Below are 288358 nucleotides of genomic sequence, written 5' to 3'. Positions count from 1 at the left end.
GGCCCCATTTGTTCTGTTTCAAAAAAGTTCATTCTCCATTGAGAAAAAAATGTAAATGTGTGTCTTAGTTTGCTCTGCAAGTCAGGAAATCTTAATTAGAGAGGTGAGGTCCAAAATATGGGACCTTCCATGGTGACTTTCCCTTTTAGTCCTGCTCGAAGGACCCTTTTCAAATGCAAGAAATTGCTAGCCCCAGAGATTTCTGTCATCCTAAGCACCACAGGAATGCAAAGGATCTGCATGATCAGTTATGATCAGCAGAAGGGGCAGAGCTGCCAGATGGCAAAGAATCACCTGAGTTTCCTATGTTGCTGGAGGAAGACCCATTAACATAATTATTGGAGTCATTGAGCCCTGGAGGAAGACTTGTACTGAGACATTTGACTTCTGGGTCCTGTTGCTATAGTGTCTCATGGCACTTCATTCTTATGCAAACATACCACTCCGACTGGGGACAGGACAGGTCTGTTGCTTAGTATCTAAGAAAGTTGATATTCTACTATGTAGGTGGTTTCTATTCACTTCTTGCCAAAAAAATTAATAAAAAGAAAAACCTTCTTGGTTTTTTTTGGCAGTGCAGCAAGTCTGTTTCTCTCTGTTTCCCATTGTTACAGCTTTTAAAGAGGTGGGTGGTAGAGGAATTTTGAATAGGGAGCGAGGTTTTCTCTGTGTGTTACCTATCACGAGGTCTGCAGTATCTTGGTTCAGCAGGTTCGTTTTCCAGAAGGCAGCTGCAGGGTGGGGGAACAAGTTTTGTCTCTGCAGGACTGTACACCTGCTTCTGCTCAGAGTATTGGTCACATCTCTCCTCCTTTCTGTCTTTCCTATAACATCCCCCTCCATGTAGCTAGTTCTCTACCACTGAGAGGTTAGAAGTAGCAACAATCTATATGATCACTTAGTCTATTACCCTGTCATTTAAAATTGCTTCCTCCAGCATATTTTCTCATGTTTTGTCTGTCTGGGGTCTCACAAACCTTGCAGTTGGGGGCTGGAGATGATCATGAAGCCCCAGAGAGCAGCTTCCTTCCCTTTCATCTACTGCAGAAATTTGTCTGCCCTTAACTGAAAGATGTGTCTGTATAAATATATAGATGTGTGTGTGATATATATATATTTATATATGATATTTCAGGTTTCTTACATTTACTTCCAGGGGAAAAAAAGAGCCAAAGGCATAGTTCTTATAGATTTAATTAATAAAACATATGCTTGACAGAAGTTCACAGAAACATCTGTTATTTCATTTTGAGAAATGCCAAGCCTGCAGTATGAATGGCATCCTGGCCCGCTTCCAGCCTGGATAATTGCATTCTTCCTACCTGTGAATGTTCCTGCCATTTCAGTTGGATGCAGCATTGCTTCCAACCTCCTTTGTCAAATTATTCTGTACAGTTGCTGTGTATCCTTAAATGGCCACCGTGTTTCAATCCAAACATGACTTTCTATCCACTCACAGCAGTATCTGATGCTTTGGCAGCTCCTGCTGCCTGTTGCTGGAATCCGTGCAGGTGAAAAGGATGTTTTTGTCAAATCTTTGCTTTGGGGCTGTGAGGCTGAAAAACTGAAAAGACTTGCTAGTATCAGGTACAGACCAGGTACAGTCAGCAATGCTTCTGAGCTGGAAATTTCATTTTCAGAGATATTTAGAAACAGTGGCCATGGAACACGCAGTAAGAAGTACTGCCGTAAGGACAGCGCTAGGCTCACCTGGCTGCCCGGCTTCCAGGGCAGACACTGTCTCGACCTCCCTGGCCTGGCACCTGGGCAGCAGTAGCACCCAAGAACTGCGCGGGGCCATCACCAGGCTTGTCCGCTGCAGAGCTTTCCATCAGGCCACCTCCCGCACAAGTGGGGAGACACAGGAACTGCGAGAAGCTTTTTTTTTTCCAGATTCCTGAAGGGCAAAATCTGACATCTGGGCAAAAGTGTTTTTTTTTTTTTGCTGTAGTTGTTAAAAAGATTGAGACTTCAAATGCAAATCAACAAGTGAAAACATAAAAGGCCTCAACTCTTCCTCATCCTGTTCTGTTTGTTCAGGTTCCCGGCTCACTGAGGGGCTCCTTCTGGAGCCTCTTGGCACTCTGTGGTCCGCATAACACATCCAAAGTGGCAAGAATGCTCTTTCCCAGTAATTCGTTCTGACTTCTTGGTAAAAAGAGCAATGAGACTGATGCCTGTGTAGAAGAGTGAGCTTACAGCCTAAATAATAGACCAAAAAAGATGGAAGGCGTGAAGAACCAAAGCTGAGAACCTTTTTTATCATAGATGTGCGCATAGTAGTGGAGCTGCTCTGCAGCACACCCCCTGCACACCTCCAAGCCTCACCAGGTGAGCTGGCAAGAAAACAGAAATCTGCCCAGAGTTTGCTGGAGATCTGTTGGAGCTGCTCACAAAAGCTTGTCTTGTCAAAAGCTGTGCGTACTTGTCTTGGACTTCCCCTTTGCCCAGGGCCGGGTGACAGCAGAGCGTGCCAGAGCGGTGAGTCAGGGCTTCTGAGAGCACTGGGTAACTCCCCAGGCTGTGGGCTTGCCTCCCTGCCAGCAGAAGACTGGGAATAAAGCGGGACTCTTCCAAAGTCTTTCTTCGGTCTCATTTTTTCAGGTATTTTCATTCCAAGAAGCAGTACGGGGCAACCGCTATTCCCATGGCTTATAAAAATAAAGGGATTGAAAATATCAGCGTTTCAAGTGAGAATGCTAATCACAAAATTATTTTCCCTCGAAAGCAGGGAAAATTTTCAAAAGTGATTGTGCTTATTCCAAAATTTTATTTCAAAACGACATCTGAAGGAAAAAAACAACCTCAGTGTTTCTCAGAATATAATTTATTTATATTCTATTGTTTTTTTCCTCTGTAACACGTGAAATTAAGAATGAGGTGGATATTTAGTGGTCTTTTCTTCTTAAATTGGCTATTAGAATGAAATAAAATGTGAAGGGGAACATCTACGTGGATTCCTTTTAGATTCCCAGCATCAAATACAGAAGTATGAATGATGATGAAGTGGCTCCTAATCAGTCACTAAGCAAGGTTTATTAACAGGCAAACTGTGGGAAAGGTAAACTTCAAAAAAGTTAAGTACCTGAGAAAGGAGGGCAGCTAGCAAACAGAATAAAATACAATTTCACAGTAAAGTGACAAGTTAGTCACTTAAATGACATGAAATTGATTTTTTTTTTTCTGCTGGAATTGTGCCTTGTTTTTTCTGATATACATAATGAGGCCCTGAAAGTTTATTTGTGCTTGGTTTTAACTGTCTTTTTTATGTGCTTGGCTTTTGTCTGAGAGAGATGAAGAAAGTATTCCATCATTTCTGCTGAACCGTCAAGCGGGTGACCTATATATTTAACAATGGTGCTCTCTGTTCAGAGGTATTCCTAAGTTACTGGTTCTTCCTGTGCATATGCATATATCTATATAGTGTTTTCCACAAGTGAAGGATATCATATCCAAAGCGCGTAAGTGACCTGAGTTACCTTCGCACAGGCAGGTGCGCACAGACATGAGGTCTTCTGCCTCTGCTCTGCGTCGGGCTGGCGAGGTTGCGTAGCTGTGGCTGTGTGGTGTCAGCAGAGCTTTGTCGGGCTGGGACACCTACTCTGGCATCTCTGCTCAGCCCTGCAGTGGGCAGTGAAGACAGCTCCTGGGTTCCCAAGACCTGTCAAAAATTGGGTTTAGATTCTTAGCCAGCTAAACTTTAAAGACATTTCCCTGCAAACTTCTCTCCAGCTCTTTTTTCAGGCTGTCTTTGTAGCGTGCCTTCACTAACTTTCAGCTTCCACAGAGCTTCCACAGGAAAAGAAAATGCGAGTTTCTAACAAAGAAATTTTGCAAAAAATTCCTTCCAGGCTTTCTTCGTGCATCGTTAATGAGAAAGATGAGGAACACTGCCTTCTCCTCCTGAGAGCTGTGTCCAGGGCAGGCTAGGTGTTTTGGACACAGAGGAAGGGCAGAAGTAAAGTACTTCTTTTCTTTTTGCTTTTAATATTCTGTTTACCAACACACACTTCCCCCTCAAAATGCTTTGTAATTTGAATAAGGAAGAATGGAAGCCAGTGTGACTGCACTTTAAATAAAAGTTTCTCGTGGAACACCTGAAGTAAGTGCAAAGGTACACAAGGTTTGTTTAGCTTGAAGCAGGGAAGGAACATTTGGAAATAACCCTTCAAGATAGCAAACATAATTTGGTTTACATTTTGTCTCCCTCCCTGTGTGCAAAGGTGCACCTTTTAACGGCTGTTTTGCTTTGTTATAATCAATGACAGCATGGTCAGTTGGGCACTGTCCTTTGCAAACCGCAGCCATTCTTTTACGAAGGAGCCTGGCTTCTCCCTTCTCTACAGTACCCTTCCGTGGAGCCATGGACACCTTGCAGCGAGTCCTGAAAATGCATGCTCGCCTGCCTGCCACCGCACCCCAAAACCTCTGCACCTCGGTGCACGCGGGGCCAGTGCTGCAGAAGTAAGTACTATCACGTGCAGCTAGTTAAGGTTAAGCCTGTGGTAAGGTTGAATGGCTTGAATCTAGACATTGTAAACACTGCGCGCATCAGGCCCCAGGAGCCTCCTGCATACCTTTAGGTGCCCACGCAGGGGTGCAGTAATTTCAGTGTTCAACATGCAGCTTATATAAATGAATACATACTAAGAAAAAAGGAAATCTGCCAGGAAATATTTATTCTGTGAACAACAGAGTCAGATTTTCTTGCTTCCTGACGCACAAGGAGGTGCAACTGCAGACGACCGCTTTTCCCCAAGCCAGCACGCGCTTCCTTTTTGAGGCCGGCGTAGGCCTGCTCCTGCCGCCCCCTCGGCTCACGGCGCTCGCTCTGCCGCCTCTCCTGCCTCCCACCTCCCGCGCCGGCGGCGGGGCGTCTGCGCAGGCCACATTCGGTGTCAGGTGCCTGGAAACCTTTCCTCTGCTGTTGGGGCCCTCGCTGGCCATCCCTCTGTTGTGCCCGGGCTCTGCACAACAGAGTGGATAACGGGCTCTGCCTCCGAGTGTGCCCGTGCGTGTACGCGCGTGCTCTCGGCCCGTGCTGAGCACTAGATAAAATACATTAGTTTAACTCTCAGTAAAAGAATTTTAAGCTAGTGGAATTCATCTCGTGCCTGCAGCCAGCTAAGAGGGCAAAATATGCGTAGTTTAAGTATTTCACATGTTGAGATGTGTGTTTGGGCCTCAAATCTCCGTATGACTCTGTCTTCAGGTTTCTCCTTTCCCCTCAGAAATGCCCCGTGTTTCCCCACAGAAGGGATCTGTCCCCTTAGGAGCTCAGCCTGCTCTTACGAATGCTTACAGGGTTTCAGAGGAGGCCAAAAAAAATCAGGGCCATCATCCCGGTGCCCTCTGGCATACAATTTTGTCCGAGTCACGTTAACTCAGGGCTGACTGAAGACTCCCCCGCAGCACAGGCAGGGGAGCTCGGAGAGCTAAAAGCAAACCGAAGCCATGCCGAGCAGGAGTGCCCCACCACCCGCCCGCCCCCCGGCCTTCCCTCCGGTGGCCTTGGCGGTGGCCAGGGGCCCTGGGGCTTCTGGGGGGGAGAGGGCGGCTGGCATGCAGGTTTTTGCCCACGCGGCCGTTTGCAGGGCTGCCATGGATGTTCCAGCGCGTGAGGCACACCATCAAAGCGCCGTCGGCTCTCGGCTTGTACCTTGCTTGTTTAGACTATGTAGCAACTGTGATGTCTTGCTGGGAATAGGAAATTATTACCCTGGCAGCTTCTGATCAAGCACACCATAGATTATGCAATGAGCACGGAGGCTAAGTTTCAATTTTCTCTTCAATCGTTCACATTTCGCAGTATTTAAAGGTAAAGCACCTCATTTGCAGGACCAGCTTTTTCCCGTCCCTGCCAGCCAGTTAACAAATCTTTGCTGCAGCAAGTTCACGCAATAGAAGAGCAAAGAGCCTTGCCTCCCTCTTTAGGTGAGGCTTTAGTGCCACGTGTGCACTGGATAAATAGCTGCTTCGTGGGGTGACAGTTATCACTGGAGGGTGCTCTGGAGAAGCGCTGCGTGGGGGAGTCACCATTTCCAGTACCCGGTGTTACATCACGGCTGAGTCAGTGACCTTTTCAACTCGGCTGGGAATCCGCCGAGAAACAGCTGGGGTGTTTTTTCTCTTGAAATGCAAAAAGGAAATTCCTTGCCTTAATGTCTAGCATTGTTAGCATCACTGCAGTAAACTTCTTGGGGATTTTGTAGAACACTCCGTGTTGTTTTTTGACTGTGAAATGCTGATTTGTTTGTCATTTATAGGGGTTAGCCTAGGGTGAGCCAATGCAGTTTAGTCTTGAGTTACTTTGGTCCTTGAGCCTGTAAAAATGTTGCAGACCTTTAAAACCACAATGGGAAACAGATCACACAGAGACATATTTTGCTCCCAGATGCTAAAGAGTTTTGTGCAGAGGCAACCAAGCTCAGTATTTGGAGACCGCAATTTTTCTGTTCTCATTCTAGCTCTGATAAAACGTCTGTCACGTAACGTAAAGTCAGTCACTGATATACCAGGGAAGTACCTGCTATTTTCAAGTAACGATATTACAATATATTTTGGAATCCGAGAGGTCAAAATGTAAAATGTAAGAAACTGCTATGCTAAATAGCAGCGAAGTCTCCAGAGTGGGACTAGAGACATCCAAGAGCTTTGAAGGAATCAAGGAATGATGTGACTGAACTTGTAGCAATAACAGATGCAATAGGTAGATTTTCAAAATGTTCTGTGATAGGCAAGTTTGCTCTGGAGAAGTCAAAAGGAGTTTCACTATTTACTCTGCAGGCAGAAATAGGTTGGTGGGGTGTAATTTGAAAAATCCTAACTGGGACTTCATTAAAGACGGCTGTTATCCTGGAGGCCTGGATGGCAATGAATATTTTACTTGTCACATGGAATAAAAAGGTCAGTCTTGTGTTGCCCTCCTTACATGTGCTCCTTACGACACCTGCACCAAGACTTGCTCCTTACCTGTCCCTGTTGCCATGTGTCTTTGCTCCTTGCCAGCCTTGTTTGGGAATATACAGAGAGGTTCCTGCCCAGAGACGTACCTGAGCTCTTGGGAGACGGAGGGAAAGGCCAGTCTGAGTATTCAGGGAGCACGGAGAGAAGCAAAGGAGCATGCAGGCGGCTGGAGCAAGAGCTGTATGAAGAGTGAGCTTGCTTAGAGATTGCCTCCTTGCTCGCTTTTTAGACTAAGGGAGAGAGCACTGGCAGTAGGATGGACTGTTTATATTGGGATGGACAAAATCGTTTTATCACTTATTGTTTAGCCAAACTGGAATCAAGGAAATGTAGGGAAACTCCAGTACGCAGTCTCAGAAGGGAGCTGCGGCTGGCTAGACCTGTAAAGCACAGGTGAACGGCAGCCTCCCTGCCGCTCTCATCACTCTGCCCCTTGCTTATCACCATGTGCAGGTTCATCTCTTGTTTCTGCAGCTCTGCCACTCAATATCTAAGTTTCTCTGATACCAGGATTCTTCTTCACACTACAAAACATAAGTGCCCTTAGATTTAATGCTTCCATGTTCACAACAGTCCTGTGGATTTTGTATCTCTGAGAGTGACATCCTTTCAGAAAATCCTGTGTGAGGTTGTTTCCAGTCTCTCCCTCCTGTTGGGGGGACAAAGATTTTCCCCCCGTTCCAAGTTGGTGGAAAAATTCTCACCCTCAGTAGAAGACTGGCACCATCATCGAAAAATCCATGGGCTGAAGTGAGATAAGGTTTGTCGATGTATCACAATTGCTGAATTTGTACTGGCTATTGTTTCTCTCTCATTCTACCTTTAGGTAAAAGGCTCTCACACTAAGTTACTCTGTCTGTGGCCCTGGAACAAGTGTTCCTGCTAATTCAGACAATTCCAAAGAAACAGTGTGAAGAAAGGATCAGAATTTCTGATTTTCAAGATGGGAAAAGAACCTTCCTAGGGATGATCCTAGAAAACAAGTGGCACAGTAATGAGGTAACATTTGGAAATGACATGGACATAGATAAGATAGTCCAAGTAAGAGAAGTCTCTGAAGAACTTCTGCTGGAGTAGAGAAATCTAGGTGGCTTTATGGCAGACAAAATCCATAGCAGACGAAGGCAAATTAATGCAAGTTGGAAGGAAAAATCAGAATGACATATGTCTTGGCACTAAATTAATCACAGGCATACAGAAAAAAAGTGTCACAGCAGACATCTTAGCCAAACCATCTGCTCTGTGTGCATCAGAAGTGTTGGCAAACTGTTAGAATGTAGCAGGAAAAGGATAGAAAACAATAATGAAAATAATATAATATAATTAAATAAACCAGTGACATGTCCTCTCTGTTCATTCCTGGTCACCCAGCTTTAAAATATTAGTGCAAAAATAGTAAGAGCCCAGAGAAATAAGTGATAAAAATGGTTAGAGGAATGGAAATGTCTTTTATGCAAGGAGAGCCTGGAAAGTTTAGTGATGCTTAGATTAGAGAGGAAAATAAGTGACAGCATGACAGAGGCATACAAACTAATTAATGCTGTAAGGAAGGTAACCTTTCTCATGAAATAAAAGCATGGAGACATGAAACTGAATAACAAGACATTTAAAACTGATAAAACAATACTGTTCATATAATGAATAATGGATAAGTTAGGCATCTATACAAGCAATGGGAACAGCTAGGTTCTGTTAGAAAAGGAAAGAAATATAAAGGGGCTTAAATCTTTGTGATTCAAGGCATAGACCAACGATAAACTGATAGTGTTAAGTAACTGAAGTGAACTGTACCCATATGGGCAGGTTATACTCTTAATATCCTTTTTGAACATCTTTTCTGAGAAGAATTTGGGCACACTTTGAAGCAAGGCACCATAGTGGATAGGCCACATACCTTGGGTAGGCCTTCATCGCTGCTGAAGGTAGCTATGTCCACTCTGCCTACGGGGCAGGCTATTCCTGGTGGGGAACAGCAAGACCTGAACTGTATATAAACAGGGTAACTGAGGCACTGCAAATAGATGAGGTACCAAGGTGCCATATCTAGGATTTTTATGGCAGAAGTACCTGTGGATGTGCATGGTGAGTCCAGTGATGCCAAGGGGCATTGGCCTTAGTGTGCATACTTTGCTTGGAGCAATGACTGACAGAGAGGCTACCCATACAGCACAGGCAGTAGGTTCAATCCCTCCAAGATTTTCAGCTTGATGGTGGCCTCTGATGCAACCAGACAACCAAGAACCTAGAAAAAACATCAGTTCTGGATGGAAAAAGGAGCCAAGTCTGGGGAAGCTGAGATGCATGGTAGCCTTATCTAGACTTGGCTGCGTAGAGCTTTGTGGGGGCTAAAGTAATCTACTGAGAGCAGACATCTGGGGAGATGCATCCTCAGATTTTTCTGTGTGAGTAAGGACAAAAATTTCTAACAGATGTAGCACAGCAAGTAATTGTTCAAGATCACTTTACCATGCCTGACGTCCTTGTATAAACTACATGCACTTGTTTATATGAAAAACCTAGAAGCATTTCTTGACGACATGCTGGTGAAGTAATTTTGTTCAGTAACTGGAAATGATGTGAATATTTTGTCTTACTCCAGACAGGAAGTTGTACAGTTGCTTGTCAATCTTATCATCTCCTTTTCTGAGGTGCAGTTATATGTTAACTAGAACTGATTGGAACTTTTTTACCCCCAACAAAATGGTATTTTGGTAAGTGTTTCCATAAAACTTCTCATTGGAAGATTTATAAAAAATCAGATGACGTGCTTTCTACCTGTGCTCTTCAGAGTATTGTTCTGGCCTGTAGAAAACCCAAATTCCAAGTCCTTCATCTGCCTGAGATGTATTGTTTCACTCTAAATGAAGTGGCTGAAGGGTTCCAGTGTGAGTCAAGGGGTATCTCCTGTGCCCGTATCTCCTGTGTCTCTGATAGCCAGTGGTGCCACAGACCACCTGCACATACAGTCAGAAGTTTCATTTTCACTCCACTATGGAAATCATATTTCAAAAATCATAAAAGTTGCCAAAGAAATGGAACAGTACTTCTCTGAGCACTCTGGATGATTTGTCACCATTTACCACTCATCTCAGTATAGTATAGATGGCATCTACATATCTGGTCCACCAAGCTTGTCACCTGGCAGAACTCTTTTCCCAAATGTCAGCCTTTTACAAGAGAAATCCATGAGGCAGTTCCTTGGGCTCTTGGATGAGAGCTAGATAGATCTCTCCAATTCTGCAAGCCCAGAGATGCCCTGGGTGTCATGGTGCAGCTACTGAATCTGCAAGGGTTCACAGAATCACTGAGGCTGGAGATCATCTAGTCCAATCCCTTGCTCAAACCAGGGTCACCTACAGCAGGTTGCTCAGGACCATGTCCAGTCAGGTTTTGAATATCTCCAAGGATGAAGACTCCACAACTTCTCTGGGCAACCTGTTCCAGTGTTCAACTACCCTTAGAGTAAAAATTTTTTTTCTTATGTTAAAAAGGAATTTCCTGCCTCTTGTCCTTTCACTGGGCACTGCTGAGAGAGTGTGGCTTCATATTCTTTGGTATGATCCCCCCCGAGCCTTCTCTTCTCCAGGCTGAAGAGTCCCAGCTCTCTCAGCCTCTCCTCATACGTCAGATGCTCCAGTCCCTCAGTCATTTCTGTGGCCCTCTGCTGGACTCTTTCCAGTATGTCCAAATCCTTCCTGTACTGGGGAGCCCAGAACTGGACACAGCATTCCACATGTGCCTCACCAGTGCTGAGCAGAGGGGAAGGATCACCTCCCTCAACCTGCTGGCAACACTCTTCCTCATGCAGCCCCAGGAGGCTGTTGGCCTTCTTTGCTGCAAGAGCACATTGCTGGCCCATACTCATCTTCTTGTCTACCAGGACCCCCAGCTCCTTGTCTGCCAAGCTGCTCTCCAGCTGATTGGCCCCCAGTCTGTACTGGTGCCTGGGGTAATTCGTCCCTAGGTGCTGGACTTCACTCTTTCCTTTGCTGAATTTCATGAGGTTCCTGTTGGCCCATTTCTCCAGCCTGTCGAGATCCCTCTGAATGGCAGCACAGCGATCTAGTATATCAACCACTCCTCCGATTTTGTTGTAGCTACACTGGTGTCCTTGGGGCTTCTCAGGCAGCCAGGGGGCAGGGGGCAAGGTACAAAGGTGAAGAAAGGAGGTTTTTGAGGCATTGATCAGGCAGGCCAAGGCCAGCCACACTACTGAACAGTCTAAGCACTTCACCTCTGGAACTAAGGGTGAAATCCTGAGGATACTGAAATCAGAGAAGGTTTTACCATTGTCTCCTACTAGACCAGGCTTTTTGGTCATCTTTTCAAAACTGTACCTGCTTTTTGCTTTCTCCACATATATCTTAAACTCTTTTGTTTGGCTCTTGGAGGCCTTTGGTCCCTGAGAAGAGGGCATTGGGTCAAATCTCCATGGTTGCTGGGCACACCTTGGCTATAGCACTGTTGAGTTCAATGGCTTTCTTCCAGCAATTCACTTATCCATTATGTTTTCCTCAGAGGATCTGAGAAATCGTTGTCATTCCCAGTTAGATTACCCATATATTTCCAGAATGCAGGTGAACTGCTTAATTAGAAACATCTTCTGTCTCCTAACAACAGAAAAAATTCCCAGCTGGAAAAAAAGGGGTTTCTTCATCAATAACAAAGCAGACAGTTGTTGTAATAGGGCTTGCTTTCATGTACTCTTAAATGCAGTTGTTTAGACTGTGGTCAATGAATATATTTCCTACAAAGCAGAAAGAGCACCAAATTAAAACTTTGTTCTGTGAAATGATTCTCCAGAATGTCTAGCTCTTTCCAGACTCCTTTAGCTATCAGATAATCTGGGCAAAAGCTTTGTCTGAAATTAAGAGAAAGCTGGACTTCTTACCTCTGTCGCTCTCTCCCTCTCTCTGTCTACACGCACAAAGAACAAAGTTTAATAGATAGCATATGCTGTTCCCTGAGCCTTTGTTCCTGCCCCAGCAGAGTCAATGCACTGCCAAGTCTCACTGAGTTTCAGTGTGTCTCCCCACTTTTGGCTTCAGTTTCCTGCAATCTGAAGCAGTCTCACATAAAACTCTGAAGATTCACAGTACATTTAAATGGAAAATTTGAACCATCACTCAGAGAGTGCATTTTTCAAATCTGACTCCTTTCAGTGACCAAAACTTGGCAGGTCTGCTTACAGTCTGATAAGGATGGATGAGAGACAATTAAGTCTCCTCCTTGTCTCCACACAAAACCCTAGGCAATGATCTTTGGAAAGTGACATATCTCATAAAATTAATGAGTAAGCTATAAAGTCTTCTGCTTTTATTTTTTGCATAGGGTTTTTTTTAAACAAGATTTCTGTATTGAAGACATTAGATCTGCCGTCAGGCTTAGGATATTAAAAAGGTGTCTAGTCTGTGGTCTTAGAAAGATCTTAGGTATGCGGAAAGATATGGTGGCTTCCCCTCAATGTCTGTGTAATTCTGTAACCTGCCTCCTCCAGGGGAATTTTGCAGGTGAAAAAAGGTCCGATTCCTCTATATTTGGCCTATTGCAATTTGTTATTCTGTCTCTTTCCTTTGATTCTTGGTGATAAATTGTTGAAGAATTTCACAGACTTTTAGCTTTATGACTCTTATTAAAGGTCAGATTGATTAAGGCATAGTGTGCTGATAAAACTTCATGAAATACTGTGAAAATGTAGAGGCTAGAGATTGTAAACTGAGATGGGCTGGTCCTGAAAATCCCAAGAGTTTGCTTTTTTCTGTCTTCAGGGTAGAGAAGAAATATCTGTAACTGCATGGTTTGCTGATGAGTTTTTTTATATCAGATATTTTCTACTTGGTAGAGAACGATGCTGCATGGTATGTGCTGTTTGTAAAGTCTACTTGAGACAGGCTGAGAATTTTTTTGCCTTGAATTTGACTAATGGAATATATTTGAAAAGTCTCCAACAAACCTTTATCTTTGTGTATTGTAGCTGGCACATCAAATGGGTATGAACTTACACATGGACGTGTCTAATGGCTTGGGAAATGCCCTGCTAGACTAGCAGGATTTTGCAGTCTAAGGAATTAAATACCCAAATTATCTTGAAATAATGTTAAGGAAACACAGTTGACAGAAGCTGACAAAATCAGGGAGATTCAAGATTGGGGCTGGCATTCCATCCCTCAGACATCACATTGCTCTATGAAGAATAACAAAAATGCAGTGATTCAAGTAGGGGAAGGTCAGTTTGTTAATATTGTGTGTCCTGGACTCCGATTCCTAGCTGCCTTGCTTTTACAAAACCAAAATTACAGGCCAGTTGAGTGAAAGTTAGAAACTGTGCTTGCTGCCAAGGGCTTTATTCCGAGATTCTTACTGCAGCAATGAACCTGCTCATGGGGTATCCCCATATAGTTGTGGGTTACGGATACCAAGTAATTTCCAGGACGCACAAATATTTCAGGAGGCCCGTGACAGAAGCTGAGTTTGTGACCCTTTAGTTATTAGGGTGGTTCAGAAGGTTCCAATCTGAGGTCCTCTGTAACCTCTCAAAAGAAGGTCTTGGGGTACGCTAGTCATTTCTGGCTCGTGGGAAGCTCCAGATAACAGTCTCCTCCCCTCCTCTTCCCTCCCTGTGGGCTTGGATTGCTCCACCTGCCTTCATTTCCATCAGCGGGAGGTCTGTATACAGCACAGTGCAGCAGAAACTGCTGCTACAGGTAATGAATCTGCAGCATGGATCACACAAAAACACGATCCAAAGACAAGGTTGGGTTTCACTGCGTCTTCCTCCCAACCAGGACAAAACCAGACTCCTGGTAGCAATGCTGGTAGCCTCAGCAAGTTTCTTCCTCTCCATGAACCAGAACACCACCTACGCAAATACCCTCAGGTGTGGCCCTCCCTGGACACCTGCTTTATGAGCAACGACACATTCTGAGTTTTTCCTGCTGAGCAAGAATCAGAGCTTTGGTCTTTGGTGGATTGAGTAAGGCCCAGCTTTGTTATTGTGGCATAAGAATGATGCATTGCCTTTGTGCCACAGTGAGCACGTGTGAAGAAACCTAATAAATATCCCTATTCAGCCAAAATAATAGGAAGAATTAAATTGGTTGGCACTTAGATCAAAGCTCATTAGACTTGCATCTAACACTTGACAACCAGAGATAATATCAGAAAGGGGGTTTTCTTATGCCATTTTCTGCATGTGCTGCAGTGATTGTTCATGTGTAATGAGATCATATCTTAGCAAAGAATGAGAAATAGCATTTTTACCGGTTGTCAAGACCTATCTGAACATAAAGTTTGTTTAAACGCATTTTTTTGCTATGAGCTCATATTAAATCTCAGCAAGTTTATCCATCTCTAATTTAGTTATATGGTCATTACATGGAAAATCCACTTCAGATAAAGCAAAGCATTTTCATCCTCTAGTTACACAAGTATCAGGTCACAGCAATTACGTGCAAATATCAGATACTGCCTATGTCACTGCATGGTTAACTTGTACATGATCTGCACTAATAATGAGGAGCTTATTCTGCACAACAATGTAGTGAATGCGGCATTGCATCAACAGGATGAATGCAGTGGACAAGTCTAGCGAATGAGCCGAGCCTCTACGCAGTCCTTGGTGAAGTGTGCCAGGTCTGGTATATAACCCAAATGACTCCTTCCCAGTGGCTGGCCTTCACAGGTAGCAAAAGCAATAGCACAAAGCAGTGCAATGCTTACACCAGCAAGGGCTAGTGTAAGCCTCCCACAGTGTGTTTGACTGTCCTTACCCCACTGAGCTTCACTCCTTTTCTGTGGACTCCCAACACACCTCCTGCGTGCAGGATGGACTAAACGAGCCACACCTGCTACAGTGCTTCAGCCATCTAGCCTTGCCTCTCCACCCCTGCAGCCAAACCCCTCGCACACACTTAATCCCTTCCCTCCTCAGCTACTGCTGTCGTTGTCGCAGGACTGCGTTCTCCCTGTGCTGGTCTGTTGGGATGTTGCTGCCAAAGTCATCTTTCTTATTCTGGCTGTGACATCTGCCTCGCTGGATGTCGGCCTGTTTCCTCATTGCTCTCTAAAGAAGTCTAATGTCCTAGTCTGGAAGACCTTCTGTAGTGCAGTTCCTCTTCCAAAATCTACCCTGTTAGTTCCACTCAGTCATGCCGGCTGTCTCCCTTCTCCCACAAAAGTCCATGTCCCCTCTTCCGCTTCTTTTGCTGTCCTAACCAAAGCTGCTCCTGCAACTACCTCCTTCTGGCATTTTGGCATTTTGCCCACAAAAATGGATTGAAGAAAAACAGCAAAAAGAGCCATCCATATGCCTGTGTGCACCTTCCTGATACCACGTGTTCTTACTATTGTCACCTTTGCGCTTTCCCGTCCCCATCTAGCCTGCCTGTCTGCGACCTGCACTTGCATCGTGTGTGTTAGACATATTCACTCCTCAGAGGAGACAGGCTATATTCTCTAGTGCGCCCAGCTGACTGGCCAGACGTGCCCACGGGCGAATTCATGTCATATAGCAATATTCTCCTATGGTACAGCGCTGCGGTAGACAAGCATTTCGGTTATGGCGAGAAATGACCAGATATATTCAGGAGCTACTTTTTAAACTGTTATATTAGAGCCATGCTAAATGAAAACCTAAAGGAAATGGTAAGGCAAACAAATTTGAAGCAAATCAAATTTTGTAATAACATTGGAACAGAAAATATCATCCTTTGAAACTGTACAAATTAATCTTGACTTTTTTTTCTGGAACAATTGAAAAATAAATGTTAAAATAAATATTGCCATCTGGGCCCACCATGTGAGCATGTATTTTGAACTCCAGTAAAGTTGGGTCCTGACGGAAGGATTTGACAGTGCACACGCCAGCTGACCATTAGCTAAAGCAGTCTGATCGCCGTCCTATTGTTGTTTGTCTCCGTGGCCCTGTTCAGAAAAGAGCACAAGCAGTGCCAGACAGAAAGCGAGGGAATAGCAAGCTTCAGTCTGCAGTCACAGCAAAAGCCAGTGTTCGCACTACACTGACCATAATCAAGGCCATCAATCACTTCTCTAATGTATTCCTCCTGGCTCCAGCCACATCCATATTTACCAGATCAATCAAAATCTGCCTTTTGTCTCCTTTTTCCCCTCAGTGACTTGAAGAAAACAAAACCAAAAACAGTCAAAATCTAATCATTTATAAGATGTATTATTCACTCCAGACAATCAGATCACTCTGAGAGAGCTGTTCCAGTCTCCTGGCTGAAGATCCCAGGGAAAAAGTGGGCAGTAGCTCAGGCTCTTCATGATTTGGACTGTACATTTGTTCCTTTTAAATGCAACCATTTTATCATTTTTGTGTGTGTGTGTGTGTATAAGCCATGGAAAAAACTCATATAGCAACACTTTTACAGGGTCCTCACCTGACAGGCTTACCCATACTCTTATCCTGTGTCTGTGAGGCAGGGAAATGAGCTTATTCCTGATTGTAACTGTAGGCACCTGCATTCGGTGCAAAATCTCTCTTGTCATCTTTTTTGGCCAGTGTTTCTAAATCACAAGGCTGTCTATTACTTGATATAGAAAAGCAACTTAAGGAAATGCAGAGAACCCCAGAGAAAGAAGCACCAGGTGTCCTGTGTTATAATCATGGCATCCCTGCCATGAAGGCCATCATCTATCACAAAAGGACTGAAATTCAGTGAAGATGCCAAAGAAGGGGTGTTATGAGCTGGAAGGTGGACAGCTTTCCTCCCTAAACAGAGGAGCACGTCCTTGCGGGGAGGGAACAAACACACCCAACCCATGCGCTCCTGCCAGAGTCCTTCCTCTCCTTCCAGCATCAATCTTACCTGAACTGAGCAAGCTAAGATCTAAGCAAACTAAGATCACAGCTTAAATAAGAGGTCACAAAGACCGAGTCTATTGACTGCGGTGATCACCGTCAGCATCCTGACAGGGTCAGGCTTCTTGGAGGCATCGTGGGTCTCTATATCCAGACCCTTACCTCTGAAAGGTCCACACACCGGCAGAGTGTCTCTGCAGTTAACTATGGAAAAATTTAATGCCACTACCTTTACACCAGCTGTATTTTTCAAAATTCTGTCAGCAGGGCTGATTTTAGAGGGACTCTCAGAATGGAACCTCAACCTTTTCAAACGCCTTCAGATTATTTCTATTTTTATGCAGTACATGTATTTTTTTCCATTAGCAATAAGTTCTAAAACAGAGCTATCCACTTGTTGGTGGTTGGCAGGAGCTCAGCGTTCCAATGTAAAGTGATCTTTTTTTGTCTGCCAATAATGCAATATTAACAAATTTGTCTTGATATTTATCTGTTGTTTTGTCTGTTATTAGACTGTATGCAGAAAACAAAACTTGGAACACTGCAGCAACCATAATTTTATGATATCTGATATGGCACTGAAGACTTTCCTTCAGCAATTACCAGTTTGAGGCAACGCAAAATCCTATCATGTAAGAAGTTCCCTCACATGTTTTCCATCACCGGCCATTTCAAGATGCACCTTCTTTCACTGTCCCAAGAGCTCTGATTTTATTCCTGATGGCTGGAAACTTAGGTTTGTTCCCTGTCTTATTATTTCTTCTAGCTTCAGCATAAAATGCAGGGGCAGCTGAATCCACTGTGAAGAAATAAGTACCTTCTCACAGCCAATATTTTAATTTTCACAGTAAGAATATTTGGTTCTTGTCATTTTAGTGCTTGTAATATCCAAGTCATCATATATCAGTGCTGGACAAAAAGTGCAAAGAAATAGCATGGTTACTGTTTGGTTTGTCAAAACTTTGTGGTTAGAACTAAAAAAGACCCCAGACAGAGATCTGGATTGCCAATAAGGACTTAGCTTAGGATACAATGAAACTGATTAAAATGATCATTGAATTTGCATAGTTAAAACACAGCTAATTTGACCGAGCAAAAGCTTCTGCAGTTTTGAGTTAGACAACAACCTACACATTCTAAAAATGCAGACTAGCCATTATCAGCCTGATAATTAAGATCTTTTGATAAGTAAAAAGCAGCTTAGTTGAAAGAAGTGGCTTCAAAGGAATTTCTGGAACTAGACTTTCAGAATTCAGTACTCTTCTCAAATACTCAAATTCTCAGTGCTAGAGTAATTCCAGCTCTCTTTCTTGCCTTCTTACTCTCCTGCCAGGTATCTGTTTGGGATAGGCTCCTGCATAGCTTCCAAAAACAATTGGAGCGCAACAAAAAGCACACAAAGCAAGAGGCGGACATAGCATCAATTTATTACTCACAACTCGATCAGATCAGTGGGCTGGAACTGAAAAGAAATTGTGATTTTTATCCAGATTGATGACTATTTTTATTGTAATATTGATGATCAGCAGAGACTTAGTAAGAGTTGTAACAGATGTGGCCTCCCTAACACCGCCCAGAGGGGTCTTCTTGCCTAAGAGGGAACAGCAATTATCCAGTGTTTTTCAAAACCTCCAGCCTGCAATTGAGTTGTCACAGCCTCCCAGCCACTGCTGCAGGCACCACAGATGGTACCAGCTGACACACTTGGGGCATATCATTATGAGCATGTGTAAAGCACATGATCTCGACTGGCTTCCTCTTACCGACTGCATGACAGTGTCTCAGGGAGAAACGTCTTTCAGGAGGCAATATGGGCTTCGCAAAGCGGTGATAGGATTGAGGAGACTGCCCAAGAGAGGACACATCTGAAAGAAATTGTTAGCATGAGTTGCAGCAGGGAACGATCAGCTGCTGTAACAAAATGCTTGTTTCCAGCCTGAAGTATCCAAATTGTTTTTATATGAGACCCAAGTCAATGCTATAGAAGGCCTTTTCTGTTTATTTTTAATGCTTCATCTACTGGATTTGCTGAAGATCATTGTTTAAGCTGAGGGTGAATGCATTAACAATTACATTTAGCAGCCCATTACAAATGATTTGTGTGCCAGGGGAAAAATAGGTTTGTGCAGCTAATAAAAAGAAAACAATTGTAAACGTTCACTTGGAATTTACAACACTTTGTTTTTAGATATTCGGTTTGAGGCAATTGGTTTCCTAAGCCTGACAGTAACATAAATCACAGCTTGAGGCTCACTGGAAGTAAAATTAAGTCAGCCTAGTGAGAAATGGAAAATACAATAAGTGTCATAGCATACAATCTTTTAGAAAAACACCTTCAAAGTAATTTATGCTGGTTAGAAATTAGCATTCAGTGCTGCCTCTCTGATAGCAGCCATGCAGTACTATGTGAAATGGAGCAGAATGCAAAAATGATTTCACAAAAATGTATTTCACCTCCCGTTCTGTCCACAGACTATTTGTCAGCCATGTCACATTCAGCCATTTTTTGAAATTATTCACATTTCTCTTGGCAAATTGGTTTTCCTATGCAAATATCAAATGGACAGTTCACTGCAAAAAAATGGATATTCAGAATGTGAAAAATATGCTGTGCTGTTTTTTTTATACTATGAGTTTTGTGGAGAAGTGACTGCTTGGTAAAGGCATATAAGTAGTACCCGGCAAACTGGGTCCAGGTCCTGACATTACTGTGATATAAATGATGTGTAAATAAATTTGTCACACGCATCTTGTGGTTTCTGTGAACTGAAGGACTCAGATACAAGCAATAAACAAAGGTTAGTGTTACACTCATACATAAACTTGATATTCATTGTCTTGTAAATCTTTAAGAGTATAAGATTAGAAATAATATCTGCAAATACCCCTACTCACGATGTTTCACTGCTTACAAAATCTGAGAAAAGCAAACTTGGAAAGATTATGACCTTGGCCAAGTTAGCTTTCACTTCTCTGTCCCACCGGTTGCTTGTCTGTTTTTTTCCCCATTTTCATTCCTATCTAAGCCTGAGACCGTGTGACTAATACATTCCTAGGGTATCCTCCATGCTGTTTACATGAGCAAGTGCATGGCCTACTAGATTTCATGAAAATTCAAGAAAGCTTTTAAGAAGGGCTGTAAAAGACGTGTAGGGCCACATTCTAGGTCAGTTTACGTTCCAGCTAATCCTATATAAATTAAAGGGATTTCCTGTATATGAAATCTGTGTTGGATTAGTTTCTCATACAAATTGATTAGAAAAAGGATGTCAGTAGTAAATTAGTGTAACTGGTATAAGCATGAATCAGATGCTGCATAACTGACAAAACTCTGAGATAAACTGGGGGCCTCTTTGATTAGGTTTGACCCATTTCTTTTTGTTGTGACAGCTTGAAGCTCCAGCTTCTGCTTCCAGCTAGAGTGAAAGAGATCTTGGAGTCAAACACCCACCCAGGACTAGGGTCCAGGTCTCCCATCACTCAGGAGGCCATGCCTTGGGCCAGGGCGTACTGGAGGGCTGATCCCATGATCTTTTCTGTTGCAATGGTTCTGCTCTGTGTAAAGAAATACTCACTCATGAGAAAAGGGACTTGTTTCTGTTGAGTGCCCCAGCCGCTGCATCATAGGCAGCGTCAGCACAGATATTCAGAGAACACTTTAACAAAATGGATTTTCCACTCTCACCATATTCTCATGAATTTGACTCCAGTGTGAGATCATCTTGTATGTTGTATCTATAGATCAACATATCATCCCAGTGTTGTGTTACCATAGTCCTCAGTTCCAAAACATATATTTGAAATAATTCAGTCCTATTGGTCAAGATAGATCTAACCCTGAAAGGGCTTAAATAGCAGTATGGCAGCTTCAGATTACTGATTATTTTGAACTTCTTATTTGTGCATAGTAAATTGACATCCATTTCTTCTTTAGATGTCGGCTGTCCATCAAAGGTGTAGATTACAACTTGTTTGTAAACAGACTACTGTCAACAGCATGAGGGCTTTCTATGAAGGAGGCAGGCGTCTGGAAAGAGCTATGGGAATATCGCAGCTTTCATTTCTGACTGAGCAGTCCATTGCTCTGTGACCCCTGGCCCCTTAGATTCAGATAGGGGACTGACTATCTCAGGACCTAGTTATTATTTTGGTCTTTCAGATTTTCTGCTTGAGCATGAGGAAAAAATTGTGGAGGGTAGCCAGTGTGAAGTAAAGCACTCTTTGAATGCCAGAGGACAATACTCTGGGATGAAATTAAAATAAGATTATTTTCTACTTCTTAGTCTCTATCTTAAAATGAGACTGAAGGTTCCTAAAGAGTTAAAACAGATCACTGAACATTTTTACCACCTGTTTTGCAGTGTTATGTATCTTGACACTTATGAGTTATGACCGGAAGTAGCTGTGCTATGAAATGAGCTATCATTACTTCTGGATTGGGTGGACACAAGGAGCAAAGTTTTTAGAAGGTTTATGGCACTATTTTATACAGGCTGGACAGGCTAGGGAGGTAAAAAATTGTCATACATATGCAAAGCTTTCATCTGAATCTGAAGGAGGGTTTCCTGAATTTCAGGAAACTTTTTCTTCCTTGCTTTGCAGTCTGATCTTATCACCTTTAATTACACCATTTACAGCTTCATCATTTCCAAAATCCAAAATCCTCGTTGTTCTTCATCATCTCCTGTTTGTGATTTGGATTGATTTGATGATTTGTGTTAAAAAGAATCAAGATCTAAATTATTCCGAGTTCTAAGGTGCTAAGACACTAACTCTTGCCAAACTACCACAATGGCTTGCTCATTCTACTATAAAGCTAAAACCTTGCAGCTGAGCCACCTTTAACTTTGATTCCTCATCTATAGCGAAATCCAGCTCTGAAACTTCCCTGGTTTGAGGTTTGAAGGTGGAGGGTCATACTTAGAACAATAAATTCTTTCTCTTTATTCTTTTCTAATATGATAAGAAGTCGTATTGATGTGAGACGAAAGCATATCCAAGACCTCCATTTGAAGTTGCAGTGGGAATTTTAGGCAGTCAAAAGTGAATCTCTGAAGCTGATAGCAGGGTTTTGGCTCAGCCAGGCTCTACATATGATAGATCACTGAGAGACTCTTAATGATCACAAGTTCCCAAATCTCAGCTTCAGTCTCTGATGAAAGTCCATCTCTTTCAAAATATGAAGACTTAACAACATTTCCTTACTGTTCATATGGAAAAAATCTGGCGCTTTAATCCATGTGTGTGCCTATTTTGAATCCTGCTATAGTACATCACTTTTAAATGACTTTGTTTCTAGGCAAATCATTTATCCATGCCTGTATGTTTGGAGAATCCTATCTTTCCACAGGGGGTGTGAGGCTGTGAGGACACACATGCATATAACCATTTCCTGCACTATACACACCTTGTTCCTTCACACTCAGGCAAGACAATATGATGAAATGCCAAATGATAAATAATAGCACAGTTATATGTGAAACTTGAATCTTCAATTCCATATTTTATTCTGTCAGGCAATCCTGATGCAACCAAATCACAGCAAGAGACCCAAAGACTGTAGTTTCCATTTTCAAACTCTTTGTCATAGGCTTAAATCTCAGCATGATGCTGAAGTCATTTTGTATTTCAGATGAGACTTTAATGCTTACTTTTCACTCTTTTCTTCATGTTGCATGTTCTGTAGTTGCAGGAGCTCCACCACAGATACATTATTAGAATTAGACAGCACTGAAAGAATTGTTCCTGGAAGCAATAATTAAGCAATGAACTCTGTTGCCTTGCAGTGAACAACAAGGTAGAGCAAAATCTTCAGAGAATTTTGGTGGGATGAGCTGGGGGGCTAGGAACTCTCAACCCAGAGGCACAGCTCCCAAGAGCTCTTCCTATCGGGAGGTGTGATTAAAATACAGAGATTCACTGAATTAGAATAGTCAGAGGGAGAGAAGAAAAAAGAAATCAGAGCTTCTTTTGGAAATGAGCCTGACATCTTCATTCAAAACAGAAAATAACACTTCCCAAAAAGTGCATTGTCAGCAATGCAACCCTGTCAAATAAGGACAGGGTTTTGCTCAAAAGAAAAAGAGAAACTAAAAGAATCAGTTTAGAGATTCTGTTATCTATTTCAGTTGGGGTGGCTGGATGACAAAGAGGTCAGGATGTGAAGACATTCAGCCTAGTATGATGCATCAGACAGATTTATGTACCTACTGCAGTGCTTAAATTCAGGACAACAATGAGCAGTTCAGACCTCATACACTCCAGAACTGCCAGACCCTGATTTCTTATACAGTCAGGGAGAGAAGCAAGTCTTTTGTAGGCATGCAAAAGATTTTGTCACTTTATGGAAAGCAGAGTGGCTGCATTTGGGAGTATTTATATTAATTTTCTTTGTGATATTACAGTATTAATTGTGCAAGTAATTAAATTAATCATGAGATGAATTTTCAGGAAGGACTTGCGTAGGATCCTGGCAGAGATCTCCTGATTTAGCTCACAGTGTGTATGGGAACAAGTTGTTTGGGCAAGAATAATGTTTTGTCTTTTAGCAAGCTACTTGGTCACTCTGATTCATGTTCTTGTTTTAAACAAGAACAAATTTTCTGTCTCATGACTGAATGTTATTTTTAGGGCCTGCCAAGCTTTTGTTGATCATGCGATACATGTTAAAGATGAAATATAACACATGAGAAATTTCTGTGTAAGTGTCCCTCACTGCCAATTTTTGGATTTCACATGCGCCTATTTCCAGTGTCCTGCGATGACATAATGAGCCCACCTTGGGCCTCCATACTTGATAGCATCCTACAACAGTTCATGTGACTTGAGACTTAGTGTAAATCAGTCATTCTTTCCTTGGTTGGATTATGTCATTCTAGTGTAAGCTGATATATACTTAACTCCAAATGAAAAAGTAAAAGCCTCCTTTGGGATGTGCTTACCCACGGAGAAGCTGAGTTTAGCTGTTGCTCAACAAAGGAGGAAGAGCCTGTGTTTCAGCACAAACTGTTCACTCATAGGGAAATATTCAGCTTTTTTCCCCTCCATTTTGCAATCAGAGGAAAGGAAAAAGACAGGTGAGAGAGCAGCTGGGCAATGAGGGCTGGGGCTGTACCCAAAAAGCCGTTGAACAGATTGAGTCAGGAACAGGGAGCGCTCTTTGCTCTCGTCGTGCTTCCCTGCCAGCCAGCACTGCTCCCGAGGAAGCTGGTGGACAAAGCCTGAAAGGGCCGGCAGAAAGCACAGCTCCCGCCCGATCCCCTCTCCCAGGCTATGGAAACCCTCGGTCTTTTGAGAAAGAAGGTTTCTCTGCTTGTTCAAGGAGCTGTAGCTTCTGTCCTCTGGGGAGCCGAAATGAATTTGTCTGATCAGCATTTCCCAGCTCGTGGGGTGCCCAGTAGGACGCTGTCTATAAATGACTTATTTAATTAGTATCCCCAGGACTCCCCCACACCATTAATGCCCAATTGACGGATTAGTTAATTCAGAAGAACCTGAGCAGGGAAAAAGCCTAGAAATTGTAACTTTGCTGTATACAAGACAAGATTATCTTGAAGGCTCAGTACAAGCATATGGCTAGTTTGTGGCTACAGCCACTTGAACAGGTTAGAGGGGGTAAAAAGTCACTGCATGAGCAGTGCATCAGAACATCCCACACTACTGCCGGTGTGGGGGCCTTTATCCCGTGGTAAGAGGCAGGTAATTGCAGGTTCCTTATCTGTCAGTGAAAGAGGATGTACCATCACATTTTTCCTGCAGTAAGAGCTGATGCCCAAGCAATTACAGTGGGTCAGCAGATACACTGTAAGTTCATCTTCTAATTTGTCCTGCAGTGAGTCATTCATGTGCCCCCATCTCGTGCTTTTATAAGAAGCACTTGAGTGCTTTAGCTCCTGTGTTCGGATTCCTGCTAACATTAAAGGCTGTTTCCCATGTGTTGGCTGTAGATCAGCAGCTCCTAGCTGCTGTAGAGCTTCACTACTGTAGCCCTCGGCAGTGTCAGCTGGGAGCGAGCTCCACTGAGACCAGCCAGGTGACATCTGAGACCTTGGTGGCGAAGGCCAGTAGATGGGCTTGGTGATTTCCAATTTTATAAAGTACTTCATTTTCCTCTTTTGTCATTTCCCTTATTAATTTCTCCCTGTGCTGCCTAAAGAAGAAAGTCAAGAATTCTTCTTACTCTTTATGTCCTGCTGGAACACCTTGGAGCAATTTTCTGTTGAACTTACTCTTGCAGACCAGGCAAGCCTCCTTGTTTGCCTACTGACTTGAGTGTTGGGAGTACAGTGCTCTGATTAGATAGCGTCATATTGCTCAGATGGCATCCAAGTTCCAATTGCTGTTAAATAGATGACACTGTAAATTAGATAAACACAGAACATAAAGATCCGAATACAAGGCCATATCTCTTGAAATAGTTTCTAAGCACCTGCTGAAATAGGGACTGTATCACATTTTTATCATCTACTCCCAAATCTAACTACCAGCTGTAGCTGAAAGTTTGTTCAGTTACTGCCTAATATTTTATTTTCCAAAAGAGTTTCAATGAGCAAAAAGTAATGGAAAAGGGAAATCATAGGTGATCTGCCCATTCCACCTGGATCCAGTTGCATCTAATCAATTCCTTTGGATGGAAATTGCTGAGTTACAGGCATTTGGTTTGAGATGACTAATGTTCTTTAGGTAGACTGAAGTTCTGACTCTGGGGACAGAGATCTGTTAAAGTAAAACCTGACATTTTGCCCTAAAAGTGTAAAGGAGTATCTGAGATTACAAATGCTTTTACTTGAAACATTCTCAGCTTCCTCAGAACAGATGAGTCTCACTAAGAAACGAGGCCAAAGCAGTCTGTTAGTGTAACCCATCTTTCTGAACGCAGAGGCAGGTAACTTCATTTGCTCTTCACTCACTAAGTTTTCTGCTGGCCAGCACGGTTTCTGTGGTTATCTGGTGTGGCTGTAGAAGTCAGAGTGACTAAGAGTAACTGAGTGAGCCTTACCCAGTGCTGTGTTTTGCTAATTAGTGCATTTTCTTGTTTACAGAGTGTATCCTTCTGAACACCTGAAGTCTATCAGGAATCAAACAGAAGGCCAAGAAAGGCCTGGAGCCAAAGGGCTTTTGGTCATGAATTCACCACTTTGCCCCAGACTCTGCTCTGCTGCAATTGCCAGGGAGTCAGAGGGCAGCATGTCCCAGAGAGCACAGGAAGGCAGAGCTTCTGCTGACCTGTGTCACCATGCTCCCCGTGAGAGAGAAGAAAGGAGGGAGCTTTGCTCTCCTAGGTATGTAACTCTAATGAAACCTTTACTGAGGGCACTGAATGCAACAGCATTCAGTGCTCTGTGAAACTTAAAAGGTTTTCTTGTTCAGCTTGACTGCATTTCTGATGTGCAGCCAAATTATAAGTATCTCTTGAGCATACAGAATGAGCTGGAAATTGTGTGCATACAGTCCTACTTCTATAAGGCTTTTACCTTCTGTTGGAAATGGAAACATCACAGTAATAACCTCGTGGTGATGTGTCTGGATTTCCAATTTCGGTTGTAGCCAATATGAAGAAAAAGATAACTAAGATTTGTTTATTTTTTAACCCCACTCTCTGCCTCCAAAGGGTTTGCTTGAACTTTTTGTGAAGGTCTCCATCTTTTTTTAACTTTATTCCAGTCATTTCACACATCTCTAGGGAATAGGAAACTTCAGCATAGGCTTGACTCTGTTCTTGCTGGCATTCAGTGCTCTGTGCACCGTGACCGCATCCAGCCGATGACTGGATCACCACGGTGCACCTTGGCTGTTCACGCAGGTCTTGGTATGCTTTACTTGCCTTTTGGAGGCTTCATAGAGAACAGCCTGAATCGTACCCTTGCGCTGGCAGATGTCTCAGGGTTATGATACAGTATTTTAGTAAATATTCTTACAATATTCTATTAAAGGGCTTTAAATTCCTGAGAGCTCTTCACCTCAGGCTGGGGTCATACAGTCTCTTTCCACAGCAACTGTGTTGCCTCCCAGACTCCTACTTGCTGCTCTTCCCCAGACCAGCTTGAAGTTACTGGCCCCTCGTGCCTGTCAAATGGGCTGATAGCATTAGGCTGTCTGTGAGCATTTCAGTCAAAATAGGCTGGATTAGCACAAGCCTGTTACTTGCGCTGTGTAAGCCCGTGTGACGGGAACACGCGAGGCAGGGCTTACGCTCGCAGCCTGCCCGGCTGCGCTGCGGAGGTGAGGAGCAGCGGGGGCCGAGGCTCTGCAGCTGCCGCCCTGCGATTGCCGCCTCCTGGTCATCTGGGCTGCCCCAGGAGGGATGCCCGTACACAAGTCTTGGCATCTGTACAAATGCTTAGCATGTGTGGGCTTGTGTAGGTAAGGGGAGAGTTTAAATAACAAACAAATTAGCCCTTCTCCATTTTCTTTCTTAATAGTATTCTTTCACATGGAAACTAAAGAAGAATGCGTATAGACTGTAGTCAAAATAGCAGTGAAGACTGCCCTTGTACCCAGGCCAATCCCTTTTTGCACAGTCTTCTCAAATTTCTTTATCTCACGTCCTCTGTGTAACTTTTCAGCGCCCAGCCTCACCACTACTGTTTTTCATATCCTATGGAGCAATCGTAACCTTCAATAATTACAGATGCATAAACATTTTTGCCTAAGGCCAGCAGAAAACAAAGATGGCAATTCACCAGCCAAGGCATTCTGTGTGAAAGAATTTTTATAAATAAAAATATATAAGAATTTTACATACTGTATGAAATACATAAGACAGCTCAGAGCTGCAGCTAGAGAGGGATTTCCTTTACATTGGAGAACCATTGCATCCTCATGAAATGCATATAATGCATGATGGTTTATGTACGTGGCAACTCCAAATATTTGTAAACACGGACACATGCATATTCATCATGCTAGAAATATTCGTAATGCACCTGTCATCAAAGCAGCTTTGAGTAAATACACAGCACAAAAGTACCACTGGGACTGACTGACTGTGATGTCTCAGCCCTCCTCATCGTTGAGTGCACACAGATTTAGGGATGTGCTCCCCAGACAGTGGTGCTTCCCTGGGGAGGTTTTCTGTTGTGGTGATGCTGTGTGGGTAGGGCACACGGCAGTCTCTTGAGCTCATGTTAACTTGCATTGTTCGATTGGGGTGTTGGAGAAAACTGGGTTTCTATTAATTTGTATCAGCTGAGGATCTGGGCCACTTATTTCATTCTGGATTTTCATTATATTTAGTGTAGTATTGCTCTGAAATGTGCAGTTAATGACACAACTTCCTGTTTTAAATTCCATAATAACTATTTTCCTGCCAGAAGTGGATTGCTCTTAACAGGATCGTGTCCCTCGGTGGCAATATGCGGTTATGTATGCTCCATTCCCATCCTTATTATTCATATTTGGTATCAAGAGAGTACAAATTCAAGGGGGGAAATTCTGCTGCTGATAAAGCCAGCGGCAGGCCTCACAGGCATTCAGTAAAGCCAGGTTCCCATCAGGGTTTTGCATTCCCACCACACCCTTTTGCTTGTCAAGCTAATGAAGCATCTCCGCTAATTGCACTGGAGGGGAAAGCACTGGTCTGTCTATAGCCCTAAAGCACAGTCACATCGTTTTTCTTCAAAGCAAGTAGGTCTGGCTATATCCTTTGAATCTCACAGTCGCTCCTGCACTCTTAACCCCTGACTGTAGATATGCAGAATCTGGCAGGAGATGCCACCCTCCTAGGACAGCTCTGGAGCAGCCAACAACCCCCCACCCACCGCTGCCTAAACATATAGCAGATGAACAGAGCATCTCCTGAGGAAAATGTGAAAGACACAGATCTGTCATCATAGACTTCACCATTGCTTTTTTTTTTTTTTTCGTTCGCCTTTGCTCTTACGCTGAATAGTTCCCTTTGACATGAGGGTAATGCCTGTGGGTGCAATCTGGCAACTTTGCAGGTTCAAAGTAGGCTGTGAATCATTTTTATCCTGGGTTAATATTCTTTATTTTCTTCATTGTTTTAATGTGCTTTTGGGGTGAATTTCTCTTTGCTTTTGTGGCAAGCATAGTCACTACCATGAATAAAACTAAATGCAGACTTATTTCTTTGTGAAATGGAATAGATATAAATGTAGAAAGACAAGCACTTATATTCCTATATATATACACATATACATATGCATACATACAGAAACATGTTTATATATAATATGAGAGAGTATATGCTACTTATCATAGATATCCAGAAAGATAAGATTGTAATATTTAAAGGTAGCTGATTTAACTGTATGAATATAGTCAGTGCTAACAAATCCTTGTGTTCACACATTAGATCTTGCTCATGAAAATATTGTTTGAAGAATTCACTACCAGGGAAATATTTGCTGCAGAACTCTTCAGCAGGAAGATTTTTGTAGTTTGATGATACAAAACCTGTAAATGCACGATATCTTTCCAGTGAAGAGCCTTTGGCGGGGGGGGGGGGGGGGGAGAGGAATGGCATTTTTTGTGTATTTTCGTATAAAATGTTGTATGCTATAGACTTGATACACCATACTTGAGATGGATTCTCCTGCAGGGCATATGCATCTCCTCCTTTATAGTTGATACCACTAGTCAAACAGCAAGACATCTTATGTATGCCTGAGCTATTAATAAAGCCAGCATGATCCATTAAAGGGTGGGGAATCCACTGTGGAGCTTTAATAGATAAGGAGAAAATAAAAGTAAGGTCAGGATGGAAACATTTGGTAGTAGTCAATATGGCTATTGGAGAAAAAGAGATTCAGAAATGTCCTGGAAAGACAAAGACATCACGTCATTATACCAGAAGATGTGACAGCCCATCCTAAAATGTAATTTTTCACAGAGATGCCCCCAGTCAATGTGGCCGTCTCTTAAGGCATTCCTTCGCACAGTTTTGTACCAACACACTATTGTGAGTATTTCCCATTGACTGCCAGGGCTGTTCATAAATCTTGAGCTGAAGATGTCTAGAATGGAAAAGGAAATCCCCCCGCAGACCGCTTACAGGGGCCTTGAGGGCCGCTAGCCCCCACGTTGCTCAGCAGGGGAGCTGCTGCTCCTCGGGGGAAGAGACCGTACAGCAGCCGCCTCTGACTCGCCTACTGCCTGACTGCAGAGAAACGGAAAATGAAGCCTCTGAACTCCTGTTCTCACTGGAAATCTGCAGTTATCCTGCCTACACGGGGCCTACACGTGGAGAAACTATGCTGGCGCATTAGTAAAACCCAATCAAACCTGCTGTGCCTATTTTTGCCTCCTTGAAGTGCAACAAACCTCGCGGCAGCCGTGTGCTGAAGTGGGGAAGCATCACCTCCGTCTGCTCCCTCCTGCGCCTGTGTGGGAAGGGAGGTGGCAAGGGCTGGTTATTACTAGACAAAGCTTGACTTGTTTACACTGAAACCTTCAACATACTGCTCATTCCAGTATAAGCAGATCAAAGTAAAGGGCATTATTATATATTTGTGTAGGCCCAACAGTGTGTTAGGCACTTAATTTGCCATCTCGGCCCATTCCTTTTGCTGTGATATTTCAGGCAGGGATTCCCATTCATCACATTGATCCCACTGTGGGACTGGAGCACAAGGTCAGCTATCACTGGCTCTGTCAGGCTCAAAGGCTGCAGAGCTCTGGTAATTAAGACTGTTAGATGGGAGGGCCTCTCTTCCTGCTATTTGATGTAGAGTAGGTGCAGATGAAAGATTTATAGTTTTAATTCAAATACGGGACTTGTCTCTGACAACTTAATTGTGTTTGCAGAGAAGTTCTGGACCCTTTCTCTTGCCAAGTCATTACAGAAAGGCCTCACATCTTGGATCTACCAGGAAGCTGTTTGGTTTAAAGAAATAACCAAAGAGACTGCATCAGTGCTGATAGAAGCAATAAACATTTGCTTGTCCTTCTTGCACTTGTAATAAATATGTTCGTGTTGGCTTTAGAGGGTAAATTTTCATACTTCAAGACCAAACTAACTTTTTCCTAACTTTTTGCTGTGTCTATACTCATCTCTATAAATAAAATTTTCTTTTTTAGAGATCTTTTTTTCAAATCAGTTAATGAGGCTGGTAAAATGAAAGGCTAGACTGAGCAGGATACTAAAACCAGGTGCTCATTTCTTTAATAAAAATGTGATTATAAATAATAAAAACCTGGTTTAATTCTACAAACAGAATTGCTTTTATATTTATTTTATTATATAAAATTATCGCAATACTTCAGTTATTCAGATTTCCTTGTACCTATCTAGTAGGAGCTAAACATCAAAATTGCAAAGTGAGTTACCTAAAAGCTAGGAATCATTGAAGCCATCTGGCTGGTACACCACAGTTCTCAAAGGTCAGTATGTCGTGTTTGACTTCCTGCTGACTTCCTTGGGCACCGGTGTTTGCTTCTGCCAGTAGCCGCTGGGAGAGGTAGGCTGTTACATGCTGAGTGGACGGAGGGAGAAAGATGGTGCACTTTTTGTCAGCAGATTATGGAATAATTGCAGATGGCGAGAAACATTAGGTATCGCAGTCCCTGGGTGCTTTACACAAATCAGCCCTTTTACAGCAAGGAAATACAACGTGGTCTAGTGCAAAAAAATACTTCCTACCTTTCTCACCCCTCTCCACAGACACGTGCTCAGTAATGTAAGGGAAACAAAGCTAGACTGCTCCTACTTACCTGGCCCTCATTACAGACCCTGAGGTTTGTACAGCAGTTGCTGCATTTGTCCTCATAAAAGAAACTGAAGCACAGAGACTTAAAGGCTGGCCTTTAAAAAGGCATTTCAGCCTCCAAAGTGACTGATAGTTTCCTGGTGAGATTATCCAGAAGACCCCAGCCAGGCATTTTTCTCAGTGCAGATGTGTATCTTCCAGCTCAGAAAAGCCATTTGATAACTGGCCCAGAGTCACACAAGAAGCCTGTAGCCAAGCAAGGACTTTAACCCCAATCTTCCAAGTTCCCAGTATCCTGTATTTCTCCTACATGTACAGCCTTCTGTCAGCAACGTACAGCTCAGGGTATACGGTTTGCTCCGAGGAGCGTGGAGGCAGGGGGTTGTGTATACCCGTGGGAAGAAGCACGAGTGGCATCGGCAGGGACGTATTTGCAGGGGAGAGAGGGAGGAGAGGGAAGGTAGCCTCTCCAGTACACGCAGTTCTTGCTGTATCTGCTACAGTGCAACTTCCCATTCAAAAACAGTAACCCCGGGGACTCTGGAAAACAACAGGCCCCGTTTAAGCAAAGGGAGGGAGTGCATGAGGGGAGGAGAGACAGGCACTGGGCCCAGACATTTTAAAAAAATGAAAATAATTGCATTTATGCTGGGTGGGGGAGAAAGGGAAGAGTTTTTTGTTTTCTTTTGAGCCTGGTTTCCAATTTCTGCCTTACAGAAGAGAAAAGCTAGCTTCCGAGGAGTCTGGGGGCGTATAAAATGTTTGATGAATGCGCCGGGACCCTCCCCGTGCGAGGAGCTTTGGCTGTGGCGCACCGGCCTCCCACCAAAGAGCACCGGGACGTGTCTGCTGCGGTGAGTTACGATGAGAGAGGCCGACCTGAGGCGGTCCCTGCGAGGCCGCGGGGGAGACGGCCTCAGCCTTCCCGTGGAGCTGGTTTCCTTCCGCTGCCGGGGCAGCGCGTGGTCCACGTGGGCCGGCTGCGCCTGGCCGGAGCGCCGGGCCGTCGGGGTCGGGCGTTTGGTCTGGGGCGGAAAGGGAAACAGCCTTTCGGGGGTCGGGAGGGGGCTGCTTCTGAGAGCCCTTCAGATGCTGTTAGTACCATCACTGCTTTAACTAATTGCACACAGATCACTTATAGCACAGGCATTATATAAATCCTCTGAAAGCTGTCACACAGGTTCAACTTGCTCTGCACAGGCGTAGGAAGCAGAAGACTAGTGGGAGTGGGAGAAAGATGACTCTCCAGTCCTTCCCAGAGGAGTTCAAATATAAATTTCAAGTATTATGCATACCCTCTAAGCGCGACTCTCGACAGCTTTTTCTTTTCCTTTTTTTTCCTTTTTCTGCTGAAACCTTATACAAAGGAGTAAGTATCGAACAAGGGTAATGACCTTCAAAGACTTTCGCATACACACAGACAGAAGTAAACTGAAGCGCAATACAGGTGCTCAGGCTGCAGCAACCTCTTCACCCAGGAGGTGCTATAGCAGTGGTGGCTCCTTTTTAAGGCGTTGGCAGAAGCAACTAGGGCAGCAGGGCAATTTCACAGTATCAGGATGTGACTTTCCATGAAGTAAATTAACCTTCTCGTCTCTTGTTTATATAAATTCTGCAACTAACCCCTCCTAGTAGCTTATGTTGAGAATAAGTTTCTTAATTTTACGTGGCTAATGGTACCAACTGCTTTGTACATGTTATAATCTAGATTCAACCCATGTATCAATGTGATGAAAAGGGCCCCTTCGGTCAAGAAGTGGTTTTCCGTCACGCTCAAGCATTTACCAACCTGGTTGCGGTGTGACCTCTGCAGGACGCAGCTTAAGGTAAAGGCTTGTCTACCTTTTGCAAAAAAAGCAGCTCTTTAAATAAAGATCTTTCCTTCTCAGTGTGATCTGGAGCCAAGGCCGCCCAGCAGTGTTTACATTTGACAAAAACACTGTGTCTGTGTTCACATGTTTTTTTACCTCAGAATGTCTTTTTAATTTATATATCCATGGATCTTATTTATCTCCCAACTGGGCCCAAAATCCAACTTTCCTCCGCTTTTGCTTGGTGTTCCTAACAATCTGGCAGCACACACTAATTGTACACACATGGTTATAGGATACAGCTTTATAAACTAGGGAGTTTTATAGCCTGCAATTTTACAGTATCTCATCGCATCATTTAATGGTAGAGCAGAACATGTTGTGTCACGAAGTGATGATGCTCCTGCTTAGGAGAATACTACAGAAGCAAAGAGATTGCATCCAAGGACAAAGCTGGCCCAAGTGTTTAGAAAGGACTTGAGTTATTTTAATAAACAGATGTCGACAGAATTTTGAGACTTATTATCAGTATAAGAGAGAGAAAACTTCTGTAGGAGATGAAAGTTTTGAGGTTTTTGAAAGTTTCCTGACTAGGCTGCTTGTGCTTGATACAGAAGAAAATGGTCATGAGAAAAGGCAACTTTTCACCACCACTGAAAACCTTAACAATTTTTCTCTAAATACGCGAAGGTAGATTTAGGAGCATACTGTTAGACATCAAGCTTTGTAAGTACTGGCCAGTAATAATGACAGATTTTCCCAACTGCATCTTAAATCTATTGCTTCTTGTTATAACCTCATTAAGTGAGAAGCATGATAGATATTCCTTTAGCACATCCCTTCATGTTTCTGTAGTCAGTTGTCATCTATCTGTTATTTTCCACATCATTTATTGTATGTGTTACTCTCTCCTGAATTCTAGAGGAGGCCCCAGACAGTTCTAGCGCTGCAGATGTGTGATTTTGGCAGCACTGCTCGGTTGCCGTTCCTCAGAAATAATCCCGCCTTGGTGCAGGGCCGGAACTGCTGCAGCAGAGCCTTTCCAGTTACCTACGAATACCGAAGGGAGAAGTGCCTCCCCAATGCTGCAATTACACTGCTAGATCCTGCTCTTGTGGAAGTTGGTGGGAAAGCTTCCATTGGTCAAAGCGATACTAAATCAGATGCGAATTGTTTGGAGAGCCTTTTGGAATGTAAATATAATTTCAAATGATTATTATGCATCTTGATTGCTCTTTAGCAGGGTAAATTAGCCTTCACTGAGCTCTGAGCTGCTATGACAAGGCTATTATCAGTTGCAAACCAATTAATTTAAAGTTAGTTCAGACTCTCTGCACTGTCCCTCTCTTCCTGCAAGACAGTATAGATGTCACACTCACACATTCTCTGTCTGGGTTTTAATCAAATGCATGCCTGAAAATGCCACAGTGTATTACAAACTCTCAAAGCTATTTAGCTGTTTTCTTAAATAAGCAGAATACCTGGAGCCCTGGATGGCTGCAAACAGCAGGTAACCATGGACTAAACGTGTGCATACATTTTTGACAGTAACGTGTAGAGAGTCACAGCATGTAGATGCCTGCATATCTTTCTGTATTTCCCATGTCTAAAATCAGGCCAGCCATTTATGTCTTGCAAGTATAGATAAAATGCGCCAGATGACAAAATGAAAGGATATAATAATGTTGTAGACAGGAATATATAGCTATTGGATTCTCTCTCACATAGATCTGACTGTTATTTATATGGACAGTGTATTTCTTTATTGGAGAAATAGCAATTCTCACATTACAGAGCGCCATCTTTTAAAATACACTTTTGATTAATATCATTCAAAAGTTAAACATTGAGTTAGTTCAGTTCCTTCCAAGGAGGAAATTCAAATCCACTGGGGAAGTCACATACAACATGTGTAAACTCTTTTGTGGACAGAAAATGATGAAACATCCCAGAGCATCATTATTCCTCCCTACTTCCTGAAATCTGTTCCTCAAATCCCCCAAACAACACAATGGATATATGATTTACAGAGAGGTGCATGGGTTTCTCAGACCATTCACCCAGCTTTGTGAGGAAGTGAGGGATTACAGCGAACTACACCAGCAGGTCAGCCAAGGTTCACGTCTTGACTTAACTGTAAGTTGATGGTGACACTTTCTGGATATTTATGGAGAGGTCATCTTGGGAGATGCTCATTTTATAGACACAGGGTGGAATTTCCTGAAGCAGGTATTTCCAGTGCCATGTACATTCTTGCAGAGTAGTGAACACTTACATCTCACTGGCTTTTTCAAGGACATTTGAAACATCGCAGAATGGCACCGTGCTCAGTCGGTGGGAGAGGAGAAGGCTAAGACTTTTACTTTATCCCTATCAACAACTCGTCCCCATTCACCACTCACACACGCGTCTTGTGTTAGATAGGCTGCCGAAATGATGCGAGGAGTAGGTAGAAGTGTGATTCCTTCCTCTCCACACCAAGGAAGATGCTGGGTTCCTTGCTAGCAAGGGATGGACAATGTCTCTGTAGAGTTAATCCTGACACAATGGAGCCCTAAGCTGTAGCACGTTCCATAAGGGAGGTCTGTGTCTCCAAAGCAGGCTGGCACAAGTCCACCTAAAGCTCTGGAAAGCACCGATAACTGCCTTCTGCTGTGAAATACTGTCACTGTAAATTTTAAGGTTGATATCAGCAGCAGTTCAGGCAGGAGATTGCTTAAAAGCAAATGGTACACTTCCAACTCTAAATCTCTTGCTACTCTTTAAAATGCCACATGGTGAGTTTATACAGTGGTCTAATTGTGGCTGATAAAAAGCCAGAGGTGTCCATGTTGCTTTGCAGATAATTTTAAAAGAGCAGGTCTGAACCATGGATGGCTTCCAGTCTGAATCAGATGTAACTCAGCACAAGATGGGAATAACCCAGTTATGAGTGAGGGCTGGAGAAGGTGAGCACTGAAAGAGTGGGAGATCACTCGAGACCCTTCTGGATGAGATTTCCCTAGCAAGGCTGGTTGTGTCTGTTTTGAGGAGACATTTTGACTGGTACTTTGAACAGAGATGATTTTAAGGAGGTCAGTGCTCTGTGGGCATGAACTGGGCCCCCTAAATCAGTAGTCCATCACTAGTTGGAAAGTGATGGTCACGGTTGTTGCAGATCCATGATTTCAGTGCATTTGGCTATAATATTTGTTGAAAGATGTTTTCCCTTGAAGAATATGTTATTGCTGCTTGCTGCAACTGTTCATAAATGTTTCCAAAAATGATCACTGCTCTCAGCAGCCCTCTTTTTGCTATCATTCTCTTTCATGATGCTTAGAAAAATTCTGGAGGCAGCTTTTCAGATTGTCTTTGCTCCACTCCCCCATAGTCTGCACCTACTGAGGGTCTGCTTCTCTTGTGTGTTAGTTGACAGTAAATTCTTCTAGGATGCGCCGCAGATGTTGTTGGTAAACCTTGGAGAACACTAGGGTCAGCCTCAATTGACACTGTAGGATAACACTGCAATATATAACAAGATATGGCCTTTTAGGTTTCTATGAAATCTATTACAGTATTCATAGGTATATTCCTGTAATCTAAACGTAAAAGCTATTGAGTGAGTGATGCTAAAAGTAGCCCATTCTTGTAGATCGTGAAGAACAAGGAAGATTGTGTACCGGACACAAGGGCAGGATGTTTCTCATTAGCACCCACTGACTTGCCCAGGAGCAGTCTGCAATCAGCAATACTCAGAGCAATGATGCAGCATAGAGATTACCATTCAGCACAGTGAGGGCCAGTGTATGTAGGAGGAAGTGCTGTTGTATGACATTAATGCATTAGCTAGAAAAACCTGCAGCAGGAATAAATTCTTCCTCTCTTTAGGACATCTGTTTGCGTTTTTTCTTTTTTCTTTTCACGTGTATTTGGCAATCTGGTGCCCACGCAACTTTATAGCTTTGACAAAGGGAGCTGAAAGTTTTAATTTTAATAAAATCCTCTGGAAAGAGAAGTGAAGGATTTGAATTCTTCTGACTTTAGCCTGCTGTTGCATTGGTGTCACTTTAACTGATGATGAAACTCAATTATTTTTCCTCAACAAAGCCTGAGTGTAATTTACCAGGCATAGGCTTCCGTGTAGAAGAAAAAGAGCACAAATCCCATTATGTGTAAACAAGATTTGTGTACCTACCTCCCATACAGAGATCTGGAAAATATATTCCCATAGGCCTCTGCCCAGGGAGCTCAGTTGTGTTGCTGGTTTTAAAACCGATTTAAAGGCAGAAGCATAAATCTAAAAATGTGAATGTTAGCACTGGGATGTGCAAGCCCTGAATCAGGGGCAACAATGTTTTAGAAAAGAACAAAAGGAATTCATACAGGAATGCCATTGGCTTAAGTTATATTACCTCTTTAATTGAATTAGCTGTACTGAAATTTTTTAAAATCTGGAAATCACTATCAAGAATGCATTACTGCAGTCAGGGTAACCATGAGAGGTTTTGGACCCTTTTTCCTAACAATTTTTTCTCTTCCTTTCTCCTTCTGGGTGGGTAAAAAAGGTAGAAGCAGCATCCCTAAGCCATTCTCTGACAAGTCATCCAGGCTGGCAATAAGGGGTGCCTCCCCCCGCTTTTCTGCCTGCATACATTCACTGCCTGGATATCTGCTCTCTGTTTCCTCTGAGGACAAGTTAGCATGCCAGATAAAAGCATCCCCTGAACTGGATCTGGCCTGCAGGCCGCTGCCTGGAGTACACCGCAGCGGCAATGTACAGAGCTGCAACCCTGCTTTATACACAGAGATCGCGAAGGCTGTAGCTGTAAAATGCGACTGATGGGCCTTCATTACGCATACCAAGATGTAGTATTCTAGTGCCCCTTATAGTATCTCCATCTCAGCTTCTCTCTTACACAAACTCAGCGTTGTGTTACGCTGTCAACAAGCTCTGGGTAGTTTGCAGAAACAAACTGCAATGATTTCCAGTGGACAGTGCTTTTAGGAAAACACGTGATTATCTTGTCCTCCTGTCTGTGAGCGCTCACATCCTAAGCCATAGGGTCTGTTGGGGGCTAAGGTGGGAATCTCTGGGGAGTTAATTACCGCAGTGCTGGAGCACTGAGGAGGATGGATGTGCCCAGTGAGTCTGTTTATCGCAGACAGATCCGGCCTCTGAACACAAGTACCATGCACTGCTCCACAAGCAGCCTTCTCCCATGGCAGGCAGCAAGAGCTGCTCCTACGTTTCTCCAGTAGAACAGGGAATTCTGTACCAGTAGCCGTGGGGGGAAGCACCTGGATGCAGCTCATTTCATATCGATGCCTCCAACTGCAGAGATCTGCATCTGAGCTAGGATCCCTTGGGGGATCTGAGGGCATCTGAGGATTCATTTAGAGTCAGTGGAAATCTAGTGGATATGATCAGCAGAGTCTAAAGTCCTTATTGTCTTTGCTTAAACTAGGTGTCTCAACTGAATCAGTATAATTTAACTTCTCTTTATGCAGGGATATGATTAGCTAAGAGTATAAAGAGTTTTAGTAATGAACGGTCCAGGAGGAAGACATTTCCAGGCTTAGTAATGGTGGAGTAGCAATAAGAGTAATTAGTTAATAAGAGCAATTCGGTGTGTGCCATCATCCCTTTGGGTCCACATCAAGTGGCACTGAGGCCTAAATACCTTCTCACTTGGATTTGGCCAGAATTCAGATATGTAGGCTTGATTTAAAAACATTTCCAAGTTTGCTGGTGCATAGAAGGGGCATTCACAAAATGGGTGATTGGATTGTATGTACCCCTTCACCGGCCAGACTGCAAAGAAAATTGGTGGACACAAATGCTTTCTTTACTGGTTGGACTTTTGCAAGTGGCAGCTAGTCAATGGCTTTTTCCAAACACCTTTTGTCCTAACTGACACTACATCTTATCATGAAATGTAGTTCCAAGAGGAGATTCAATTGACGAGGGATTTTTTAAAATGGGTTTATTTAATACACTTTGCAGTTTAATTGTGGCAAGAAATGCTTCCTTCTTCATGAGCATTTGGCTCTCTGGGCTGAGCATAGCAAGAACCTTTCACTTCTTTTAGAGTATCGGCATTCCTCCCATCTGGCAATCAGGAAAACACAAAGTAAAAGGGTGTTTCCAACAAACTCCAGCTTCAGCAAAAGCTTTTTGAAGGTTTTCAACCAACTTCGGGTCTGCATCGTAAAGCAAAAGGAATGGGACTGTAAGTGAAGAGCTGTGCTGTGTAAACAGATTGCTGTTGATGTGTGTTCTGCAGCTGGACTTACGGCTACAGTAACTAACTTGTTCTGATGTGATAAAATTTTAACATCCAGACTTCATGCGCCAGCTGATAAATGATGAGGGACAAATTAAAAACAGTTTTGTTAGCACGAAAGAACATGCTGTCTGTCAATTAGGTGCTAGCACAGAGCATTGTCATTATACAAGTGCCTTTGGCTATAAATGCCTGTCCAGCACCTCTATTAGAAGCCTGGGTCTTGAGGCTTGCTAGTAGGAGGCTAATTTCAAAGTTCATTAGGCTAAAACTTGGCAGACTGGTTGTCAGGTCAGATGTGCATTTTTTTATTTTTCAAAAAATTATATAAAACAGTTCAAGCACTTTTGATCTAGAATTTGGCAAATAGCACACAATTCTCATGGTTTTATATGGATGTTTTTATTCCAGTTAGGTTAACAATAGTCTCCTTAAAAAAAGTGCATTGTAAGCAGCTAACCATTCAAGCTAACTGTATTGGCCTCCTGCATTTTCCCCTTCCCCCTTCTCAAATACTGCTTGGAAATGGCTGATAACAAAAATACATGAACATACCTAGTGGCCTTGTTGCCATGCTTCAGTGCCAAATTGGAACCATGCCACCCCATAACAAACCTTGACCTGCAGTGTAATTGCTCCATTTTTCATGGTTTCCTATTCTATCTTGGCCATTTCAAATTGCATTGACCTGCCACCCACTATCCCAGACAAGTTACCAGCCAGGAGTCCAGCTTTTAAATGAAACAGGGTTTTAACTCCAAAATGGCATGAGGAATTTAACTGCTTCAAGATGTATCATGTATTGCTAACCAAAGTCTGGAGTGCTACCTAATATATGACATCCCCATGGTAATGTCAGCAAATGCTACTGCAGTGCAGAAATAGCTGAAGCTGCCTACAGTAAAGAGAATGAGAGGAAAGATTATAGCTGTACTGGTGAACTTCATCTCTGGAAGTTTTCAAAATAAATCTGCAATTAGAGCTAAATTTTCACTGAATCGTGTCATAGATTTCCAGAGGATTTTGTAGACTGAACAATATAATCTGTGGTACAATGAAAAGAGGTGCTGGATGGTTAAAATGTGTTTTCAGTGGACTACTAGTCTTTTAAAGCAGTGGTGAGTAAGCCTCACTAGAGTCAGAGTTTCATACCGACATCTAAAAACATAGATTTTCTTCTGATACTTTTGAAAGTCTCTCTTTATGCTTAGACCCAGGTTAAAATATAGGCACTATAAATGCTCTTTCCAGGGTCCCAGCTCCTTCAGATGCAAAACGAGGGTATAGTTTTAGCTTTCATTAATTTTTAAAATACAGTATCTGTTTCTCACCTACCTCGGTACAAAGCACACCTTGAAAATCTAATTGTCCTCCTTTGACTGCTGGCAACCTGAAACAAGAATTAGTGCAGTATGAGCCATCTGTGCAGCTTAATCACTAGAATATTGGACTCCATCAGCGTACCAGTAGCAGAGGACTTCTGTGGCCACGCAGAACGCTGGTTGGCCTGAAACACCCTCTTGGGCAGACACAGCATGTGCTTAGCCAGACTTAGCACAGACCAGACGTATGGTCTGGTCTTACGAGAGTAAGCCAGGGGCCTCCTTGGGGCAGGCAATGCTTCAAGCTAGTGCTGTGGGCAACAAGAGAGTGTCAGGGGCTCTCCAGCTCTCCAAGCAGAGCAGTTCCCCCAGTTTATTGTGCTATCTTATCGCAGAAGGCAGAGAAAAGGCGTCATTTTGGGGGAGAAGCACCTGTTTCTCCCAGGTGAAGGCTGCTTGGCCCAGCAGGGACTCTCAGCTACAAAGGCAGGCCTTGCCTTTGCTTGCTATCAGGTTTGTTTCTTGATGTATGGTATTAATAAGCCAGGTGTTTTACCCAGTCCAACTGGTATTTTTTCCCTGGAGAGGTGTAATCCAGGGGTGTGGGAGAAGGATGTTCATGTAGTAAATCTTTTATTATTTAAATAGGAAACATTTTTTATGGGGAATATGGGCAGTGTTTAAAAGCTGCAGAGCTAGACACTCCAGGGATCAGCTGTAAACGAAGGTTAAGCCTTGTGAAGGCTCCTACCTTGGCTTTTTTATTGGGATTGCTATTGTGACTGAGGCCTTGATGTTTTATTACCCTGGCCATATGGTTATGTGGTTTTGGAGAAGGGGGTTTGGCGAGGGGCAGGGGAAAGGGGGGGGGGGGGAGGGAGGTTGTTGTTATTGCTGCAGTGGAACAAGTATATTCAACCTTCCCATTCTGGTGTGTCCTAACTTACAGCATGTGGACACCAATTCCACCTTCTTTATGGGGAAATCACATGGGCATTGTTAAATCATTTAATCTAAATTTTGAAAGAGACAAATAATAAGGTGATTAAGGACAACCTGAAGCTACTTGATAATGTGATGCTGATGGGATGGAATTGTCTTTCATTACTGTGCTAGGATGAACGCTAGTTGCTGAGCGCAGGGAAGAGGTAGGTGGTGGATTTTTCTGACTTTTTTTTCAGACAGCAGCTGCTTATGTTCTTTCCATTAGAAGAGAGACAGACGCACAGAGAGAGAGCTTCAATGCCTTCTGCAGAGAGCTCTGTTAGTTCTGAGCTGAAATTGAACCATGCTAATTTTAAAGCACTGCAATATAGCCATTTTATTTCCTCCAGCTGTGGGTCTTGACTTTCAGCTAGAAAGAGGGGGCAGAAAGACAGGGCGAAAGGAGGACTGGAAAAAATAAAACCACAGGATGCCTGTCAATACCTGCTCTTGAGTTAGGAGACTGAACAGGACTATAATTGAAAGAAATCATTTGATTGAAAGAAAGTACTGCCTCCCACTGGAAATGAGCACAGTCCTCATTCTTCTCTAAATATTCAGGAATTCAAAGATACAGAGTCAAAACTCCAGAATTCATTTTCCACTTGAAATCCTTCTTAGGATGTTAAAGATACTGGGAGCGCATAGAGTATCCTGACAGAGTGCATGTGATGAGGCCTGCTATCTCAGCTCTTCTCATCAAAGAGGCATCGGTGAGAAGACTTTTCAAAGAGACAGAAGGGAATTGGGCACTTACCTCCTACGGAGTGCCTAATTCCCCTCTGTGCCACTGAGAACCTCTCCTTAGAGGAATAACCAATGAACTCTGAAGAACTCATTTCCAGATGTGAATTTATGAATTTATGATACTGGAAATTCTCAACAGTGAATAAGTGCTGAATTTATACTTCATGTTTGGATTCTTTCAAAGAGACTCACTAACTAGAGTTTTGTCAGAGGTTTCCCTAAGAACTAATATAAAAGTTAAGATGATTAGAAACATGAAGGAGTGATCAGCAGATGCCCACAGGTTTGCAGGATTTTGCATTGGTGACATTTATGAAATGTTAGAGAAGTTGAGTGTTCCCAAAGTATCAGCCTACACTTTGCAAGATGTCTGAGTGATTTCGTTCTACAGAGAAAATGAAAAGCGTCTGTTTCTTTAAATCTTTAATGAGATGTGGCACATGCTGCACCTAAGATTTAAAAGCCAAGTGCACTTTGGGACCTGCTTTATCTCTCTGTTCTTTGACTATCTACAGTGAATTAATGTAGTTTAACTCATCATGCTGAAATGATATCATTATTCATCCCATTATTTTTTGAGATGGTGTAGCTAAGTCACTGAACGCTGCACTCTGGCAGTGGGCAGTTTAGGTAACGCAAGGGGTGCTTCACAGTTTGAAAGTGACAGAGCAGGAGTGGTAAAATTGCAAAACTGCACTGTGAGTGGCAGTGCTGTAGCATTGCCTGAGCTGATACTTTGCAACCACACACTAACTGCAAAATGGCAAGAAATGACAAACATTACTAGACGAGAATAACTCCTGGTAGTGCCAGGAGGGTGGCCTACCGTCCCTCACCAAAAGCAGAGGGGAGCTTTTGCTTTTTGCCTTGCCTTCTTGGGGCCAGAACTATGGCACTTCTCTGAGACCTGCAAATTTGTTCCAGGCAGTCTGTGATATTGCAGTGCCAAACCGCTAGCAACTAATTACATTCCTACTAGCAAAGCCTGGTTCTGGCAACTGAGTGCTTTAGTGGCCAATATTTAGGTATTATCCTAGGTAAAACTATTTGTAAAATATGAGTGCCAGACACATTTCCAATCTTGTTAAGAAGTTTAAAAAAAAAAAGGAGGGATAGGCAAAAGGTGAATTTAGGCTGACGTCCAACAAAGTGCATGAATGCATATGTGCTTTCAAACGTGAAATATCTCATTGCTTTGAAAAAGACAAGCATATATCTCTGCGTTTAGTTTACCACTTTATTCACAGTTGTTTTGTGCCTTGAGTGTTGTGAAAGTGCTTGATCATCAGGCCTGGAATCTCCTGTCTTGGGGAGATGCTAAATCTAACGCAGGCTCACTCTTCCTGTGGACGGCCAGGAAGGCTGATGGGGCGATATGCATGCTTTTTTGCCCTCTATCTGGAAGCATGACTGGACAGGTCCAAAGGCAGATCACAGACTTGCTAGGACATGGCCACTGAGTCTGCTTGTTCAATGTAACCTCTGGGCAGAGGAGGAAATACGAAGCTTTATCTGCTTGTTTCATCAAGTGCCTTGGAGCTGCTACTACATGGCTGCAACTGGAGGTGACGATGCTTGGCGAGGCTTACAAAGCCCAGAGTTCAGTCTCATAGAGGTAGGCTGCAAAACAAGTATCCAGAATTGTCAAAGGATTGTGCAGGCTTAGCTATTACTAGTTCCTCTGGAGACTTACAACAGATGAGGATGCAGTCTTATGAAGTGAAAGGTGATCATCACTTGCCTCCAAAAAACATTTATCTTCCAGATAAGAGCAGAGCTTCAGCATCTGGTGCTAGCAACTTGGCTGCTCTATGGAGCGGTACGTTTTTCGGAAGACAAAAGAGATAATGTGTGGAGTTGCACTCCTTATTCATTCCTTTCTCTGTAGTGCTTTTTACTGAATAAGCTTCAAAAAGAAAATTTAGTCTGGGCTCCCAGGTTCTGATCCAGGGCTTAATAAGTGTTTTAGTGGCTTCTAGGAGCTTTAGAGCAGATCTCTGTATTGTAAACTTCCTGTGACAGGCATATATCCATTACTGAGTAAACTCTACCGGTAGAGCAACATTGAACACATTGGCAGCCATGCATGCAGGACTCAAACATGCATGGAAAATTAGATTGGACACTTTGGTCTGAATTCAAAGGTGAGCAGAAGCTAAACCTTCTGGCTGGTAGTAAAGAAACACTTGATCCTAAAACTCAGTAATCAATACAGTTTAGTTAGGCAGACACTAACTTGTTGCCATATCAAATGCTTTTCATCCTGCTACCACCACAAGAGTATTTGTGCCTGATATAAATACTTTTCAAATAATGTCTAATTGTTTTGTATTATGCCAAAATACCTGTTCCCTATGGAAGGCCCCCATAGCACACCTGCAGGCTGCGGACTTCTGTTGCTGCCACCAAATGCAATTGTTTGAATTTTCTCTAATCTGAACTCTGAGAAGAGTCCCAGAGAACTTGGATTAGTGAAAGTCTACTGTCATAGTAACTGCTAATTATTTTTAAATAAGCCTCTCTTCACCCAAACAATAATTAGTAGTTCCTTATCATGGATCTTCACAGTTCTCTCAAATCCTTGCTCCTCATGGGGTTGGAATAGTTCCTTGTATGTCATGAAAACACATCAGGGGAAACATAATCTTCTGGTCATGTGGAGAAGGATCAGGTTCACTCCTGTGCACCTTTTTTTTAATCCTTGTCACTGCCTATATTGCATAAACAATTTTCAAGCAGAAATCCCCCATTACTTTGATTAGTAGTTCCACTTTAAAATCAGGGACATAATATATCCTCTGGGAAGGAAACAATTTCTGAGAATAAATGAAGGCCTAGCTTTCTGGATCTTGGAAATGGCACTAGAACAGATCTTTTAAAATACAAACCAGCTGTTTAAGAAGCTCCTAAGAGGCTTCTAAGAGAGAAAAGATTTGACAACTGATTGGACCCTTTCTTAGCCCACTGATTTCCCCCAGTTTTCATTTTGTACTATTAACCTGCAGGAAACAAACACAATATGTTAGCTAAACACCAGCTGGGTGACAAGGAGTGGACTGATGTGACACAAATTGTAAACAATACAATTTCTTAAGAGGTTCTGTAAAGGGCAAGAAGTAGCTTTTGTTCTGTTTATCTGTGCATCTTGCATTTGTGCAAGAGCTCTCTGGGTTATGGTAGCACCCTGAAGCTGCCCTTCCAAATCAGTGAGCTTCTGGGTTTTAATCACTTCAAGTAGATGAGCTATTTCAGTTACCAACAGGGAAACAGTTGCCAATCATAGTAGAGAAGAAAGCAGACCTACTGCAGGGCATGAAATTAAATTTTCCAGGTAGTAGCAAGTAATTGATACCACAATATGACCTTTTCCTAAAGCAGCCAATTTAGAGCCATATGGAACAGCAATTGGGGTTGGCCAAAGTCTGTGACCACCAGCAAGTTTGCTCAGGAAAGAAATGACTCTAACAGTACTTTCCACTTCCACTGACAGGTAGCTCTGTGGCTTTATAACCTGCATGAAGTGAGGCTCTCGTCTGATGCAGACAGTGGCCCAATAATATTGTTATACAGATTTATTTTTAGTAGGTCTTTTTTTGTAACATGGCATGATAAGACTGCAGCAAATTTGCATACAAATAACAATTCTTCTTGTCGCTAGCATATTGTTTGTAGGCAATGACAATTTCCAGAGCTGATAGCTCGAAAATTACTAAAGAGCTTGTCTGAGTAATCCTCATTGTACCTTACTACAGAAATGATGCATAGCTTCTTCCAGGGGGACTCTGAACATCTCTTTTAAATTGCCAAAGTCCCTGAACCCCTACTGACCCGATGGCAAGTGAAGTTGCTGAACTGCGTGTGAGATCCACACACAGCCTGGAGTCATGCCGATAAACAGAGGTGCCTGGGGAAGGCACGCAGCCTGCCCAGCCGTCCCGGCAGGCAGGAGAGACAAGCAGTGACCAAAGGGGTGTGATCTCAACTGCAGCCTCCCTTGGCTTCCAGAGGTGCCCATCTCACCAGCTCTATTGCTCAGAGACAAAGTCAAGAGTGGCTAAACCCCCAAAATAGACAATTCAGTTAAGTGACCAAAGCAAAAGAGGATTAGTCTTGGTCTACCTGCTGAAGCCAATAAAACCTTTTTCCAAGGACTTTGTATCAGGACCTAAGCCTTTATCAATAAAATCAAGAGGAGCTTTGTCACCCTCATGACTGCGTCCAGATTCAGGCTATAAGACTCCAGCCACGCAGAAGGGAGTCTTTGCAACGTGACTGCCTTTCGCACCTTACAAAATCCAGCAGCTTCTTAAAAATGAGTCCTTGTACTCAGACCCCTGAAGGCCTTTCTATGTATTTTCTCCAGCATATTCTCCGTAGTTTTAGTGGCACTACTTGTGTGCTTAAAATTAGGCAGGAGACCAAGCGATTCACTGAATCGGTGCCTGCAAAAAGCCCAGTGTTGCTGGGGCTTCCACACCAAGTACAGTTTATAGTACTGAATATCAAACCCATTGCTGACATTTTTATTGCTCTGCTGTAGGAACAGTAACGCATTCTCTCAGGCCACTAGCATTTAAAGCTGTGCGCTGAATACAAATCTGTTACAGCCAAGAAATGCTGAAAATGCTATCAGCTGGGAGAAATTAGATACATATCATTTAGAAATGCTCCTCCAACCCCAGTTGTTTCCCAGATTATTTCTTCTTACAAATATGCGTCCATAATCAGACATGAAATTCCAGCTATTTGCTTAGAAATGCCTCCTGAGTTTGGGCTTATTAGAGTACAAAACCAAGTGCAGAAGCAGGAAGAGATTTAAAAAAAAAAATCCCCCACACAATTAGATTTAGCTCTCTCAGCCATGTAATTTTATGATTGCAGAAAACTGGAAAGTCCCAGCTCCTCTATTCAATTCAGATTGCAATCAGATTCTAATTCAGATTTCAATTAACATTTTAATTTTAGAAAAATTGCCACAATAGTAAAGAGAAAAATGAGCTGCAGGGACTCTCCATACAAAAAGAAATGAAAGTCAAAGTTCAGAAATATGAGGCTGAATAGAAAACCGGTGCTGTTCATTATGACCACTGCATATTAGGGAAGGGCGTCAAAGTAGGAGCTGTCCTTTTTCTTTTTGCTTGGATTGCTTGATGAGAAATGACTCATCTCGCCTTCCTGCCAATGAGACCAATATAGGCTCCTTAGCTGTGGGTAGCACCTACAAAAGCGAGATGACCCTCGACTGTCCTGCTGTCCTAGCTAGACCTCACCCTCATCCTGTCGTCGCTGAATTATATTACACTGGAAGCGGCAGGGGTGGCTTGAGTGTCCCTGAAGCACAGAAAAAAAAGAATTTTGCTGCCCCAGGACAAGGACAAAGTGACTCCCTGGCACAGGCTGTGTGGGACCTGTTCCCTCCCATCCCTGCGCACACAGAGCCCTTCTTCCCTTCCTCGGCACCGAGCAAAACCTTCCTTTCTGCCCCGGCCCGCTCCGCTGGCACAAGGCACCTTCCCCTTGCGGGCAGGAGGAGCCCCAGCGCGCTCCCCCGAGGGACCCTCCTTGCAGCCCCCAGCCCCACACGCGCGGCGGGGGCACCTCGCCGGGCTTCGCCGCCCCTCCGTCGGCTGCCCGGAGCGGTGCTTGCCCCGCGGCCGCCCTGGCCGGCTCCGCCGCACGGAGGCAGTCCCCCGGAGCCCCCACAGGCAGAAAACACTGCCGTGCCCTACACTGGCATTTTTGTCCTGGCGGAAAAAAAGCCTGGCTCACCCACGTGCCCTTCCCAAACTGGCCCAGAGACCACCAAGGCCAGGCAGGGCTGCTCGAGCCTTTCCACCAAGCTTCCTGCAAAACCGCCTCTAGATTTCACCCAGCGTGGGCTTAGTAAGCCCTGGCGGAGCTGGGGGATGTCTTTCCAGAAGGGAAGCCGGTGTTTGTGTAAAGCCTGATCGAAAGTGTCTCCGAGGAAAAGGCAAATAGCCAGATCCATGGAAAAGGGCTGCCGACGGCGAGTGTCAGCGGGAGCGCCTGCAGGCGCGGAGCCGTCTCGGCCTCCCTGGGAGCCAGCTCGCAGCGCTGCTCGCCGCACGTTGGTTTCCAACTTGGAATGATGAGATTATCCGCAGGTTTACTGAGGAGCCTTCTGGCCAGGCAACCACTGCTCAGCCACTTCTCTTTTAATTAACCTTTGTCCTGCAGACGGTGTAATTAAATCGGCAGCTGCTTCTGCTTGGCTCCCAAGTTACCTGTGGTCTTCGGCTTATTCAGAAAGTTTCACCACACTGTAGAAACCAATCCATGCTGGTAATGGAAAAGCAGAGGGCCGAGAATATGTGCAAATAAATAAACATTTTCCCCTTGTTTAACAGTATAAAGGTCAAAATAAATTTTCTGTGAAGTGATCTGACGGTTGGATGTGCTACTGAAATCCTTCCACGGCTAGAATGGGAATTACTGTCGAAGCAGCTGTTTGAAACTATAATCTGGAACACGCGCTGGATGCCACACAAAGCTGAGACACAAAGCATAGGATGTTTTTTAACTGACTGTTTAATAGATAGTGGGTGGTCCTAACGCCAAAAAAATTTTGACATAACACTGCTATTTGCCATAGATTACTTGTATTGATGTCCACTGTAAAGCAGGTAAAAATACCCCTGGGTAAACACAGTAAGTGCTGTCCCGTGAGGCACTCAAAGCTGGTGGTTTCTAGCAGGGAGAGCAGAGGCCAGGTGCCGGGGCGCCTCGGCCAGCTCGTGCAGAGGGGAGCCGGCACAGCGCTCGCTGCGCTGGGAGCCCCCCGCGCCCTCCGCCGCTCGGTTGTGCCGTGCCCCGTCCCGCGGGGTGGCCGTGCCCGCTGCCCGGCACGTCTCCGGCCCAGCGCACCCCAGGGCCGGGGCGACCGTCAGCGGGGCTCAGCGCACTGCCGAGAGGCGCTGCGGGCAGGGAGAAGGTGCGAGCTGACAGTGTGAAGAGGTATGAGGGCAGAAAAACCCAGCTAATGAGCTTCTCAGGTCTCTTTCAGTGTTTTCTGCCTTCACCTGTTCTAGCCAGTCTCTCTCTCTTTTTGTCAAGCCATGACATGTCAGTGCTGATCCCGGGGAGAGGTTAGAGCAGGGATCCTGTCTCCTGAACTTACTCATCCTCAACTAGATAACTACCTCATGAAAAGAAATTCAGTATTTTTGCCCTAATGAAGTGCTCCTGCAGCTCAGTGGAGGGCCGTGCGTCCTCAGCCGGCCCCTGGGAGTTCTGACCTCGTCTCGTGTGCGGTGTCTGGGAGGCGGGCAGCTAGCCCAGGGCAGCGGCACTCCTGCCAGAGCCCGACCGAGACCCAGGCAAGCCAGCCCCATAAGGAATTCAGGAGGCAATCAGTAAGACAGCCATCAAAATTAACATGAAGGGTGTCTTGTAGGGAATGTAATTAATTTTATGATAACGTCTCTGAACTAATATTTGAGTGTCATTAAGAGACTACATTGCTCTCAGAGCTTTTGGCTAGAACAGTTATCTAGCTGCGTGCAGGTTATTGTTCTGCCTAAATCAGAAGTTGTGGGAAATAATGTGTAAAATGTGTAAAAATGTGTAATAATAATAATGTGTAAAATGTGTAAAAAGAGCCAGAGTTATTTATAAGCAGCAATATAGGCTGTGCCACAACTCCCTGATTATATCTGTATAGCCATCAGAAGCTTGGTGTTAATTTTTTGAGACCTTCCTCTATAATCTTATGTCCACAGCAACCAGCAACACTCTTGTTCAGTTTGCTGTTACATGCACTATCCTGAGAGCTATATTTAAAAAATTTGCTGTAAAAAGGTCAATATTTAAAAAATCCTATAAGCAGACTTAATTTACCTAGCAATTATGGCTGAAATTAATATTCTATATGGAATGCTATTAATGTCTGTATGTCTACTTTTATTATTCTTTATATGTATAAATATGCATAAACGTGCACTTCTATATGCACACAGCATTTTGTGCTATTATAGGCCATTTTTATTGAAAAGGAATAACTCTTAATCTCACAAAATGTTCTGATCCATAACTATAGAGCTACACTAGCCAGAAGAAGTTTAATTTGGGGGAAATCCAGATACACTTCTGAAGTGCACAGCTGTCATAGTTTTCTTTACAAAGCAAATCCAAAATTCCAGGTTTTAAATGCTCTTTCCATACAATTTCCCCCCACAACAATATGCCTGGATCGGGGTCAGAAATTCCTGACTTTATGGCTTCAGTTTACTCTTTCTGCTTGACTCTCATTTAGATACAGACCAAAATGGAAAAAAGCATAAGAGATTTTCTGCTTCTCAAGATGGCAGGAGTCTCACAAGATCAATGAGTTTCCTGGTGTCTTTATTTTTGGATGAAATCTGACAGTACAGATTTTGGAATTTTGCCAGCACTAAGCCCTAATCTCAATGCAGCCTCTGATCTGAACTCTAAGCTACATCTTGCGCAAAGTCTCATCCAAATATTGCCTAATGTTGAAGAGGAACAGAAATGTTTTTCAGTCTTATTTAGGACATTACTCCATCCTGGCTCACAGCCTTTTGTTGTGATATTGATTACTGCACAGATCTCTGTCTCTCCAGCCATCTCTCTCAGCCATTGCAAAACGTGAAATGGCTTTCCTTTTCCCATCATAATGATGGCACAACCGATTTCTTTTTATCTTACTGGTGACAGGAGGTGGCAATCTTTTATTAATGATGTTTTTGTGTCATGCTGGTCTTCTTAATGCAGTAATCTTTTTACCTGACAATGGGTAAAAGTAACATACAACATATGATATTTGAGTTGAGATCCTCTGATTAGAAAGAATTCTTTTTTGACCTGCAATATGCAGAGAATAAATGGAAACGTTAGCAGAAGCAAAAATAATTTTGTATTGCTGGGAAATGTTCTACCAAAAAATAAGCCTACAGCAGTATTTCATAGGATTAAAATTTTTTGTTTGCCTGTAACTTTTCACAAGGGCATCTGGAAATAGAAAGGGGCCATATACATCGGCTTGAATTCCTAGAATGCTTTGATGAACCTTATGAGAACGGAAATCTGCAGGGCACTACCTGTACAATTTCTATTGTTCCTCTGCCGAGAATCTTTCAAGCAGCCTTTTTACAAAGAACCACTACGCTGTCTTAATTACAAGTGTAGAGAAAAAACCGAAGAAAATTTCTGGCAGCACCCAAAGTGACAGGAAATTCAAACATCTTCAAGTACGTAAGCCAATGGAGCTGCTGACACCGAACCCGTTTGCAAGGGGATTTTGTTTTGATGTGTGCTGGAGGAGCCTGAGGCTGGAGGTGACTGTGTCAAACGGAATGAAGGAGCAGGAACAGGAGGAGGAGGGAGCGGATGAATAGAGCACCAAAACATGCTTTTTCAGTGAGTGTTTGGTGGGTATTACCATGCCCAGTCCAGCACAGCCTTCTGCCTCCTGCACAGCAGTTTGCCCCAGGCGCAATGCCAGCCGTAGCCGAGTAGCTGGGACTTGCAGGGCAGGAAATCAGCATTTCCTGATGCCCTTTGGGCAGACCATGCCCACAAGGCTGTCATAAATTCTCCTCCTTTCTAACATGTGCCAACTACTTACAGAGACTGACACTGTAATTTTATTCCCTTTCCACATTTCCTCTGCTTGACACATGATGTGCCATCTCCTCAAATTTTAATCACCAGTATAAATTCCTTCTGGCTTCCTCTGAGTTGTTTTCAAAAATATCCTGTGTTTTTTTCATCCAGCTGTATATCTATTCCTCTTGATCTCATTTACATTCATGCACACACAGACACATCCATTTTACAACCTCGATTAGCATCTGCTTAAGGTGAACTCTGGCAGCCAGACAAAACACAGCCCATTTTGATGTGCCAGGCTTAAATGAGTAGAATCTATTGAACTAAAAGCAGCGGCAGCAAGATAACACAGCACATTGGAAACAAAACCTTTCACATATTGGGGAATTTAAGATTATTGGGGCCCAACAAACGTGGAAAATGAAAATATACAGAAATCCAATTTGCTTTCCTGAGGAAAAAAATAAATAAAATAAAACAGCTGATTTCCCCATTAGTCAGCTGTTCAGTCCTTTGCTCACATTCAGTAATTTGGCTCAGGTATACAGCATCTCACTTGCTATAGCCATTGTGGCCTTGATACTGCATTTGCATGCTGTGCTCTCTGTTCTGAGTGAGTTGTTCTTCACAGCTCAAACAAATAGCTGTGAGAAAGAAAGAAATCTCTTTTCGTTCCAAAAAGATTTCTATCTTGGCTATCACCAAGCAATTTCTTTCCTCGCTCATACAGCGACTACATAGTTCTTTTCTGCCTGAAATAGACTGTCATCTGAAGAGCTATTGGAGCTAAATTAATAAGCTCAGCTAGTGACTCACTGTAAAGCAAGGAAGGATTTGCACAAGCCGGCTCCCCACACAGTGCTTCCTGCATAAGAACTGGCAATGGCGTCCTCCTTCCCAAGCTCCCCGCGTGCTGTCGGCACTAAATAAACAAACCGTTCTGGAAGGGACAGCGTTGCGATGACCTATGGGCCACTCCTGCTGCTAAACAACTAGCAAAGCTGGCAAGGTGCAAGAAGGACTTCACCCCAAAATGCAGCTCGCCTGGCACGTGCTGCCCTTTCGTGCTTCGCAGCTCTGGAGGAACGCTCAACTCCTGCGGCCGCGTGCTCGCTTGGGGCCTTGCAGCGGGAGGGGTTGAAGGTGCCACTCCTTTTAAGAGACAGTTGAGCTCCCGGTAATGAATGAGTTCTGCGGAATTTAGCGTTGTAAAATATTACCGTCAAAACTACACAAAATGATGCCTTGGTGTCCCTGCATATTCCATGTATATACATGATTGAAATGCTGTCACAGCAGTCATAACATTAGTCTCAGGAAAATCAGCATTGCAAATCACTGCACAGCCAGATCCTAGAGGACTAGGAAAGATTAACATCTAATTTCCGTGCTCTCCAAATGCACAAATCAGTTCCTTGTGTTGTAGGGAACAACCACTGCTCTTGCTTGGGCTGAAAGCAATGAGCTTGCACTTCTGTAGCTAAGAAAGAAATACAACCCTTGATCATTTTTTCTTCTTGGAGCCAAATGCTGTTCTGATGCATTCTGCTACTTGCTTCTGTGGGCGCTTTCCTTTAGGCCTGAGAGAGCTGGGCTGGCCCTATGGTGACAGTGATAAACCTAAAATTCAGGTAAGAATGGGATCCTTTACCTCAGTTGCCCTTTTCTACCCCAAACTGCCTCCACCATGCCTCAGCCTTCCCTGGGGGAGCAATCAGCCCTCAACACTGCAACTGACTGCCAGTCCTCCCTATTCCCCAGCTCTCATGCCTTCTTTCCCACCTTCTGCTAATGGCTCTCTTTCCCAAGCTCTTCAAAAGCAGAGTACTACATGCTTTGCAATTTGGTTTGTATATGTCTTTAATTAAATCTTCCTGTTCTGCTGAACTAATCTCACACTTTCTGCACCCTGCAGATTAGTTTGCTGTTCATTTCCACAGCTCTCTGATGCGATGGACTTTTTTTCAGGTCTGTGATACTGCTTTCATGGCTAATTTGCTTTGCTCTGTTAGAGTAGGAATTTGATAAATCTACCAGCATTGCAAATTCTCTTCATCATGTTCTTAAGGATTTCCAAATTTCTAAAAAAAATAAAACTGTTTCTCTCACTCACTCAGTTTCGTAAAGATTACAGTTTGCCATAGCGTATTTTACAGTGCACTTATGTAGGAATATCTGTGGTAATATGTATTTATAGGACATTAATAATTCTATAACTTTGCAGCATTAGCCAGAGAATGGGTCTGGGGAAAATAAGGATATGAATATGTTCATCTGCTTCTTAGATTACTCTTCACAGTTTATAAAACACTTGGTGTCCAGACCATAACTTAGGTGGAAGCAGAGGGTCAGATCCGCAGCCAGTGAAAGCAAAGAGAGTGCTAACAATTCCAGTCCTTTTATCTGTATACAGTAGTTGAGATTCGTTCACAAGTTAGAAATATTTGGCTTCCTTAAAAAGAGTGAAAAATCTTGCTCTAAAAGTGTTGTTCCACTTTATGTTTTCCAAAACAAATGAGCAAAAAGGGGGCGCAAGGTTCAGCCTGAATGCCTGACCTGGCTTGGAGCAAAGTCACACTTTCATTGCCCCTGCAGAGAATGTGACCAAGCGTTATTTAGGGATTGCAATGTGTGGCCTGAGGCAGGGAAAGGTGGGCATCTCTTAAATCAGCTTGCTGTAACCAGGAGCTGCACCCTCAAGCCAGGAGAAGTACTTATACTGAGCAACTTCTCTGCTATAGAAAGTGCTGATGACTCTAGCTCAAATACACATGGGGAAGGCAGTTGTGGCTTCCATAGCATGAAGGGGAGACAATTCAGGTCTTGCCATCCTTTCCTAAAATTGTAACAAAAGAAAAAAAAAAAATAAAAATCTTTTATCTTGTATTTTGGGCATATGTTTGGGAGTCAATGGGAAATCTCTGCCAAAAGTTGAGGCCTTTGGGAAAATCAGTTTTCAGATATGGGACAGGGAAAACAACAATTTGGCAGCATGTGGAAGTTCTTCTAGTGGCATTTTGCTACCTTTTAGAATTCCTTATTTTAAAAAAATCTGAAAGTTTGTTCAAAGTGGTGGTGAGACCGTGGTCAGTGGTCCACAGCAAGTTCTGCTGAGCTTAGAAAGTTTGCAGGAAAGCCAGTGCAGGCATGAGGAGAGGGTCGTGAAGGAAGGAGGAACATGGAGATGGAAGTGAAGGCTTAACAAATGATAGAAGCTGATCCTTGGAGGAAGCTGAGGACCACAAGTCCCCCTGAAGCTTAGGAGTGCAGTGATGCAGAAGAGCAGGACCGACTTAGTGTGCTAAGACCTGTCAGCAGTGCAGGTTGAGAGATGCAGTCGACAGCCATCTGCCTGCTCTGCAGTGAGGCAAAGCAGCAGTTGTGAGCAATGCCTGGGTGGCCGAAACCAGCTGAGCACTCGCGGCTCTGCAGATAGTGCGCTTTCTGCTGGGATCTCCTGCCCTCCAGCTGCTTGTGGCACCACCCAGGGCAGGGACTGGATTTACAGTGGAACGGCTGGCATTATTTTCCAGGATCTAATGCTAGTCGTGTGTCGACAGCTGGTGTGCCTATCCCTCTTTCTCTATTGCTTCGAAGCACCAAGTATTCGCTTTCTCGCAGCAGCAGCCATAGGCCTCGATGTAGCACTATCTTCCATATAAAAGCCAGGGAGGGTGTCAGAGTGCAGCAGGCCCGGGACAAAACCCAACACTTCTCTGGGGATGAGGGAATTGCAGTGCCCTAGTAACCCAGTTTCTCCAGATACCGGCCTCAGGGCAGTGCCTGGGGGCACCCGCACCCTCTCACCTACCTCTGCCTGGGGGCAGGCCCTGCTTTAGGAAGTTGGCACCAGGCCGTGCCAGCGGGCAGCCGTTCAGAGAGCCACGCTTACATGCCCCCCCCCCCCCCCCCACACCCACACTCGGTAATTATTCTTGTTAAAGATGCGGCCTTTATTTAGCTGTAGGATTCATCTCTGTTCCTAGCTGCAGGCACTCCCCCTTGGCAGGTCTTCTTTATGGGCTGGGGTGCTGCTGAAACCGTGAGCGTGGAAGGGTTCGGACGCCTTGTGTGTCTGAAGTGAGAATGAGGTGGCAGCTTTTGCAGCCTGATTCTGGCCATTTCCCTCCTGCCAGGGTGCAAATGCCAGCTGAGGTCTGACACCTTGTTTTATTGTGTGAAGGCTGGGAAGAGATTTCTCAATTAGCTTTAAATTAACTGCCTCTTGTCGTTATGAGTTCCCTAAGGATCAGTGTGAGGGTGCCTCGAAAAGGCCATTAGGCAGCCTGCCTCTGTGTCCACTGTCTGGGCATCAACCAGACTGCGCCTGCCGCTTCTCATCCCCAAGTTTAAAGCTTTAATTAGGAACCTCCCGCATGTCCAGTCTTCACAAGCACCATCTGGCACACCGCAGAAAATATGCTCCGTTTTCATTATAGGCAAATCCTAGGAAAGTCGTGTGTGTGTTAAAGGCAGGGACTGGAGGGAGTGTGGATGGAGGTGAAAACTTCCAAAGCCTTTCAAAGTGGAAAGAATCAAAGGGGAAAATGAAATCTGCATCCAAACCTAGTCTTACACTCAGAATATTTATGATTACGATGTTTTACACAAACATTTGCATTGTCAAGACTTCTGCATATGGACTGAGCTGCAGCATGCTGGAACATGACCATGTTTACTATTTCCAAAGCCAGACGTGGAAAATATGAGACTTCTTTGTATTTAGGCTTTGCTTTTCAGTGCACATCGTCACCGAAACTGAACAAGTTGTTTTCTCGAGATTCACAGCCACACAGAAAGTTTTGTTACAGACTAGAGAGCATCTGGTTAGATGCAAATCCTTGAACTGGCTCTGCTGCAATTTTGTAACAACCTGCACTCAGAAATGTCTATAGCTGTTTTATATTAATACACAGATCTATCTTCTTAGTAGGTTGCTAAGTTGTAGAGCGCAATTCTAAATACCCACTGTAGCTACTGAGACACAACTCTGATTAACAAAACTGGGAATAAAGAACAGACACTAGATTGACTGAAATCTTTAAAGCCTATTGATCGCCTGTGGTCGTTGTGCAGTATCTGTCAGACTAAGAGAGAGTGAGGAAATTATCCAAGGCACATCTTGCAAAAACATTAGAGAAGGGAAGGCACAGGAACTATGATTTGTATTTGTTATGCCTCTTCCTTTAATAGCCTGCTGTTAGGCTGGGCTGTAATTTCTGCAGCCCTGCATGCCACCCAAAAAGCACACAAAGCCTGTGTCTCCTCCAGAGCTGGCTGATACGGGGCTGACCAGATATCGGAGAGAGCAAGCAGCATGATGAAAGGAACCAGGGAACAGAACCTTCTTCCATGCCGCAACTTACATAAGAAGTTTTAACAATTCACTTCTCCTTCAACAAGAGCAGCACAAGCCCAACTAGCGGAGTAAAGAAAATACCAGCGGGAGAGGTGAAGTTTGATGTGTCTGTACCAATTGTCATTTTAAGATACGGATATAGTGATAGAGCCTTAAGAGAAATAAGGAGCATGTTTAAGGAACAGTGGCAAGATACATAGGTGTTTGGGAGACTTTGTGGTGATTAGGTTTCTTATTGCAGGAAGTAGTTTGATAGGTGTCTCTTCCTTAAGCCCAGACTGGACCATTATCTCTGCATGGGGCTAGCGAAGACAGCTTTTGGATATGTCAGCTTTCACAAAATGTAACATGAAAGTTTTATTTACTTCTAGTCACTTTGTGTGATACCTGCAGCACAAGTGGAAGTGCTCAGGCTAAACTATGATTGAGTACCAGTTTCTCTCAACCTTTCTTTTCCCTTGTGTTCAAGACTGTTTTTCCTAAAATGTGATGTAGCGTTGCTGTAGTGCCATACTTTACCCTGGAACTGGATGCATTTTCATGATGAAATTTATTTGATACATTGGAGGACTTCAGGCTCATTAGCCTAATGTATGCTAATGTTACAAGACAACCCTGAGAAGCTCAGAAAGAATGTTTGAAGTAGGTAGATTTGGATAACTTCTATCTTAGGTAGAATTTGCTTAGCATGAGTAGCCGCACACTTGCTTAGCATAAGTAGCTAAATTTGCTGAAGCCTTAGGCCGCGCTCCTAGTTCGGTAAGAAAAGGCCTCAGAGCTGGTGCAGGCTGGAAAGATAAGGGAGTTACAAGCAGTCTGCATTCCTGTGCCCCACTCTCCAGAAGGGAGGATGCCAAGGCTGAGAAATAAGGCCTGTTTGGACGCCAGGACCTTGGGAAGTAAAAAGCTTCCTCTCACTGTTAAAACAGTGATGATTAAGGGGTCTGGATTATGTCTTCTTCCTCAGGGCCTTGGAAGATAACACCTACTGACCCAGCTGGGGCAGTGTTAATTAATTGATCAGGACCTTGAGAAGTAGGGGTGGGACCCAGGGAAATGTGAAGAAATCATTAACCAATCAGTGTGAAAGAGGAAGGAAGTCACAAATATGGCAATAAGAGGAAGGAAGTCACAAATATGGCAAATTTGATTGTATAAATGCTACCTGAAAAGTTGGGGGGGTGTGCTTGATTTGTGGGAGACCACCAAGCACCCAGGCTTGCGCAACTCTGAAATAAATAAATAAATGTCTCTCCTGAGTGTGTAATTATTGGCTCATTGCACACCGGGCAACGAATCCGCTTTTCGGACAACACTAAGATATTACTAATGTTCAATTTGGTTTGAATTTTGGATGCAAATTCCATTCAGTGCTTATTTCATGGGAACTGTTGGCCTTAACCCTCAGGGTTTAAATCCCCAGATGATAAGAAATGCCACATAACCTTTAACATTCAGGAAATTGAAACATACTGGGCCATTATGCTTTGCGGTTGCACACACAGAGGAAAGATCTACTCTTTTCTCATCCTTAATTTGGTTTCCCCGAATCCCCTGGGGAGCTCCCAGGGGCCACTGCAGGCACATGTGAGAACGGCAGTCTAGCCGTAGGTCTCCAGAATTCACCTTGAATGCCTATTCCCAAAAGCAGCTGGAGGGACATTTTTCCCAAGTGCTCTGCTCCCACTGCGAGCCATGGGGTGCTGGTGGGTGCCGACCAGCTCTTCTGAAAAATCCTGATTGTGGGCACTGACTGCTGCGGCAAATCTGCTCCCCTCTCCTCCCTTGCAAACTCTCACGCTTTTGAACTCTCTGGACACAATTACAGGTCAAAGTCTTTGTGACCAGTTCTGACATTATGGTTTAAATGCCATTTTGCCTAGAGGCATTAACATGTCCTTCTCTCAAGCTGAGCTGAGAGGATCTTTATTAGCTCGTAACTGTTGTTTTGTTAATCTAATGAATGGCTCTTTAGGAAACAACAGAGAAAATGCTTATCCACTATAAAGCACCCTGCCCCGAAGAGGTCAGAAAATGATGGCATGTAGAAGAAAATCTCACTTTAACCATGCCCACCAGTCTTAATTATTTACCATATCATACAGAGTTGTCACAAGTTTTGTCTGATCCTTAGAGAAGATGAAGTCCTGCTTCTCACAGGACCCTAGTAAAAACCACTAAAACACAGAGACAGCAGAATGGTTATTGAAATGAAGATTTTTTATCAGTGAAATAACAGTGAAATTTGCTGCTGTGTTTGCCTAGAATACTGCACCTCAAAGATAAATTGCTTCAAACGAGAAGTGGGCAGAGAACTGAGTTTCATGCTGCTGATGCTCTGAGAAGATGTCTTAGACATATTTTAAATGATCTTAAATGTATTAATCTCATCTGAAAAAACTTTTTTGTTTTTGGAGTGTGAGCCATTAAATCAGGCACCACTTATAGTGACATTAGCTGTTCTAACGAGAACAAATAAAAGGAAAATTATCCCTTACCCCTAAACCCAGTGTATAATTTTCCACAAGAATATTTGATTTGATCATCGCCTGACATAAAGACTCAGCTGCATTTCTTTCATATTCTGTTCTCTGCACCCTCAAGAGAAAGAGGAAGTAATGCACTTGCTGTGTAGAGACCTCTTTCAGCTACAGCCTCACAACAATTAACGTTACCTCATTAGCTTTTGTGGTTCCTTGAAAGCAAAAAAATCCAGATTTTCTTCTCTCCATCTGCCACTATTATTCAGCACAGACGGTTGGGTGAGAAGTTGCTTTAATTTGAACAAAATCTTCAGGACAGAAATCCATGACTAAGAAAATGAATGTCCAGAGTATTCTGTTGCTCCCAGACTGACTAACTTGCAAGCTAAAATTCATTTATACACTGTTAAAAAGACAAAGGACTACTTATTTCTCTTTCTCGATCTCTTTTTTTTTTTACAGTGGCATAAGTAAAACACTTGTGTAAAATCCCAGCAGAGTCAAGGCACAGCTTGTACCACAGATGGCTGGCAGGATGCATTGCACTCCTCCCACCCCTGAATCCTGAGCTGCGGACCTTTGATGGGTTGAAATGGAGGCAGAGAGAGCATGCAGGAGCCCCGGAAAAAAAATCTGTGATGATGATCCTGTCTATACTTAGGTCATGGGTTATAGTGAACGGGGGACCTCTAAGTTTTCTGAACTGCTTGGTCTGCCTGGCCAGGGCCTGGGCTGAAATGGGAGGCTGAAGTGGCAGGTGGGTCCAGACACCAGCTGAAGGAGAGGCCAGGCACCAGGCAGCGCCTGCTGACCATTGCAGGACGTGTAGGACACGTCCACACTGCACTGGGAGGTGTGACTGCAGCACTCAGGGCCCTCCAGTTCCAGTGCTGCTCTGTCCTGGCAGCACAAATGACATTTAACAGACACTGGCTGTGTCTTAGCCAGCCCTCCAAGGTAAGCTTTTGTATGGGGCTTTTGCTCGCGTGGGCCTCCAGCACCTTATACATCTATGAAATTGCTGTAAAGGAAACAACAAAGCACTGCAATATATTTTGCCCTCCACCTCCACATTTCTTGAATTACACCAAATTCACTCCAAGTAAGGTATTGCAGCACCATGAGTTAGGCAAACATTCAGCATATACATTCCTAAATATATTTATTATCAACACTCTCAGTGGTCGCAGTGTAAATCTCTACAACCTCGTCTGGAATTTTTCTTCAGAACAGCAAGGAAAATGATACTACTGCTCCTCAAAGGAGACATCCTATTACCAGTGACGTTCATGCCTTTCAAACCTTTTTATTTACTGGGCACAGCAGTTTAAAGTAACTGTTGTATAATCTGTGATCCTTCATTCCAAGTAGACAAATACAGCAAACATCCCAGTAGCAGTAAATGACCTCATACAGGCAGCATCAATACCCTACTCTTAAGTGCCAGTTTCTAGCGGGGGGTGCCCTTGGTGGGTGAGCAGCTGTCCTCCACTCGCTGCTCCAGACTCGTACAAAGTTTGCCTGAGAACTCCACAACTGCCCTTTTTCTCCAATAGAAGATTTCTAACCATGTTCAATCTTACTGAGGACCTGGTTCAGTAAAGCCTATAAGCAACTACTTAATTTAAAGCAGATATGTATTACCATTGTTCTTAAGGAGTTGGGGTAGAAGTCAGCCAAACAGGCCTAGTAAAAACGCTCCTTTAAAGCTATAACAGAATAGTTATTTCAGAAGTGATTTAAGCGGTCTAGAAACTCATTGAACAGACAAAAAGGGAAAAGTATATTGATTTTTACCCCTTTAAAAGATTTGCTGGAATTATAGCTAATTTCCAGAATTTCTTGAGTAAAGAAATGTATCTGTTGTCCTTGTTTGGAGATTAGACTCCTATCCAGCAGAACAGTACTATGGTGACAGCTACTAAAGGAAATACTGTAAGAAACAGCTAGCTTGTTTCCGAAAAGTGGACAAAATTTAACTTTGCTGAGAGAGGGCATAACCATGGTGACTTAAATAAATTACTGCTGTTTTTCAAGGCTGTAAGTTTGACCCAGTGAGTGTAGACAGTGTCAGAGTCTGAATGCCCCCTTGCCACTCATCCTCCATGAGTCTCCTGGCTCTCTGAAAGGCAAGGCTGGTGCTCTCTCACCCTTACTGGCTGTTGGGAAGCTCTCTAGGATTGCTATAACCATACTGAGATCCTTCTGCGACGTTGCTCTTTACACTATACCTATGGACACCGCAACCAAAATGACTCCAGAGCTCTTCCAGGGTCTTTCCCAACTGCAGTTTTCTGGATATAGACAGTACCTCTTAGTCGCCTGTCCAGTCACAACTTCTCACTGTTCCGATAAGTGGAGTGGGAGACTAGTTATCAGTTTGACAGAACTAGCATAGCTCGTGGATATCCCGTTTGTTTTGTTTACCCGATTAAAAGATTGGGTGTGAGTAAAAAATTCTCAAAAAGCTCAATGGCAGCATTGCACTGCATATGACAGAGGAAATGCAATTAGTATCTCTGTCTGCAAGCTAAGAGGATATCAGCAATTGCTATCAAAACCAGAATTCACATGGAGATCATTACAATTCAAACAGCTATTTGACCTGACTTTCAAAAGACCAGAATAAAGTAGCCTGATTGGATTCCCCAGGGAATCTGGTGTTCAGCTGGGAGAGGCTTTAGCTTTGTTAACTGTCTAAGCACTGGCAAGTGTTTAAACTGGAATAATAAGGTTTAAATTCCCAGGGTCAGCAGGCCAGTGCAGAGAGTGTATTTTTAAAAGAAAAGCACCCTTTATAAAGCAATCAATAAAAGTCAGACCCCAAGGTGGCATCTGTTCCATTTATTTCAAGAAAGGCGTTGCAGAATATCAGCAAATTGCTTTATTTCTTTGCTTGAGTTCATTTGAAAATGTATCTAATTGTAAAAGCTTCCCCAGAGGACTGCCATCAGGTATAGAAGTCATACGCAGTTCCCCAGGGTTCAGCTTTGTGTAGGAAACTGTAAGAGACATTTCACTGAAATTGAAAACCAAGCCTGTTATATAAAGGTGACAGCCATGCATTCTCACTTTCAGGTACGTTGGTATTACCAAACAAAACAAGCCTTTGTACAGTGCTAATTGCTAAAAAGAACCAAGAACCACTAAGCCTTATTTTATTTTCCTTTTTCTTTCATTTTTAGTTATGTTAATCCAGTAAGTGAGCAGAGATTAAATATCACTGAAGATGCTATTTTAGGATGCTCAGTCAGGCAAGAATCATAATTAAATGGTCATTACATTATCTTAATCAGCTATGTCTTTTCCTTCTGTGTTCGAAACATTAATCTCTAGCTTGTTTCAGTATGAGTTACACTATAACTTTTATACAACAACCTTTGGTCTGATCATATAGTTCTACTGTAAGTCAATGGCAGTTTTAGGTAACCATGGAGCAAGCCTTGTCTTCTTACATGTGCTGTAAATGCCATATAATTCCTATAAATCAAATAAACTACTGGACATTGGCAAGATTTTGGCTGTGTGCTCCTGGTCTCATTATTCCAGGCTTGCAAAGAATATTTCAGTCTCAAGGACCCAAGCAGCACTTAAAATAAACAAGTATTAGGAATTCATTACAAATTTGTAATGGAAAGTAAAAAGCAAAATAAATATACACTTTTCACTTTAGAAAACATTGATTGAAATTCCCCAGCAGTGTCTGATACAGTGTGATTACTTATGTCAGTTATTTCAGGCTCTGATGCAGGTTTAGCTGCACTGCAGAGACTGTGCAGGTACATGATCTACGTGGATTTGTAAGCTGACCTGTCCACCAGAGCTGCAATGCATTAATATGTGAGGAGCATGCGTGCAGGATCTGAGGGTCCTGTGCAAAGTGCAGATCAGAGAACATTTTCAGAAGTACTCCATATGTTGCCCGCAGGATCTGTTCTAAAAACAGACATAGCTACCTCTCTCCTGTTGAACTCAGTGTAACAAGGTACCAGAGTATCTCTTCACAAGTTGGCCTAGTTCTTGTCAAGGTATATACAGTATAAGAACACAATGTAAGAGAATGCATTTGAACTGGTAATAATTCAGGTTTTTACCTGAGTTCACAAGAACAGAATCAGACCTTAATGGTGCACATGTGCAACTGGAAATGTTACAGTGTTCAACCAAAATTTCTGTTCAATAATTTATGCTAAATATTCTGCAGTGAAAGTGCATCATGATATGGAACAAACTATGCTTGAAAAGACAAATCTAAGACCTTCATTTTGAGTTATTCCCTAGATTATAAACAGAATTTTAAAAGTAAAGGCTTGTTTTTCAAAGCAGTCTTGAGCAGTAGAATGCTTCTCCAGCAAAAATGCTGTTCAGTGCCTCAGGACAGCGCTCTTCCTTGTCTATCCTTTGAAGGTAACTTCTACAAATCTTTGAAACATGTCCACCTTGGGGATTATGATAGTTCAAATGTGTGTGAGCCTGCTTGGGAGCTGCAGTATTTACCTGCTAGTCATAACAGTCTTGCAAAGAGCTGAAACCGAATACCCAAACAGTAGAAAGAAATTTGTTTGCATTTTTTGGAGGTGAGATAAGTTAAATCCAACATAAATAAGAGGCACAGGTTTTCCATGGCTAACTCACTTTGTATACTTTGTATTGATAGTTAATTCTTCTGAAAATTGCATATAGAGGGTTTGGCCTTGTTAAGCTATTTTTAAAGTCTCTCTCTGGGTTTAACTGATCAAAGCTGTCTCTCAGTTAAGCTCTGTGTTTGTATGTACAGAATTGCTTGCTGTCATAATACGTAAAGTACTCAGTGTTTCTCATCCTAGGGGAAACAAACAGCTTATTCCTTTACAGCAACCTGGAGCCCAAGGCAGGAAAGCCGAATTTGCCTCCATGTAGTTCCAATACTGAATGTGCTTTGGCAGCATCTTCCATGTATTCCAGAGGCAGGAGGACGGAGATGGTTCAGATTGAGTTGTCAGAGCAGGCAGCTTCTCTCCTTTTTGTCTTCTCAACCAAACAGTCATGAAGAGGTAAAGTGGAAGGCGTTGGCTTAACATGAAGAGCTATGATTTTCTTCATTATCTTCAAAGCAGGCAGCATCTCGTCACCTGCTGTCTGTTTTACCTGCCAATTAAGGTAAGACACCTTCGCTTTGATGTTTAAGGTTGGCCAGCAGCATAGCGTCTTCCTGATGCTGCTGCACAATATGAGGAAATGTTTAATTCAAAGCTATTGGAGTGTTTATTAATAGAACAGAGGAAAACACACCCATGTCTCACTTCTCCGTGCATCTAAAGCTCACATTACCATGGCATGGCTGACCTGTAAATTGGCCTGTAAATAGTACCAATCACCTGACTTTTGGGATGGGGAAACACCATCGAGACTAAAGTGCCATCACTTCTCATGATCTTATCTCCCGACACCAAATGTGTAGCTTGTCATTTCCAGTACCATGAAGAAGATGCCTTTTCTGAGCTTGTCTAAGTATGACCCAGAGTGGAAGATCCCCTAGTACGGTTTGTCCTTGTGTGCTTTCCCCATCACATGGCAGCTGGAAGGCTACAATTGCTTTCCCACTATAGATCATGTCATTCATTCCCTGCGAGCTGCTGGTTGCTCAGCAGTTTCCCAAACTGGGCAAATTAGACAGGCATACAGTGATTTAGGATGGCAAGTTAAAATGAAAATTTCCAGGTACACCAGTAATACAACTTAATAGTTGGAACCTTATTTATATTGGCTTCAGCAAAATAACTGTATCCAAATATGGAATCCTTTGCTGAAGAGCTAGTGTCCTCCCTCAAGACCTGGCCCTACATAGAAATAGGAGCTTGCATAGGATCTGCACCACTCCCACAAGATTGAAAAATGACACTGCTAATGCAGGATTAAGTGAGCTTCTGAACCATCTTTTAGATAGTGCCATTTCCACTAACCACATCCTACAGTAAATGCAAAAAAGGCTGGGGTATGGCATGGATTTGGGTGTTTAGAGGATCCTGAAGGCCAGCAGAGTTCAAACGTTGGGGATAGCAAAGATTTAGCTGTGGTCAGCCACTATGGATATAAATGCAAGGACAATTTTTTTTCTGTGTTTGCCTTCTCTTGCGCACATACGCAAAAGTTAATCAATCCTGACCCTAAGTGATTAGCTGATTGTTGGAAACAGTTAAGAACAAGGTAAATCTTTACACCCCAGTCTCACTGTGATTACAGCTTTTAAGACAGCAATTAGCCATCCTTCCCTGCATCCCATCTGGGAGAGAGAAATACCATGTTCCTTCTGGAATGAAGCCTCCCTTACATGTTTTAACCTTGCTGGGAAAGTTCATGCTGGGATATTTACAACCTTTGAGTCACTGCAATAACTTTTCCTTTGAAATCTTCAAATTAAAGGAAAGAGATTGATATTTCATGCCCTTCAGCTCTAAACAGCGGATTTAGAAAATGAGTTCCAGTAAAGTTGCCTTACAGGAAGAATTTTACAGCGTTTGCTATTTTTGCTGTATTCCATTATGATTATCCTAATTTGATATGTTTGACTTGCAGTGGTCCGTAGGGAGCCATACCAGGAGAAGGCACCCAGCTGGGCTCTTTGGCACTCTCAGGTACAGCACAAGGATGTTTGCTGTTCCAGATGATCTATAATCTAAGTAGCCTTTCAAAAAATAGTATAAATCGTGCTGCTCAAAATAATGATGGGAAATCAATTCCTACTGTGTTCCACGGTACACAATATCTGTAAAGAAAGATTACACGTGCTTTGTACTTGCTCCATTTGTACTCCCTTGTTCTGGTTTTTTACAGTTCTCATTCTGAGGTTATGAACCCTCAGAGGATGTAGCATAGTTATCCATGAACCTTAACTCACCTTTTGCATTGTACTACATATTAAGCTCTACCATTAAAAATATCTGTCCTGTGTAACAAATAACAGTAATAATCAAGTATTTCATATGTGCACATAGCACCTCAGTTTCTAAAGTGCTGTACAATGTAAGAATGAATGAATCTTTACAACACTCATGAGATAAATACACTGTACAGTGGGCAAATATTGTCCTTTATTCAAATAAGGAAGTAGCAACAAAGATTATTCCATGCTGTAGAGTTAACACAAACAGTTCCCAAAACATAGTCCAGGGGAAAGTCATGATATGTGGTCTGCAGCTGGTTCACAGAACTGCAGCTCTTGCAGTTTAATGATAAAAAAGTTCAGTGACGTTGGAGGAATCTTTGTCCTTGGTCCAGAAAGTTTGGGAAACACTGATCTATATTAAATATCACAATACAGCAATTTGACGCTGTCCTGGAATTTGTGTTACCTTGCGCTGAAGACAATTAATTGTGATGTTTGCGAAAAGGATCTCATTTTACTCGGAAGGAGTTTAGAGAAAAGACAACCAATGTTAAACTGCTGTAGCCAGTGCCACAAAGCAATAATGTGATTGGGTTTATCCCCTCCGTTCTGTCATTGATTTGTGGTGGCCTTTCCTGGGATCTCCTCAGGACAGGAAGCAGATCTCCCTCTAGGTATTTGCTGTTTAATTCCTAGTAATACAGGCAAAGAATATATTTCCTAGTAATATAGCAAAAGCATAGATATTTCACAAAGTGAAAACTATGGCATTAGTGCCAGAAATTACTTCATTATTATCTCTACAGCCAACCATAGTAGATATCTTTAAAATCCCATCTTTACCTGCATGCCTGCAGAGCATGCTGTGTTTTAATTCTAGGAAGAAATCTACTGCAAGTAGTTTGGATGATGAATTTAGCATTTTAAATGTCATTCCGTTTATAAAAGTGCCAGTGTTGCTTTTATTATCACTCATACTAGCTAGAGAGACTCTTAATAGTAGCAAAACCAAATAGCTGAGAGAGACCCTGGGAACCTCCATGCCAATGAACTGACTGACAGAGCAGGACTTTCCGCAGATCCTTCTGGACATCCAGGTTGCATGTGGGAGGGTGAAAATGCTGGGTGGGAATGGGCTGCCTCAGAGCCCCTCCAGGTTGGTCAAAAGACACCCTTAAATCAATTGTGCCAAAGGCAAAACCTCTCTCAGTAGCATATTGGGTCACTAGACGCATAGCCAGCAAAGTTTCCAGATTTAAAACGGGTATTATAAAAATCCTGAATAATGAAAGCTGAATTCTGCAAATGAGTGTAACAGTTTTGCTAGGAGCCATAGAAGATATTTGTCTGAATATAAGGATGGAGATGGAGTGCAAAGAGGTTGCCCACCTCCCTGGCAGCTAGCCTCCCCTTTCCCTTCCTAATTTGTTTTTTGCTTTTAAAAAATCACCCTTTGGTCTCCTTTTGAGGAATCATCAAGTGCAGCAAAAGCCCTTTCAGTGGCCTAGTATTTCAGGCTGGAGACAGTAGAAGTAAATCAATACCTCGTCCTTGAATCATTTACACAGTGCCAGGCGTCAAGGAAGTGCGCCCAAATGACAACCAGCCCCAGCGATCCCTCCTCGTGGCAAACCCTAGAAAAGGAAAATGGGGGAAGGCAGGTAGGTGCCAACACCGTGGGGTGCTGTGCAGCCCGGGGACCTGGCCACCAGCCACCCGCGGCCCGCGGGCACCCCACGCGTGCGGCCACCAGGCCCGGCGCTGTACCGTGCGTGCCCTAGGTGTGTTGGTGAGGGTTGGTTACGGCCTGGCGATCAGCACGATGGTTTTGTGCCTCGGTGGGAAATTACGAGGATCTCGACAGTACACGCTGGAAAAAATAAACTGCTTTTAGCATGCATCACACTACTGGACTAAAATAAAGATCACTGTTTTTAATTCCCAGAGAGAGCGCAGTGGAAGCAGATAAGTGCGTGTAAAGGACAGTCTTTGCTCCCCAGCAAAGCCTAGGGAAAAGAACGGGTATTAAAATAGCTCTTTATAGCCACATGACTCTCAAAACAGGCTATTTTGACCTGAGCCCCAGAGAGTGCTACAAAGATCTCAGAGGTGCTCTACTCCCTATCAGCTGCCCGTGTTGAGGGAAAAGCTGTTTACGGCAAGGCAGAGGCTGGAGCACGTGGTGCTGCTGACAGCTCTCCCGGTTGCATGCTAGCTGCGAGCTTCCTCAGAGGGCCGCTGTGGCCCCGACACAGGGGCGGACGGGAGCGGAGGATGCCGTCGTGTCTTGTTTTCATTGGCCCCGGCCATCTCACGATGGAGAGGTGCTTAGTATCTCGTTTGCTTGAGTTTCTGGGGAGAAGAAAAGAGGAAAAAATACGGACAGACAGGACAAGGCTCTCCCGCAAATCTCCCAGCTGTTAAACGTGAAATCGCAGCTAGGGAAAGGGGCAAGGACAATCCGGCGCTGGGAACTCCTAAAGCAGAGTTTTAAAATGTCCTGAGAACATGCTAGCGTGGCCGGCCATGTCCCTGCCTCCCGAGCAGGAGGGTATGCAGCGCCTGCCAAGAGGTGTCCGTCCTAGAACAGGACCATTCCTGTTTCCTGATTCAAGACTAGCTAGTCAGAAGTGGATGGGAAGGTTTCTGGCTGTCCTCAACCAATTGGTTTTTAAAGCAACCGTTCAGATAGCGCTGTGCTGGGTCTCAGGCTTCACTGCTGTGCCTGGGATCCTCACCCACGTGTTCTGGTGCGACGCATTTTCTCTCCGTCCTCTGACAATCCATGCATGAATAAAATATGAAAAGACGACGCTCATTTTCACACTCGATATCTTTGCTTTAACTAGGTATTTTGGCACATGGTCAGGGTTGTTGGGCTGTCTGAAAGAACAACCCAGACGGAAGGACATGGGAACCGTAGAGCAACGATACTTTGCATTTCTATAGCCCTTCGTGCCAACGGCTGTCAGCGTGTGGCTGCGTGCGGCCGCGTACCCCCTGTCCTGCCAGCCAGCATTATGCTCTTATCAAAGCTCCGCAGGCACCTGGCCTCGGCTCTTGTGCCTGTGGCTGCACTGAGCAGCACCACTCCCTTCCCTGGGCATCGCTGCAGTCATGCGTAATTATGCAAAGCAAACGTGCCAGCTCCTACAGCAGCAGTCTTTGAAAAATGAAATCCCTGCACTTGCCTCTTAGCAGGAGGAAATTCACAGCTCTTTGGTGTTTGATTCTCATCTCACTCTTGTTCCCTGCTAATGGAATTGCCTTGACTTCAAAGGAGACATCATTTGCACTGGAGTGAGATCCTCACACGGCCCCGTGCGTGTGAACTGCTCTCAGACGATCACACATGTTCTCTAACCGTCCAGCGGAGCAGTAATCACTCCAGGGCTGACTTCTTCCACCCCTGCCATAGCTGAGATCTTACTTAAGTCTTATTAACAGCAGTGAGTAAACATGAATCCTTCGTTTACCAGCATCTGACATGGCATCAGCAGTAGTGGGACTAACCAGCAGGAGCCAATCACAGCAAAAAGTACCATGATGTCAGATGTTAAAGCTGACCTCAATGCCATGAGCTCAGTGCTCATTTCGACCAGTGGGCTGAGGGTACTAGCAAATGACACAGTCTTAGCAGGGCTTATCATCACTGACATTAACTGCAGTTTCCAGCTCAGGAGCTATGGATCCTTATAAGCATTATCATGTGCTTGTGGGGGAAAAAAGAAATTTCCAGTTACATTGTTTGTGATGGTGACAGATACTGTTTTGCTGAAAGAGTCAACACTTTCCAAGGGTTTATCCTTAAAGAGAAATCTTTTGTCACTGTATCTCAGATGTATGAATAAAGACAGAGCCATTAAGGAGATAACAGGGAAAGCAGGTTTGCTGTTGGTTTGTGGAAACACAGACATGGTGTTTCCTACAGTGTGAACAAGCACATGTCAAATTTTGCAGAACCCATGACACTGTTTCTTGAGAGGAAGGAGGACATAAAATAGCAAGTCAAATTTTTATCAGATAAATTATTCTACAAGTGCGTGAATGCCTGCATCTAAACATTTGTTCCTAAGGAAGCCCCTCTAGCTATACTGCAATAGCAGCTGATTACAGGAGGTGCTGGAATATCACTCTGAGACGACAGTCAAGATCTGTCCTGATAACTGCAAGTTTCTGCAACGAAATTCACACCGATACGTGTCAAAAGCAGTGTGTTGGCAGCACAGCAAACTACAGGAAAAGGACAGTAAAGGATATCAGAGACTGATCGCAAGGCTTCACACTGCAGGTGCAACCAGATGAGCCTGCAGATAGCTTTGAGGCCCTGCATTTTGATGTACAAAGGCAGAGGAGCGCCCCTGTCACCGGCGAGAGGAGCTACCTCTCGGTTGTCGCAGGGAACCTCCAGGCAAGAGCGCGCAGCGCTTCCCTGGCGTAGCTGGTGCACCGCAGGCTCACACCCTGCCTTACGCTGCAGGAACTTGGTCATGCTCCAAAAGCTACTGCCGAGCAGGAACTGTAAAAACAAGGCAGGCCTATTTATTGACCCCATGAGCAGCATACCAAAAATCTTCATATCTTTGCAAACCACAAGCAACTCCCAGGAGTCGGGAAGGGAGGCTCAGGGAGTTGCTCGCAGGCAGGAGATGACCATGGCGCTGTGGAAGTCCTGCTGCTTCACAGCAGAGTGGGCCAGCCAGGGCTTGCTGCTGAATCCCCACCCAGCCTCAACTGGGAGCCCCAGTAGCCCCCATGAAGAGCCCCGGCACCCCTGTGGGCTCACAGCCTCCCAAAGCTGGTGGCTGGGGGGTGAAACCTCATCCTGAGGCTCTCATGGTGGCACTGTCCAGCCGTTGTCACTTGGTGAACCTCCAGCCTGGGAGCTGCACTGGTTCTCCGGGAGAGCTGCACATGCCTCAGATGCCGCAGCTGGCACCTCTGTGGGAAAATGGAGAATTTATGGCTGAAAACAGTGGGGAAAGCTCGTGGTGGTTGGTGCAGAGCAGCCAGTAGAGTACTAGCTCCAACACCTTCTACTGGCCTTTCCAAATGCAGTTAAGCTAAACGGTATAAAATCATAGCAATAAACTATATGCATGCTATAAACTATGCCTCCCTATATATATGCATAAACTATATGCCAGTTACACAGCATGGCAGGGAAGGACTATGGGGTGGGTTCTAGTGTGGAATAGCTGTTAGGCTTTTAAATGCCCACTTTCACCTATTACACACTACCATCCCCCTAAATACCTTGTGTAGCCAAGCTCATAAACCTCGTACATTAAGCAATAGATTTTGTCAGACTTTTCTGCTATCCTGAATTATCTAGCTTCAATAAACACTAGTGATATCACTTACTCCATTTTCCCATGGTATCACCTGGTTAGAAGAAGAAAACATTAGGTTTGAACTGCAGTGGCCTTTTCACCTTTTAAATAGGGTTTATCCCCTCCAGAGGGGTAGCCTGTGCAGAATTCAGCTTTCTGACATTGCTACAAAAATGGTGTCCAGAAGCACAGTGCACCCAAGCCTCAGTTCTGTGCCTGCTGCAGTGGTTTTGCACCCTGGGGGCCTCAGAGGCCCCGGGGCATCTGTTGGCTGCCTCTGCAGAGTCTGCAAAAGGTAACTGAGAAAAGCAAGCCCACGTCAGCAGGCTAAAATTTGCTGTTTAGGTGTCTGCACCTTCACTGAAAAAAAACCTGAAAACAACTAGTATAACGCAAATATGAACTTTGATAATATTTTTTGTCTTAGTGTGTACAGAGCTAGGATTTATGCACATATGAGCAAAGAGGAAACTGTTTTGCATGTTTAGAAAGAAGAAGAGGGTGAGGTTTTTTTTTTGTTTGGTTGCTCTTTAAGGCTGACAATAATCTATGGTGCCTCTCAGAAATGTACAAACTATAGAGGATCAGGAACTATGCTGAGAGTTTTCAAGATTTAGAAAACTATGTGTGACCTGTGCTTCAGGGAGACAGTGTAAGATCAGAAAGGATGGGCTGGTTACTGGAGACTGAGAGTTTAGCTGTGGTATTAGAGTGGTCCAAGTGGTTTGAATTGAACTATCCTAACACTGAACTGGATTCAAGTACCTTACAAGAGGAAAGATTTGCGGGGTGGGTGGGAAACATGTATTTCCCAGCAGTAACATTTGGCTTCTGCTCCGTCTCAGTTCTTCCACGGCTGCAGCAGTTCTCGTGACACACGCCGAGCCCGTGAGCAGGCCACCGCTGCAGAAACGGCCGCCGCTGCCCAAGCCCGACCCACCCTTTTCCCCGTGTTCCTGCCCTCCCTCTCTGCTCCCTCGGGCTTCCTCCTTCTGCTCCGCCGGCCACTCGGGACACGCCAGCGCTCCACAACCACTTCAGTGCGGAGGCCAACAGCCAAGCGTGCAGTCGGTCTGAAGTGGGCATTGTGTCAAAATAGGGTTGAAAATAGAAAGAGGGTTGGTGTGCTTTCCTCAGTAGTCTATAATACCTGTCAGGAATGAAGTGGCTTGTGCCCAGACTAACGTTTGTTGGCCTGTGTTCCTGCATGGGGCAGGTAACCACCGAAACCCGTGCGTGCTCTCTCAGTCTATCTATTACAGTGAACAGAGCAGCCTGTGACAAGGTGGTTGTGTATTTTAGCGCAGGTCGAAGTGACAAGATGCAGAAAGGAAGAGAAGAGCTGAACTCTGGAATTCACACCTGAGTTTGTTTAAATCCCAGTACACTGGAGTTAGCCATGCAAATACATCAAAGCATGTTGAGTGTGATCGGTCATTCAGCACCAGCTAACACTGTATTATTACTGAATGAGTAATAACACACTATCAGACCATATTCACCTTGGCTGGTGGGTGGCAGAAAGCCACTATGGGCTTTGTTATTATTAGTTTGCATTGAACGACTTCACCCTTTACCTTATGGAAATATACTCTTTTGCCTTAAAACATGACGTGCCCTCGGAGGCAACCAGTGCATTTTACGTGTGCAGCTACAGTGCTTTTGACTTCCCTGGTCTCCTCTTCTCTCAACTGGCTTGTCTTTAGACACGTCTGGTGATAGGAATGTGATACAGTTTAATGGAGGGGAAAAACTGATGAGGATCTAACACTCTCAAACTCTGTAAGCTTCCTGTCCAATTCAGTGTACTACCACTTAATCAAACTTCAATATGATAATTAGCCTCTGGCCCCTTCGTAGCCGGCTCTGCCTAACTCGCTGCGGATTTTGAAGACGGCTGCTGCTCTCTCCCCCTCTCATTACTGCTGCCGCTGCCTGAATGCTAACTTCTAATCACCGCACGTAGGAGGACTGGGAGCGTCTGGACACGCAGAGTTAAATCAATCCAAAGGTTATTTGTATCACATTAATTTTTTTCATGGCATTTGCTATATACAACAGAAGAGGCTCTCAAATGAGGTAATGCACATGGAAGGCATTGATAATATATTATGACAGGTACAGTAAATTAATTTGGAAGCTACTATAAACAATGTGAGAACATAGATTTTATTGCAGTTTCTTCTGTGGAAAGATGGCAAAAATATTTCTTTTCTTAGTAATTTAAGAGACTGTAGTTGCTTCCAAAATACTCTGATGAAAACTTCGACTTCTTAGACAAGGGAGACTCCACTTGACTGGCCAGAGGCCAGTGGAGCTTTAGCAATTTAAACCAGCTGAAACCATGGCCCATAATACTGTGTTTACACCCTCAGCCCTGGAGAACATTTAAATAGGACAGATCCAAGTTTCTACAGCCAGTGGAAAGACTAACATCAATTTCAGAGCTAAATTGAGCCATTAGCCAAACTGAGTTGATTCATTTCAAATGAAATGGAGGCATATACAAAAACAAGTAAGTCAGATTTTCAATTTGAAAAGGACAGATTTGAGAAGCTAAGAGGACTGATCTTAAGAAGTGAAGCCAATTAGGCCAAAGAGTTAAAAACTACTTACAGTGAAGGAGACTTGGAATTTCTTTTCAATAAAAACTGCAAGGAGCTCTCTGGAATTTGCATCACAAGGAAGGAGGAAAACTTGCAGGGAAGGGCTGCAGACTGTACTGGATGGAGAACCACCTTAGACAGTCCGGCAGAGTGTCTCTTTGGAACGGAGGAAAGAGCTAATCAACAAAGAAAACTTCATTTTGGAGGCCAGGAAGCACAGGGCAGAAGTAAACAACACTGCCAAAAGTCAAACTGAGTTACAAGTTTGCAGAGGAAACTAAATAGTAATAATAAAAGGAAATCATAAAAAGTTATTTAGGTATTGAAGCACAAAGATTTTAAAGGGGAAGAGAAATGGTATTTTTCTACTGAGAGGATTAGAGATGGTGTAGGTGTGTGAAAATACTAAATGAAACTCTACTTGGGTTTTCTGTAAGAACAATAAAATACAGAGAAACGCAGGACGGATATGGGATGAGTGTAAGGAAACAGAAAACACCTTCTGGACGGAGAAGCGGCACTCTGAGGGCCACACACGCTCAGCCAGCAGGGAGCAGATCGCTCAGCACGGGACTGTGAGAGCTGGCAGTGACTTCTGCTGATTTTGTCAAGCCGTGAAGGAGAGGGATCCATATGACCTGAGCACAGTAAATATAGTAACCATAATTAAGAAAGTGAACTTAGGTTTAAAGACATGTTAGCTTGATTGTAATAGTATGCAAGAGTATAGGACAAATTTCAAAGGAAGGGCATCATTAATGACATGATGATTAATGGAAAATGGAAACCCAGCAGCAGCCTGGGCCTGCCAGGTAGAGAGTGCTAGGCTAGCATGGCACCTCTGGTAAGAGAACTGGCTGCTCTGAAGAAAGAAACTGCAGTGGAGCTAAGCTGTTTGAATATCGGTGAAGCACTTGAAACATGGGAAATTGTTAGTTAAAATGGAAAAGCAAAAAGGAAAAGCTCAAGAACAGTAGTAAGAAGGTAAGAAATGGCTTTAAAGGGAGATGTCAACTGCTTGTGCTGAAGGAGAACTAGTAGCATTCCCCAGGAACTGGGATGCTTTTTTAGCTGGTTTCATTAAGGACTGTGGTTGAAAAAGTAGGTGTATGCTAATGAAATTTACTGATTAGCCGAATGCAGGATGCATCCAGGCAAAAAACCACATCTGAACATCGTACATGGAGAAGTAGATAACCTGCAAGCCTGAAATAATAGTAATAGTTTGAAATTTAACAGCACAGTTTTCAAGATCATGCCTTTTTTAACTAACAGTAGGATTTCTACAGTAGTCTAGGGATTCATCAGTTGGAAATGATACAGAAGTAGAAAGTCACCAGACTTTGGCTTTTTTGGTATGGCTGTGAAAAATGCAAAAGTTTATATTTATAATATAAAGGAAATTCATAAAGGAAAGTATTTCCAGTAGACATAAGGAAGTATTCACAACTTTGTACAGCACACCGATCAGATGTTATTTAGAGTATTGAGAACAAGACCGGTAACCCACGCACACAGGAGAGGCATTCGTGTAGCAGGAACTAAGATGAAAAAGCAAAGGGGCAGTCTAGTCTGTGAGAAGAGACTGGAAGGTCTGTCTTCCTTAGCAAAGGCTTTACCGTGCTTGAAATACTGATGTGTTGGCTGAATAGAGTATGTAGCCCAAAGTGTATTTGGGATTCAAAAACCTGGTGTCCTTGTAGATATAATTAATGATGTCAGACATTGAGTCTAAGCTAGTTGTCTGGGCTCCTGCAGGAAAGGAGATCGATGATTCAGCACACCTATCCTGTACACTCATCTCCGACTGAGACACATCAGCCTTCCCTCTTCGGAAGTATCTCTGCTGATTACAGAGACAACTTGACAGCCAGCTTGGATGACACACCTCACTGTTTGAGAGCCAACATTGCGTGGGACACATCCCACAGTGTGGGCCTTAGCATGTGAAAATCACAGTCCTGGGGACTTGGGTTCCTTCGGTGTCCAGATGCTTTCGAGACTGTACCTGGCAGAACACAGAGAATCAGTGATCAGCTTGCCTTTAAGAGACTTCAGGCCAAACAGCTATGGATCAAAGAGTTTATGAGCTCCATTGGCAAAGATGATAGATTTTTGTATGTTCAGCAAACCTAATCTCTTTATTTAACTTCGAAAATTTACAAGCTCTCCTTGCGCAGTCAGTGAAGCTTGTAACCTTTGTGATCAGATGAAGCCAATGGAACATATATTATACGAGTGCCAAATATTTCAGATGTTGCTTTCCCTCTGTCTTTAAAACAGCAGGAAAATAAAAGTAAACAACTACCATTAAGATTAAAAAAAAAAAAGCATTCAAACCCCAGGAAATCTCCCAAATTAGAGAAGCCACTGCAAAAACAATTCTGTCCCACTTATCTTTCTACTTTTTCTGTAAAGTGTTTATTATCAACATGCAACAAGAACACAGAGATTATCATTATTCTTCAGTTGGCAACATTCACTTCGGGAATAACTTGCCTGTTCTAGGGCTTGATTTCTCAACCTGAATTTTTTCATTAACTCTAATGCTTAACTTTTCATTATCCTCACATTGGGAAATGACTTTACACAATAATTAGGAATGCCAGTTTGATGCAGGAGTTCACTTACCACACACCTACTCGTTTTCCTGTTTGCATTTGTGTAGCAGGGCCCTGCATGTGTAGATAAACAAAGATGAGTCCTGCAAGTCTGGGAATAAATCGAATAAAGAAAGAAGCAGGTAAGCCAAACTAACTCCTTATTGCCAAATACTTCTGAGCCCATTGGCTGCATCAATGGTTTAGAAGGAGCTGAAGAACATTACCAAGGAAAATGCTGATGGAGCAATGCGGAGGTTTTGTGCCCCGAGGGCAGCCCCAGCTGCCCCAGCACCTCACTCACAGACAGCAGAGAAAGGGGCAGCTCAAGGCAACCCCCAGACTGCATCATCCCCAGAGAGTAAGCGCACTGCCTACTGCACACATCTGGTACAGGCAGCCCACAGGCAGGCTGCAGGCTGCCCCGGAGGCATTTTGGCGGGGTGGGCTGGAAGCAGAGCTGCTCTGGAGACCATTTTCCAAGGCAGTGTATAGCCTTGAGCAGAGAGTTTGATCGAAAAAGGCCCACCCCAAAATGCTTTGGGGGGGGGCGGGGGGAAAGCAATAACAAAGACATTTCAACAGTCCTTAAGGTGGAAATTCTGGCACCAGCTTCAAAGGTAACATACCGCTGGGAGAGTCTGACCCAAAGCCCGCAACGGGAAGAGAGCAGTCACAGCCCTTCCTGTGTGAGTGCAGGGGTGCACAGCACTGCAAAGGTGCTATCAGAGAATGAAGCAGCGTCTTTCACCTCTCCCTCTTAAACGTTGCACCCTGCAACACTTGTGAGTTTGTTCTAACCAGCAGAGTTCCCGCGTCGCCTATGACTCTTGTCCTGCGGTGAGGCTGCTGCTCCAGAAAACAACACCCCGAAACACCTCCACTATTTACAACACATTGCTTACCTGAAAAGGGCCCAGGGCCGCTGGAGTTTCACAAACACGTAATTTTTTCCAGAGAGGGTGGTAAGCATTGGCTTCTAGGACCAAGAGCTGTGAATGTTTTGTGGAAGAGCATGTATGACTGCAAGAGCAAAGAGGTGATCATAAGAAAGGAGTCACAGGTTTTGGGCTACTTTGGAGTAAAAATCTCAGGTTTTCCACAAGAGGGATATCGGGCTCTGCAAATTACATGATTATTGAATCAGGATGTTTGAATCTGGATCTAGTTCTGGATTGTCTTTTCCATAAAGTCCAGAAAGGCTCAGGACTTCGGTTTCAGCTTCAGGTCTCCAGAAAGCTTTTTCTTTGTCCTCACTGTCCAAACTCAATTTTAAAGCTATCTCATCATTTGTTCCTAGGCACCCATGCATACACATATGCATGCACACATATTTCTTCTCCATCTTTTTTAAAGAACAGACATCTTTTTATAACTAGAAGTCAACATACATGCCTGCATTTTATAGCTCATCTCTGCAAGAACAGGTAAACTGGTTATTTTTATGTCTATTTAGCCCGGTCTAGAATGAAACAAGATCTGACTACCTTTCTCGTGGGCAGTCTTTCCTCTTGACGTTGAACTTGCTACCAACACAACCACATTTGACAGAAGGACAGAGGTCCTCATTTCTAGTTTTGCTAAAGTCAGCAGCTGCCTCGAGGAGACAGACTAAATCTCCAGTGGAGAGCCGTCCTCAGCGCCTCCGCTCCAGCTAGGCAGCCAGCACGCCCGACCCGAAAGGCGGCCGCCCCGGTATCGGCTGAGGGGGAGGTGAGAAGGAGCCCGGAGAGGGGCCTGGGGAGGTCCTGGGAAGCAAGGAACCTGGGAAGGAGCTGGAGGACTCTGCGGGGAGCAGGAGTGTGGGGCGCTGGAGCTGTTGCTCTGACGCATGGGTAGGCTGGTCTCCTACAGTTAAACTAAGTTTTAGCTTATGACACAGGCTGTAGTCAATAAGAAACACAACAGCCTAGCCACCTTGTAAATGTGCAAAGAAAATAGTACCACCCTCCCTTCAAAGAGGGAAAAGGTTCCCAGCCACTCTATTTCTATTTAGCAAAACAAACTCCCATTTGTCTCAGTATTAGTGGGGGCAAACCGAGACTGTATCACTTGGAAGTGATTTTTCTGTTTCTGAAAGAGAGAGAATTTTGCTCTTATGCCTCTTCCTGACTGGTGGGACTCATGTAAAAGTGCCCGATTCCGGTGGCTAAACATGGAATTAACCTATATACAGGCCAGCAATACCTCTCTTTTTGATATATTTCTGTAACAGAATAATAATGGGCACCTCATTAGTCCCTTGATTTTAGCTATTTTTAAAATAAAACAGTGCAAGGGTCTTTTGCGCTCTTCTTTTGAAATGGGCAGCAAGAGGACATTGCTGACTGGTAGCTAAGTTCAAGGTCAAGTTTTTTTACAAACTACACAACTCAACTTTAGCAAGACCAAGATAATTTTTCAGCTCCTTGTGTGAAAGTGAGTGTGTTCACACCTTTTCCATTTGACAGGTGCAAATCTTCACTGTTGCTGCCCTTGATAAGGTCTGTTACATTTCTAGGCACCAACTAGAGCACGAACGCTCTGTCTGCTTCTGCAGGAAGTCAGGCTCTTCCCTATCAGTATGCTCCTACATACTTTTGCTTTTAGTTACCTGAAGTACAATGCAAGCTTTGATTTGTCATCTCCCTGCACGGTAGCATTTTTCTGCAGGCACATACAGTCCTTCCACGGAGCCACTGAGGAGACCTCTCGTGGCCAGCTGCAGCATTTTCTGCACCAACGTAATTAACGCTGCTAAAGGTACCATTATTCAGCACTGAACCTACTGCACAGGGGAATCTGAGAAAGGAAAATGTAGTGATGTGATCAAGGCCACCAAGTCACTATAATCCAGGTCCCTTTTCTGCTATCCCTCAACTCTACTACAATTTTATTATTGCTTTTAAGGCTCCACCATAGGTGAGTTTGTCGTCCATTTGATCTCAATTAATAATGGTTTTGTGAGCTGCATGACAGCTTATTTTAATTTTAGTAGTGGCTGAAAGTCACAGCCTTGTTCCTGTCATGTCCTCCCATCAGTTTCCAGGCAAACTCCTTCCTGCAGCACCTTAGGTCACCTAGCACGTATACATTTCTTATAGGTCCCTTATGTGCAAACACAAGCATTCAGAATCATGAGTCAACAACTCAACACTTCGTGATAGTCTCTTAAAAATCAGTAATTGGGTGATTTTGGGTGATTTTACCCTTTTGGGGAGTTATGGCTCACAACACGTTTTTGCAGAAATGTAGGAGGATTTGTTTTTTCATACATTCCTGTGAACCTGGTTGCCCGGTCCCTGGCTGAGGCTACGCAGCCCACCGTCTTCAGTTCAGCCTCTTGCTCTCATCTTCGGTCCTGTGGAGGCAGTGAAACTCAGCCAGAGAGCTTCTCCCAGAGATGGAGTGAGGACACAAACCCAGCCTGCCGCTGCCGTGAAACGCAGTGATGACTCAGGCACCCACAGACGCGCTACTTGAAGCATTTCAGTTTGGCAAATCAAGTTGAAACGATTTGAACTGGGGACATCAAATGGAGTCTTGGGGCTGACAAATCCTTACTGAACACACACCCAAAAAGTGAAAACCTCTCATCCCGCAAAAGCACTTGGTGTTTTAGCCTCTTGTCTGGATGGAGGCCGAAGGCAACGGGAGAAACACTGAAACTGCCTGCAGTGCTTTTTGTTCTGACCTGCTCTCATGATGAAGGCAAGTGAAATGATATGGTTAATCTTTACCAGTGGAGGCTGGAGAGAGGATCCTGAGCTATCTAGCTGCCAGCTAGTGCTGCCTTGGCAACAGTTTAATGGGCAATGGCCTGTACTTGAATGACTTCAAGAAGAGATGTAATCAACCATTTGCTATCTTTCTTCTTTCCATTAAGTTCAAAGTACTATATAATCACTTCAATTTTCTTTCAGCAGTGATAAGGCTCAAGTATAAACCACAAAGCCTGAACTCTCAGTCAGGCTCTATGTTTTATCCTGGCTTTATCTTCAGCCATCATCAGGTGCTGTCTTTCTGCCTGACCCCATATGGAAACTGGCCTCCAAGGAGGGTCAAGCACTCACTTTCATGATCATTTGTGCTGAAATGCTTTTCCTGGCAAGATTAGATAAAACAATTCCCTTTAATTTCAGGCCATCCCAAGTAGATTCTTACAAAAATCTACTTTAAAGCAATTTTTTCTCATTTGCTATAGGTTTATAGATTTAGAATATGATCAGGCTATTTTTATATTCACAATGCTGGAATAAAGCCCAGTAATTTACTTGCTTGTTGGAAAAAATGATTTTTATCTTAAAAAGGCATTTAGAGGATATTCTCAAAGATTCCTCTCCCAGTCACTACCTGGTCAGAATCTGCAGTATGATTCAAAGCCAGACCAAATAAAGCAGTTAGGGGTGCAGTAGGTGTTAAGCAAAATCTGCATGATCCCTATATTTTGCATTAAATAGTCATTGATAAAATATAGAAGCATCCTCCCTTAGCGATGCTCCTGGGCCTCTTCCAGTCACGCTGCTCTCCTGCCACTTTTCCAGCAGCCTGTAGCAGGGATTTCCACATCCCTGCATCATTTGGCTTTGGTGCCAAGCCCCAAGTGAGGGTGGCCCGCCAGCCCCTCTGGCGTGCCCGGCAGGCGGTACCCTCTCCACACTCTCCGAACAGGGGCCGGCATGGAGACACTGCGTGGAGACGATGCTTCCCTGCCCACACTGTGCCTCCCCGACGCGGGAGGGCTAGAAGCACCCCCGGAGCCCTCGCCCACCTTGGGCACGGGGCGCGCAGGGGAGCTGCACCCGGCAGCAGGGCGCACATCCTCCCCGGGGAGCTGGCGCTGTGGGGGCCAAGCCCCGCTCACCGGGAAGAGCAGATTTCCCTCCCTAACCAAATGCCAGGATATGTGCATAGCTTCAAGTGACATCAGTCATGTGGTAAGTGTTTCCAACGTCCTTACCCACAAGTGCCCGCATGCAGGGGCACGTACACACATTTTTCCTCTGTATGCATACAGATGCAATCCCACGCACAGCTGGTGAACTCCAGTAGCCAGAGCATGTTTAAAAAATGAAATACAGGTGAGTATTCACATTTCAGTATCTTGATCATATAAGGAATGAGGGAGCTTCTTGGTGTTCGATAACATGACAGCACATGCAGCGAGGACACAGAGCATTCAAAGCATTTCACAGAATTCCTGGTGAAATTAAAGATTGGGGTAGGGCTGGTAGCTCTACCCATTCTCAAGGTCACCAGACATTTTTCCATTGCAAGACCCTGTTTTCACTTCCTGATACACCAAATGTTGGCCATTTGGACTGATGTTTGCATCTGTGCCAGATGTTTGCATCAGGATTCTGCAGTATAGGTTTTTTTCAGTTGTAGAAAAAACAGTTTAGACACTTAAAAATACAAAACTAGGAAAGATATGTTTCTTCTGCTGCTGTTAAAAGAATATTTTTGAGGCCTTTTCTCTGAGCATCTTGGGTGTCCTGTCACCTTTGGGAAAGATTTAGCAATCTGAGTAAGACTGCTTTCGCCTTATGCGTGTGCCTTCTGCCATCCCATGAAAACATACCCAAATTTGTCAAGATTGTAAAATCAGCATTACTGAGTAGAGACTTTGATCTTACTAAATGACATATTGAAGAATATTCAAGTGACATCTGCCCTGCACACGAGGCTGCAGGGTGTCCTGGGTCAGCTGTCCCCGGTCCATCACCTTGAGTGACTCAGAGACCAGCACACAGCGGGGGGGGGGGACAAAGTCAGCTCTCCCTTTTGCCTGCTGTGACCAGGCACTCAGGATCAGAGAGCCCTGACCACTAAACATGAGCCCCAAAAGCCAGTCTGTACCTAGCTGTGTCACATGCACCCTAGCACTTCCCCTCACCCTGTTTTGAGCTGAAGGGAAAAGACCTGACGAGACCAAGGAACCCGGTTTGACCAGGGTAGGAAGAAAGGAGTATTCATGGGAGTGAAGGGGTCCCTGCTCCTGGAGGCACTACACATATGTGACCCCCTTCCAGGAGCTCACCCAGCTGCATCGTAAAAGCACCTTCCTTTGCCCACTGCCCGGGTGGAAGGCTACTCTATACTCTGATGTTTAAGTGTCTTCCTTTAAATTACAGTCTAAATGTCTCTGTGGGAAGTTTGTAACCAGTTATCCTCATGCCAATGCTGTCCTTTAATGTAAAAAGCGGTTTTCTTTCTTATGTATTTTTTTTTTTTTTTTGCTACATTTGTAGACCTTTGTGATATTGCTAGACTGAGCAAAGACAGAGCGTGAATAGGGCGCTCAAGAGGAGAGTCCGGACTGTCAGCATAGGGAAGGAGAGGCCATGGGCTGGAGAAGTGGGCGTCAGGAGGGGAGACGAGATTCGCGCAAGAGAGGAAAGATGCTGTGACTGGGCAGGTAGAAGAGGAAGGGAAAGTACGGGGGAAGCATGTTGGCAGACCATGCTGTTCCCCATGCAGGCTGTATAGTCCTCTCATAATCCCCGTGAGTGACCATATGATACCATTTCTTTGTTTAAAAACCTTGGAAATTGAACACTAAATCATAGGCGAAAAATACCTGAACAGCCTCCTTCTGCTGTGGCTTCTGCATGCACAGCGTTCAGACACCACCCTCCCCACCACCACCCCACCCCCCCAGTCTTAGTGCTGCGCCAAGGACAGGCTTATTTCTAGCACCGGTCCTAACTCCAATATGGAGATGGGACCAGTGACTTAGGGTCTAAGCTCTAAGTTGGAAGTGTTCACCATTCATCCTCCACCAGCTACTCGAAAATTTCATCTTTCCTCTAAAGAAAGAAAAAAACAACAAAAAAGAATGGGCTGTAAGACACATACTGCGAGCCAGATCTAGCTATCTGGGCAGCAGCTACAGCATGACACAAAGTTCAAGTACAGTCACAATCTATTTTTTTCAATAGTATCCAGTATATAGGATGGACCATCCTCAGGGATGAAGGACAGTTTTGTGACCAACAGTACTGTTTGAAGAAACCCAAGAGAGCAAATGCTCTGCTATGTAAAAGACTCTCTGGCAATAAAAGTGCTAATATCCCATGTATTACAAAGTGCATATCTAAACTTAGGAAGTACTTCTGATCCAAGTCATTCTGTACCTCAGCTTGCCTGCTCTGAGATGGAGATAACTCTCACCATCATCTTACAGACCTAGTGGGAGGACACATTCATTATTGTTTATGAAACATCCAGGCTTCATAATGATAGGTACCACAGAAAAGCCTCTAAAGCAGTTAATAACTTCATCCTCGCAGCGGGATTACAGGGATAAGTAGTAAATAAGATATAGAGTCTCGTATTAAATAGTAAGGATGGAATAAAACACTGAATAATTGCACACTAAGCAGCCTCATCTGCCCTGTGCACTTAATGAGATCTAGGGAAAAATTAGTATGTGATCTTCTGAGAAAGGGGTCATGCTGCACGGGTATAGCAGCAACACAGGTGAGAATGTATAGCCAATCTCTCCCTACATTTTGATTACTTGATTTTGCGCCTTGATAATGCGCTTTAGCACAGTTTCTGGTGTGTTCATGTGTCGTGATATAAACACATGAAAAAGGTATTTGTACATTCGTCTTACCCTTTGCACTGCTTTACCATCGCTGGCCGTTCCTTCTTCTGGAAAGAATTACACAGGGCTGCTGCGTGAGGTAGCTCAGGTTTCCAGTACAATATCCTGGCTTTAGGTGCTTGTCCCTCGGAAAGAAACATATGCCAGACCAGGCCTTAGCAGAGCACAGAGGGAGCACTGCAAAGCTGTAGACTTTATTAAAACCCTCTCGCAAATGAGACATCTGCCCGAAGTGCACGTTTCAAATGCTTCAGAAAAGGATGAACTGCTAGAATTCACATTTTGCCACTACTCGCGGAGCCAGCAGCTTTCTGAACACAGGCCCCCGTCTCCACGTGAGGTGGTTTCACGGTAATGACAAAGGCATGTGCGCACCTCAGGTTCGAAATGGCTCGTTTTTCCCCTGTCTGCGTACGGAGCTGACTTTAGATATGGGCGTTCTCACTCAGGGAGGATCTTTCCAAGTGCCGGCTTCAGGTGAAGCCCCCGAAGGCGCGCACCACCGCCGGTGCCGGAGCTGTGCTGCCCGCTGTGCCCATGGGGCAGCCCCCGCACCCCGCTCTGCCTCACGGGAGACCCCGGCCCCTTCCCACAGCCCTGGTGAGGAGGAGGGTGGTCCAGGGCTGCCGCCACTCACGCGCTGGGGCTAGGACGCGGACTGTTAGGATCTTGGCTGAACCTTCCTCCTTGGCCTACAAGGAGCCAACTCAGAGGTTAGTTTGGGGTCGCCTGGGGAGCTGCAAAATCCCCCCCTTGGCCCAAGGGTGCTGGGCTGCTCAGCCCTGCCGGGGCTGTGGTGCGAGTGGACACGGCCTGGTGGTTGCGGAGGTTTGCACTATCTAGGGGGTGTCCAGGAGCTGTGTGGTGCCTCCTGAGAGGGAGATGTTGTCTCAAGAGAGCTCATCGTGTCAAGAGAGCTGCTAGGTTTAAAACAAAAATTAAAACGGTCTATATTATTTGGTTTTCCACGAGGACAAACAACTTGCATTAAGGATCAAGAAGGCCAAAAATGTAACACTATGTGTATAACTATACAAAAATACGTCTGTGTGTGGTAAAGCAGCGTGCCCACAGTCACACGAGAGGCCAAGGGCATGTCTGGGTAGGGTGCCCGGTTCCCTGTTTCCCATTCAGCCCTGTCCTCAGGACTGTGCTATTTAGTGTCGTGCGAAACCAGCTCGGTAACAATACTGGCAACCTGCAACCCAAGCAGCCTGCTGTAATTCAACGATGACCGTCTGCTCTGCTGCAAAGAAGGACTGGGAACTTTGGCTGTGCAGGAAGAAAAGGTGCTCACAGTCTGGCTGGCGCATACAGAACCGCAGGAGCGATGGTATGGAGACGGTTGTCCTAGTACACAACGCTAGCTCAGGTTTCCAAGACAATATCCGGAGTTTAATGTGTTGATGTCTCAAAATATAGGTCCCAAGCAACCTAACGTAGTGTAATGTTGAATAGATTCAACATTATGTTTCAGGTCGTTTTTAATATATCTCTTTTATGGTTGTTCTTTCCCTTTTTATTTTTTTCTTCTGTGCTGGTATAGGTATTTCATGTGGTTCCTTTGTTTTAGTCTTGCTTTTTATAGTTGTGGCTCCCTTTTTTGTTATTGTTGAACTTCCTGCTCTGTTGCAGCTTATTAAATTATTCTTTTTTTTTACAGGACGACTTACATGGTTTCCTCTATCTCTCTCTGGAGATCAGAGTTTCAATAAATATATTTCACATGGCTCTGACAATGTTTCTCCTTTTTTATTTTCTACCCAGGGGATGAGGAGAAATAGGTCTGGAAATCGAAGAACACATCCAAGGAGATAAGTAAATGTGAGAAAGAGCCTCATTCCCTCTGAATCAACAGCATCACTTCCCAGCAACTCCTGTTCAAGTCCTTCAGGATGAACACAGGAGATTAGGCAACAGCTGCATTTATAGCTGTATAATATAGCATATATATCTCTCTCCTTCCTTTCTGAGTTGTTGGTTGTGGTCACTTAGTCAGTTCATTTTAGAGTTAGTTCTTTCAGGCCTCTCAATTATTTATGTCTTGGCAGTGAAAAAAATGCCATCCAAAGTAACCCCATAAATTTGCTAATGTCACCTCAGCTTTTGAACGCTGACCACAAAATCCTGGACTATTGACCTTCCAGCAATACGATTTAAAGCCAAACTCTTAACTTATTGACAGCTTATTGAGACTTACACAGACCATTTTAAACGTTTAGCCTGGCTGACTGACCATTGCGGGGGGAAATAGAGCTCCCTCGGAGTTGTTCGAAGCTTTGAATGAGGGCTGCCAGCGGCACCAGCTCACACCACAGAGCTCTGCGCATTCGTGAGCCTCTCCTCGGGCACCGTTTTTATCATCTCCGTCGTGGCACCAAGAGCTGGCCTTCGCCAGTACAATAAGACTTTGTGTTGTCTGCCCTTCCCCTCGCCTCAGATGGAGGAGAGGCTGTTCCTGCCGGTTCAGGTGACGAAGCCTTCCTGACAACACAAAATACTATCACCGCAACACAAAAGTTGTGAGGGAAATAAATCTCTGTCCTGAAGGATTGAATCGTGTGTGAGAGAGAGACATATAATGATATGGAGGGCTTCATATCAGACCTCCACACCGCATATTGCATGCAGTGTCTAATAAAATATGAAACATTTAATTACAGTGAGTGATTGCTCTCATTTCTTCAGGACCCCTAGAGCTGTGGTAATTTGATGAGGGAAGATTTGAAAAATGATGCATGAGAACAGAAATGTGTTGATGAAGCACATTGGAGAAAAACCCCTGCTGCCTAAACAAGAGCACCGCAGCACTTTTAAAGGAAACCTGTAAATTTTGATCCAAAATCAGGGCATCGCCCTTAGAAAGAATGAAATGTTTCTAGACCAAGATACAACAAAGGACACTGAAAAATCTCTGGTTACTCTTACAGGCTTCTCGATTAATTTACTATTTTACAGAATTAAAATGGATTCACTGGTAAAATCCAGTGGGATGTTATCTCTGTGAGTGATCAACATTATTATTCACTTGAAAGGCTCCTCCACAGCAGCCCCGTTTTCCTCACTCAGTCTGCTCTGGGCAGAAACGCTGCCCCTGGGCAGGCTGGCTGACCGACGAACTCGCTGCTGCTCCGTCAGCCCGACAGCCATCCTCTGGGCTCAATTCACAATTTCACCTTGGCCCCAGTACGGTACCTTGCAGGGCAGAAAGGAAGTAGAAACAGCATCTGGAAAAAAATACGGGCAGGAGACCTCCCTTGGTGGGACAGGCTGGTAGGGGCACTCAGTCACGCCCACAAGACATGAGGAAGAGCATGGGGAAGAAGGGCAGGTTGGAAAGACCTGAGCAGGGTGGTCAGTGCTTTCCTCCTGCTCTTGCTTTCAGACCATCAGGGTTACACCAAATGTACCTGCAAGTTACTGTCCTGTCGCCCATGAAGATACTACTGCATTGCCAGCCATGTTCATATAGTCATTTACAATTTTTTAAGAGGGACTTAAGAGAGAAACAGCTCTATTAACAAAAATCAAAAGAATGAAAGAACTGAGGGTGCTAAAGGACTGTATTTAATCTTTTTGGTTGTTTTGCAAAAGAGCTGTCTCCCTAGTCAGGGCTCTGAGAAGGGTATGCAGGGCCATTAGATGGAAGGACCATGGGAGATCACCTTTAAAGAGCACCCACATTGCTATGGCAGCTCTGAGGAGACAGTCCTGGGAGGAAGGTCACGAAAAGGAAGCACAGAGGCTACCAATGCCACTTCCACCTCTCTCTCCTTTGGTGAGGTTTGCTTTTCGGTCTCCCTCTGGTGCAAAACACTGCTAACTGATGACAGCTGCTGAACACCAGCACAGTCTGTTTTTTCACAAGTGGCCACTTGACTCAAACACATTAATCTACAGCTGGACATGCAATGGTGGGGCAGCACAGGAACACAAGTAGCCGTGATCGCTTTTAAATGCCAATTTGTTTATTTAGATGGGGGGAAGCTGAGCACACGCTTGAAGCAGCCACTTTTGTAAATGAGCCTGGTAATGAATCAGCTTTGCAAGGAATGGTGCAGCTGTGGTGGCATCTGCCCAAACGTCCCTGCCGACCACAAGCTAGCTACAAGGAAATCTAGCTGCTCTTTCCCAGGGGCTCTCAGTGTCTGGGGCCTAGCCCATATCAAGACACCCACCTTTTAACCACAGGGCCTCTGGCATATGACTGCAGTGCTAAATCTGCCCAGCGGCCCTTCCTACTCCCTGCTCCTCAGTCCAGTCCTGGCTCCTGAGGCTCTCATCTGAGTTTAAGCACATTGTCTCCCAAAAGGTTGAGTTTTCTGTCCTACAAAGTATCTTCACGAAGCCTGAGACAAAGAGGAGAAAGCAGACATAAATAGCCTTTGCAGAGACTGTGTTAAGATGCTGTTGTACTTACAAAATGAAACAGGTCAGATCAGAGATGTCATTAGAAAAAAACAAACTCCTGAAGTGCAAAAGCCCTCAGCCTGGCTACCTTCCCCACAGAGGTCCTTGAGAGTCCATCAAGGTCTGACTTCTCTGTCAAATGCTCACCAACTCCACTCCTGCCTCCGTCCATAGCTTCCCGTGTTCCTTCCAGTGACATTTTTTTCACTTTGTTTCTCTTTGTCTCTATCTGTCCTGGGGTGGGTAATATTTCATTTTCTCCACTCCTTGCAACTCTTCAGATGTCAGGAAGGGCCACCTGCTCCCAGCTTTGGCAAACCCATTGTCCCCAAGAGCATCTTCAACAGGTGGTGACAGAGTTCACACCACCACCGCTAGTTTCGTGGAGATCTTACCCAGCTTGCCTACGCATGAGGACTAAGAGGCAATGCAGCACCATCCATGGCAAAAATCTCAGTGTACCTGCCTGAGTCAATCAGCTGTACAAAGGGGCTCCCCAGGTTGCTGCAGCAGCTTTGCCTAAAAGGCCACAGCATTACTCCAGCTATAGGGTGGATTTCTTAGCCTGCCTTTGTCACTCGCCTTTTGAATGGGATTTACATAATAACTTTTATAACGGAAAGGAGGGAAGCTAGGACCTCCACTCCTGCTCTGGGGCTCCTGGCAGCTGGATGGCCCTCTCAAGGAGGGAGGGAGAAGCCAGGCCTGTAGTTTGGACTGAGGGAGGTGGTGAAGCACAGTTGTAGCTCTTGAAACATCCACAGAGCTGACAGGGCTGAAGTTATATTAGTGGACAGGACTGCCCAGAGATAAGATACAGGGAGAAGCAAGAAGGCAGCCAACAGCAGAGCTTTATAGGATACCACAGAAAGCTGAGGAGGCTGTGGGAGCATCCCCTGAAAGGCGCACCTCACTGAGCAATTAGGGGATGACAAATGACCTGGGAAACAGAGAAGGACAGTCTGGTTCCGTCAGTAGCATTGAGACACTTTCTTAAAATGAACAAGTTAGTTTAATGGCCCACGAGGTAATTTGTTGTGCGCATACTCTCCTCCCGCAGCTCCGTGCCAGCAGGCGGTACCATCAGATACTCTCACATCAGTTTCACAGCAATTACAAAACACAGACTAACCTACAGAGAGATTGGTTACTTATTTTTAGCATCGCTACTCACATTGCTTAGAACTGCAAAACCTGCTGAGTCTCATTGTCTCTAAGAGGGATTTAGCTACAGTTTAATCCTAAAACAGGACATCCATGGTATACCCCTAATTTGGCACCATGAAATTTTCTCTCTGAGCCCTGTAATGCTCCCTTTTCATCCAAACCTTAAAAGCTTTGCAAGAGCTTATCACCTGTTTTCAAGGTGCTGTGATTTTATAATTTGGAGATCTTAAGTGCTTGGTATTTGTTACTCATGGGCTTCACTGAGCCAAATTTGCCTTACCAAAAGGAATGCATGCACCCAGACAATTTCCTTCCACCTTGCCATCACATGCCTAGGCAGGCACCCAGTTTTGAGAGATGCTGAATTAGTCATGTGATGCTGCCCATGGCTATTAGGAAACAACTCGCACATCTGTTATCTTGGTATCAGACAAAAAAATGCACTTATACATCTGAAACCCAGCTCTTAGGAACATTAAAGGTGTGCATATAGTTTAAATCTAACCACTGTTGTTGAGGTAGCTTTTGATTCTTCTCTCACTTGGACTGCACTGTACAGCTGTGTTATTCCTTTGGTAGAAGAAATCCTCACGCCCGACACCAGCCCTTGCTACTATTGAAGTCAGAAGGGGAACACGCCATCACCTTGGGCTAGAGTCTCAAATGGTATAAGTCAGCATAACTTCTGTCTCTACTACATTGGAGAAATGCCAGTTCCCACTGGTTACAGATCTGCCCTTACAGGTTTGTAGCTCATCTGCGCTGCAGTTTGCTGATTTCCTGGACTAAGAGCGTGAAGATGGGAAGATACTCTGGGAGGTGACAGGCACAATGCGAGTGGTGTGTGACATGGCTATATTCACCTGGCAGTGCCAGATAAGCTGCAAGCTGCCAGAGAGCAACTGATGTCATCTGGGAGAAAAAATGTGCAGGAACATGCCAGCCTTCTACTCTATCAGAGGTAAGGACTTGTACTTCTCCTTCGAGTTCATTCACTCTACGACATGCCAATGTTGGCAGACTTCAGAGCCTTCCCCTTTTTTTGAAGGGATCGGCAGTTTCTCAGCTCGGGGTGGGATGAGTAATCTAGGCTTTGTAAGCATGCCATGGCATTTACAGGGGATGTAATTCATACAGAAATAATATATATATTCATGGATCTGATATTTTCAGCTTTGTATAGCCCATAAGCAAAGAGAGAAGAGAATTAATGTAAAACCTCACTGATCTGATAGGACATGTTTTACAGCCAGAACTCTTCCCAACAGCATAAATGACTCTATGATAAAGGAGAGCGAAGGAATCAGACATAAATATCTCCACTGTTACAGAGAAGAGCTAAAACCACTACGCATAGTCTAAACCTGAATATCCTGTGGATGAAGCAAACTCTATAGCTGGTTCTGAACAGCTTGCTACCTGCTTCAATAGCATTAGTAACATACTTCTTAATTTTAAAATATTGTGACATAGGACACTAGGGTTAGTTAATCCAGGAGAACTGAGATCCCCAGCATGTTGGCCACATTTCTCCTCAGAACCAATGCTAGCATTTTTTCTCCCCGCTCACTTCATGTCAGCTCTTTGCTCTTGCCTCTTGCCCCCAACAGTTTCTGCTTTTCTACACCTGTAAGTACCCGCATGGACGAGAGAGAAAGCGTTGCCCTTTCAGTAGCACTTGGAGAGCACACTTGCCCAATTCAAGCCGGCCAAGATGATTTGTCACTTATTAAACACCATGTTACGCTGGCCATCCAGCAATCAAATGGGCATGCGAGTGACAGTGACGCCTTGCAGACTTCCCACTTTCTTCTGACGCAGAGGTATGTCCAGTGACAGCAGCACAGTTACTTCAGACGGGCCTGAAGAAAACTAAGCTGAACTAATATCAAAGCCAAGACTAGTGTCCTGATCCCTTACGCTAACCTAATCAATGCAGAAATGCCTGAAGCCTGGGGGAACAAACAGAGGTTCTACCCCAAATGAGTCTCTAATTTTTCCAAATGGCATTACCAGTTTTTCAGTCAATCTTCCTCCTTTGGGAGCGGCTCTTGTTTGGGAAGTGCTGTCGTACCCCTGCCCTGGCTCCCGCCACCGCGCAGCGAGGGGCACCTGCGACGTCCCCACTTGCCTCCTTGGACAGGAGCAAACTCAGCCTGGCTCGCTGGGCTGCCAGTTGGGTTGCAAAACCAGGAGCCAACTGGACCCAGCGCAGAGCTCTGGCATTTCCTTTCAGGCAATAGCCTGGAGTTTGTCTCCATAGAAATGAGTGGCAAAATTTCTGCTGACAATCTGCAGGACACGGTTTCAGCCTAGGAACATCATAACCAGCCACTGGTTTTCTAGACCAGCAATTATACACCAGCACTAGGCCATTTTGCCATGAGAGGGGAAAATTGATAAATGGATTTAAAGAGAGCACATAGAGATGGAAAGAAAAGAGCGCAATGCAGAGGTGTGGGGCAAGTAGGCACACTGAAAGCAGAGGGGTCAGAACAATGTTCAAGCCATACCGATATCTCTCAAAGCACAGTTGACGTAGCTTCCAGGATGGGGAAAAAGAAGTCTTTGCTATGGTTTTAGCAGGGCTGTTTCCTGGGGGAAAGAGACCTCCTGCAAGGATCAAGGACCCTTCCTGGGACTCTCACAGCATCTCCCCCACCACAGGGATATCAAGAAAATAATGCATCAATAAAACAAGAGTAGCAGAAGAGACATCCTTCATCATGTTACAGTTGGCATGTTCTAGATTTTTTTTTGAGTCTCATGAGTTACTCCAGTGAGGAGGGCAAACTGGAGCTAGATTTCTTTGCTCTAATTGTATTTGTTTGTAGGGCTGTGCCAAGCTCTGCTTTACTGAACAGAAACAATCCTACAGCCCTAACCAGAAATACAGCCGCTAAAGCATCTCCCCGGCACCAATATGAGCCAGGCCCTTTACTCCAGGTTGCTTCGCTGGGGCTAACCGCACAGCACGGCCCCGCAGAGGTGCTCGAGCAGCTGCACGCAGGCACCGCTGCTGGTGCACCCCCAAAATTCAACACAAAGGAAACCCCGTGGTCATCCTCATGTTTCTGGGGCTGCCTTCTTGTCACAAGGCAACATTTGCTTTGTAAAGGTCCTTCTCCTCCCATGCTCTCCACAAAGAGCACCAAAAGCTGTTTTTCTTTCCCTTTTCAATTTTTTCTCTCTTGGCCAGGTTGTACCCGTGTTCCCTTTGGATCTGAGCCTCCCCTTGTGCTTTTTGGCTGAGGTGGAAGAGCCGAGGAGGCGACCCCATCTCTGCTCTGCACACACAGGATTTCCAAGCCTCTTCTCACTGCCTCACGGCTAGACCGCTGTAAAGCAGCCTTCACGCGCTTGGCACGCCGTCCTCCAGACATTAAAAATGAAGCTGCAGCTCTAAGTCAGCAAGGCAAAGGAACACCCAGGTGGCAGATCTAGAAAAGACGATTGTGCAGATCAGCACGGAGCTGGGCAGTAATTGCTCGTTTGCAGAGAGTCACAGCCAAGCGCCTTGTGGGGGGAAGGGGGGGCCTGTGCCTTTTTCTTTTTTTTTTTGCATTCAGGAATAGTCCCAGCGATGAAAGAACACAGTCCTGCCTCTGAGTCCTGCCTCCTCCTACTTTTCCAGATATTAGATGGAGGCACACTGCAGCCCTCAACTCAAGCAATTAATCATGCTCCTTAAACATTGTCGACAGAGGCTTGTTTCTCATTAAACCACCTGAAAGCAGATCTACTGACAGTCCCAAGAGGAAAATAAAGAAGAAAGGTATTTGTTTCCAGACACAGTTCAAAGGCAAAAAAACTAAGAACTGCTGAAACAGAAACAATTATCATTAAATTTTTTCCCCAGCCTGAGACAAATTCCCCATGCGATGTCCAGCTGAGGCAGAGCAGCACAGCTGTCTAAAGATACAGTCTACTATTTCATGCCTCCTACATGAGAAGGCAGGATGTAGCTTGAGAAGTGGCAGACTAGTGGGGCAAAAATCCTACTTTCAACTCCAGAGAAGTAGATGAGCATTAATTCATTGAAGTCAAAGATACAACTACAGGTTTACACCAGCACAACCTGGGTTCTGGTCCCAGAGCTGCACAGTGAAATATGTTTAGACAAGCAAATACAGATGTGTTTAGAGATGGCTAGACACAATATGCAATGCAATGCATACGAAGCCTCCCCATCCCCGCTCAGCCAACAGGGGCAGCAGACCCCATTGCAATGCTCGTGTGAAACAGCAGAGTGGTGAATACAATAGTCGGAAGTGTCAGCTCTCTTCTGCAAGTAAAAACCCTTGCAGCTGGTGGAGGTACAGGAGGCCTGACGTTGGCTGCAAGACTCTTTTTTTCTGGGTTTTGTTTGTTTATGTGTCTTCCCCCTACGTAAGTAAAATGCACCTGCTTTTGTGAAAGGATACAGCTACACTTCCTTAGTCTAGACTTTGAATTCACTGCTTTCCAGAGTGTATCTTATCTCTTGGCAACCTGGAAAATTACCACAATCTGGCAAGCCAAAAATCCAGGCAGTGATCAGGCAGATAGGAGGGTCTTGGGAAATCCAAACAGCAAGCAAGTCCCAGAAGCCATGATCCTACGGTGGCCTTGGCAACTCCCTTACAACTTTGCTGGGCCCTTGCTTTGCTAGTGTACATTCATGGCCTTGGTGCGTGGGAAGGGTTGGCTGGACAGCTCTGCAGTGAATACAGCCTGTGCCCTGAGATCGGTCTTGGGTATTGCTGAAAGCTTTGTCACTACACAGCTTAGTACACCACCATCTCCTCAGCTCCCATCTATAAAATGGAAATGATCCTCTCTTTCTCCTGCAGTTTCACCTGTTCAGCTCTGCAGCAAGACATCTAAGTAATATTTTAATGTGAGGTGGGATCGATGATCCCGCTCATGCTGGTGGCGAGCAGTGGTGGTGTGAGAAGGGTCACGCTACAAACGGCCACGACTTGGAGGCGCACGTCACAAGGGGGACACCTCCCTTTCCCACCCTTCTGCACCCACAGAAAGACTGAAAAAAGTGATATCCCTCGTGTCCTCCTGGGATGCAGACAGTTGAATGAGATCCCATTGCTAAACCAGTTTCCCATCTTTCTGCCTTGATGATCACATCTTTTAGTCCACTTGAGCTTGAAGGGGAGGGTCAAGAAACTATGCTGGCCAGACTCCCATGAATCTTCAAAGTTTGTCATTTGCTTTTGTTTTCCAAATCATTTTTCCCAGCTGTCAACAGGAAAAGTCACTCAGATCCTGATAGTAGAATATCAAAGGAAGCGGTGACATTTCAGAAACTGAACAAATGGGTACATCATCCTCAGACATGACAGCCGCTAGACATGCCTCCCTCAGCCTTTGCTCTTTCCTTTAGCAAGGCTGAAATAAACAACTTTCATGATTAATGAGAAAAAACATACTGAAAATACCAAATAATACATGATCTGAAGCCACTGCAGCCCTGACATCCTGCTCTTCATACCAAAGAATATCAGAGGTAGTTGGATTTCCAAGAAATTTTACTGAATGCTCTCGGTCTGGCAGAAAGCTCATTACCTCCTCTGTGGCATTAGATCCTCAGCAGCCTCCCCCATGCCCGTGTGCGTGGGGCCACTCCCAGGCAACTCCCCGCGTAGCAGGCGCACATTGCAGCGGAAGGCATCTGCAAAACTTCTCCCCAGGAGTTATCTCACCGCTCAGCGTGCAGGAGCCGGCATTCATCCGGTCCCGGCACCGAGGGAAGCAAGCGAAGGGGCAGGCCACCCTCCCTCTTCGGCACCCCGCGGGTCACACACCACGCGCTCTGGCGACGGCGCTCGTGTGGCGAGCCCTTCTGTCACGGATAGACACAGGCGCACCTGTGTGTCCGGCTGGCCCCTTTCCCAAATGCTCACGATGGGATTTGGCCTGGGCCCACCGAAGTCAGTGGAAGCCTTTCCTTTCCTTTCAGTGGGCTTCTGAACCAGCTTGGAAAAAAACCCAGTAACCTCAAACTACTCATCAGTGCAAGTGAAAGAACTTGAAATTCAATCTTCTACGTTTTAAGTACAAATAGTAGGATTTAAATGATAAAAAAAAGAGACACAAATCCCTTTGAGTATGTATCATACATCTGTGTATAAAAATACCTATTAAGATCACAGGCTTTCAGGAGCAAATTCCAGACTATCTACAGATTTTATTCTATAGCTTTGATAACAACTGACACAATGTAGATTGATGTTTGTCATGTTTCAGATCCTCAGCTGCCTTCGGTATGATTTCTAGACAACATTTGAAGCCAAGGCTAATATTCTTCAGACCAAGAAGAATATTTTAAGAAAAAATATTCCAGCCCATCTCCTGAACCTACCTCCAGCATAAGATCAGCTGAACTGAAGGTGAAACAAAACAAATAATCCAGAAGCAAAATTCCTTTTTGATGTTGTTCTTAAGGTAACACCATTACATACCATCCCTTACAGAGAGCAGGTAAAGAACAGTGACCACCACAATTGTACTGACAGAAAATAATGCTGTGTAATTGTGTAGTACGGAATTTGAAATAAGAGTAGAAACTTTTCTACACAGCAGTAAATGTCTGTTATATACAGTTTGGAGCAGTAAATATGCTACATGCCTTGTAACTCAGAATTGAAAGAAAGGAGATTGTAAAACCCAGAAGAAATGCCAAAGCACTGGTAGAACAAAGCAGACCACAAAGCTTTTATAGGCTGGTAGAGAGGACGGGAGATAGAGAATAAATGTAACAGCAATTCTCACAAAATCTGAGGATAATTTAGGTTGGAAGGGATCTCTGGAAGTGCCTAGTCCCACCTTCTTCTTAAAGCAGGGCTAACTTCAAAGTTAAATCAGGTTGGTTAGGGTCTTGCCTAGTTGAGTTTTGAAAGTCTCCAAGGGCGGAGATGCTGTGGCCTCCCTGTACACCCTGTTGCAGAGTGTGACCACTGTTATGGTGAAGAATTTTTCCTTTAGCTGCAGTAGGACTTCCCTTGATGCAGTTTACGTCTGCTGCCACCTGTCCTTTCACTGTGCGCCTCTGAGAAAAGTCCGGCTTCATCTTTTCTACATCCCCCAACAGGCAGCAATAAGAACCTGCCTTGGCTCCCTCTTTCACACCCTAAGCCAGCCTGGTCCCTTAGGCTTGTGTGGCACGTGCTCCACCCTCCTGCTAGACTCCCTCCACTTGGTCAATAACTGTCTTCTACTGAGGCCCCCAAGCTGGACACCATTTTTCTTCATGTAACCTCACAGGTGTCCAACCCAGGGAGACAATCACAGCCCTTGACCTGCTGGCTGTGCTCTCGCCGTCGCTGCTCTGTTGGCAGCTCAGCCTTCCTCACTGCAAGGGCTCGCTACTGGCTCAGGCTCGACTTGTCCGCTAGGACCCACAGCTCCTTCTCTAGGTCTCCAGGTCCCTCAGGTCTGAGCCCCCCAGACCTAGCCTGCGGCATCATATAGAGTTACTCCATCCCAGGTGCAAGACTTTGCACTTGCCTTCGTTGAACATCCTTGAGGTTCCCACTGGCCCATTCCTCCAGCTGGTAGAGGTCTCCCTGAGTGGCAGCACTCCAGCATCCTCATCGTTTCCCCCTATTTGGTGCCACTCATGAACTTTATTCTGCCACATCATCCAGGTCATTGACAAAGATATGCACCGGTATCAGCCCCAGCACCAGTCTCTAAGGAACAGCACTCATGAATTGCTGATCACTACCCTTCAAGCATAATGGTCCGGCCACTTTATCATCTACCTTGTAATTCGCTCCTTCAGCCCTTATCTCCCCAATTTAGCTACAAGGATGAGATAAGAGATGATATCCAAAGTCTTGCTAAAGTCAAGTAATAAGTTTAGTAATAAGTCGCTAAGGAAAGAAATTAAGGCATAAATACAGAACACGAATGCCAGTTCCTGCCCTATGCAATAAAGATTTAGCAGCAAACAGCTCCTGAGAAAGCTCTTGGACTTTTTGACATGGAAGATGCAAATCTGTTTAACAGTATCCAGACTTAATTTCAACAGGTTAGCTTGAATACCAGAAACAGTTCAGACACAGATGCACAGCGTGCTACAAGTCATTTTCCCTGCCAAGGAGTTTAGCACACGCAGAGCTTGAGGTTGTCACAAGTAAATTTTGTCTAGTATCCAAGCTAACTGATTTATACCTAGCTGAACGTTTTTGCGTAGTGTTGGTCAGTGGAGGCATATCCCAATAACCTTCTGATACACAAGATCATTTCAAGAGTTATCCGAGATCTCACTAACGATGACACACAGTTAAGGACCTCTGAAAAAACAGAGATGAATTTGAAGCCCAGGATGGGAGAATGATATGTGGAGAAGGTGATCTAGCGAGGAATTGTGGGAAGGCCAATAAGGGACTCATGTAAAAAATATTTTGCTGTGCATTAGTAAGGAAAAGGAAAAAAAATTCTTTGACAGAAAAAGATGGCAAATAATTATAAGATCAGCCAACAACATAGGGATCTGCAGGGTCAAGGAGCAGGTGCCTTGGGCCAAAAGGCTTTGGGGCACCTACTAAACTAAGAAAGCATAGAAATTGCCACTGAAATCAAGTAGCTGGTAACTAAATACACACGTTCAGAAACTACTTATGTAAGAAGAGTATGAAGTCTTATATTAGGAGAGTATGCTCTAGAGGAAACTATTCCATGCGTTTAGAGAGCATGTGGACAAGCCTACACTTATTTAAAGAAATGGTACAGGTCTCATTTACCTACCGGTGCAGGATTGGGGCAGAAATAAGAGCAATATTAGTTGAGCTGAATTCACTGAAATTTCATCACAAATCTGGGGAAATTCCTCCTAGACAGTTCATTTCACTTCTGACTTTTCCTAGTGACATGATAGCTGAATCAATATCTGTAGTTTATTTCAGTCCTTTTTTTATTTAGCAGGTGATGTATGTTTAATTCTAGCATATTCATTTCATCGAAACCATTCAGCCGTTTCTGTTGATTTTTGAACCTTTTCTCAAGATTTATTTTTTTGCATTGTGGATTAGACTGTACTTTTCTTTCTGCAAAAAAAGTCTTCTAAATCAAAGTAAAAATGAGCAAGCTTCTCATTAGCAACAAGAAAAACAGAAATAAATCTAGACTCATTCAAAAAGCAGGCTGTAATCTCTTCTAATTATTTCCATAACCCTAAGGAAGCCACATTTCCCCGGAGAGTATCTGAGATAATCCTTGAATATTAAGAAAGGGGAGGAAAATGCAGCAGATTTAGCAGGCAAATTGGAGAGAGAAAGAGAGGCCTGAGCACCTGGGAAAGAGACATGCTTCAGCATTTATTACACTGACTGTTATTTCTCACAATCTGGAAAAAAAAATATATTCTTTTTCATTCCTTAGTCATACAGATGATTCAGACAGTTTTACGCTACAAATAATTCTGTTTTAAAAATACGTATTTCAATTACCTGATTATTATACGAGCAGCAGACTTGGGTACAAAATTTTGCCAAAACAGCTTAGAAAATCATTTTTTAAAATAGGATCCAAGATGAGAATTATGCCATAGAAATAATTTATTTAATAGCTCTCAGAAAGTTAATATCCTTGCTATTACCCTCTACCTCTTTAGATAAAAGTGTCTAATTTTGTCTTAAAACTGTGAATTGCAGTAATACATTTTCCTATCCAGAAATGCTGGATCCTTGTCCCCCCTCACAGGGATCTGTTGGGCTTTTGCAAAATTTCACTTGGAAACATTGCAAATAGTTTTCTTCCACTGTAGAAAATGTGTGCAATTTTGAGAAGCCGATTTCTCTTTTTCACCAAAATACACTTAGGAGACGCTGTGAGCAATATTTTGCATTTCTCTTTCCACCAGCTGCAATCCCAACACAACCAGTTATTCACAAATCAGCCAGGGCTATTCTGGACGGCTGCGTTCCCCCTTCCTAAAGGCTCAAATGACCAGGTTCAGGTACTGGTTTTGCCTTTGGGCGGCTTTCGACTTTTTCCCCTCCCCTACTTTTGGCTGGGGCTTTGAAAACCGGAGCGTCCACCAGCACCTGCAAGGCGTGAGCGCTCCCCTCCAGCGGGGAGGACAGCAGCGGCCGCCACGGCAGGCGCCTCCACCGCGTCCACCCTCCCTCGCTGGAGGCGGCTGGTCCTTTTGAGCAGCTCCTTGTTCCTAAATAACCCTCCCGCAGACGCTGAGAACGCGTGTAGAGAATTGGGCACTACCCCCTCGCTATCAGGCAAAGAGGAAACACTTCACGCCGTCTTAAGAGTCCCAAAGCCTGCTGTGGCGGCGGGGTGCGGAGGGAGAGGACCAGGGCTCTGCAGGGGTCTCCTGGGGCTGCTGCTGAGCTCGGCAGTACTCCGCGGGCTCCGGTGAAGCAGCAAGCAGGCCTGCACTCGACAGGCACACGCGTGAGTATAAGCTTCTCCCTCTCTCTTCACAGGCACACATTTAAACGTGTATATATAAATGCCCCTAAAAGCTATGATATGTTTGAGCTTTTTAGGCTGAAATTAAATGCCACTCTTTAATCCTAACCTATTTCACAGGTGAACCAGCTCTTCTGAATTCCTGGATGCGCAGGAACGTGGGGGTCAGCTTGTGCCTCTGGCCCTGGCATTTTCATGTGACACAGCATGATCCAGGATAGACGCTGATTTTGATATTCTTTTTTTATTTTCTTTCTTTTTTTTTAATCTGCATTTTTGGATGGAGTGAGAGAGGAACTGCTTTTCATATACCAGTAGTTCGTTTTACCTGGAAAACTGTCAAGCATAAAATATGCCGGGTGGCTTTCTCTTCCTTTGTTTCTCACCCACATGCACGTGCACACGCACATGCACACACACGTTAATTACAAGCAGAAAGCACAAATGACACTACATACTTCACCGCATCTGCTCAGGCCTTAATTAATCCAACCTTCACACCATCACCATGGCAACAATGCTTAACAGACTCTGCTGACTTGGAATATTCAATAGATAATCTTACACTACATATTTTATTCAAATTATAGCCATAGAATCGCTTCTGCGCTAGCATTGTAATGTCAGCACTGATGGGAACAGAATGAGCCCTTGCTCTGCTTGACCCCTCCTTATGCATTACCTCATTATAATGTATAATGATGTTCCAGCTAAGTCACATTAAAGCAGACACACTCTTTTTCAATAAAATGGGCCTATAAAAAAGCCCATTACCACATTTTGTGTACATTTAAAAGAAATGCTTGGGCTTCAGAAAATGAATAGGAATATTTTTCAGTGCTGTTCCTGCAACTCTTATCATAAAGGCAACTCCTATACGAAAATATCAATGGCAAAAAGGACTTTCCTTGTCATATTTTCTGTCTGTCTAGTCCTGGTGCCCTTCTTATCAGCTTTGTCTCCAGGCATGTGTTTGGGCAAGATGCAATCCCCGTTTTTTAAGTGTTAATAGAGGCTGGGGCAACATTGACCGTTAGGGCTAATGGGAGAGCTACGTATTTCGGTGGTTGGTTTGGCAAGGGAAGCCCCATCACCAGCTTTCAGCTGTGTCCCCTCTCGCTCCGCTGCTTTCCAGCACCAAAACCTTGTCCCGGACCCTGGCGCGTGGCAACCCGTCACGACCCGGCCTCCCCGGGGAGGATGGCTGACTGGGGCAGGCAGCCTCCACACCAGGGACGACGGGATGGAGGGCACCCTGGCGCGGAGAGCCACTGCGCACTCACGTCTCATAAACCATTGTGTCTTTCCTCAGGGTATTAAATTACAACTTTAAACACTGACAGCATATACACAAAGTTGGAAAGAATGATTTTGCTATTGTACTCAGAAAACTATGCTGCTCTGAAGGTATGCACGAATTAAATGTTAATCTGAGTCCAGGGATAATCTAATTATTGCTTCCTTTTGAAGTAAGGGAAACAGTATTTACTGAATAAATTATGGCTCTTTAAAGGTAAAACTTTCTTTGAAGATTAAGCAACACACATGTTGTTAGTTATTATAACCATGCTTGACCCCTGTTGCTTTGTAAAAATTGAAATGAATTTTGAGCTTTCACAGAGATGTTACATATCTGAGGGTGTTTCACTACTGCACATCCTTGTCAAATGTTTTTAAACAGAAGGTGAAACGACAGCATAACATAGATCACCAAATACATGAAAACTTGCTTGTGTGACCTGCGTAGCACACAACTACTCGTGCTGCAGAAGAAACCTCCGTGGCAGCACTGAGGACTCGCTGTGGCTGTCCCCATGGCGTGGGGACACGGTGCCCTTGCGGGTGGCTGCCAGCGCAGCTCGCAGGCCCCCACGCATGACGATGCCTCTGGGGGCTGCATCGCTCCCCTGGGGCCTGGGAGGACAGCACTGGGGTCCAGCGGTGCCCAGTGCCCGGGGTGCCTGCCTCTCACCACCCGGCTTCAAGCAAGGTTCCCACGGGAAAGGCCCACGTGCTCGGGGTTTGCACGGGAGCAATGCTCCCGGCACTGCGAGGGGGCTGAGGACGAGCCTGGGCTCCCGCAGGAGCGATCAGGGGGCTCCGGCGGGACAGGGCCGTGTAATCACACCCTCAGCCTGCTCCAGCGGCGAGTCCTCCGCCCATCAAAAAAGGCTTTCCACAGAAAGAGATGATCCTCCTTGCTGCCGGGGCGTGAATTCCCAGGCCTAATTAAACCCAGCCCAGCATATTCAGCTTCACTTTCTGCACTGGTTTAGGCTAGAGCTACAGAGTAGTTTAATTATATACTAAACCAAAAATTTTGAATAAATAATAACAAATTATCATCATGATAAAGGAATTTCATGGAATTCTTGTATAGAATTTTTCATCAATAACTCTGTGATCACTGTACAGAAGATGATGTTGCCACTGTTTCTTGTGCTGCTTATTTCCCCAATTATTTATTTTTGAGTCCATATCACTTTGTCTGGCAGTTTATAATCTACGTTTGGAAAAGGTTTCATTCAACCAGAGCATTTTGTCTCTGAGTCTTTAAAGTTTGGATTCAAGTCTGCATGTTCCAAATATTTGAAGGCCTTCAGATCTCTTTTATGTTCAGGCCCATCTCTGTAATTACCCAAAAATCGCTGACAGACATTGCAGAAATAATAGGTTAGAAACATCTGAGCAACATTTAGGGAAATGTTTCTGCTTATCAGAAGGCAATCAGGAAATTAAGTGGTGCACACTAATTGAGTTACATTTAATTGAAATTATAGATGGAAGGCCTGCATTCTGGGGAAATCTAGCTGCTCAGATGTTGCGAGCTCCAAATTTCCCATAAGACAGAATACTTTGAGGTTAGTGTCTGTAAATCATGTCCTATTGTGCATTTTCAGAATATTCTAGATGTATTTTGACCATCTCACGGGCTCCTTAGTTTGTGAGACTCCAGCGTAGTCCTGACCATGAGACCAGCAGAAGTGATTAACACCTTACAAATAACCTAAACTGCTTCCTCTCTTTTTGGTGGTTTTGGACGACATTGACATACTGCCTTTTAAAACTGTTATCCTGATCTTTCAGAAGTATTATACAATAAACAGAATAAGAGCACCTGGAATCAGAAATGGAAATTGAACTGTACTTACTGTGCAAACAGAGACTTCCAGTAAAACAATGGACAATTCCTGCCATTTTCAATAATTATTTTGTATTGTGAGATACTCTTCAGCGCATACCAAGAGTGGTTTCCCAGTGTTGTAAGCCACCTTTTAAAATCTGCACACAACCATTCAACCTCAAGATACATACCTGCGGGATGAGAGCCAGAAGGACTGGTGAGCTGGGGTGACTCACGGGCTCCTCCAGGGCCTCTCCTCTCTGCTGGGAGGTGAAGCAGGGTTGAGTATGCTGCTGGGTCCCAGCGTGAGCTGGTGATACTGGCTTCAGCAGCACCAAATGGCGTGTTCCTCCCACAGCTAGGTTTTTTGGATCACCAAATTTCCAGCATTTTCCTACTGCTAGTCCTCTGAGAACCCCAGGCCTGCTGCGCACCCACGGTTCCTGTTAGAGCCAGCCAGAGGAACGTGCCTCCTAGCTCTCCTTGAACATGAGGGAACACCATCAGTTTCTCAGGGAGCTCACTCCCCATCCAAGGATTGGCCATAAGCAGGCTTTGCCTCCTGTACCACTGAGTTTCACCTTCTGGTAAAAAATTCTTCTGTGACAGAGTTAGAAAAATATCAACACAGATCTCTATCCTGGAGCTTTAGATGTCTCCCGAGAACTTAAAATTAAAGAAAATGATCTTGATGAGTCTTCCTACAGAAAGCCAGGGCAGCAACTGAAAGGTAGATTTGACATGCTCCCAGTAACCTGCATTGCTTAAGAGATGTGCCATAGCATTCAACAGCAGCTAGGGTTTTTCTACAGTCTTATGACTTACTGTCCAGACATTTTACGTGAATGTATCCTGAATTTCAAATGAAGGAAATGAACTGAGGACAAGTCATCATTTCCAGAGCGGGACCAAGTCTCCAAACTGTCTGGAGAAGGAAGAGAACCTTACTCACAGATTCAGCTATGTGCGAGCTTTTTCTGTCCATAGGGCATCTACAAGCACTCCCAGATCTCAAAGTACATGACTGATTTGATGTGAGCTTCAAAGGAGGCCACACCTTAGCTTCAGATCCTCAAAGTCCTTCCTTTGCCTGCAGCATTGCCACTGTCCAGCTTTCATTCAGATACAAACTATTTAGATACTACTCAAGTGTCAGGGCACTTGGAGATAATTTTTTGAAGTCCATGACACCTTCTCTATTTGCCTGGTGACTGCACAGGGATACTAAGTAGGAGCACAGTTGGTTGTATGGGGCTCTGCAAGGGAGGGGGGCAATTTCACCTCCACTAATGTTCTGGAATAGATGATTTGAGTATATCACCCTGAAACCTTGCTCCTCACCCATATGGGTTATCAGTTACACACAGTCAACAGCCTCACAACGTGCAGGGACATCTCAGAGGATGAGACTGGTTACCAGTTGCTCAGTGATTGCCATTAAGGCTATTTCCATCCTACTGGCTCCCTTGCATCTGGATTGTGCTCTGCTGATATTTGCTTCAGTTAGATGAGCTTATAATTGGCCTTCAGCGTAGTGAGCCCCTCAGCACCACTAGGACAACTGTGAGTGCAGAACAGAACAAAATGTTTGCTTCCAGTGATGCATTACTTATTTCAGCCAGGATGAACACCAATTTTCTCATGTTTCTTGCACTACTCAAGACCAGCATGAGTGGATTTACAACTTGATTTGAACCTCCTTGAAGGGCTGCACCCTGGGAACCCAGGCGTGTTGTCGTTTCATTCACATATGAGGGCAGAGGACGCATCCTCTTTGACAACCTGTCTTCAGCTCACAGGATAGTTTATCCATGCAGGTCTCTGTGGTGAGTTGTGGTAGGTTGGGTTAGAGAATGATTCGCACCTCTGCATAGCTGCTATTGGCTTGATTTGGCAGTTTTACAGAATGCTGATGAGAAAGTTTCCTTGGGCCTGTTAAACAGCCTCTCAGGAAAAATTCTTTGTTTCAACTTGTATGCTTCAGCTGTCACTTTTGTAAATATCTCATCCTCCCTCCATCTGGCAGTGGATTTCACAAATATGGCATTTAACCCAGTTCTCTGATTAACAGTCTAACAAACAGTAAGTTTATAATAATTACTGATATTTTGTCTGAGTGGAAGGGCTTGATCAATGAAGGTGCTTAGGAAACATCCCATTCTCTATACCCGGCATACCTTTTTCCTGTTTCTTTTCTCTCCTTCCTATTCCCACCAAGGCTATTTTGAGTCTCAACCGCAGAACTTTGCAGGCGCACTGAGGCTGGCACGAGTCGGGGTAGGTTAGCAGCTAGCAGGTAGGGCTGGGAAGCAGCACCTGAAGCCAAGGAGAAAGCAGACATCATGCCTGAAAAAACAGCTCTAGTTCTAAGATGAACCCTCAAATTCCAAGAGAAGTGAATGAGGAGATGTGTCCCTTAGCCTGCTGTGCCATCACCGGCACATACGGCTCAGTGACTGGTTTGAGAAGAAGGACCAAGGACTCGGATCTCCCTGGCACTGAGCTCTTCTAGGTAAGGTGTGGGAATGAACTGATCTGAGCCTGAGCAAGCAGGGAGAAGAGGAAGAAACTCCCACACAGTTCATCACCAAGGTGGGCAACATAGCTCCCCAGGAATTTGGGAGCCACCTACTGACCTGGGTAGAGCTGCCTGCAACACCGCTCTGCACGTCGAAAAAAATGCTGAAACTCCCAGATGACGTGCCTGGAGCATTTTACCACCACGGCCAAAAGATATCTGCAAGTTCCTCCATGATCCTATTAGTCTTTGGTGATCTCCAAATATACATAAACCTAAATGTCTGCTGTCTGACGAAATTCTGCAGAGCAAAGAGCTGTATTAATGAGAACACTTGAGATAACTGCCACCAAGAACCCTGGGGCTTGTTCCTTTATACTGAAGGAAGGCAAAACTCTGTTTTCACATTAGCCTGTTAAGGGAAGCCTTTGTGCAAAACGACCTTCTAGCCATTCTCACAGCCTCATCTCAGAAGCTGGTAGCAGGCGAGACAGGGAAACCTTTTTGGAGATTCAGTTAACACGCCAGTGTCCGTGTGACTAAGACTGATGAGAATCTTAACAGCTACTTCTGCAGCGCTTTTACATGCAGATACGTACTAGAGACAAGTAAACAACACACACCTCCATTTACCTCAGGGAACAAGTCATACAGGGGACTATGATTCAATAACAGAGTAGACCTCCAAACTCCTCCAGCATGCTAGTGCCCCATAACCTAAGCTGTTCTACCTATAGGCTAGGAACAGGGCACAGAGAAGGCTTTGGGCCAGACGGATTTGGGGCTGGAATTCTTTTCAAACAGCAGATTCCTTAGAAGGTATCTGGGAACTCCTGTTATTTCCCCATCTGTGGTAAAATTGTATGGAAAACTGCCCCATCTGCACCTTCCGTTGAATGAAAAATTCACTCAGTGCACATCCTTAGCATGTTATTTACTATCGCGCAGCGTGTTTGCTTTTCTCTGAACGAACTCCATGAATATGATTTTACCAGTGTTACAGCACATCGCTGCAGAATTTACACCAACCTGATTGAGATGCAGTGAAGAGTCTTACTCGCTTTTGCCACCTAAATGGATGGCATATAAATTAACACAGCCCACAGGGCACCAGAAGTAAAATGACTTATGTTCCTCACAAGGCAAATCTTAACAGATTTTTAAAAAATCACCTTAATAAATAATCTTCAGAGAGTTTTACTGAGAGGCCTAACCTGTATTTAATTTAGTCATTTGAAAATTACACCTATGCATGGACAAGCTTTGTGAGAAATCTCTAGAAAACACAGCTAAATGTTTTGTTTACCTTATAATATAACAACAGCAAAGTGAAGCAATTTCTTTATTCTGGCCTCATGCCGTAAATGATTGAATGAACAGCTCTGAGGTTCTGGATGCAGCCCACTATAAGCCTGAGCCCTTCCTGAATTCCTTCTTCACCATTTTTGTAGATTTGCTGAAAAAAGTTTTGTTGCGAGTTTCCCATAAAAATCTTTCAAAGCTGCAAGATATCATGGCTTTACTATTATACCATGACATTAAGCAGGATGGGCTGGGCAAAGTCTAGGTTTTGCAGTGAAAGAAATCTCCCTTTTCTTAAATGATGGAAGAATGTCAAAAAATTAAAAAACAGCGAGAGAGCCCAGCCCAGTGCAGTGGAGGTCTGCAATAAGGCAACTGCTCTTTTATTCCAACACTGACATAAATGACTAAATTCTGTTCTGAGCTTTCAGAGGCAATATGCCTTGAGAAGCATGGGAAAAAAGAAAGCACAATGTATGGGATCAAAATTAAAAATAAATAAATATAACAGGCCTTGCAAATATGTCCACTTCACTTTTAATAAAGGTGAGGGGGGAAAAAGCATTTTGAATATATTTTTCTAATTAAAAACAAAAAAAGGAATCATTAATATATGCCTGACAGTGACTGGAAATGCAGCCTGCTAAAATAGCTGAGTCTCACCGGGGCTACACTCAAATTCTGCTAAGTATTAACAAATGCCTAAATAATGGACAGAGTTCAGGGGTTCATAATACATCTTGCTATAAAGAGCACCTGCTGAAACCACCCTGGCCCATAGTTTAAACATTTTCTACAATTAAAATACCTAAATCTAGAGGCCACCTGTTTCCTGCCTTTGCCTTCCTCTGGTGCCTTAAGTCTTGCTGTAAACACAGGTGAGCAAAGTAAGATGCTGCTTGATGGTAGAGGACTTGAGGAATTTTCACGACAGCTGAAGTACGGACCAGCCGCTTTCGACTCCCAGCCCCTTAATTAAAACTGATGAGAGAAGCAGCATCCTCGCTTCCTCTCCCAGTTGCGAGGTACTTACATAACAATTCCCATCTCGGGTTGGGACAGCAGCCATCCATCCAGCAGTTTGTATTTGACAGTAACCAGTACCAGATGTTTCAGTGAAGGCATAATAAAATGCAGAGTGAGCAAGTGCAAAGAAAACTGCCCATTTTTTTCCCAGTTTCCCACTGGTCAGTGGGTAACGCACATAGCATGAGATGAGTTGCATTGCAGGAGCTGGTCCTGCTATTCAGAAACTTGCCAAAAAGCTGTCCGGATGGCAACCTTAATTACATTGCTGGCCAGTCAAATAGAGAGGTTATGGACTGTTCTTACTTTAGGACCCTCAACAAGAGGTTGGATTTTGGATTCCCACTTTAACTTTTGTCTAACTGCGAAATTTAAAGAAAGTAAAAAAAGACTTTCTTACATTCTAAAAAGCCTTTATGGAGCATAAGTAGCATCAAAGTAGTGCTGTCAGGTGAGCAACAATCCTGAAGGTTGAAAATAGAAACTTGAAAATACATTTGTAGGCTTCATCTTTCCCTGGTGCCACTGGCAAACGAATTAATATCAGCAGGAATCAGGACCTATTTGTCAAGAAAGTCAGTGGCACAGTTGCTAGTCCAAGACAGCAGCCAACCCGTAAGCCTGGCAGCCCAGTAACAAGCAACTCAGAAAGGATGAGTTTTGAATATTCCCAATACCACGCCAATCCCTGCAGGAGAATGCTCCACAAGAGGAAATCCGTGCTGACAAACATCTACCATCTAAACCTCTGCTCCTTGCAAGAGGTTTTGCACAATGCATGGCTCAGCGTAAAGCAGAAACCGTATGACACTTGAGGCTTATCCAGGCAAGGGTGCACGAGCAATGCTGCGCTCCCCTGCCCCGCGAGGTGGGTGAACGCGAGGCAGCTCCGATCCGGGAGCTGTGCACCTGCGTTCCCGCTGCACTACTCCTGCTCTAATGGGCCCCACCAAGCCGCCCCCGGGCAGTCCGGAGGGCATGGCCAGCTGAGGGCTGCCCGCGCCTGCTGGAGCGGCATGGCCTTGGGTTTGCCAAGTGGGGAAGGAAACTTTTTCCTCCTGTTTTCAAGCCTCTTTGGAGGACCTGACATTGCATCACAGTTGCAGGGAGAGGCACAGAATATTTATTCAATTCAACAAAAGTATACAAAGATTTCTGAAAAACAAAAGGCACAAAACAGGTCCTGGTTTCTTACTGCCTACCACACTGATGATCTTGTGAACCTGAAAGCAAAAAGGTAGCTAGCTCCTACATGGAAAAGCAGCAGACTTTCAAAGGAGTTCAGTTAAACTAAAAGAATACAATTTTTCCCCCCCTCTTTTCCTTTGACCAGTGAGAAGGTTTCATCTGGTAAATTTTAATGCAAATATAAGTACGGGCACTTACTGAAATAAGGTGCAGTTATAATACAATAACAAACTGACTTACAGCATCTCTGCACAGAAACTGGTAATACCATCAAACTGATGATAAGCTTTGGGACATGAACAAACACCTGCTAGCAATTAATGCTGACAGCATAAAAAGCATCCTCCTCTGAGCAGTTTCTGAGCCAAGTGACAAGGAAAACAACCTGATATAGCCCTCTGGTTAAGGGTAGATAGAGCATTTTAACAAAGATTATAGCCATCATTCTTATCTTGCTGTCTTTTTGCGTAATATCACAATTGTTAGAAGGTTACTGATCCATACTCTGAAATCTCAGATAGCATACCTCTGAGTTTGCCCTTTGAAAAAGAGGACTCAAGAGAAAAGCAACACCAGCATTCACAGCTCTTGGTGGCATCTTTATGATTCCAAAACATTATGTTTCCCCTGCTTCCCATTGCTTCTTGTGAAGCATTTGAAATCACGCCATAAATTAAAGATTATAAAAAAAAAGGCTTCAAAATAACTTAATTGTTATATTTATCGTGGGGCAAATTTTGCACTGAATATTAAATAGTATCCTTAAAGCCATTTGGTCATACAGAGAGCAACTACATACATTTAGAAAAGCAAACACAATTATATGCCAAGGTGATACTGAGATTAGAAAATAAACCATCAGAGGTAAACAATATTTTCCTCTACTCTGTCTCCACTTTCTGCATCCTGCTGGCTCTCTGGCTGGTGGTTCAACAGCGCATCTGCTCGCAGGGGCTGGATGGATCCATGGTTTGGACTGCCTGTTTGGGGACCCTGGGCCTGTGACGCATTTAGATCTGTAACACACAAGAGAAAGCCATGTAACAATCTATTTTCTTCAATGCCCCTGCACTCACAAAGAGCAAATAATGACTTTTTGATTAGCAGCGTGTTAAACCATTACTTCCTAGCTTACGGCATCTATCTAGAAAGGAAAACACTTATGTATAAAGAATTATACTAAAGCCTAGAGAAAGGCATCTTATCCAGATTTCCAAAAATCTGTTCAAGTCTTCCCACTGTTATCCAACAGTTTGGATCAGTGTCATTATATTTGCAATAGTACTAAAAGAACGTTCAGAATGATCTATAAAAGAGTTTTATACTCATACTTTACTAACCAGACACACACTAATGGAAAGGCATAAATGCTCTAAGAGTTGGGCTGGAAGGCAACATACAGTACATAATTATCCTTTATTAGTAAGATAACTCATTTGTAAAATTAATAGAGCGTCCAGCGGTACATAAAGTTTATTTGCAAGCCTTTTTTTTTCTGGATGAAAAAGACTAAAGGGAGTAAATCTCAGCTAAGTCTACCTGACTTGCACTTGCAGTCTGTAATAGCTGTATAATCATTCAACTTTCTCTGCCAAGACTTTCTGTGTCAGTTCAGGCAAGCCACCTACTCTATTTCTTGTTTCAATCCTTTAGGTGTGAAGTAAAGATAATACCTGCTCCCAAACACTAATAAATTATTTCACAAGGATCTCCATTTGTTATCTTTCAAATTTTCTCCTTTAGATGGGGAAAACAGAATCACATACTTCTTTTTCAGGGTAGAGCTTTGAAGGCTTTTGCTATCATCTGCAGGTTACTCAAAAACAACAACCATGTTTGGGGGTTTTTCTTACTCAGCTTTGTGTACCACTTCAGGCCCTCAGGAACTATACTGTAGTTGGCATTTCTGCATCTTTATTTCTGCAAAGCAACATTTACCAGAATAGCAAGCTGCGTAAGAAGGAAGCACATATCGTGACCCTCAGGGAAGAAGACCGACTGCCTGCAATGGACAGGGCTGCAATGCTTGCTCCTTCCTTTGGACTGTAATCCCAGCTCGATCTACTTCTGCTATTATTTCAGGAGGGTTAACTTTTCACTCTTTACTCTACAAAAATGACCAAGCAGGAAGAAGCAGAGCTTGGCACCGTTCCCACAGTCAGCACAGGTAATGCCAGAAGCCACCAACCCCAGCGCGGGGCTCCTGGGGCCCTTTGTCATTCGTGCAGAGGTGAAAAGGCATTTTGTGCCTGCCCTGCTCCCTAACCCTTCTCACAAATGTGTGAGCAAAATCTAGTATACAGGAAATGCTTGTTTGTACATGCAGTGCCACTCTGAACGGTAGCAATTTAAAATGACACCTACCCACATTTAGCATTCCCCAGACACATGCAGCTTTCCCCAGTCTTGTTCACGGAGGCGAGAGTTTAAGGATAAACAAGTTTGCTGGCACCCTCCAAAGCCTCGGCCTCTGCTCCGGCTGCCTCCCTGCCACCGGGCGTGCGGAGCAGCGGGAGATGATTACGCGACGGGCATGTGGAAACACATCGTATCACGGCCTCTGCCTTCAGCGCACTCTCCTCTTTGATATTCGCACAGCTGAGGGGAGCAAACAGGCTCCGGGGATTTGGTTTCCAGTATAAACTGAATATATGCTGTGACTGCCACTGAGATTGCAGGCTCTGTGCCAGGGGCAAGGTAGATGTACACAAGCAGTGCTTGGTCATAACGGAGTGACACAGGATGTAAGAAAAATAATCTCAAATTCCCTTTCTTTTGTTTTACACTGGATTGAAAGGATCATGTTTTGCTCTCAGTGAAAATCCAGAGTAAGTCCTGACTGCAGGTGAGTTACTCTGGATTTGCAGGATTTGACTCCTGAACTTACTTGAAGAGTTCTTCTTTGCTAAAGTTGACATTTGCATTTCTTTCTTTTTGATAGCCATATTAGAAAAAAGATTACAATTTGCAGACACAGATTCAAGAAACCAGAAATATCCTATGTCTGCTCTTCTTTATGGAAAATGTATACTTTGATTTTATTTATTTATTGAAAAGAGCACTACCAGTGGAAGGTCCTCATCCTTTGAACACTTACATTTCAGGGTAATTTTACCCACATTAATACTCCTTTTAAGCCCTACGAATCTATTCACCTTAACAAAGTTAAGTGCATAAGAATACCAGGCAGCAAGCACTTATTTGAAAGATCTGTTTCCAAAGTTTATGAAGTACATAATTGGAGAAGCCTAATTACAAATTTGAAAAAAACCTAGAAAAGAAACATCTTACATGCAGTTATTTTCTACCATCAAAACTAAACACTAATTGCTCCTCCAATTAGAAGAGTAGCTGTTTCCAAACCATTTCTCATCAACTGTTACAATTCTGAGAAGCAGAACTAAGCAATGGAAGCTGGGGGGAAAAATCAGATTCTGTCGCTATTGAAATAAATGATTTGTACCTAGTTTAGCTGCTTTTCTATCTTTTCAGCTGTTGCATTAAGAGAACCTGAACAGTAGGAGAGTACCGAGGAGGTGAGAGCCTGTTATTACCGGAGTGACAAGTGGTTTCTGGGACTGGAAACGTTTCTGCTGCATCTGACAGACGAGGGCACGTGCTGGTTTTGGCCATGTTTGGGCGGCCCAGAAGACAGGCTCTGCCTAACGAAAGCACAATGTGTCCCCAGGCCGCCGCAGGCTGCCTGGAGGTGGGCAGGGGGACCTGCTGTCTCGTGCTTCGTGCCATGCCAGAGACCAGCTGGTATTGCAGTAGGCAGCGAGATGCCACGATGGGAGCAGCTGCTCCGGGAGGGATGGAAAACTGCCCGGAACTGGTAATAAGCGCCTCAGGTGAAGGTAGAGGGGAGGAGAGGGGACCTGCTGTACGGTTTCTGATACGCTGCGCGGCCTCTTGTTATGCAGAGCAGGGGCAGCTGCCAAGACGACTTCCCCAAGCTCACCGGCGCGTTGCTGCTGCGCCCGCAGCACGGGGGCACACGCTGCCCTTGGCGCTGAACAGCCATGGTGATGCTGAGAGAAACCCTCCTCACTAAATGCTCTTCCAAAATAGGGAGGAAACCTTCAGAATCAGGCTGGAAAGTATCAGCTGCTGCCTACTAAACAACTCCAACAACTAAGTATGCTCAAACGCCCCCCACCAAAAAAAGCATTACTTAGGAGTCCATGCAACGAGCGGGGCAGAGGACGGCTGGCTGATGGGGCTTCTACCGAAGGAGACTGCCTGGAAGCACCTAATACTCATCAGAAACTGGTGGTGCCCAAGGGCAGCACAGGGCATACACAGGCAACCTCCTGAGCTCCTTTGCAGCCCTGATTTCTGCAATATTATGACTAAGAACTTGGTCCTTATTTATCTGGCATGTAATCCATACCATCTGCCTTTTATGAGCCTCTTTGTTATGATCTTAACTCACCTGCCAACACCAGCCACCAAATGAGTTTTGTAATCTTCCCTTTCCTAGTCTTTAAATTTGCCATTTGCTTCTTCCTTTCCTCTGCTAATTTGGGAGCTGCCGGGTGCTGCCGCGGCCTGGCGTGCTCAGCTCAACAGCGCGCCCAGCAGCCCAGCAGCCACATCATCGCCAGCCCGCAGAGCCCGGAGCGCTGCACTGCGCCCGCCTTCGACCCTCGCCGGCCCGGGGCTCCCGCGGCCCCACCGCCTCGCTCCCCACCGGTGCTCGTACGCAGCAAGGACGAGCAAAGGTGACCGCACCTGGCCGCACCGTGCCTCTCTCACACTTACAGCTGAGTATTACAATTTTTTCTTCACATTTATACAAGTGCAGAAAATACTGCCAGATGACTGAAGGTTTAAGGAAGCTAAGGTATAGCCCAGAGCCTTTTCAGACAGCCTTCTGCGAGCCTCCGCAGGCCCTCAGCTCTCCTCGACGCCGGCAGCAGCCGAGGTGGTCGGCATCGCCCCACAGCCGGGCCCTGGCGATGCCAGCGAGGCTCCCGGGCATCACCGCAATGCTGCACGCAGCCACCTGGCTGTTCGAAGGCCTCGTGACAAATAGGAGAGTCTTTCCTCCACGCCACCAGCCCTGGCCGAGGCAAACTTGCATGGGTCTGGGACACGAATTTAAGGCTAGCAGTGGCGTGCAATTAGGCAGGTGCCCTGAAGAGGAATCTGAAGGCTTCCCTTGATAAAGACGAACCCTGGGGAAGCGTGGAGCTTATGCACACATTGAAACTGCTTCTCAACTATGCAAAATTTAATTCTCCCATAACAACCCAGGTAACTTTCTTAAAGAGCCAGATTCCTAGCTGCACCAAGTACACACTAGCCAAAAGTGAACAGCAGACGAGTCTTCTCCTTCAGTGTTGGGCTGGTCAAACTCCACATCAGAGGGATGTGCTTGAGGTTGGAGACCAGGAATGAGGTGACTTGTGACAGCACTTCAACATTTTGGGGCCATATAGCCAGTTCAGCCCAGCAGTGCCACACCATAGCAAATAATACCACTTAATTCCAGCTTTTCCTTCTTTTCTCCTCAGCTCAGACCATTTCATATATGCTATAAAAAAATCTGTGATGTTTGGGATTTTTTTCCCCTCAATTATCTCAGAAGGAGTTAGAGGCTGTTTCAACAGAATTCTGGAAAAAAATCATGAATTGTCTCACGCACACAGACACATATTGCCAAATCCAACATTAAAAATGAATCCAAATCTTGCCCTGTTTTCCTTAAGCATAGCTCTAGCGTAATGAGGATAGATATCAAGCAACTGCACAGAAACATCTTAATCCCACAAATGGCATTTCTAAGCAACAAATAAGTAACAATAAAAGGCAAACTGTACACCTGAAGCATGTGGAGCCAGCTTTCGTGAGAGTTTCTAAGGGGACCTCAGTGCTCAAAGTGGGGTCTTGTTCCAGATTCAGAGAACTATCAGCTATTGGCTAAAAACATGCTAACGCAGTACAGGTAAATGAAAAAAGTAGCGTTATGCATCCTAACTACCTTACCCTCCCCTTCCTGTAGCACTAAGAGACAGGATTTGTGGCATAGTTTAACCTTGACAGAAGACAAAGCAATGGAATTTGCACAAATCTGAGATCAATACCTACCCAAAACAAACACAGCCCTTGCTCCTGGAGGGGGGAAAGGGGGGCACAAAAAGCCGAGTAAACAACTAATTAGTCACACTGATTCCCTCCTTCTGTTTGTTGTCAGAGGATGTAAGCATTTCCACATCAAATAAATGCCACAGATTTTCTCCTACACACACACACACACACACACACACACACACACACACACCCCTCAGCAAACCTGAGCTCTTCAGGTAAGCCTGGAGTACCCACAGTGATGATTACAGCAAGGATAGAAAATACTCCAGGCAATAAAACTCTCTCAAGCATCTGTGTTTTTGATATAAAGCCCTCAGTTCTTCCCCTGCAGCTCTGACCCTAATTTGACAGTATTGCAGGCAGGTTGGAAGGGATTTCAGCAGGTCTCTAGTCCAAGCTCCTGCTCCGAGCTGGGTCAGCTGTGAGGTCAGGCCAGCTTGGGTACCAGGGGCTTTTTCTTCCCAGCTATTTCGGGAAGAAAGGGAACTCACCACATGGACTTTACAGAAACACTGTATACACTGAATGAGGCTGCTGTGGCTTTCACAGCTCTATGTCATGCTTTAGTCCTCTTTACAAAATAAAATTTCACTAAATGAAGAGAGATTTATGCCACTTCTGGCATCAAATATGTTAAAGATTCTTAAAACCATTATTCCCTTTGAAAAAAAATACATGGAGTTAAGTTTGCCAGTTTTTATACCAAGTTCATCTGGACTGACAGCTGACACATCAACTTCAGCCCAAAGCTATTTGAAATGGCAGAGTTGCTGTATTTAATCCCCCCAGTGGCACTCATGCATAATGCAAAGCACAAGCAGACACCTAAAAAACAGTTCTAAGTGTAATAGCACTGGGTCTGGGACATTCAGAGGAATTCAGCGGAAACAAGCCCTCATTTGCCATTGCAATTCAATAGCAAATGGCAGCCTAACGTCTGTAAGCTCCACTGAAAAGTCCCCACCAGCAATCCTGCCACAGCTCCTTGTCTTTAATGATGCTCCTCATGGTTTCTACCCAGAATCATTAGCAATAGTCAGTCCCCTGGGGAGCTCCAGCCATCTTGGCCTCTCTCCCTTTCCCTGCAGAAAAAGGCTCTATAATAGGTTTTGATTGCTTTTTTAGTGCCTACTAAGAACTTCCCCAATTTCCAATGGATTTTCCATATTGCAGGTTCAGTTGTTTATGGATCTGCTAGTTGGAGGGAAGGAGGGGGAGACGGAACAACACGGGGCAATACAAAACCTGCCGGGGCAGCACAGCCACTGCCTCCACTGATGGAATAACCAGGCCATTTCTGCTGCCAAAGCACTGAAGAAAGGATTAGGCCCATTTTGTATAGAAATGCCATCTCTAAGATTTGAGGATCTGAGGACAAATCTCTGGGAGATCTCAAATACCCTTGAGAAGCTGGCCTTAGCACCTCAGAAGGTCCGATTTTACAACAGAAACTGAACTGAGTTTGCTCCTGGGTTTCAAAAACACAAGGGAAATATTTTGACCCTGAAGCTACCAAGGAAAGAGCCCAATCCATTCTCAACTGACTGAAAAGACAGGAAATCAATCTGAGAATTTTAATGCTGCTATTTACTTTTAACCAGTCCAACAGAAGAAAGAGCAGCTGCTCTTCTTAGGCAAACAAGTAGCTTCATGAATAAGAGGTCTTTTCACAAAAAGCAGATAAGCAACTAGATCAGAATAGATCCTAGGTTAATTAGCCTCATCACATTTTGGCGCACATTTTTGTTACAAGACAGAGAGCAGAAAATTCAAAGTCTATGATAATAAAGGTCTGCAACATAACTCTTCTTCATGTCTGTACTTTGGAGTTTTGATCACGGTAAAATTACTGGAAATGCCGTTATTCTGTATGTTTCTGTTCTTTGTTTAGCTGTTGGCTTAGATAAAACAAGGTGATGCTGTTTTCTGGTTTCACCTCATAATTCCTTAGAGAGCTTTGGTCAGAGAATTCAGACCAAGTTCTTGGATAGTGTGAAATATACAGTACACTTAGTTCGCTGAAGCTGCCTTTTCATAAAGCTTCATAGTAGCTCCAACTCATTTTTTTGATACTTGTCTCAAAGCCTCAGGTTTTGGAGTCATGTGATGATGTAGTCCTTTCTTCTTTTATTAAAGCCAAGCAAAACCACACACTATTTCTAACACTGGCGATATCAAAGACAACATTTCAAAAACATCTCAAGCTCAGACACTGTCAGTGACAGTGCTTTAACATCAAGTTCATAACATGCCCCTAGGTTAAAATAATTTAAAAATTTAACCTACGTACATGGCTTTGTTATCAGTTGTGTTAGACTTAAAGCACACAGCTTCTAAAATATTTTTGGCAAGCTGTTTTTAATGCATATCAATAAGAGAGGCTTAAAAACAGACCTGACTTGAAATCATAAACTGTCTGTGCATTAAATACCCACAGTCTCACGTTGGCAGGGCATACTGCCTGCCAGCTGTCTGCTACTGCTTAATATTAATTTATTTAGGTATGAATTCCCTGTTAAGTTGTCTTTGTGTTAAGCTTTGAAGCTTCAGATGGTCAATTACAGACATACACATGGTCCAACAGGTATTCTGCTAACAACAAACACATGTTTTATTGACCTACTTCTCTTCCAGCTCATTAAACACAGCTGCACTCAGATGATCAAGAGAAAGTAATCATAAAACCCTAAGAACACCCTTCCTACAAAGGACCACGGCACGCGTTACCAGCTGCCTGTGCCGGGCCCCTGCTCCACGCGGCGCGGCTGCCCTCCCGTGCCAGCGCGCCCCGCAAACTGCAGCCCTCCCGGAGAGGGAAGGGCATCTATCTTATCCAGTTGACCACACCGCTGAGGATGCACGGTACGTGCCTGGAGCCTCTTAACTCAGGTGCCTAACTCAGACATCTGAAGCGAGGTGCAATTGCCCCCCAGCTCTGCCATGTAATCTGCAGGTGGCGTTTGGCCGGGGGCTGAAGCTAAAGCAAACTGCAGTCCATAGGTAAAGCTCCAGTTTGAAAGCTTGCTGGAGAAACAAAAATCCCATCAAGTTACAACCCCAACAGCATTTCCAAATATTTGGCAGCTGATGAAACCAGCTTTGCTTTCTGCTAACGGCCAACACATCCCCATGCGTTCCTCGCCCACCGTCCTGGTTTGCACGCCACAGGTAAAGTGCTACAGCGCAGCTTCCTTCCCTTCCCTCACCAAGGGCAGAGCAGTCAGCATTAACCCTGAGAAAACAGCATCTCTGCCCATGAATTCGCTCCCTTTGAAACAAAGCGGGACATCTACACATCAAAACTATGGTTTGGAGCTCTCTGTTATCACAGACAGACATTGTGCTGATTAACCTTGCTTCATGTTTTATGGCTTTTTTTTCAACTACAAAAGTTTGCTTTGAAATAAAAATTAAATTGAAGACCTTGGGAAACCATCAGTTTTGTCCCCAGCTTTTGGGCAGTCTTTCAGATGCAAGACAAAAGAACGTGCTCTGCACTTTGGCAAATACCCTAACATGAGGGCACAACTTCTACAAAAGCGGCATGGGGAGGTCATTTATAAAACACTCTCAGCCACCTCCTAAGCACCTCAGTTTTAAATGGTGGTTTCCCAACAACAGGCCAGATCCAACACTTTTCTCTCATAAATGCTGACAAGATCAAAACTCAAAGTAAGACGCAGAGGAATACTAAGCCAATATAAAGAGTTGCTGTAGAAGCAAAAATAATGCAAACACCTGTTTCAAATCAATTACATGCCAATCTTACCCTTTAATAGAAGTTGCTGTTTACTGATTAATGTAGGAAAAAATACGGGTGCTGCTATAAGAGCTAGCACCTGAGAAAAGCCTCTTATCTGATAGTCACAGCGATGCTTGCTCTCCACCGAGCTCAAAAGAGAGAAACATTCACTAATGTTTGACTGCAGTTTGAGTATTAACACAGCCATTTTTTATCTCCCTGTGTTTTTAACCACGCTGGCAGGAAGCACACACTGATGTTTGTTTCTTGCAGTCATTAAACAGCAAAAATTGAACGTTCCACAAGCTTTGCATTGTAAGCATAGGAAGTTTCAGGGTGTGATCAAATATTTTGAACTGGGTGCTCTTCTTAGTTGTTTCCTAAATGATCTGTGAACAAATAACTGCTGTGAAAACACTTTGCATAAAAGCTAAAGGGAAGACTGTACATCAAAGCCAGAAGAAAAGCACAATTATCAAGCAAACATGTCTTTATCCCTTCAGCCAAATGCTTTTCTGCAGCGAACGGAAGGTACCAGGATCTGCTTTCCTCCCTTCTGCTCCCCTTTCTCTCTGCTATGGGTAACACCAATCTCACCCATAAGCCTGAATTCATCACCACCTCCTTCTGTCTTGCCTTTACTACAAGTTTTCTTAATCACAAATCCCCCTGAAGAGGCTCCACAAGGCCCAGCTCAGTTTTTGCCTGATCCCTTCCACAGCCTTCCCGCCCCTGGATTGAGCACTGCAGCTCTGCCACGGTCCCAGCCCATGGCTCCAGAGCAGGAAAAAGTGATGCCACCTCTTTACACTTTAAAATACTGTCCTCCACTTATTTCCAGGTTCAGTTCAAAACTGCCTGTATTTAACGCAGAACCTTCTCCCCCTTCCCGCTGCCTGTCTGCTGTAGCGGTGGGTTCCTGCACATGGGAGACAGCTTCTCAGCAGCACTTGCTGTCACCGACTGTCATGCAATTCGCAAAACTCAATTAAAATAGTTAAAATTAATTAAATAATTAAAAGAGAAATCTCTTTTCATCCTTGCCAAATACACTAGTTACTGCGTCTGTCATGTGTTCTTTAACGCAGAGTATATTCAATGGCTTTTAAAGGCACATGGGTTTTTTGGATTTTTATATGGCAAACACTAAAGCAATACAGTCAAATCACATTTATTTCATAGCATTTTATGTTTAAGCTCTAGACCAAACTTCCAGGGGACACTAGAGGAACCTAGGCAGGTTACTGTTGTAAATCTTTTCACTTGATTAAACTAAACAACATCCAGAACAGCACCAAGACTCTTGTCCTCTGCTATCCCACCAAAAATTTACACCCAAAGGAAAGTCTTTTATAGCATCTGAGGAGGCAGATCAAGATACTCCATGAAGTCTCCTCTAGCAATTTGGCTACTGCGGAAGGCAAGCGGGTGCTCTGGTGATGAATGCCAGTAAAAGACAGACAGACAATCTTCCCCAGTTTCTCAATAAATATTTAACAGCAGATGCTGCTGAGGAGGTTTCATATTACTATGACTTCATTACTTTTACACAACATGCTACAGGCCATTTCCCGGATTATGTAAAATATAAAACTAAATAATTAAAATGAGATTGTACTTTTCAAAATAAGCCAGACAGATACACTTGGTGATTCAGCTACATGATTTTACTGGGTGTGTTTGCATACTCAGTATCTTGCACAATTTGATCATCCATAAACAGCTTCTCCCTGCCATTAGGGTGCATTATTTATTCATACTTGTGCATCTATTTCAGGCTTTAAGTGCATTACAAAAATGTATACAAAACATTTTTAATGTACTAAAGCAAGTCACCCAACCAGGCCTCCACCCACCGATCACATTACATAAGACAAACAGGGACCTCCCAACCTATCTTCCTGACCTCAAACAGCGATTAGCGAGGTTCTATTGTTCTGTGACTTCTTTTCCTGAGAGATCACCTCTCTCCCTGTGGATAAGCTGCCAAAGTCTCAACTCGGCACAACTCCTGAGCGACAGCTGCTCGACTACAAACCAGAAGGAGCAGCAGCAAAGCTCCAGCAAAGCATTCCCTGTGCAGGGTCTTCTGCTTGGAAATTTGCTCTTTTCCCTCCTTCTAGCTCCCTGCAATCCAGACCTTTTGAAACAACCTTACTTAAGTAAAGAATAACTGTGTATAAGAGATGATAGTCCAAACCATCGCGATCTCATTGATGCTAGTAATCCTACTGACTTCAAAAGCCACTGCACCGAAGTTACTGGAACCATACACATGAGCAAACCGAGAGAGACATGCACCGTTTCTCCAGTGCCAGTGGCACCTCAAAAGAAAGGGGCTGAAGAATCTCTACACTCCATTCATTCCCATGAAGACGTGACTCTATTTTAAACTTCCTTCCTAATGAGTGAACTCTAAATGAGAAGACATCAGGAAGAATAAAATCACACAGGCATTACACAGAAGATGCTGTACTTATATTAGTATACAGAATAAAAACAGAACACCATTAACTGCCTTAATTAAAAAGTTATATAATACCACTTCATCCACCATGGTTACGTTCAGAAATGAGAAGAAGTATTTGGAGATGAGAAAAGGAGTAACAGAAGTATAAGCCCCTAACACTACAGAGCTGAAAAGCAAGTGTTACTTGAAATATACTAATTGCAGATGACATATAACGACATATTTTTCACTTTGGTATCACTCTGCCATGTGATTTAATCCCTTCTGCCATCTGCTTTAAACAAATGTCAGTGTTATTCCCAAGAGGAAAAAATACTTCCCCTATGATTCACTTCCACCAAGTGTCCCACAGACATTGATGTCTTACGGCAGAGCATGAAACTCGGTGTTCTGTGGTATGAAGGGGAGACAAATTTGCTGTTATCAGTTGCAGAGAATTTTGCTGTTATCCGTTGCAGAGTTAAATAAGAACTTATTTGTTCTACTAAGTCAAGGTGATTTTGAACCTTTAAGATACAAGTGCTGTTGCTATTCAACTACACTGTCTTTTATGTTTCCATCTCATTTTATTTTTATTACAACTTATGCTGAGCACTGAATGAGCTCTGTGCATACCTACACAGTCACCTATACTAAGAGCAGAAAGAATATACTAGACACAGAAAGGACAACTATCCCATTTGGAATTAAATGGGCGCTCTCAATTTGACATCTGATCAATCAGAAAAGACAGAAAGTTGAAGGCAGCTCAAAATTCCACATCTGCCCAGGAGCCTCCCTTACAAATCTGGACCTTCATTATCATGTTATCCTCTAGCTTTAAACAATTTCTCTCCTTTTCTCAAGTAAAAGAACAACAGAAAGAATTTGCGTACTGTGCAGGGTGAACAGTAAAAAATAGCAGTATTAGCACTATTAAAAAAAATGCTGTGAAACACATTAGGAAAACACATTAGGAAAAGTCAAAATATGTGGAAAAGCATCTGTACATGCTATTCTGCAGGTGACAAGGGGTTGGTCTGCAGCTGGCTACAAAGGATGCTGTTTCAAACAGGAGACATGTTAAGTGTGTACTGTACTGGGTATAACTATGTTTCAGTTCAGAAGATGAGCGAGTCAGATGTATTCAAAAGGAGTTTATACGGCAGTAATATTAAAAAAAAATTAAGTGACAACGGTCACATATGCAGAGCTGTGATGGCCTTTTTTGTACCTGTTACTCATTATTTAACAGGTTCCAACCGATGAAAGTGACCTTATTCAACGAAGCCCTCAATATGGGATCCCATTAACCACCTCCAGTGCTGGCAGCAATAACTGTGCTTATTTGAATAAGGCCCTAAGTTACTGAGACTTAAGCACTTGCCAAAATCCTCTGCTGACTTGGAACCATGGGGAAACAGCTTGTACATTTTCAGATGGCTTTTAACACTCCATAGTTCAAAGCATATTTCATATGATTTTTATCACACTTGCATCAGCTTTACATTGTATAACTCCTCTGACTGCAAGAGACGTGTCTTACACAAATACAACGAGAAAAGAGCCAGGCCCATACACTACCTTTCTCAGCTTCCCTGATGCAAACATATGCAGATACTTTTGTATAATATCATTAGGTCATAACCAGTGTAAAGGCTGCTGAGAAATAATGTGTTATTCTAGACCTCATCTCAAACAGTATCAATAGGAAACTAAACCAAATGAATCTGATCTACAGTTTTAAGAACAGATTCAACAGAACAATTACCATTTATCTGCCTTCAGGAATAGGAAAGGAATGTCTTATAAAAGATAATGAAAAATCTGAAGTTATTGGACGCTATATATTGATTCTTTTAGTTTTTTTCTATCAGGAATTAAGAATTTTACATCTCTAGAAACCATTTTCTCTGATGAAAACCACTGTGAATGGATTCTTTTGCCAAAATCAAACCATCTCTTTTGCTAATGTGCATATATTTACAAATTTCCATCCTTTAAGAAAGACTAAAATCACGTCAGTCAAATAGAGCCCTATTTTTTCCCTCTGGTTTCGCATTTGGCGCTCTAGGGAGATCACAATTTTTGATATGCTCCCAGTCCGGATTTAAACCTACATTTTTCATTATATCTTGCATAAAGATCCTTCATGCTAACACTACAGATGTCTGGAAAAAAGTCTCACAACCAAGTTTTCCAGATCTATCACTTTTCAACTCTATTTCTGTAGCTACAACATCTGAATAACAAAAATGAAAGGCAGTAGCAGGCACTGCAATGCTGTTCACTTCAAAGCTTAAAAGAATTAAAATTGCACAGATTCCTAAAATCAAAGAGTTGAATCCATAGCTAAATCCTTAGGCATCACTCTGGCTAGTTAACCTGACATGTCAATTAAATGCAAGAAGTAATTTATTCAATTCTCAGTCTAGTCTGACACAAAACCTATATTTCCACTGATTCCTAATTAGCTAAAGTAGTTGTCTTCTTTCATGCAGATAATTTCATAACCATTAGTGTAAAGCATTAACACATTTTTCTTTCAATCATATTTTCCTCCTGTTGACTGACACACCTTTTCTAGTGAGTGTACTTGTGCCAGTTTCTGCTGTGTGGGAACTTGCCCCAAGGTCTTTACTAAAGTTCCCTCCCATACACATAAAACAATGATATATAATCATGATGCTAGCTATGTGAAGAGACATATGTCTTACCTTAGAAAATATGAATGGAAAATTATGCACTGGAGGAATGTATCTATTTCCATTTGGGTATATTTATGAAGTTAAATTGCATTGTACTTAACATACAATAGAATGCAGCATGATTAACTCCTTGGCAACATGACCAGGTAGTATTTCTAGTTATATAATTTAAGGTTTTTTTTTTTTTAACAGACTTGACTTCTTACAGGATGCCTAATAATTCAATGAAAATTAATCAAATCCAAGAAATTTCTATCGCGTACCAGGCACACAAAACTTACTATATGCAAGATATGGCCATGTACAAGATACGTACTTTTCCAGTAAACCATACTCACTATGTGTTTTGTAATTCTATTTTGACTTATTATTTAGGAATAATTTTACAAATAGGAATAAGAAACTTCACACACAGAAAAACGCAGAAAGATGTCACAAAATTCTGTTAGCAAAAGAATATGAAAAGTTTCAGCTAGCTTTCAAACTCTTCCTGGTATTTCTTTCATTGCATCCCACTGGCTTTCCTTCACAGTGACCAGAACTGTCTTTATTCTGCAGAGGAGTCAGGAAATACAGGCACAAGGTCAGAGATCTTCTTAGCTTCTGCTAAACTCTCTAGGGAAAAAGCATGGCCAGAAAACACCACCACAAAGGAATCAGCTTCCTCGTATGAAACATTGATACTGTCCAGCTTGATTCATATTGCTTAAGAACGACTGATTTACTTCATTTCCATGTGAGGAGCTACTTGCTGGGGAGGGCTTCAGATGCCATCTGTCTTTCAGGGGAAGTTTAGAGTTCTTCTCATTCCCTGCTCCCCATACGGCAGCTCATGGTGCATGACAGCAGTAAGCCTGAATCATGCAGACTCATGCACTGCATGATCACAGTATAAGATACTTGTCATCCTCCAAGTTACAAATATGATTATGGAATGTGATCACACATCTGTCTCGGGGGAGGTTCACAACCCTGCCTGCTCTAGCAATGTGCTGGGGGCTTCACAACACCATCTGCGCCATCAGGATGCTGCAAGTATCTGCTGCCCTGTGTTGCCAAAGGTGTCTTGTGACTCAAGCAAGGCAGTAACTACAGCTTTTACAGATACGACTTAGCCTAAGCAGAGAGATTTCAACTAGCCTGTTACTCTACCTCTTGGGCAGGTTTTGTAGCCAGTGTTGCTCTCCAAGCTGCTGAGACTGCACTGCTGCCCTGCTACCAGAGCAATACAAGAGTGGCTACCCAGAGGCCATGACAGCAGCTGAACGTAGTGCTGGCTTGTTGTCAGCCCACTGCAGGTGAAGGGCATCTTTACACTCAGAAGCTCCACCAGCTTATCTCAGAATCAATGCAAATAAACCAGTGCAAGCCAGTTTAATTAAACCAGACTCTCTCATGTGGGCTCAATACAGTGTGTCCCGGTTAGCTTGCATATGAACCTTTGCCAGGGCAAGCTAATCCACTTTTGAGAGGTTTAAACCCACATATGTGTTCCTTTTCAAATTTGCACTAGCTTAGCTAACCTATCACTAAAATGGCAGCTTCAGTCAAACCTGAACAGGTTTCACCAGGCTAATTATTTAGGCATTTTTAGAAATATTAATCTCTTTTACTAATCAGCTTGGTTTCCTGATTGTGGTGATGAGACTAACCTGCCCTACCTTTGATTATAAAATGCTATTTTGGCAATCTGTATACTGGGGAGGATGATGTTCTAGTAAGGCTGTAGTGGATGCCTATTTAATACATCACAAAGAGTATTAAGGAGCCAGTTCCTCAATCAAGGACTTTGTTTGAACAACAACTTTGACAGCTGCAAAAAAGATGGGAGCTTGGGCCCTGGAGTGCTGACTTTCCTTGTGTCACAGGGATCCCAGAGGAAGTCATGCAGGAAAACTTGGCCAGATCATTTAATGTATTACACCAAAAGTGCACGATAGTCCACTATGGCTTTCAGATGCTGTGTATTTACAAGCTGTTCTACAACTCTGACCATAATGAACAAATGAAGATACCAAGTAAGACTGAAACTAGCACTGTGCAACATGAAAAATAAAAGCTAGATACTTCAGAGTTTAGTACTAGCATGTTTGTAAGTTCTTCACGGAATTTCCAGTGCACTGTGCAGTGCTCAGATACAAGCCCTCTTCTGCTCATTTTGGTAGCCACAATGGGTAACTACCACAGAATCCACGTACTTTTGGGATTTGGGGAAAATATAAAAACAAAAAAAGTAAGAGCTATTCTTAACAAACAGCTACTTACTGTTAAAAATAATATTATCCTTTAGAAGTGATGTCATTTTCTTTCCACAACAACACTTTAAAGGTACTCTCAGTTCATCCGCAATGAAGAAAAGAGGATGGTCTTCAAGCACAGATTATCAATTTAAGCTGGTAAATCAAAAGCTATTCTAACTTGGAACTACCAAGTAATGCACATATGTTTTATAGCAGTCAGTAAAATGCAAGAGTGAATGAAAAAAAAAACAACCCAAAAGCAGTTAAAAAAAAAAAAAAAAAGAAAAACCACCCCACAAACCACTGGGAAAGGATCTGGAAACAATGACATACCAAATACCTTTACGCAGACAGAGATGGGATATCTTGTTTGCAAAAAATTACTGTATTTTTGTTCTGTTTGCTCATTTGCTCCTCTATCCTTGACACGCACAAAAAAGGGGCATACAATTGTTTCAGCAAAACTTCCTGCTTCCACTGCTGCCAAGCTGCCTTCATTCCTAGAACTAATCATCCTGAGAGGTGGCATACTGCCCATACTACCTGTTAAATAATAAAGTATTAATTACCATTATTAAATGCATCTTTGTTGCTTTTGCAGGAGAAAGACACCTGCTGGTAAGGACCAGAAGATTTCCAGAGTTCATTGGTCAATGTTGGCTGACAAGAACTGTCCATTTTGAGGTGCACCTGATTTTCACTAGTCCTTGCTGTGTCCGAGTTTGAGATGTTCAGCCCATACATACCATCCTCATAAACTAGAGAAGAATCTGATCTGCTGAGACTGCTTAGAGACATATGTACTACAGCTTCATTTAAGCAGAATGAATTTTCGCCATGTAAGCTGTCCGATGAATTCTGTCCCACTATCTGCAGAAGAAAAAAATGCAAGAAAACAGCTTTTCACCTTTGTCCAGCTCCAGAAGAATCCTTCTACCAGCATACCATAAGTTAACTGCCAAAAAGAAGGAGGATTCATAACAAATTGCCACTTAATTTCCAAGACATTAAGACTGAAATATATTAAATTTGTTGTATGTTCAGGAATAGAACAGCAATAATCTAGTATATTTTGCCTTAGCCCCTCTCAAAACACAGGAAGACACAGTAAAAATTGCCAAATAGCAAAAAACAAAGGGCTGATACCTGGGAGGTACTGAGCTTACTCCTTTTAGGGGGTTAATGTTTTGCCCAGTGGCTCAGGAAGGGACCATTTCACATATGTAAGTCTGCGTACGCTGCAATCCAATGATAACATTGCGCCTTATATAGACATGGGAACATAGGTAACAGGATTGCACCAGTCAAATCAGGGATACTAAATAGCAGTCTGCAAGCTGCACATGGCTCCTTGGGGGCTGAAAACGCAACCCCTGCAAAGACTCCCCACATGCAGATATTTATCAAGGCTATGCTCATGATAAAGCAGGAGCAGAAACCATCAGTGGCTGCAATATCTGGCCATCCAGTACTAGCTAGTGAACTTAGGGCTCAGCGTAACTGCAAAAATATAGGGCTGGGAGTACTGACTTACTGGAGTACCGCTCAGCCAGCTCTCTGCTGCTGCAGAGACTATGATAGTGGAAGGTGCAAGACAAAGAAGATCCCAAAGGCTGGCATGCATTAAATGCCATGCAGTTTACTTGAAATAAGAATAAAAGTAGTCTTACGCATGGAATACCAGACTGAGAACTACTTAAAGCTTGTGGCTCTTTAACACTAAACATTTTATTATTTTGGCTCTCGATATGTGAAATACTGGCCATCCCTGCATCAGACTACCATCCTTCAACCTCCTCTTCCCCCATAATTTGAAAAGTTCCATTCATTAAAGTTGATGGGCAAGTTCAGTTTTTGTTTCTCATCCATTTCATAAGTACTGCCAAATTAGTCAAAATTTTATTGCAAACTATACTAATATGTAGTGCCTTCGCTGTTCGGGCTGGGCAAGCATATATGGGTAAGTCATGTTCACACAGTGTTCACAAAAGCTGGATTAAAAAGGGGAGGCCAGCAGCCAACCCTTCATTTCCTCCTATGGGCAGAAGCCTAGACACCTAACTGCCACTGCCCACTATGGGTCAGTTGCCAGCTGAAGAACTAGCAAGAACTGATGACCTGAAGAAGGGCTTTAAAATTTTTCTTGTGAAAATGAATACGAGGGGGGGGGGGGGGGCCACGGGGGAATGTTTGGATCACAGAGCTTTCAATACATGCAAAATCCAAGCAAAAATGTTTTGATTTTCAGGTGCTTTAAAGAACAGTAATGGAAATCAAGACACCATTCACCAGTGCAGGGACTAGAGCCCAGGGCCCACCTGCCAGGTGAGCATCTAACCAGCCGAGTTCAGAGTCAGCCTCTCTTCTTCATCCTCAGCTTCAATAAAAACTTGATAATTTTTACTAATAACTCTTTAAGCAGCCTCAGAGCTGATCTAAACTACAGCAACTAATAATGACCATCCTTAGGCAATTATATTGCCAAGGCTGTTGGGATGGAGCACAAAGCAGCCACACACCACCTTCTTCCCCCAAGAAGCTGCTTGTTGCAGGGGAACAAGATGGCAGGCAAAGGGGCTGATACGTAGGCTTTAGGGCAGCCAGGAATTTCCCACTCCTGGAGAAGCCTCTGTTCCTCACTAGAAAGAGTGTTGTCACCCATAAATAAGGACAGTGGCTGAAGACTCTTCATAAAAGCTTTAAGCAGCTCAAACATTACAATGATTTAGCTTTCCTCTAAGAAGTGAGAGCAGGGTGTCTCTTGCCAGAGGGAAGCAAATGTTTACCCCTATTACTTGGTGGCAAAGCAGAATAAAACAGATTCTCCTAGTTACAATTTCCATCTCCTCAGTTTAATACCCATGGGTCTGAGTATGATTTCTGCAGGGCTCCCAGCTTAAAATAAAGCCCCTGGATATACCTGAGCCCATGTGCCTGAGTATGATTTCTGCAGGGATCCCAGCTTCAAATAAAGCCCTTGGATATACCTGAACCTCAGCTTTCCACACACTCACTCATTAAGTTACCAACCAACAAACAAGACTGCTCTCAAAAACCCAGATGTACTAGTCTCTTCTTCAGTGTAAGCTTCTATAGCTCTAGAGTTAGGGATATAATTATGGTGGGGAAACATATACCTCATGGCTCCCTGAGGATGAAAACAGGCTGCTTTGACGACTGTGCTTCCAGTGCCAGAGCAGCTTCTGCTGCATTTTCACACTGTCTTTTTCTTTCTCCACCATTTTCTGGCCCTCCTGGAGCCTTTCCAGGCTCTGCTCGTACTCCTGCAGCTGCAGCTCCAGTCCCTCGCGGCTCCGCTCAAGCAGCTCCTCTTGACACCCGCATTCCCTCTCCCGCTGCCCCAGTCGGCTCTCCCTTGCCTCCTGCTCCCGCTGCCGCTGCTCGCATTCCCGGGACCAGCGCTGCTGCTCTTGCTGAAACTGCTGCTTAAGTTTGTGTATGTTTGCCAGCTCTTCCCTTTGTTTTTCCAAATTCCGATATTTTGCTTGTTCCAGTAGGACGTTTACCCGAGAACTGTGACCCCGACTGGTCTTCTCGTTCTCTTGCAGGAGTAACTTATGGAGCTCTCTGTGGCTGTCCTGGATAGTTAATGCTGCCTAGTCACCACAACAAAATCAAATACCAATGTTTACATACTAGCATTTATCTGGTTTTGCATTTTTCCATACAAGCATTATATAAAAATGTTTCATCCTCCCTTAATATCAGCGCTTAATGCTTTTTTGGAGTTCACTCATCATGCAAGTAGAGAATTCTGTGTTCATGCCTACGTTAAGAGATGTTTCTAAAAGCACTCAACCATTTCAAGCACTTTTAACAGTGCTTCTGGTTTGCACTTGGTATTGTTGTATGTAACAAAATGTTTGTTACAGCTGTGCCTACGCACTTCAATTACAGTTGGGGTCCTGTTCTATCAGATGCTGTTCAGTCATGTAAGAATACAGCATATTTTATGGTTAAAGAGAGCAAAAAGGCAATGGTCTAGTAGATGGGAATTCTGGGCTTAAACCTTTCTCTGCTACAGAATTCCTGTGTGACACTGGACAAGTCACAGAGGCCAGACGTATGCTAAGAGTGCTATGGGGAAAACCGCACTGTTTCCAGTATAGCTTGCTTCAACCCTAAGGCTCTCCTTGCTGACCTGCACAAGGTATTCTTACTAACATCAGTACTACAGGCACCTGCCAACGTAGCCACATCGTCAGGACTTCTACATGCACCTGACTGAGTTGTCTGTTGCAGCAGAAATCTGTAGTGTAATCATGATTTCAGTTTTTTCTGTTTCAATTGCTTATTTTACAACAGAGATAGCTATGTTCCATCCTTCACAAGGATGTTGGGATGTTGTTTGCATTAAAGATTGTGACATCCTCCAATAATACCAAAAAAATAGCTGCGATTAAGAAGAAGAAGAAGAAAAAAAGCAAGGAAGCCCTATATCTACTAAGGCATTTAATCCACAGCCTATTTCCAAGAGCTGACATGGGAATCCACTTCAGTAGGCATTCCCAGAAAATTCCCACAACCCAGTTACCCCATGCCATCCACTCCAGAAAGACTCTTTAGCTTTATGCAATGTGCAGTTCCCACATTTCTTGGCTCTTCCCCCAGTATTGAGTCAGTTCCAGTGATTTGTAAACACAGCAAGGACAAGATCCTCTACTTTTTTTTCTGCACCTATACTGCCAGCTTATGCAAATTTTCACAGTCTGAACAATAAGGCATGATGCTGATTATTATTCTACTGCCTTTGGCTTTAAGTCATTTATGTTTCTGGTTTTTGAAAATTTTGCCTAAATTACAAGCTTTTTATTTTGCTTTTGCATTGCTTCAATCCACGTAACTTCTAAGTCCAAGACTTCCAGGATTATTATGAAATATGCTAATGCCAAGAAGATTTAAAAATCAAACGTACTGAAATGAAACATTTTGAAATAAAACCTTAAAATTAAACCTAAATAGGAAAAAATGAATAAAAATGTTCAAACTTGGCATGAAAGAGGCAAAAGCTTCAGACTAGGGCCCTACAGAACGCACACAATTAATTAATTTATTAATTTAATTGAAATATCTATAACAGGTTGATTTGCTACTACGTGGCAGTGCACCGTTTAGAAGTAGCCAGGAGACTATTCTAAACAATATACTTAGTTTTGAACGTTTTGAACGATAATTTCAAAAATCTCTACGTGAAATGGCATCAGTCCGATTCAACTTTCTCCCTAGATTTTTGGACTGTACACACATCCTTCTGAGGGGAAAATGACCTCCAAGCAAGCATTATGGAGTCCTTAAATGAAACACACCTCTGATGTACAATAATACTATAGCATATGACAAATTACGCAATATTCAGAAGAGCTGAATATCACTGACAATGTCTAAAAGTAGGGCAAGATAAAAAAAACAAACCTTAAGAAGTAAATTATTAAGACTCATTACTCTACAAAGTTAACAGTGGAGTAGTCACCTGTATGCTGTACAAGAGACGGGTTAAATTCTGGATTGCTTGTACAATCTAGAAAATAAAAGAGAAGGATTTTCAAAGCTTTAACCACTGTTAACTAAATACTAATAAATGTTAGTACATTCTGTCTGGGGTTTAAATAAACTCACCTCTGTCCCTGTAGATCCTGGGAAACTCATACTTCCTCCCTAAAATAAACACATGTTGCTTTAAAAAGTAGTTGTTAACTTCACAATTGTATCTTCTAGGTAATTTTTTTTTTTTAATAGTGGAGACATTCATATTGCTAATACATGCAGTGCTGAGTCAAACCTTTTCGTGGGTATGTGAAAAAAGACAGAAGCAGTAACCTATGAGGACTAATAATTCTTCAACACTAGAGTTTCTGTGGAAATCACTAGAGATTCTAAGCACAACTGTAAAAACAAAAATATTTCATCCACAATTTTAATCCTCTTGTGACTAATGCTACGCAGAAAAGATATTTCCATTCATGCTTTGTTTATTTGACAGTTTTGAAATACAGTAACCAGACTTCTGTATATACAGCAGAGTGGGTTTAGATTACTTACAGTCGGATGAAACAGCTCAAGATTCTTCAAAAATGAAGCTACTAATATAGCAAGAAGCTAACAGAAGTTGTGTTAGCGGGTTATAGTGAATGCCTTAAATGTGCTGTGGGACATTAAGCCAGAGCTGAGTGCCTGCTGTCCTCTGAAAAATGTACCAATGTGCTTACTACTGTACATTGCAACCAGGCTCGCTGTTCTCCAACCAGACTCAGCCATTTTACACTTTCCACCCGATTCCTTTTTCCTAAGAACATTTTTGAATTTATGGGGTGAAGCCACCCATAATCCTTTCAGTATGAAAAACAGCTCCTCTGAGAAAGATAAGGTGAAAAAGTGGAGAAATAAAACAATCCCTTCTGAGGCTACACTGAAAAGACTTCCTGTATGATTTCTGTTAGCTTCTTTCAGAGGAGTGGAGGAGGGTTCTGGGGATATTTGCTTTCTCTGATTCTCCTGAGTTCTCTACTGAGTCTCATTTTCTGTTACAGAGAACAAAGCAGCTGCTCTATTTAGCTGTGATAACTGAAAATGAGGATCAAAAAGACCAAGCCCCAAAATACAGCTCAAAATGCAGACAGATGAAGGGGAAAGTGAGCATCAGCTGCTGCACTTCCTTCACCCCCCCTCTTTTTCCCTAATTATCTCCCTTCTCTATTTCCTTTCATTCCTCCCACCTTCACCCCGTCTTCCCACTGCACCATGACCCAAACAACTGTTCCACTCTGCAGCCAGAAGCTGAAGATTTCGCATGTCTGTCCCTACGCAGCATGAGGACTGACACAAGGGAGCTCTGCCTTCCCTCTGCCAGGCTGCAGAGATGAGCCGCACGCAAGGAGGAAGAGCAGGGAAGAGAAGTGAGAGAGAGAGAGAGAGAGGAAGGACATGCAGGCAGGGTGAGGAGGAGCTATAGTGTACAAAGGAGAGCCCATATGCTCAACAGCGTGGCAGGGTCAACTGCTTTCTTTTATTCTTTGAAACCCTCTTTAATTTAAAAGAGGAGGTATACAGTGGGATTAAAGGCTCAGCTGGCTTTGGCATTGCTAAGAGGTAGTGAGTGGCCAACCCAAGCACCTACCGTCAACTCACGGCAGCTGGGCATGGGACTTCGGTGCCAGGAGATGCAACTCAGGCAGCTTTAGCCCAGCTAGCTGGGGTGACAACAGCGTTCCAGCTGCATCAGTTACAGCTTCAGCACAAGTCCTCTAAACGTGGTTAGGACTGAGGCATCATATTCAAGTCTACAACCCATGCTGCGGGCCACCATCACTCCCCTGCCACTCTGCCCCAGCACCTGGTGCAAAACTAGGAGCAGAAGAGGGAACAGGCCAAGATGGGGACCACATCCCATGGCTACCCACTTCAGATCCCCTGTGCTGCACAGGCAGCTTTCTTCCATCTGCTGTGTGGTCAGCATCCAGCCCTGGGAGCTGTGGCTTTCATTTTGGCATCCTGGCTACTGTTTTGCAGGCCAGCTGGGCTGAGCCCTGCAGAGCCAGCTTGCCCACGGCAGCATCCCCAGCAGCCCAGGGAGGCTGCGGAACCCCTTTGCCCTGGAGGCCTCTCACGCCTGGTTCACGTGCTCCTTCTGCCATCTCCTGGTAAGTCTCATCACTACACAGTAAAATGTGACATGAATGCTGCCCAAATGATATGCTAGAGCAGAATAATAACTAAGGTTGGAAGGGCTTGCTGGAGATCACCTGTTCCAGCCCACTGCTCAAAGTGAGGCTAGCTTCAAAGTTAGATGCAATTGCTCTTTGTCTAGTTAAGTCCCAGAAAACTCTACAGACGGAGATCCCACAACCTCCCTGGGCAACCTGTTCCAGTACCTAACCACCCTTCATGGCGATTTTTTTTTCTCTTACATACAGTCAGAATTTCCCCTCCTGCAACTTGTAACCATTGATTCTCATCCTTTCACTGTGCACCTCCGAGAAAAGCCTGGCTCCATCTTCTCTATAACCCTAACGGCAATGTTTTGCTGCGGAGCTACTGAAACTTTTAACGATCTAGATCTGAGCCCCTCCATGCTCTGTCAGGTTACTCTATTTCATTTCACCTAGCTTCTGTACTCCCTCACAGACACTTTTTTTTTTCTTTTTTCTTTTTTGCCAAATCCGCTCTTCTTCCTACCCTCTTCCAGCACAGCAGTCTGGTAGGTGATAATCTAAAGCCAAACATGAGGCTAGGTTTATAGGGAGAGAGAATATTAGTAGGAGTCTTACAGAAATAGCTAGGCAAAACAGACAAGGTTTCAGGCACTCCGACCTCTTTCAGATTTGACGCAGACAGGGTACCCCTAATGCTAAATATCTAGCAAACCTTTTCTAGCAAACTTTGCTTTTTATTTCTGGTTGTGTATTCTCATTTTGTCTCTCCCCTTTATTCCTTTCTGTTGTCCTGCTTCTCCATCTAAGGACTCCACTACTATAGTTCAGTTTATTTCCACACAACAGTTCATAATGCTCTTGCTCTAAAGCTCTCTGCTGCTACCTGAAATTTGTCATTCATAATTCTGCCTCAAACTGACTTTTGGGTCTGCTTTTTCCATAGATTTGTTTAAGAGTAAAACTTATTTTTAAGAGTCCATCCTATTTTATATGCTTGTTCTCAGCAGGAAGTTCTCCAAGGCCTAAGTCTTTGCATTAGCTGAGGTCTCTGTCATTGCAGGACACTTTCATCATCCTGAAAAAAGGAAGAGGAAGCAGAGGGGATACTATTATCAGCCCCACAGAGATGGATGTATTGAAGGATGACAGCAGAGAACCAGGCCCTTAAGCAGCCCATACAAGTGGTACTGGATCTGTAAGCCTGGCAGGAAAATTGTTCTGGCTCTGGATTGTTTATGATTGCTTTTTTAAATTGATTGTTAACTATAGTGATCTTTAATAAATTGTATCATCTGGACTTGGATGAAATCTGCCTATTCTGTGCTTTGGGTTTTGGAACAGTCTTTAGATACCTTGTAGGAACTTGAACAGCAGTTACACTCCCAGTGCCCAGAGTGGTAAGAGCAACACAGCAAGAGAAAGCAGTTAAGATACCTTATCCTCGCGACTGGCAACCGCCATTTCCTTTTCAACAGGGCTAGCACTGAGACAGACTTCAGATGATTCCTCATCTCCTTTCATTTCTGCATCTAACAAATAAAAACCCAATGGAATGCATGAGAAAGGTATCAAAACATATTCTGACTACAGAAACAAATGGCACATTTTATTACAGCTACTCACAGGATCCTGAAATTAGAGAGTTACATAATTCGGAGCGAGCTAATAGATTCTAGGGATGAGAAATACCCATCTGGAAGAAAGGATGGCACAGGCAGGACAATCTAGTTTTCCTACCTTAAAAATTAGAAGCGTTTCACTTACAAAAGTTAGGATATAAATACAGCCATATCACTGAAAATGCTCTTCAGCAATGTTTTTTACAGGACTTTATTTGCATTTCAGTGCAAGATTAGAAATCCATATTATACCTTTTATATCCGAAACGATTGGAATGTCAGTCCTGCTAACCAATTGATTTTCCAGCTTCTGATTAAACTGGCTGACTCTGGAAACAGCCTACACTGCAGTATAGATTTGCTATGGAACTGAGCAAAAACAACTAGAAAGTATCCAGGTAATATGTAAGGAGACATGCAAATCTGGCTCAATAATGCTGACTGCAGACATGTGCTACAGAAAAGCTGTAGTGGATGCAAATATCTATTTATTTCAATGAAGCCATATGACAATTTACATTATTTTAACATTTGCCCAAAGACAACTTTTATTACATTGTTTTCTATTGATTCCGCCATAGTGTGAAAAAGCCTTCCAAAAAGAATTCTTGTATCAGTTAGTTTGACAATGTGAATATGTAAAAGTATTAAGTTTTACTCACCATCACAAAAAGTTTCCAAGATTTCATTTGCACTAAGTCTGTGTTTCAAGCTTAATTCTTCAGTACTTCCCTCTGATGATCTTTCTGTTTCACTCACTTGTGATGATGATATTACAGCAACTTGGAGACTTTCAACTAGAGAGGAAGACATAAAGAATTAGAGTTGTTTTAAGTAGGTGCTTTATGCATTGATCAGTGACATAGAATAATAGAATAACTGATGTTGGAAGAGACTTTTGCAGGTCATTGAGTCCAAACCCCTCCTGCTCAAAGCTTGTCCAACAAGATCGGGTCATTCAGGGTTTTGTCCAGATAAGTTTTTAGTAACTCCAAGGACAGAGACTTCACAATCCCTCTGGCAACCTGTTCCAGTTTTTGACCACCCTCACAGTAAATAATTTTTCCTTTTATTTAATTGGAATTTCCCATGGTCTAGCTTGTGCCTTTCTTCCTACCACCATGCACCTCCATGAAAAGTCTGACTTCATCTTCTCTGCATCCTCCTATTAGGCAGTTAAGGACAGCAAAAAGATCCCACCAAGCGATCTCCTCCCAAGGCTGGACAGACACATGTCTCTCAGCCTCTCCTAATACATCATGTGCTCCAGCACCCTAATCATCTTGACTCACTCCAACTGGAGTTGCCAGACTCACTCCAGTATGTCCATGTCTCTAGCACTGGGGAGCCCAGCACTGGACATAGCACTCCAGATGTGGTCTCACAAGGGCTGACAGAGGGCAAGAATCACCTCCCTTCACCTGCTGGTGACACTTCTCCTAATGCAGCCCACGATGCTGTTTGGCTTTCTTTGCTAGGAGGCTACATTGCTGGTTCATGTTCAGCTCGCTGTCCATCAGGACCCCTACATCCATTTCTGCAAAGCTGTTTTCTATCCAGTCAGCAACCAGCCTGTACCAATATGTGGGGTTCTCCGTTCCAGATGCAGGACTTCATACTTGCCTTTGCAGAACTTCCAGAGGTTTTTCTCAGCCCATTTTTCCAGTCCGTAGAAGTTTCTGTGAATAGCAGCCTACCCTCCAGCATGCTAATCAATTTGAGGTCACCCACAAACTTGCTGACAGTGTATTCCATCCACTGTTCACTTCATTAGGAATGTGTTAAATAGCATTGGTCTCAGTATTGATCCCTGAGAGAGTTCACTTACAACAGGTCATCAGTTGTACTTTGTACTGCTGATCATATCCCTTTGAGTCCAGCAGTTCAGGCAATTTTCCATCCAGTTATGCAGTCCATATCTCATTTGGCTATAAGGATACTATGGCAGACTGTGCTGAAGGCCTTGCTGATGTCAAGGTAAACAACATGCAAACTCTGCTCTCCCCTCACCACAAAGAGTTGTCCAGTTGGTCTGGCACAGTTTGCCACTGATAAATCCACACTGGCTTTTCCCAGTCACCATGTGGTTGGAATTTGCTTCCAGGAGAATCTGCTCAACCACCTTCCCAGGGATTGAGGTGATGCACTGATCTGTAGTTCCCGTTATCTTCCTCCTTGAAGATGGTTGTGATGGTTGCCTTCCAGTAAGCAGGAACCTCCTCTGATCACTATGATCTTTCAATGATAGACAGCAGCCTCACAATGACATTTGCTAGCTCCCTCAGCACCCTTGGATGTATTCCACTGATATGTGTATACCCAACTGGCTTAAACGCTCCCTAACTTTATCCTTAGCTACCATGAAGAAGAATCCCATAGACTCTGCTACTAGCTTAGGAACCTAGTACTTCTGTACTGGAAAATGATATCCATGAATTGCTGTAAATTCACTAGACTGTGCTGAAGAGCCCTGAAATCCAAGACATCATCCACAGCAACATCAGCATGAGAGAAAGTGAAAAGCAGAAGTGGGCAGAATTAGGAGTGTATTCATAGGCTATCATTTTAGGCTGCTAAAATGACATCTACCATAGCCTCACTGGCCTATATTCTCTACCTAGGGAATATTTTCATTAAAAGTGCTCTCTGACTTCATAATGATGATGGAGGTCAACCCTTGCTGCTTTATAGGTTGAAATGTCATTATTTAGCCCATTGCTCTTCTCACTCTCAGTGATGGTTAACTTTTGCACACTCGACTTCTCAAAGAGCTCTGAACTCTACATCTTATAATCACAGGAAGGCTTTCAAAGTACAAGGCCCATGCTGGATATGGCTTAGTTTACTGGGACTCTTTTTAGCCGAGTTTAACAGGAGTTTCGTTAAACTTCTAATAGGATGTGGCAACCACAAATATCATTCTCCTCCTTCTTTCAGAGGACAGTCCTGCAGACAGGACAATACTCTCAGCTTCCTGCTAGAGGATATGCAGAAAAATACAGCTCCTGCAACAAGTATGGCAGGTCTTTCTTGGCAGATCTGCCAAGATCACTTGCAGTTTGATCTGTATGTGACCCTACATGATTCTGATCTGTCACCAACCAAAGTAGGTGGGGTCAGGGACCAGATACAATACTGTATTGCATCCTGTGACGTATTTCACAAGCTGTACTGCAAGGAGGCTAGTTAATGAAACACTCCTGAGATGAAATCTAGCACCACGGCCCTGCTTACACGTGATGTTAGACATCAAACATGTTCCTTATCTTATAACCTGATAGGTCCCATCTCACACATCTGACAAGCATAAACTTAAGAGACTTCTCTTGAATGTCTTGTTGCCATGTTTTGACAGTGCCAAGGTCTTGAGACTTGACAGAATCATAACACAAGGCAACATGGCTGTACTTTGATACCATGAAGTATATACCCGCTCAGAGAGCCACTATTTCAGTTTTCCTATGCAAACTCACCTTCCCTGAGTGCTGCTGCCAGCAGTGAAGCAGCCTGTGGAGTTTCTCCAGAATCAGGTTTGATAAGGAGGTGAGGTTCTACATGAACATCCTCAAACCCACTCATATTTCCCAGTTCTGCATAGATATGCAACTTGTCTTCCAAATAACTGCAGATCTGCTGGTCCTGGTTACTCAATGATTCTGACAACAGAAATGGAACACTCAATTAACATTTCCCATCCTGCAGGCAAAGCACATTCCCCATTCACCCTTCTAATCCTTATGCCACATAGACACTGCTAACTCAACAGAGCAACCGAGTTGCACAATGCCTTTTATAAGTGGCCAGGAACCAAATTCATCCCATAGTCTAAGCTGATGAAACCTGGCAGAGAGCCAGGCCAGTGCCCTACCCTGATGAGGCCGCCTTGGCTGCACTCTGGGGCTCTCAGCCATCTCCTGTTGCACTGACAATGAGCAATGCTAGAAAAGCACCTGGCTCAGGCAGCCGGAAGAAATGCTGATTCAGTGCATCAATGTCAGGGAAGAACATTAACTCTCACTTGAGAATGCCCTTCCTGTGGCTGTCTCAAGGAAGGGCATCACTTGCATTTCTCTCCTCTAGGCAGTAGGAAGATTTGCAGACTGGGTGTAGGGGAGTCAAGGAAGCTATATTTATCCCTATTAGTTACATTTTCAAATTAAAATGAAGTAGCAGAAGATGAAATGCCATAAACTCGCTCTAAGCTGTTCAGTCAGTGAAGATCTGAGGTATTTCTGAAAACAGGAAACTATGCCAACTTAATGTTAATCTGGGAAATTCAGTGTTTATTCTGAAAGTATCCATTTTTCCTTTTCTTTTGCACTCTCTGTTATGTAGCAAAAATATAAAATGCTTGGACAAATGTTCTCTTTCAGGAAATTCATATCATACATCATCTACCCTGTGAATTCTGCCTATCAAGCCATTCTGAACCCATCAGCCAGTATGTGTGGTGTTATTCATTCATTCCGAACTGTCTGGACATGGCAGCTCTCAGAGCAGCAGAAAAGGTACTACACCTTGACACTTCTGAATTCTGGATGCTTTGGCCTCAGCCATACGTCTATCCTCATCAGATTCACTCATTTTTCCTTCTTCTTCTTCCTCTGGACAACTTTAGAGATAAAGGACAAGCAAAGATGGATAAAGTGAAATCTGCACATCATATATTAATTTTAAGTAAAGTACTACATCCATTGTAAACAAAATACAACGTTAACACCAACTTCTGCTACAATCTACAAGCAAGCCCTTTGTCTGCCTCTTTAAAAAACAGTAACTGGATATAAGCCAGACTGAAGGATTCCTTTTAACTACGCCAAGACTGCATTATGCAGTGAATTGGTGACTGGCCCCCAGACAAGTTTATTGTGCTGATCATACCCTGGGCCTCATGAGGAGCAAAGCTCTCCCTGCTATTCCTAAGGAACTGATGCCAAGGTAACAGGCCATTTTCTGAAGTGACAGGGGATTTCCCCAAAAGGGGCATCTGCAGGACTCTGAAAAGCCTCCAGTGCCAAAGCAAAGGTGAAGGAAACTTAAAATGGCTGATAAAGACTTCTAACGAGGAGAGGGAAGGGTCTACTGATTCAGTGGGAAAACACGAACACCACTGAAATTTGGCAGAACTGATCCTGAGGTTTTGAGGTTTGTGAATCCTGAGCTCAAAGGAAAGGCCAGCCTCACAAAATGGATCCACTGCGCAGAGCACACTGCCAGGAATATCCAAATCCTACCTTGAGACTACCAGACCTTGCATCTGCTTTGGACTAGCAGAATGAAAACCAGAAGCCTTTTGCTCTACCTTTCCGCTGCATCTTGAATATGCCTCATCCAGTTGTTACGTTCCTCTTTGGAGTTGGTATGAACCTCATACATCTCAGGCCCTGCAGATGAAGCGCTAATCAGAAACATCCCTCTTTCTTCGTTGGCTACTTCTCTTACTATGAGTTTCTGAAGGGAGATAACTGAAGGCTTCTGGTCCTAGGGGAAACAGTCACAGCACATACAGAAGATAAATTATAAAAGACCTTCTAAAAATCTCTTATAAAAGACCACAGTCTTAGAAGAGCATGATTTTTCAATTAACTGAACTAATTACAGTCCTGCCACTTATAGCCAGCCTATGTGTGTTCTCACCAAACGTAACGCTGTAAGTTTTGAGTATTCAGACATCTTTTTTAATTATTTTGAGAAATACTCTACAGCATTCATGATGAGTAAAGCATTGGGTGCATGCTAAAAAACAAATTCCAGAGGTTCAATGGCACTGAAGCTCTATATTTATATAACTGGTTTGGGAATTTCTATCCAAGACCTTTCATATATTTTATATAAGTTTACTACTACATTTGCAGTTAAAATAAAACTTCAGTTTTGTTTTACAGAACTAGAAGTTAAAATTTATTTTTAGATAATTGAAAGAACTAGCTCTGCTTCCCATCTGCATAATCAGATAAGACATGAGCCTAAAAATATCCAATCATTCTGCTATTTTCATCCCTCTTCCTAAAAATGTTATTTAATTTTGAAAGTAAACTTTATTTTCCATATACAGGCATATTGCTGTTCTGAGTACATTACTAGGATTAATAAAATAAACATTGTGTGAGAATAACCAGAAAAAACGACGTAACTTTTGAGAAATAGGCAAATAAAAATGTAATGTATATATTTAAAAGCCTGATAATATACTTACAACAGCTGCAAAGACATATTTTTGGTCTTTTTCTTGTAAAAACAGCAGCGCATCAGTCAGAAGCAGAGCTAAGATGTCTTGAAATGAGAAAAAGAAGAGAATGTTTTTTAACAAAAGGTATTACAGTTGTAGTTAACAACTTCTTTAATATTTTTAAAGGGGAGAAACCCTGATCAATAAATATTCCATAGAATTCTACAGTAAACTAAACAGGAAATGTCTGCATTACACTATGGTCTGCCCAAAGCAACTGCAAGCCATCACTTTATATCTCCTGGGAAAGACAACACTTCCTGCTACCCACCCTCCTGCAGCAGCGCTGGAGCTTTCGGTCCACACTGGCCCAGAGAAAGGAGAAACACTCATTCAAATGTCAGCACAACTTCCCCAAGCCACTCACAGGCAACTTGGCAAAAACTACCCCACATAAATTCTGTTTTGCCTATGCTGTAACATATACTCATAGCACAATGCAATACTGATGAAAGCACTTCTGGAATAACAATGAGCAGACAGCTTTATAAAGTTGTACAGTGAATATTAATAAGCTCCAAAAAAACAACCAAACAATAAACTCAACTGCTACATGTGATTATACACTGAAAATCAAATTCTAGGCATGAACATACAAATCAGGCTCCAGTCATATTTGGCTTCAGATTTTCTTTTCCACTGAAGATGTCACAGTACTACTGAAGAATGGCACGTGATTTTTTATATAGTACTTTTAATAAGCAGTACTGCAAACAATATAAACGTACAAGTCAAGAATCTATGTCATGGGATGAAACTGCAAACTCTAGGAACTAAAAGGAAGGAGTGGAGGGGGAAATACAACAGACTGTCGAATGTAAAAAGCTCCTATCTTCCCAGGCTTTATGTGAGAACTTGTCTTACCTAGATTTACAGCACACTAGCCACAAACAATGGCAGTTTCTGGAATTACTGTTCAAGCAATTAGTGGCATATTCTCAATACCATCCTCAATACCTATATAAATTCGTGTTTGTAGCATAGTGTAATAAGGTATTTTCTCTCTTAAACTTACCTCTCAAACTCCTCTCTTAATCTTTACATGCTATTTGCAAATAAAGAATTAAAAGACTTTACTGCTAGGATGGAATACCTTTGAAACGTCCAGTAGCTGTTTTCCAGTACACTAAACCTTCATGAACAAGTATCCTCTCTTTTCTCATCAAGTCCTGCTTCCTGAAAACATGGCCATTTTTCAGCTTTGTATATGTTTTGTTTTCAGTCCTACTAAGAATTTCCAGCAACTTTTGCTTTTTCTCATATTCATTAACTTTCAAATCTACTGCTGCAATCATGTCCTTAATTAGTCGAAGGGCTTTGCATAGGTCTTTATGTTCTTCTGTTCCTTCTGTATGGAAAAAAAAAATCATCATTTCTTAGTTTACGTGAACCAGTCAACACGATGCAAGGCTTAAACCAATACATACATCATTTTAAGTAGAACCTGGCAATCAATATTCTGGAAATACTAAAGACATCTGCCTTTGCCAGAGTTTGCCCTGAGTATTAAAAGATGACATGTATCTTAGATTTATTCAGCAGTCAAAACTACATGTCATATAGTTTCTGACCTATATATGAGCTGTTAGCATTTAAAAAAAATTTACTGGCTATGTAAATCAGATAGTGTATTACTCTTATGACTAAATAAAAATAGCTTGAAACGTGATTTTAAGCATGAAGGCTTTGCTTCTGGGTATGCAACATTCTGCAATACTTGCTTATTGCCCATTTTTTGCAATACACAGTAAGTTATTAACATTTTTTAAATGTTCCAAGAAAACTCAGTGGTCATTCAAAGTTGGTTTGAAAATATGAACACTAATTCAGGAAACGTTTTCCTAACCCTACTTACAAGACATTCCACTAGAATTTATTTAAGAGAATATCCAGTTATGTTCCAAAATTAGTTCACATCTTGTATTCAAGATCTTTTGCTGAAGCAAGTATGCTCTTCTGGACTTCTATGCCTTACCTGGCTCAAACCTTGGAAATTTTCACAATCTAACTTTGACAAAAAAATATATACCAGACACACTGTTCAGGTGATATTTGCTTCATAGTAGATAATTATATTGCTCTGATTCTCTACAGACTAGTGGATTTCATCCTTTATTATTCTGTAATAGTGCACATTCTTACCTAAAAATTGCATTTGGATTCCACATATGAGGCACCATTTAAGCTTTTCCTCACCTTTTGAATATTGCAATATCCTCTCAACCAGAACAGGGTATTTGGTGATTCGCTGAGTGACAAGCAGAATGCATTCGGGGATTCCTCGGCGTCGAGCCAACAGATTACTATTCCTCAGCTGCAAAGACAAAGATATATACCTTAGCTACTTAACACACGTTAAAATACACTAATAAGAAATGTGATCTAAATGTGTTAGAAAAAACTAAAACAAAATGCTGGGTTATTTGAACCACCCCCAAGGAATAGTTGCCATCCTGAGCAATGAGGTGCTTTGTAAGAGGAACATGTGTGTAATACACACTGGCAGCCAAAGCTTTTGCAAATTTGAAATAAAAATGTAACTTCACTGATTAAGAAGGAAACACTTGGCTATTTTTATCAGCTATTAAAAGAGAGTTACTGAATGTAATTTTGAACATAAATTTAAATAAAAACTACAGGGTATATATCTATTTTCTGAGCATTTTGTCAATAGTAATCATACTTCCACGAAAACTTACTTTAATAAAATTCTGGAACTTCTTGTTTTGCTGCAACTCTTTGAAGAGATTAACAGCTTCTTTTTGATGGCTGCAAAACTCTCCATATATTTTCTTCATTTTACTTGCATTTTCCTCTGAAAACTGAAGAAATTAATAATAGAATTGTGCTCAACATTGCATGACACAGGAAGGCATATACCTAAGCATTAATATATTTTGTACGTATATGGAACTTGTAACTCTTAAGTTACTTATTTCTCAGGCTTTCCGAATTTCACTAATTGGGTCTGTCAGTACTGAACGAACACAGGCTAGTCATTTTCAAGAGCAAGAACAGGAATGTAAGCTGGACAGAACACAAGCTACTTCCATTACAACCTTGCCAATAATCGTTGGAACAACTGTTACTATAACAGTGTTTCCTCTCCTCCTTACAAACATGATCCCTTTTGAGGCTTATTTGCATCCATCTGACCTCCACCTCACTTCTAGACAGGATAAGAACCATTTGGTTTCTTTAGTTCAGTGAAGTGAAAACAGACTAACTGAAGGTGAAAAACTGCACTCTGCAGGAACTGAGCTGTTGCTAGCAAGCAAACGTAGTTAGCTGTTCTATAGCTAACATAAACTCTGTGAGACCGCCCCTCCTCTACTGAGCAACAGCTTGAGATATACCATACCAGGTTACTACAGGAAATGAATGGGTAGCTTGTTTTCCATGCTCATTCAGTCCTTCACACCTCTGCTTAGATGCTGATGAAGTGTGTCCATTGCTTTCATTTTTTGCAGTCCATTTAATGATGGGAGCAGTTTTCTACTACAAACAGGGTCAAGTTCACCACCCCTCACAGCTATCTGTCAGCAATGATTTTCTCTCATTACTATTTCACTCTATAATAAGCTGGAGGAGCTGATATTTAAATTTTATAAGACAACCTTAGCCCTCTTCCTGCCCACAAAAGTTTTAAACTCAATAAATTGTTTAATCTGAGAACCCTGAATACATAATAATTTAACAGATCTGATGTCTGTACCTGTTGCACAAGGATGTCTCCAATTCTGCTGATTACAAAATTACGTTCACTCCCTTCCTCACATGATTCCTGTCGTCTCTCCTTCATTCTGCAGAAGAATTGCCTGTGAATCTCCAGTAGTTCATCTAAGCAGGGAAATATTTTGTCCACTGTGCTGTGGTCCAGCTGCAGTTCTTCCTTCATCCCTTTCCTGAATATTTCAGACATAATGAACAGGGTATGGATGTGATGCACTTCTGTTTGCATCAGCTCTGCAGTACGAAAGAAGACAGCATAATATGGTAATCACCTGAACATTTTGCACACATTCTATGATAGATTTTAGTAATATTCAAATATATGGTCATTAGTAATATTCAAATATATGGTCATAAATGCTTTTTCTATGCTAGTCTCAAACTTAGCAAATTATGTCAGTAAGAGACATAATTTATCCACCTCTGGCATGGTTATCTCAACTGTACCCCACTGAACAGGGTAGACATGTCTTTGGTAGTCCGAAGTGTCCAACATTACCATGTTTTCTGGAGCTAAGGAAAACTGTGAGAAGTGTTCTTTGAATCTTCTTCTTATGCTTACTGAAGTCTATCCATCCATTCTCCCCGTCATAAAATATGTAGGTTCTTTTTCTACTTTATATGCCAAATTGTTTTCAAACTTACACGAAACTTTGAAATACTGACCAAAAATCACATCCTGCCTTTTGATAACATCCTTTTCTTGCTTGCTGCAGAATGCTGGATCCACAACAAGACTCCAGGACTCTGCCTCAAACTCTTGTGCATCTGTGCTGAGGTCGGTCCACTGAGAGGAATCCACATCATCTAAAATAAAGCACAAACCTTGAAAGCACCAGCCATATGAACAGTAAGGGAAGTTCCTTTGTACGTGCACACCTCTTCAATAAAGTAAGGGGAACACATCACAGGGATGAACTTCAAACAGGATTTCTGCCAATGTCAACAATGATTTTACAACAGAAAAGTGCCAAATGTCAGTATCAGTACCGAAAGCTTGAAATGCACATGTAACAGCGGGGAGGAGAACAAAAACAACCCATTCTTGTCTCAGATTAAATCCTTCTTATCTTTCCTTGCTTGAAGAAATTTTTTGCAGTTGGAAAATAAAACGCAACATTTTCGGAAGTACCTTTTGGCACTGGAAGGGCATTTGCCATTTTGCAGATGTCCAATGAGGGATATCTGCATGATCTTTTGAGAATGAATGCCCTTCAGCTTTGAAATTCAGTCTCATACCTAACTACAGAAAATGCCTATTTCTATTCACCTCACAATCATAGATGGCTGCTTCGCCAGTCAGAGGTAAGGTTTTTGGGCCACTGAGGAAATACAAGTGACATAGGTTTATCTGCTGCAATGTATGCTGTCAATGGAGGTGATTAGAAGAGTGCTGGAATAAAATCTGCTGCTGTTATGGTTTTGCAAATATGCCAATATGTTTTACCCACTATTTTCCAAAGGTAACACCAAACAAAAGAAAGTTCTGAAAGTTATCAAAGAGTTCATTATGAGGAAGAAAGAAATGGTTGTATTTTAAGGCTGACATGTCTGATTGTGTCATTTCAATGAAGGATACCCTTGTAATGAACAAAAGACAGGTGCTGCTTTTTTAGTAGATGAAGCATCTTCCTTATTACAAACAGGTTTTTTATTTTCTATTTACAATACAGTCTATAAAATGCAAAATCTGTGCAATATTTCTCACCTTCCATCATAAAAGAATCCATTGATGAAAAGGTCCCTAACGCCTGTAACATCTCTTCAGACCGTGACTTGGACCTCCAGGTGCTGGTCTCAGAGTCTTGTTCAGGAAATGGCATAGATCTTCTACAGTGGAAGAAAAGCATGGATTTAATGGTTGCAATTTTTCTAGAAATGCTGAATGATGTATTTAGGATACTGTTCTGGCAGCTGCACTCTACCTTTCAAAACTGGCACTGGGGACGCTTTTGGACAAAGAGTGGGACTGTTGTGAGGCTTCCCTCCTTCCAGCAGACAGTCCGATAGGCAGAGAGGAAGAAGGATGCACTGAGGAGAACACAGGTTGGGAAATGTCTCCAAGTGAGGAATCTGTGAGGCAGAACAGTTGACAAACAATATATGGTACAACATAAACAGCATAGTCATACTGTGAAATGCAATCTAGTGTTCATATAGACCCATACAAGGTTACCAGGAATGTCCCTACATGGTACAAGACCATGATGCTCTCCCACAGAATAGAAAGATAAGCTTGTGGGCAAAGCTGAGAAGCTCTGGCACGGATATCATACATAAGAAAACAATCTCAAACCACTCGTGCTTTTACACTGCAACTTAAATATAGGTGACCCAAATATTCATGCACATGATGAATAATGACATACTCGAAAGCACAATACAGAACTTGCTACCTTTTATTTCCATTCTCACTGAAAACAAACCACTGTAAAACTCCCACTCATTTTAGCAGAAGAGTTAGTTAAATGGTAATTTCCTCAGAAAATCCTACTTATCTGTATCAGGTATTAGAGATACACCTATTTTCCTACATATGTTGAAATCATAAAGAGAAACATAAATGATGAAGGAAACGTTTGTTTTGCCATTTCTGTTACTTTTTAAGATAGGCTCAACTTTGAAGTCCTAGGTTTTACACCTTCTAGCCCACTTACTAAAGTACTTACTTGTTAAACCAGCTTGTGGTTTGTTTTTATTATGGTACCTCTCCTGTGATTTCTGAAAGAGAATAATTTTATGAAATTACAATGAAATAATAGTTGACAATATACTGAACAGTCCAGTAATTCGCTTTCATATGTCATCACATAAAGGGGCTTCAAGAAAACTGTGCTAAATCATGGTTCTAATTTCTGCTAATAACTAATAAACCAAAGTCAAAGTAGAATAATAATATTTGTACTACAATACAAAACTAAATCTATTTATTTTAGTCTGAGTCACTATACAGGTATAACATCATACTTTTTCTATATGAATACTGCTTGTGGGGGCTGCAAGAAAAGTTGTTCATATTCAGGGCTTCATTTTCAAATAACTTTGAGGGATCTGTGGCAAAGTGGACTTTGCAAAACTTGTAACAGAAGCCTGCTGTGCTTAGACATGTATTTCACTTGATGCAAGTCTGAACATTTTGGGTACTCCATTCTTATAGAAATGAGTCAGTCCTATCTCCTCTTAACAAATACCCACCAGTCGCAGTAATTGAAACTGCCAGTTCAGCTGTCCTAATGTCCTAAAATTGCTCAGAAATTTGTGCAAGATTATCACACAACAGCTACAGGCAAAATAAATAATGCCTGTTTTATGGGCAATTAAAGCCTTCTTTACCCTGAAGATTCTGTAGGAAAACATGTTCTCCCTGCTAAACACCATGATGCAAAACCCAAATACACCAAAAAGGCACACACTACTCATCCGAAAAATGACTTGTATGGCTGTGGTGTACTCCTCTCCAAGTCCCCTTTTATCCCACGAAGGCAAAAGCCTTACATATCATTTTTGAAAGCCGCATCCTTTGTCATGATAACTACACCATGTCTGCATTCCTACTTAAAGGAACACGTTTTCCATCAGCTCTAGCGCTGATTTTGCCCTGTCTGCAGTGGCAGCTCAATACTGGGAAAGACTGCCTAGGGAGGGTGGGGAGGCTCTTTCTCCAGAGATTTTTCGGAGCAGGTTAGACAAACATCTGCAAAAAACGTTAGAGGAGTGAGCCTGCCTCAGGGTGAGGAGCTGGACTAGGTAACCTCCCAAAGCCCCTTCCACCACTGTTTCCAATTTTTCTAATACAGAGGATCTCCCTTTCTACAGGGAGTGATTTTGAGGAGCCTTTTTTTAAATCCCTTCTTGTAACCCCAATCACATTATTTCATAATGAGACCTTGCAACTGTTCAAGAATATATCCCTTTTCTAAAAACACTTGTGCAAGTACACTGCTATGTCCGTTGCTCACATTAAATGCTTGACATTCCTGTAGCCCTCTGTGCATAGACACTAGGTCTGGATGGTCTGTGTGTACTTTCTTATTTTCTTCATCCCATTTCTAGGCCTCTTGGAAAACAAATATGCTCTAGTAAGAACAGCGAGGTATCGGAAGTTACCTTGGTGCACACTGGAGCACACTCCTTACAGCTCTTATGCACAGTCATGTTGCAATCTGAAAGAGAAGGCATGTTTCAAAGCCTGAAGCTGAATACGGTCCTCAACCTGCAGAAAATTTTACTCTGTGGCTTCACCATTATTCCTCCTTCGGGTCTTGCTTGCTTGCTTACTTACTAAGGAACCTCGAGGCTGCGTTGATGCTACACCCCCTGGCTAGGAAGGAGCTTTTGTCTAACGTGTTTGGGTGAGGAGATGGCCCTGGTCCCTTCTGAAGCTGGTAGCTGCTGTCTTTTTTCCCTCCCCCTTGCTGACCTCAGCTCTTTACACAAAATATGTATTTCCAAACCTAGGCAAGGTTCCTTTTTGAAACAAATCACTAAATAATGATCTTATGGCAAGTTTCAGAGCACTATAAATTCACACATAAAAGTCAGTAGCTACTTACAAGAGCACTGCAGTGACTCCTTTCCTAGGAGGGCCTTTTCACAGGCTGTACACGGGATAACTCCTGAGAAGGTCCCATTTACAAAATTATGTCTGTTCAGTTTCTCTTTATCTTTGGCATCTTTATTTTTCGTCTTTATCCCCAACAGCAGTGGCAGGGGAAAAAAAAAGGGACATTAGAAAAGACAATAAATTGATTCAATCCTAAAAACACTAAAGCATCTTCTTTTAAGAGTAAATGATTCAAAAATATTTAATTCTCTGTCCTGGAAGACTTGGAACAGAATACTGTATTATTAAATTCAATGTTGTTTAACTTTTAAAATGATGAAGGCTTTGCTTTTACTGGCAGCTAAGCCAGCAATCTTATTCAAGGAAGACTGGCAGAAATAACTTTACAAACCTGCAAAAAAGGAAGGAGCAGAAAAAAAATTAAAAAGAGATAGTGACTAGCTGCACACATGAGTATCAATGCCTACTTCTCCCTGAGGCATACATGCAAACTCATGCCTATGCAACTAAAGGTACACTTACATACATTTATACAACTTGCCTTTAGATCTTAAAAGACACCAGAAAAAAAGCTAGTTTTAATGAGTATTAATGAATTTAATAAATTTTGCAATACTTCTTTTGGAGTAAGTACACATTCCTCCAAGCAGTCCAAGCAGATATTCTTTAGGAGACCACACAGATACTCACTTACGTATGGCTGCATGATTAGATATACGTGTTCACAGCCAGTTCTACCACTATGAGTAGAGCGCCTCAGCAGCACTTTGCTAATCATCTTGACTTACACATATTTTAGAATATCCTGCGGTATAGAAGGGTGTATTAGAGAGTCTACAAACCTGCTGAAAGGCCAGACAGAAACAAACATCCTGCAGGCCAAATCCATCCCTCAAGCTGCTAATTGATGGCCTTACTCTAAACTTCAGATGGCTCAAAATTAAACCATAAATGTTCTAAATCTACCTTTCATACTATGCTTGACTATGTAGGCCTTGAATCTGCAACTCTTTTACAATAAGCAGTACTTTTTCATGCACGAAGTTCCACCAGCTTCAAATAAGGCAAATTCAGCGGATTATGCGCAAATGTAAAAGGTACAGACTCAAGTACTTACTGAGAGTAACTGCAAGAACAGACATACACATTTTAATTTTGTTTAACAAAGAAAATTATTTCTTAAAGGTAATTCAGAAATTTAAACTTTGGCTAAATAGTCAAATAAGATTATTGATAACATTAAAAATGTCCAGGAAAATATGTGACTTGTTAAGCTAAAGCTACTCTTCAAAAGGATTTTTTTTTGTTGTTTTTTTAATATGAAAGCCCTGTCAGGGCATATGTTTTAAAATTAAAAAATAAAGATAAAAGCTTCTTCCTAGTACTTACGTGTATTTGCAATAAACAAGTTTATCTTTACATAAACATTTATTATCTATAATTCATTTAATTACAGTGATGTAACTATAAATAATAATATAGACATAAATCTCAAATTACCTTGCACTTATTCCGTGTACTAGTCATCCTGTTCATCAGGAAGCTGAAAGTTCGACTCACTTTGCATTTTTCAGACTCAGTTTTTGAGGTTACAATATATTTATCCCATTCCTCCTCCTGAATCCTAAAACAGATCCGTGAAAACAACTCATTCCAGTGGGAACAGTCTCTTAAAACAGAGCAGAATGTGGATGACACTTGCTTCATCTAACATTTACAATTACCTGTTTTATTCTGGTTTTAACTGTAGTTATTAAAATGTTTATAATCCCTCTTTCTAAAAAGGAGTATTACCAGCCTGGGTAGCGCACAGAACGTGCAATGTGACTATGATCATTCTCGGATGCCTCCCTGTGTTCATGCCGGTGTTTTGGATGCCCCTTCAGACGGCCCCTGTGCGCAGCAGGCCCCCGCTGCGGGATGCACAGCGGTGCGAGCAGCAGCGAGCTGATGGCGGGAACGCGGCAGGCGCCCAGAGCTCCCCCGGCCAGGGAGCACCCCCTGCATCACCTCTCCAAACCGGGCTGCCCGGGGGCCGAGCGGAGCGCCTCTTCCCCGCTGCGCTCCCTAGATGGCATTCTCGCACAGACCTGCTCCCAAGCCCACGGAGGAAGGCAGAGGATGTCCTCCGCGAAAATTCACGTGTGACAAGTACTGATACCTTTTCTCTCGTGACTGCTCGGGCAAACTGTACGCTCGCTCTACAAGACATAAACAGTTAACGGACACTCAGATCGTTACGTCAGCACATGCGTTGGAAACACACGACCTCCACCAGACCGTAAGCTCGTCATTAAGCGCTTGCAACGTCATTTCAAAATTAGGAAAGCAAAAAATATCTATATTAGAAGCAGCTTCTCCCAGGATAGTACCATTGCCTACTAAACTTCGTGAAGTTGACAGAATCTGCCAGAACCAAGACTGATCTCAGAGAGTGCCAGTCTCTGCAAACAGAGAGTCGGTGCTTAAGAGTAGGAAAAAATAGTTATTTTTTGTTTCTCTAAATAACAAGGACCTAAATGATCCATCCTTCCTTTTGCTTTTTATATAACTTATTGCAAAATATCTTAACAATATTCATCTAATATTTGCAATTATCTGTTTTATTTGTCTTTAGCTACAGTATTAAAATTTTTTAAATCCCTCTTCATAAAGAGGGATATTACTAGTCTGTGCACTGCACAGAACACGTAATATCCATTTATGTCCTGGAAACAGCAGAGAGGATTCAAGGAGATACTTTTCAACAAACTGTATAAAAAGCAGATTAAAAGACGAATCTGAGTTGTTTAGAAAAACAAAAGATAGGGTCCCAACTACTATTTCCGAATTAGAAGTCATTTAGTTTTGTAGAGATTATTTGCAAAGCTACCACGAGTATGGTTCAGAAAGGTATTTAAACACCTGCCTAACTTGTAAGCATCAGATTATGCCATACTTAAAGTTAGATACAAACTCGAGCACACTTTACTGAATAAGCGTGCCTTCAGACAAATATATACTCGGGGTTAGCAAGAGCTAGTATATTTATCACAGAAGTAGCGAGACTAGAATGGCATTTCAGTTAGTTGCCAGACAAGAACTGTGCAACAGGATGCTTTCTGAAGAAACAAAGACCATGTACCCGTGGAAGATGGAGACAGCCTCATGCAAAACAGCGCTGTTGGGTTGTCACTGTGGTACTTACTACAGGGGTGGAGCAGAGACACTGACTTAGAGAGTGAAAGAGCCTGAAGGAGGGATCGACCACTGTTCATGAACACACCATCTACAGAGCAGGGACAAATCCTTTACTGTTACAGACTGGTAATGCCTTCTTGAATAAAAACAGGTAGTTGTTTTAGTCCTGAGCATACTGAAAAGCTTTCATCAGAAACAGATGGTGATTTCTCACTTTCTTCTTGCACTTCATGTTAGAAAGATCAGTCTCTTGCTACCATATTTGGCTAATATCAGCAAGCATACATCTCATTGCAACCTACTAGTTCGAGCGTTCCTCTCTCCTACATAGCTAAGTTTAAGTGAGATGTCAGAAGTGGTGGAGCTGGCTTACCAGCTGGGCAGAGGGAAAATGGCAGGTTTTTCAGTGCACAGACATCTGAACAGACCCAGACACAGTGCAGCTGTGGCCCATAGGGATCAGGATGAATTATCTGACCTTGCTTCTTGGACCAAGCCCTGGGGCTAGTCTGCTTCCAGTAAACAGACGAGACTGCTGAAATCTAGCGCAGGTGCCTGTGTTTTATAGTAATTACCACTGCCAGCAGCCAAATGCTGTGTTTAACAGTTCTGTCCATGCAAAACACTGCCAAGGAAGGGATGGGGCAGAAGCTGCTGGTGGCAGGGGGTAAGGAAGCGCCAGCAGAACTTGAGCAGACACTGGCCCAATTCCCAGCAGTGGGAGGATGCAGCGCACACCGGATTTGTACTGTGGCCAGCAGAACGGCCCACTTCCAGAGCTTGGGGAGGACAAGGATTCCACTTTCTCTGCAACACAGGTAAATGCCTACTATTGACTGTATTTGGAGGAAGGGAAGAGAGAATGGACAGGACATGGGTCTGAGCCTGGATCAGGTCAAAGTAAGTAATGGTATTTGGATGAAACTTAATGATCTATGATACCAACGGTCCCTTTAGCTATGAGTTCAAAGGAATTCTTTTTTTTTTTTTTTTTTTTTTTTTTTTTAAACTTTAAGCACATAATAAAGAGTTTGCTTATCTGCCATCCCTACTTCTGTGACCTATTTTCCTTATTTTCTTCTGCCTTGTTATTTTTAAAGACTTCTCACCAAATCTGTAGGATACAAATGGTTACAAACAAATTAAGTGACATGGAAAAATATAACACAAAAATGTGCTGCATGCTAAAATCTTACAGTGAATTTCAGGAACCACCACCAAGGCGCTAGTTGCACTATTTAATACAGTATCCTAAGGAAAAAAGATTTCTGCTGTCACTGTATCTGCCTGTCCATTAACTTTCACCATCTTACCTTCCCAATAAATTTTGCATGTTATCCACTTTCAAAGTTAATTATCACATTTCTGCAATTTTTGTGACAGCAGGCTGCTGAGTAGATGAGAAAGACCCTAACTAATGCTTCAACTAAGAGTAAAGCTGCAGTGCCCATTCAGCAGTTCTCCCTTCCGCCTGGTTTGCTGTAACTCACAACTATTCATCATGCGGCCTGTCTTGCGCAGGACAAAGGAGGAAGCTGAAGGTACACTGCAGGGAGAGACAGGCTGGAATTACAACAACAGACAGGGTTATCGGGACAGAGGACACCAACTCACGGAAAACGAGGCTTCATTAATTGCACTGCTCTGCAATTGAGCATTACATGACCATTCCACAACCCTGTAAAGATTTCACATGTATTAATTTGGACTCAGTAATAACATTCACATACTTAAAGTGAAGCATCTATGTTAGTCTTCTGGGACTAAGTCAAAAAATAAAGCCACTACAAACATTAAAGATATATGGACATCAAGAGAGTATCAAGGTTACTGGAAAAGTTTTATCCAAACACTTTGATGAATAAAGAAAAGTTAAAGGATGTCACTCATTTTAGGAAAAATACATTTTCAAAGACTTCTGCTAAAGAATCTGTGTGTTGGGAGGTTTATATTTGAGGATTGTATCGGCTTGCTGCAGCTTGTTCAGCTTTAATTTATCCCATTCATGCTTATAACTAGTTAGCTTCCTGGATTTTAACTGCACATTGCATCAGGGCAGCAGGAGCAAGCCAAGAGCCAACTACAGGAACTTAAGCCATTTATCTAGCTCTCAAACCCACATTTTTTGTTACTTAGAATTCAAAAATATTTTTCTACTGAAATTAAGCCAGGTGCTTTCTCAACACACAGCAATCTTTTTGAGAGCACAGTGAATCACTTCATTTCTTGAAAAGCCAGTGTTTTTAAGTGATGTGATCCTTATGAAAGAGCGTATGCACATTTCACACTTAGCATGGTTTTCAAATATAACCCATACCTTCACTGAAAAAGTTTGGATTGTCTGCTAAATATGAAGCCACGTGTTTACAAATAAAGGATGTTAGAAGCAATTTGTAGAAAATCACAGGCTTCCTGTTAAGCAGGACAGTCATTTTCTACAACACAGTAATAAAATGTGAGGTTCCTACAGAATTTTCTTTGGGCAAACACCTGTTCACTTGTTATAAATCTGACATCCTGGAGTGATCAAGAATGGACTTAGCTCAACCCTACCAGAGAACAGCACGTGGACACCTTGTGCCAGAATCCTTGCAGAGAAACCTGTGACTCAGTGCTGAGGGTGGATTCTGCTCCCCAGCCTGGAGAGATGACCACAACACCACCACCACCACCAATTTCTCATATTCCCCAGGATCTATGGGAAGCTGGGGCCATCCACCCATTAAGACTTTGCTTCTGTGTCATCTTTAGCCTCCTCCAGCTGCTATAGGGCTTCCAGCTAGAGGTTAAGGTAAGGCTCTTTGGAAAGAAGATTAGTGTCCTGGGCCACATTACTTTTTCCGACTAAAGCTCTGCCTGTCACAGTCCCCACACCCTCCCAGGGATCAGATGTTGCTCAGTGGAGGCCATGACAGAGGCAGTACACAGGAGAAAAGCGAGGGAAAATGGCAGGGGTAACTGAAGGTAACCAAATGCTTCTTTCACATGGCTTGGCAAGGTCTATGCATACGGGGACCTTGTGCGCACAAGTATCGGTGAACAGAACAGGCCTGAGTAAAGACGTTGACATTATGTTTGAAGCAAGCAAACATGGGATGAAGCAATGCAGATGCAAACCCAGAGCACAGGTGACACTGACCTTCATTTGAATCGCTAACAGCAAAGTCTCGGGGAATGCAAGGTCTTCCTAACAAGCCTTTGGGTGAGGAACAGGAATAGGAGCGTGACCGAATTCCAGACAGTATGCATTCCTAGAAGAAATTGTGGCAAATGAAAGCTTGTACCATTTTGAAATTCATCAGCAACAGAAAGAAAACTAATCAGTGACAGAATTTTTAAACAGTGCACTGAACACACGTTTTTCTTGGCTTAAAGTTTTAAACATAATTAAGATATCTGACTACTTCGTTTCACTTTGAATTCTTACAAAACCTGTCATATTTCCACCATGAGAAATTTTTGTATGTTACAGGAAAGAACTGGGGGGTATAAGTTAGACTAAGAGAAAGCTTATATTTTTCTCCAGTTTGGTGGCAGGCACCATCCAAACAGTGTTGTTTGCCATTTTATCCAATGGCCAGGCTATCTGTCCTGCTTTTACTATGGAAGCCATTAATCTTAGTGCTTTAGTACCAGAAGAACATTTTGTGTAGACTAACACTCTATCTCAGTAATTACTGATATAAGATTTCACAAATTAAGCTTTGTAAATGCTTTGTAAACTCTTTTACTTTGCAAACTTATTTTAGTTTTACAAACTTTTACTTTGTATAAGTAACTTCTACATTACAGTAATACTTATTATACAAAGTAAGAATTTCTCTTTCAAGTATAATCAGAAAAATGCAGAAGGAAAAGACTCTCAGCTTCCCAAATATGTTAATGGCTGGAAAAGAACCCCCCTGATTTTTCATAGATCCTTTACATTTGCACAGAGTGAAATGTAAACTTCTAAACTGCTTGCAATATTATTTGTAAAAGTAGCCCTAACAGAATTTGGTGTTTGTGCTGGACTCTTTTTCTCCCTCCATGTAATCATTTACTGAAAGTCAGATGAAGCTCTACAGAGGCAAGGAGTCTCCTTAATAAAATATAAACAATCCCTATTAATAAAAAAATAGCTCTGTGCATGTGTTTAAATTTCCCAGAAATAGCACCACGGTTCAATAAAAATGAATATAACCAGGACACTTTAGGAAACTATCAATAGGAGCAGAGATATGCACTGGTCATTGTTCAAAATCCAATTAACCCTTCCTGCATCTGGCAATTATTTTTTAAAAAAGACAACAGACCGGTTTCATTCTTTACAAAGCTGTTACCCTTTCACACAACTACAGCTGGTTAAACATTTCCTAACTAAATATATTTTGGTTGGAAAATGCTGATTCATAGAACCTGGTTTATATGCTTTGAAATACTTCTGATCAAGGATGTTTTTTTCAAAGCTGAAGTGAAATTCTGAAGGACCTCTCCCTGCATTGATGTCAAGCAGCTACACCCAGGGAGCTCCTGTACATCCTGCTCTCACAACTGACTAACACCTATGACTTCCAGCTGGGAACTGATTTTTCCCCTTCACATTCAAATGCAATGTCTCATACGTTTCCAGTGATTTACTTAAAAGGAAAACAAGTCAAACCAAAATAATATTAAATACCTTGGGCTGCAGACTGGTAGATAAGGAAAGCGATTCTGCCCGGCTGATGTTAAAATCAGTGCTCGTCTCAGAAGACTCTATTCCATCTCTGCTAGAAGCCGTCAACTCTGAAGAGCTGAGGGGAGGGTAGTGAACGTGGGATCTGTCTGAAACACTTTCACTTCCGCTGTCTACTTCAAGGTCATCAAGACTTGAACTGAAGCAGACAACAAATTCTTTATTTCCCATGTAATCAGTATCAATATTAATGCAACAAACAAAGATAATTCTATACGCTTTGATAAATGACAACCAAAACCACCCCAATTATGTCTGGTAAGTCATGTTCTGAGTTCCCTCTCATATTTCCTGATAATTGTACTCGGTCACTTGTACAGGACTTATCGAACCCAACCCCATGAATATACTGTGCAGATGTTTGCACCTTCCACAACCATGCAGATTCCCACCACAGTCAGTAGACAGCCACCTCTGCAGAATAAGACTGATGTTAGATATCTACCTTAAAATGAGATGTTTTGTTTCACACAAGTACCTGCATAGGTACTCTCTACATGGTCTATAAGGAGAACTGAGATAACTAGCTCAGATTTTGATAAGAAGATACGTAGATATACGTGGAGATGCGTGCGTGTGTGTGTGTGTGTGTGTGTGTGTGTGGAATGGAAGAAAAAAAAGTAACAGAGAGATGGGGGATGATGTGAGCAAGTTTATGACACTAATTTCAAAACACATAAATATAAAAAAATGTAGGAATATAAAGAGATGGAAAAATCTCCATCTAAGTCAGTAGTTCAAACATTTAGAGACTATTGACATGCCGATGTTCTTGAGCAGAAGAGTGCAATAAGATTTCCCCGCATTATCATGCTATAAGGCGTTTTCCACGACGCATCCTGTTAGCTGTATGTGCAAGTTCATGGTCTCTTTATTAGTGTGACTGGAATGAACGGTTGATCGCTTGCAATAGCATTCCAGCCTTAAAGCATAAAACTTTGAATTATGTGTGGTATTTCTAAATAGCCAAAGAGTCCACCAGGAATATTAGCATAAAAACTCCTTTACACAGCACAACAATTCACTTTGTTAAAGAATAAATTTATCAGTACTGTCCAAAACTACTTCCTTATTACACTTCTGGAGATCATCTTTCGCAATGTTTTCTACTAATATCCCATGTGACTTCTCAGAAATAACTTATTTAACCTCAGGATCAGTTAATGTCACATTTTAAAACTGGAAAAACAATACATGTCTTTGTCCTTTAGTACTTAAGAAAAATAAGCATAAATAATATCATTTGCATTGAAATTCTCCATCATTGCTTACTGTGGGTACCTTATCATGGAAATTTCCTTGATATATAAAAATGGTATAAAGATCTGCTAATTAACTTGCTACATACCCTCAGCTCCTTGAAGGAAAGTGCCACCAGAATTATGTAGTAAGTTTTATTTTATGTGTAATATTTGGATCACTTACAGCTGACATATTAAAGTCAATCACTTACCTCTGAAAACTCATGTAAGCTCCAAAAGCTCATATATAGGTACCTAACCTAGGCCTTAAAAAGCGTGGGAATATCCAAATAGGTATAGGAGAAAAAATGTTTATAACAGAGAAGCAGAGGATTATTTATGATAGCCCACACACGATATCCCCCTAACTAACAAAAAAGAAAAGGTTTAGAAAAGAATAACTCACAGAATGACAGTATCACAGAATGGTTGAGGTTGGCAGGGACGTCTGGAGATCAACTAGTCCAACCCCCCTGCTCAAGCAGGGTCACCTAGAGCACATTGCACAGGATTGCGTCCAAGTGGGTTTTGAGTATGTCCAAGGAAGGAGACTCCACAACTTCTTTGCACAACCTGCTCCACTGCTCTGTCACCCTCACAGTAAAGAAGTTTTTCCTCATATTCAGATGGAACTGCCTGCGTTTCAGTTTGTGCCCGTTGCCTCTTGTCCTGTCACTGGGCACCACTGAAAATAGTCTGGCCCCAACCTCTTGACACCCTCCCTTTAGATATTTGTATACACTGATCAGATCCCCTCTCAGTCTTCTCTTCTGCAGCCTAAACAGGCCCAGCCCTCTCAGCCTTTCCTCGTGAGAGAGATGCTCCAGTCCCCTAATCGTCTTCACAGCCCTCCGCTGGACACTCTCCAGTAGTGTCATGACATATCTGACAGTTGCTGTCCTATCTGTGCTAAGACATTCCTTCTATGGGGATTCTATAGTTGTCTAGGAAATTCAGAGAAAATGTTATTGACCACTGTAATTGACAAAGATAGACAGCCACTAATGCTACCTTACTGTGTGTTTTTACACACAGCGCCCTAGCTCCCATTAGTCCAGGCGCTCTTCAGAAGTGCAAGACTCAATTTCTACAGATTGAAATTTTCTTGTTTAGAAGAGGGAACTGATTTCAGGTCTCTCTTATCCAGAGAAGCAATAAAACTGTAACACCATTTTTTCGGGTATTTGTTAAAAATAAAAATTGAAAGTTTCTAATTCAAGTCCTATCTACATTCCTGAAACCAACTAGTTCCTAGCATAACCTAAAGCCATCTGAAAGAGGATCCTCAGACAACTGGCTCTGCTGGCAAGAGACCTTCTGTATGGGCAGAACAGCAGAAAACTGCCTGAACCTATCAGAAATGTGAGCTGTACTGTATACTGCTGTCTTTTGAAGTAAAAAAAAAAAAAAAAAAAAAACGCAATCAGAAATAGGGTGCTCCTTCCACAGCCCACTGCCAAGGATGGAAAGATTCCCATTGACTTCAACAAATTTTGGGCCATTCCTTTAATGGGAAATACAACTGAGAAACCAGCTAGGGGAAAAATTGTGGTTTCTGACAAAAATGCCACAATGAAGAACACAGTGAACAGCTGTCTGAGTCTTCTTTTCCAAAAATACATACAAAAAAAGAGGTATAAAAGTATAAATCTGGGTTAAAAATAATCAGTTTACTTTAAAGACACTCTTATTTGAAGGATGTATGTGAAGAAAGGTCTTTATAAACACTTTATAAAAACAAATCATTAGGTTGACACAATCTAAATGTCAGCAACTGAAACCAGTGATTTTACCGTGGTAAAAATCTTTATTATTCCAGGTTCTGCCTTATTTTTTGAAATAAAAGATCATCATAAATAACCCTAATCCTGGTCACATCATCAAATTAATTACATACCTTCTTTTCTTCACATCAGCATGAAGTTGGCCCCGTTCCTTAAGATATCCATGAGTCTTGACTGGCAGGTATGAATCTGCTCTGTGTCTCAGCCCTACATTTTCTCCATTTTTCACTGACATTTTACTTCCTTCATTTGGATCATATATATATTGGTCATTTTCCTCAAGGGAGGGAGATGAAGAGCTCTTAGCCATTGGGGTTGAGTTGGTGGGATTCAGACACGTTTCACTGCTGACACCATCTCCATGAATGTAGTTAGCCTCTATATCTCCAACCTGCAGGGAAAAAGTGAATGTTGGTAAAAAGTAGTAAAAAGATGTATTGTCAGAGAATAAGGACCCTTCCCCAGATTATAGTTTGCCTTTTTTATGGTTATAAGGTTCACACACACACACACACACACACACACACACACTTTTTGGAGCACATAAATTGGAGACAAGTTATATGGCTAAGACGCTCTAGACCTTGCATTAGTTTTTCCAGAATTACAGTAGTGATGGGTTGGTATACAAGCCTAATGGATTTCTCATTCATATTTCTGCCTTTTTATTAAATGCATCAATTCATATATTTATAGCTCATATTAAAAAAAATCCTCCTTTTGAGTAAAGCAAACAATATGCATAATACATTAGTGTGGGCATAAATGAGGGGAAATTAAAATGTTGCATAATTTAATTTGGAAAAAGCAGTCTACACATCATGCACATTTTTATTTTTCCAGTACCAATTTCATAAACTTTGGGCCAAATGTACATAACCTGGAAGAGAGGGTGTCTAGAGGAAGAAGGGAAAGGAACTTTTCTTTTTTGCCTTTAAGCAATTGTGGGTACAAAGCATCCTTCCTTTTACACAAAGAAGGGAATGGCATTAGCAATTATCTTTACTCAGCTTTGGTACAGGGATCCTGGTTGGTAATGGTTAATTCTTTGTGAAAACGAGGTTAAACTCTCCTGTCAACTCTGCAAAAAAGTATTAATATACAGTTTATTGTCAGTCTTCTAGTTAGAAGCTACTGTTACCTAATTAGATGCTAAACTTAGTACGGGAAAGTTGCACAGCCAAAGCCCACTGAAAACACTCAACCTCAGGAAAGCACCTGTTAAGCAAGAACGAAGGAAGGACTGCAAGTGTTCCCAAAGCCCTGCTGTTCCACACTGCTGACTTCCTCCTCTCCAGCCCCACCTGGGATGCATTTTCACCCCCATTGTAAAGATGTTTCTTGTAGTAAAAGACACACAGAACTGCTGACATTTTTACAACAGTCCACATTTGCATTCAGCGATAAAGTGCATGAAAGTCTGGAATTACTTCTATTGCACTGTGCAAGAAAGTAACATGCTTCTCCCAGGTTTTACACAGCTGTTCTCCCCTTCGAAGTCATTACTGCCCGGGGAACATTTCCACAGGGCACCGTGGGAGCTCTTCATGCAGCAGCCGAGAGGGGTAGGAGCTCCAGCTCCTGCTAAGCAGTGCTTGAAGGCTGAACGTGGCCCCAGTCAGCAACCTAACAGTTTTACGTGGCTACGCTTTGAGCTGTCAAAGGGCAGCGATCCAAGTGACAGGCCCCCCAGCAATACACTCAGGTAACATCCACATTTGTAATGGAGTAGAGAATTTTACAGTTCTGTCCTTACAACGTGGATATTGTTAATATCAAGGGTTCAGAGATCTGCATATATATTTCCATGCCACTTGTTCACTGCTTGGTGGGGTTTTTTTTACACCTATATCTGGTAACCTTAGGTGCATTTTCAACATGCTGAACTCTGAAACACCTGCCTCAAATGTTCACAAAGAACAGTACCAAATGCAGCAGCTGAAGTGTTTCAGGAAAAACATCAGCAAAAAAATCCCCTTTCAAAACATTTGTAAAATCTCAGGACTCTTCTACGAACTGATCCTTCCCTACTCCGGTATTCTGCCTTCCACTCTGGGAGAACCCAGAGCCCTTTACACATACATACACCTCTTCAACCATCACTGAAACAGAGCTACATTTCACTAAAATTTGGCAGCTGTTTAACCACACACAACAAGTATACATAATAGTCAGATTAGTCCTCCTCTTCAGGTTATGACATCGAAGTGTGATGATGGGGAAGGGATTTCAGATGTAACACTGGTGCTTCAACATAATTTGTTCAGGATGCTTTGTCTAATCTCCAGTGCTGGTGAAAATTAAATTAGGAACATGAATACTAAGGAAGGGGTGGGCAGGATCTCTAGTACCAGAATGCTCTATACCAGTTGTAGGACACTGGTTGTACCTTTTTGACCAATTTCTCATTTTTGTTGAGCTTAAAAAATTAAACTAATAATTAACTTCCTAATTACCCAGTATCAGGAAACTTTGCTCTTCTGTAAATGTACACCAAATTTAGAAAAGCTGAAGTGCACATGAGCAAAGTTGCATTGTGTTAATATTTCTTAGAGAAGCAAATACCATTTAGTTCACAGAACGCACAAAAAAAAGACTGTAGGGCTCTCAGAGTTCTTCCTACAGGCTAGGGAGAGTAATTTATATTGCTTTTTGAATCTATTAAAAGGGATTTCATAAATCGGTTACAAAACACAGCTGAAAAGAATAAGGTATTACTGTTTTTATTTTAGGGCTTTAATAGGTGCCTGTACACCATTGCTGACAGAGCCAGAAGATTTATCACTCAAATAAGTTATTTTAACAGACAACAATGAAAAAATATATTCCAAAAGTTCAAACATAAACTTACTTGGTCTACTACCATGCAGTTTGCATATACTTCATCACTTCCATTCAGCATGGCAGAAAGTCTAGCTGCTGCAAAGAATGTAGGTGGAGTTTTGAATTTCTTGAGAACATCAAGGGTAGAATGTCGCTGTTCTAGAAAAAATGGAATTGCGGAAAATATGCAATTATTTGTCATACCATTTTCATATATATCTATCTGTATAGACAGAGAGATAGATAGATATAGATATACACACATACACACATATAAAAATACACACACAGAGCATAATAAAAATGATAAAGTTTAACCATTAAGTACCAAAATTTAGGATTACAATTTGGTAATACTTGTCTGGCCACTCAGACACCTGCAAATCTCCTAATTGCCTAATATTTCCCATGTGTTTCTAGAAGCCAACAGTTGACAAGTCTCTAAAAGGTACATCACAGTGATATATACAACTTAAAGAGTTTTCCTTTATCCTGGCTAGGAATGTCTTCTATTTTCCCCCTGTGTTAGAACTTTGTAAAGATCTGTAGTTGCTGAGGTATAGCTGTACTAAACAGGATTAAGACGTATGGGCTAGGATGAACTATTCATGATTATGGTCTATAAGTTATAAATATCTAACTTCTGATACATTTTGTGAACAGAATACAGTTCAACTGCAGTCAAACAAACACCTTCCTAAGGCATTATGTCTCCTGGCAGAAACATAATAAAATATTAATTTCATCTTTATTTGTTGCTGGGTTTTGTTTTAAAAACAGTTTTTTACTTTAGTGTTTTACTACACTACTACCAGTAAAGTGGAAAAATTCTTTTTAAAACAAAACAAAACAAAGCAAAAAAGTGAGAGGTATACAAATAAAATGCCATTTATAGTGCCATTACAGGGTGACAGCAATTTGACCAAATAAGATTTGACCTGTGACCAGGATGATATGGATGAAGGCTGTATCTGACCTGTTTTTTCTTCTGAAATGATAATTTATCTGTTTCAACAATAACCATTAAAAAAGTTTGGGACTTAGTTTTCAACAGTGTGTTCCTGACTCCAGATATGAAGAGTTGCATGGGCTGACTGTATTTGATGGCTTTGACTAGCAGAAAACCTAGCCAAGTGCTCCAGAAACACTGTTGGTCTGTCCTGTAGGCACACTTCTCTTAAAGCTGCTTATGAGCATGAAGCATATGCACCAATCTATCACTTGAGTCAAAGCCTCATAATATCTTCTGACTGTAGAATTAAAAAGCTGCTAAGGAGCAAAATTTCACAAACTGGAAACCACTCCAGTTCTAGACTGTGTGAAAACAGGCGGCTAAAAAAAAGAAACCCACAGATATAACGAGTGTGGTTTTTCTTAATTTTACAGTGCTCTAAGTCAAGCATTTCCCCCGGAAGTGAACTGAGATACGCTAGCGTAAAAATGACGCAATAGAGAAGAATATCCGACCCGGTAAAACGTCTCAGTTCAAAATTTTCAGTAAACTGAACTCCAGCTCGTCTGTTATTGGAGATTATGCAACAATTCCTTCTTGGTTTGTACCAAGTACAATTTATTTTCTGCAAGGTTGGAAAGGAAAAGAAACCACTAAAGACTTTCATTCCCCAAGCCATATTCATAAGACAAGAGAACTGCATCTGGAAGGTGCCCATGGCCATCAGATTGCAAGAAATGATACTGTGAAGAAACAGCACTGATTATCAACTACACTCGTCAAGATCTGGTGCATTCATTTCTTTAAAAAACTCCTGGATCATTGCCAAAATTGCAATGCTATACTACAGTTTTGATTTAATTTTAAGATGTTATAAATCCCAAGAACAGAAAGCTCTATACCTAAGGAAAACTGGAAGTTCCCATTTAGAAATGGTATGCTATGAATTATTTACTTCCTAATCCTGACAGGCTTTGTGGGCTCTCATACTATTAAAAACTTTCCCTCCTACATGAATTTTAATATGATTTTATTGAGTGTGCCATCTTGAGAACCGCTAGAGCTACAAACCATTTCCTTATGTTTGTCAAGATCCTGAAGTCTTTATTTATAGATAATATAAGCCATTGTTTTCTACAGCAGTTCATCAGACATTGGCAGCTAAAATCATATGGGAAATGGGATTTGGCAAAACAGGCAGTGCTTTTTTGTGGCAAGCAAAGTTTTCGGAGTACTGGTCTTAAACCAACAACCAGGAAGAAAAAAATTTCAGGCTCTACATTGCTTCCTGTATACTTATTACCTTCCCCAGCATGTTCTTCCTCCAGTACACAAACATACAAGGTATAACCATCAAAGGCAATATTCTGCTTCAAAGCCAGGCTGAGCAAGGTTTAACACGTACCCTTGAGAAACAGCCCACGCAGGGCCCGTTGAATCACGGTGTAAATCGGAGCTGACTCCTACTGAGCCAGTTCCCTGACTTAAGCAGCTGTCCCCATTGCTTGGGTCTCTACAGTGAGATAAGGGACTGGGCTGTGACTTGCATATCCCGAGCCAAAACCACCACCACACCACCACCACCACCACCAATCATCCTATTACATTACATTTTTATTTATATAGCAGCTTCTAATACCACATCTTACATGATTTTAAAACTTTATAAAAGAGGAACAACATGGTACAAACTTCCAAAGAAGGCTACTGCAAATAGAACAGGATATATCAAAATATGTCGTTATCCGCAGTACTTTCAGTCACTCAGTATTTATCTGTAATCTCTATCACTGGTAAATACAATCTGTTTTTTTTGGCGATGCTCCAGTCAGTTTGTTGTTAAAGGTGAGATCTTCAGATATTCACGAGGGTTTTGAATGAGAAGACAAAAGCCAGCAGGTCCCTTCAGGCTGTGTGACACCATGTGGTGCCCCTGCTTCTCCAGGAAGAGGACTGCTCCTTCCTCTCACTCCCCCCCCCCGGATTGCATACATGCATGAAGGGTCAGCTACATCAAATTTTGTAATAAGAAAAGTATTTCAAGACTTTGCTGAATGCAGGGGAGAGCATTATTAATTACACATTGACTGTGCTAGTAACTTATTTCTACTGCAAAGGCCAGCATAGTTTAAAAAGTGACAAAACCATAGCAAATGTCCACATTATGCACTGAATTCCTGCAGCCCCCCTACTTGCCTCCTGCCTGCCACACAAGCGGTTACAAGCCATCCTGATTGTACAGGCACCAAGAGTAGCACTTCTACCAGTTTAAAATGGAAGGAGATAATAGCCCTCTGCACCAGGTGCCACTATTAATATACAGCAAATCTTTTCTTGCCTGAAAGGAGTATCTCGTAACTGCATTCTGAAACAAAACATCTCAAAAATCCTCCCTGCCCATTCGAAGTGGCTATTCTCATTGCATATGCAAGACTTCAGCACAGTATACGGAAAGGCAGGTAAAACGTGTACAACTCTTGCACCAAACACCATTATAGTGCCAGAGGCACAAGCCTACTGCATGGATGATATGATGTTTCTGCCTCTGACTCGCACTGGGCTTTTACTGAACAGAGCCTATCTTTTCCTCTAGCAGGGAATTCAAGAGGGCAAAAATTTCTGTGGAATCTCCCTGAGAGCCATTCTCAGGCATGCTAAGACTATCTACTTGCAGGCTACACCGTCCTCTTTCAGGCCCTGGGCACCAGTGCTGGAGTTGTGCCCTTCTTCTTGGTGCAGCTGACAGCTGGCACCAAGGCAGAACGTCTGCCACCCTCCTCTTCCTCTCCATCAACACCCAGCTGGGCAAACCGGCATCTCTTGTGGCGGCGAAAGTGTCCTAAACCATCTTATCTGTCTGAAAGGTGTCAGTACTGGACTGCAAAGTGTTTACTGAGAAAAATATTGATGCAGATACAACACAGAAGTATTCAGTCAGCTGTCTGGTACTGAAATACATGGCAAGCACAGCCCACCAACCTGCTCCTACTGCCAAAGCTGAAGGCTCTCAGGCTCTATACTGTACCATGGCCACAGAGAAAGAGTAAAATAAAGGCATGTCTCCTTTAATGGAGCACATGGATCTCTAGCATCTGCCTGGTAAACAGACAGGAAAGATGTATGTTATTTAAACATAGGTGAAAAAAAGCCACAGTGCTGGGTAGTATAATCTCCAAACATGGATAAAAGACCTTGACCAAGGAATACTAGGCACAAGCTCTCTGAATCTTCTGTCATGTTGTCATCAAAGTTGCATAGCAAAAGCTGCACATTTTACCAAGCACAAAAGCTTATAATAATACTTTAAGAAACACACGATCATCATAACAATAATTTAAAACATGCTTTACATTGGCATAAGAAAATATACAGCCTTGAATGACCCGTTCTGGAAAACAACAAGTACATAATACTTCTGATGTTTTTCCACAAAAATCAAAACTTATATCATTTTATGAGAGGGCACCTAGTAAAAGAGACGTGAAATACATCAGCGTGACCAAACTGAGAGCCCGGAAAGAAATTACAAATTCCTTTGTCCAGATACAATGAATAGTTTTCAGACAGCTCATCACAATTACCCCCAGCAATCTGAACAGGGGTTAATGTATAACTGGAAGTAAGTACCAAAGCTATGAAGTAAGAGAAGAAATGCAGACAACTACACACATGGGTCACACAGGACTACTGAAATACTCTTCTAAATCCACAGATGGTCATCTGAACTTGGGGAAAGAATTCCACAAGTTCCTGGCAAGGCACCGACCAAAGTGACATACACTTCTGTAGATGTGGACAGCATGACCAATTTCAACTGGGCATCTGCATCGCTAACTCATGAGTCTTAGCCCTCCATTCATTCAGTGCAACTACTCACGAGATTAAAATTAGGCAAATACATAAGAACAACACTACACTGCGAGTAAAGTGAGGGAGGCCTTAAAGTGCTGTTGTCATAAAGCCCAACACTTAACTGTCCTAAATCTCTGGAGTGGAAACTAAAGCACTAAGTTTCCTATGTATGGAGGGAATCAGGCATCTGGATGCTGGAAATCATATCTAGGATGTTCAAAGTGTGCTCCTAAAGTAGCCATTAAGAAACACTGACATGGAAGGCAGTTCTTAAGCACCACCTTTGGTCTTTGTCACTTAAACCTGGACTGCAAGGAAGTGCCCCCCTCCAGTGTGGCATTCATGGCTCTGAACTCGCTCCCTGAGGCAAGCACCTTAGCTGTTTCCAACAAATAAATGAATACACAAGCAAAAATAAGTCGGTGTCTCATTTTACACTAGGCACAATAGATAAAGTACTTTCCCAAGATATGGGATGCTTGATTTCAATTCCCGCCTCTGAGAGGCTTCAGAGTGTAAGTCTCACCTCCCAGGGACTGTGGGACAGACTTGCCAGACAGACACTCTCAGAATCCATGAGGCCTCCAGAACAGTCTCTAAGAGTTGGTGGTTTTGAGAAAGTAAGACTGCCAGCCCAAGGATTATGAATACATCTGAGGGGAGAGGAGAAGAGCGCCGTTTTCTGGCCATTTCACGTTAAACAACAAAATAAATACCCTCAGGGATCTTGCAGTAGGGATCAAAACTCAGACCCCTCTCCAGTCCAATCACTAAGCTGGAGTCACACTCACATTCTCTGTTAAGCCTAATTAATCTTTAACCATGCTACGTACAGGCATGCTTCAATGGGGGCGGGGCGGGGGGGGGGGGGGAGTCTGCTGCTCAGCAATACATGGAGGCTGACGCTGGAGGTGTACAGCCTGCGCTCGCTGCCTGCCGCCCCGGCCCTCCGGAGGTTCACTGGGAAGGCAGGGGCTGAATCACCCTGTTCAGTGAAGAAGGACATTTAAATTTAAATTTTGAAAACACTGGTGCATATGGCCCAAGGCAGGGTCTGAGAATTTCTCCTTTGGACTCACCCAGCTGAGGTCTGCCTAGCTCCCCATTGCATTTACACCTGCCTCCCAGGAGGAGCATTGCCAAACGCATACACCAGTCCATGAAACAAACAGCACACTGGCTGGGGTGAGAAGGGAGGAGACTGACACTTCATTGCCCACATCAGCTGGAGCACACAACGCATGATACGTAACAAAGAGTGTGTGATTTTTGGGGTGGGGAGGAGAGTGCCACACTGATTCCTGCCAGCCTCTAACATCCTCTCGTTCGCTGAGAGTTGAACTCCTGCATCACGGAAATGCAGCTGCGAGGTACCCTGCCCCACCTGTGCACCAGCAACGACTGCATGACTGGAAAAAACCAGGTCCCGTTCCGCTTGGGGAGGAAGCCACAAAGGCAGCATTCCCCAAGCGAGGCAGGGCGCAGGGCACAGGTCCGGTGTCCTCTTGCAGAGCCACTTCTCCCACCCAGCAAGCAGCCGGGATTTCAATGCTCCAAGCACAAATGAACCCTTGGCACCTATCCACCGATAAATTCTGAGTGCACGTGCACCTGCAGTGTCTTCTTGCTCTAACAACCCCACATAAATGGTCATCTGTACATAAAAGCAGCATGTGTCGGCATACTGTTAACAGTTATGGGAAATAAGATGCAATACTAACATATAAAACACCAGATGGGTATACAATGCTATGCAGCAGGTGAAGTATAAAAAAAAATAATGCTGTCTAAAGGTAAAATAAAGAACAACAAAAGTGGCATGGAGGATGGGTGTGCAGCTAAAACATTTACAAATAAAGTGAGTTCTCATGAGATATAGAAAGAACACACGCTATAACTTGCAACACATTTCACCTTCTTTACAAATTGTATATGCAACCACACACACAACACAAACTCCTATGCTCTTGGGAAATAATGGATTAATGACTAAATCTCAGGAATAAAAGTAAAAAATCTCAGAAGATATTCTGCAGGTTAAAATGTGCATTTTGTGCACATTACTTTAGTAACACTGATGGATCTTATTTCTCTTATTTATTTTTTCCCATTCTGAAACACAAAAAGCAATTTTATGAAAGGAATAAGGAATTATACTTTTCCCATCCTATATCTCCCTTTCTTTGCTTCTGCCTGAATGCAGTCAAAATTATGTCCTCATTAAAGCTTTCAATGATAATTCTTCCTAACATAAACTTTTTGGTCAGTGCCTTTAAACCACCTTAAAACACACTTTATCATACTGACAATATTTATAACGCTTACCTCCCAAAGGCTTCTCCGCAAAGGAGAACTATATCTAACTGCACAAGGATCTGTGCAAAGACAGCAACTGACCTGTCATGTCTTTCTTTTACAGAAAGGGAAAGATTTTCCTCTTCCTTCTGGTTAGATTTTTGTATACAACTAAAATTTTTCTTGTTCGCTGCTGAGACATATTTAAATTATAAATTTCCCCTTGAACGAAAACAACTGTAACTAGCAAAGCTTTCTGTAGCAGCTGCAGTGCCGTTCTGTAAGCTCCTAGGGTGCCAGAACTGCTTTTGCTACAGTGATAGTAACACACACAACCAGGAGAAAAAATCCCTGAGAGAATAAAGAAATAAAAACAATGTTAAAGAACTATATATAGTTTGGAGAAAACACTTTTTTCTTACTTAACAAATTCCAGTACCATTATTTACAAAAGTATAACTAACAGTGAGGTACACTTTTGATAGAGAGGAAGAAAATCCACCTCACTAGAGTTGCGTACAGCCACCTGCACACAGCCAGACAATGAAAAGGAGGCAGAGCTATTAAGCAAGAGTCATTTAAAAGAAGACAGCTTTCTCTACCTTGTCTGGATGCCCTTCTTCGAATCCTCATTTTAGGTAAGGAAGGCCAAGAGTAATTAAAAGGTGAGTCAGAGTCTGAGTCCATTTTTTTGCTAAGTAAGAGAGAGCAGATTCTCAAAGTTGCACTTTGTTGTTCTCAATAGCAAGTCAAGTCTAAGAGTGATGTAAAATAAAGGAATGGACAAAGAAGGATCGAGTTGCCCACTAAACACAGGGGAGGGAGAAGCTCCAAATGTTTGCTCTCTTCAGGCGTCCAGGCATGTAAGACAGATCAGGCTGCAAATATTAAGGCAAAGCAAGGAGGTTGAAGTATGAGAGCTTCGAGTGTAGCTGTTGCATCGTGGTCCAGAGCTATTTGAAAGGTCATTGTGTGCCAATGAATCATTAACTCACCTCTCCATTTTGATGTAAATGAAAACAATAGAAACTGAGCAAGGAATGAGAAAATATGTCTCAAAAGTAAACAAACTATTGCAGGCTTTTTCAAAGTTTTGTTTCCATGTTAAAACTGGGATATACAAGGACTCTCAAATTGAAGCTAGGCAAAATGTTGAAGTTATAGAAGCCAAAGATTAACAAACAGTAAGCAAGGAACACTTATCAATCTGCTGGACCCTGTCTTGCTGCAAAGCAATACTTTCCCTCTCCCTGTTTACAACTTCAGCAGACTTCAGGATGTTGCAGCTGGAAAAGCACTGATAACCCACTCAAAAGTCTGTAGCTCCCATCTTTCTAACTCAAATAAGCTTCAAGCTTAAGTGTTATAAAGAAAGATTATGCTGTCATTAGAAGAGCTTCAATAATATTTAGTCTGAAGAGTATTTTCTCCCTCACACAGTCACCAAGTTAGACAGTGAATCATAAGAATTTTGTAGAGTTGGCACCTCTACAGCACTGGTCTAACCTCATAGCAATGCACAATACAGCTAGTGACTAATTTACAACAAATCCTCCATTCTTATACAGTCTCCCTGAACAACTCGTAGGCAATTAGTATTCAGTAGGAACTCATTATCCCTTCCCCCAACACTACACAAACTACAATTTTGAAACAGGCTCAAATGTGGCTATACAAGAGCTAATACAAAAATAACATGTCCAGTGTTTCTTAACCAACTCCACCAAACACTTCTTTTAGTTGCCCCACAATGTATGTGCCTCTGTTTTCCACATAAAGGAGGAGAGGGAATGTGGATCAGCTTAAATGTCAGTTTTTGGAAGATGATGACATTTGAGCTTGTTAACATTCCTTACTTCACTTCAATTATTTTTCAGGCTGCTGAGGTCTGCAGCGCTACTTCTGTATTATGTTTCAAGTGATTCCTCGGTCCACATTTCAGTGAGAGATAACAATGTATTTGTTGAAAGAAAATAATGCAATTCAAATGCAAATTTAATTCAAAACCCATTATACAAATATCTATCCGTTTTTTAGGGATAAAATAATTGTTATACAAGCACTTCATAAAGTGCACACATTACATAAAACATAGTTGAAACAGATCATTGTTCTGCCTTTGCCTTAACTGAAGTTCTGCCAGCTTTGTTAGGCCTGAAAAGCGTAATTTGCCCCAGACGCTAGAAGCTTTAGACTTTCACTTTAAATATTAGACACTCCCACAGACTTTGTTTGATTTATATATATAATTAACAACCCCAGGGAATTACAACAGACAATGGATGACTGAAAATACAGAGAGGATATAAATCCATGGTTTAAGCATCCACTTCAAAACATCTCCACTCCCTGGAATGTCAGGTTCAAACCGCACTGATAAATCCCCTGGATATTCTGGAATGCGGGAACTGACGTGTCCTTTCACACCTGCACTCCGTCCGGAGCATTCGCTTACCTCCAATCGTGGCCACAGTTTAAGAGAAAAGGAAAAGACAAAGCATATTTGTTGGATAACTTGTTCACTTAGGAAATATCTTCCCAACTGCCCAGACACAAAAGACTTCCCCTGAACACAGCAGTAATCCCTCATGTAATCAAGTGTGCTCTCACTACCGACGCGTACTCCAACTCCTAATTGCAGGCATACAAGAAGGCAGACTTCCACGGGTGAACTGCAGTTTACATTTAAAGAGCACTGTATTTCTTACAGTGGCTTTAAAATCTCTCAACTTTCTATTTCACTGATTATTCCTTTGTTCTCTTTTCCATGAGAAATGGTAAATTTTGCTTACTTCTGTGATATCTCCATTTGTGCATCCTTGCTCTAAATTAACCAGCTCTGACTTTTTTCACCTATCCTTCAATCAAAAAAGTACACTTAGTCACTTCCATTGATCTTCCTGCACTTTTATTTAGTCCAGGATGGGATGACTAGAATTGAACAAAGCATTCATAATGAGGACGTACAGCTGATGTATTTAATAGCATTAAAATATTTTACATGCTGATACATTTACTTTTCTGAATTACCTCTATACACTGAATAAATGTTTTCACTGACTGTTCAGTTTTTGCCTACTCTTTCTCTGAAACTAGTAGAGTTAATTTAGAACCTTCTAATACAAATGAGTAATTTAGGATTATTAAATATTTTTTAAGCTGCAATCCTATTACAGGAGAATCCAACTATTAAACTTCTGCTATGATAAAAACCTGACCACTTATTCCTGATGTTTATCCTCTATTTCCTGGACAAGTCCAGACAAAAGCTTAGGCTTTTCGCCTGCTTGCCATAATCTCCCCTGAACAGAATCTTGTAGAGGGACTTGTCAATGACAGTCTGAAAGGGCAGATAAATTACCAACCTTAACCCCTACTTCTGAAGGGTTAATTGAATATCACTCACTTTATTTGCTCTGTTCGAGCCTTGTGAAAGATTATTTTTTTCTTGTTTGTAAAATTCCTTTATGCAGCCATGAAAGACTTCATGCTGCTATTTGCCATGAAGGAAGACTTTGCCTTACAGTCTTTGGCTAAAAATATTTTTCTTCCCATTCTTGCACTTTGTGGGATGATCCAGTCCACTTCTCACCTGCCAGTCTTCATTTCCAAAGTGACAGCATTTCAGTCATGACATCTGCATGCAGCTGGCACAGAGATCTAGCAACTTATAAGATAAAACATGCTTTCTAGCTGGAAAATATTAACCCTACTTTCCATTAAAAATGTTTTCAATTATGTATACCAAGTTATAGATGTGAAGATAAAGAACAAATGTTTTGTGTGTGCATTACCTAAGGCTAATGCTTTTGATAAATGCTAATGTAGTGTTTTAAATTCTTTCACCCAGCACTTGCCAAAACACATCCGTTTGATATAAATGTTTTTCTGAAATATTACAGTCTATTGTCTAACTGTTCCCTCAGCTTGTGGTAAGACGGAAGGAAGTACAGGAATGCAACCAGTATTTGTGGTTTCCACAGAGTGGCACTTTCATCCCACAGGATCACACAGAGGACAGCCCCACGGTGGGGCACTGGGGAAGAAGGTGGATTCTCTTTCCTGAACCCTGCTAAACGAAATCCGCAGCTGGTAACTCACTCTCTCTGGCAGACCAGAAAGTCAAAATCCCTTCGAGTCAAGTGTCTCCTCTCTAGATGGAGAATGGATGCATATGGGACACAAAACTGAGCTAGAGCTAACAACCTGAAGAGCAGGGCTGGAGAAGGGACACCATTGGATACGGGTGATGAGAATGACAGAACGACAGCCCAAAACATCCTACCCAGTTTGCTCTGGGCAGAGTCTCACGCAACATTAGGGATGAAGTTGATTTCCTCCAGCTTGACTGCCCCAGAACAGCAGAGCCTGCAATATTGCCCAAAACTGTGCAGTTTCAAAGGGAAAGAAGGCCCTGACATGGAAAGAAGGTGTAGAAAAGGCTAGGTGCCCTTCTCCACTGACTTCTGCAACCTGTAGGTGTATGAGGCTTTCCTTCCACCTTCACTCTGTAGACCACATCTTCCCACAGAGAGGATCTGCCAAGAGACCTGGACAAAATATCTGCATTGTTTTGCATTAGATTTAGCAATTGTTTTAAAAATTCAGCAAATGTGAATTAAAGGTGACTGAAACCAAAGTGCCACCAGCCAGATCCACACACTGAACACACTCCAACTCCAATGCTTTTCCCAGCTGCCCACAACAATTACGTAATGATTGCATGGACTGCTGTCAGCAAGTGTCACAGTTCTTGTAGCATGGCTCTTCACACAAATTGTTTTTACCACCTCTTCTCCTCTGCCAAGCACCTTGTTCTGATGAAAATTGTTTCTGATGAAAATGTTGTTCTGATGAAAATTTATTTACTGGAATTGTCAGAAAACTTTGTCACCTCACTATTCTCTCCCTTTCTCTTTTCCAAGTCACTAATGAATACACTGAAGAAACACAGAACCAAGCCCAGATCCATAAGATCTTGGCAGAGGGCCTCTCTCCTCTTGTTTTCATGACCCTCCTTATTGATCAAATTCTGATAGACAATTCATGCATTCAATTTAGAGCACTGTCATTTCTGGCCAGTTTACTTTCCTATCACTTTGCACACAAGGAAAAGTGTCAGCTGCTGAGGTCTCACACAAGTAACATGGCAGTTTGAGATTTAAACCATTTAGCAATGGATACCGAAAGGTCCAGCAGCTATTCGGCAGCCTTCATCACTGCCCAGAGTATGGCAGTATTTGGTGGATCTCCTGTCTCCATCACTAGCACTGGGCAGCAAGCACCATCTCTTGTCACCTGAAAGGGGAAGGCAGTTGGAAGGGCAGGGAGCAGGGAAGGAAAGACTGCAGAAGGAGAAGGGGAAGAGTAGGGAGCTTCCTGCACTGTACACTTCCTCCCATGACAAATACACCTGCATCTCCCTGTTTCGACCCTGCTGAAGCTATGAGGTAGCAATTCCAACAGTATGGAAGATCACCAATGTTTAACTTTACGGAGCCTCTTCCTCTCACCACCAGTTTAAAGTGGCATTTTGCTCTCTCAGAGAAGCACAGTCCTGGGTACGGGCAGATCTCAAACCTAGGCACATTCTGATATAAGACTAAACAGCCTTGAGCCCTCAAACCCCTTACCTCTTGCTTACACCTCCCTCCTTGCAAATGTTTTCCAGTCTTTCCATTTGAAGAGCTGAAGACAAAACTGACCCACGCTAGACATGCCTTTTCTGTAATGAGCGTCTCCTGTAGACGCATAGACACTAGGAATATTAATGAAAAATAAAAGTAAAGATATGGTACTATAAATTTGAGTCAATTTTTCATTGACTAATTCATACAATTTCTTGGACGTTAGCCTGAAAACAAACACAGGACAGTTGCTGTCTTCACAGACACCTTGGTGAGGGCAGCAGGCTGTCCTGCCTCTCCCTGTAAAAGCTGTTCTGTGCAGACACCCAAATTTACTGAAGCACTCTAAAGTCAAGGCAGGATGCAGAAGAAGCAGAGTCAATTTGTGTGAACTGTGTTCTGGACTGCTTTAAACAAGGAGGCTTATTAAAAGCCAGTCCAAGTATTTTCATGCTCCACTGCATTTACTTCCATGTGGATATATCCTTTCACCCACATCAAATACTGTACATGGAATTACACTGTTGTAAACCATCCAGACTGGGAGATCATACCATCTAAATTTATATCAAACACTAATTATTCCCTTGCAGGTGAATGTGATTATGAAATTAATTTATTAAAACTGTATTTTTAATGCTTCCTTTGAAACTAGGAAACTAGTTTCTTAGCTTCCTTTGAAACTAGGATGACAATTACAGTTAGAACAGCTATAATGAGAATAACATCTTCGTTTTAAAAATATTGTGTTTGTGATATTCAATGAATGATGCATTATCCTGCAAAGAGCTATTAGCAATCTTATCTTTCCTTTGAAAAACAATTGTTCGTAAGTGCTGGTACTTAAGCCTTGTTTCTTTGCTAAATTAAAGGAGCAATTTACCTTTAAGAATTTTACACGAACAGCTTTGCATAAGCTATACTAGTAATGCAAAATCCTTGAAGACCAACTGAGAGGTTGAGATGAAGAAGGATGGCCTCAGAGTTTACCAAGCTGAGGCAGTAAACACATCCGCACCATCTCCACCCAGTCCTGTGTCAGTGAAGCTCCACAGAGCCAGAGGATCTATATAAGCGTTAACCGAAGTTTTGTCCCAAACTCTACAGGTTGGCCAGTTTACTGTCCCAGGGTTGAGATTTCGCAGTGCTCCTCAGATCCAGAACTTCTCTGAAGTCTGATTTATGATTGACTGGTATATATTTTTTTTCTTTTTTAACAACACCATTCACCTGATGTGGGTTAGGACAAGCAGCTCATTAATATTACTTTCACGTGACTGCGGTCAGTATGCCCTGACTCTTGAAACAACTACGAAACAGTTCCAACAAAGTGCACAAAGAGATAATTTGCCTAAATGCTCTTCGTGTCCAGCATCTATTCACATCAAAAGAGTAGCTTGGATACGCAGTACAAATGTGGATGGAAAGCCTGTTGCTGTTTGTCTCTTAACCTGATGAAAAGGTCCCTTGAGTTTATTTGCAAAAGCTTGAGAATTAAAGGCTAGAGTCAAGGCTAGAGTCAATAAAAATTTCTTCCTAGTTTCTGCTCCATAGAGGCCTGTACAAGCCCCAGTAACATTGAGAACTCACATGGCCTTACATGAAAGCAAACTGAAGTTTGAATTGGACCTGGTTCTTACTGAAGTTTTGCCAATGACTTGGTTGTTGAGTCTACACTTATGCTGGCAGTGCAGACTGCCAGAAAATTCACCAAAGACTGATTTCGTTAAAAATCCAATTTTCCATGTTTCAGGGAAGATTTCAAGGGACGGGGAGCCTCTCAAGAAGGAAGAAAGTTGAGAAATGTATTCATATGTGCAATTTCGAGACTACAACTATTCTCTTCACAATTTATTTCTGGACTATATTTCACATTTGAAGAGTAACTTGACATAGGATATATCCCGGATTGTATATTTACATTAGCGTGAAATGAGACCGGGCAGAAGACAGGCAAATGAGCCTATTTAAACATCAGAAAAAAGAGCCTCTTTCTGAAGGATTATTTTCTTGAGCAAATTTGTTTTGGATTTTAGGCAGAGGAGGAGGACAAGTTCTGGGAAGCCAGACAGCACATGCTTGTAACTTGTTCATTTTTCTTTCTGTCTTCCTTTTGAGGTTAACTTGAATTATAATGTCTCAGAAAATCAAGAGTGGAGGAAACTCCAAGAAACAAGAACAAGCTTGTTTTAGTGCTTAATGCTTCTTCTTCCAGATTTCTCCACAGCTTTTTAATTAAGCTCAGTTCAGGCTCACATCCCAGGAAGATTTTACTTCCCACATCTTCTGCAGCTTTCAGCTATTCAGCAGTCCTCAATATTCAGCTGTTTATAGACAGTCCAAACAAATGAGAATGTGTTTTATTTGCTGAAGTAAACTAGAACCAACTATCTGTTGTTTAAAGGTTGTTTCTGGCAGGACTCTGTCTGATAAGCCCCAGGTTAAGCCTCTTGTCTGCAAGGTGCATGGAACTGCGCAATGGTTTTGCAGAAGCAGAAAGAGCAACATAAGAACCTCTGAGAACTACAGTGAAAAAGGCAGAGTATAACTGTCTCAGCCATTAAAAGATAGCTGCAGCAATAGCTCCACAGTTTTCCTCAGCTATTATGCTTCTCTGCAATTTTCAAATCATCAATTCAAATAAAAATGGGTTTTAAAAAAAGCCTCTGTCTATAGCAAACTGATCTTCCAGAAGTTCTTCAGTATAACCAGTCAGCATATTTGTATATCTCCAAACATCTAAGCGTTGCAGTGCCTCTTCCTCACCTCACTCACTATGGTGTTTCTCATTTCACAGATAAATAACTGAGATGCAGGGAAGAGAAGTGTCATGCCCAAGATCATACTGTAAATCTGTAACAGAGCAGAAACTAAAGTAAAGCTCTGCAGCTCCTGGACTAGGGATACAACAGCTAGAGCACCCAAACTCTCTCAAAGCATACATAAGGGAAACACAGGATTAAAAGGCGCTAGGAAAAAACAAAGACGACCACAAACACAAACAATCTGTATACGCATATGTCACAGAATGCCCATAACTGTCTCGATAGGCAACATTTAATATACAGCTTTCGCTTTTATCTATCAATAGCCATAACATTATTTCCTGGAGTCCTAATGTCAAAACGGGCATGCCCAACTCAAAACAGTTCCAAAAGCAAATATTCCACCCACCAAAAACAAAAAACAAACAAGCAAAAAAAGCGAGAGAAAAATCTGACCTAAATCAGTAGAAGTACTAATCATTTTACAGACCTAACAAAAGCCATGTAAAGGCGGGAATCCAGACAGCAGGACAATGCTTTTTTCCAACAAAAAAACTTTTTAAATCTTACCAACCACGGTAAGGAAATCTAATTTAAAAAGAACAAAACAGCAACATTGAAAACAAATTTTCTGCAGATTACAGTTCAGCCCTACTGGTTTACACAGAGAAAAAGATCATTATGTTCTGTTCCTTAAACTGATTTGTGGTTAAACTGCGATTTTTGGAGAACCATGAAAATCAAAGGACAGACTCAACTAAAAATGTTTTGTAGCTGCCTGGTCACATACAGAGAACTGCCAAAAATTTGGCATCAAGGTCTTTTTTTTTAATCTAAGTGCAAAACGCGGCGCTCAGAATTTTTTCGCTGCCAGCAGTGCAAACAGAATAGATTAGACAGACACAAAATCCACCACTAGGTCACCGGCACTGTAACTAGGACAGCAAGGAAAATATTTTGAAAAATTATCAGCATCCTGCCTTCCTGAAGTTTAGGGAGAAAAAAAGCTACATTTCCTTGTAAGAAAAAACGGGGTTAGATTTTTCTTATTGGAAAAGAGAAACTTTTGCAGCTTTATAAATGGCCTTGTGAACATCCTCTTTCCAAACCAGCTATGCAAAACAGGAAGGAATTATAACTTTAAAAACATATGCCCTGCTAACACCATCACATGCCCAACAGTAACAGCATTCAGCTGTCACCTCCTAGTCACCCTCCCAAAACATACAGGGCTGCCGACTCTGAAGATGACAATGCTTGGCAATAACACATATGCTTAATATTGAAAGAAAAAAAATATTTTTGTTGTTGCTTCCCTTTTTGTTTCTTTCATTCACTCTCCCCAACTGGATATTATTTTCCTCTCTCAATCCTTCCAGCATGTTTTCTTTCACTGAAAAAAGTCCTTTTTATTTATTTTTTTAAACACAAAACAGATCTCTAACAATTTCCGGGAGAGAGGGAGGGAGAGAGGGAGGGAGAGAGGGAGGGAGAGAGGGAGGGAGAGAGGGAGGGAGAGAGGGAGGGAGAGAGGGAGGGAGAGAGGGAGGGAGAGAGGGAGGGAGAGAGGGAGGGAGAGAGGGAGGGAGAGAGGGAGGGAGAGAGGGAGGGAGAGAGGGAGGGAGAGAGGGAGGGAGAGAGGGAGGGAGAGAGGGAGGGAGAGAGGGAGGGAGAGAGGGAGGGAGAGAGAGGACAGACGACTGGCAGGTGTGACTAGCACCAAACTCAGGAGTCTCCACACAATCCAGGGTTCAGGCTAATCTAGCACCCTGCTGTGCCCTGCAGTTTACTCTTATTCCACCAGTTCTTGAATAGGGCAGACCCTGCTTGCAGTACAAAATGTCTTACGCAGTTTGCACGGCTTCGCAGCAGTTCCCTTGGGCGCCTGCCGCCACCCTCACCAGTGGCAGGGGCTCTCCAGCCCTCCTGGCGGACGGGAAGCTTCCCGCACAGCAGGAGCCGAGCGCAACGCTCCTCAAAATCGAACTGGGAGACTCAAGTGGTGCTTGAGGCAGCCAGGTCCCAAACCAAAAATGAAGACAAAGAGCAGAGAAGATAGTATCCTTCTGGCATCCTACTGAGCGTTGCCAACACCCCCTGCAAAGATACTCCCAAAGTGCCGGGTCTCAAGGGCTGTCAGGCTGGGGGGAAAGAGCCAGAACGGTGCACGTGCTTGAAACAGCGGCGTGGGGAAGAAAACAGCGGGAACAGGGGAGGTCTTTCAGGAGCTGCCCTGATTAGACTGATTTTTAGTAGAGGTTTCTAAAAGCAAGAACCATGTGGGAGAAGAAGAAAGAAGCAGAAGCAGGAGAATTTATATCCATTCAAAGACACCCATTCAAAAAGCACTAATATTCTTCCTCTTAGAAGTACTCTTTGATTTACACATCCAGCTTCCTAGTGAGGTTCTAAAGTCTGCTCGTTTCTACTCATTCTCCACTCAACCCCCCCCTTAGCTGTTTTCCCTCTTCCTCTCCCCCACTAACAACCATTTCCATTTCTCTCCTTATCCCCCACTGTGAGCTTTTCCTGCCAAATATGTTACCATTTAACAACAATGCCAAGCAAACAATTTTTTAAAAAGTAGTTTAAAGCAATCCAGGATAATAAAACCGTAACATTTAGCAGTATGGTTATATGAGTCTGGTGAACATATACTGATTTTTTATATTCAACTAAACCATTAAAACCAGCTTAAGTCAACTGGTAAGTTACTCACCAAACCGCATTTCCATCCTTTTTGGCCCTTCCCACTTGCACCTTTCATACCGCATCCGACAGCCTACCTATTCCCCAGCCTGCACGTTAACCCCATCAGACCTCAAACACAACGCTGCCCAGAGGCCCTCCAGGCTCTGTTGAGGTCAGGGGCAAAAGCCCATCAGACGTCTGTATCATGAGCATTTCAGCCGAGCTCAGTGCTCAACAGGGAGATGGGCGAGGAAAGCCTAGGATGCAGCAGGCAGCGAGTCCATGCTCCAGTGCCTACACGGGGTAAGCACATTTTCAGTTATGCTGACTTACCTCTAAAACAAGCAGCACTGACTTCACTACAATTTCTCCACAAACAGGCCAACCTTTTAAACATACTAGAGTGCAATTAATTTAGTGAAGAGAGAAAGGGTAGATGAGTGCCTTTTTCAGATAGATGGTAAAGTAGGTAATCATTCTTAGCTATAGTGTAAGCTGAGCCTGTGCTCAGGACAAAATGTATACATATATATTCACATCTGTGTATGTGTATTTTTATATATTTATATATACATATATGCATATATACATATATGCATGTATACATGCATTTATATAGGTATTTACAATTTTATACATACATACACACACACATATATATGTATATATGTTTTAAAAAGCCTAAGAAAATGCATCAATTAATAAATAAATCAATTTCTAAGCACTTAAATCTTGTTCTGAATTGTATGTAAATACGCTGTGTTTCACCCAAAAGCACCTTTGAGAATCTACATTCTGCAGCTCCTAACTAGGCGTATGAATCACGGTCAAAGTCGCTCGCCCATTCCTGCAGACGACCCAGGATCTGCCTGCAGCTGCCCATTCCAGCATCAAAGAGGAGACTGAGCTGGTTTGAAGCCAGGGGGCCTGGCTCCTGTTCCAGCGGTCACAAGCAGCACCATGTAAATGATGCCTTAGAAGGAAAAGGCATTTCAGGGGTAAGAAAGAGAAATATCAGCTATAATTTCAGGGTGGAGAATTTCCACTCTGCCAGCTCTTAGGCTACCTTACGTTCCCTCCAGATGGTGTAACTGGAGCTGAGACTGGAGCATGTGGCTTCAAATTAGCAAACCATAATCACTCCCCAATGGCTCCACACCCTCCTACGCTGAGAGGCAGTCCAATAATTCGGTTTTGCTCAACAAAACAGATTTGATCATATGGGCACTAACATCTCACGTACATGTACTGTATTTTTGTGCAAGACGGGGACTGCTACTCTGTGCTATGCGCAAAGCACTTAAGTCAGAATAACCTTACTACTATTAGAATATTACTAGTAGAATAACTACTACTAGTAGAATAATAAACTATTTTTGCTACTACTCCTGATTGCCTTGTGCAGCTTCCATATTCCTTGGATGGAAGGGTAAGACAGGTATGATAACATTTTCGAAGAATAGGCATCTGATACAACAACGATTAGAAGAAGTGAAAACTGGACAATGATTACAATGAGAGATTATTGGAATATTCTGCCAGGTTCTTATTTTACACCTTTGTCTCTGAATTTACTCCAGCTCATTTCTCTTTAGCGTGTAATACCTACATTCATACATATGTGTTGCCTCCCTTTTCACACACACAGAGTAACTCTTAGCTCTACAGCCACCAAGGTTTGCATGTGGGCTGTCTGAATGCCACCATCCCGGCTCCTCCGATCTAAGGACGGCATCGGACCATAGGCAAACTAAGCCAGCGTAGAGTTCTCTGACTGGCACAGCAGCTGCCACTGGCAGAGCTCAGTTGCTCGTTGTCTTTTTCTTCTTTGCTCTGCTTTGCATGAGCCAATGTTTGCATTTTGTTATTGGAGCCTTTCCCAAACTTCAAATTACTCCTCACCGTTCCCTATGGGTTTCATTCTATAAATGTACTGCCGAGTGTAATTGGCTATATTCTTTCTACCAGCCCTACAACACACTTATCACTGCAGCATCTAAGCATTTTTACATGCTTTGTTTAATCTTTAGTCACATACGTTAGTCCTACCAGAATTTATTTTAAAGAGTTGTACTCCTGCATCGGTTAATACACTGCTGAATCATCCTAGGATATCATGATACTGTGTGAACACACAACTTATCTACACCAGAGGTGTATCAAAAGAGGTTCCTCTTGGACATAATTATAACTGACGTGACCTTTCACCAAGCTATGCTGCAAAGTCAATGACTTTTACATTTTTATTTAAAGAAACTGCCTTGTGTGTATCTGGCATTACAATATAGATCAATACCTTTCTGGAAGTCAAAATGATTAATGATTTCTTACCTATGCCCAACAGCACATGATCTTCATCCTCTTTAGAAGAAGCCACAGAATCTCTGAAAGGCTAGAAAAAGAAAACTTGAGCTAGCTCTTTGAAGACAAATGACAAAATTTGAGCCATTTTAATAAACACAACAGATAGTGCCACTCCCAGCCTCTATGAAGGATATGAATATGAATCATAAAGCTGACACTACAGGCTTGAACTCTAAACATAACCAGTGAAGAGAAGTCCATCCCAAACCATATCCCACTTGCCATGCAAAATCCAGCCCTCAGTTTGTTCTTCCCTTACAAGATTAGCTGTGCTTTGACTAGTTAACACAGTGTTTTGGACAAAAAAAGCAATGCATTTCTAAGAGAGCTCCTTCTCTATTACCTCAGTTGTTGACACCTGTAGAAATATCATAGGTCAGTTTGTTCTTTTATAGAGTGAAATATGGCTTTTATTGTCACCTTAAAAAAGACACAGTGAATACAGCACTAGAACTCTTTTGCCCAGCAAGATTTATGAGCTGCCACACTTCGCCCCAACATAAATTTTCAACACAGACTCCAAAAAGCATACAGAAGCATACACACTGCAGTAATATAATTTTGAAATGACACAGATTATAACATCTGAGTCTCAAAGAAATGATCAATCTTCTGCATAGCTGTCAATTAAAAAACCCTAAGAGGTTGTTCTTTTATAATAGTGATCTAACAGAAGTGGCAATCCAGTAAAATTCTCCAAAATTCAAACGCTCGTAAAAATTCACAGGCATACCCTATGGAGAAGATACTACCTTTATCAGATTTGCTAGTTGTTTCTCTCAACCTAAATCACTATTTTAGCTCCATACCAGTTGAGCTGGTATGAATAATTGAGCTCCTTTTTTAAAAGTTGATAAAAATATAACTAAGACAAAGATTTTCTGATTTTGCAACCAGACAAACAGAAATAAATAAAAAGCAGAATATAAAAATAGGGGACAAATAGAGCTGACTAACCACAATGGGATTTTTCACAAATACTGTTCCCCTCAAAAACCTGTTAGATAACTCCATGTCAAAGTCCATCTGAAAAACAATGGGAACTGCCTACTTTTTACGCTAACCGTTTTTCCCAGTCAGTCCCAATCAGTTTTTGACAGGCCTGCATCTCATCCGAGAAACAATCCAGTTAAGGATTCACAGTTACCCAAAAGATCCCTCTCAGCGACCGACTCCTCAGACATAATGAATCGCGTCATCTTAAGGATGAAGCTTGCACATACAGGAGATGGGTTTTGCTCCTGACATGCTTGAAGCCGAGCCGTATGCTCCCTGAAGGAACCAAGGATCACCACAAACACAGGAGCTTTCCGGTCCAGAAGCAGAGCTTGCTTTTCAACCTAGCTTTCCGGCCCGCAACCACGTAACAGGTTCCTTCAAATAATAATAATCTACACACGTAACTATTCCCACAGGATAGGAACGGACGGGAAACGTCGTTTGGCAGGCATTAGTCACCTTATTTATTTGTTAGCTCTGGGAGGTGCTCAGATAGCCTAGCAGAGGTTGCTCTTTCAAAACTTAAACTATTTGTATAAGGAGAAATCTGTACCTTCACATCATCCTGGGACAATTCATCAGATGCCAAGTTCACAGGACCTGTAAAAGCAAAGAGTCCTTCTTTAAATAACAAACAAATTCAGTTTGGGTCTGCTTTGGTTTGTGCTGCTGCTTTCTCTCCTTTTTCAGATGGGAGGGGGAAGCACTGAGCAAACAAACATGCCGGCAAGGCAGAACAATGGCCCTTTGCAGCCCCTGCATCTCCCCGAACCGGCATTCCCGTGGGCACAACGCGAGCGAGATGCACAACAAGTGCTATGTTATTGTCATGAGCCAGTTATGAACAGGGTATTGAAATTAAAGAGACAGGCTAGGAAAATATGGTGATTTGTCAGCTAGCTACTGATTAACCCTAAGGCGCTCAAAAGACCACCAGTCCTAAAGCCTAACACAAACTATGCAAAGCCATCGGGCTCCTTTTTTTTTTTTTCCCCTGAAAAGGTTGCATGCATTTTTTTTAAATTAGACCTTGCATTTTCTCACACACACACACACACACACACACACACACACACACACAGAAAAAACTTAATTTCTGTCACTCTTTTATGGTTTCTTCTCCAGACTGTAGGAAAGGACACAGTTTATACAAAAACATGACCACACTCGGCAGGTCTTGCCCACAGCCTCCAGCATTACTGTAAACCAGCAAAGAGGAGCAATCTGGCCACCGGAATGCAAATTAACACCAGTATCCCCAGGGCTTCCAGGGCCATTATTATTTAGTAAATATATTTTCAATAATAATAATTATATAACCACAGTTATGCTGGTAAATGTTTCTTTTTATACTGAATATTTTAATTCAAGGTTCAGGTCTATTCTCAGGTACACAGATGCCTCTCCATGCTTCAGCTCGAGCAGATGAACATAAGCAGGACTCAGCAGCCAACGTAGCGTGTTTTGGGGAGCCGCCTGGAGGAACAGCGGTTCTTGCAGGACCTCTCTCCTTTCTTAGTATTGTACAAAGTCTAAAAAAATCTTTTAACAGTATCTTTGGAAGAACAATTCAAAGATAGCTGTTCATCATCTAAATCACACAAGCTCCAGCAACCACGACACCACCTGAAGCTCTCTGTAGGATGAAATTTTGGGATGCAATACGGACCCCCAAAGTCAGTGTGCAGGCAGCCAAGGACCTCAGCAGTTCCTCTGGATGCTGGCTTGAGTCAGGACTGCACAGGACTGGGCGCACACTCATCAATATCTGAATGGTTAATTTTTAATTAATTTACCTTCTTTAATCAACCTTCTGCTACAATCAAAGCGACCTTCCCTTTCACTCCAGCGCTACCTGCTGCACTACTACGAAGGTGGCGCGACGGCCAGCACCCTCGCGCCACCGCGATGTCTCCTGCCTGGGACAGGGCGCACGATGCGCAAGGGCGCGCGAAGTGCACCAGGGCACCAGACACCAAGGCCCATCGTGCAGGGGCTCCCCGCTGCCCACCAGCCAGCGGCACCACAAGCTACCACGTCACACCGATCCCCGGCTCTGCCTCAGGCTTGCTACACAGCTTTACCAAAGCAGTTTTACCTCCCTGTTTTAATTCCGTTTGTTAACTGCTGGCAGTAATTCCCTTCCCCTCCGAGGTAACCAGGCATGCCCAGAAACACTCAGGTGTCATGGGGCAAAGCAACAGGGAAAGAAAACGCCTACGCGGAAAGCTGGGGCCTACAGGACGGCAGTGAAGGTGTTCCCAGGTCTAACAGCTAAGGGCCCAAAAGGTGCCCTGGCCTGGCAGTAAGTCTACAAACCATGTTCTTTCAACACAGCAAGCACAATCACAAAGCCAAATTACTACACTAATCACTACCACCATCAAACAAATCATCCCAGGCACCGCTTTTCAGTTAGAAGGAACCAACGACTTCTTCTGTAACTATCACCAAAGAAACTGCCTTTACGGAGCTCAGTGGGAGATTTCTGGCCTTCTGAAAGCTCATTTCAAGAAAATGAACATCCAGGTTCCTCTTTTTGTGGTACTGACAGGCAACTGGCATTATTGCTACTCAGTTTTACAGTTCTTAAAGAAAAGCTGTTTTGTCTATAACTAACAGTTACCCTACAGAAGCAAATGTCTTCAGTCAAATTACAGACATGGAATTTCAAGGTCAGAAAAGTGGAAAAGAACAGAAACTACTGAATTAACTAAAACCTATTTCACCTTTGTGCTATATCCTTACTGGATAACGTATCATTCCACGTATTTGAATTTAATTAAGTTGCTATGGGAGATCCACTGCTAAGCTATAGTATCACCTTACACTGAGCCACTGCTTTGGTTTGATTGCATTTCACAAGCAACATACTGCTATAGCAGCCTTTAGTAGATGATACCTCAGAGCTTCTGATAGCACTGTGTTTTAAAGATCTCTTGACCCTGACTTCAGGCCCACCCAAAAGTGGGTAAGTATTACTTATTAGAACTGCAGCTGATTTAAAAGTTGAGGGGGATCCTATTATGACATTAATGCACCAAATTAATGCCCTCAGCTTAGGAGCTAATTTGTAAAGGAGTTTCACAGAATGCAACTGAAAACATGATAAAAAGTACTCTGTTAATCATTTCGTATGATTTCTGCTTGTAGCAACAGCAATTTTAGCTAAATCTCTTGAATGTTTGCTAATGAGAGCATAAGACAGACCATTAGTCATCAGTTGTATTAATGATTTCTCAGTACCTGGATTTGGTGGTGGTTAGTAAAAAAGGCAAAATAAATGCTCAGTTGATATGGAAGCAATACAGACACCAAATACAATATCAAAACATGAGAAGATCAAAAAACTTTACTGCCTATCAGTGTAAAAACAATAATTAAGGGCTCTTCCTGTTTATAGGTAGATAACACAGAATGCAAAATTTACAAGTCTAATTATCACAGCTTGCTTGTTCAAGTCTTGGATTTTGCCAAAATGTGGTATATTCTTCTTGCCATTCACTTGAAGTGAGAATGCTTTTTTTTTTAAAAAAAAAAAAAAAAAAAAAAAACCCTGGCACAAAACAACTGTGTTCCACCAAGGCACTGAAGTATTTCCTTCTACTGAAAACACTAAGAGGTAGGTGCCCAAACACCTTTGTGAATCTCAGCTTAGCAGAAAAAAGGGAGCAGAAGCTTTATCATCAGAATTCAGAATGAGACTAGATATCCTGAACTTGTGATTCCCTCGCTGGGGGATCAATATCCGTTGATGTTCACTATTTGCTTGCCCCAAGTCAGGCCAAATTAAAACTGCCTAAGGCAAAACATCAGAGTAATCATCACCTAGAACTTGCACTGCCCAAGCTACTGCCACACACAGTGTTACCAGTCTGCACCATTCACCTTCCATCAGTGAAGAGCCACATGAAGATGATGCTGGCCAAAGTACAGCACTCAGAGGAATATCGAGAGCCGACGTGCACACTGTGTCATCAAAGTCAATCACATACCTTGTAAACTTACAATAACGGGTTCATAGCTTGCAAGTGCTAACAACTATTTATTGTCTCTCTACAAATTTACATTCTGTTGGCATTACACTTGTTGCCTGAACACTGCTGGAGAATTTCTAACACTAACGCAATGACTGTTTCCCCGATGTATTCATTCACTTAGGGTTTACTTAGGGTTACACTAGCTGATGCCATTTGGAATTGTAGTTCAATTCTTTTTTCTCAGTCTAGTCTTGATCCTGTAAAAAGCTTACGCAGGTGCTCACATTTATGTTGATTTCAGTAGGACTGCTTCCAGCACAGCAAGTTTGCAGGATTGGAGCCCTCTCACAGAACTAACCATTTTCAGCTAGTCACTTCATCCAAATATACAGTGCCAGCCGTATAAACAAATGAAAATCTGATAAAAACTTATAATTAATTCCTGACAATCATACATAAATGCCCAAAGTGCCATGCTTTTGATGCTTAAGAATGTCTTTTTTGTGATTTTCTTTTCAATTATAAGAGACCCTTGTTCTAAGGTACATAAGGCTGTATCTTAGAGAAAGAGCATTCCCATCAGAAAGCACAGTCCTGCAATCCTTATAGAGGTAAACTACTCACCAAAATATTGAATGTCTAATTGAAATACATGGGAATTTCACCACAATGAAGTAGGCTGGGCTAGATCCCAAACCTATTCATACAAAACATTATTCTATTTGACCTGCCCTTATCTTTATTAAGTTGATTCATTTGGTTTTACTGGAATTTGCAGGCTGGAGTGTTAGTTCAGCTAAACACTGCCCTCTCCTGGAACTTACTGACATTTTTCTGGCTCCTGGAATAAAATTAGTAAGGTTTTCCCAATCACTGTAAATGCCTTAATATTTTGTGAGCAATTTCAGTTTGACATTGGAAAACTGATGCTCTGTAGGGAGCATTGTGATTCACATAACTCTTACAGTGCATGACTTGAGTATTCCACTGTCAGGTCTCTAATGTCATATGAACTATGTGATCTTCCTGAATAAATAAATGGTTTAAGAGTTTGTGCCAACTTTCCAGAGCTTTTAAAGACTGTAACATTATGGAATAAAAAACTGTACCTTCTACAGAGCTTGTTGTACTGCAGGGCATTTTTGGACCTTCCACTGTCTCAACTTGGTTTGAATTAATACTCTATAAAAAAATCAAAATGACAGTAACTGTATTGGATACTCACAACATTTATGTGATAACTCAAAAATGAAGTTAACGACTAGTAAACAAACAAGTAATAGTAAAAGGACTGATAGAGATTCCTCAGAATATCAGTTTCCCCCAAGTGGAAAACCAATAAAATATTTTCAACTACAGACAGAAATTACCTTCTGCTTACAATACACAAGGGATCGAAAACATCAGATTTAGCATTTGTACTGTTTAGCACTGTTTATAACTTTATTCTCTATGAAAAAAGAAACATGGCAGTTATGAAGAACAAATCTGTTCAAAACTCTTCTGGTTAACCTTGAAAGCATCCCTCCAAAGTGAGCAGTTTTTACAGACAAGGAAACAGAAAGGAGCCTCTGTGAGGACTAAGCCCTGACTCGGCGGCCGAGGCAGGCTGGAAGGCAGGACCGCTGCTGCTCCAGCGCCGGCTCCCCGGCCAGGCTGGCCCCTCCGTCCCCCGCTCTGCCTCCTCCTCCCGATATTGCCCCCACTAACAACAGGAAGGTGAGGGTGAATCCAGGTCCTTATTTTAGCCATTACCTTCAAAGGATATAAGAAAACGAGGTGGGGAGAGAATGTCTCCTTTTGTGCTAATCTACACCTTTTGTTGCTTTTAGTTTTTTCCTTTTACAGTTAGGTTTCCTGTATACTTCTCATCTAACAAAGCAGCAAATAGAGAAAAGGTACAGTAATATGAGTATGAAAGAACAAAGTCAGGGAAACACTGGGCCGAATTTTGCAGACAAACAGTTTTGAAAGCTGCATAGTCATCAAGCTGGATTCACCTCCTCCTTGAGAAATTACTAAACCTATCTATACCAGGCAAAAAATTACTTTCTAAACATGAACGATCGTAATCATTTTAGGTGATTATCCTGGTGAGCAATTTGCCCCATTGTTTTGTTTTGTTTTGTTTTTTTTACCCTGACACCATTTCACATTTGGCCTTTAGTCCCTGGATTTATTCTCTTGCGGAGGACCTTTCCCCCCCCGGCTGTACTACCTCCAGCAAATGACACAGCCAGACGTATCCCCTTCACCAGCTGATGAGGGCTGTGTCAGCAGTGCAAGATTAAGACTGCAGATGTAGGGCTTGTAGTGCTCCCTCCCTCCAGCTTTCCTCTAAGGGTGGTTGCACGGTCCCTGCAGCCTCGCTGATGGACACTGCTACCACTGCTGCAATTTCTGCACTGATAAGGTCATTGAAGATTGAATAATTTTGAGCTCTTTCTCATAATCTTCAGAAATCTCTCCTCCATACCGCCTAGCAAACTCACTAAATCTGTGGGTTTCAACTTTTTGGGCTTGCAGGGCCCCTAAAAGTTTCCAATGAAGGCATAAGTCCCCGTATGGCTAACTCAAGCTTACTGACGCAGAACTGTTTGTTCTAAGTTTTCGGTTACCTTCCTAGGTTTGTAAGGAATAGTCCAGGGACTAATAGGATCACACACTGAAAAATAGGCACTAGAAAGACTGGGATTTTCTTGAGTGAATAAAGATAGGTTTGTGCTGTTGCCTAAGCCATCTATTTCATATACATAAATCCAATGCTTCATATCATCATAACTGAAGCAAAATCTTTCTTTTTAGTCCATGTCTTCTTCCAACCCAAACCTAAAATAGCAATGTGGCCATTTATGTGGTATCAAGATATACTAAACTAGATGTACAGTCTTAATCTGCTGTAAGTGAGCTGAATACTCCAGCAAGGGAACAAATTCTACTTCTATTTTTAAAAGACCATTTATTTTGAAATCTGTAATGCCCACCTTATGTTTTGGATCCAACTAAGGGCTGCAATTCCTTGTTTGCAACAGAAAGAAAAGGAATTTTACCTTACCATTTGCTTATAATACACCACCTAAACATAACAGTTTGATTGTCCCCCCTGCTTCAGGATGACATCTGCTACATAGAAAATTAACCAAATCATATGATCTTCTTTATTACTCTGGCTTATTTCTACTATGTGCTAATACTCTAATTAAAAGTAGGGCAGCACTGATACTGAGGATGGGGGTGCCCACAAGGGAGGATCTAGACTGCAGCAACTACAGGAATGAGCAGAAGAGAAACCTACAATCGAGCAGAAGCTCAGCTCACAATCGAAGGCTGGTTTTGCAACCTTTAAGAGTATTCGTCTCCTAAAACCACGCAAACATCTAGCATACCACACTTTTTTCCCCTTTCAAAAAGGCTGCAAGAAGAACAAGGATTTGATGAGCACAAGAAAAAGCCAATGATATAAACAACAACGCATTCTTCATTATAGCCTTCGTTTTGCTATTAGGTTTACTATCGTTTCCACAGAACAGTTGCAAACAAGTTGGAGGTATTCTACAAGCTACAAATAAAGAATAATTTTTTTCTATTGGAACAACTAAAAATTTTGGCAGTGACTGTACAAGATTATATGCAATTATATGAGAAATCACACTTGAAGTTCTTCTGTTAAACACACCATAACATGTAGATCATGTTTTAAATTTTAAAATCATGTATACTACAGTAAAGATAACTCACGGAAAATTAATATGCAAATAAGGAATCCTGAAATAAAACATGGAAAATAAAAGCTAAAATTTAAGATTAGAAAAGAGAAAAGCTAAAGCATTTTTAGTACATTTTTAGCTCACTAGTTTTATGTAATGATACGGTCTCAATCCGAAAACGTAACTGAGTATTTGCATAGCTTTTAAAGAACTTGAGTTTTCAACTATTATCCTCTTTACTTAAATTTAGGCATGTCCTGAAGGATATCACAGCAGTATTCCAGATGCCTTACAGCAAAATAAGACCTAATACACCACAACTAAATTCCCCTATGGCAAAAAGTCTTTCAAGCCTGCATTTCTGCTACATGTAATACACTGGGTAGCTCAGGTTCATGACAAAGGCTCCGAGGCATTGCACTAATACAAAGAAGAATAGAACTAAATTAAATATTTCAAACAACCAATGTGAATACAAATGGCAACTGAATCAAAGAGACAGAGATTCCAGGGGAAAATATTCACTGCAGAGTCCACAACAATGCAAAAACAACTTGGGAGGTAAAGGAAAATTTGATAAAGTTCTCATCATCTCTTCTCCTCCAGCTTCAGGCATACAATTAGCTACATTAACCCAAAGCTGCAGCCCACAATGATAATCCTTCGTGACACTAACCATTACTGAAACAGGCACAGTTTAAACTAAAAGGCTATTTAAGAAAAACATATCCAGCTTGAAGAGTCCATAGCTGGAAACTATTGAAGAAAACCTGTGACAGTGCACTGAGCTAGACTGGTACCTACCTTGTAAAGAAGAGGTCTGTCCCAGAAGTATTTTCTGAAGAGTTTAATGTCCGACTCCAAGAAGTGCTCTGCGGTGTGGTTAAATGTCAGTGTCAGAGCTCCTGATGAATGAACAAACCGTACGCAAACGCCCTCACTGAGCTCAGCTCTTGAAATGTCAAACGAATGACTGCCCTGGGAACTGAAACAACACGCTCTTTAAACCAAAACAGATGCTCTGCGCACAGGTAGAATGAAAACATAAACACAGCACGCTTCCTGCCTGCCATCGGCGCAGACTGTCAGGAGGCTAAAACACTCGCTACAAAAACCGAGGGCAGAAAATCTGAAACATCCACCCAAAACACAGCTGGGCAAACAAATACTTACCAACAATTCCATTCAGGCCTAAGAAAATTCAGCTACTTCTACGTGTCAGTGGGGAAAAAACAATGACTGCACTAGAAATGATGGTTACCGGCTAGTAAAATATGCCAGTAACAGCAAGCCATAACAATACCTATTTCTCCGTATTGCTGTAAATTAGCAATAGTACCTTTTCCTGTTAATGTTGCCATATATAGTAGTAAGACACGACTGGCAGCTAGCAGGTTTATTATCCCACTACAGTGAAAAGCAGAAAGTATCCCAAGGGAATACGGCATTGTTTGGATGTTACAAACAAATGAGACATTCATAACATAATGTACTGTACCAGTGTTTTAAGTAATTTTCTCAGACAAATTGAAGTACGCATAACGCTCACATAAATGATACGCTGCGCAGAGCCAGAACCAAAAGAGCCACATTCCAAAAGAAAAATGTAACGGAATTCTTGCACATTTTTCTCTCTTTGCAAAGAAAAGCCAACAGTGAGAACAGGCTTCTGATGATGAACATTTGGTACCACAAGACACATATACACCATGCAGCTCCTCAGGTCCGTACAGATGAAACTTCAGACAGCTGAAACATGCCAGAAGGCACTTGTCCTTTTAGCCATTTGTCAGCGTGGCAGCTCTCTGGCAAAAACAGACTCAGAGTCGCAGGACTGGGTTTGCTACCGACTCTCTCTTATTTATTCAAACCCGAGATTTTACAGAGGTCACAGAGCCTCCTGAGGCCCTTGTGAAACCCAAGTCCCGTGTTTCTGTTTATATTTATATATGTCTATATATATTTTAAGGGATGTCTTTACTTGCTGGTAAGAAGTCTGGATCCAGCTGCAATAGCGCCACTGTGCGAGGTACCTGACGGCACGGCTGATCCTCCATTACTTAATGCAGAGCATGTTGGGCCAGGATAACAGAGGCTCCAGGGCCCTCCCCGCCGTTGAATGCTCCCTACTTATTAACAGGTTAGAGCACTACCATAAACCCTTCACAGTTTTTCATCACTTATAAATAATGAAAAATTTAATAAACAGTGTGAGTATTTATTTGCATTTTCAAAACTTGGGCAATATAAAGAGATGACTTGGTTTCCCATTTGAAAGATGACCGTTTTGTTTTCTCATCTCCAAATACAAGCTGAGGCAATGTCACAGAACCAAATCATAACACTACCAGGGGATGACATCTAAGGTGATCTGAAAGGCCAGCTGTTTTTTTTTTTGTTGTTTTTTTTTTCTTTTTTTAATATTTTCTATTTTATGATGCACTTCTACAAATGTCAGGTCTTATCATTCAGATTTAACAAAAAAGCACCTCTTTTCAGAAGAAGGACTGGAATGCATTTTGCCCCATCTTATTAGTTTTGCACTGTTAGGAGTAATAACTCTAACCACACAAAGGGTACCACTCAAAGACAGACAGCAGTCTCTTCAGACAAGCGTGTGCTCTAGCAAGTCCAGGAGTATGGCGACCTGTTATTTAATAATTTCCTTTTAGCAGTCTCACATATCCAAAATTATGAAATATTAAAATACAATATCTTAAAATACAAATTAATGTTAGACACCATTTATTATTCAATTTGAAGGGAAAAACAAAATAATCTCTAACTGAATCATGACAATTGCTTAAAATCACACAAGTGCATATATTGACAATAATACTATTGACTTGCAAATGTAATGTTGCAGACACATCCTAAACTTCCTTTAATTGTAAATACAAGTTTACACACTTAAAATGATAATGACAAGAAGAAGCAACAGAAACCAATACGAAATTGGCATCTCTCTGAGAAGAGCAACAGTACTCCACATATCCCTTAACAGGCAACAGTTTTTCAGAGGGAGAAGAGCATTATACTCACTTTGTGAAGACCTCAACAAGTCTGGAATGCCCATTTTGTAAAGCCAACTCTAACGGCGTTGCTCCATCTTCATTAGGTAATGTTAACGCCAACGACCCACCAGGCTGGGCTACTAAGAACTGGGAAAGTTTAACCAATCCCAATTTCATCGCAAGGTGAAGAAGAGTTTCTTTGTGTTCAGGCTCTGAAAAACATAACAAACAAACAAAAACATAGAAACAAAATCCAACACTTGCCCATTGATCTGCTACGAAGCATCAAATGAAACTTGCCTGCAGAAATACTACAACTCGGGTTCTGATTTACAAAGGTAATAGGGCAGAATCCTTCTTTCACCAAAATCAACAGTTATACACTTAATGGCACCTGTGCAGCTAAACTGGGATATCCAAACACCATCTAATTTCAGGAGTTAAAGAAAACAGCGTGGTAAAAGATCCTTAGTGACGCAGTGAGCCATAAGCTAATGAGTGTGAGTAAAATGTACGTGATAGTTCTTTTGTCTCTCTCTTCAGAAAGGTGGTCTCACCTGCCAATTTCTCCTTTCCACTTTTTAACACATTATCACCAAGTTCAACAGGGGGTGAAGCTTAAAATAAAGCTGCAGACAACATGGACTAAGTCACGAGATACTGATTCTCCTTCACTCAAGGCCTTCTCCGGCCTTTATTCAAAGAAAGGTCTGCCTATGTACATACATTTTCACACACAAAGCCTCTGCAGTTTAAGGGCAACAAATGAAATGAAGCTCAGGTGCCACTCAAACTGTTCCTTACACCAATATTTTGGTATGAAGCTAAATAGAAGGGTCAGGTGTTTAAGGGCAGGTACCCTACAGCTTCAGAATTTCAATTCCATTGAAATTTTATCATCCTGAGTCAAAAGATTTTTTCCTGCCTCATTACCCAAGCTGTTCAGAATATGTTATTGAAAATTACACATTCCAGTGACAAAGGAAAGGTGAAGCTCCTAATACATATGTAGCTCTGTGCACATATCTGTGTAAATAATGCAGCAAAGAGCTGTCAAATTTGTTCTCTGCATCAACGTTTACAAGATAAAAATGAATGACAGAAAGCTACCCCCCAAAAGAAATTGGTTACATAGTAAAGGAGCTAATAAATACATCTTTCAGAAATACTCATGCATTGAGCAAAAGTCTCATGTAGTTATGTACAAATACAGTGGCTCATAGCTGATTCTGAATCCCATTTCACCACCAGCACATCGGTAGTCTCCTATTTAATTTAAGTACTCCCTCTGAAAATGTCAGGAAAGTTTATTTTACACAATTATCGAAAAAGAGTTTGAAGAGGCCTCAAGAGGTCTCTAGTCAACTCCTTGCCTTAAGGTAGAATCAGCTCAACCTAAATTATTCCCGACAAATGTTTGTCTAACCTGTTCTGAAAAACCTTTCAATGATGAAAGGTTTTCATAACCTCTGTAGACAATCTATAAAGCTAACTTACCCTTACAGTTAGAAAGATCTGCAATGTCTAACCTAGCTCACCCTTTCTCAACATAAGCCTGCTGCTTCTTGTCCCGTCCAAAACAGACATGAAAAACAGTTCATTCCTTTCTCTTTGCAGCTTCCTTTCACATAATTGAAGGCTGCTGTCATGTCTCAACTGAGTCTTTTCCTTTCTAGGCATCTAAACGGGAGAGTTGCTTTCTGAAAAGTTGGACCTTTTGGAGTGTCCTCTCAGAACTGAGGTCCAAAAATCACTAGCGTCTTTTGAAAATACTGGACTTGAAGTGTTATAGTATAAAAAACTCTGTATCGCTGTATCTCATAAAGATGCATATGCCAGAATGGCAAGGAATGCTGCAACAAACCTAAGGAACTTGCTCCACCTCTCCATGGGGAAAATTATTGAGGGATCTGTGCTGATGATCAGCTTTTGCTGTGAATATTGGATGGCAACACATCAATTTTTTACCTTTGAGTTTAAAGTATAATCAAAACTTTCAGATACAACCAGTTCACAGGAAGCAAGGTCAGGCCTCCTGGATAACATATCATTATTGATGCTTCTTGAATCTTAGATTTTGTTTCCAAAAAACAAAACAAATTCTAGACATCAGATCCATAAAAGGGAGGTTCAGGACACTGAAGCTAGCACTGTAACAGCTGACAAACCTGTGCATAGTGTCTGAAACTTCTATTTCACTATAGTGAAAGAAAAAAATTAATCTCCAACCTTCCCTCTTGTTTGTGGCCAGCTAACATGTAACCTGGTGCATTTGCTTGCCTGTGCAATGCTTATTTACTCCCCAGGTTGTGGGCAATAAAATTGGTTCTTGGTGTCCCCATTTCAGACTACAGCCAAAAAATGTGCCCAGCTGAGCACAGGATCTGCTGCAGGATCTTAGGCCACAGGAGAAAGTACTGATATGTATTTGTCTCTCAAAGGCCTGCAAAGTATTTCAAATTCAGTCTTTGGAAACACTGATGATTACTGCACTTTAGTTATTAACATTAAAAGTATGAATTACAGTATTTACATATGTATTAGGCAAGATGGCACATCTTTGAGCTTTCAAGTGCATGCTACCTCAAAGCCCACTGAATCCAACTCAAGCATATGCAGAACTGCTTTGCTAAATAGGGATATAACTGTTCGTGTATTTATGGTTAAGCCAGTGTTCAATATTTTGCTGCCTTGGGGCCCAAACTATAAAATTACGTATGTTTGGGCTGAAATATACAGTAGTTGTGAGTTACAATAATTGCACTTCTTGTTATGAAAGATATGCCAATGAGCTTTTCAGTATAACAAATACAGCCATTTTTCCTTAAACAGATACATTTTTCATCTCATGCAGACAACAAATCACAGTGGAAAATTTCTGTATATCAACTGTACAAAACACAGATAGCAGCATTTAAAATATGTAGCATCAACCATAAAACAAGATCAGTTTCTTATCTAGGGACCATCAGTACACCCTATGTTTGCAACGAGAGACCTAGCTCAGCTCTGGTGCCATCGGCAACCTGACATTCTGTTGAAGGTATGCTGGCCTAGGCTTTGAAAGCCTCTGAAATCTCTTCAGTCAGCCCAGTATGACAAGTGCTGTTTTGGGTTTTTATACAGCATGAACAGCTTTTCTTCCTGGAAGGGAAATGGAGAGATGTTTAGAGGAAAGAAAAAAAGTGAATAAAAAATTCCTTAAAGCAGCATGGGGATCTGACTGCAGTCCACAGCTAAGAGCCTGACCTAGCATTCCTCATCAAACTCTTTGGTCTGTCTGGATCCAGGACCACTTTCTACAGATGAACATCTAAGGGAGCAGGACCTGGCTTTCCCAAAACATACCCAGAGAGAGCAGAAATGATGGCTGAGGTGCCTCTTCAAAAACGGAAGAGCTTGGTTCAATTTCCTGCTCAGCCAGATGACCTTCACACTTCTTCAGGTCACCTATTTCATGTGAGCATTTCATGTCCTGTCCCCTCAGCTGCAGAGAGCTTGGGAATGGGCCACGGTGCAGGAGGAAATCCAAGGGACATGAGCAAGAGGAGAGGAAGAAAGCACCAGCCTGACTCTGTAATACAACAATCAGCTCGGAGAAGTCTCTGCTTTTGGGACATACATGTGTTTTGCATTATACCATCATTGGATATGAAAAGAAACGATGCTGGGATATCCAGGTGTCTCACTTCCTAGCAGAATGCCCTAACCATTTAGGCATAATACAAAAAGGTGTGCCACCATCTTCCCTTTCCCTTGCTATGTATCTGAATGGAGAATGATCACGTCTTCTGTGCTTTGCCCTGGCCTCAGTGCTACTTCTCTGCTTTAAGGAGAGGCATCCCCAGTGACTTAGCAGGCTCCTGGCTTTGCCATGGGTCCGGAGTCCAGCCGAGCAAGGTGAAGCCAGGCACCAGAGCTCTCTCCCCTGGGGGGGTTATCCATACGCAGAGGAGCCTGAGCTTAGGCACCCAGGAAACGTTGTGCTCCAAACAAACATTATGCATTTGCAGATTAACATGGACTAAGAGTGGGCTTTCAGAATTGCTCCTTGGTTTGGAGCACTTAAATTCTTCCGAAGATGCACCTCAAATGTGAAAGCGGGTTCTTGGGATGTTTCCAATTAGACCATTTTTCCTATATGAAATGTTCATAAGTAGCCAGCACAGAAGTCCACTCTAATTGAAACACTTGCAAACATATCAACTGATATTAAGAACATTAAGCATCTGATTATATATTAACAACACCCCAACCCTAAGATTAAAAACACACAAACAAAAGAGCAAACTTTGCTCTGAACCCCACTTTTGCCTGACTAAAACTTTCTTTTGGCCTGAGGCCACTGAGTTTCAATGTATGTTGTAATATTGTAAAAACAGCCAGATAAACTTGCACCGGGCAAGATAAGATTAAGACTTTCCTGCTCAGCAGAAAGGGAGCACTAGGACGACTTCCATATTCCTGGATAGCATTCACTCAGCTCTGATGCTGCTGCAAATAGTTATATATCTGGCCCAAACCTTAAAAGTTTTCCACAAAAGAATCTAGTTTTAAAAATAACACTAAATTAATACTCTATTGTCTTAAAACACAAGCTACAATAATATCATCTGTTACCTCATCACGAAAATTCTGGCAACTAATTTTTTTCTCTCATTAAGACATAAACATACTCCTTCACCTTTAAAGCCTGCACTACGGACACAAAACTGAAAAGGGATTTTCTGGGTTCTGCTGACAAGACCGTGGCTTCTACAGGCATCAAAGCAGGGAAACTCCTTTATGAGATTATCAAGTTGAAAATTACTCAGACATTTTCACTGCCAGTACTGTAATGGAAAGGTTACGGCAGAATCGCAATGCTCCAACCTAGCAACCTTCATCTCACTCTAGCCTAAATTTATTCATGCCCAGTTTAAGTGTATGTGTCAGCAGGACCATGCTGGCAGTTCAACCGGCTGTTTTCATGCATTTAAGTTAAAAACAGCACTCAGATCCCTTCTCAGCCTTAATTTCTACAAACTAAATATTTGCTGGGCTACTCTCTGCTTGTCACCCCTCTCTGAGCTGCTCAGGAGCGATCAGAAGCTGATGATGCAGAGAGTCATTACTAGTAGCTTGCTTTATGATATTAAAAACTGAAATACAAATTTTAAAATCTGAAAGATTACTGGACAGGTAAATCTATTCTTTAACACAAGTAAAACATTTTTCACCACGAGGATGGTCAAATACAGGGACAGGTTGCCCAGAGACGTTACAGAGTCTCCATCCTTGGAGATATTCAAAACATGACCCTGAGCAACGCGATCTAATTTTGACGCTGGCCCTGCTCCGAGCAGCGGGCAGGGCCAGGCAAGCTCTGGGGACTCCTTCCACCCATGATGCTGTTCCACGATTATTTTATTATGCTATCCCATGATTAACAGTATCAAAGCAAAAAGTAACACGACATGAAGACTGCTAACAAGCTTTCTAAGTAGACCTGCCTAAAAAGAAAAGATTTGCACTAAAGAAGTAAAATTCTGAAACAGCTTTTTAAACAATTTTTTTAAGAACAGTTTTCAGTTTCAATTTTTCCTCCTTTCACCTCCTCCCCTTCTAGCTCCTCAATGTGACAGAATGAATGGCATTTTTCACCATTTTTCTTTTTCTGTTCTTCCTGTGAAAAAGATTTCAAATGCAGAAAAATGGCAAAAAAAACCCCAAACCAAATAAATAAAAAAATCAAGACAGAAAAATAAAGATGTTGAGAAAAAATAAGGAACGTAATTTGTTCAACAGTATTCAGTGACAAAAAGGAGGAAAATCAGAAAAAAATAAGGAGAATATAAAATTTCTGCAACATTTTCACATTTAAATGGATAAAACACCATTTTCCGTTGAGACACAACAATAAAAATTCCTACGATTTGAAAGATGAACTACTGGCGGATTAATACAGGGTTAGATACTGCAAGGCAGGCGGTGCTATGAAGGAGATAGGCTATCAGGACGTTGTTTTGCATTGTATCCTGATTCTGCAGCCAAAATGCTCTGGAGTTATACCGAGCTAAGCCAAACAGAGTCTGTTTTAAACATTAAATAAATCCTTTTGTTCTTCCTTGCACCTGAATCCCTTCCTATGTCCAAAACAATAAAATAAAAACAAATATTTCTCTCTGACAGAAATGACTAAGCCCTTTCTGGGCTATGGATCTCATTCATTTCCTGGAAGGAGACTGAAAACTCAAGCCTTGTGACTTGAAAAGAAGAGGGAGACATCACAACAGGCTGACAAATTCCAGTTTTTCCTGGCTTCATACTTTTATGTATTACTATTCATTTTTTCATTTTCCATTCAGTAAGATTATTTACAGAGTGGTCTTCAGCATACCCCACCGCTGCAAGAACAGATGTATGTGCTTAACTTACATTGCAAGTGGTTTTGTGAATAGGCAGCAGTGGCCACAACACATAGCCATGGGAGACAGTCTCTCCAAGGGCAGGGCCTTACCAATTACTGAATAACTGGAACATCCCCCCTCCCTCTTTTTCTTTTTTCTTTTTTTTTTAAACTAGTCCTCCTATTTCTCACATCATCACCTGCCCTTCTATACTGCAGTATCTCCTTCTCTCTCTCCTCGCACCCCCGTGCTGCCCAGCTCGGAGCCTGTCGAGACAGGAGACAGAGGAGGTCGGTACAGAGCTGAGCGCAGGCAGATGGTTTCCAGGAGAAGATGGTTTCCAGGCTCACAGAAGGTGGGTTCCACACTCAGTTCAGCCAACCACAGTTTCTACCATTGGCTTGGTTGAACTGGACCATCAGCTGCCATGGGACTGACATAAACCGTGCAGACGTGAAGGGGGCAAGGGGGAAAGCTTAAACACCATTTTAAAGGTGGACCTTAAGAAGTCTTGCCACTGCAGTTTTACCAGCAGCACCATTAGAGGAGGCCACCACCGATCAGCCCCACGTGGCAACGGCTGCACACGGTAACCTCATCTGCTCAACAGCTGAGGTTTCAGTTGTGCTCACTGCTTGGGCAATCCCAGCAAAGATGTGAAACTACACACAAAATCGCTGCTGTTAGCAGAGGGATGCTTCTCTTCCATTTGTGCTGCAGCCAAATGCTGTCCCTCAGGCTGTTTAATTTATGATGTGTGTTTATTGAGCGCTACTAGTGCGCTCGACACGAGGCAACAGCAACCCCCTGATGGTTGGGGGGGGTGTCTCAAACATCTCTTTGCTGCTACTTCTACTACGGACCAGAAGATGAGGACTGTATGTTCCCTGGGGAAGGCCAAGTTCAAGCATGCTTGTCGACATCTTGCTTCATGTCACAGTTTTCTTGGTTACCAGCAGGCAATGACAGATGCTCCTCTACCTCCTGATGCCTGTGCTGGCATCCGTCCTCATCTGTCCCATGCAGTTTCCAAAGGGCCTGGCTCCTACAGGGCAAAGAGCTGTCCACTTCTCTGACCTTGTAACTTGTCCCAATAAAAGAGTTTACCTCTCCTCACAAACCTCACCATACCTATAAATGTTTATCTGCTGTTCCCAGTATTTTCCTAATTCCACGAAGGAAAACACAGGCACTTTGGTCCTCTCTTTCTTGCCTTCAAAAAAATGAAAATTCCAAACTGAGGAAAACACAGACATAATTTCTTTTGATTTAGACCAAAAATATCACACGTCTCTGTCATGTTTGAATGGATGAAGCTTATCAGTAATGTGTTTAGCATCAAGTAGGAATAGTAACAGGATTTACACAGAAAAAGGCAGGGGAAGGGAAATAAAATCCAAAACATCACAGAAAATGGAAGTGTTCCATAAAGGCAGATTAGAAGCCAGTGAGTCTGAATACTTCTGTTCATTTCGCAAGACCCATTCCTAGAAAATGATTATGAAGCATTTGTGAAAAAAAAAATAATGTTCTTCATGAAAGAGAATTAAGTAAACATAGACACTGTTCCCCTATGATCCACAATCAATTTCCATAATTCAGGATGTAATTTTATTGCTACTATTAACAGCCCTAAACCTGAAAGAGCTCTCTTCCTCTTGAAAACAACTGTAAATGGTGACAAAGCCAGAGGCAAATGTTCTTGTTTAATTAACAGCACAGTTAAGTCACCCAGACAACCTGAACTCAGCCTCATAGCAATGCCCTTAAAACAACCAGAAACTGGGGCAGCCTCAGCTGTGCGTGCGTAGCACAGAGCCCCTACGCAGACCCTGCTGCTGGGCGCCCGCTCCCCCTCCGACGGCCAAGGGAAGTAAGCTTCGGTGTGCGGCAAGGACGCAGAAGTTGCAGTGAAGATGCTCAACCTATGTTTGATGGCCAATAAAAAGAAACAGGCATATCTCACGACCTTCCTCCCAAAGCCCTATTTCTAGAGCTCCACAGCCCGTGGCCAAAAGCACGAGCAGGCGTCAGATAGCGGGGTGCTGGGAGCCCCCTTGGGGACAGAAGGCCCTTAGGAAAAGCACCTGCAAAGAGCAGCAGCAGGAGCCCCAGGCAGTGGCCCCCTCACGGCTACAAGCCCCTGCCAAGGTGACCTTTTTTTTTTCCCAACCAGTTCTAGCAAGTTATACGGCATAATATTTAGTAACGATTAGCTTCCTCAATTGAATGATCCAATTTTCAGAGTAAAAATATCCTTTATAAAGATACAATTAGCAAACAAGCAGCTTCTCTGTCTGACTCCTTCCTACACTTTACCCTGTCTCCAAATCCACCAACAACTAAATCCCTAAGCACAGCATCTCTGTCAGGTCCTCACGCAGCCGCCTTTTGCTCTGGCAGGAAATTGGTTGTGGGCCAGGTGAGCAGAACATCCAACCAGTTTTTGTGAGTGGGCAGCTTGTGACATGGTTGTCAAACAGGCACTTACAAGTGAGGATTACCGAAAAGTTCATGCTTTCTTGTTTCCTTTGTTGAACTTAAATAATGTGTCTAGCAAGTCCTGACCTGTGCAACTGCACTAAATTCCTGAATTATTTGCAATGCTCCCTAGACAATCCAGCCTCTCTCTTTATCCAATCCTTTTTATACCTTATAAAGGGAACACAAACACTTTTTCCAAATACCAAAACTCCTATGAATAAATTATTCTTCTATCTTTCCATCTACCCATATGTCTCTAAATCCTCATAAAAACGAATGAAGTCCAAAAACACCAGATGGTGTAACAATTTTCTCCAGCAATGTCACTGAAAAGTAAGGTTTTTTTTCTTATAAAAATAGCCCAGCAGCTCTGAAAACGGACAGGATCAACAGCTCTTTGGTCTCACAAGTATGAAGTCCTAACTAGTGATGGCTGATAGCACCCGAATCTTTCACAATACTGATACTAAAAAGAACATCCTGATACCGTTGAGTGTCAAGACACTATCAGACCTTTCGGGCAAGGATTTGCAGGGGCAGCAGGTAGGGAAACAGGGTCCCCCCCGTCTTCCTAGCTCCTCACAAATCTCCTACTTCTCATTCAGTTTAATTTTTTGGGAGGAGGAACAGCGGTGCTGGGACAGCCCTGGATCACCTTGTGATGAAAGATGAAGAGCCTTCTCCTCCTCCTCCTCCTCCTCCCCCCTGTGCTGGGACCTGCAGTCCTACTCCAGTTGTCCCAATCTTGCTCCCTCTCCTTCCTCGCACGCTGAGCGCTCCCTCAACCACATGCACCCTGCAGCTTTGCTCAGGGAACGGAAAACACTGGTGGGGATGGAGAGAGGAAAGAGTATGAGTCAGAGTTTCGCAGGCTCAGGTAAAAGGATAATATGGCTGTAAAAGGGATCAAAGCTATACTTTTAGAGTATAGCTCTGAACGAGAGTGAAAAGACACAAAAGGTGAAGAGAAATTATACAAACTAGGTAGAGGTGACCAAAACAGAGAGAATTAGTGGGGGAAAGAAAAAAAAGAAAAGAAGGAAAGTTTGTAAAGTCAAACATCGAATACTCAGTCACTGTGGCTGAGGCAGCTTTCCTGCCAATCTGACTGTACACTCTTTGAGACAGGGGCCTCTCCTTATTTCTGTATGTATGCATAGAGCCATAACCCTGTATTTGAGCTGTCCAGGCCGTTTCGCGACAGATACACTAAAAAAAACCCACAGACAAATGCCCCAAAAGGTCAGGAGTTAAGACTTCCCTAGATCTGGAAGGTTTACACTGGCAGAGCTGCAATAATGGAGGTACTGCAAACTCCCCCAAAGGCCAGGATCTGTTTTGTCCTGGTTTAGCCCCGGTCTTCTCTGCTGTACAGATGCAGTGCCTCCCCACCGTGCAGCCGGCAGCAATGCACTTATTGTGCTGCACATAACCTGACTCAGAGGAAAACCCAGCAACGTCAGGCCCGCCAGCACAAGGCTGGACCATCGAGAGAGAGAGGGCACAAGTGATGGCCCTTGTGCTGCAGCAGAAGCTGTTCACAAAGCCTCAGGGACCACCTACTCAACAGGAGTGACCGGTACTTGTTTTCCTGCCTGATGGGGATACTCCCCCATCCCACCCCCTCCCCCCCCAAGTACATTGCCATGCTAGTAACGTGCCTACCTGCACCTGGGAAAGGACCAAGTTGACCACCCTGAGCATAACACAAGCAACATGGGCAGGCCTACGTGGGCTACCTGCCCACCAAAAGCTCCTCGTTAAGCAAAAGCATTGCTACCAGGCTCAAGGAATCCATTTTACTTTATCCAGAAACAAGAGAAATGATCGCAACTTCATTAAAGAGCAACAACCAGGGTATAAACTGAGACGTGACCTCACGTGTGGACAAGTGCCACCGTGAAGACTGCCCAACAGCCCGAGCTGCATGCAGGAACGCACACCAACTCAGCGCACAGCTGTATCAAAAAGGGGATCCTCCTTCCTGATGAGGGAGCTAGTCTGCATGTGATAGGATTTCCATTCAACCGTTCAGGAAGACTGAAAAGCTACAGATCATTAACAACCGGCTAAAACAGAATCAGAAAATTACATAGTAAATTACAACATAACACTGCTCCTACAAGCAACTGATAACGCAGCATGCTCAAGTCACACATATCTTACACTCACAGAGACTTTGTGCAGTGACTGGAGCACAGACCCCTCGCTTTTCTGCTGCGCTTTACTTTTCTTTTTTTTATGTAATACTTAAATCTGAAAAGCAAACAAAGTATGAAAAGCACAGAGAAACAGAAGTTCTTTAAAAGTCTCATGAGGGCAACATACTCTTTTCAGCTTGAACACTGCAGTACGCTTCAAAATTAACAACTAGCATAAAGAATCTCAATATCTGGATAGTAGCTGCCCTGGCAGAGCTCTGCCTGGTACCGGCAAGGTGGTCTCCTGTTGCTCTGGACCCAGAATACACCCAGGAAAATCTTCCATGTTTCATGCAAGCAGGTACCCGGTCAGCTTTGCCCAAGCATCTCTCAGTATCTCTGATGTTCAACTGATATTTCTGGGTTGGGCTTCAACTGGTTTTGACGAAAAGCTTAGCAAAGTCTGTGAAAAAACTACTGTTGATTTCTTTGGCCTTTGAATCAAGCTCTTGATTGCTAAAATCCAGCAGTTGTTCCAGCAGTTGAGTAATGCCAACAAACATTTACTATGCACCAAAATGAAACAAGTGTGTGTGTGTGTGTGTGTGTGTGTGTGTGTGTGTGTGTGTCTAGCAAATACTTGAATGAGACTGGGGGGGGGGATTATATCTCTTGAAAGAGATGTTTACAAGAGGCACCAAAAAAAAAAAAACCAAACCCTTCTCCTGAGGAAGGCAGTAGCAGATTCCAAGCTATCTGTCATTAAGAATTAGAAAGATTTAAGAGAGAAGAGAAAAACCTCACTCAAAGAAATGGGTTAAGTGTTGTGTTTTTAGTTCCCTGCAGTTTGCATGAATCTGTCTTTCAGTTTGGCTCATATGGAGACTGCCTGCCCTCTGATTTTTAGCAATTTAAAGTACTGAAAGGAAAACAGCCAAAAGTACCAAATTTTCAATGAAAAACATGTGAAACCATCAAGTTTAACACTGTTTCCAACCTCAGCTATAAATCATTTGGGTCTGCAAAAACATTATACTCTTCAGCAAAACCTAACTACAGTTTTGTGTTTGCAATGAAACCTGAAACCAGGCAAATTTCACCTGATTTTGTTACAAAAGTTTTTAATAACAAGCTTTAATGTAAAGTATCATATATATTTTTTCATTCCACTTCCTCTAAAAGAGCACAGCCACAAAACTTGTTTAATAATACTTTCACCTACAGATGATTGTAAGTCCTAAATAAAGCATAAACACTGTAGTAAACAATATATTTATTCTGCACCTTAGAATGCCTACAGTGATATACTCTTGTGTTTCATAACAGTATATTTTGTCCCCTTTTTGTTTAACTTTTCAAAATATTTCACCTGACTAGAATCATGGTGGAGACACATCACTACTACAATTCCTGCTTTTTTTAAACAGACAGCTCTTTAATCTTGTAAAGGCAGAGTCTATCTATAAAAAGAACTAAATTCACAATGAGTCAAAGTACAAAAAGCTTCTGGAAAGACTGAATTACAATAACAGTTATTAATCCTTGCTCAACCTCTGGGCACAAAATGCATCTCTGATTACCCCTCATTCTTCAACGATTTTTCATCATAACCGCAGAACAAAGCATGAGGGTTGAGAACCTTCAATAAAATAGTGAGATACTCTGTTCTGCTCTGTACAGCAAATCACCATTAAAAGCTTTCCAACTTAAAATAAAATCTTACCACCTTCTGAGTAGTTTCCAAGGATGTTCCATGTTGATGGCAATTCTTCATGAGCAATGGCCATCATCAAGTCATTATCCAGGGACTGCAGATCTTTTATCCTTAGCTCAAACTTATCAAGTAACATCTTGTGACTAGCAGCAGTGACACATTCTGCCTGATTAACCAGAAAACGAGATAACTTGCAAGACAGATTCTCTCTGTAAGCGACAGGACAGCTGCCGAGGACCACAGGTGAGTATCCTTTCGTGTACATTAACACAGAGACAGAAACTGCTTCTTGGCATCCATGACCTGAAATTATAATGCAAGTTAATCACTGAAATTAGCTATATTCAGAAAATACATTAGTTTTTCCTCATTTCTCCCCCTTTAAGAAAGGACTCTGACTACTCACCCAGAATTACTTTTCCCTCCTCTAATAAAATCTACTGCTTGTAAGGCATCCAGCAGGTATTTCTGGTGATAAACTTGGATTTGACTAGACTCTGAACTGACAGTCCTCCCAACTATACCAACATAATTCATTCTAAAACCAGCCTTCCTAGGTGAAAGTTCTTTAACCACAACAGAAAGAACAGGTAACCACATCAGGATGAAATGCCACAAAACAAAAATACGAATCACATCAGGGTATTTTAGCATCCACAGTAATTTCCATCTAAAGAGATGGAAATTTTCCCCCTTCCCCTTCAAGCACTACATGTTTAGCACTGGACCTAAGAGATCAAAAGAAAGCACTGCTCACTGAGCACTGAAATGACTCCAGCAAACCATCTTCAGGGCCACGCGCAACCACTGTGCGTCTCCTACACCTTAGTGGGCAGCGCCTGGACACAGCCACAGGCACCACCATCCTTGGTATGCCAGTGCAATGTTTTGTGCCATTTGAAAAAAAATTACTGAGTGTAGAGCACATGCAGTAAATGGTCCAGCAGTGTCTCTTTCCAGAGCCCTCTCTTCCACTTCCTTCCACTTTGGTAGGATCAGTACACAATTTCTGCCATTCTCCATCACTGGAGGTTCTTGGATAAGAATCAAGAAAAATGAGACACCCATGAGAGCAGTGGCAGAGTGGCCTGGAATAGGAACTCTGAGAAATGTATTTCTTTATTAACACCTATATTGTATCTACCAGTGTCTCCTTGTAGGCCAAAATTCAGAAGCTTTTTTTTAAAAAAAGCATGTTTCATGCTTTTGGCAGACTGGATTATATATACTATCAACTGTCTAACTTACAGCTAGGATCTTCAAAGAAGTTCAAGGCAGTTTGCCACCAAAACCCCTCAAGCACCTCTTGTATCCCTTCTCCTCCTTTGCCATCCAAATGAGGATGGATGTCATACATCCAAAGAGGTGCAAGCCGTACTCTTCTCACTGGAGAGCTAAAAATGAAGTATTATGAGTACAAATCTAAATTCCCCAAAATAGCCCCAAATAACTACAAGTACATATATGCAATCTAGTCACTACAGAAGCAAGCATGCATTTACCAGATCTGCAGCTGTCTTTAAAGTGCTCTGCATAGCTTTATGCTTAATTTGGCCACTACAAAACAACAGTAACCACACAAGGACTATACTGTAGCCTCAGTCTTCATTTTCGTCTCCTAATGGTTCTCTTGAGCACTGGCAGGGGATTATGTGTTGCCTGTAGCCTACCGTTTTTATTCCTAGCCCAGACAGAATCATTTAACAGTGTCATTTCAGGCCTCTTCAAAAAAAATGACTTTGCTATCCTGGAATTAGCCTATCATTACATTTTCTCTAATTGTATTCCATGATAATCTTTTACCATTTAAAGAATTAAAGAAACAACCATGGAACACAGCACAGAACTTTCCCTTTTCATATTCATGAGTTATTTTCAGACTCTAAACCTCCTTTAGAGAACAAGAACAAATAACAAGCAGATCCTACTGCATAGGTACATCATGTTTATACCACCTACTCACACAAATGAAAAGGTCACAAAGCACATGATAAAGACGACAACCAGGTCTTGTATTACATCAACAAAGGAAAAAACGCCAAGGCAGAGAGATGGCTGTTAGGCAACACAAATTCACCTTATAGTGAGGCATCCCTGCTACCGTTCTTCCCCCACACCTCCTCAGCATGTACAGTTTAGGCAGAGCTCCAACCACCTCACGCCCTCACTGCAGGAGCCTTGCAAGCCTGGCCCACTACTGCATTCAGGGGTGGCCCAGACCAGGACATGAGTTTTGCAGGTGTGAGGATGCCTGCAGGCAACCTGTTGTGGCAAAGGCTGGGTTTGCTGAATAGAATTCTTTCAGATTAAAAGTGATGCCATGCCTGAAGACTGCATTTTAGTGCACGCCCAACTACGCAAGCCCAGGAAAGCCCTGCCTGTAACACTGCAGAAGCCTGAACTGTTCTGGTGAATGACGGAGATTGCTGTAAGAGGCAGGGTCAACTCTGGTCAGCAAAACTCGACCTGGAACCCAAAGGCCATCTTTCAATTCCTTTATTTCTTCCGTGATAGAACCACAAAACAGAGTTGTATCAAATCATCCAGTTTCACCCAGCTTCAAAACGGGGGTGGAGTATAGCAAAGAGATGAAAAATGTAAACAAGAGTAATTCTCACCTGGAACAATGGACTGAAGAGCATTATCACTAATTCGCTCAGCAAACATTATGTGCCTCTTCACAGATCCATTGTAAACAAAGTAAAACTCAGCATCTTCTGGGAGGTAAATGTCTTTCCCAAATGTTGCATTTATAGTCACCTGTCCCTGAAAAATGAATGTACCTTCATAAACACCCAGTAATTTTCTCATCTCCAACAAACCTATTAACATGTATTTCAGATGCAAGTTTATTATAACCTTTTCAACTCTGTATTATGCAGAGGCTGTGATTTAACAACAAACCTGCTGGTTTCTATTTCCATTCAGAAAATAACACTCTTTATGACTGTGCAAACAAGGGCGATTTAAAATTTTTACTTTAAATAGCACATCTTTTACCTAATTTCTTTCATCCCAACCACGTAAAAATATCTGAATTCTAATTAAAAACATATCAAAATAAGTAAGTGAATGAACCTGAGAATTTTGCTTTTTACAAAAGCACTCTTTGCTTTAAAAACATGAAAGTTTTGTTTGAGCAGAAAAAAAATTCAAAAGTGCTTGAAACGATCTTAGGTTTGGTTTACAAAACAAAAGTGCCGATATAATTCTACAACTGACTGTGCTAGTTTCAAAGAATACTAGTTCCCAGATATCTGTCCATGTTTTTTATAATAAATAGAAAGCAACAAGCCAAGAAAAATCTGTTGTACAATAACTTCAAAAAAGAACAGGAAAGGCATCTGAGACGTAGCAAACAATAACAAATGTCTGACATGTCTGCAGAAGGAAATTTAGACAAAGTTGCATTTCCTCAAAGAGAATAACAGCTTGCTCCACCAGGGTTCCTGGTTGCCACGGTTATTCTAAATAAGACAGAATTGTCCCAACATCTGGCTTAACTGGTGTTTTCTGGAAAACACACAGCAGAAGAATATTGCAGTCCTTTACACTTCCAAAGGATGCCTAACCTGCCTCTGCTGGATCCATAAGTAAGTTTGGTTTAAAAAACAAAACAAAACAAAACAAAAAATCAAAGCACAACACAGTATTACAGAAATTTCCGAGACTGAAAAATGCAGTTAAGCCACGACTGCTCTGACAAGTGTCAGGCTCCTCCCTCCATCCATTAAACATCACGAGTCTCTGTGCAAAGGTGCTGGATAATTTGTCACTGTGCTTGAAGAAAGCACTTTGGTGCTTCACCAAAAGCACCAGCACCCCACTCCCCGCTCAGGCCCACTCGCGCCTTCCCAGGCCACGCGCCCCCTCGACTGCAGCGAGACCCTTGCAGGCCCCTCGCAACATCACCCCTTCCACAGCCTGCCCCAAGGACACCTTCTCATCACTCAGAAAAACGTGAATCCTGCATTTGTTCTCCTCTTAAATACAAGCAAGTCTTTTGAACTAAGACTGAAGAGGCAAAAGCTAGCTTCAGATGCACAAAGTTTTCCTTAGATAGGATTGCTCTTGTAAGGACAGATGTAGGCAATATCAGGGGTCTAGCATTTAGAGCAAACAGCCTGGCATCCCCCGAAACCGATAGGCATCTCTGCTTATCAGCCTCAAGTGTTGTTATAACTGCTAAGAATTTTCTCCTACTTCTCCTTGGTTTGTACATTGTTATTTATGTACAGAACAGAATTGCTTTTATTGTTTCTATTATTATTTGCAATTAAATTTTTTTTTTACTCTTTTCATGCTAGACACAATTATGCCATTTTATCAGTCGAGAGATACTGCGGATGGCTTTTTGGGGGAGACAGAAACATGGTAAGTCCCTGAAATAATTCAAACCATTCCATGGACTGCTCTGATTTGTACTCAGTTGACAGCAGCCAGGTGCGGAGGAGAAAAGCAGAATTTCATCCACATGTGGACTTCTTCCGGCTACAACTCACAAACTAGCTCCAAACCCTCCGGACTTCTAATGCTGCAGGATCGCATAGTCGGCCAGCTTTTACATTTTGCACCAACTGCATGAAAAACAGAAGACATTTTGTGGCAGCATTTCTGATTTCATAAGCCTACTCTTAAAAAAAAAAAAAAAAAAACAAGCTCAAGTTGCAGTCGTTGGCTTACACTGCTCCTTTTTCTAAAATAATTTAGATGCAGTGAAGACATAGGAACATCTTAAGAAACACTGATCACACTGCCTGATGTACAGGTATGAGGGAGAATTTCAAAAGTTCTTGGCTTGTAAAGTGGGGGAGAGAAAAATAAGAGGAGAAAAGATAGGGAGAGGACAGCTGATGGGTATGGGATGAAAAGCTGTTATTTCATGACTCACACCTTAAAACCCTCCAAAAGAAGAAACTGCTAGTAATGTAAAGAAAGATTTTACAGAAGGAAGGTAAAATGGCAGCTCTCCTGTATCTGGCCAACCAGTGAAATGATTCATTTGGAAAATCCCTTACGATCCAAAATGAGGGTTAAAACCTGCATTACTAGAGAGAATTCAAAGGTAACAGAGAAAGTAACTTTCACAGGGAATATGAAGCTGCACTTTTTTGATGCCATATGATTAACACATCTGGTATTAGATCCAGTTACTTCAAAAAGCTCCTATCATCATCCCCAGCCCTTCCCTTTTGCCTTCACATCCATCCTTTCTTCAGACGTTCTTTTTTCAGATTGCTTAATGCTGATTTTTCTTCTCTACTGTCACTACTAAAGTATGCATCAGACCCTACAGTTTGTTGTCCACACCACCCTAAATGGCTTTTTCTCCAGTCTCCAAGTACCTCTTTGCTTCTCAACTACTCCTGTCCAAAATATCCTTCCTACAGTCGTGTCATGTCCTCTTCTCATCACCTGAAAACCTTTCACAATTGCATCCTATTAGCCCTGGAATTTATCCCTACCCTTACATACTTTCCTGTCCCTCCACTATTTTCTGCAACATTGTCACATCTTGCCATGTCCTGTGAGAGGTCAGGCAGCAGCACAGCTGGCACAGGGACATCTTCCCACTTCTCTTCCACCTCACATTAGCCCTTCTGCCTTCCTCACCCTCTTCTCCGAGCTACAGTCTTCATCTGGATTTCAAATCTACATGACAGACCCTATCATAGCTAGCCTGTGTTTGGCAAGGCATCTTTACCGTACATCAGAAACACTTTGATACTAATCTGCATGCTGGCTTTGACGTTTTTAAGGGCAAGATATGTCAGCCACATCTTGAAAAAGACATGAAAAATAAAATCTTTTGTGCTAAAGGGAATGCCACTGCCGTTCAAAACCTATCTAACACTACATTGTAACCTGAATATTTAGGCATGTCTTCATTTAGCATAGTTTTTCTTTGGTGCAGAGCTCTGACTATTTAACACCTAGTTTCAACGTAAAGCTGTATTTCCATTAGAAGCATCAGGGATCTATTACGACATGCTGTAAAAGGAACGGAGTTTACAGGAGTGTGTGGAACTAGCAAGAACCACCTACCACTGTGTTAGGTCAATTCCTTTGCTACACTAGCAAAACCCTTTTTACATTTTAATTATTGTAGAGTTAATTATTAGATAGTATTTTGCATATGCAGCATGCACATAATCTACATCCATAAATAAATATAGATAAATTGAAAAAAAACTGATGCTGTAATGCAGCCAGGCAATATCACAAACAGATGTGACTAACGGAGATAGACTGTACCCCTGATCCATCTGCACTCCTCACAAAAATGTGTTTATTTGGCAGACCAATCTTTCCCACTCTTATGACCACTTGCAGTTTCTTCCAAACACTGCTGACAGAGGTTTCTTTATTACACGCATGAAAACATAAACAGCATGGAACATTAAGGATATTTTTATGGCTGCTATGTGTCCCAGTACATATCTACACACACATCAAGCGTGTGCTCTCCCATCCCTTTCACAACCGTGAAATGAACTGCAGCAAGATCGCGCTGCAATTACTGTGCTGCTCATTACCCCTGCATGAAGCCAGCTTTGTTACCGCAACCATTTTTTGTCTAAGACTTCAAACAAAGCTCTCCTGCAGTCAACTCTAGAAAATGTCCAGGTAGATATACTCCAAGAAAGTGATGTTTGTTCTGAGCCTCTTCCAGATACTGCAGCTGAAAAAGCTGAAAGGATTCATCCAGCTCCCAAGGCAGACCAGTATGCAGCCTTTCAGGGATGGAGATGGAGGGGGAGAACTGAGGGAAAAATCTGTCAGCTAATTTAGTTCTTTACACTGTTTCTGGATGTACAACCTTGCCATTAGCTGTACTTAAGTGCAGATCATTCAGAGGAGTTGACTTTACCATGCAATCAGTTCTGCACGCAGGCAGTCTACCATTTTTGTGATAGTTGTCAGCCTCACTAGCAATAACTGTATGTTTCTTCCAGAACTTTCACCAACACATTGAATAGCTCCAGGCCAGAAAACATCTCCCAAAGATGATACATCCCAGCATTTGCCACGTCGAGGCCTGAGGAAGCTGCTTGCTGGAGACTGATGCAGGGAACTCTGTTAGAAAAAAATGCTTAGACAGGTCTGAGGTTCCAAATAGGAATAGCCAGGGAAGACTGCTATGCAAAGAAGTGTTGAAAAATATATGCACTGTAAATAACACAAACTTTCAATGTCACAACCACTTCAAATTATTATTTATTGAAACAATTTTTAAAAGTCAGTATTAGAAAGATGAAAACAGCTTCAGAGACATATGGGAGCTAAATTTCTGTCAACCTCTCTGTACACATGAAGTAAGCTCAGCTAGGCAGAAACCCAGAACCCTTACTTTAGGCCTTTGAGAAAAGGGCTTATTTTATTAGGGTAAATCTATGGGATAGTTTGTATCTTTCCATTATACCTAGCACTGCAGAGACATTTATTTCCTCCCCTCCCTCTGTTACTTCCTCATTCAGCTGAGCAAGGACAGCCCAGCCAAGGAACTGGCTGCCGTGAAAGAGCACAAGCTACTTGCACAATTCTTTCCTCTACATACAGACAGACTTCGGAGTGACAGACATAGCAACAATCCTGGCTCTGCCTTCCTGCTTCTGTCCTAACAAGGTACATAGGAAGGAGGGAAGTAGGGTGGATCTTGAAATGAGATTCAGTAACATATCCCTCCACCAAAGCAACGTCTCTCTGCTTCACAAATCTTTCCCTGAGCTTTTCTGGGGATACTACCTCTTTGTAACACAGCTTCCTCTTGGCAGAGCTCAAGCGCCCAACCCAGGCTCTCAATCAAAACATATATCCACCAGACTATTATACCAATTGAAGAGTGTGAGTAAACAACAGTGAAATACAATACCAGGAGTTCCACAAGAAATTCATATTCACAGAAAAAATTGTTTGACTTGACTGTCACTGCCTCCGGGGAAAACCATTTGCTCCACTGTTTCCTACCACATATTGCAAGGCAGGAACATGGCACTCTCTCAAGTCCACAAAAACCTGACACTGACCTGTCACTAAAGTACAGAAATTACAGTTAGGGTTATCAGCATTTAAAAGTAGGTAATTAAGCCCTAATTCACATATAACTATAAAAAGAGCAAAAATGACAGAAAAAAATGACAATATATGCACTACCTGAAATTGAGACATCACGTTCCTAGAAAGTGACATTTTTTCTGTGCCTGTTCCAGACACTGTAGCTGGAAAAGCGTCCTACTGACATATTTCTTCCAATACAGTGTGCATTTCTAAATACAGAACTGATCTAGACCTGACAGCTGTCCTTTGGGTACTGAAATGCAACCTAGACAAGCCACATAGGCCCCTCATCTTTGGAAAACAGACCAAGTGGCCTGAATACAAGGCAGCTGGGATAGTGTGGACAGCACAGGATTTTTCCGAGCCATGTTCCTGTGAATATACCAGTTATTAGGTAAGCCCTGCCTTTGACACTGTTTTCACAAGTTCATTTATCTACTGACAGTTTAACCTCTCTCCCACTCCTTTCTTGCTCTAAAAAGCATATTTATTTCCAGATGAACTTGGAAGAAAATATTTGGTAGTTATAGGTTTATTTCTGTATGTAAGTAAGATTAAGCACACTTCTCAAGGTCCACATGGACATAAGATAATTCAATCTCCTTTTAATTACAGCAAAAGAAAGGATGTGTCACTTCACCATCTCAGCAAATAAACATCATCCTAATTACAGTTAGTTCCTCACATAAATGCTAGGGATGGTGCTGCACCCTGAAGTTCATAAGTGCTGGTTCTGGCAGGCACAGAGAGGAAGAAAATTTTAAAGCCAAGGGCTATTCATTGAGACCTGCCTGCCATTACCCTCCTTAATTTACATCTGGGTGGCTCAGAATGAGTACCTCAACTTTGCCCAGCCATCTCAGGAACATACAGAAACTGGAGACAAACAACTAGGACTGTAATGGTAGAGAACTTCAGACAGCCAGCAGCACCTCTGATTGCAAAAAGGCACTAAGGAATATGCTAAAGGCCAGATAAAATTGTCGCCTATTACCTCAATTGCTGCATAGGCTTCTTTTCAAAAAAACTAACCTAAGCAAAACTTCACACAGAATACAGGGCAGTAGTCCAATCAGCTCAAGCTCAAAAGTTAGAGAGGCAATGACCACTCCCTCACAACCGGGATCTACTAGAAAAATATAAAAATACTCAAACAGAAGAAAGAAAACAATGTCAGGGACCAGTGTTTTGTGAAATCCCAGATGCATTACAGGGTTCAGGAAGACTAGACCTCTAGAAGTCCCTTTGGCAATGCAGCAGGCTGCACAAAATCCCTTTATTAACATGTGCCAGATCCAGAAGCTCCTACTTCTATTAGACCCTCTCCACATACCCCACTGGCCTCACCTTCACATCTCTGGGTTCAGTCACAGAGAACTGATCTCAAAGAGAAATTGTACAGAAGGAAGAGCCACCCTGTTTAAAGACCATGGGAAAAAGGCTTGGCCCATTTAAGTCAAGAGGAGTTTTGCCACTGATTTAAAGTGGGTCAGGATCACCATTGCCATCTCTGAAATAACACAAAAGCACCAAAAATTTCAAGCTGGCTTTCTCATTTGCACTGATGACAAATGCCTTTATGATGCGATAGGGCAGTATGTCTTGTATCAGGAGCTTTGTTTTCAAAATAAAACTATATACACAGAGGGGCCCGAGTTTCCTGGCCAGTTACACCAATAATACCAGTGTCTAGGAGGATAAAATCCATTGGCATCAGAGGAAGAAAGCCTGCTCCCCCAACCCATTACCCTAAGAGGACCTGCACAGTCCTGGTGGGTGCTTGTGCATCACCAAACAGACCCATCCCTGTGCGAATTCACAGGCCCCGAGAACGCCGATCCCAGCACAGGAGAGGATCAGACGGGTCGGGTGCCGCTACCACGGGGCTTGGAGAAAGATGCCGATCAGATTCTAAATCTGTGACTGAGCAACTGTTTGGCAGCTTTGCCCTCTTTGAGATTTAGAAAGAAAAGCGTATCTTTTATTACCAGTGAAAATGCTGCCCTGGCACTGGAGCCAAGAAGATTAGGAAGGTTTGTGCTTTGAACAGGATTTATAGGTCGAAGCACTCTTTCAATGTGACCAAACAGGTTTTTCAGACATATTTTTATTTGGTTTCTCTAGGGAGCTCAACAGTTGACAGGGATGGGCAAGTAGCAGCAGAAAGCAAGGTCCCCGGGGCACCACATCCTGAGCCCCAAGCTGGAAACAGCCTCCATGTCTCACATACGGAAGAACAAAGTTCTGCCCTGACAACCTTGGGAAACAGCTCCTGCCTCCAAGCAGCGCACTTACCTTCCTCTACACGAAGGCTATGTCGAGGGACAGCTCGACCATCGCAGTGAGAGACTATGGGTATGCTCCCTACATGAAGAAGAGAGAAGCAGAGCAAGAAAACCCTCATGGATGAGGCACAGCAACTACCAGGCAGGCAGGATGAGCCTAAGGAGTGATCACAAAACTTCTAATGCATCTGATTCCTACTTTGCCACAAGTCATCTTTTGTCCAAATAAATGCCTGTGAATTTCCACCTTACCCTGAACTGAAATTCTTCTGTTTTGAATCATTTGGACAATACCTTCCTCACTAGCAATCTGCCCCAGCAAAACAAATGCAACGCAAAAAAACCACTAGTGGACTGACAGATTCAGTCCACCACACTGACTGTTGCTGAAAACTTAACAATTGGTTCCTATACTAGTCTAAATAGTCTGGATAAATCTATTTTTCTGACAGCCTTTTACCATAAAAATAATTACTCCCATTTTTAAATACTGTTAGTATGCATCCTAACATACCCTAAAAATATCTTTACCAAACTACACAAGCAACATAATAGCTTGAGAAATAATGTATGAACTCAGGCTTTGCAAGGATATTATCTATACATGTAATGGCATAAGTAGATCCTAAATCTGTAATTATATGCTCTAAGGAATTTATATGTGCAGAGGTAAAACATGGCTTCTTTGTTCCAAAAATGCAAATCCCAAGATCTTGAAGTAAATGAGAATCCCCAAGTACTGCTAACAGTAATGGGGCTTTTATCCTCTACGCAAGCTGTCATTAGCCACTACAGTTTAACATAGATATGCATGTTATACAGTACATTCCGGTATAAAGCAGGCATGTAGGCAGTCTGATTTCAGAATTATATTTACTTTAGATAATTAGAATCAGTGCATTAAAACTTTTTCTTAATAATTCTGACTAAGACAAGACCTCACAAAGTGCTATACATAGATGCACAAATTTTAAGGCCAAAAGGGAACATCCTGATTATTTAACTTATTAACTTAACTACAACATGAAAGAGGCAGGAGAATTTTACTGACTAATTTCCTCCCCTTTACACAGTCCCTGCCAGAGCGTGAGGACTGGTTCTTTCCTCAGAACAAGACAAGTGCATTAAAACTTTTCTTCGTCGTTGAACAGACTCGCTTCAGAAAAACTTTATATTTTAAGGTGAATTGTTTGAAGATATTTAAGATAGCACTTAAATTAAGAACAGTGGCAAGATATTTTCCCTGAGCAGCCATGTAGTTTTCAAGATCTTTGTAATGAAACTTAGTTGCAACAATCAACAATCCTACACCAAAGAAGACAAATAATCTGCAGGAGAAGCAGCAGGCAAGTTGCAAATAACTTTTTTAAAAAACACAAAATGACCACACTTAAATCATTAATAACAAGGACAAAGTTATAAACAAACCTTTCTGACCTTCAATGATGTTTTTACAATGTCCAAGGGACACCTCTTGTAGCTAAATAGTAGTAAACATTGTCACAGAAATGTTTAAGAAAGCATATGCCTACCTGTTTGAGAGGAATGCAACTGGATTCAAGGCTGAACAAGCAATGAAACAGCAATTACACACAAGGAAGGAAAAAAGAGCGGCAAATAGAAAGACAAAATAAGAGATAATAGCTGAACATTTAGTATAGGCATGAACTCATTAACTGTAATGCTAAAAACATCTCAAATGAAAGTAGTTACCTTTTTTCCCCCAACTGAACTGCTCAAGAGAAAAAGCGACTGAGTATAACAACAGTCCTTTTACATTTGCAGTAACAGAACAAGCATAACTCCACATACAGATAAGGTATGTAATGATATGGTCATACTCAAAAGAGTATGCTGCCCAAAAATCTACAGATGTATTTTTATAAAAATTAAATCTGCACATAAGGGTGGTCTGAGAAGAGCCAAATCCTCTGCTGATTTACACTAGCAAAACTCCACCAACATCAAGTGAACCTCACTCATTTGCACCAGGTAAAGCTTTGGTCCTCAGTGTTTGTGCATGTGCACAAGCCTTTCTCCCAGTACACAGGCAATAGCTCATGTCAGACTCAAAACAACACGAGCTTTATGCAGCAAGCGTTTTTAAGTGCTTTTTCAGTATGAGGTAGCTTTGTAACCAACGCAGAGAAAGCATTTGTTCAGAAACCTCTCAACACAAGTAAGAAATGACTCCTCTGCCTTTGCTCACGTGAGAGCACACAGGGAAGCCCAGTGACGAGCAACGGAGGCAGCCTGGAGTTCTTGTCAAAGAGTGAGAAAAAGGACTTCAGTGGCCACCTGCATCTCAGAATATAATCTGAAGGATGCTTCTAACAAGGTCTCCAAACAACCTTGAGGAGAAAAGCCTCAACAGAAAAATTTTTTAATGAAGATTTATAAACTGCCTTATTTTGATATGAAATTTCTGCAAGTTCACCATTTTGGGTTAGATTCAATGCCCTTTTAAAAGGGAAAATAAGTCTTTGTGGTAGCTGCTGCCACTTTCTGGATGTTTAATAGCCAGGGATTATGTGCTCAAATAAATATTTACTGGAAAAAATATAAAGCATTCATGTATGTGCAAACAGATGACCAAAATACACCATTCAAGCAAAAAGAAAAAGAAGGCTGGAAGTGATCCTGAAAGGTGAACTAATCTACTCCTCCGCCTCAAGGCAGGATCGACTCTACCTAAGCCGCTCCTTAAAGATGGTTTTTGTCTAACCTGTTCTGAAAGCGCGGGTCTGCACATAGTCACCTAACACGCAGAGCTGGGAACTTTTTCTCACCTGAACAACTCCGTTTGCACTGCACACCCCCCCCCCCCCTCCCCCCCGTCTTCCACAACTGGCACATGTTTTAAAGGTTTTTAAGAGCTGAAATGTTTGGCCTAACAAGTCTTTGACCTTGATACATGATAACTAGGTGAAATGTAATGGCCAGCAATATGCCAGAAGGTTGCACTAAATAATTTAGCGTAGCCTCAGTTTCTGTACAACTGCTTTCATGCACAAGTTCAACTCTAGCCTGCTGACAATTCTGGAGATGATTTTTTTAATTATTTTTAATAAGAAGAGAGAAGTAGGGCTGCTTTTGTTTTTTATATATATATAAAAGATCAAGCCCTAAACCTTGTGGGCTTTAGTCAAGCTTATTTTAATACCCCCTCAGTGCCAAACTGAAGCACACCTACTGTACTAGGATTCTCTGACCTTGCACACACTGGCATTTTCGCACAGCTGATGCTTCAAAATAAGCCGCACGTCCTGCTTCCTCACTAGGCTAGAGAAGGTGACAGAGGCTCACTCTCTTCACAGAGACAGAGAGAAGAACATGTTTCTTGTTGAGGACTGCAAGATTTGGCCCCTAAGAAAAGGAACTAGAATCCATCAGAATAAAAAACTGCAGGAATCTAAAATACTGCTTATTTACACCAAAACCAATGCAATTCCTCCAAAAAGAAGAAATCCAGTAACAGGTAACAACATATATGTCTGCAAGTCTCTATGATGCTCTGTACTGCTAAATTGCTTCTAGCATTACCCACATTGAAAAGAAAAATGTATTAGGCATATTGATGTATTTAATTCAGTGCACATACAATAACCCCAGGCACTTCTCAGGTCCTTATTTTCCATAGTATCATCTTATTACAGCAAAATGACCTCCTTGGTCCCATTTCTACTGTTGCACTCTCTTGGTCATCCCTGCTTTGTTTTTTGCTAGCTATTCCAGTTTGCATTTCTTTCCTCCACACCACACAGTAGTGTCCCAAGAAAGCTGTAAAGCACAAACAGAGCAGGAGCTTACACTTCACCAAGATTGCAAGGAACGGCTGGCACAATTTTAGGCCATAAACACGCATCATGCGCTGCTGTAAAGAGATAAACAAAAAAGCGTAATGCTCTGGTGTGGGTATCACCGAACCCTCACACTGCACTGCTGTACCGGTACCTACGGTGAGCTCAGAGCACAGCAACAAGCATTACTAGGACACTGAAAGGATTAATTCATAATGGAAGACCAAAAGCCACATAAATATAAAGTGTAACTTGAACGATCAGACGTTTCAGGAATATATTCTAGTGCCAAACTCTGAAGCTTAGACACTTCATATGATCACAAGTGGCTGTTTTCCCCTAGGACCTGGCTGCAGAAACTCAAAATTCAGCCAGAAGGGACAAAATCTCCAAAAGATTCTGCAAATCATAAGGATGAACAGAATGATTCAAGAGAAAAAGCAGATAGTGCATCCAATAATTTCTTCTTCAACATAAGCTGATAAATGCTAAGCTGCTTCTTTTAATCTATTTAAAAACAAGTCTGAAATGACACTAATCTCTCCTTTAAAGGTACAGCTGGCAGCTAGACCATTTATACTTCTCCATGAGCTGCACCCAGCCATGCTAATCTGACTCACGACAGACCCGGGCACACAATCTCATTTCTGTTGAATTAGCGAGAGCACACACGATACAGAGAGCTTATGCCGGCTTTATGCTTTTTATGCCTGCTGTATGTCAGCAGCAGGAAGACAGACAATACCTGATCTGGCTGCTAGCACAGAGTTAATCTACCAATGCTTTTAAACAATCTGAACCTGCAGAGCAAGTTCATAGCAAATCGGCACTTTGCATCAGATGGCCATAACTTCTTTTTTTAATCTGTCACAAGAAGTCTTAAAGCTGTGTTTAGTGCATCATCAAACTATGACAACAGGCAAGGTAGAGAAAAGCTTTCCGTCTCACAGGTGGCAAAGTAATCAACACTCATGGAGAAAGGACACTTTCTAATTCTGGAACTGCTTGATAGAAATAAAAATAGTCTGAATGCCTTTATCAGAAGAAAGAAAAAAAAATCAAGCATTACACAGTACCAAAACATGTATTAACATTCTTGTTGATTTGTCATCAAAACACTGTTCAATATTTTGCTGTCAACAGTAACACACAATTTATCTTGGTGTATAAAATCATATAAACATACAGAGAAATCAAGAAGCTTGGGAGGGTAATGCTTACAAATACAGGTCAGAAAACTTCCACCATAAAGCATGTTAATAGAAATTGAACATCTATTCTGACATTACTAACTGAAACAAAAGAGGAGTTATCTTTTTCAATCAACTTGACTAAAAACAGATAAATCAGATTACTTCTTTTTCTCAGGACACTGCTAAGAGCCCTGGGTGACATCAGGGCTCCACTGTTGCAGACACTGTACAAATACAAGTGCACAGTAAATGCCCAGAAATAGGGTAATCTAAAGAATTAAGCAGTAAAATTAAAAAAAAAAAAAGAGAGAGAGAAAAAAACCATACACCACAGGAACAAAAATGATCCAATTGCTAAGGGACATGCCTTCCAGTACCTACTCTTTTCCTTCATATCTTTTAAAATAGAACTCATTGTTTTAAATGCATTTCCTCGGTGTCTCACTCTGGCAGCAGCTGTGTCCTCAAACACAGGCCGACCGCTGTGCGGCTCCTCGTGTGCGCACCAAGCAGCCTGCCCACCCCGGCCCGGGCTGGCACACACACTGACTCCGGCCGGCACTGGATCAGGCCAGTAGACATGGCCCTGTGCAGCAACAAATCCAGGCTGGAAGCCTGACACACATTATACATTTTAAGCCACATTTCTCTGTTTTTATTTGTTTCAAAATCACCATCTATTAAGACAGTAACTTCAGCCTGGTTGAACACACAGACTATGGCCCAGGCTACAGCCAGCCCTAATGCAACAGACGGCCTCTCCCCTGCTCCCGTGATAAAGAACACAAAAGCAAGGGATGGGCAAAACGGTGGAAGCAGGTTTCTTTCCCAAAAGTGCTGGCCAGAAAAGATTGAGCACATGGAAAGGGCAGAAAAACTAAAACGCTACATCCTCCTGTGGGAAACTCTATCCCTTTCCACCCCTCCTCCCCTCTCAACTCTTCTTAGTGCAGCGTGGAAAAACTAGCGTGCAGATGACCAACCACTCACTTTGGGAGCAACATGTAAGCCCTAGGTGCCACTTCCTACTTACTCCATGCAAAAGCACAGTGGAACCCTGTACCACTTTGAACATCAATCACATCTACCAAACAGAATACATTGTTGAATTATTTCTATTAATTCTGTTTTCCAGTTCTCATGCACTTGAAACCTGTGCATTTGAGAAGAAGGATAAGAACTACATCTCATTTCTCCCTCTAGCTCTAACTAGGTATGCAACTAATGTTCTTTAGAAAATCATTTGGAATTTCTATCTGCCAAACAGGATGACTCATAGCTTTTTAACTGTCTCACTGAGTGTTTTTCTATGTCCCTCTGCCTACAGACCTCTAAACATTTTCCAGCAGAGAGGAAGATATGATCAAATTACTCCTGGCCATATTGCTACAGCACAAATAAAACCCTCTTTATTTAATCGCCTTTTGCATAGATGTCAGCACAGAACTGAAATTCTTCGGAAGAGTTCTGAGTTGTGTGAACATCCCATTGCACTTTACCACTGCCTTCATTTGGAGAAACACAATCAACACTGAGTACTCTGGAAAATCTCACCACAAAGGTGCAAACAGCACAAATAGAAGGTGCTGATGAAGTATCAAATTAATCCAGTTTCTGGATACACACTGAAATCCTCTTTCAAAAAGAGCCCTCGACCATCCTTTGCTTTCTGAGCTTTACAAGAGGACTTAAATTCCTAATCTAAACCCAGTTATACTTTAGTATGAAAATAAAAGTCTAAATGCCTTTAATTTACTCAGCCACAGAACAGCCATTAATATTCTGAAACTGGCCTGGAAGCAATTTGTGTAAATATACCCTATGAAACTGTGTAATGATTTTTTTCCTCAATGTTGCTGCTGTTGAGTGTGCAGCTGGTGCAATAGCACCAGGGCGACAACAACCCAGCAATGGGGGAAGGCAGGATGATCACAGGGAGCTGGCTGCAGAGACCTCCCCTACTTCTTTCCTTGGGCAGTGCCTACTGGCTTACATCTTTATTTACTCAATAATGAAATGAGCTTCTCTGCAAACTAAAACCTTTTAAAGTAAATTTCGTTTTGCCATGTTTCTTACCCATAGAAACCCAGGTAGTTAAACTCTCCACACGTACAACAGCCTTCACTTTGGAGAACCTTAAAATTCAGTCCAGGAATTTGCTGTTACTGTTCTCTGGGCCCCATGGGTATGAAGTGCTTATTTCACTTTCTCCTCCCTTCTCCTTGTTATTTTTTGGAGAAAGATGTAATAAATGACTAATCTTAAGTGAATCTTACTCAAATACCTTCTACTGTCAAGTTATCCGTGCATACACAGTCATCATGTTTACACCTGGGTCCCAGAGATTTATGCCAGCTCATCTTTGAGGAACCAAAATATCTCAGAATAAGAAAACAATGAAGATGCTAATGAACCTGGCTGCAGCCCAGGCATTTGCCCAGACACTGTTGGAGAGAGGGTATATCCTTTGAAAAGGTAACAAAAGATCAAAAGATCTTTGAAACTGTTACTTAATGACAGAAGGAAGCAAGACATCATAGATCCAAAGGATAATTAACTGAGGTAACTTGCAACACAGTGCCTTTGTAGGGATAGGCTACCTGCACATTGCATGTGATAAAAAAGCAGCCAGAGTCTGTCTTGCCTACACTAGCATAATTCTTAGTTTTGCACTCCTCTCTAAGACAGTCAAGCTTTTGGGCCAGCAGTAATGTTTAAAATAGTGCAGAGAGGCTGCCAATGACTGGCAGCAGGGAAACCACATTACCATCTCAACTTGCTGAGAGCAAGTCCGTCTGCAAGGTCAGCTAAGGCAGCCAGGCGGCACACGTTACTCCTCCATCGCTGCTACCAAGGCCGAGCTCCCACGAGGGCAATGGCGAAGGAAAATGCTAGTGTAGACAGGGCATTTGCACGTGCAGGGAACTGATGTCTGAATTCAGGACCTACTGCTTCAGGTGCTCCAGATGCTCACGGGAACAGCCTTCGGCCTCTATTCCCCCCGCTGCCCTGCAGGGCCGCGAGCAAGGAGCCAGAGCCCCAAGCTCTGTCCCTGCGGTTCCTCGTACGCGAGCGTGCACTCTGCCTGCCTGAGCTCTGATGCAGCCCTTGGATGTGCCTCTCTCCCTCCAACAACCAGAGTGGGTGTCTGAAGCAGCTGTGCTCTTACCTTTGGCACCATAAATGAGATGGGATGCACCTGAGCTGTGGATATGCCACACTTTAAAAGCAGTTTTCACATTCCCTCAAGCAAAGCAAACTACCTTACACAAAAATATTCTTCAAACAGACATACTTAACATCTAAACAGGCTACAGAGGAAGGATGCTGCCCCATTCAGAGCACTAGGTTAGGATTTGAGAAACCTGGAGTTGCTTCTGCACCACACCTTTGTTGTGTTTTAGACTTGTTATGTTTTAGGCTTGTTACAACACTTACAGCACCTCAGACCTTCTTTGTAAATGAAGCTAAACAACATTTCATGACTACAAAGGAGTACTGTGGGAAACAGTGCATTATAAATCATTAGGCACTGAAATTACTACAGTAATGGAAAACATAGGTTCCTAAAATAGGGGGAACTAAGCCTACGTGTCATTGTCAAGAACAAATCGCTGACTCAAGCAAACAAATGGCAGGACAAGCAAAGAACAGGCATGAGCATGCAAACTCTGTAAAGACTTTGAGGAGGAGACATACTGGAAAGAGAAAAGTGGGAAGAAAGAATCATACTTTTGGCACACTGCATATGCTTTTGTAATAATTTAAAATATCATTGCAAAATAAATTTTGTTTTTACAAACGAAAGAGAGCAAATGCGCTTGCCTTCTTTTAATGCACGTATCTCCATACACTTTCCAACAGATAAACAGTTTGAAGTTAAAAGAAAAAGGTAAGAGACAAAGATGGATAACTGAATTTTCAGTTTGTCTCCAGAAAGCTATAAATGGCACCATTAAGTCAAAACACAGCAATACAATTAGTCTACTCCTGAAAGGGTAATTCACATTTTTGCATTTAAAATTTTCCTATTACTAATCATTCTTTTTGGTGCATCAACATTTTTCACAATTAAATCAACTTTTCTGCAAGAAAATTTAGGTCATGAAAATTTTGGACCCTCTCTAATGAGTTGCTTCTTTGTTCTTCCATAAAACTTTATCTGCCAAGACTCTCCGATCCATAATAAAGAACTATTATGTAGCAAAAGGGAAGACAGAAGACTTAAAATGGACTGATGTTGTAAAATTATGAAAATTCACAAGAGAATTAAAGAGGAAAGGTCACTCCTGAAACTACTAACTCCACTTTTTAAATAATATTTCAATGGGTGCTGTCCTAACAGCTGTTGATACACTAAGAAAAAATCATTTTGCCAAAGCTGAGCTGGGCCTGTAGCCTGATCTAGCCAAAAGTAGTACTGACCTACCGCAAGTTGGGAAAGTCTCAAGGCACTCGGCCATTCTCCAAATGCAAACAGCTTGGTGCTACATCCTGCCCTCCTGCGGCGAGAGCTAAATTCAGCCCTCCCCGATCTGGGGAGAGAAAATCTCACTGCAGTGTCAGAGCTTGTAAGAGTACTTCAATACATCAGTACTAAACAGCAAACACATAAGCACGCTGATCTCCTTGGGGCCTACACTTCACCAGAGCAGCTGTAATAGCATGGGAAACAAACCCCAACCTCAAACAAGAGCAAACTCACACAAACACCTAGGAGAGTTAGTTAAAGGGATAGACTGGGTATATCAGAGTATAAGAGAAATTAAATAAGCGTTTTGATCTCAAGCATTTTTAGCTGACTCCAGTGAGAGAGACGGTTGCAGGCAGGACAATTTGGTATCTCAGGAAAATGCATTTTGAGAACTAGTAAGCAATGTACAGTAAAGGGGTATTAACATCATAAGGAGGGAAAGGCCAAGCGGAAGTTTTCTTTTCCTGCAGATCTTGATCCTCAGAGCTTGGAGCCTATGCCCCTGCCTCTTCTCAGAGAACTAACATCTAAATATTCCTTTGGAAAGACAGAATTGACATGTAACCTCCCACTGCTCCTTGGAAGGAGAGGCCCCTCTGGTGCCTACTGGGAATTGTTGTGGATATCCTCTTTGACTCAGCATCTCTTTATTTCTCTCCACTACTCCCAAGAGAAACATTTAGCAGGCTCTCAGTAAAGAATAATCTACAGACTTCTGAGATCACTCATCTCCTCCTCCTGAAAGCTGACTGCTCCCACGATCTGCTTGCCCCATGGCAGCAGGAAATTTCTTTGCCAGTGTCAAAGATCAGCATTGATGACCACTAACATTTCTAAAAAAGTCACCTACCATTAAATAAGGAGGGACTTTTCTAGGAGAGAGATCTGGTTTTCCATACCAGCAGCTGCTTTCAGTAGGAGGAACAACTGCCATATTTAAATCTGTAATATCTTCAAAGTGCTTTGTGAAATACTTTGCTTTTTATCTTTCAAAAAAACCCTTTCTTTTTTCATAACATTTTTTGTCTACAATGATACTGGTGGCTGCCTAAAGACAGTATGGTCCCATTCCACATACTGTGTTTACTGTATTGCAAAATGAAAAGACTCAGCTTGCTGCTCTCCTTACAGAAAGGCCTGGATAAATATAATTTCATTTTTGTGAGTTAAAAAATACAAACATAATTGAAGAGGGAGAAAGCTCACTTAAACAATTTATCATTAGTATTGAATGAAGGAACAATATGTATGATATTAGCGTATTTATTTATGTATCTGTTTCTCCATGGCTAGACAATCCTGAAAATTAGACTGGCTTATAAGGAATAATTTCGTGATGTGGTTACCAGTATTTTGCTGTCTAGAAGCCGGAAACAGGCTCCTCAAATTAACTGAAAAACATGCACTTGAAATATTTAATTTTCTGTTTCATTACCATTTATTTTTTAAACTATGACATTTATGTGTGTTGTAACTAGATTTTAATCGTATTGCTGCCACTAAAATTATATATGAGGAAAAGTGCCTCAAAATAATGCATTTTTGAGATTAAGTAATTTCATAAGTATTTTTTAATTACATTTCACAAAAATCATATTATCTAGCAAAGACCTTAAGCTTTCTGAATATATTTGTTTTTATGTAACAAAAAATAAACAGTGGTCACTCAGTTGACCAGATCGATTTGCAAAGAAGTTCAGTACTGAAAAAGTGCAACAGTTTGAAATAACAGTGCTGTGTGAATCCTCCAGCTTTGCAATAGTTGCTCACATACACCAAGTCAAAAAAATATCTCGCATATAATCTTTAAAAATATTTGCAAGCGCATTATAAACACGAAGCTGTAGATATTCTCAGATAATTTACACAAAATACACACCTGTCATACAGATATTCCTGGAATTATGAGGGGTGTAAAATCCAGCTGATACAGATGAAAAGAACACTTGAAAACAGTATGAAAAGCATCCTATTTTGGACCTAGCATGTGGCAGATCTCTCTCTTGAACACACATAAACCTATGCTTTTGCAGAGGCTGGAGGGAAGGACTATTTACTACCTTTTGACCATTTTCATGGAAAGATTGTTCTGACAGACTGAATATAAAAGACTTAGGACTAATGCCCATTTTAGTCCTGTGGAAATTAGCATGTTACAATTCAATGCTGACATTTGTCAGGTTGCATGTGAGCAGTATACAATTGTCATTACATTGTATTCTGTAGTTCCACTATCAACTTTAAAAGGGACTGGAACACACCAGAGAAATATTTGCATTTGAATCAATTCAGGTATTTGTCATATTCCCTCAGAACCTTCCTGAGAGATGCTTTCTCTATCCTTTCTTACCAATGAACATTCATTAAATTTTAGACAAGCTCAGCTAGCCAGAGAACTGCCTAATGTAAGCTGTCCAAAGAATTTCAAAATCAGAATGGACTTTCACATCTATTTTAAACATTAACTTGATGGTGTTCTCCAGCAAAGTCATGTAGATAAAGGAGCTGCTGCTGGAAGGAGTTTCCAAAACTGAAGAAGTAAATTGGACCTAACTAAGAGAAAAGAAGTGCCTTGACTCAAGGACTCCTTCAAGAGAGACGGACACCTTCAATCTTCCCAGACGCACTCAGAAGTACTCAGGTTAGGAACAATATTGTGACTGGCAAGACTCTGAAGATGCAACACTGCAGCTGCTAACTTCCACCACGCACAGAAGTGGACCACACCAGAATAACTTGATTAACCCTAGATGATCATTATAAGGTCTGCCAAGAGGTCAAGTGTTAGATGAAGGATGACGGACAACTTTCGATCTCTCTCAATCACCTTAGAGTGTTATATAGCCCCTTCCCAAACCCTGCAGAAGCCCTGAAAGACTTACATACCCTTCTTCCCACGGGCACACATCTCCCCCATGCTCTCCCATGCGAAATGTAGGAGACTGTTCGGAAATGACTCAAGGCCCAGCTTCCAGGGCTTACCCAGGGTGCCAGCCAGGGCAGATGCTCCTGCTGCATCTCTGGAAGTGCACATTTCACCATTACCCTCAGGCTCAGGAGAATCTCTGCAGGTCTCCCAGAAAGCCACCACCTCACCCTATTTCCTTGCAAGTAAACAAGCTGGTGACTGTATAACTGCAATTCAAAACACTCTCTTCAGGTCTCTGTTAAGCTAAGAGATTTGTCTGGGACTTGCCCACTGTGGCTGGTGTGAGGCTACGGATGACAACCAGCAACTTAGTAAAGCTGAGTTCTGACACTCGCTCTCACTAGTGCAAAGCTTAGACTACGTGATCCCAGCTAAAATCATATTTTCATCTCAGTCATCCTACTGCTGTCTACTACACCCTGAGTCCTCTTCTTATCCATTAAGTGCTTAGTTTATAGTGCGTTTATCACTATTAGTCCCCAAACACATAGCTTTGTATCATGATCTTATTAACTAGAGTAAACAAAATGTAGGAGAATTCAGTCTGCCCACACGATTACTGAATTCTGCTCAGTACGAACCAGTACCTCCCAATATTATGACATTCACAAATCTACACATATTTCATGAGCATACATCTGGCTCTCACACCAGGGTTATAATCAAAATATTAAGTAGAACCGGCCTTAAGTCTGATCCTTCAGCAGTATCACTTGTAATATCTCTCTCTCTACTCTAATACCTGTTTTTGCAATATAACCCATAGTAATATCCATTTATCTAGCTCCTTATCTGTCTTACAGTTACAATATTAATCTCCACCTTCTTCATCTTACAAAAGAATTTCCTGCGAGACACAGGATCAAATGTTTCACTTGCAACTAGACAGATTAAACCCATTGCATTGCCCTTGTCTAACTGGTCAGTTATCTATCAAGGGAAGGTATCGGATTAGCCTGATACAACCACCTATGATAAAAACATATTGAGTTTTATCCATTACTGCCATGTCCTTGATTATTCTTTCCTTCAAAACTTGCTTTTAAGACCTCACATGTGACTGACATCACATGAACAGGCCTCACTAATCTCCTTCTGCCTTTTTTTGCCATTAAAGATACTACACCTAATTTTCTCCAGCCTGAGGTTCCCACTGCAAAGACGACAAATACAGCAAAAACTCTGGCTGATGGGTTAGTAATTCTACGTTCTTCAAGCCTCCAGGGTACAGATGATTTACACTCCTCCCTCCCCATCCCATTTATCCCCATTATCTCTATCCCCACAATAAGCAGTTAATAGTTTTGTCTGTCTTCTTTCACCTTTCACCACCCTTTTGGTCCCCACTCAATAGCCTTCCACTACCCTCATAGACACCAACATTCGCATACCCCAGCTACTACCATTCTAATCAAAAACCAAGGCAGAACAGCCCAGAAAAGACAACCATGTTTTATTAATAATAATGAAGACTGGACTGCCAAAGTTTTAATCCTCATACCCACATCCCAATTAAAGGACCCAGTAAACTAAATTTTACCGATGCACATCCTGACTTCTGTTAACAACTGAGTTCACCTATTTTACCCAATCACTGCAAATTTCACAGAAAAACTCCATTTGACTAACAAATTTCAACCCACTCATTTTTTGAGATTAGATACAACTTTCTGCTTTAAGGAAGAATGGTAATTTTGAACTTTATAGAAAAAAACTCAGCTGTAAACCACGGGAAACTAGGAAGCGAATATTGCCTCTTCACAGACTATCTCTATTTTTGAAAACTGAAATTGAGAGTACTGAAGAAGAAAGAAGAGAATAATTATCATAAAGGGAAAACAGTTTTAAACTTACTTCAGAAAAGTGAATCACAGTACTGAAAACATCATCCCCACACATGCCTGCATTACACGGCCACATTCAACAGTCTAAGGTCTCTGACAACCAGAGAATGGTTTTTGGTTTCATTCATTCTGCTTTTGAATGAGCTGTTATCCAAAAGAAAGCGACTCTGAGGGCAGAAGCCTAATGTTGTAGAACTTACATAAAGAGGTACTTCAGTGCAGCTCAACTCCATTGTCACGGCATCTAGAAACAGAATAAACAAGTGGAATTATTACACACCGAATCAGGAGGTATTAATATTATTGTATCCTGTTCAAGTTTGTAAACTAAGCTAACATCTTCCAGGATCAAGGAAATAAAGGATACTAAACTCATCATATGTCTGGTTGGCCTAAATTTCCCCAGAACGAGGAAATGCTGGTATAATGATGCCTGTATAATGCTGGAGGAGGGGTGGCTGGTTTTAGTTAACATGCTGTGTGCTTTTCACACAATAGACAGTAAACAAAACAGGTCAACAGACAGCTGAGCTCAGGCCACTGAGACATTTGCAGTTGTGGCAAATGAAGTCCTGTGAATTGTATGTAGTCTTTCTTATCTCTAGAGGCAAAGGAAAGAATTTTAAATTTGACCTAGAGACGTAGTTGTAGCAACCTTGTACTCCACATCAACATCCCAAGCATCTGGTTTCAGTATTTTAGTAACTTCATAGAAGACACCCCCAAGGCAGGTTGCCTTAGACACCTAAACAGCAAGCTACTGATAGAATAAATCACTGGAATTAGTATAATTACGGTTGTCATTGCAACACTGGTTTCTCATATTGTATTTCAAGCTTGCTACATCCTCAAAATGAATACCCTAAATATAACATTCCTGACAAATGAGAAAAATCACACCAGAAGCAACTTCACATCTTTAGAATGGCAAGGTGGGTTCAGCGACTATGCACAAATCTCCCTCCACTTACCGAAACAGGCTACAAAAAAGAGTCTGTCTTAAGAAGAGGCTGCCTCAACTCAGATGTGGCCTTGTTTTTACAGCTGAAAAGTTTCCAAGCGTGGTTGTGCAGCACATAGCTTGTTAATGCATAGGTATAGCCTGCCTATGAGTCAGATAGGATCTGAAAAGTTCCCTTCCTACAAACTGGGAAAATCAAATGCACAGCTTCCATCAAAAACAAAAATGAACCCCCTCAACACACACTCCTTTTAAAGCACAGTTTGTTAATAAATGTCTTGTGGTGCCTGTCAATTCATCAACATTCACAAGTAGCTACATTCTTGTGGTTTGACTTCAGTACGACTTTAACACAAAAGAAAAAACCCTTTACAAAATCACTGGCCACAAACATTCAGCCAAAAACAATCTTTCATATTTTAAGAAAAGGGTATCAGGCAAACACTAATCCAGTCAGTCTAGTCAGCAGCTAGACTCAGACAGAGGGGTTTCTTATTTTCAGCGCACGGAGGAAGAATCCTGCGGCTGACTCCAAGGTGTCTCGCTTTGACGGGCTGAGACAAAGCTCTGTAGTTGTTCAGCAACAGAATCCTGAATATAACCTTGAGAGCTGCAGCATTTGAAGCACACTCCTATCTGTGCAGAGGAAAACATGGTTCCAAGAGAAACTAAAAAGCTGTAACATTAATTCCACAAGGCAAATTGCAAGGTGGAGCTTTTCACAAGTGTCACATTACAGAACGGATGAAGCTCATTAACTCCTATCCTGGACCTGTCACCAGCTCACAATTACCGCCACACACACGTTACATACATAAAGGGCATGGGCATCATTTAATGGTAGGCTGAAATGAGAGACATAACACAACTGTTTTTCTATTGCTACATGCCAGCCAGCTGTTTTTCACCATTGCTCTGTTTTGCTATAGGAAATCCCTTCAACTGCAATGGTTTTCCCTCTTTAAAGGAAGATATCCAGATTAAACTCCATCATCTCTTCTGCAAGAAAATGGGAGCACACTCAAATCATTAAGCCATGCCATGCCAACAGAACAAGACATATTTTTGATTATTTCTGTCATATGAATAGCTTGAACCCTACAGCCTCAAGAGGCATATGCGAATATCTTTCTTCCCCTCAAAGAAAGGATGAAAAAGGCAGGCATGCCTCTAATCTTCCTACCCTACTGCAAGTGTGCGTGAGAAAGCATAATGCAGCCCTTCCGTTGGGGGGTTATCATTGTACTAGCAGGGCAATAAAATCCTTTTATATTGGACAATACAAACAAAATTCACTGGAGATACCATGCCATCCTAACTTCAGTTCCCTCACCCTTCATTTATGTTACACTGTGGCTCCTCTGGTGGTTTGTCTCTCCATTCTGAAATATTAAGCACCTAGCTCACTATTGATCTTGAATGGACAAATAAAATAAGCATTTAGGTCATCTGAAGTGATCAATTTTTTTTTTTACAGCACTCAGAAGACATTAGATGTTGAACACCAACTATAACCACTTTGAAATATGCTCAGTATTTTCTACATGCACTCCCCTGACAAACCCCCTTTATAATGATGCTTCCTGGATGCAAAAGGGTAGCAAACTGATCCTCCTTTTGCTTCCTGCAGAAGGACCCATGAATGTCAACACACAGCACTAAGCAAACAATTCTGATTTTCTGTCCCTCTTAGAGTGCCAGTTGTTTAGAAAAGGTTTTTACACAAATGGTTCACGTCTCTCCTCCATCCAGGGCTTGGCTGCTAGAAGTGACTGGGAGAGGCAAGAGGAAGAAAAGGATACTCGTCGAGAGGAAATACTCGGCTTAGGCCATTGAGCAGCTGTTCTGCAATCTCCGTTTCAGACTAAGGGACTGAACGAGATATCATCGCCTGCTACCCTATCGCTCGCCTCCTCCGTACAGGTGAGAACTGCTGAATTCACAAAGCAGCAGATTCTCCAGGGTCTGACAGATGCGGTGGAGACACGTGCTCTGAGCCACCAAGGAGCAGGTCCTCTGCACAGCGAGTGCAGGCTGCAGGTTCAGTTCCCTGGCATTGTGGACACACATCATTTCACAGAGCAGAACTTGATCTGTTCCTGACAGCTGTGCCTATGACACAGAAACCGGCAGGACTGGCATCTAACAGACAAACAGGTCCAATTTCAGGCACTGCCCACAAAGATCAAGCCCACACAATTTCAGCAGAAGCAGGATTCATCTATACAGACAAAAAAAACCTTTTCAGCTTCCAGTTTGATTCAATTTAGCAGGAAATGTAACGGAAGCATTTGTTGTCACGTGCTGTAAACTGGAGAGACTTGGAGAATAGGTTTCAGGCAAGCAGAGGCAAATATGCAACAAAGAATATGCAATCTTCAAATCAAAATAATTTACATAACAACTTTTAAAATCTCTAGTCTCCCATTTGACCTTGTGGCAAATGCTATTTCTGGTCTCCTGGCCAGCTCAAGTTTATCAACATGAATATCCACAAATGTAGCTGTGTTTTATCAAAAGATGCAACATATTTGAATAATCCCTCCAACACCCTTCTCTTTCTCTCCCAATATTTTATTTTTTGGTTGCCAACTGTGGGAATCTCATGTATTCATTTTCTTTTAACATTACAGATTTTAGCATTTTATAGAATGGTTTGCCCAAGTATCAAGACATGTCAATGTTAGAAAGACCAAAAGAAGGAAATATACTACTGGAAAATAAAAGCATTAGAGACTGGCCTAACTGCATTTTAATGGAAAATCTGCCAGCTATCAAACTTTTTCACTCCGTACACACTGAAGAAATTAGATAAGGGAAAGCATTACATAAATCTCAGCACAAAGGCATTTCTACTGGTTGACAAGGTGACCCTTCAGCAGCCAAAATACTCTCCCTCCAAGTCCACTGTGACTACTATTTGGCTGCCCTAGCACCTACTGTGCATCATCAGCATTTTCCTAGACACAAAAAAGGGTATTTCTGGATCCTAGAGTAACCTGGCTTCCAACTCAGAATTTGACTTTCTCCTCTTCCATGTAAATAAAGAGTATAACTGTGGGAGAAAGGAGCAGAGTATGTGAAAACAGGACTCAGGCTTTGATCCTGCTCTGTGACCAGACTGCTGTGCTCATATGGACTTAACTCAGGGCTCCACTGCTGTCATCACGAGCCCCCAAGGCTCATTAAGTAGGACCAGGCTACAGGTTGTATAAGCCTTGCAAATTGCTGCAAACTATAAGCAGCAGTATAAAGTATATGTTTCACATTTCTCTTCCACAGATCACTTCAAAGTTAACAAAACATGAGATCTTTAGGCCCTACTCCCTATATTCTCCTCTTGCACCATAATCCCACACCCCTGCATCACAGACCTACTGCTGCTTCATAGATTGTAAAGCAAATGACAAAGTCAAAACTGTGAAGCTATGTAAATAAACCACCAGTGATACTTTGCAGGTGCCTGAAGAATTTAATTCTTCTTCCTTGCCCCCTTTTTTTCTTTTTGGTGGCTCTATTTAGACTCATGTCTATAAAACACTGAGAATTACAGTTCCATTACTACCATTAAGGCAAGCACATTAAGTCTTGATTTCTGAGCACCTGGAGCAACAAGAAAGAATGGGTATGTCTCATCCAGAAGCCATTGGAAGGTAAGCAGGCATGTCAAGTGCATCATTTGTGTTGCTTTAATATCTGTTTCTAAGCGAAGTACCTCATGCATTGTTAATGTCTAGTAGCACAAGCATTTTAAGATAGCCTCTACCTAGCTCTCTTCCACTTGAAGCCTATGTTACACACCACTGCTGTTATTGCCCTCTTATTATGTCACACAATAGTCCCTACAAGTTAAGTGTTGTATCAGTCCACATGAAAGCATCTCAGATAGATTTGAATTATTGTACATCATACTGTTTTTATACTTCTCATATCTTAATACCCTTCAAAAACTGTGAGATTCCAGCACAGTATTCATAAACCAGCAATTTTCCATTAACAACGTTCAAACTGCTCCATTTCAACAAACATGGCAACCAAACCAAAGTGTATTTTTGGATTTACAGATTCCATCAGAGTTACGTATGTGTATCAAAAGGCTCAGTCATGGCTTCTAAAGCACCAGGAGACATGCTGCATGGAGAGCAGGTCTAATTTGGTAAAGAATATTCTTCTATGTGCAGATCCTTGCTCTGGACCCGATTAAAAGACCTTAGAGGAATTAAAGGGGGAAAAAAAAAAAGTAGCAAGCTGAAAATAAATGTATGATAAATACTACATTCCAAAATTCAGAGATTTGTAACTTTATAGCCAAGTTTTTAGACATAATCTTACATTTTTATACTTAGTTCTCATAAAAATCTATAGCATGTAGCAAGACCTCAGCTAGCAACTTGCAAGAACACGCATATACTTCATTCTAATACTATTCAGAGCAAGAGGTAAAATAAACCGTTATCTATTAAATTTATAATGAAGCAGCTTGCATTAGTCTTGATTACTTCACCACACGTTAGTTGTTCTCGTAACAAGTGAACAGGAGAAATGTAGCCAAACACCTTTTAATATAGCCCTCATTTCAACAGTCTGTGACAAAAAGAAGCCTAAATCTCCTTCCAAAAAACATCACTCCACTCATGGCTTTCATATTTCTTCAGTTTGTTAAAGCCACAGCCATTTTGTGCTCCTTTGCAGAGAAAATAAAGAGTCTCCAAAAAGGGTGACATTTTTTAAACTTTTAAAAATAGATTTGGGCTTTAGCATACAAAAACAACTCTAGAAAAGTGACTCATAGAAAAAAAAGCCTGTTCCTTACGCTGGCAAAATGGATTCTTTATGCATTCCTGTATTAAGATTTTTAAAGTAGCATTTTCATTTCAACTAAAAATAAAATGGAGCTCCAGATTTTAGAAAACTCAGAAATGTAAGTTTATGCATTACTGAAAGACAAAAAGAAAACTAATACATATACAAAATAACTAAAACAAACTTTAGTCTGATATTATTGCCAGACTTCTGTCTCACCTCCGATATTTCTTTAATGATATTTTTGAGAATTTTTTTTAAATTAAGGATTTTTGTAAGAGTTTTTAGAATTATCACTTCATATTTTACACACAGTGAAGCAATTATGTCAGAGCAAAATCTGTGAACCCCTTATCCCAGGCTCCCTTTCTTTTCCATTTCTCACAAGTACTCCACAACATCCACATACTTCTCATACACAAGAGAGATTAAGGAGTGTGTACTCATACATTTCACTGACGGAACAGCAAAGAAATAGACCCAGAGATTTTTTGTTTTATATGTGCATTCAAATATATGCTCTGACACGATCCAGGATGCTTCATCACCACTCAGTCTTGCCCATCCACAGAAGTGCTATAACCAATAAACAGAGTTAGGGGATGCATTGTTCATCTAATGACACTGCTGTAAACTGCTGTCCATCTTCATGGACAACTAGAATTAACTTTCCTGAGAACACAGGGAAAGAGGAAAGGGATTGTCATCTGGAAATTTTACTAAGTTTTTCAAATTCACAAGCTCTTCAGAAAATGTTTTCCTCTTACAAAACTGACTTCTGCATGAAAAAGCCTCTTTCATCCTTCAAAGTGTGTAAGTGGAGGCCTTAAGCTCAAACCAGGAGCTAGAATTAGTTCCACTCCCCTCCCAATATTAGCTGTCCATAAACCAACCCCACAACTTCAATTTCGAATCTGAGACAGTTAACTGGAGAATCTTCTTGCTGTCTCCCCTAGAATGTGGCAACACACTAAAAAGTGGCAGAAAACTGTCATGGCATAGCTCCATGTCTACTGACCAATGACTACTTTCACACCAAATTTATTCAGCATATAGATAACAGATATTCTCTCCAGTTGCCACCTCTGTTAATTCAGCCTTAACTCCCAGAATCAAGGTGGTTTTCTTTTTTAGTTGATACTGTAACTAGTATGTAAATGATTACGCAAGCAAAATTTGATCACATAATTATGTGCTAATGTGCAAGGCATAACAAACTCTATAGCCATTAAGAATAAGAAACAAATTTTTGATACCAAAGTCACTAGATATAATTCTGATATTCACAGAAGCAGCTTCCACTAAGAAAGACTATTCCACCACAGAGCCCTCCTCTAATCAGTACGGTAGTTTAGTGGTATTGCTCATTGACAGTTTTCAGTAGCTACTTAATGATGGTGAACCTGTAAGATGACTCACACAGCTCAATTAGTTAGAGCAGGGTATTAATGAAAAACTTGTGTATAATTTTTAAAAGAATTTCAACTGACAACATTGACAAAAATTCTCAAAAGCATTCCTGAAAGGTGACAAGACACCATAGATGTAATAATATCCAAGCTAATACAGAACAGAAAAAATAAAGGAGGGCTCTAGTCAAAACAGTATGAAGACTGCTGGTACAAATGAAGACTTTTGCAGATTTAATACTCAGGCACCAACATTCATTGTAATAAAGCTTGCTGTGCTAGATAATATCTTAGCACCTAAAAGACTTACTTGTAGTAGGCACAGAAAAAATGTGTGCCTGCCTGAAGACTACAGCATCCCCCTCTTCTATAAGCTAGAAACCAAGACACACAGATGTTGACAGACTGATATTAGGCCATGCAGAGAGCTGGTAGCAAAACTGAATATTGGAACTGGATCTTCTGAGTCACTATATTAGTCATAAGCTATCCTTCCTATATCCTGGTGCAAATTCTTGTTTAACGTGTTATTCAGAATAAAGGAACATTGAGCCATTTTACACACCGTATCCCTCTGAAACAGCCCCATAAAGGAACTATTCTCAGGGGAGACAACAGGAACTTCTCCTGAATAACAGCAGCTATTTCAGATTGAGAAAAAAGACCACTACTGCATTACATATGATTATAAAACATTGGCAGAAGTGGCTGATTTATGAATCAACTGAGAAGGCCAGATGAATTTCATGATAGATTATTATTAAGATAATTCTGCGTGAACACTTTCATTACTGCATTTAATATTCAAACAGTGCCCTGGAGGAAGAAAACACACTTTAGTACTCAGTCTTTTCACAAAATTTTGATGTGTTGATTTTTATACTGAATTATCAAAATAGAGTTCCTTTTTTACCTATGTGGAAAAATCCCTCTCATTCAAATGACTCCTGAAATCCTATTTCTGCAAAGAGAGCCTGAATTATCCCTATAAAAGAAAAATAAAAAACGAGTCATGTTAGGCTTCTTAACACATTCATGCATTTTCATAAAGACTTACAAGAAGAACCACCTGCATTTTTGTATCGTACCAAGTACAGAGGCAGGAATAAGTCGACACAAAATTAAGAAGCTTTTTACACTCTTTGTCTGTTTAAAAAAAAAAAGTCAACGTTCAGGTTGAAAATTTACGTAATTCTAAATTGCCTGTACCGGAGTTAATACGACAAATCCCTACGGAGAACTATTTGTAGATTTTGTTTTTCCAGAATTTCCAAAAAGTTGGGAAAGCTTTCTTTTGCCTTTTTTCCAGTTGGAACAGTTTCAACGCCATCTACTACAGCTCAGAATCGCCAGCATTCTTACGACTAAAAAACAACCCTACCCACTTAGGTGCAAGATCTAAAGGGGGGGGAAAGCAAAAAACCCGTGGCTCTTAACGGAAAGCAACAAGCGAAGAAAAGCAAAAAAGCCTCCTCCCCGCTCGCTTTCGGGAACCCACAAGACAATGCGCAGCGCAGCCCGCGCGCAGCGCTTTCCCGCGGAGCCATCGCGGGGCGACGCCACCCCGCCGCCCGCCGCCCCGCGCCCCCGGCCCGCACCTACCCGCGCCGCGGGCTCCCGGCGCCGGGGGCTGCGCGGCAGCAGGTGCCGCCCCGCGTTACCTGCGAGAGGCGCCCGGGCCAGCGCCGCCGCCGCCCGCGCTGCCGGGGGAGGAGCGCGGCACTGCCGCCGCCGGGGCCGCGCCCGCGGGAGCCCGGGGCGGGGGGGCGCCCGGCCCCGCCAGCCCGCGGGCACCGAGACAGCGCCGCGCCGCGATGGCCCCGGCGGGGGGGGCGGAGGGGGGTGCCCCGGGCCGCGCCGGCGCTGCGCGGCCCCTCCGCGGCGGCCCCGACGGCTCCCGGCGCGGCCCGCAGCGCCGCTCGGCGGAGCGCGCCGCCCTCTCCCGGCCGCCGCGGCTCCCGCTGCAGCGCCCTGCGGCCGCCCTCGCTCCTCGGTGCGTTGTGCCGCAGCGGCTCGCTGGGGAGGGGCAGCACAAACCTCTCTGGCTGCACTTGGGTAACTCTCGTCCCGTTCATTGGCCGGCTTGTTTTCCTTGCCACAGCAACATCTGAATGCCGTGCTGCGGGGACGAAAACTTTCGCACGCTGTAAGCAGTACGCGAGAGGCAACGACCATGTTTTAGTTGGTGCTGGTGAAGCATCAGCTGGAACACTACGTGGAGCTGTGCATCCTTCGCATCCTAAACAAACCTGGGGAAGAGGAGAATGAGAAAGCAGAGGAAGAGGAAACATGAGGGCGCTGGGTCTGTTCAGCCCAATTATGTTCTAATGATTGATTTACTGAGCAATGCCACCAGTCTAAAATTAACTAAGCCAACTGTCAGAACATTAAACAAGTCCTCAGAAAGTATTTTCCTAGATGAAAGCCTGCTCTGTTGCCGTACCTCTTTTCCATCCTATGCCCTTCTCTTATACCCACTAGGATACTTGCAGGTCCTAACTGCTGAACTCTTTCCTTAGTCAAGTGCGGCAATGTGAGCATTATTAAAAGCAAACAAAGAAAACCCAGCTACTACAAACCCAACACACAGTCGTGATCTGCTGTTCTCCAGACGTAGGACAAAAAAGTCAGCTGACATTTCAAAGACTAGGTTAGGTATTAGGAAAAAGCAACAGTAAAAGATCATTTCTTCCCTAAGACTCACTTGGTAAAGAGATGAAGTCTTCCTTCTGAGGGGTTTAAAAGAACGACGTGAGATCAGTTATGCAGACTGACTTACTCCCTACTTCAGTGCAGAGAAGCAAATGACCCCCTCTGGAGTCTCTCTCAGACTGACATTTCCACTAATTCTAAGATTTTTGTTTGCCTTTTAAATTGTCAACCACATATGACAAAAATGACACATTAAGTGTTAGTCTTCTGTGTTGATATTATCTGTGTTGTTAGTGTTAAAAAAAAAAAAAGACATAAGAAACGGCCAATGAATTCACATCAACATTTCCCTTACATCGGATATTAGAAGGTCCACATGTTGTTTTTCAAATTAATAGAAAAGCTGCATCCAAGCTGTAAATACATTGAAAGCTCCTAGTTAAGAGCACAAAATCACAACCAGACTCAAACTTCATAGTCAAAAATTCAAACTTCTCAGTGATTGGTCATCTTACCAGATGCCCTCAAGGCAATTACAGCCCTGTAATTCACTTACCTCTACACACCAGAATGCACAGTAGTTTCACCAGCCTTTTTCAAAAGTAAATATATTAGACTGCTGCAACAGAGCACAGGTCATGAAGGCACCTCCCTGTAGCAGAGGTAAAGAAACAAATAACCCCCTTTGTTTCCCTCTCCCCCCGCCCTTTTTTTAATTAGCCTCATAGCTTTACGTGGTGTGTGTCTATCCTCAAAATTTGAGACCTTTCATTTGTTTACTCTGTGTAGCTTATCATCCTGGCAAACATCTGCTCAGAGTACAAGAAAGCAGGGTCTTTCTGTACCTTACTTCTCAGGACTCAGCCCACAACTCCGTGAGGTCTCAGAGGTAAAACACCACTGGCTACAACGTGAGCAGGACTTGACTTTGGAAAGTTGTATTTACAAGGAGAAGGAATGAGGCAAAGGTTGATTGGGCTCAGCCAGGTTAGCGACAGCTTACAACAAAAACACTACTAATTTATAGCATCTTTCCTCTATATCTAACCCCAGCACACTTTATTGAAAGCTTACCTAAGGACTGCTTCACTTACCACTGAGTAGAGCCACGTCTTACCTGCAAGATATCCAACTGCATGTTATTCAACTACGTAAGACAAGCATAAACGTATCTGCAGCAGTTGTAGATCCTCATGATTTCAATTCCTAGTTTTCCTTACTGCAAAAAGTTATGCAAAGTAGTAGTCAAGAGTTGTAATTTAATTTATGTAATTCCCCAAATTAGTAGTAGTATTTTAAGATACTTAGACCTCAATTCCAGAGAAAATCCTCTATAGGATTTCCATCATAAAAACAAGCATTATGTACATGTAGTACATACTGGGACTATGTACGCAGTATACAGAAATTTTGCTAGAGCACATTCAGGTATCACAGCACATACACTCTAGAGACTGCCTTTACATGGTGTAGAGCATCCTAGCATTGGCAGAACCGCTGCCTAGCCGTCACATGTCAGTAATTAATGTTTATTCAGTTTTTTCATGGTATGCGGCATGGTTTTTGCTTGAATGATAAACATGGAAATAAGAAGTCATTATTATCTATCATTCTCAGTACAAGTATTTTGAGGCTATGGCCTACTTAAGAACAGTGACTCAGGAAACAAAGCTGTCTTTTCCTGTTTTTCAACTGCAAAATTTGTGTGATCTTCCCTGAAAATTTTCCCTGGTGCTACAAAACTTATAGTGAACATGCAGTATCCTATAAAAAAGTAGATGTTTTTCCATAAAACATTTGACTTCCTTATTGTGCAATATCTCAGTGTATTAGGTCACATTATCCAACCATACAGTATCACTGAAAGGTAGCTTATCATTATCTAGGACAATGCAAAAAGGTCTCAGCTCAGTATTGCAACCATAACCCTCACACAAACTCTGAGCTCAAGTACATATGCAGATCAAAACCAAATACTTGGCAAGATTTGCCAGAGGCAGCTCAGCCTGTGTTGCACAAGCATTGTTAGAGCCATTAAAAGGTTCCATTTGTTTGTTTTTAAATGCAAAGATATGTCAGATTCTGAAGACTAATTGCTATTGCTGGCAAAAGCAATGACAAATTCCCCATCCGTATGGGCTTCTGATGCTTATGAGCAGGATCAGAGGAGATTTTAGGATCTGTGAAAGGGCGAGTTTTGTTTGTATTTAAGGGATGTCTTGAGCCTGCTTGAATGCGCTTGAGATTTTTCCTAACACAAACCCAGGCTTTTACATTGTCAGTGAACTCAGGAGATTCCAAACCTAAACCAAAAGATCTTTGGCAGAAAGTTAAATTATCAGAAAGCATGGGAAAAGGTATTCTGCATCAAAACTTCAGATCTGAGATGCATAATTTTTCCATTTACTGTTGCAACTACATGAACAGATTTAAGTTCTCTCAACTCCAGAATTCAATGATTAAATAAAGTATAAATAGTAACATATTTCATTCAAGAGAGGTCAAACACTGAAGGGTAGATTCTCTTCTGGAATAAGCATATACCTTGAGACAGTAACAGAACTCAAAGTTTCTTGTAAAAGCTTATGTACTAAATCATGCAGGACTTCAGCCAAGAGATTTTGCATCTTGATAAACACAGAGCAAGAATATTTCCATCTTGGTTTATACCCATCCATCTCTTAGTGCTTCCTGCCAAATTAAGCAATCAGAAATTGCTTGATCAGCCACTTCAATATTATAATATTACACTTCCATAGCTTTACCCTTCCTTTTCACATTTTACTGTTTCCTGTGTCAAATTCTTTATGCTTTGTATAAGCCCCTTTAGCAACCACCATTACCAAGGCACCATCACAAATAATGTGCTTTTGAGTATCACTCAGCCCCCTTCTACCTGCAGAAGGGGACAGTACACAGGTTAGTTCTGCACAATGCCTAAAACACTTAGGAACATAAATATCCCCTGCAAGAAAAAAAACTGAGTACAAACTGTTGCATCCAAACATCCTGTTTTTATCTTATTTGGCAAGGCAAGTTTATTTTAAAACAATATTTACTGTATCAAATAAACTTTAAAAAACTAACCAGACTGACTTATTTTATATGCTATTGGCACCCAGAAGTTTCACTTGATGCTGTGGGCTTCAGTTAAATGTCCATTCTCATGTAGTGACTGAAAAGTTCCATTTGCAATGAATAACGTCCTCATTCGTCTGGTCTTTAAATTGCCTAAGAAAGTGAACATACACAATTACCTTGTAAAAGGTTATCTATAAAAAAAGCCACCAAGGAGTTGTCACCTGTGACTTCATCACTAAAATTCTTAATGGCTTATCAAAAATCAGGTAAAGCTAATAATGCTAAACAAAAGAACAAGCACCCTCCATTCTCCATCCCTTTAATCTTTCTGCATCTAAATGTCAAAACTCATTGTATCAGGACGGCATAGATCTGGTATTTTCTAAAAGGGGAAACAAGCACAGAGCTGTGAAACAACATGGTCACTTAATAGTCCTGCATTACTTGACAGCACAAAAATGCACTTTATGATATCCAGTTATAAAAATGTTCAGATAATATAACCTATATCCAAACTGAAAAGTGCAAAGGGACTACTCAGCTTCCAAAAACTATTTTATAAAACTGCATCAGCAGTTTGGTACAAAAGAAATGTACTATTTTAATTAGAAGCTCTTTATATCCAAGACCAAAGCTTGCAATTATTTAAAACTGTTTTAAATGGCCATCCTCCAGCACTAGTAAAGTACTTCAGTGGTTCTTACTTCACAAGGCACGCATAAAAATTGAGTTCTGAAGCCTCCTCCTATGGGAACAAGCAGAGATGATTTTACCACTCAAATATTATACTACCATTTCTGTACAGATGGCTCATAAAGAAACTAGTGAGCTACCATGGTGTACAGCCTAGATTCTCACAGTACTGTCCACACATAGCATTCTCACTTATATGCTACAGACTTAAATGAGTTGTTTAAAATGACACTCAGTTCTGAGATGCTAATTACAATCCCACACCACTTGAATGGTAAACAACCAGAAAAGTGTTCCATTTTATGATGGAAACGTGTATACTGCATTACAGTAAAGCAAGCCCTAGCAAGGCAGTAGGGATAACATCAGTTAAGATAGCCCAAAGTAGGCCGTCCCACTCAAAATGCTCTCTTTTATGAGATGTTTTTAAAGTTTGTTTTAGTTGTCTCTTATTCTTGAAGCCCTTTATATCACTAAGCCATAATGTTAGAGCATATATACTGTTGGTATTTTCTGCTTTCTCATGATCAGCTACTCAGCTTTGAACAACTCAGCTGATACAATTTAGGAAATTCTAGTGGCATAGTCTTCAAAGCACATCTGTTGAAATACAAAAGGTATTAACCCTCATGAATTTTGCACACTTAAGTAACTTAGCAATACAAGAGGTCATTATCAGAAGTAGTAATAGGAAAACAGATCAGCATCTTTCCTGAGAAATGCTCACTTGAAGGTTTGCCAAAAACAACCAACCAACCAGCTCCTCTCTTCCTCCCACGTAATTCAGCTGGCTGAAGAACAGGCAAGAGAAGTGTTAAATTCACTTTTCTTTTAGACACCCAGGCTATTTCTGGTTGCATTAGGCTGCAGAAGCCTCCATGCTATCAATGCTTCAGAGACATAGCAATATTCTGAAATAGGGGGAAGAGGGGATTTCTTTTTCCTCTTTTAAATAAACAGCTACAACATGCTTCTGATGAAAAGGACTTCAAAAAAGTTAAAGTGCATTTCATCTAAAACTTGCAGCTCTAGGAAAAGGTATATGAATACGTCAAAGCCAAACCAACCTAGTAATTCTCAAATGACCTAGAAGTCAAGGAAGATGCTGTGTGCAAGAAATCCACACTTTTAGAGAAAAAGTAGAATTCCCTGTCCTCAGAAAACCCAATGCTACCCCCCTTCTAATCCAATGAACAATTAATTTTAACTACTACAATTCATCCCACTCCATCTTAGTGCTTCAAGAGCATTAGATTCCAGGGCACAAGATAACATACTTCTGGAAAAATGATTAAATTACAAGAACTTTAGGCTTACCTGTAAAACAACAAAAATATGCATGCTTGACATTGCATTAATACATTTTAAACATTTACCAACGCACAGAAACAACTGCAAATCAAGTCATTTACAAAAACTTTGTTTTTCACTGTCTTATTCAATGGCAGTCTATTACAATGCTGATGTTTGAAGGTTTTTTTAATAAAACTATAGTTAAATAAAATCAGAACATAAACAATAGGAGCCTCACTGGTAATAACAAAACCTTAGTCTGATTCCCCTGTAACTTAGTTTTAAAAGTATTGAGAAAAAAAAAACCTTATACAATAAAAACAAATCTTACTAAATGAGGTTTAAAAAAAAAAAAAGAAGAATAATTCTCGTAACAGACAAGAGCAAGGACACAACAGACAAGTCTGACAAACTGACTAGGTGTCACTTGAACAAATGCTAGCATTCAACACAGAGACAGTGAATCCGTTAGAACTCATGATACATCTGGCTTCTTCCACTCAAGTACCAAAAAATCAGTAGGGCCAGGCAGATAAGAGTCTCCAAAATATAATTTTAGTGGTCTTCTCAGAAATGGAGGTCTTAAACAGCATTTGTTTTTCCATCTTTTTTTTAATCAAATTTTCATCTGTATAGATGATAAATCACACCTGCTGCCAGTTCTACCTCGGTAAGCTCAGTTTGCAGAATAACATGAATAGAAAACCCAGTAATAAATTAAGCTACTATAAGATCATAAAATAATTGCTATTTTAATCTAATTTATTTCTGTGGTTCTGGTAGCAACACATCAAACTCCAAGGCACTACAATGGATATATACTGTGAGACTATCTAAAGATAGTGTGAATTTTTACTAATGATATTCATATATTTGATGTCAAGATGAATGGTCCTCAGGCAGTAGAGCACCAAGCTGCCAACGTAAATATCTACCTTCAACTACAAAAAGTACTGAAGGGTCATGGAATGCAGGGAATTCAGCAAGGTAACACAATCCACCCCTGAAGCTTCATTTTGAAGTCTTCTAAGAGACTTTGCCTGATTAAGTTACATAGTTAAAAGTAACATACTGATTTGCTAAAAGACATCAGAAAGTTCAAGTATATTAACAGAAATGCATTAAAAATAATAAAGTGAGCACTGAAGAAAGTAAGTTGCTACGAACACGCTCCTTACTATTATCTACAATCCCCCCTAAGACTTCAGAATAAAACCTGCAAAACCCAGTAGCCAGGAATGTATATTGCTCACAAATTAATTGAAGAGCTGACCAGATACTGATCCACAGTTTTTAGACAAAGATGGTTAGGATTTTATGCAGAACTTGCAAGAATTGTTCAGGTTATTTCTACCATCTTTCACTGCCACACCTGAGCAAGTTCCTTTTGCAGGAAGATCATATTATATCTCAACCATATTTCAGCCCTAGGGAAAACACAAAACACAGAAACAGGTTAAAAACAAAGTTTTACCTTACTGTCTTCCCACATGGGTACACCCCAAGGCCACCCAACACATCTTTACAAAGTATACCATCTTACTTCAGTGTTGCTTGAAGTTAAGTACGCAATTACCCCAGCACTCAAATACATACTGATAACAAGGTATTGTATTGTATTACATTTACTGTACAACAAAAGTGATAGGACTTCACAAAAACACAAAAAAAGTAATCCTACTTAACTGATAATTTCCTCACTGATGTAGAGTTTGTTTGTTCACTAAGTGAATTTAATTTTAATTCATTTCCCATTTCATCTCCCTTAAATAATTATCTATTTTCTTGAGAAATAAGTTCATATCAAGGTATATGCATCTTTAAAAAAAAAAAAGAAACTGGCAAGTTTTTCAATAAACATGAGCATTTTTCTTCTAATGCGCTTAAAAAAAAAATCATGTGCACTCATTTTCTTACGTCATCTCGTTGTTTCCTATGGATTCATGAAAGTTTGAGGTGGAGGCTAAGCAAGGAGAGAAAACACAATGCAGCCAGGTTATATCAAACTTACACTTGGTTTTATTCCTGTGTCCAAATACCTGAGATTGGATATTAACCAATTCTTATATAAGGCTGATGACACATTAAAATTAGACAAACCTCAATTATTTTCTCATGAATAAAAAGTGGAAGTTTTTGACTGTTTCTCTGAATCAAATAATGACTTAGTATTGGATGCACAAAACACTTTAAAAGTTAAATAGCTTTGGAATAAAACTTTAAAATTCAGTTATTCAAAAAATATTACATGGAAAAGTCTTGAAAGAGTCCTTTTCCCTCTGTCTTCAATAATTCAGCCGCTTCAAAAACACACATTGCAAGAGAACTTCTGCAGAGAGGGGGTATTTTGAAAGCTGCTGTTATAAAAAGTTACCAGGAGATCAGGTCATATATTTGAAGTCCACACAGTTTTTGTGACAATTTGTTGTGATGGTTCTCAGTTATTCATATCTTGTTCCAGAGTCTTTGTAAGACCATTACTTTTGTTCTCTTCTAGGTAGGCAGCCCTTTTCTTAGTCAAAGTAGCAAACAGTGCATCCATCATGCCCAAAACTTCTAGTAGTTCCTCTTGATAGTCAATCTCTTTTCCTATGGCTTCCTGGAGTCTCAAGAACTGTTTATCGACAAGTGCCGACTGTCCAACCACAGGCTGATAAATGTCTGCAAAGAAACAGACATTTAATAGTCCACACATCTATAAGGACATGAAAATTATAGTGGCTAGTTAGATACACATTTAAGGAGTCTGGCAATAGTCAAATGCTGTGGACAAATAAGACAACTTTAATGTTGTCCTAAAAACAGTGTTAGTTATTGGTATATGCTCACAGTAATGATAAGTTAAACTAACAGAAGCAGAAATTTTTACTACCTCAAATAGTCTTTTTACTCCCTCAGTGGAGAAGCTGAAGTCACTTGTACTATGTAAGTACAGAAATACAAAGTATCAAACATGTTTAGTGCTGATGAAGAGCTTTCTGCAGTCACCACAAGTCAGACTTAGATACTGAGTGTGGTCAAAATCACCTGGATCATTCTTTCACCCCTGAGTTTGTACTTGTACTTATAAAATAACCCATACAAATGTGATTTCTTAAAAACACAGCACTTTGTACACCTTATTTCCAAAGCCTTTAGGGCTTTGAGAATCTTCTTTGTGTTGTACTTACCAGTGATCATATCTGCAACAGTTACCAGTACACGAGTAAATCTAGGCTCAATGACACGCCTGCAAAAATAGGAAAACATCCTAGTTTTACTATTTTTGCCAACTGCCCTCTTCCCTCCACTAACTAGTTGCAAGTCATTTTCTCATACACATACAGAAAGATGAGACTTTTTTTTCCTTAAAGAAGCCTCACAAAGCAGGAGTCACAGAGCTGTGAATCTAAAACCTACACGTGGTATTTACCCTCCTTCTGTGGGGAAGGCAGTGAGGTTTGGAGGACAAGCAAAAGCATCGTGTACATGTAGAAATGAGTTTCATCAAGATAAAGAAAACAGCAGTACGAGAGGTAGAATATCAGGCAAAGTGGCAAGATATACTTTCTTTGTGGCTCTTATATTATCAGCAAATGTGTTTTGTGCTAACATGTAATTTCAGTACTCTGGGTGAAATCCTAGATCCTGGTATCAGAAAGCAAAAGGCATAGAGATTTCAAGAGTACTGAGTGTTCCACCCACAATCTCTTGAGACTCTGTGGCAAAAACTAACAAGAAATACGGGCCTCAAAGTAACTGCTCAGATAAAATTTTCAGAAAAAAAATACCTTGTCACAAAGGTAAGGAGGAGACTAATTTGCTTCTCATCTCGGCCTGCAAGCGCACTCCTTAGTGTTCCTCTGCGATTTAGTTCCTGCATGACCGCAACTGTAACTTCAGGAGTATAGAGCCTGATGTGGGGCTGGACATATTTAAGAAGATTTTAGTATCAAGCACCATCTTCAAACACAAAACAGAGTTGATACCAGTTTGCAAATAAATAAATAAGAATGCACAAGGAACCCATACAGGTCTGATTCCTTTCTAGTCCTACACTAGAATAAAGTTTGTCTGAGATAAATAAAAATCCATTTCAGATGATAGAACTCAACAGCGCCTTACCTCCAGGACTGCATCAAGGGCCTTGGATGACTGAAAGCTCTTCAGCAGCTTGTCATACTTCCTCAAAACACATTTTCCGGGTTTACTGACATAGAAATCCTCCTAGAATTGAAAGACAAATTCAGAATAAGGCAAACATATAAACAATGTGTTAAATATTTTATTATCATGAAGAAACTTGTGTCTTCATATCTTCCCTCCCTCCTTCCCTTTCTTCAACACAGCACAAGAAAACCACAACAACAAAAAACAATCTTGAAGTGAGCTTCAGTATACATTTTCTCACCCTGCCATACCTGTTTTGGCATGTAATTTCTTCCTTTTACATAGGTTCTATATGCTGGCTGTCTCTTCTTTTGAGACTTTACTTTGCTTTCTTCAGGCTTTCTATGTTTAACATTTAGCACCCCATTGGTCATGCCTACAACTATGGTTTCGTCTTCAGGCTAAAACGAAAAAAAAAAATCCACAGTTAGTAACCTAGTATCTTTATTTGATGATGTATGCTATACCACACAGCTTTTTCAGTTTTTTTGCTTTGTAATAAAGCTCTAATCACAGGATCATAGAATAATTTAAGTTGGAATGCACCTCTGGAGTTCCTATGGTCTAGCTCCCTGCTCAAAGCACAGCCAACTTCAAAGATGCAGTCCTAAGCAACCTGATCTATCTAATAAACCTCTAATGTTAAGGTTCAAATATGCAGTAACATCATTCTGTTTTAGGTTGCAAATGCCTATAATTTATGACAGTTTTTTTAAACAGTGTTCAGTTCCCTTTGGCTATTACATACTGTACAGCAAATATGAACATCATCTATTAGAAAGCTATCACTGAACAGCAGTTTTGAGAACAAAGTGAAAATTGTTCAAAAGATCAGTCACTGGTATAGATTCTACCTGTATAGCAAGGTTATATTTATTTAATGCTAAAGGTCATAATGATAAGTGGTGCACAGGGGAAAAATAGTAACTTCACATGTAAAACAATGGTTTCTGACCTACTACTTCTAGCAGATAATTCTATGAAAACATTATTTTAATGCTCCAGAGCTGTTAATAAAAAGCCAATAAAGAGTTAGGAATAACTACAGAAGTAATAAAACGGAGGTCATTCTGCCACTGAATAAATCGATGGTTTGCCTGCTTCTTAAATCCTAGGAGGATACTGTTCTCAAGACAGTAGCAGACTCAGAAGAGAGGAATCAAAAAAAAAAAAAAAAAGAAGAAGAATACAAGATTGGCTTGATTTGAGGTAGAACTAAGGGAGACAGAACTCTTCAGCATGGAAAGAGAGACATCTGAGGAGGGATGTGAAAGAAGCCTACGGAATCATGACACGCATGGATGGAGATGGTAGACGGAGATCAGCTGTTCACTGTGTCCTTCAAGAGCATCAGATGAAGTCGATAAAGGTTCAAATGGAATTAAAGGGTGTAATTCTTCACATAACAGGTCGCAGACCTGTGCAACTCCTTGTTAAAGAAGTCTTGTGAATGTTAAATGTTTGCACAAGCTCAAGCTGGGATCGAACAAGTTCATGTAAGAGAAATCCATTGAGGGTTACACGAACTATATCCAGATCAGCAAGTTTGTCACCTTAAAATAGTTGGGAGTTTGGGAGAGTATCAGGAGACATATCACACATGCTTGCCCTGTTTTTATTTTCCCATATGCATCTGCTTATGGCTACAGCTCAAAGCAGGGGTCTGGGGCTGCACTGACCTTTGGCCTGACCCAGCATAGCTATTCTTACATCCTCATATGATCATTTAAAACTCAAGGTACTTAATCAATATAAAACAAAAGATTATGTTTGAAAGATACCTACAGAGATGCCAAACTACAGGATTTGTGTGATGTTTTGCAGTTGCTACAGAAGCTTAAAGGGTTTGGTATTTTGGTTCTGTGAAAAACATGTCCTACCTACATTCTTCACCGCAAGCAAAGTCATTCAAAGCTCATTACAGCTCTAGCCCTCTTGTATTCACTGAAACAGAAGGGCAGGGAAGAACAAGATAGCAAAAGCAGAAAGGAGGAACCCCTGCTTTCCCCAGGATTCCATTAAGGGCAGGGACAATAATAATGTAAGAGGGCTGGTATCCCTGGCACTCCATTTCATGTGTCCCTCAGAGGCTAGATAGGAGGGTAACTACACCACAACAGCACTGTTTACAAAAAGTGGTGCTGGCCTCCAACTTTCCTCCCAGCAGGTCATTTATCCGTTGGAACTCAAATGGCTTGGAGAAATAAGTATCTTTGTTTTCTGTTTCCTGAGACAAGGAGACACCTGTTTGGCAGACAAGTTTGATTCTGCTGATACCCTATACACTTTTTTTCCTCAGACCAACCTGACACTAACAACTTTAAGAAAGGTTCATCCCATTCCAGATTTTTCAATCAGCAAATGAATTACTTCATCCCTTTATCACTGACAAAAAAAGGAAACTCAGAAGGTTCCTGAAAAGCAAAAGATTAGTGCAATCTTCTTAAAGTCAAAAGACATGGCTATTCCCTTGTCAACTACCTACTTCCCCCATGATAAATACCATCCTTGACACACACACAATTTTGTACTGATTTAACAAGGTGACAACTGCTGCCTTATCTATAATGTTTAAAACTTCTTAGTGCAATGTTTACTAAGAAGGAATATATTCAGTGATCCTGTTTTGCATGCAGAGCATTCTTCTGAAGCATCTAATAATCTAACTACTTCTGAAGCAATAAAAGTAAAAAAGAATTACTTAAGTTACTTAAAAGTTATTGGTAATTATCTTGCCTAGGAAAGTTTCTAACGTACTTACCGACAATGCAAGACTGAGGATTGATGTTGCATAGTTAAAACTGTGGACTACTTTGTACGAAGTTGTACTGTAAATCTTCACATGCCTATAGAGAAAAGTAATGATTAAAACTTCATTATTAATACTTTATTGTAGACAATTTGGAAGAATTTCATTCTTCTACAGTTCTGTTACATCGATTTAAGGAAACTGAGTTTTTAAACCATGCTTTCTTCACACTATGACTGAACTTATTCCTCATTATTGCTCCTGTAATAACACAAAGATTCTAATAAAAGACACACAAAAGGCAAGAAAGGATTACCCTTACTCCCAAAAGATGACAACAGGGGAAGGACAGGGGAAGAAAAAAGAGGAGGATGTAGCGACCATCTGAATTTAGCAACACTTATTAGGAAACACTAAGGCAACCTTTCTTCAAATTTTTTTTTTTAATTTTAAATGGAAGATCTATCTACAATTTCTGGAAGAAAATACATGGATAGTCTTGCCTCCTGCTGCTGTTTAATGATTTGGCTGAAGGTGGGAAATAACTATTTAACAACCAGAAAAATAAAACAGTACTTTATAAAAAGTATGAACTTATTAGCAATTACAAGCATTGAATGACAAATAGGTACAAAGTTAGTGATCTTCAGCTTATGCTTTCTCAACATAATGCTTGAGTAAGCCTAGGAAGTACTGGAGGAAGGCAGGAAGAGAACAAACCACTGTCATTTCAGACTATTTCTTATGTCTCAGAGACAACAAGCTGAATAACTGCAGTCAGCAGAAGGGGGTGGGGGTAGGAGCAGAAGGACATCCTGTAATAAGGCCATTTTTGACTTGTGCACCTTGGATGCATCCCTTTCACCAACAGAGTCAATCTAGGTGACAGGAAGCAACTCCGCAGATACACAAAAACAGGGTCTTTTAAAGGTGAATATTAATACCAGTTTTAGCTAACAGTGACTGCATTAAAGTAAAGTGAGAACAGCTACTTTACTGAGACTGCAAAGGTATGTTTATAGATGCAGAAAAACAAACGCTGACTAAAAAGTGCCACACATCCATTCCCAATGGGCACGTGCAATCCCCACTGATATGCAGGCTAATAAGAGGGAAAGACAAGTGTATATTGCAACATGCACCCTGGCCCAAGATGTGTTTCCAGATAAATTACATCCCTAACAGTTAAAAACATCTCAGCTCAAAACATCTGCACAGCTTCATCTTGATGTTTTACCTTCAAAGGGAACAAAAGAAATCCTAAGGAATTTAAATCACAATGAAGTCATAAAATATACTAACCTGTCCAGGGATCCTGACAGTAACCTTTGTCCAGAGCTGTTCAGGCATAAACAAGTAACAGTTTTATGGTGATTTTTAAGTGAAACTAGTAATTGTCCACCTTTTAGTACATCCCAAACTTTCACATATCGACCTCCTATGAGAAGAAAGCACACAGAACAGTGTTTGATGCATACACAATTCTGCTTCTCTGAAGAAGTTTTCAGAGTGAGAGTACACACTGCCTCCTCCTTTGTAAAACTGAGCTTTCTGTACCTACTCATCATCCATTACGAACAAGGTACAAGGCAGATTACAAGCCTGCTCCCTTGCCCAGGGCATTCTGCAAGCATAGCTGAATGTCTCTATACCCTCCTCACAAAAAAATTTAGACTCAGCACTAGGTCATAGGATTTCTGATGCAATGATAAGAGGAGACTAAAAAGCCTTGCTAAGCATCATCATTATGAGAAAGATACAGTCCTGTCTTTTCAAGAGATTTCTTAAATATGTCCATTCCTTCATTTCAGCACTGGGCCAAATAAAGTCTTTATCAAGTCATTAAAAATTTCTTTTTTTTTTTTTTTTTGATTGACTACAAGAATGAGCAAATGAGCAAATCGGAGACAAAAAACCTCTACCTTTGCCCTCTGGATCAACACAGATTCTCAAGGAAGACCTCTAAGAAATCCACCTGTTAAGTCACTTATCATTTCACTGCCAAATAAAAACCTCACACAGGAATTAGGCAGCTGAAATGTCTCTCAAATTAGGGCCAACAGAAAAGAAAGTTAACTTTATCCAGGTACCTGCAGATACTAGAAGCCCACCAGAAGGGAAGAGAAGCACGCTTTCCACAGGCTGGCCATGTTCTATCGTCATGACACTTTTTTTCATTCGTGCATCAAATACTTTCACAGTGTGATCATAGGAACCTGTAATCAACACCATAAATAACCGACATTACAAAAGCTAAACTATTTCAAGAACTAAAACAGGCACTTGCTACAAGCCAAAGGAGCTTGTGCCAAATGGAAACAGTTTTAAACTATACACTTAAAACACCTAGTGTTTTACCTATGTTAATTTACAGTCTCCAGACAGCACACAGCTCTCAGTTCTAGGCCTATCAACATGTCAGGCCTTATACATAATTTAAGTCTTAACTTTATTTTCCTTCCGTTCTCAAGTGTTAATATAATAACAGAAATCAGAAAATCTGATGAAACCCGTGTCTTATGCATCTAAAAGTAAGGAACACCAGATTTTTCATAGCAATTGTTAGGAAATCCAAAAGCAACTGGTTTCAGGTAACTCCTCACAGCACCTTACGATTCAGTTGTTTGTGCACAAAAACTTGTGATCTCAATACAATTTAACACGTTTCCTTCATCCAAAACCTGAGACAACATTTCAGTCAATGCCAGCTAAAGGATGCACTCACAGGACTTTCTTTAGCTTTCAAAGGCAAGTAACCTTAATAGGCTAAAGCACAAAGGAAGGATATGTTAAAAGTGAGCTCGCTTACAGTTTCCCTACAGGTATCAGTGCTACGTCAGTCAAACCACTTAAAATAGAAAAACAAGCAAAAAGGAAATGACAAAGTAGGCACAAAGCAGGAAGACAGATCCTTCATGTTTAAGATGTAATCAAAGAGATCCTACTGCATCAAAGAGAAACCATCTTTCTGCGTTTTTTTTCAGTTTGATCCAAAAGAAGCACTTAAAAAACAAAACAAAACACAAACCTGTTATAAAGACATCTGCATTCAGCTTACTTGCACAACCACATCTCACGTAGTCTGTATGTTCACTATATGACACAATTTCTGTAGCACTTGGAATATCCCACAAATTTGATGAATAATCATCACCACCAGAAAATATTCGGTATTTATCGGACAGGAAGCCCACTATGTGAACAGCTCTAGGAAACAGAATCCACAATATCCAAAGTTAAAATATATAATTGTTTCCAGAACACGTGGTTTGACTGCAGATTTTTTTTAAAGGAAAGTACTTCCTCTACTTTAGAAGCTAAGAATACTTTAGTTTTTGTATTTTCAACCAGAAAAAGGTCATGCTGACAGGTGCTGATCTAAGCACCAACATGATCTGCTTTAAGGGTTTTACAGGGCTACTGGATGCCTTTTCAAAAATCTGTAAATTTTTTATTTCTTACTGAGGTCTGTGTATTAGTACTCTACTTTACTCTAAATTTATAATTAGTAAATTTTAAGACTGATTTGGAAATTCTTCTTGTCCTTTAAAAAATCACTATTCAAATCTATATTATCAATGTAACATACCAATAGAGAATAACTTTGACAGAAAACACACATACCCTAAAACTTATTTACAGGTAACCTAGTGGTCAGGACATAAGATAATACCCTATCTGCAACAGAGAACTATAGTGGAAACACACTCTCAAGTTCTGCCTGTGCACCTTCTGATTATTAAGGGGGTTTTGTTGTTGTTGTTATAGATAGATAAAATACCTACAGTTTTCCACAACACAGCAATCTATGCATTCTAGATACTACTGCTGTGTTCTCTCCGTAAAACTGATAAGCCTATTTCAAACATTTTTCTTCTTCTCACTGGAAAATAAGAACTCCTTCTCTTCCATCCCCACCCCCCCTTTTTAAAGTGATTTTTGCTCTTCCTGGCAAATTTCTTCACCACCTTTAACCTCTTTTTAGAACTCTGTTTATCCTAGCATCGAACAGAATTTGCTTATCAGTACATTGGAGTCACAAGACTATACGTACACAATATATTAAGTAACGGACACCTGCCTAAGTTACAAGCTGTATTTATTCTTTCACATACTGGATTCATTTTTGGAATTAATATATATATACTGTCACTCCAATTCTAATGTTAACATTTAAAAGCCTACTTTTCAACAAGATGAATGTGAGACAGTTGGATATAACACAGATTAATATTTTTAAGATTTTCAGCAATATGCAAAGCAGACATATGTAAATGCATGAGCAAGATCAGACAGACAAGGAACAAAACAACATTGTCTTACTTAGTATGACCATCAAACTGTCTCAGTGGTGCTCTTCCACTGATATCAAAGAGTCGAATGCTACCTTCTTCACTGCCAGCAACAAGCAGCTTGCCATCATCTCTGTATGTGGCACAGTAGGCAGCATCTTTGAAGCGAGAAAATGTTTTGATTGGTTCCTGAGAGTAACGACCATAAACGTGGATCTAGCAAAACAAGACATTAAGTTAATTCATATAATACTAGCTGACAAACAAAATAAGACCATTTATAAAGCCTAAAAACATAAAAACCTCAAAAGAAAAACACTTACCCTTGAGGAGGCTGTGACAGCATAGTTATACGGAGAAACTGGGGAGAAGTCAATCTTGTTTATTGCACCAAATTCCTTTATCTGAACAGGTGTCTAAAGGAATTATAAGAATTATCAAATACACAGAAGTCCACTATCAAAAGTGAAAGCAGCCTATTATTCTTCCTACACAGCACTCAAAACCTGCTCGGGCCCGATTTACTTTTTAAATACAATCCTATTAAGTTTCTCTCCAGCCAGCCTTCTACTGCTTTGTAGATCGTAGATGCACTTTTAACGTTTCCTATCCATGCATTATAAATGATCTATTAACTATGCATTTCATTTGAGCAACAAAAGCCTATTCGCACACGCTTAAAAACAGCTTGATTACGCCAACGAAAGCAACAAAAAATCCTTTAGGACACTAGATACGCGTACTGGGGCCCACGTGGGGTGCTCGCCAGCCCAGGCTTCTAGGAAGTCACTTAGCAGGCTTTGACACAGGACAGACGGAGTGACGGACGGACGCCACCGAGGCGTCAGCCCGTCACCCGGCAGCCGGAGGAGCGGCGCCGTCCCCGCGCCGGCCCGGCAGCGCCCTGACGACCCCAAGGCGCGGCAGAGCGGCCCGGGCCCGGCGCAGCACCGTCCCCGCCCCGGCTGCCCCGGGGCTGCCCGCACCTTGTAGCCGCGCCAGTACAGCGTGTCCTGCGTGACCTTCTCGCCGAGCCGGGGCTGCGCCGGAACCACCACCGGCTTGTAACTCGCCATCGCGGCCCGCAGCCGGCCCGCGCGGCGCCTCCTCGGGGAGCCGCGGCCGCCTGCGAGCCTTGCCCCGGGCTGCGGGCCGCGCCGCGGGCGGCTCTGCGGGCCGGGCGCTCAGGGGGCCGGGCCGGGCCGGGCCGGACCGGGCGCTCAGGGGGTCCCGTCGCCGCCTCAGGGAGCGAGCGCCACGCCGCGCGCCGCCGCCATGGCCCGCCCGTGCCTGCCTCGCGGGAGGACGCTGAGCTCGTGAGAGCCGCGTCATTCTCGCGCGCCGCCGCTGCCCAATCGCAGCCGGCGCGCCCGCGCAGCGCGCCGGAAGTTGTGTCATACCGCCGGCGCGTCGTCTTCACGGCCGCGGCGCCGAGGTGAGGCTGGTTCGCGGTGCCGTCCGGGCTTGCGGGAGCCGCTACCGCCGCGGCTGCTCTGTGTTCAGCAGGGAGCGGGGCGGCGGGCGCCGTGTCGCAGGGTCCGTGGCAGGCCTCCCCACAGCCCCTCGGCCGCGGCTCCCCTCACTTCCTCTCCCCTCCCCTCTGCTCCGGGAGCGGCGGCGCTGGCGGCCCTGCGCCGTTGGGCTGCCGGGGGCTGCCGCGGGCTACCGCGCAGCCTGCCCTGAGCTTGAACCGCCCTCAGTACTGCCGAAAGGCCCCAGGTAGTCCGGGCTGTTTTCCTGCCGGCAGCCTGAAAGGGTTTTATCATATTCCTACTTGTATGGTAGGACCCTTTTATTTTACTGGGTTTATGAGGATTCGGAGTCATGAAGGGCTGTATAGTCGCTCTAACTTTTGCTCTAAGGCTAATGTTTCATAGGCTATTAAGTCATCTGCATCTTGAAGTTTGTTTCAGTTTTGGGCATGAGTTTTTTTGTTGTTGTTGTTACTACCAGACTAATATTCTGAAATTTCACTTCAATGAAACTCCTATTCACTTCATTAGGAAGTTTGGCTTGAACAGACACATAAAAAATAAACAGAGGATGTAGCTGATGGCCTGTGTCAGTAGTAGCATACTTATTTCAGTATGTTTTGGGCTACCTAAAATGCCATAAGCATAAACAGAGGAAGTTTGGTTTATCCTTATGTGTTATTCCACCAGACTGTTTTTATATAATATCCAAACTAAAGAGTATTTGTGTTAACTTACAGATTATTTTAACATCCATATCACATTGGAGACACCTTGGCTGACTGGAACTGCTGGTGGCTAGAAGCCATGAAGAAACATTTTATGTAGAACTTTTACACGATTGAAGCCATGGCATCGTCATCAAATTTAGATGTTGGAGCCCAGTTAATTGTGGAAGAATGCACCACAAGCTACAGCCTTCCACCCATGCCGGACGTTAAGGTGGAACATCAGCTTGACTCTAGCACAGAGGAAGGCCCAGCTCAGAGTGTCACCATGGGAATGAAATTCATTTTGCCCAATAGATTTGATATGAATGTCTGCTCGCGATTTGTGAAATCTTTGAATGAAGAGGACAGTAAAAATATTCAAGACCAAGTTAACTCTGACCTTGAAGTGGCATCTGTCTTATTTAAAGGTTGAACTTCATGGTACAAATTGTTGTGTGTGGAGTGTCCCATCCCGTTAAGCTGATATGTTAAAAAGCCTCTCCTTTTGTTGTGTGTGTGCTGATATGTAATACTTTTCTATAACTTGTTTCCTTACAATTTTTATTATATACAGTCAGTAATGAGTTATTAATGTAAATTAACTTCCCTCAAAATTATTTTTAATTGAAAAGTAATGGCACAAAAAGCCTTTAATATAGTTAAGAGCTGAGGCCAATTATGAAAACAAGCTTACTTTTGCTGGCTAACTCTCCAGTCTTACCACGTGCTACCCACTGTTGAATATACAAGTTTTTTCAAAACATCACTGAAAGCGTTATATGATCATGTCAACTTCTATAGCTTTGTGGGTCGTGTTTTAGCCTTTCACTAGTATGATGATAAAATAACATAGTTTATACGGTTGACTTTGTTTTATCAATACGGTTGCACAAAGCCTGCAGCCATTGTAGTGATTGATTGGCTGATTTGGTTTCACGCTATTTGAAAGTGAATATTGCTACAATTCTGCAAGCTGTTCCCTGCAGCTAATCTCCACCCGCTGCTATGCAGCTTCATGAGAGTTGATTGGGGTTTTATCATGGCTGGGCTTATCTATAGAGACCAGAATTAGGGCTTATATCTATTTCCTCTAAACAACTGTGTTTATTAGTGTTTGCTTTAATATTTCAGACCGTTAGTAGTGTATCTTGTCACGATGCTGAATCTGACCCATTTGCCATAATATGCACAAACAGAAACCTATTGTAGATTTAGATGATTTCTGCAATTTGTATTGTTTGGCTGCAGTTCAACCATTGTAATTTTCAAACCTTTTTGATTTGCAGGCCCTAAATGCTTTCTAGTGGAGCTGCAGACCTGAATGGCAAATTTAGACCCATCAGCAATAGGGTTGTTTTTCTTAGGTAACATTTGTGAACCCCTTAGAAGTAGTCCTGCGGATGCAGGGACCGCAGGTCAAAAATCCCTGGTAGGTCTCTTAACTTGATAACCTCAGCTGAAGCTATTTAATTGGTAAACAAAATGTAATTTTGTTTTCATCCTGTTGCCCAGGGTCATCTATAGTTTTTTTAATCAGTTCTCTTCCCAAATTTGCACTTGGGTTTGTAATCATGAAGTTCTTTACAGCGTGCATTCAGTGTGCATGTTAATTAGCTTCAAATCATTATTTACTAGTGCACACTAGTATCAAATCAATTCGGCCAATAATGGAGTTTCAGTCTTCACTATGCCTTTCTGGTATTTAATCATTTGTCTTTAAAAAAAAAAAAAAATTTTGGCTTCTCAGCTACTTCTCAAAACCAAAAGCTATTCTTCTGTGAATTAGAAGCCAAGACAATGCACGCATTCTGTAATAAAATTTGTTAGATTCTGATAGAAAGCTAAAGAAGTTAGTACAAATAAACACAGCAACAGTGAGTGACTTTTTGAATTACAGTTGGTGTGCTGCTGTTGCATTTTCTACAAGTCAGTGTGGAAGATCTTTATTCCTACTGGATAAATATTCATAAGATCCATAATACAGTTACAATTTTGTCAAACGGGAGTGGGAAGAGTCCTGATGAAGAAATTTAGTGAAGGTTGGGTGCAGCTGTGCTGTGTATTGGTTAGATAGTAGGCAAAAAGATGAGCTGAGCATTATATAACCATGGCTGTATCATGTTCATCGCACTGGAGAGTGTTAATAAAGATATTACAGGTCAGGTAGTGCTCGCTTACCTGATAGATCCATGAGCAGGATATCTGGACAAAGGCTTACTTCATTTAGATACCAAGTTACTTCTGCCTGATACTATACTATACTTACATGTGGGATATCTGTACTGTTTTAATGGCAGAAGTGAATGCAGTCCTTTCTTCAGTCACATACTACCCCAGTGAAAAAAGTGCATGTCACAAAGCTTACTTAATGTAGGTTTTAAAGATCTTGTGACACTGGTGCTTTCTAGTTCGACTTGGAATCTGCAGATTTCTTTTAATGCTGTTACTAGCACTAAAATCATGTTTATTTTTTCTATTTAATGTAGCTGAATGCAACATCCATACTTCTCCTTCCCCTGGTATCCAAGTAAGACATGTTTACACTCCATCAACTACTAAGCATTTCTCTCCAATAAAACAGTCAACTACCCTAACTAACAAACACAGGGGAAATGAAGTCTCTACAACACCTCTGCTTGTAAATTGTAAGTATCCTTCTGCCTTACTGTTGTTAATTATTTTTGTAAGTTAGCTGCTTGTCAGATTTGTTTCCATTTTTCTTTGGTCTTTTAATGAACTGTTATGTGGGAAAGAAAACATTGAGATAATCTTGTCTAATTTCACATGATCCCAACCATAAAATGGCAATCTACCTGCTGTATAGAATTCATGACTGAAGCATGTTTTCCAGAGAGGATCCAATTCTTGATTTGAAAACCAGAAAGATTTTTCTGATTCTTAAGCTCTAATTTTATATTCTTGATACAGAAACCTTTTAATTCTTAAGGTAGTAATAAGTAATAAAATAAGGTAGAATAAGGTGAAATCTGTGTATGCTTTCACATCCAAGTTCTGTACTGCACAAGCCAATGGGCATGTTACGCCCAACTCCAAATAGAGCAGAATGAAAATTTGTGTGCATACCACATCCTTTTGCTTCTCTTTTTGCAGCTTTATCAGTTCACCAGCTAGCTGCTCAGGGAGAAATGCTGTATCTGGCGACACGTATCGAACAAGGTAAGGCTAAGGGAGGTTAAATACCGTCTTTTTTTTTCCTTTGAGGAATCTATATGCTGTTATGCTTGAGCTTGTCCCCAAAGCTGCATAGAAAATGTGCAAATGTGCTACAAATTGAAGGATATTTGAGGTAACTGTTCTTTGCAAATGTAGACTGTTGTTTTATGTGCGTCTCTTGCTGCTATGGTTTGTGTTTAGAATGAAACATTACCATTAGTGGGTGTCGTGCGTCAATCCCTTCTTCCCTCTGCTCCCCAGGTATATAGGTAATGCATGGAAATGAGAGAGGAGACTCTGTTAGTTCTATCAGGGGAGTTGCACCTTTTTTTTTATTATTATTAGTTTAGTTTATAATTTAAAACACATTCCTATTAATAGTAACTTTCCAGTTGTATTTAATGAGTTATCATATAGAGCTATATGTTGGTAATTTAAGCCATGAATCACATTTGCAACATAACAGTGCTACTCATTCTGTCTCAACTCTGTATAATATATTGAACAGAGTGATAGTATATTCTGATTGTACCATTAGTAATCAGCCTTGCTTTCAGTAAGTATTTGTTGAAATGTTTATGGAAAGCAGATAATGAGTATATACAGCTTGTTAATTATTCGTAAGTACAAAAAGCAAATTGATTCTAAAATGTCAGTAACAGTTAAAATGCTTATAATAGTGTATGATAAGGCATGCAGGTTTTTTAGAATATTTATATCTAAAAGATTAATTCAGCTCAACTTTTCAGTCAGTCGCTTGTTTTTCCTTTGCTTTCTTCCAGCTCTTCTAGAAGTAGATCTTAACTGTTTCCACAAAGCACCCTATGTGATTACCTGAACTTTCAAGGGGATGGGGTTACACTATCTATATTGCTTTACAAGTTAAATCTTTAAAAGCCTGTGTGTCTCTCACTGTATTGAAAAAAGTACTTTCTGCAGTGTAATACAGAATGTATTTCCTTATTTTTGAGGCAGCCCTTCTCTTCTCTCCAAAGGCATAGCCCAGATTACAGACAAAGTGCCACATTTCTGAGTAAAAATAAAGCTTGATTTATAGAACTAAGAAAAAAAAATCTAACTTCTACATTTTAATTTAGCTTGTTGGATTTTTGTTTTTTGCTTGTATGAGGATATTTGCATCACCACTGGGATTAATTTTGTTTGTAAGTTCACATGAGAATGACTGTTAGGGCACAGTCGTGCTTTCGTCCATTCGCAATGGATACGTTAGTACATTTATTCCAGCTTATACAATGCATCACTGAAGAGGATTACTGAATTGTATTTTCTTCTATAAACAGAAAATGTAATCAATCATAAGGATGAAGAAGGATTTACCCCTCTGATGTGGGCTGCTGCTCATGGGCAGATAGCAGTAGTGGAATTTCTCCTCCAGAATGTAAGGAAAAGAATACAATTCATTTTAAATTTATCGATTGACTTTTTAGCTCATTTTGCATTTCTAGGCTTGTCAATGCTGCTTTATATTTAAAAGTGTTAAAGCTAAGTTCCCTGTGAAACCTCAGTTCAAAAAAATTACTGATTTGTGGGTTTTTAATTATTATTATTTTAGGGTGCAGATCCTCAGATTTTGGGGAAAGGGCGAGAAAGTGCCCTCTCCCTGGCTTGCAGTAAAGGATATACAGATATTGTTAAAATGCTGCTGGACTGTGGAGTTGATGTCAATGAGTATGACTGGGTAAGTCTCTGGCTGGAATTTACAAAATCGGAGTGTGCTTTGGTCAGAAATTTGAAACAAGGCATAGCACTGGCTTGAGTTTGAAAATTGTTCTACCTCTTCTGAAATATCTGAGGCTTTCAAAACTTATGTAGGATGCTCTTCAACAAAATAAGAGAAGTTAGTCCTGTCGGTTCTGACTTTTTGTTGAAAAGAGCAGTGAGATTGATTCCTTTATAGAAGAGTGAACTTCCATCTTTTCTGGCCAATTGTTTAGGTTGTAAGACATGAAGAACCAAAACTGAGAACCTGATTTTTATATAAAGCCTATGAATTCTCTTATTGATACACAGAAGTACTGGTGTGTCAAGGAATTATAGTTGCAGCTGCTTAACCGTTAAGTGCCTAAGGCTTTTTTCCTGCGTTTGCAGAATGGAGGCACACCCCTACTCTATGCGGTGCATGGGAACCATGTGAAATGTGTAAAAATTCTTCTTGGTAAGCAAACTATCCAAACCGAACCATCAGTAATGAGGTACTATCAGTTCTTATTGTCAGAAATCTGAGTTTGATTCTTCTCCTATTTTACATAGAAAGTGGTGCTGATCCAACTATTGAAACAGATGCTGGCTATAATTCCATGGATTTGGCTGTAGCCTTGGGCTACCGGAGTGGTGAGTATTACAAATGTAAATTCTTTGATTTTTATCTTTACCGCTCCTTGTTTATATAGCTGCTGTAATGGGCTGGTAGAGTTTTTGCAAATATAAGAAGATACCTGTCCTAAAAGTCTTTATACCCCTAAATTTATTAGGGCTAAATGAATAAGGTGATTTTTCTCCCTGGTTCAGAAACCAAGGTGCCTTGTAAGAAAATGTCACCTACCTGGATATGTATATTTGGGCACAGATAGCAGTGAGTAGAGCTGATGCAGCTGTGATCCAGACAAGAGGAGCTGAGCTGCTCCACTACTCTGTGCGAAGAGTGTGTGTTGCACTAGACAATGATTATAGAGGCCTGCAGCCCCCTGGACATTCACCACTCACTCCAGTGCTCTGTTTGATTGGCATGATGTGATTTAATTTGCAAAACCTTATTCCCCTGTCAGACTAGCTCTAGCAGAGGAGGGGTTATCTTAGAGGCAGACAATGATAGTGCAAGGATCAGTGAATTAGGCTACCTTACTTGGTTCTTTCCCGTAGAAAAGAAAGGGGCAAAGAAGGGTATTTCCATTGGTTTTTTTTCTGTCACACTGCCTTCTTTTTGAAAGCTGTGAAATCTCTGTAGTTACAGAAACAACATTGCACATGTAGCTTCTCCAAGCAGAGCCCTGCGCTTTTGGGGTAGCCAGTAACTTCATAGATATCTGACTATAGGACTTCTTCAAGAGTTTAATCTCAAAATGTTCAACAATAGTAATTTCTAATAAGCCTTTTTGCCTACTTTCCATGTATAAGCTTAAAAATTTGCTTTCTGTTTGCTATCTGCCTATTCAAATCAGAGAACAGGTCATCACCTCCAAGAACCATCTCCCTTAATGGGTGTATTCTTTTGGCATTATACGAGGCTTTTTTTGAAGTGATGCAGCAAACTCAGAGTGATTCCTGTCTGTTTTTATTAAAAGTTTGCACAGGGCCAGCCAGCATCTGCCAGAAAAATGGTATTGCCCTAAGGACTTGAAATTACATTAAACACTGATTAACCAGATTGCTTCTCTGCTTTAGTTCAACAGGTTATTGAGTCTCATTTATTAAGGCTACTTCAAAATATCAAGGAATAACGTCTGGCTCTTCTGTGGGTTTCAGCTCTTGGCTTGGAGATGTGGAGTGCTTTTTAGCCCTGTAATCAGTGATAGGGGTTGTTTATTTTGTAACTTTACCTCAGTTCAAATATTTAACTGGTTTAACATATGTTTCCTCTTCTTACATTGCTATTTATAGAAATATGTGATGTCATCCTTCTGCTAAAAAGAAAATGTCAGTTGTTGTGATGTATGAAAACTTTGTGAATAAAAGCAGTTTTGACTGTCTTAAATGTTCACACCAAGTGCAATAGGTGGTATTGTACCAAGTGTCCTGCTTCTTCACATCATTGATAATATATTCACAGGAAGAAATTTGTTCAGATATTGAGGTATATCACCATAGAAGGTAGATGTCTTTATTGTTAATAGTACCAAAATGTGCACCATGTATGATTTGTTTTTTGAGATCCTCTGTTAAAATTACTGTGCCAGCTTTTGTGTTTGATTTTTAAAAAGTTGATAATAAATTGGAGGACTTGGATGATGGTAGTTTAATTCCTATCAGATTTCTTTCCGCATCCCTCTGCCTTCGCATTCTAGTTCTGGAACAACTGGGTAAGAGTGTCCTTTTAGGTACAGATTTCTCTGGTGTAAAGAACCCCCTCTCGATTGTAAGCACAGAATACCTAGTTCCTAAATATCCTCCCTGCTGTGGCTGAACAGCAGACATCAGCAAGGTGGGAAGAGAAGCCAGAATGCACTGCACTCCAGCCTTTCTCAGCTGAAATGTGGTCCTTCAGGTGTCCCATTGTAACTACTGTAAATTTGAGCGGCTATTACACGATTTTGAAATGAGGTGGAAAATGAGGGAATGTTAATAGATTTCCTAGAGGACACCTGTGCCTACACACACCTACATTGAGTGATGGGACATGATATTTTTGTACAAATAACAGATGAGTTTTTGAAACAGACCTTTCAGAACTTTTTTCCAAGTCATTACATATGGATCCCAAACGTGCTGTTCACATGCATTTACATAGGCATTTAGCTGTCATGTCCACTAGAGGTCTGATGTGTTCACATACATACACCCCACATCCCCTCCGCTGTTCCCCAAGCCATGGGGAGTGAGCCCAGTCTCCTACTCAATTTGCTTTTCCCCTAGAGTTGCAATGACACGAGTGGACTGCACATGTATAGGACAAACGAGCTAGTAAGTTACTAGCTGTATTACTAGTACTGCGTCTCCACTATGTTCAGTTTTTCTATCTGAAAATTGTTCCAAACACAAAGCAAATCAGTACTGTGTAAAGTCTGTGCACTGAGATCCCAGAGAAGGGTATGGGGAAGGCCAGGGATAATCCAGCTGAGTTCTTTGGGTCAGAGCCAGAGAAATAATGCATTCAAAATGCTAGCTTTTTTATTTCAAAGTGACTGAATATACAGCAGGGGAAAATGTAGGGGGAGAAAAAAACCAACAAACCTATATGAATTAAGCCTGAATTCATGGCCAAATTTCTCTCCGACTTTGTACTGAAACTTCTGTGGTGTATAAAAAGTGTAAATCAGGGCAGAGTTAAACTCTGAAATGTGGTTGCTACGAGAACCAGTCAAGAAATGATTTTTTTTTTTCAGGAAGCTGATATCTTATATGGAATGAATCTTAAGGGAGGCACTTTGAAATAAGGAAAGGTAACTGATCTTGCAGACATTGGTGAAATACTTGGTACATTTAACTGAGTAGTAGTATCTGCCTCCCAGTGTTTAAGTACTTTCTTTGCTTCTAATATAGAGTTTACATCCACTTTATCACATGCTTTTAGGTTTGTCAAATGAAACAGTAAATGTGACATGTCTTGAGACAGAGAGGGAAATTATGTTTTATAATTAAATCAATATCTAGAAAAATGTAAATGTAAAAATGTATTTAAAGATAAAATAATGCAAAGTGGCAATTACTGTAAGCTTGCATATTGGAAATAGATTTCATGGCCTTTGTTAAAAAAAGTTTTGAACTGTAACCCTTTTAAGTACTTTCTTGTTTGTTGAGAATAGAAAATGCAAACTTTTCCTAAAACTTCATAGCCTGTGCTGTTTCTGGTTAATTTCTAACACATCTGTAAAAACATGCTATATAATAATGCATGAGGAGCAAAATTTCCTCTTTCTGTAATACTTGTATTACAAAAAAAATTTTTTTTGATGAAAAGCATCCAGTATCTGATCTGCATTTTGTTTTAAACTTCAGTCAGCATTGACTTAAATATATGTGAAAGAAACTAACCAGTATATTATACGGAAATATATCCAAGAAAATGAATTTTCCAATTATATGAAAAAATGGAGGGATATGGAACAGGATATGGAACAAGATAGTAAAATGTAAAATTTATTCCATCTTCTTGCTTTAGAATTTCAAGCTATTCTAAGAATCACTGTGCATCCCACAAAAACAAATGTAGAAGTGAAGACAGTCATCTTTCAGAAGCTGAGTTTTGCAGTGAGAGCCCTTTCTGTAGCATTACCTTATGCTGCTAAAGCAATGCACATGGAATTGAAGTTGTCAGTGGCCCTTGTGATGGCCCTGTAGGGAATAGCCAGCATTATTTCATAAGCTGTAATTCAGGTATCCTGAGAGAAACTTGGTCAGAGCTAACAAACTGGGACAAACTCTATGTGAAGATAAAATTTTACTTTCACTGGAAAAACCAGCATAAAGACAGCACAGACAGCTGCTGACTTTGCAGTATTAACAGCATGGCCCCACTCCACATACTTTTGGTTTTTTTAAGGCACAGTGATTAATTTTGATTTCTCTTGGTGTAAATATTTCTCAGTATAATAGTTCTAGGAGTGAGGAACCCCAACCCCTTCTCAGTTTTCTTTGTTTATAGTGATAAAATCTAAAAGCCCCAATCCAGAGTTGATACATTTTAAAACATCAGTTTATGCATTTTGTTTGAGTGAATTATTTCTGTAGCCTTCCCCCTCAGCTGGCAGGGAAAAGATATTAGGAGTTACCTTTGAGCCATGCCTGTGGGTCTCAATGCAGCACAGTGTTTTCTCACCATAGCATGCCACAGGACTGGAGAAATTTGAAAATTGTGAGCCCTGAATCTAACTCCAAGTTGATTCTCCCTGAGCATTTTGACAAAATCACTTGCCCCTGTAATTTCTTATAGGACTGTTAATAAAATATTTTACATTTCCTGGTGAGTGACAGCACTCTGTATTCCAGAGTGGTGTTTAATGTAAGGTGCTGTTTCTGATTAACTAAATTATTTTTGCCAAATTTCAGTGTGCAGCATGCAATCATAGATGTCATGAACTCTGCCTTACATGCCCAGCACAGTTTGATGTAATAATAGCCAAATGCTTCAGAGCTGCACAAAGTCTTTGTCCCACTCATTCATGTTTGATGTTGCAGTGTATTCTGGTCTATTTGGCAGAAAGCTCACAACAAGTGAACTGTCATCTGCAGTGCAGCAGGTAGGACGTTTATCAGAATTAACATTCATTTACAGCTAGTGGTGGCTGCGATAGCTTGGAAGCCTTACAGTGTAAGACAGACAGCCTTTTATCTGTTGACAGGGAATTGAAGGAAGCAACCCTATTCATAGAGGGCAATAATACAGATGGGAACTAATTCTACCACAGAGAAAGCAAAACGTTGCGTATCCACTTTAATTGCTCAGATAATTCCTGCTTTCTCACATTTAAGCAATGACCGCAATAGAGATTGAATCAACAAAAAAATGGAGAGAACAGCCATAAATAGATTTTTAGTATTTGATTAAAAGTTAACATGCCATCTTTAAAGAGATTGTTAAAGAGAACATAAATTTAAATCTATACATTTCCATCCAGACAAGATTCAGTCAATCGAAGAGAGTTAATCATGGACAGTGTTAGCATCAGTATTCACATGTAAAGTTGGATGAGCTCTTTGGTTTTCTCTGGGACCTTGTTCCACTCTGTTGCCTTCTTTGTTCATCTGTCTTGTACTTTTGAATTACCACTTGAATTTCCGGGATAGTTACAGAAAGCAGCAACCTCCTGCTAGACCTTCCCAGAGTACAGCCTCATCTCTCTCCAGCCTCCTGTGGCTTCTCCCTTGGTTTAAGAGCATAACTGCACCCAACACTGTTTCTTCATGTCATACAGGGAGCAGGTGCCTGCAGCAGGGAGCCAGGGAATGTAGGGCAGAACACAGAACAGGCTTTCTGCTCTCCACATTTTCCAAGCTTCACAACAGGTGATCACATCTCCTCACTGTGGCACCAGAGGCAAACTCTAGTCCTGGAGCCATGGTGCAAGCATTACCCCCAGCGTTCATTTTTCAGGGAGGACTCAGCAGTTGGTCTCCAGATGGTACACATGTCAAAGGAAATATTCTGCTACTCATCTCCACAGAGATGGAAGTCAGCCATTCAACCTTATTCAAACCTAGCTGAAAAACAACATAAACTTCTATTCATCGTAAGCACTACTTTGGGATTTCCAAAGATGTCTATTTTATAGTGCCTAGTCCTACCTTCTTCCATTAACCTTTAAGCAATTCTGAAGCACATTCCTTCCTGTTCTAATGAGGCTACTTAACTCGGAGCCTTACAAGACAGCAATAAAAGAGCCAGAACTACTTTTTATTTTCCTAAGTGTTGTTTTATAATTTCTTAGAACAAAAATGTCAGAAGTAGAGCAACCAAAAAAGGTTATGCTAATTCTAGGTAACTTGTTCTGCCTAAGCAGTTCGCATTCACTGCTCTGGATAATCCCTAGCATGAACCAGATGCAACTCCATATTCTTACAACACTCTAAAGGGTAAGGGATAAAGGGGAAAAAAGAAAACAAAACAAAACAAAACCCAAAACACATTCATATTTACTGTGATAGACTAAATCCATTGTGCATTTTTCACTTGAAAGCTGATTGTTAGGGGCATTCCAGCACAGTTTTTCCTGACCATTGTGGGCCACTTTTTTTTTTTCTTTACAACAATGGTATAAATCACTGGAGTGCAGACATGGCCCATCACTAGACTGGTCATCATTAGTATTGTTATAGCAGTTCCGCTTGCACGCACCTCCTGCTGTGCGGCACATATGCTTTCAGGAAACACACTGCTCTCTCTGGCAACAAACATATAACTGGCTGAATTAGGAATCCAGTCGCTTGGAACTTTAAAGATCAAAGATATTGTTAGGGTTTATTCCTAGGAATGACGTCTGAATAGATCTTTCTGTTGAGGTTGATTTGTTACCAAATTAAGCCAGCAATTCTTTACACATACAGGACTGCAGGGCATGTCAGTCAGTCTTCAGCAGATGAACACTGATGAAGCCAACCATGCACGCAAGAATTAGTGGATCAGGGGAAGGCTGCAGAGCCCAGCAGAAAGGGAGATGTAAACTAGGCACAGCAACAAGGTGGATTATAGCTCTGTGATTGCACTGTATAGCTCATCCTTTTCCTCCAAGAAGCAACCTAAGTAATCCCTGGATAAATCTCTAAAGAAATTCTGACCTATATTGTGAAGAAATTTGCTTTGATTCATTATATAGATCAACTCTATGAAAATCTCATTTTTAACACCAAAATCAAAATACAGCAGATAAGCCAGATGACAGGCTTTTCAGAGCCTGTAACTTTTTCTAGAAAATGACTTAAGGGCCTGCATCATTTTCCACAGGAATCCCAGTTATTCTCCTGGAAGCATATCAGGAGAACATATACCACATGATGGCATCACTCAACCTTTCTAAATCGTTGTCAGCTAGAGGATGCTGGATGACGTGCAGTCCACAGGCAAGTCTGATGTAGCAGAACTTAGCCAGGCTTCTGGCACAGTTGAAAAATGGACATGCCCTGGCTAAACCCTGTAAATCCCTGCACCCTGTATTTACTGCCATTAGGATATGTCTAGCTCATCTTAAACAATATAGAGTGCTCAAGAATCAGTTGCTTCCAAGAATGCATCATAAAAACAGCTTGCTCTAACTATTTTGTATCTCTGGCATGAAGCCTACTGCAAACATTGGGTAAGATCACAGGCACACAGCATTGCCATTGTCTCCAAAAATGGTTTTGTTCAGAAACATTATGCTTCTCTGCTCACGTAAGATGACCGTGTTTCAAGACGACTCAGAGCCTTCCAGAAAATACGCTGGTGCACTTATCTGCATTAGTGAATATATTTTGAAGGCTCAAGTCCCCCTCAGAGTTCAGTTTACAGCCTGCTGGCATAATTTGTGTCTCAAATCTGCTATATTTCCTAATGAGACTAGAGAACCACATAGACGAACTTACTTGAAAAAGATAAAAACAGCTTTATGTTTTGAAACAAGCAGTGCTTTATTTTCATGGTATGAATAATTAAAATAGGATAATGCTAAAGTACAAGGAACAAATATAATGGAATAAAAGTGACAATTTTACAACTGAGAGAGACCTGCCACACTAAAGCAGTATGACAATCCATCTAGTCTACAGTTCCTGACAGAGGTCAGCCTATACACCAGCATAGATGTGCACAAGGTCACATTCATGTGAGTATGAATTTGCTATGCTGTTAAAAAAGATGACTCAGTGGATCCCGAAACCTTTCAGCTGATCTAACCTTTACCAATAGCAGAAATAAATATCAAAGAACATGACCCTTAGGTAGTAGTTACTGGAGCATAAAATGCTACAAATGTGCACAGGGATTGTCTATCCAAATGCTGCCCCAACACATGCTAAAGGCAAACCCTGGCTGCCTGAACTGGCTATGCTGGTTTCACTCTGTTTAAGGACTTCCTTACACCAGGGAGAAATGCAGCATCTTCTGATTTCTGCCACTAAGTGGTGCAAAGCAGCCAGAAGGTGAGTAAATGAATTTTCACATTATTTCTTCTCTGCTGCTTTGGATGCAACCTGCCTCAGGGACAAAAATCTGTAACAAATACCTGAAATCAATGTGCCTGCCACTTTGCTGCCACAAGTGTTCAATTTTTCACTTCATCTCATTTTTAGTTTAGGTATGAATCCTACAAACAATTGTATTCACATTAATTTTGCAGGATCAGAGCCTTGAGGCAGTAACTGTCTTTCACCGTATGTTCACATAAGACTCAAGGCTACTGGAGGCAGCTCAAACCCACAACAGTAACTCAACAAAATGCAAGTTAACTGATCTGTAAAGATGAAGCCAAACAACATTAGAAATCAGCACAAGTGCAGAAGTCTTTACAATGCATTTGTTTTTAATAAATATTTAGCAATGGTTCCTATTCACTCAAATCCGCTCCCTTTATACAACACAGCCATGCTACTCAGGAAAGCAGCCTTAGTGAAGCCACTGCTTTTAACTCCTACTTGTCCCGCAGAGTCAACAACACTGGAAAGGCAAGGAAGATTTTAATCCAACACATGCATTACCAACACCATTCTACTGTGGCTGCCAGTTACACTGCACAGGTGTGTAACTCCACAGATGTCGCAATGAAACACTAATTTCACAGCAAGGGCCTACTTTGGCCCACACCACCACCATCATATTATCTTTGCCTTTCAGTGTCAGAAGCTGTTAGGAGTGCAAGCAGCCCTCCTAGATATCAGTTTGGTCCTTAAAGGTGGCAGTCTTAATTATGCGGGGCATAGTTAATAAGAATTCATTGCAAAACAGCAACTCACAAAATGCCACTGCTGAAAGCAAATCTGACCCTCAGGCTGCACTCTGTTATCTCTACAATCGCCTGATGCAGTTGCACAAAGTAACAAGAAAGTAGCATAGCAAGACTAGGCACAGTTCTAGGAGCTGTGGCTTAAAACCAGAGCTCCTTCTGCTTCAACAGACACTTCAAACACCCTCATATCTGACTTTTAAAAGCACAAGTTTAACAAATCATTTTAAATCCCACTCTAAATAAACAGTCACAGTTTGCCACAACTGAATGAATGACGCAGCCTGGGATTAGCAGGCACTGCACAGAGGTTGTTTAGCAGAAGACTGCTCAGTTTTCCATGGCTAAAATTTTTGAGATGTCAGCTCAAGTCCACTAGAGATGATTAGCTCAGGTGTGGCACCATGAACAACTGCATTGGTCTGTAACCAGAGAAAGTAAGACCTACTAAACTCAGCTCTGGGTGTCTCCTGAAAACTGGGAGAGTAGGACACTACCTGCATTACCATTTTTCCAACACTTGGAAAAAATAATCAACTACTTCTACTCAGTTCAAGAGGAATGTAGAATCAGTATTTCAAGTGCAGCAGATGCTGCCGACATCCTGCATAACGCGCCAAATCCCTGACTGAATCGGAGTAAGAGACATGCTGCATGAGTTGGTTACTGGATATCAAAAGCAAAAGCATTGGTTATTGCATGGTCAAACTGACCTTCAACTGGCCTAGGATCAGAATAGTAATAAGATGCCCTAGAATTTATACCTGGCACAGCCTGCACAAGAAATAATACAGATATACATAACTATTGTTGCTTATGTCTTTATTTCACTAATTAAAATTTGTTCAGATTCAATAGCAGTGCAAGAGGCTGGGCTGCAACTCATCTGTAACAACATTATTTATCCCTGCACAACACAGAAACCCCTGTTAGGATGGCTTTTTCATTGTCAGGCTAGCTTTAGTGCAACATAAAGGCAATATACAAGTTGCACCTGTGAAATCTACTTCCTATAAAAACAAGGATTCTAGCTAGAAAGTAGAGTAACAGGATTGCAAACTCTTTTCTTCCTGTTAAGTAACATTATTTGCCTAAGGATAGTCTTCTAACTACCACATAAAATGGAAAGATTTTCAGCAACTCTAACAAATTACTGGATGTGGCTGAAGCTACAGGAGGAAAGGAACAAAAAAAGCTAAAAATCAGGAGCAACATTCCATGGATTTAAGTCAAAAACACTTGACAAAAGTTTTAAACTACCTCGCTAAAGGAAGGGGGGGGGGGGAACACACACACACACACACACACACACACACACACACACACACACACACACACACACTCGCCTCTTGACACCTTCTGTAGATGTACCACCATCTCATCAGCCCCTTAAGCCTGTAATCTAGGCATCATCTTCTCTGTAGACTTCCCCACAGGCTCTTCTATCCAGCCTGAATATTAACTCTACTTTCTTATGTTCCAATCCATGCTCACAAACAGCATGATCAGCCAGGTTCCATGAACTGGATTCTCAAGCACTACAGTATTTTTTCCCCACAGCCAGGAACACTTCCTAAAAGACACCACAAACTCACAAGACTTAAAAGTGAATTTTTAAAAAAAAAAATAGTAATTCAAGACCTCTTCTAGAGCTTTATATAAAAACAATATTACAAAAATCATTGTAGAGAACTTCTATATTTACACATACAGCACTAAAACAAAACAGTTTCACAATCTTGTGAAAGGATTAACTGCTTTTTTTATTAAAGATACTAATTTTAAACAAAAGCAGAGTCCTTAAAGCCTGAGAAGCTTAGAAGTTATGAAAATACTTCTAAAAATCTGTTACAAAACTGATGAAAAATTTAATTAGTACCCACCACCGCACTGGAACCAAGTAGTTACAAAACTTATTGTGACATTTTATGCATAGAACCAGAGGATTGCTTTAGCTTTTCTAAAATTAAACCTCAAATAGACCTTTGTTTCAATTGAAATCCAGACATCTATTTTCAGTTCTCCATTGTCCAAGATATTTCAAACAGATAAATGGAACCATTTTCTTTGAGCAAGACTACAGATGTGAGTCCCTAATGGCATAATTATAGTATGGTTACATAGAAGTTCAAGCTAATGAGAAACATCAACATGTAACTATTTTCTGTTTCTACCAGTTAATGACAGACTAGGAAGATAACCACATTCCTTATTAAGAGAAAATAATCACAGCATGGAATCCAAGACTGAGTATATGTTAGACATTAAGATTACTATTAACTTCAACAGGACAATTACTTCCATTTAGAATCTGCTATAATCACAAACACACTTTGATCATTTCTTGATCCTCAGCCACAGCTTGCTTACATTGAAATATGCCAGTATTTCCGGACTGGGAGTGTACCTAGCACATAGACTTCCACAGAGATGTCACATGCCCATTTATCACTGAATTAGCATTAGTTTTGCATTTCAAATATATTAAAAGTCTTCCAGCAAAGTTGTGGGTTTTTTGTTTTGGTTTGTTTTTTGTTTTTTAAGAACCACCAAGTATGTATACTAGATAGTGGAGAAGGTTAACACCGTCTAGATCATACAAGATATTAACTTACTTCATGAGACAGAAATGAGTATGAAGCATTTCATAAGCAAGGACTACAATGGCTTGGATAACAGAGTGAGTATTTTCAAAAACTTACTCATTTGACGCACAAAATGGATGACATTTGATTTCTCCAAGAAGTCGGCACACAAATTTATTTAGCTGACAACTCACAGGAGGTGTGGTAGACAGAAATGCGCAGAATTTGTTCTTTTCCTTTTATTGGGCAATTCACTTGAGGTCACCACACCTATTTCAAAACTCAGCTTTGCATAGTTTGTCTTCTCCACCTTATTGTCACAGTTGTTCAACAAATGCACTTATCTGAATTAATTCAGAACTAGAAATGTAGTTTACTTTTTGTTTCAGTGCACAAATACTTTATCAGTAAACTGAAATCATTCCTGTAAGTTCTTGCACCTGACCTCAGCCAGGTCACACTTGCATCAGGCTGCCGCCTTACCTCAAACCGCAACAGCTAAGCAGCTTGAACAAGTTCCTCCACTCTTTCCCAAGAGCAACAACAACTTACACCATGACAGACATGCTGGGCAAGTCAAACACAGCCCCACCTTTTCCTGATGCGATGAGAACTTTCATGTCATGACATAATCTTGCAAGCTTTACCCCGAATTTTATCCTGCACAAAACAGGATGAATCTCCACTTCCCAAAGTATTTGTTCTAAAGAGAAAACCTCAGAAGATTCTACTACCAGCTTAGTATCATCTGTTTTGGTTGTGCAAGTGATCCAATCATTAACAGCAAAAACTCCCAAGTCTAAATTTTAACCCTCATCCCAGGAGCTTCAGCTACGCAAAGGTCAGACTGGAAATTAAAGTCTCCTTTCCCAGAAAAATTCCCTCATTCTCTGGAACGCCTGTAAGTAATACAAAGAACATACTCCTGAACAACCAAATACAATTATTAGTTAATACACCTAAAGATGGCAAATGTAGACTTAAGACCATATTCAATTCTATTAAGCCTTTTCCCTTCCTATACTTCCATTCCCCCACATAATGGATTTTTTTCAGATAAACGAAGTGAAAATACTGGGACAGCGTTATTTTAATCTCATTAAATAGTTATATCCTGGAGATAGCTATTGAAGTCTCCCCAAACTCAAAATGTGACATTAGTATCTAGTTCCACCAAGATGCCAGCAGCTTGCTACTATTCTTTACAGCCCAAAAGAAAGTTCTCTCCCAAGATGCACATTTCACATTATAGTAAAACACCCTAAAGTAATTCCAGAATACAGATGTATTTCTTAAATTCAGTAGATTAGGTGACTTAGCAACTCAACCTGTAAACACTGGGAATCCACTGATTAAGTCTAAAATGCTCGATTATGCACAGAAAAAAGATTTGGAAGCCACTGTTTCCTAATGCAGCAAAAGGAAGATGCTCTGCAGAAAAGCAAAATGACCGTTTAGGATTGCTTAATATTTAAGGCCAATCTTTACCCAAAAAAATTTTTCTGCTTTTCTGACAAGAAGCCACACTGAAAAGTTTATTTTATATTTTTATTGTATGCCAAAGTTCATTAAAGATGGGGTTTTGCTTGTATACAAGTTGCTCAAAAATTGTATTTAGGCAGAGATCCATTAGCAATCTGACTTATTTGAAAGCATATGTTTAAGTTCAACCAGGCCACAAAAATAATATCATGTACAAGCAATAACTAAAAAGAGCTGCAAGGTTCAAGAAGTTTCCAAGTATTACAGATCTTGTGATCTCAACAGGTAATTTAAAAAATAAATCAAATAAAAGCAGTCACAATATAAAATAGCAGCTCCATGTAGCTTTTTCAAGTTTTAACTTTATTCAGAAAGTGACACTTAGTTCAGTTTGCCTCATTCTTTGAAGCTTCATCGAAGTTTTCAACAAGATCTAGAAAAAGAAAAATATTGAAATTAGTGTTACCCACTTCTGCTTTGCCTAATGTATTTTCTTTCCGAAGTTTTAGTTTGTATGAAGTACTTATGATGTAAAAAACCTTCAGCTTATAAAATACAGACCTAGCAACATTTAAGAGCTTCATGGTTCATTCTTCTTATTTAAAACAAGAAATTTTAGGCGCTTCATTATAAAGCACAACTCTATGTACTTTTAGCTTTGTTATACTCACCACTGAGCAAAGGGCAGATATAGTGAAAGGTTTCTTCCCACCCTTCTTACTGAACACAAAAGTAATTGTTATGTTAGCCATAACTACTACTTCTACAAAGAACTAAAATGCTATCTCAAACTAATAATCCATCCAGTCTCACATGATATCTGAAAACTGCCAGTACTGGATGCTCTAGCGTGTAAAACCTCCACAGTCAGTAACGACAGGATAACTCGTCCACAGAAATGTTTTAATATTCTTTCTTCCTTTCCTTTGCCCAATATTTGCTACACATGTCATCTCTCAGCAAGATTCACAACTTCCTTTTCCTCCATTTCATGTTTGTTCTTACCTGGAACTTCATCATCATCGTCTTCACCAGTAGCAAGTGGTGCTTTTCCATCCACAGCTGCAACAGCAAGTAGTTCAAAAGTATCATTCAAGCTCACCATAAGCATCTTGGTTACAAAGTTGGGGTTTTTTTTTTTTTTTTGGGGGGGGGGGTGTTGTTTTTTTAAAAAAACCAAACTTTATCAAAAAGGCTGAACTGAACTCCCATGCTCCATACTGTTCCCCCGCTGAATACAAATTTACAGTGATCAGCAACAAAAGGAATGTGAACTTCCTAGGTACATGTTCAAAGACAACCCAGCAAGGAAATGAGAGGATGCATGCTACAACCAATTTACTAGTCCGCATCTTGCAACTACATCATGTTGAGTCATTTGTGGGGTAATAATTTTTTGCTACAAGTGCAAAGTCTGGGATTTTATCCTTTCCTCTTAACAGCAGTTTGATGTATTGACTACTCAGTGGTTCTCAAAGTCTACCTATTTTACAACATCAACAAGAAAAAGAATGGATTCAAGTCTTTCTTATGAGCCTAGACCTTCAAGGAAAACTAAGCTGTAACTGTTAAGCTGCAGGCAGACACAGATAACTAGAGGCAGTTAAAGATATTGTTCCCTGGCAAAGTCAGTGGAACTGGATGTGCAGTTTTACATTTAGGTGGTAGAGGCAGTCACATGTTCTGGTCCACATCTCTGCTGACACAGTAACTTAACTATTCCAATTATATTTGCTAGAGCTAACTAGGCTCAACCATGCCCATTCTAGCAGACCAATGAACATCTGTGAAACTGCAGTAGTATAATGCTAAGAATAGATACCTCAGGGTCTTGGGTGCCTGTGCCACAACTTTTACTGATATTCTTAGCTGTACTACCTAGGCTGAGCTGTCTCAAACTCTCAATCATCTCGGTTTATCCAAATTAATCTCTCTCAATTTTCAAGAAAAGCATGAGGAAAGAAATGGATTCACACCAGATCTCCAAAATCACTGTACCCTGTTTTCTAGAGAACTAAAATAAAAGAATCTATAATCTTGAGTCTGAAAGAGCTTGGGACAAGGTCATTGTGAACCCTCCTTTTGTTTTGAACAACAGAAAGCTGTTACAGCTTTAATGCATCTAAGTGTCAAGTACTACATTTTAAAACTGAACCATGTTATTTCCTCTATAAAATTCACAGGATGTACTTAATAGTAAAAGCTTTAATTGGCTTAGAAGCTAATATCCTAAATTGTCTGTATTCTCTCTCACCCACAAGACCAGACTAAGTTTACTTTAGTACCTGCAAAAGCAATCATCACTGACAGTTCAACTCTTTGATGTTAGACTTCCAAATCTAGTAAACAATGCTGAATGGAAAGTTTTGTGCAACTGCTCTGGCATCCATCCAAAGTGGAAAGTGACAGCTATTTACCAGGTCATGTAAAACAAGCACTTTAAATAAGCTTCCTTAATATTAAACTGTGCAATTTTGCCTGTCTTAGATATCCCCACCTTGTTACTAGAAGAAAGCTGGGGTCTACTATCATCTTAAGAGATCATTTTAAATCCTCCAGGTTTTCTCACTGTCCTATTCCTACCACAAGGAAGTCACTCAAGTGACATTAGGAAGGTGAGATCTGAACTCCATGTGGAAAGAAGCACTGTACCCACCTCCTGAAGACTACTTTTAGCAAGATTTCTTTTAAGGTGGGGAATTGATGGGAGGCAAGTAGCATAAACTTTAGGAATGGAAATAGAGGTTGAATCTATCATGAGAATGAAAATCAGACACCAAATCTCCTCAAAGCTAAGAATGAGAAGATCAATAATAAAAAATTATTTTTTACAAAAGCATGTCTTTGCTGGCAACAAAGCACAAAAAGAAGATATGCAAACACCAAGCCCATTACTACCAGGAACCGGACAGCTTCATAAGCCTCTCTTTCTCTGTGTTTAAGATATTCTATACCTTGGAGGGAATGGACTTCAAATTTTTGAGAATAGGAACCAGGAAGACCCTACATGCAGGAAATGGGGAATGTTCCCAGCATCAATAAGCCCTGCACCCCCAATTCTCACCCTGCTGCAGCAGCACCTTTTCCAAACACCCCATGCTTAAGGGCCTCATCCACTTTTCCCTCCTGCATTTTTAGGGAGAACAGATGTTCAGGTTCTCTTACTAACTTAAGAATTTAGACAAGGAAGTTGGTGTATCTAGCTTAATGCTCATGCCAGTCCTGTTCTCTACGGTTTTATATACACAGATGTTGTAACGTCTTTCCTTACAAATACTGCGTATTGGCTATCAAAAAAGCCTATGCAGGAAGAAATATCTGCACCACACCTCATAGGAGCAAAGCAGTAGCAAGACTTCTTAAAACCTCAAGCCCGCCCTCAATTTACTTATGTTCTCATTCGAGCTGTCAAAACAAACATGCTCAAAGCAAATCTTTTTTGAAAGCCTAACTCTTCTAGAGTAATTGATCTATCTAGTATTATCATAGTCCTAGACCAACTGCAGCTACACAAGTAAGTTACATATGTCAGCTGCCATCATAAAATGTATTCAAGGTTCAACTTACATTGCTTGGGTAGGGCTTCTGCCAGTCTCCTCAGGCTGGTCAGACTGTCAGCTCCGAGCTGATTTAAGATGCTAGGAAGCATTTCTGTCAGCTGCTTTGTCTCAGCGTGGCCGGTGATAGTGAAAGTATTAGCAGCCAGAGATGCCTGAACTTTAGGGTTATTGAAGTGAATGACTGTTCCTTGGTTGGTAAACATATTTACCTGCAAGAAAAATTCCATATTTCAAGTAGTTCTCCATCATGTTCTCAATTTAACAGGAAACTAGCTGAAGCTGCTAAAGCTCCACAGACTTGTTGGCAATTTACAGACAAACTTACTTACCAGCAAATTCATTTTGATACATTTTATGTTTCTATATTAAATTAAGCATCTTTTTTCCTTAAAAGAAATTACCTCTTCAATACCAGAAATATTGTTGACTCCCAGTTTCTTTAAAGAGAACTGAAGTTTCTTGTCATCTGCTGTAGCTGTTCTGTGGACAACCTTCTTCTTTCTGCGGGCAGTACCCTTCAGGGGAAAAAAGAAGTTACAAATTAATTAGTTCTTCACAAACTCTAACCCACAGGGCCACATAACTATTCTGCAGCTATCTACAAATCAAGTTACAAATACAAAGTTCCATTTCTGTGTTACGGCACACACAACTCCACCCCTCCCACTGCTACTAGGCAAGCTTTGCCTGGTTGTTAGAAGTAGCAGAAAATTTTAGGAACCAATGCACCAAAGAGCCAAAGTTTTCATGGGGATTCTGCAGCACCCTGTTCTGAAAAGAAAGTAAGCTTATCCTTCCTTGTTGTAGCCAGATTTTGATATAGGAAATCAGAGACTACCAAGTTACCAACACATCATAAACAAATGAATACAAGAAAACTCTGAACACTGCATTTTTATTCCAAATACACATCTCCATCTGATGGACTTATACATACATATTTGTAAAACACTTCCATTTTGCCAAAATATTTAATAAAGTACTCATAAGTAGTATTCTAGACCACCTCTGTTTAGAAAGAGAAACATAACACAAAGTGAAAGTTCCTCTAGAGAACCAGAGCCCTAGATTTCTCCAAGGATATAACTGACCCATATTAGAAGATACTGGTATCTACCAAAAAGAAAAAAGTACCATTCTGTATTTTCTGGCATGTTCATAAGCCTTCAGTAAAATATGTCACAAAACATCTAGGAAGAGGTTAAGGAATTAAGTTCCCTTTTGATACACTCTCACTACTAATCTAAGTCCAGCTGTTTCAGTTTCTGGTCTGTTACATGCTAGCAACATGAAAATGTTGATGCCCAACTGTCTGAATGGCTACAATACCGAGCGAACTGATAGAAATTAAAAAGTTGGGTGGACACCAACACCTCTAACATAGTCCAATTACAAACAATAAGAAATGTTAATAGACAAGTCCAGGCGAAACCAGCACTTGGAAGATTACAACTCCAAGGTTAGGTCTTTAGAGAGCTTGATACTCATTCCCTACTACCATCGGGTGAGCACACACAGCAATCTGAAAACTGCTAAAAGCAGAAAGAATTAAGTACCTTGTCTACATAGAAACTGAGCCACATAAACGCTACCTAAGTCTCTCAGGACAAAAGACCTTTTGAATTAATTTCAAAAATTATGTCTTGCATAAGTCATTTACATTATGGAAAACATACCCACTTTATACCAGTATGAACGAGTATGAACAAGTAAGAACAAATATCAAACTTCAGACAATCTGAATCTAGCTGAAATGAAGAGCTACCATTTTCATCTTTATTAATTTAAGCTTCTAAAGATGATTTGCAGTAAGCAAATTCTATCCTGATCATGCTGAGGCATGCTATTTCCACAGCTCTACTTCTGTATTAAAGAAGAACGGGTGCAGGCAGGCCACAAATGCAACACAATCTACACTGATTCATCTGCCAGTCCTCCTCTAAAAAGATTTGGAAGAAAAGTCGTGACATTTAGCTGTAGCAATATCCTACAAAAATCTCAAGCTTCACATAACAAAGAATTACAATACTCATCCACCTAAATACAATAGATAGAGTATTTTTAAGGCCTGCAACCTTGCAATGTCACGAAAATCTTCCAGCAGAAACAAAAGCGTAGCCTTTTCTTATGATAAGGAGAATTGACTCTTCCCCTTCTCCTCCTCCATTCCCAAAGTAAAATATCTGTCTCGGTCGATTTGGCAACACTGCCCTGAAGAATTCTAGTAGCAATTTCCAGTTATAAAACAAAACTCAGGCTCAAGTATTCAAACAATTTCACAAACTAATCTGAAAACTGAATGATGGCGCTGTCAACATATTCTAAGGTTCGTTTAATGTCTCTAAAAGACCTACAGTGCCCCAAGAACTATTTGCTTAGTTGCAGTAAAAGGTGTAATCTGGATGCATACTTTCAAGTGACCAATGTTAAAAACCTCTGTAGACAACACACCTAATACACATGCAATCATCACTATGATACAGCAGTTTTCTGCTCAAAAAGTACCCCATACACAGGATATGGGGAACTACCACATCTGATTTAAGGCTGCCTAAATCTCTTTCTACAGGAAAAACTCTCAACCCATGAATGAAAGCTACCAAAAACTCCATCAATAAGAATTATGTTGAATAGTTTCATTCTGAAATATTCTGTTTGTTTCTTCAATATAAACAAGTTCTTGCTGTAAAAACTCAAACTGGAATTTAAACATTTACTAGCACAAGACTGACCGTGTTCCCAATACTTCTTTGCTTCCAGATTATCACACACCTACATAAATTCAGACATCACAATAAAATATAAAGATCTTCCAAACATTTTATGCCTTCCAATTCCACAATAATAAGATTAGGGCAACTACAGAAATTCCAAATTTGTCCTGAATGGCAAAAAAATCCCACGGACAACTTAACGACTCGTGACTAGGGTTTGGAACATAACCCTCAACATTCTGCAATGAAAACTCTGCCTGAACTCGCTTACTGTAAGCTCTACTTACTTCAAGTTGTAAAGACCTCCTAACATAGCCTGTACAAGAACATGAACAGCAAACTCAGATAGAAATAGAGAGAGATTAAGTCATTACATTCTGCTTCTGCTGAACTGACTAGGGATTGCCACAGCCGCACAGGCTCCCCGGGACCGTCTAGCAGAGCTGGGCGCCCTCAGGGCTGCTCCCACCCGCTTTTGAGGACTTGGCGTCCTAGGCCCGCGCGGGGCGGCGGGGAGGGCCGCGCCGCCTCGCAGGCCTGCAAGCAGCGAGGGAGGCTCCTACCTTGCCACCGATGCGCACTTGGGCCTGGAGCTTGGCGAGTTTCTCTTGGTTCATGATTGTTTCTTTCATCTGCGGAAGGAACGAGGGCTCCCGTGAGGCGGCGCAGGCCGCGGCGCGCCAGGCAGCGGGGGCAGCTGTGCGTGCGAGGGGCCCGCCGCCGCCCCCCCCCGCGGCGGAAGGAGGCCCCAGGCCCGGCCGGGACGGGGCGCTGCTCGCGCCGCGGAGACGAGGCTCCCCTCAGGCCCGGCCCGTAACAGCCTTCCCTCCCCTAACCACCGCCGCCCGCGGGCCCGCAGCGCCCGGTCGCGGCACAGCCGCCCCCCGCGGTCTCCCCCGTACCTTCCCGGAGCGGGAGCGGCGCGGCCGGAGCGGAGCAAAGGCGAGAGCCGCGGGCAGGGACGCGGC

The 288358-nt window shown here is 41.9% G+C and overlaps 4 protein-coding genes and 1 long non-coding RNA gene across 18 annotated transcripts in view; 2 read left to right on the top strand and 3 right to left on the bottom strand.

The window, feature by feature from the left end:
• The first annotated feature begins 100613 nt into the window (after positions 1-100613).
• On the top strand, positions 100614-102557 carry LOC112987016 (uncharacterized). The gene is made up of 2 exons (XR_003260164.2): positions 100614-100997; positions 101136-102557. It is a non-coding gene; the product is annotated as an uncharacterized LOC112987016 (long non-coding RNA).
• A 7528-nt stretch (positions 102558-110085) lies between these two features.
• LOC135324650 (rho guanine nucleotide exchange factor 28-like) lies at positions 110086-243726 on the bottom strand. Of its 14 annotated transcripts, none has more exons than XM_064501321.1 (38): positions 243300-243726; positions 242611-242682; positions 234725-234768; positions 212560-212707; positions 209951-210244; positions 197242-197425; positions 195004-195184; positions 191602-191674; positions 187066-187112; positions 185481-185541; positions 164996-165126; positions 162258-162535; positions 159063-159258; positions 157542-157653; positions 154410-154490; positions 153384-153423; positions 152723-152846; positions 151212-151344; positions 150766-150821; positions 149328-149379; positions 148584-148731; positions 148367-148488; positions 147325-147465; positions 146642-146892; positions 145626-145748; positions 145123-145240; positions 144020-144274; positions 142894-142970; positions 142000-142178; positions 141215-141309; positions 140171-140353; positions 137360-137494; positions 136513-136607; positions 133046-133084; positions 132900-132947; positions 130546-131025; positions 127978-128278; positions 110086-111189 (listed from the first exon to the last, which is right to left on the bottom strand). In XM_064501321.1, exons 3-38 carry the CDS (start codon positions 234755-234757, stop codon positions 111032-111034), a joined length of 5172 nt encoding a protein of 1723 aa, XP_064357391.1. In that variant the 5' UTR covers positions 234758-234768; positions 242611-242682; positions 243300-243726; the 3' UTR covers positions 110086-111031. The 14 variants fall into 14 exon arrangements, with proteins under 14 accessions (XP_064357391.1, XP_064357392.1, XP_064357393.1 ...); XM_064501322.1 differs by having other exon boundaries at positions 243359-243726; XM_064501323.1 differs by lacking the exon at positions 242611-242682.
• A 7686-nt stretch (positions 243727-251412) lies between these two features.
• LOC135324652 (U3 small nucleolar RNA-associated protein 15 homolog) lies at positions 251413-261945 on the bottom strand. Its single transcript, XM_064501334.1, has 12 exons — positions 261593-261945; positions 260930-261022; positions 260638-260822; positions 259343-259521; positions 258405-258530; positions 257617-257752; positions 256327-256411; positions 253817-253966; positions 253521-253622; positions 253187-253320; positions 252587-252645; positions 251413-252077 (listed from the first exon to the last, which is right to left on the bottom strand). The coding sequence occupies exons 1-12, from the start codon at positions 261680-261682 to the stop codon at positions 251854-251856; spliced, it is 1563 nt and encodes a 520-aa protein (XP_064357404.1). The 5' UTR covers positions 261683-261945; the 3' UTR covers positions 251413-251853.
• A 10-nt stretch (positions 261946-261955) lies between these two features.
• LOC135324653 (ankyrin repeat family A protein 2) lies at positions 261956-269925 on the top strand. The gene is made up of 9 exons (XM_064501335.1): positions 261956-262041; positions 262819-263216; positions 265275-265433; positions 265900-265965; positions 267264-267361; positions 267536-267661; positions 268072-268138; positions 268234-268314; positions 269365-269925. Exons 2-9 carry the CDS (start codon positions 262928-262930, stop codon positions 269418-269420), a joined length of 942 nt encoding a protein of 313 aa, XP_064357405.1. The 5' UTR covers positions 261956-262041; positions 262819-262927; the 3' UTR covers positions 269421-269925.
• Positions 269926-281168: 11243 nt separating this feature from the next.
• Positions 281169-288358, bottom strand: part of LOC135325109 (transcription factor BTF3) — a 7282-nt gene continuing 92 nt past the window's right edge. Inside the window, exons 1-6 of the mRNA XM_064502654.1 lie at positions 288293-288358; positions 287954-288022; positions 285078-285191; positions 284684-284885; positions 282122-282178; positions 281169-281549 (exon numbers count right to left, since the gene is read on the bottom strand). The exon at positions 288293-288358 is cut by the window's right edge and continues 92 nt beyond it. Coding sequence (XP_064358724.1) covers positions 281503-281549; positions 282122-282178; positions 284684-284885; positions 285078-285191; positions 287954-288022 — 489 coding nt within the window. The 5' untranslated portion in view covers positions 288293-288358 and the 3' untranslated portion in view covers positions 281169-281502. The remainder of the gene's footprint in view (positions 281550-282121; positions 282179-284683; positions 284886-285077; positions 285192-287953; positions 288023-288292) is intronic.

This window comes from Dromaius novaehollandiae, chromosome Z (genome assembly GCF_036370855.1).
Source record: "Dromaius novaehollandiae isolate bDroNov1 chromosome Z, bDroNov1.hap1, whole genome shotgun sequence".
NCBI classification, from domain to species: domain Eukaryota; kingdom Metazoa; phylum Chordata; class Aves; order Casuariiformes; family Dromaiidae; genus Dromaius; species Dromaius novaehollandiae.
The sequence above is the reverse complement of the archived record's forward strand: the minus strand, read 5'-3'. Positions and strand labels throughout refer to the sequence as shown.

Excerpts from the sequence above, each read along its gene's own strand:
- LOC135324650 (XM_064501319.1), bottom strand. The coding sequence starts at position 234,579 with ATGTGTGGGGATGATGTTTTCAGTACTGTGATTCACTTTTCTGAA. Across the intron at positions 210,245-212,559 it reads TCTTCAGTCCATTGTTCCAG|GTCATGGATGCCAAGAAGCA; the intron begins GTGAGAATTACT and ends TTATAATTTCAG. Across the intron at positions 146,893-147,324 it reads AAGGCAGGATGTGATTTTTG|AGCTGATGCAAACAGAAGTG; the intron begins GTCAGTATTTCA and ends TTCGTACTGCAG.
- LOC135324653 (XM_064501335.1), top strand. The coding sequence starts at position 262,928 with ATGGCATCGTCATCAAATTTAGATGTTGGAGCCCAGTTAATTGTGGAA. Across the intron at positions 265,966-267,263 it reads GGCGACACGTATCGAACAAG|AAAATGTAATCAATCATAAG; the intron begins GTAAGGCTAAGG and ends TTCTATAAACAG. Across the intron at positions 267,662-268,071 it reads ATGTCAATGAGTATGACTGG|AATGGAGGCACACCCCTACT; the intron begins GTAAGTCTCTGG and ends CTGCGTTTGCAG.
- LOC135324652 (XM_064501334.1), bottom strand. The coding sequence starts at position 261,682 with ATGGCGAGTTACAAGCCGGTGGTGGTTCCGGCGCAGCCCCGGCTCGGC. Across the intron at positions 261,023-261,592 it reads TGTACTGGCGCGGCTACAAG|ACACCTGTTCAGATAAAGGA; the intron begins GTGCGGGCAGCC and ends TAATTCCTTTAG. Across the intron at positions 253,967-256,326 it reads TCCTCAGTCTTGCATTGTCG|CCTGAAGACGAAACCATAGT; the intron begins GTAAGTACGTTA and ends TTTTCGTTTTAG.